At 51.6% G+C, this 259634-nt stretch overlaps 5 protein-coding genes and 1 non-coding gene across 14 annotated transcripts; 2 read left to right on the plus strand and 4 right to left on the minus strand.

Moving 5' to 3' along the window:
• Positions 1–2506: 2506 nt before the first annotated feature.
• Positions 2507–20101, minus strand: Ubr7 (ubiquitin protein ligase E3 component n-recognin 7). The gene is made up of 11 exons (XM_077109011.1): positions 19887–20101; positions 17869–18002; positions 17202–17262; positions 13983–14078; positions 11682–11735; positions 11380–11485; positions 9282–9490; positions 8974–9123; positions 8093–8255; positions 5739–5800; positions 2507–2700 (listed from the first exon to the last, which is right to left on the minus strand). Exons 1-11 carry the CDS (start codon positions 20034–20036, stop codon positions 2608–2610), a joined length of 1278 nt encoding a protein of 425 aa, XP_076965126.1. The 5' UTR covers positions 20037–20101; the 3' UTR covers positions 2507–2607.
• A 90-nt stretch (positions 20102–20191) lies between these two features.
• On the plus strand, positions 20192–36460 carry LOC143641547 (modulator of apoptosis 1-like). 3 transcript variants are annotated; one of them, XM_077109121.1, is made up of 2 exons: positions 20192–20493; positions 34651–36460. In XM_077109121.1, exons 1-2 carry the CDS (start codon positions 20292–20294, stop codon positions 34671–34673), a joined length of 225 nt encoding a protein of 74 aa, XP_076965236.1. In that variant the 5' UTR covers positions 20192–20291; the 3' UTR covers positions 34674–36460. The 3 variants fall into 3 exon arrangements, with proteins under 3 accessions (XP_076965236.1, XP_076965235.1, XP_076965234.1); XM_077109120.1 differs by lacking the exon at positions 34651–36460 and adding an exon at positions 22505–23263 and having other exon boundaries at positions 20200–20493; XM_077109119.1 differs by lacking the exon at positions 20192–20493 and adding an exon at positions 33815–34485.
• On the minus strand, positions 32338–34086 carry Lyset (lysosomal enzyme trafficking factor). 4 transcript variants are annotated; one of them, XM_077109122.1, is made up of 3 exons: positions 33943–34073; positions 33573–33735; positions 32338–33162 (listed from the first exon to the last, which is right to left on the minus strand). In XM_077109122.1, exons 2-3 carry the CDS (start codon positions 33668–33670, stop codon positions 32751–32753), a joined length of 510 nt encoding a protein of 169 aa, XP_076965237.1. In that variant the 5' UTR covers positions 33671–33735; positions 33943–34073; the 3' UTR covers positions 32338–32750. The 4 variants fall into 4 exon arrangements, with proteins under 4 accessions (XP_076965237.1, XP_076965240.1, XP_076965239.1 ...); XM_077109125.1 differs by lacking the exon at positions 33573–33735 and having other exon boundaries at positions 34023–34086; XM_077109124.1 differs by lacking the exon at positions 33573–33735 and having other exon boundaries at positions 33943–34071.
• Positions 36461–81434: 44974 nt separating the features above from the next.
• On the plus strand, positions 81435–210630 carry Itpk1 (inositol-tetrakisphosphate 1-kinase). 3 transcript variants are annotated; one of them, XM_076849726.2, is made up of 11 exons: positions 81435–81496; positions 81865–82092; positions 107606–107630; positions 147903–148028; positions 167582–167699; positions 191555–191653; positions 191964–192004; positions 195081–195246; positions 200416–200483; positions 204604–204766; positions 208895–210630. In XM_076849726.2, exons 2-11 carry the CDS (start codon positions 81998–82000, stop codon positions 209236–209238), a joined length of 1245 nt encoding a protein of 414 aa, XP_076705841.1. In that variant the 5' UTR covers positions 81435–81496; positions 81865–81997; the 3' UTR covers positions 209239–210630. The 3 variants fall into 3 exon arrangements, with proteins under 3 accessions (XP_076705841.1, XP_076705842.1, XP_076705843.2); XM_076849727.2 differs by lacking the exon at positions 81435–81496 and having other exon boundaries at positions 81827–82092; XM_076849728.2 differs by lacking the exons at positions 81435–81496; positions 81865–82092; positions 107606–107630 and adding an exon at positions 114173–114286.
• Trnaa-ugc (transfer RNA alanine (anticodon UGC)) lies at positions 155352–155428 on the minus strand. Its single transcript has one exon. It is a non-coding gene; the product is annotated as a tRNA-Ala (tRNA).
• Positions 210631–214872: 4242 nt separating the features above from the next.
• On the minus strand, positions 214873–225951 carry Chga (chromogranin A). Of its 2 annotated transcripts, XM_076848005.2 has the most exons (8): positions 225906–225951; positions 225187–225233; positions 222960–223053; positions 222158–222226; positions 220021–220119; positions 218212–218559; positions 217098–217570; positions 214873–214956 (listed from the first exon to the last, which is right to left on the minus strand). In XM_076848005.2, exons 1-8 carry the CDS (start codon positions 225949–225951, stop codon positions 214873–214875), a joined length of 1260 nt encoding a protein of 419 aa, XP_076704120.2. The 2 variants fall into 2 exon arrangements, with proteins under 2 accessions (XP_076704120.2, XP_076704121.2); XM_076848006.2 differs by lacking the exon at positions 218212–218559.
• Positions 225952–259634: the final 33683 nt, after the last annotated feature.

A 259634-nucleotide genomic window follows, 5' to 3' on the forward strand; every position in this document is an offset into this window, starting at 1 on the left:
CTTTTCTTTTCTTGCCCTGAACTCTGGAGCTCTGATGATCCTCCAGCCTCAGCCTCCCAAGCACTGGGTCTACAGGGGTGTGCAGCCGCACCCAACCATATTTACTTGTGAAATAATGGCAACCATGTAGGTGACTTCACCTCTTCCATAGGCTGTGAACCCCTGGCTCTCATTCTGCCACAGCAGGGCCTGCACACAATGCTCTCCACCAGAACCCACTATTTTGCTCTGTTGTTCTAGACCCTTCCCAGCAGGTGCTGGAAAGCCAAAGGGTGAAGGATCTCTCTACAGAGTTCAGATCAGGTCCATTGCTATAGAATAGCACTAGAGTGATGAGCGACCTCACCTTCTGAACCGGCCCTTTGCTTTGAGAGCAGGAGCCCAGGACAGGAAGACTGCTGGAATGTAACCACACTTATTTTCTTATAACCTGCAGAGAGAGGCTTGTAGATTTAAACATGACTAAAAACATTCTGAAAAGCAACTATTTTGAATTGGTTTTATTTAAATTTTACAGAAACCTGATTGAAGTTAAGTATGTAATCATAAGTCCAATAACAATTTCTACAAAAATGCACATACAAGGCCAGAATTCCTTAAAAGCAACTAATACCATATTTTTGTTTTGCATAAAACATGCATTAATATCAACTGCCACATGTTGGCCAAAATCAGTCTCTACAAGAAGAGACGGTCCAATACAGTCAATAAGAAAACTAGTTGTGAACAACAGGTAAAAAAAAGAGGTTCTCTGGTTAATAAAAGAAGGAGCAGTACCTTTCATAAAACAAGCCCTTCAGCACTGGGTGGTTTGTACTATTGTGCTGCACAGTGACACATCACCTCTGAGACTCAGTCCTGAACGTCATAGGAATAAGGAGCTTCTGGTGGTTAAGTCAGACATTCAGGAAGATATAAACTTTCAGAATATGATGATACTTAGTGCAATTTTGCAGAAGGGGTTCAAAACATCCTCAGACTTGAAACACTTGTCTGCAGATACCTTGAGTTTTTACTGAGCCCTCCTCAAAAGGCCACTCAGGGCAAACATCTGCAGTCATAGGACCTTCGGCTCCACACACTGGTCTTCATGAGGATCTGTAGTTAGGAGGCTCAATGCCAAAGAACACGAGTTGTACCATTTCTCTGAGACCTTCATTTCTGTGGGCCTCGTTCACCTTTTCCAGGGATTGGTGGTTACTCCTGCATAAAACCACTGGGCACAAAGGGAATACTAACATACAAGTGTGGCCCCAAAGTCTAAGACACCTGCTAAGATACCTCAAAGTGTGTCATCTATTGTCAGGAAAAACTGTTCCTCCGGAGGGGCAACTGAGGGCTCTATATTTATCAAAAGGTGTTTTCCGTATGGACTGAGGGCTATAAAGAAAGTTCTTACCAACTGAAAGGCCTTTCCCTCAAACACAGGGTCTTATACAACATTCTAGAGGAACTTCAAAAGAAGATCCCATAGTCAAGGGAAAGCGGCTGTGGATGTTATGCTTCAATACACAAACTCAGCACTCGTGTAGCCTAGGGCTTGTTTGGAGTCTTCCACCGTCTGTCTCTTCCAAAACAGGGCAGTCACCACCCTGCTCACTACAAGTCAGCCAATATCTTGTCTTCAGCACAGATTCAAGGGGAAAAATAACTTATTAGAGTTCTAATTAACATTTTAATAACAGAACAATATCAAAATAGGTCCATTTTAATATATGCTTATGAATATCCCTGATAATATAAGGAAATCCAGAGGACTTTGTAAACCACCAAGATTTCACAGGGGTGATACCCGGTCATTTTCTAGGCAGCAAAAAGGGACTAGTGTACTGGTGACTTTCCCCATGAAGCCCTGTGAGCACTACAGCACTGAAATTCTAATATTTGAGTGCCAGTAGAATTGTGAAGGAAAATTTCACTTTATTAGTAAAATTAGTAACAAAGGTTTGCTTCCTCAACCCTGCCCTCACTTCATCTCCCTGCCTGAGACAGACATCCAAGCCAAAAGTTACCATCAGTCCTGGTAGCTCTGGAGGCTGGGCCCAGAGTAAACAAGTCCCAAGATCTTTTCGAGCCATGACCCAACCTCAGAAAACAGGGAGGTGGGAGAAAAGGCAGACCAAGCTTGAGGAAGCTTTAACCCAAGGCACCACGATCATGGGGTGAGGGACCTAGAGAGGTTCTGCTGACAGCAAGAGAACCTTCCATGCTGCCTGCAGAGGAGGTCCCAGAAGGCAACAACTCTGCAGCCAAGTGCACACAACTCAGGAGTGAAAGAACAAATCATTTAAAAACAAACCAATTGCTTCCTCAAAACCAAATCAAACTTCTTAAAACTTATAAGCAGAAAACCCTGGGTATCCTGGGGCAAGAGAGCTGAAGTCTGTGGAATGAGCTGTATTTAGCTAAGTCATAAAGAAGGCTGCTGCCTGTGAAGTCAGCATAACCCTTGTGGCTACCATAGTCAAGGAGGAAGGAAGCCTGAGGCGCAGGAGGCCTCTCCACAGAGGAGGATGGAAAGGGGACCAAGTATGAAGTAGGCCTCTTTATTCCTGGAGCAGTAAGTGGCATTTTCATTGGCCTGAATGAGAAAGCTCTGACTCCACTCTAGCTGCAATAATACTGCATTCCTTCCACTCTTCTTCTCTTTTTTGACTGAAATTCTTCAAAGAACTGCTGAATGTCCTCTCTCTTAACAACCTGTTAATGAAAAGTGAGGATTAAGAAAGAGAACTAAATCACAGAACAGCAATAAAAGGTTATAACATTCATAAACAAGTGAAACATTGATAAGAATTACAAGCCAGGTACAGTGGTACATGTCTATAATCCCAGCAACTCAGGAAGTAGGAGGATCACAAGTTGGAGGCCAGCCTCGGGAACTTGGAAAGAGCCCATCTCAAAATAAAAAATAAAAGGGCTAGGGATGTAGCTAAGGAGTAAAGTTCCCCTGGGTTCAATCCCCAGTACCAAAAGAAGAAAATTGCAGATACTCCTTGATTCATGATGGGGTTACATATGCATAAACCCATTGTAAGTTGAAAGTATCCTAAGATAAAAATGCAATTAACACATTAATGCTAAGTTGAGCCACTATAAATCAGGGTCTCTACATTGAATGTGTAATTAGCTATACCAGCTACATTCTACAGAAGAGTTCAACAAGGCCCCCCCAGGCTGAGCTACTCAGGTCACCCAGGGCACACAGCAGAAGGGTTCAAAGTTTAGCTTCCATCACCTGCCTCAGCTTCCCTGTATAAGATGAGAAAGAAACAGCACCTACCTAAGAAGGTCATCTGAAGGTCAAATAAACTATGATGCCTATAAAACCCGGCCCAGCAGATAGTAAGTGCTATCAGAGATTAGCTAAAAAGAAGTGGCAGAGCCAGCATCCAAACTAGGACCACAGCATACTCTCACCACCAAAGATGTCCTTCAGAAATGACCTTCAGGGGCTGGGGTTGTGGCTCAGTGGCACAGCGCTTGCCTAGCATGTGTGAGGCACCGTGCTTGATTCTCAGCACCACATACAAATAAATGAACAAAATAAAGGTTCATCAACATCTAAAAATTAAAAAAAAAAAAAGAAAAAAGGAAAAAGAAATATCCTTCAGCTCTGCAAATCACCCACAGAAAACAAAATTTGAGATCTGTGCTTTCTTTTTACCAATAGTGGAGAATATTTTAACAAAGAAAAAAACAAAAACCACACACACCAAAAAAATACTTTTCCCTATCAAGAATCTCAAATTAAAGATGTTTTGCTATATAAACAGAAAAATTATTGGGGTTAAAAAAAAGTTCAACAAACTAGAAGCACTACTTTTTGTAAATCCATTTTATGCAATAAAAATAAAAAATTTATCTCCTCAGTAGGAGATTTAGAGCATTATATAAAGATGCTTATAAAAGAAGCACTAAATAAATAAAAAAGCAAACTGGGACAATCCAGGGGTTCCTGCTCATCCCAAGAGGGAGTCTAGGCCAGATGATATGATGGAAAGCTGTCTAGGGATCACCATGAGACAAGTTTGTTCATTTATTTTTAATTACATTATTAGTGGGAAAGAAGGATGGTGAGGCAGGAAGAGCAAAGAAAAAAAGAAAATGTGAACAAAAGCAAACAACAGGGGAAAGAGGAAGCAGGAGGGGCGTCAATCATACAAAATGTAAACCTTCTGTTTCCAGGGACAAGTTCGGCTGATCTGACTGAATGGTAATGCTGGCTTACAACTTTCTTGGGGTAGAATACTTATTAGTCCTTTAAATAAAAGACCTTTGTCAGTACTTGGCTACACACCAGTACTTGATACACCAGATTCATAAGCACAAAAGGAAAACTGCTGACCCCTAAGAAATTGAGGGTTTAGAAAGCCAAACAGCCTGAGGTAAGTATAGCTCAAGGCTCTAATGGACTGAGCTAAATGGCTTGGGAAACTATATTTAAAAATGCTAGTAATAAATATAATACTTGGAAGTTTCAAAATGAAGGATCTGTGGGTCATAAACATTAAACAGCGGAAAGAAGAAGTATCTCTGGTCTGCATACCATGGCAGGAGACCACAAAGCATCCCATTAGAGGGTGCAGTGTTTGGATTCTAGATGTCCTAAAATGGTCACAGCCAACAGAGTAGAAATGCTAACAAAGAAATACTGGGGTCTAACAGTAAATCATTTTACTGCTTTGTCTCAGAAAATCTATAGTTCTAAGTGTTACTTTTTACAGTCAGATACAAACATTAAATAAAACTCCACCATCATCAGAGAACATCTAGATCATACTAACATTATTTCCTGTGGTTGAAGACAACCACAGCAGTAAATGACAACCTGAGACTTTCCCCATTCTTTGGTACAAAGACATAGTTAGTAATGTCGAGAAATAATTGAAAAAACACATTTTTCTGTCTTCTAAAGTCATCACATCAGATTCAAAAAACTGAATAAAATGTTTTCAAATGTGAATGGGCAAAGATCAAGTATCTCATTGTGATTCAGATCTGATAAAGTGCAGAGGTTACACAAGTGAGGTAGAGCCTCCACTGGAGTCATGAACAGTCTTAGTTATAGCAGGAAAGAAGCTGAAGTCACAACAACCAGAGGAGAGACTGTACAATAGAGAAAACATAGAGTCCAAGAACTGTTCAGAAGTAAGCAACATTCATCAGACCCATGTCCCTGGCTACAGCAGAGCCACAGCTTAACTGTACAGAAGGACAACCTTCCAGAGAAAATTTAAATTTTGTTTTGCATTTGTCTGTGGAAGATAGGTGTCTGTCAGAAATGTATGAATAGTAGAGGACTGTAAAGTATTTGTAAGAAATTTTATTCTCCAGTGGTAGAGTTCTACTCTAAACTATGGGTCTAGTTTTACTTTTTTGTGCTCAATCATTTTTCCCGCCCACTCCCAAGGACATGCACTTCAGACAGGATCAGCAGTCAGTATCCCCTGATTCCTCCAGTGGCCTTCTCCTCTGCTACAGCTACTTTCTCCAGACTCTGTGGGACTGTTCCTGCCTCTCATTCCTTCAGCCATTAGGGATTGGTAAGGACTCCAACAGGTCCCTTGGTATCTCGTTGCCCTTTACTGATTTCCCTTAAAGTCTGCCAACATCCCATAGTTTCTGCATTAAATTTTCAAGTACTCCATTTTTACTCCTCATCTTTTATCATAAAAAGGAAATAAATAGTGTAAAATATACACAGTTATGATTAAAATTCCTTAAACTCAACATACCGTGCCTTCATCAGCAAATCTCTTCAGGTAATCTTTCAGTTCGGTCTTCAAGTCATTGTATTCTAAACCAAAACCACAAAAACATTTAAAATTTAGATAATTAGAAATTAGATAATTAAAAATTTATTTCCTTTTTAGCTGACCTCTTTTTTTTTTCAACCTTTATTTTATTTATTTATTTTTAATGTGGTGCTGAGGATCAAACCCAGTGCCTCAGGTGTGCTAGGCAGGCACTCTACTACTGAGCTATAACCCCAGCCCAAGCTACTTATTTTATTTTATTTTATTTTTTTATTGGTCGTTCAACAAGCTACTTATTTTAAAAGAAAACATTTATTTGTCAATGATGGTTGAGTATGTTAATAGTTTAAACCAAACTTTGAAATCTGCATATAAACTTACTCTGAATTTCATTCTCAATATCATCATTCTTTTTTTTTTTAAAGAGAGAGAGAGAGAGAGAATTTTTTAATATTTATTTTTTAGTTTTCGGCAGACATAACATCTTTTTGTATGTGGTGCTGAGGATTGAACCCAGAGCTGCATGCATGCCAGGCGAGTGCGCTACTGCTTGAGCCACATCCTCAGCCCTCAATATCATCATTCTGATATCTGGGATACTTTAACAACCACCACCAAACTCAAAAAAACCCATAAACAAAAACAAGAATAAAATAAATATCCACACTACCATAAAGGTCAGTTAAGATTTTTTTTGGGGGGGCGGGTAGGCAGGCACTGGGGATTAAACCCAGGAAGCTTAACCACTGAGCCATATCCCCAGCCCTTTTTATGTTTTTTATTTTTTTTTTTTCTTTCTTTGAGACACAGTTTCACTAAGTTGCTTAGGGCCCTGCTAAGTTGCTGATGCTGGCTTTGAACTCATGATCCTCCTGACTCAGTCTTCTGGGCTGCTGGGATTAAAGGTGTACCACTGCTCCTGGCCAGTTAAGAATTTTTTTAAAAAGGATTTCCTATTTCTCTGAAATTCTAGTACTTGAAATAACTCTGGACTCATCAAACATTAAATTTTAAAATCCTGAGCTGGGGTTGTGGCTCAATGGTAGAGTGCTTGCCTAGCATGCATGAGGCACTGAGTTCAATTCTCAGCACCACGTATAAACAAATAAATAAATAAAAATTCATCAATAACTAATAAAAATTTAAAAAAAATTAAAACCCATTCACCTATTTTTTTTAAAATTTTTAATATTTATTTTTTTAGTTATCGGCGGACACAACATCTTTGTTTGTATGTGGTGCTGAGGATCGAACCCGGGCCGCACGCATGCCAGGCGAGCGCGCTACCGCTTGAGCCACATCCCCAGCCCCTCATTCACCTATTTAATAACAGTTTTTATTACATGCCAAGCACAAGGGCCACAAAAATCTTTTAAATGCAGCCACCATCATTGAAAACTTTTTTAGTCTAATAAAGGCAAAAGGAACTAATCAGTTACAAATAAAAGAAAGAAGTAATCAATGCTATAAAAGGGACCCAAAGGTGGAGCTGGAGTCGTGGCTCAGTGGTAGAGCACTTGCTGAGCATATGTGAGGCACTGGGTTTGATCCCAGCACCACATTAAAAAAATTAAACAAAATAAAGGTATTGTGTCCATCTATAACTAAAAAGATATTTGAAAAAACCGGGGGTGGGGACACAAAGATGGTGGCATCCAACTGGAAACTGGCTGGGACAGAAACACAGAAGTAAGTTGGGCATAAGAGGAAGAGGCCAGTGGGAGGGGGAGATGTAAAAGCCTACAATTAAGGATTCAGAAACATTTTTCCTTCTAGTGGTTTCCTATGAACCTCTGAAGAAACCTTAAGAACTGACAAAAAAGATGATATACTTTGCTTTAAAAAAAAAATGACATAATGCTCAGTGAAAATTATTTCAATTGGTGGAAAATTTTTCTATTATGTATTCATACATCTACTCTTAATCAAAACAGTACATGTAGTAGTTTCTCAAACATGTAATTACTCTAATATGAAGCTCTGAATCAGTGGTCAGAGCAGTTGAATACTCAGCAATATTAAAATGAAGAAATTATAGTTAAGGCCTACTACATAACTCAAAATTTAAATTTTCTTAGCATTAAATAAGAAATATAGTGGTTATCCTCTTTACACTTTTTTAAAAAATGTTTCTTAGTTGTAGATGGATAGCATGCCTTTATTTTATTTCCTTATTTTTGTATTTGGTGCTAAGGATTGAACCCAGTGCCTCACTCGTGCTAGATAAGTCCTGTGCCACTGAGCCCCAGCCCCTATATATTTTTTTTAACATCATGGAAAAAAAAAAAAAACTTTTGAACTTTATAAATTTTATACATATAAACAGTATTTACCACAAATGAGTTCCACTTGTTGGACTCTGTTCATGCTGTTAAGGGTATCCATTAAAGGGTCCCTCCTATCAGTTGCCTGGTCAATCTTGCCTTTGTTTTCATAGGCCAAAACTGTGTCATATTCATCTGTCAGGAACAGGACATCTAGATCTCCATACATTTTCTTTAAAAAATAAAACCAGTTCTCCCATTAAAACTGTGTGTCATTTTCAGAAAGTCAATTTCATGAGAATTACTAAAAATGTATTTATTATTTTTAAATTAATGCCTAGAAAAATCTGAACCGCGCCCCCCCTCTCTTTTTGGTACCAGGAATTGAACCCAGGGGTCCTTAAAACTAAGCCACATCCCCAGCCCTTTTTTATATTTCACTTAGAGACAGGTCTCACTGAGTGGCGTGAAATTGCTGAGGCTGGCTCTGAATTTACAATCTTCCTGCTTCAGCCTCCTGAGCTGCTAAGATTATAGGTGTGCACCAATGTACCTGGCAAATCTGAGCCTCTTAACACAGAGCTGCTTAAAGGATTTAAACTTTTTGCCTAAATCTTTTTCAGAAATCTCTCCACTTCCCAGGGGATGTTGTATATCATCTATGAAATTTTTATGTAGAAATCCCTGATTTATTACAACTTTCAAGCAATTTATGTTTCCAAGCAACTTTATTATATAAAAAAAGATATTAGCTATTTTCCACTAAAATTGAGATAAGTAAATAAAAAGTACTGCATAATTATTATTTTTCCTACAAGGATTCAGACAAGTATGATTTTATAAATTTACTTAACAACAAAAAAAAAAAACCCTGAAAGTCTTCTATATTCCTACAATTCCATAAAAACATATTTCGGCACACTAAACATTAAATTTAATTAAATACTCACCATACAGTCTTGGCAGGTGCACAACTTGCTACGCCAGTTCAAAGGCCAATAGGTGGCAGCATCTCTCTTTATAAACTGCTTATCTTTAAGCTCCTGAAGTTTGCAGCCAGATTGTGATTCTGAGTTGAGGCTTTGATTCTTAACCACTGTCTAAAATAAAATTGAGTTTAAATAAAATAAAATCATAGTTTTCATAGTTTCTATTTTTGTAGAAGGATTTCTTTAGGCAAAGAAATTCAAAGCTATAGAGCTTACAGAATTAATGTTGTCTAAATTTTATTTTTTATGGCTTGTACTTCATACATTACCTGGAGATCACATTCAGAAGTAGAGCTGGTACATGGTTCATTTTTCTGCTCTGCCTTAGGATCTTTGACAGCATCCTTTCCAGGTTCTGGAACCTCCTCTTTGAAGGTACTACCTTGGTGATCTCCATTTCCGGGTTTGATAACTTCCTGATCACCTACTCCATCAACATTTAGCATTAAACCATCATCCTCAGCAGATATTTTACTTACTGTGGATTCAATGAAAAAAATTAATAAATAAAAACCATATACACCCCACAGACCTATCAGACAATGGAAGTCACTAAATCTGATTTAAAAAATATTTTAGAATCTGGAAAAGAAGAACATTCAATCTTAGTCTCTGGAATAGCAAGAAAGGAAACACCAAACTTCTTTAGATTACACTTACCTAATCCAAATAATTTAAGCACTCAATGTGCAAAGAAGAAAAGAATATGCTAAAAATGTTAAAGAGAGATGGAACAATTCAAGAAATGAAGCAGTGGGGCGGGGGGGCTGGGGCATAGCTCAATGGTACAACACTTGCCTAGCATGTGCACTGGGTTCAATTCTCAGTACCACATATAAATAAAATAACGACCCATTGACAACTAAAAAAAATCACAAAAAAAAAAGAAAGAAAGAAATGAAGGAGTAAGAAGAGATTTAACTGCAAATACAAATAGAAGAAGGGTAGTTTTAGTAAAAACATCCGTTTTTCTCTAATGTGAGGAGGAAATAAAAAGAACAGGTATAAAGCAGAAATACTATGCAGGAGAGAAGAGAAATGGTGAGGAGCTCATGAGGATGATGGCATTTCAATTTAAAAGCAGATGAAGTCATAAAGAAATGGAGAGAGAAGGGGAAAATTAAGAAAACCTCATGAATGAGAAATACAGAGAGGGCCCCTGTCTGAGGAAAGTGAGAGACATATTCGGAAAGGGCATAAAAGAAAGAGGGAGCATGAAGTTTAAGAACTTAGAGGCAAATCAATCAAAAACACAGGATGAGATCTTAGATGTAGCTATGCTGCTTGTGGATTGTATGGTAAAATAGTCCTCAAAGGTGAGAAGGGCAAGAAATAAGAGACTGGAGCAGCAAACACTATGAAGAATTGCCATCTTAAAGAAAAAGGGATGGGGATGTGCTTTGGTGATGGAGCACTTGCCTAGCATGCACAAGGCTGTGGGTTTAATCCCCAGCTCCACATAAATAAATAAAGTTCATTATCGATAAGATATTTAATGCCCTAACACCATTCATTGTTGATGTGACTCAATATCTTAGTCTATAACAAAAGTACTAGATAACAAACTATGTTATCATCTGCTTTGGTCTGAATGTTCATCTTTCCAAAATCTGCATGTTAAAACCTAATCTCTAATGCAATATTAAGACGCAGAAGCCAGGCATGATGGCACATGCCTGTAATCCCAGTGACTTGGGAGGGTAAAGCAGAAGGATCACTAGTTTGAGGCTAGCCTCAGCATTTTATTGCGATTCTGTCCAAAAATTAAAAATAAAAAGTTTAAAAAGAGGCAAAGCCTTTATAAGACAATTATGTCAGGAGGTATGGAGTTGGCACCCTTAAAAAGATGCCTAAGATATTCTGGTTTTTCTTCAATCATATAAATCTTTTACTGTGTGCCTTTCCCACTACGCGAGGAAACAAGCACACACCAAACACCAAATCTCTGGCACTTTGATCTTGACTCACCTGTATCCAGAACTGTGAGCAATAAATTTCTATTGCTGATAAGTTACCTAGTCTACTATAGTTGTTATAATATCCCAAATGGACTAAGACATCACCCCTACCCAACCAATAGCATGTCTGACATTTAATGATATATTTTAGTTCTATTTTTTAAAAGTCCATTCAAAATCTCCTTAATTTCTTCCAATTCTAGTCTCATGCATAGGTGCAACATACCATCTAGGTTCACTTGTTCATGGTAGTCTCCCAACCAATCTACAAGGATTTTATGGAGAAAAATCATATCTTATACTGTTTTCTGTACTTCAGTGTCCAAATAGTTACTAAAATTTCTGGACTGAACATACACATTTCACAAGCACAAGTTTTGTGTCATACCAATTTCACAAAGACACCTACCTGCCAACTGTGCAGCATAAGCCCACAGGAAAGAACAACGTTTCATACAAGCCTGGCACACCATCTCTTGGAAATCCCCACTCTCAGGGGGAATGGCACCAAGATGCTGCAGATACACAAAACAAAATATTTTCCTTGTGATCGAACTACCTAAAATGTCCATTTTATAAAACAAATATTGCAATAGTACACTCACCATATCTCTGTAAGCTTATTTTTAATGTAAAATAAAACAATTTGAAAGGAAAAGCCTCTAACTTTTTGTGGAGATAAGACCTTTAAAAGGTGAAAATTTTCCTTACCCTTCCATGAAACCAGTCTTCACAGACTATACACTGGATCATCTCATCTGGAACCTAATACAAAAAAATAGTTTGCTTGTTAATGATTATCCTGAATTCTGGGACATGGAAGTAAATCTGGCACACAGCAAATTAAAAATTAAATAATTCTGGGGACTGAGGATGTGGCTCAGTGTTAAAATGCTTGCTTAGCATGCACCAGTCCTGGACTCCATCCCCAGTACTGCAGAGAAAAAAATCTCCACCAACTTTGTGAGACCCCTAACTATGTAATAGTAGCCAGCAGACAAGTAAATTCATTATATATGAACTGATGTTGCAAAGGATTACACTGAGATATGTGAGATATTTTTTGAAAATGTACAAAATTATCAAAGTTTTTTCACATAAACTAGTTTAATATAGGATTCTCATTAAACCTTATAAATATGAAGGGCATTCTCCTTTTATATATAAACCTGTGAATTGACCAAAGTAGAATATGACAACTGGGACTTTTTGCCACAATATGCTATCAAGGAAACTGGAAAGTAAATGTCACAATCTTTGGTAATACAGACAACTTCTCTATTTGAATAAATTGAATGGCTGCATTAGGAAAATTATATACCAAAGGGCAGACTATTTAAAGGATGAGTTTCCTTTTATTCCCAGACTTTCATATTTACTAATTAACTTCCTAATTTTTAGTTACTAAAAATTCTGGACTGAACATACACATTTTTGTTCTGTCCTTTTACTGTGGTTTTCTTAAAGAAGGAAAAGCAACTGCATGTCTGCACATGCACACACACATACATAAAATCAACAAAGCAATTTTTTTTGCCTGCTTATTTATCATCTTGTCTTTTGATTCAACAGTGTTATAAGTAACACTTTACCCATACCTCAAAATATCTAGTTTTAAGGTTTTAATTTTATTAACTCAAACTTAAAAATATCTTTAATTTCTTCCTCTATTTTGATTCAATAATTAATACTTTTTTTTTTTTTCTTTTAAAGATACTGGGGATTGAAATCAGGGACACTCAACCACAGAGCCACATCCACAGCCCTATTTTGTATTTTATTTAGAGACAGGGTCTCACTGAGTTGCTTAGCGCCTCACTTTTGCTGAGGCTGGCTTTGAACTTGTGATCCTCCCGTCTTAGCCTCCAGAGCTGTTGGGATTACAGGTGTGTGCCACTGCACCTGGCTTAATATTTTAAGATAATTAAAATGCAAGGAAGGAGGCAGAAAGCCATTTCTCTAACTATAAAAAGCACTCCATCAAATCAGCCAATATACACACACACAAAAAAACACAACCCAATCAAAATGTGGGCTATAAAGTTATGAAAGGACAATTCAAAAGATTATTACAAATGTCCAGTAAAATCATGAAAAGATGCATAACCTCACTTATAATCAGTCAAAGAAAAAATTTTGAAAGACACTATTCTTCCTTTATTAGAATGTCAAAATTTAAAGAACTGGTAATAAAATAGGATCAATTAGAGTGCTGGGAGAAAAAATGCTATCATATATCATTGGTGGCTGAGCCATTTTACCAGATGTAATCACAATTTTAAATACAAAAATCCTTTGACTAATCAAGTCTATTTCTACATATCCATTCCATATAAATACCTGAAGGAGTATACTTAGATATATTACTGTGTAAGGATGTTCACTGTAGCCTTCTTAGTAATAGTGAAAAATTAGACAACACCATTCTGCTATAGAAGAACAATTGGGTAAATTAACAGAATAACTAACTTATTTCAAACCATGGGATACACTGCAGCAGTTAAAATGAGGGAAATTTGTGTTGCTTAACATGTCTATGATATACTAAAAAGTTGCAGAAGTGAATATACAGAATTTTTTTTTTTTTTTTTTTTTGGCCGGGATTGAACCTAGGCACTCTTTATCACTGAGCTACATCCCTAGCCCACTTAAAGCACAGGAATACAGTTTGTACACATTTCTTTCCTTTAAGGAAGGCAAGAAGTTGAAGATCATTTCCCAGTAAGTGTTGGGGAAGGGGTCAACCAGCAGGAAAGGGAGAGAAAGGGAATAAGTTCTGGACTTCAGAGAGTCCCCTCCAATATTTCATAATCATGATATAACAGTGAGAATAATATTTGAGAGCAGTACCAATTACAGGTCCAATCCACATTCATAAAAACAGGTAAATCAGAATCCTTGAGCATCCTAAAATGCCTCCTACAGGGTTCTAGAGCCCATGATATGACACGAGGCTAAGGAATTAAGGCTAGAGATGATACAATCCCAGGTTTTAACCTCCAATTTTCTTACCTCATCTTCAGGATCAGGATAAGGTCTCTTGCAAATGCAGTATAATCCAAAAAAGTTGTCATTGTACTTATTACAAGAATTTACCTTTGCTTTGTCCTGAAAGATAATATTAATATCAATTTCAGTATACAGTATGACTTAATTTTAAGGATAATTTCATGCATCATAAAATTTATGCATTCGATAAATTTCTGCATTAAATATCTTTCTCCTAGAAGCTAGTCTTAAACTTTCAAAGTCTGAAGAAAATTCACTCCTACTAGAGATACTATTTCCCAGATCTGGGAAAAAAATAAATTTTTTTGTATCCTTTCTGTAGCAATTGGGGAAATTGTTTTCAATAAAACGAAGACAAAAAAAGTTGTTCACAAATATAATTATCAACCTGTGTGAACCACCATTAGCCTAGAATTTCAGTGTACTTCTTTTTTTTTTGAGAAAGAGGGAGAGAGAGAGAGAGAGAATTTTAATATTTATTTTTTAGTATTTGGCGGACACAACATCTTTGTCTATATGTAGTGCTGAGGATCGAACTCCTGGCCGCGCGCATGCCAGGCGAGCGCGCTACCACTTGAGCCACATCCCCAGCCCTTCAGTGTACTTCTTTAAGCACAGTTGTGAATAGCCAATAGCTAACCGACAAGCAAAGAGGACTGGGGTTGTGGCTTAGTAGTAGAGCGCTTGCCTGGCATGTATGTGGCCCTGGCTTGAATCCTCAGAATCACAGCTAAATAAACAAATAAAATTAAAACTCTACTGGACACTAAAAAATATTAAAAGGCAAAGAAATTGTCTAGAACTAACCTACAAATGAATGTGAAAAACATGACAGTTTGGGCAATTATGATGGAATAAGTCACATTCCTTACATTTTATTTACCTCTGTTATTTCACTAAAAGTTATGATATTAGTATAGTATTTATTAGCCAAAGTTCAGTGAAAAGTGCTATGTGGATCTAGCCCCCATTATTACCATTTAATTTATTCAGTTTAAAAGTTATATTCTTTGCTTCAAAAGCCTCAGAGGATAAGCATAACCAACAAAACAAACATGCAAAATTAACATTGTTAAAATGTTCATACCACCAAAAGCAAAATACAAATTCAATGCAATCCTCATAAAAATACTAATGACATTCTTCACAGAACTAGAAAATATGGAAGAATAAAAGACCCAGAATAGCCAAAGCAATCTTAAGGCAAAAAAAAAAAAAAAAAAAAAAAAAAAAAAACCGTCAGGCATCACAATACCTGACCAAATTATTCTACAGAGCAATAGCAACAAAAGCTGCAATAGCAACAACAATAGCATAGAAACAGACACACAGCCAATGGTACAGAAGAGAATACACAGGTCAAACCCACACATCTACCCTCATCTCATCCTTGACAAAGGTGCCAAAAACACACAATGGAGAAAAGACAGCCTTTTAAACAATTGAGGCTGGGAAAACTGATTATCCATATGTAGAAGAATGAAAATAGACACTTATGTCTTAACCTGCATGAAAATCAACTCAAAATGGATGAAAGGCCTAGGAATTAGACCAGAAACTATGCAACTCCTAGAAGAAAACATAGGGTCAACACTCCAGCTTTTAATCACAGGCAATGACTTTCTCAAAAGGACCCCTAAAGCTCTGGAAATAAGGCCAAGAGTTAATAAATGGGACAGCATTAAATTAAAAAGCTTCTGTACAGCAAAGGAGATAATCAGAAATGTGAAAACTCACAGGAGAAAAATCTTTGCCAGCTACTCTTCTGACAGAGGATTAATATCTAGAATATATAAAGAGCTAAAGAAATTTAACATAAAAAAATCAAATAACCCAATTAATAAATTGTCAAATAAACAGACGCTTCTCAAAAAAAAAAAAAAAAAAAAGAAAAAAGAAAAAGAAAGAAAGAAATACAAATGGCTAACAATATATGAAAAAATGTTCAACATTATTAGCAATTAGGGAAATGTAAATCAAAACTACATTGAGATTTCATCCCATACCAGTCAAAATGGCAGTCATCAAGAATAATAAATGCAATAATAATAAATGCTGGAGAGGATGTAGAAGAAAAGGAACACTTTTACACTGTTGATGGAACTATAAATTAGTACAACCAATATGCAAATCAGTATGAGGATGCCTCAAAAGAGTAGGCATGGAATGACCACATGACCCAGCTATACCATGTGTCAGTATTTTTGGTACTGGGGATTAAACTCAGGGGCACTCAACCAGTGAGCCACATCCTCAACCCTATTTTTTATTTTATTTAGAGATAGGGTATTGCTGAGTTGCTTAGTGCCTCTCTTTTTTGCCAAGGCTGCCTCTGAACTTGCAATCCTCCTGCTTCAGCCTCCCAAACCACCAGGATTACAGGCATGCACTACCTCAACTGGCTCACTTCTCAGTATTTACTCTGAAGAATTGAAGCCATCTTACTACAGTGATATACACATATGATACAGCACAATTCACAACGGCCAAACTATGAAACCAGACTAGGTGACCACCAATGGATGAACAGATAAGAAAACCGAGTACACATACACAATGGAGTTTTACTCAGCCATAAATAAAAATGAAATTATGTCATTTGCAGGAAAATGGATGGAACTAGAGACCACCCTGTTAAATGTGTAAGTCAAACTCAGGTAAAGGGGTATGTTTTCTTTCACATGCATAAGCTAGAGGGAAAACAAAAGGTGAGGGTGGATTTTCTAAAAATCAAAGGGAGATCAAAAACAAAAAGGGACCAAAGGGTGGAAGACAGGGAAGGAGGGGAGAAATGCAGGGCAATGATATTGTCCATATTATATTGTGTGCATGTCCAAATATGTAACAATAAATCCCACCAATATGTACAACTATAATGCACCAATAAAAAATGTGGAAAATAAATAAACCTGAGTCACTATAAAAAAATTTCCCTAAGGCTACGGATATAGCTCAGTTGGTAGAGTGCTTGCTTTGCATGAACAAGGCCTTGGGTTCAATTTCCAACACCACACACACACACACACACACACACACACACACACAAAAAAAAATTTCCCTACAGAATGTTATATCAATTGTAGTCTATATTATAGTCTCTAAACAGGCAATTTTTTCCAACAAAGTAAGAAATGAAATACACATTTGGTTTTTACCCACTCTGGTAAATATTGACCTCAGTTCCTTTAAATGCATTTGTATGTAGTTAGGTTGCTTACTTACAGGAAATAATTTGCATTCCAAATTTTTAAACTTGCTGTTTCCGCAATCGCAACGAAAATTTCTGGAAAAAAGAAGGAAAAGCGAATTTTATTTTTCTTTTAAGACTAATGAAGTATTCCTTAAACTTGAATTGTAGCCTTTTGACTTATTTCAACCCTTTAAACTCATTTCTAGGATCTAAAAAATGACTTGATTGCTCTCCATGTATCTGATTTGGAACTTCCCCAAGCATATAACAATAAAAGGTTTTATAATTCTAAAATTACTATTATAAAGACAACTGGGTGTAGTCCCAGTTACTAGGAAGGCTGAGGCAGGACTGACAGACCAAGGAGTTTGGGACCATCCCTGAAAATACAGCAATATCTCATCTCAAAACAAAATGAAAAAGACAAATATTTATGTGGGGCGTGCGCGCGCACATGCGCGCGCGCACACACACACACACACACACACAAAATAATGTCAGAAAAGGATGAGTAATTTGATTTCATACCATAATTATATTTTAAAGGTCCTATGGAAAAACCATTCTCTTCCATTTATGTAAAACAATTACATTAAATTTCAACAGAGAAGAATTACTTTGAATGAAAAAGCAAAGTTAAGAAAAACTGTATCTGGTAAATAATCTAAATACTCAGAAAACTTTCAGCATTCTGTTTACCTTTTTGTGTACAGCTCAAATAGTTTATGACTACCATGACATTCATAACTGCAAGCTAGACAAATTCCTGCTGGTTCTTCTCCCTCTGGGGTACAGGTACTACAGGCATAGAGTGCCTGTCTCTTTACTGAGCCCTAAAAGACAGCCCAAAACAGAAGAGAATAAGTTAATGAAACAGCACAGTTCATTAATACTAAGATCTCAGAAATAATTAAAATCGGAATGTTTGTGGTCAAGATCTTCCTGTAAAAAACACTGAGACTACTTAAAATTTTTATACAACAGAGTACCAAAATGCTGCTTCATTTCATATATATATATATGCTAATTTTGTTTTCATACAATTTTATCTTCAAGAGATAAGAAGCTGAAATTTGCCAATCAGCTGTGAATAAATTGGTCTGCTTAATCAGTTTAACATATGAAGATGCAGGTAAAGGTGTGCTGGTCTATGTATGCAATATTACACTTTAATTTGGGGGAAATGTGTGAAATTCCATCAAAGAGAAAAGAATCCCCCCTTTGATGCATGCTGAAGTATTTAGAAGTGCAGGATCATGACATGTGCAGCTGATTTTCAAGTGACTCAAAAAAAGCATATTATATATATAAAGGAGAAAGATAAACATGATAAAATGTTAAAAAGTGAATACATGTAAAAGGCATGCAGGTGTTCATAGTACTATTCTTTTATCTTATCTATAACTTAAAAATGTTCCAAAACAAAAAACTGAAGGAAAAACGGCAAAACTTTGGAGATCTTGCTAAGGATTACCCTCCCCTAAGAAGAAGGGAGACATACAAGCGGGCTCTGGGATGCCAGTAATATTCTATTTCTTGCTCTGGGTGGTGGGTGGGTATATGCATGTGTTGACTTTTTTCAAAACCTATACATATGATTCATGCATATATCCATGTTTAACTACAATACGAAAATTTTACAGATGTCCATTTGATAAAACTGACTACATTTCAAAAATAGCTTATATATAGATTGTGGACCTTTTTTTTTTTTTTTTATCAAGGAAAAAGTTGTTTTATTAGTGGCCAAAGATTTTATATACCAGCCAACATCTGGGATTATCTCCGCAGATCAGGTGTATTCAACAATCTAGCCATTTACAGTGTAAACTCAACTTGGCCAATGATGACAACTGTCAAATTATGACTTCAGTCTATATTACAAAATAACTGCAAGCCTCTCCCCTCATTCCCCCATGCTCCCCTAAACCCAGGCCTAAATAATCCTTCTCCTACCAATTTTTAATCCTTGTTCATTTTCTTCCTACTCACCCTTCTTCATTTTTTGTACCTAAAAATACAGGATGAGTCACAAAACACTACATCACACCCCCTCAAACTCTTGTACACGACATCTTCCAAACGTTTCTCTCCTCCCCTCCCCTCCCTTGTTAGGGCCACCTGCTCTTCTGGTTCCGGTCTATTTCCAGTGGGAGTAAAGTGAGACTGCAGACAGGGAATAGAGTGCTTGCTTTGTTTCTCGAAAAAAGAAAAAAAGGAAAGGAAGAAAGAAAAGAAAGTACTAGCAAGCTCTTAAACTATCGCAGTGCAGTCAATGAGCCCATCCCACACAGAGAGATTTTCAAATGCAGGATTCGCTCTCTCTACTTTGATCCTCCCCTTCGACCCCTAATAAGCCAACACTCTACGTATGGGAAAATTAGGAGAAAGATGTGTGGATTTGAGAGGTCGTGCGTTCGGTTTCGTGAAGAGCACCAAGGCCAGCAAGGAGGGACTGGAGAGGAAGGACAGAGCAGCCGCTCGAGCGCCGAAGCCGGACGGGGAAGACAGGGAGGAGGAAGGCCCTGCTGAGGAAAGGGGCCCAGGGAAAGCTGAGGATAAAAGGGCAGCCTGGGCTGTGAAGCTCAAGACAAATGGCGGCCCGGACCAGGGGAGAGGGGTCGACCGCGGCAAGGGGGGGGAAGAGAAAACGCCGCCGGAGAGAGAAGGTTCAGCGGGAGCCGCGGTTGAAGACGAGGCCCGGGCTGAGAGCCCACCTGCGAGTAGGAGCACTTCTCGGAGTCGCTGCCGCCCAGGACGGCGCACGCCTCGTTCTCCAGCTCCTCGTCCTCCTCAAGTACGTCGACCAGCGACACCACAGGCTCCAGCTCCGACTGCCGTCCAGCATTCCCCTCAGCACCAGCCATCCTCAACTGTCACCCAGGCTCCCAGCTCGGCCCTGGCGGAGGCGGGAAAAGCGGCCGCGAGGGGCGTAGCGGAGGAGGCGGGGCCTGAATGTCAGGAACCAATCCCAAAGAAGGAAGGCGAAGGAAGTGGGAGGAGCAGTTTCCGACAAACGGAAGTCATTCCTCTAGCGGCTCCCGCCCGCGCGGGGCCGCGGGCTGGTTTCCGCTTCCGGGCGGCGCTTTTCTGTGGCGCGTTCTTAAAGCTCAGCGGTCGCCATGGAGCTTTCAGGAGAGTATGTTGGTCCCGACGGGGAGCAGCAGCGACTGCGGGTACTCTGTGACGGGACCGGGGACGCCGACTCTCTTCAGAACCTGTTGTCGGGTGTGACCCAGATGAAGGAGCTGGTATCCGACTTCTTTGGTCCCTTGGTACAGCAGGAAGCGCAGGGCCGCGTGGCCCCAGACGAGACGTTGGACGGTGAGCTCTGAGAAGGTGCTGGAGCCACAAGAGGGTGGGGCGGGGACCCGGGAACGTCGGCTGGGGCCGCCCTGTGAGTGGCGGAGTTATGGAAAGTGAGTCTGGGCGGGCGGGAAGTTGCTTCTGAAAGTGTGGGCACTCGCTGCCCTGTGTGTCCAAGCCGTTTCTGCCCCAGCGTTTTCCCGATTGTTCATTTATATCGCAAAAACCGTGCAGAACGCCCACTGCTCTGTGCCCAGCAGTGTGGGTCTGGGCTGAGGTCCGGAAAGAATGAGGTGAATACGACTCAGTTCCTGCCCTTGGGAATCAGTGGGATGTGGCAGGCGGACACGGTCGTGAACGAGTGAAAAATTGTGACTCTGGGACCCTGTAACTCCTGCAAGCCGAGAGACCCAAGCAAGGCGTCCCTAGAGTGGCCACGACTTATGAGCTGGGTGTTGGAAACGACAATGGAGTTTGCCAGGTGTGAAATTACAGACGTGTCTGAAAGAGTGCAATTTATTACAGTAGGAGCAGGTTCCGACGAGTGGGGCCGATTTCAGTTTAACCAGTCTTCAACCTCAGAAACTCCTTTCCTATATACCAGTTTCATAGGTGATATTTTGAAAGCAGAACCATGAACTTTTAACTGTGTTCATTTAAAAGAAAGAAATCTTAAATAAGAATACAGAAAAAGATCATTCCATTTTTTACTCCTCTGAGTTATTAAAGACAAACAAAATACCTAAGAACTAGATATTTACTCTTCTCATAGAAGAAATTGAACTGTACTTTTCTTTTCCATTTTGTTTCCATCTTGATGATGTGGATGCTGGCTGTTAAAAAGAGCAATAAAAAGTGTCTAGGATGTGAAGAAATTGAAGAACTTGTACATTGTTGGTGGAACTAACAGTTTGGTAGTTCCTCAAAAACTAAAAAGTTAACATGTGAGCCAGTAATGTCACTGTTAGTCCTCCCAAGAGAACTGGAAACATGTTTAAACAAAAACTCACACAGAATCTTAGCAGCATTATTTATAGTAGCTAAAAAATGAAAACAACACAGATGTCCCTGAATCCATTAGTGCAGAAGCAAAATGTGGTTATTTGGCTTTTTAAAAAAAAAAAAAAAAAAAAGTAATATTGATACATGCTACAACAGGAATGAATCTTGAAAACAATAAATCAAAATCAGACACAAAAGGCCACATATTGTATGATTCCATTTATAGGAAATGTCCAAAGTAGGAAAATCCATAGAGAAAGTGGATTAGTAGTTGCATGGGTTGAGTGGAATGAAAAGTGACTGTTAATGAATATAGAGTTCCTTTTGGGGATGATGACAATATTCCAGAATTAGTGATGTTAATTTCAAGTGAATGTACTGGAAACCACAGAATCATACACTTTAAAAAAGAGCCAGCTGGGTGTGGTAGTTCAGGCCTGTAATACCAGTGGCTCCGGAGGCTGAGGCAGGAGTTCAAAGCCAGCCTCAGCAATTTAGCAAGACCCTAAACTCAGTGAAACCCTGATTCTAAATTGAAAAATACAAAAAGGGTTGGGGATGTGGCTCAGTGGATAAGTGCCCTGGGTTCAATCTCCAGTACCAAAAAGAAACAGTGAATTTTTATGTTAAAGAAATTATATCTCCAAAAAAGAAAGTGATCCAAAAGAGAGGGGTTTTTTTGTTTTTGTTTTTGTTTTTGTTTTAGAGAATTTTTAACATTAAATTTTAACATTTAATTTTTTTTTTTTTTTAAGTTTCGGCAGACCCAACATCTTTGTTTGTATGTGGTGCTGAGGATAGAACTTGGGCTGCACGCATGCCAAGTGAGAGCACTACCGCTTGAGCCACATCCCCAGCCCCAAAAGAGAGGTTTTAAATATTAAAATCCCCTGAAGTCTTTTTAAAAATCTAAAATAAGTGTGGTTTTAATAATCCCTAAAGTGAAATGGTCTCATTTTGACCATTTAACTTCTATATTTCTTTCAACCCACTGAACATGTCATACAACAAATATTTATTTTAAAAGGTGATGGTGAAGATGATGCAGAAGATGAAAATAACATTGATAAAAGAACTAACTCAGATGGACCATCTGCAAAACGGCCAAAACTGCCTTCTTAGCTATAACTTATGAAATTTTAAAGACTGCTGCTACATTGTAGTTATGATACACTGATGTTAAGGAAGACTTATGCTCCATTTTGGGAAAGCATTTAATTTGTTCCCCTGTGACAAGTTTGTCAGAGAGAAAACTTGCTTCTGTTTCCAGCAGAGAAAGATATAATAAATGTTTAGGAATGAAGTCTGTTTTCTTGGGTGAGAAATTCCAAGCCATAGAAAAGAAATAGAATACTTAAGAATGTATAAATTCCTCCAACATGGCAACCGAATTTTTCAACATTGTTTTGTTCTTAAAATAGCCATTGAGTTTAAATTGTGTGATGTCTACACCTTTGAAAGAAGGACATTGAGAGTAGTACTAAGGAAATGTTGAATTCTGCATCTATATAGCCCTTATATAGACAGCCAGAGATAATCCCACTCAGGGTGAATTAATCTTCTGACTTATCTGGAAGCTCGAGATACAAGATGGGGGATGTTTTTGTGCTATAATATGGTATATGTACAAGTACAAATATAAGACCTAAGTAAACCAGTTTTGTTGACTGTAACTTAGCTATTTCCTCTCCACTTGTAGCCATACTTTGGCTTTACTTAACAAAGAAATGTTGAAACTTTAAAATATATATATTCCTAAAATATATGTGTGTGTGTGTTTCTGCTTATCAGTGGAATAAAAGCATTTTTAATTTACCGTCCATCTTTCCTGATTACTTTAGATAGCTAAAATGCAAAGAAATCAAGTAGCACGTACCTAATGAAATACAAATAGTCATAGAATTTTAGAATTGGAAATAACCTTACAAATAATATGACTTATTTTAGAGGTAAACTGAACTCTCAAAATAGTTATTTGCCTCTGTTTACAGAGCTAACCAATGGCAGAGCTGGGTTGCATTTGGTTAGATTTTTGTTTTAAGATGATAAAATATTAAATTATTAATCATATTTTATGAATCACTTTTATTATCAGTTAATTTAAATGATATTATCATTGTACTTTCCCAGTTGCATATTCTGAAAGCTATAGCCTAACAGTACATGCTATTAAAAACACTCAATTTTTATGGCACTTCATATCCTTAAAATATTTTACTTGGAACATTAGCCTTCCACTAAGTACTCTTAATGTAATCAAAACAGTGCCACTAGAAAAGGTTATAAATGGTCAGAAATTATCTTATTTGTTTAATTTATGATAATATTTCTAATATTCAACTGATTTATTATAATGCTACATCTTAATACTACCATTTATGGTCCTTAAAGAAAAAACATATAGTTGATATTATATAGTTAAACTGATAGCTGAATTTTTTGTTTCCTCCTTCATTTAGTGTTTATGAAGAAACTTCAAAACAGCATTTGTACTGTGGTCCAGTGTTTTAAAGTTCTTGGTTATAGATCTTTTAATTAGTTGTAATACTGATTCTAATTCTAATACTTTTTTCTTCATAAGTGAGCCATGTTTGACCAAAAGGATGTTTAAAGGACTAGTGTAGAGGAAATGCCCTGTCTAATTTTCTAATCTGTCATCTTCTAATGGTACAGACATTAACCAGGGGCAAGCAGAACAACTCCAATTTTACTTTTGTACAAGAAAATAGTCCTTCCTAAATATACTTGACACTATACGTAGATAATTTTCTAAATATCGAGTGTTTGCAAAAGGTCTTTTCTAAAAGCAAGGCTTAAGCAATATTTATTTTAAGGAATAGAATTCTGTAGCCAGGAACCTTCATTCTTTTATAATAGGTTGTGGTTGCTTGACTATAGATAGCATTACAACATTAAGTTTACCCCCCCCCTTTTTTTTAATTATCTAGGAAGAAAAATTTATTTGGGGGGGAAAAGTATGGAAGTAAATTAATGCATCCCCTCCTTCCCGGGCTATGACTTTGTTTTGCTTTTCTCATCCATCAGGTTTCAGTTTTTAGTTTAATTTCCTCCAGAGGATCATTTTTTACTTTTCCTTGGGAAGTACTATTTATCTATTTATACTGGGTATTGAATCCAGTGCCTCTCTCAGGGGCCTTTTTATTTTTTATTTTGAGACAGGGTTTTTGCTTAGTTACTCAGGCTGGCCTTGAACTGCTCAGATTACAGCTGTGCACCACCACACCCAGCTAAGGGCCTGTACTTGAAAAGGAAATATAGTTTGTTTTCATTTAGAGGTGTGATTCTGTTTGTTATATAGTACTTTTATCTAGTCCCTATTTAGCCTATTAAAGACATAACTATTTGTCAGTGGAATTGTTCAGTCTATGTAAGTATAGAATGTCATTTCTTTTTTATCACTATTGTTTTTTTTAAATTAGTGCATTATAGTCATACATAATAGTGGAGTTCATTTTGATGTTCATAAATGCATATAATATAGCTCTGTTTTAATCCTCAGTTCTTCCTGTTTACCTTCCCTCTTCTCCCCCAGTACTCTTCCTCTATTGGTCTTCCTTCTATTTATTTTTTAAATGGGCCCATTAGCTGGGTGTGGTGGTGCACACCACAATCCCAGCGGCTTGGGAGGCTGACCTGGAGGGTCACAAGTTCAAAGCTAGTCTCAATAACTTTGCAAGGCCCTAAGCAACTTAGCGAGACCCTGTCTCAAAGTAAAATAAAAGAGCTAGGGATGTGACTCAGTGGTTAAACACCCCTGGGCTCCGTCCCCAGTACCCACCACCCAAAAAAAGATACATTGCACATAACATAATTTAGTAAGCTTCATTCTCCTCCTCCCCTTTCATTGCTCGCTCTTATTCTATTGATTTTTATTATTCCTTAAATATAATATATTGCAATAAGGTTTATAAAAGACATCTTGAAAACCTGACCTTTTTTGTATCAGGACTGGTGATACTTACAGATAAAGTGTTTTGGGAAATTAATTGCAGTATGATCATTATATGGTAATTTTTTCTTGGATATTTAAATATTAGAGTAGGATGTAAAATTCTCTATTGGAGAAATTGGGGGATGTTTATAGTAAAACTTTTTTTTTTTTTTTTTTTTTTTGACAGTGCTGGGGATTGAATCCAGGGGTGCTCTACCATTGAGTCCCAAGGATTTATAGGCATGGCCACTGTACCTGGCAAAAACTCAGTTTATTTTAACAAATAAGAAACAAATTGGTTAATTTTTGTGGAGAAATTGGTTTTTTTCCCCTCACTCCTTAGAACATAAGAAGTTTCAGGCCAGTAAGTGGGGAGGCTGTGAGACAGGAGGATCACAAGTTCAAGGCCAGCCTGGGCTAGTTAGTGGAGACCCTGTCTCAATTAAAAAAAAAGACTGGGAATGTAGCACAGTGGTAGAAAGCCCCCTAGTTCAATCCCTAGTACTACAGAAAAAAAAAAAGTTCAGATAAATATTAAGATTTTTTTTAAAAAGTCCATAAAAATAATAATAGAATAATAGCTTTTATAGTTTAAGAATGAGGAAAAATTTCCTAAGATTTTAAAAATCCAGAAACCATAAAAGTAAATAATAAAATTCCTCCTAAACATTCTTTTAATAAGGTGAGAATATAAAGAGGGGTAAAGTATATCTCTTATGTACCTGTCAGGAAAACACAACAGAAATAGGCAAAGGAAATGGACACAGGAAAAGAAATCCACATAGATTTTAAGTGAAAAAATGTCATTTCAAAGAAATGAAAATTAAAACTACAATATAATACTGCCGCAGTCTGGCTGGGCACAATTCAGGAGCCACTTGTCAAAAGAAACGAACTTTATTTTTAGAACCACACACCAAACCACACAGCTCCTCAGGAAAAACCTTCAGAGCCCAACTGCCACCACCGGCTTCCCATAAGCCTCTCCACCTCCCACATTCCTCCTCCTATTGAGGCTGATTGGCTGGGTCATGTGGGCGGAGCCAAAAAAAGTCCCCCAATGAGCAGCTCCATGGTCTGAAAGGGCGGGGAAACAGCCCAATGAGCATCACTGCAGGTGATTGGCTCGCCGCAGAGGAGCTAATCAGTTGGCAGCTAGAAGTTTGCTGGGGCTGCTGTGAGCCAATCATCAGCTGGCAGCTGAAGTTTGCTGGGGCCCCTTCGGCTGTGGCTCTCAACATAATACCATTTTTTACTTCTAAGACTAAAAGCTAAATTCTTCTGATGCAGTGTTGAGCTAGAAAGGGTGTGGGGACATACCTGTAATCCCAGTGACTAGGAGACTGAGGCAGGCAGATCTCAAATTCAAGACCAACCTCAGTAATTTAGGGAGGCCCTAAGGACTTAGCAAGACCCTGTCTCAAAAACCACAAAAAAAGAACTAGGAATGAAAAAGTGGGGAGAGTGTAGATTGGTATAAGCTCTTTGAAAGTTAAGTTGACATTGTTCATCAGCAGAAGTTCTACTAGTTAAATAAAAGTAAAGAAATGATAGTACAACCATACTGTGCAGTCATTAAAAAGATCAAGATATGAGTAGACCTATATGCCATTAAGGATCAATCTCTGTTAAATGAAAACTAGTAAGAAACAGAAATCTGTAGAATGCTAAACTACTGGGAAATGTAAGATTGACATGCTTATAATATCTGAAAAGATGTAATCCAGGCTGGGGTTATGGCTAAATATTTTAAGCAAAAGTTATAATCCAACTGCCACTGGGAAGAGAATATATGAGTTAAGGGAGAGAGGTATAGTTTTCCTTTTATGCCTTTCTATTCTCTGCTAAAATATATATATATATATTTTTTTTTTCCTATACATATATAGAAAAAAAATTGTGAGACTTTTTTTTTTTTTTTTTCCACTACTGGAGTTTGATCTCCAAAGTCCTTACCCCAAGCTCTTTTATTTTGGGACAGGGTCTTGCTAAGTTTCCCAGGCTGGCCTCCAACTTGTAATACTCCTGATTCAGCCTTCCAAGTCCCTGGGATTACACAGGAAAACACCTGTGACACCACACCTGGCTAATAACTTTTAATTTAAAAACTCATGCTTTGAACTTAATAAGCACAGATCAGCCACATTAACAGTTTAATACTCTGTCATGTAAATTCAGGGCAAAGAATACAATTTCACATAAAAAGCAACCCCTTCACACCCAAATAATACACATTTTCCATCCAAATATTTGTCAAAGAAGAAGTATAAGTCAACCTAGAGAAGATTAGGGAAAGATAGGTTAAATAAAATGACCAAAGGAGTAAGTATAAAAAAGAGAACTGGGATACATCAACGTTTAGAAGGAACCAGCCAAGAAGTCAGAAGCAGGTATAAGGAAGAATTCAAAAGTGGCTAGAACTGAACCATTTAATACTTGCCACGTATGATTATTTAAGTAAATATAAAGTTTAGAATTCAGTTCCTCAGTCATATTAGCTTCCTTCATCTAGCTAGCAGCTACTGATTTGAATAGCACAAAGAATATCCGTTATCACTAAAGCTCTACTGGTTCAGAAACCAACTGAAGAAGGTATCTCAAGGACACAGTATCCAAGAACTGCTGATAGATGATCTGAGAACCAAGACTTGACGGTGGAGTTAGTATAAGTGACTGGTGACCTCTTGAGAACAGTTTGGTAATGGGAGGCAGAAGTCTGATAGAAGCATATTTTAGAAAACCGCAGAGAATTTGAAATTAGAAAATACATACAACTCTAAAGATTTGTAATTAAAATAGATGGGGTGAACTTCCTTCAGAACATTTGCTACATCAGGGCGCGGTGGCGCCCACCTGTAATCATAGCAGCTCAGGAGGCTGAGACAGGAGAATCATGAATTTAAAGGCTGAGACAGGAGAATCACGAATTTAAAGGCTGAGACAGGAGAATCACGAATTTAAAGCCAGCCTCAGTACCAGCGAGATGCTAAACAACTAAGTGAGACCCTGTCTCCAAATAAAATACAAAAGAGGGCAGGGGATGTGGCTCAGTGGTCGAGTGCCCCTGAGTTCAATCCCTAGTACCAAAAAAAAATTTTTTTTATTATTCCAAAGACAAGCAAATCTGTTCTGACTTACCATTTCGTCTTTAGTAAATGCTACGTAGAAACACTGAACCAGTGGTTCTCAACCCACATGGAATCATTTGAAAAGTTTCAAGAATAGGATTGGCTGGGGTCCACCCCCAAAATCAGATATAATTGGTTGGTAAGGGACCCTGCCATTGTTATATGAGGAATTGTGTTTTGATTTTATTTGATTTCCCCAGATACTTCTAAGGTACAGCCTTATTATTATTATTTTTTTTGTCAATGGACCTTTATTTTATTTATTTATTCCTTTATTTATATGTGGTGCTGAGGATTGAACCCAATGCCTCACATGTTAGGCATGTGCTCTACCACTGAGCTACAACCCCAGCCCCTATACAGCCTTATTTTAATACCTATTCACTACCTTAAACTAAAACAAATACTAATGCATGATGATTTCCAATCATGGTCCAAAATTGTATGAAAATTTTATAAGTTAGAGAATTGATTAGGTGACAGCACATATTTGATGCAAAAAAATGAGTCATGAGATACTGTGGAAAATTTTTTTTTTCTTTTTGTAGTAGTGCTGAGGATTGAACCCAGGTCTTTGTGCGTGTGGGGCAAGCACCCTACCAACTGAGCTATATCCCCAGCCCCCAGATATTGTAGTAAATTTAGAGATAAGTTGTTAAGTCCATCAAGAAGGAAATCATTTGATCTTTTTAAAAAAATTTTTTTACTTGTATATGGACAGAATGCCTTTATTTTTTATCTTTATGCAGTGCTAAGGATAGAGCCCAGTCTCACACATGCTAGGCAGATACTCTGCCACTGAGCTACAGCCCTAGCCCCTCATTTAATCTTAATTAAAAAGATTAACACTATCCATGATGAACACACAAACTGGTTTGGTTATTTTATGGGTGCAGTCACTCTCATGTGAGCACTTGACCTCATGACTCCACTTCCCTAAAGAAAAGTTTAATTGTGAAGGCTTTGAAATAGAATCAAATTCTAAACTTTAGGGAACCTTTTTTTTTTTATTTTAAGAAAAATTTCAGTTGTAGATGGACATTATACCTTTATTTTATTTATTTTTATGTGGTGCTGAGGATCGAACCCAGGGCTTCACATGTGCTAGGCAAGTGCTGTACCACTGAGCTACAACCCCATCCCTAAAGTCATTTTTAAAGTCAGAAAATTTAAATGTTGACTAAAGCACCATGAATTACATATTTCTGCAATTATCTATTTTTTATACTAGTACTTTTGAAATATATATATATATCTTACATGTTTCAGTGAAAAACACAGGATCATTTCATCTCAGATGTAGTTGCAAATGAAATGACATGAAATCCTTGTGGAATATAGCTCTATTTTTCTCATATCTGGAAGCAAATAATTAGAAGTTATGGATCCTAGGATATCCGCCCTTCCCTAAATCCCTGCAGCACTTAATATCATTTACCATCCAACTCACTACATAATCCTGTATTCAGGATTTCATATTGCCTTTTATATTGTGAAGTGAATAGAAATAAAGGATAATCTAGGGGCTGAGGTTGTGGTTCCAAAGTCTCCTATCTATTAATTTCAATCTCTTCCTCAGTCCTCCTTTCACCCTACCAAAGATGTTTTGAACGTAGCTATAAAAAGCTACGTTCTTAAATAATAAAGCAGACTAATCTAGAATTAGTCTGTAATCTAGAATTTTGTAATTATATTTGGAAAAACTACACCAATCTTACTATTAATTAATATTCCTATGATCAAGGCAATATGATGTTGATACAGATGGACTGAAAATTTACTTACAAAAGCTTAAAATTCCAAAATTAGATAAAATTTACTTCAATAAAAAGGAATTGCCTTTTCACAAGTGGCAGTACATAAAGCATTTATAAGACAAAAAGCAATTGAAATAATTTTCTAAAGTCATCTCCAAATTAACACTGCATCCAGACTAATAAAGCAGGAAATTTCCCAATGATTTTCCTCAAATTTTCCTTTTTGAGAAGTAGTTTAAGTGGAATGATTAAAAACCTGGAGATCTGAATGTAAACATCCTGGATTCAAATCCTGACTCTTTCCACTTAACTTGCTGTGTGACCATGGACAGATTGATTCCTATGTGCATCAAATTTCCTCCTCTGTAAATGGTATTACTACCAATGCAATACCTGCCTCATAAGATTATAAGTGAAGAAACAGAAAACAGTGGCTGCAACATGCATACTGAGTACTCAAAATATGCAAATGTTCAATCCCAGTACTGCAAAAAAGAAAAGATAGATTTTTATTATCTAATAGGTATTTCCAACTGCCGATTGTTTGGATTGAGTGTATTATGTCAAGAAACATCAGTAACTGGACCTTTGGAGGTGGTAAGAGAGATTCTGCTGCTTTTGAGTTACAAAGGTACCTGCTTTATCTTTTAGATAAAAGTTTGCTGTGGAATGCTCAACCTTCTTTGTGGCTCAAATGTGACATAAAGGCCAAATTGCTAAGAAACTTTATTTTCAGTAGCTTATATAAACTGAGAAAAGAAAACTTTTCTCACTAATATTGCCACTTCCATTCTTTGGCATGACTGGGCAAACAGTAACAGCACTAAAAACATTTATCATCTGTGAAAAGCACTATAGCTTAGCGGTTAAACACAAAGGAATCAGAATGCCAGGTTTTGGCAAGTTAGTTAACTCCTACCTCAGTTTGCCATCAGTAAAACGTGGAAAATAACTGCCATCTCAAAGGAGTTGTAATATAGGAGTTAATTCATGGAAAGCTCTTCAAACAGACCTTCAGAGTAAGCACCCAAAAAAAAGGTTATGATTATTACCAAAATAGTGTAAAATATGTCCTAGTGTTAACGTAACTACATATCCTGACCTTACCCAGGGGGGGAAAAATTAAAAAAAGACTTGTACTTTCATTTCTTTAGTTGTTTGTATTGGTACCTGACACAAGGTAATACAAATGCAAAGGAGAGGAAGTACAAGAATCACATCCTCATTCAATTGCTGTGGGCGAAAAAATCAGGATGACAGGATGGTAGACTTTAGAAGGGCATCACATCTGAAGAACTAGGTTAAATTACCTTCACCTATTCACATCTTCTGTGTAAGTTATTAAGAGACTAAAAACATTTAGTCTCTTCCCAAGTAGATATTATTACTATTTTGATACTGGAGATTGAATCCAGAAGTGCTTTACTACTGAGCCACATCCCCAGCCTTTTTTTTTTTTTTTTGAGATGAGGATCTCACTAAATTGCTTAGGGCCTCCCTAAGTTGCCGAGGCTGGCCTGGAACTTGTGATCCTCTTGTCTGACTCTTCGGTTACTGGGATTATAGATACACACCACTATGCTCAGCCCAAATTTTTTAAAAACCAGGAGCATTAATAATGATTTAGCCAGTGGGGCTGGGGTTGTAGCTGCAGTAGAGTGCTTACCTCACATGTATGAGGCACTGGGCTTGATCCTCAGCACCACATAAAAATAAACAAAATAAAGATATCGTGTCCATCTACAACTAAAACAAAATTTTTAAATGATTTAGCCAGCCATTATCCAGAACAAATTCTGCTTATCAAGACAGGCATCATAGCTGGGGATATAGGCCAGTAACAGCATATGTACTTGCAAGTACCAGACCCTGGGTTCAATCCCTAACACCAAAATTAATAATAAACCATAGTTATTTCAATAGTTTTATACCACTTCCTCAAACTGAAAGCAAGCAAGCATAAGCTTATCTACAGAAGGATGAATTAGTGTGTGTTTTAAGAATCTTAAAGCAAGCCATGTAATTGTATAAAATTTAAATTTTATGATCATATTTGGACCTTTTTACACTTAACACAATGGAAATGTTCATATTCACTTTTTTCCCCAAAGGAAAATTTTCTCAATTGTCACTATGCTGCACAGTAGAAGAGAAATGAGTTCAGGTACTTATTCAAGTTTCTAAAGAATACAAATAACAAGACACAGTTTTACTTGCAAAACCTGAAGTTATCAACATGATTCTGTAGTACTATATCTCAGGCTTTACCTAAAAAAATCATTATTATTCAGATAAAGATCGTCCCTTAGTCACATTTTTAAAAAGCCTCTGTTGCACCACAACTTCCTGAGATCTGTGAAGAAATCGCATTCTTGTGATCAGACTCCATAATGTATTGGCAGTTTCATAATCATAAAGAAAAACCAATGACTGGTTTTATGTGTCAATCAGTTGTAGTCTGCTGATCTGATTAGAAGCCTTGACAAATGCTTGGTGGCGATTGCAAATAACTGCCAAGCATATGGGGATGATACAGTAGCCCACAGTTTTGGGATCAGCTCTTGTACAAGAATAAAGGAACAAAAACATCTGTAAGTAAGGTATCAGAAAAATAATTGTCCACAACCAAAAAGGCAGGGAGAGTAAGCGAACTTTCAAGGAGTGTGTCCATGTGGTTCCTTCACCAGGCTCCTCTGGGTGCTGTTGAATGTGCTCCAAAGCCAGCCTGTTGTAAGTCTCATTGATTTCAAAAACATAGTAAAATGCTGCTGCACTTGCTAACAGATACAGTCCCACTCCGATCCACCCCATCCGCTGACGGAAGTTCATCATTCTCCATGCTCTGTGCCTTCGAAGTAAAAAATGAAAAAATACAGTTAGGGTCTAGTAATGCTTCTATAGCAACTATTCCAAACGTATTTGCTTTATTTCCAAGAGCTCTAAAATACCCCACTAATATTCAAAATAAATTTTATAAGAAATGTACATAACCTACAGGTGGCTGTTCTATGTAGTAGTTACGAGCAAGTAAAAAACATGCTTTTATATGAATTCCACATAATATATAATTAAATCTGCTTAAATAGGTCCTGTATTTAGAAACTGTAAGTAAGCCAATTTCCTACGGGACATTTCACTTTTACAGTTGAAATGCTTTCTGGCTTAACAGTATTGCTTCAAATCTGAAGATTGGATTCTACAGATAATTGCCAACATCGGAGCCCCCAAGTTACGACAGTAACTCTTTTAAACACTTACAGTGGTCCCGAAAATCTTCCTGTTCCCACGGCAAGCGTTAAAGAGTCACTCAGTTCTGAATAATCGGGTGGTTTTGGCATTTCAGAACAAGCCACCATAAAAGAAATCCCCTGGGTCACCCGGTTCGGGGAGAAAGGTGAGCGCCGCCAGCCTGGAGCACAAGCTAACAGTGATTAAGTACAGCGTGACTACGGGTAGTCACGCGGCGGCCCGGCCCCTGCCGCCTCGGGCAGAGCAGGGCTGGTCACCCGGACGGCCGGGAGGCTCCCGGGCCACTGGGGCCTCCCAGGCGTCGGCCCCGCCCCCTGCAGCTCTCGCCCGCCCGCCGCTCCCGGGCTGCACAGGCAGCGCCAGACCGTGCCTCGCCAACCTGCAGCGCCGCGAGTCCGGCGCCCAGCAGCGGCCGCCGTCCGAGACAGCCTGCAAAGCTGAGCAGGTCCCGGCTCTCACCTTCCTGTCCCGGGTGGCCCTCCCGCCCGCCGTCCCGGATGCCGCCGCAGTTGGGGCTTCCGGCTTGGGCCGGAAGCGCGCGCGCCCCGCCTCCCCAGGCCCGCCTTCGTGATGTCAGTGCCTCTCCGCGCGCCGCACGACCTCCCAGAGTGCGCCCTGGACAGCCGCAGCTGGGCCAGGGCTGACTCCGCGGCGCAGGAGGGCGAGGGTCTGGTCTGGCGCCTCGCGTGCTTCGCGCCTCCTCCGCGGTGCCTAGGTCACAACTGAGCGCCTCGTCGCGCCTTGTCACTCCTCGCTGCGGAGAGAAGGGCAGAGGCCGGGCGGTTCGGCATCCATTGCCGGCGGCCGGCGCGCCTCCCGAGCGTCCGTCAGAACCGAGCACGCCCGCACTCCTGCTCCCGGTCGGGAGCGGACCTAGCGTCCCGGCCCCCCGCAGACGGTGCAGGCATCGCAGTAGATAACGGTGAGGGCAAGTGGGATGGCGAGCCGCTTCACTGACCCAGAGAGGTGGGAGAGGCGGGAGAGGGGAGGGGCTGCTTGCAGCAGAGTGCGGCGGCGGGCTCGCGGGGACCTGCACTTGCGCCCCAGACGCAGACACCCCTAACTGATCTGACTCCTATCCCCGCAGGCTGCTGGACCTCTGCACGTTGACCAGACCTGCGTGGGGTACTGCGCAGGATTACTGAGAATTGCGGTGGGCACACCCGCTTCGGAAGAATTAGAACTTAAATCTGTGATTTCGGGCACGATGGCCCTGAGGCTTTTAGAAGACTGGTGCAGGGGGATGGATATGAACCCTCGGAAAGCGCTATTGATTACCGGCATCCCCCAGACCTGTGGTGTGGCCGAAATCGAGGAGGCTCTACGGGCTGGTTTGGCTCCTTTGGGGGAGTACAGACTGCTTGGGAGGATGTTCAGAAGGGATGAGAACAGGAACGTAGCCTTAATAGGCCTTACTGAGGAGACAAGTCATGATATGGTTCCTAAGGAGATACCGGGGAGAGGGGGTGTGTGGAGAGTGATCTTTAAGCCGCCAGAACCGGATAATGAATTTTTAAGGAAATTAAATGAGTTTTTAGAAGAAGAGGGCATGACAGTGGGTGAGTTGACCAGAGTTCTTGGGTGTGGACGTAACCCCTTTGACCAGGGCATGATCCCTGAAATGCAGGCAGCTATGTTGACACAGGCATTAGATGAGGCTCTTCAGCCTTCCCTCCAATACCTAAATTATAAAAAATTGAGACTGTTCTCAGGCAGGGATCCTCCAGAACCAGGGGAAGAAGAATTTGGATCATGGCTGTTTCATACTACTCAGATGATGAAGACATGGCAGGTGTCTGATACAGAAAAGAGAAGGCGATTGATAGAGAGCCTTCGTGGCCCAGCATTTGATATTATTCGTATCCTCAAGATAAATAATCCTTTAATTAAAGCCCATGAATGCCTTCAGGCTCTTGAGACAGTATTTGGGGTTACTGATAATCCTAGGGAGTTGCAGGTCAAATATCTAAACACTTACCAGAAGGATAAAGAAAAGTTGTCTGCTTATGTACTAAGGCTAGAGCCTTTATTACAGAAACTGGTACAGAGAGGAGCAATAGAGAAGGGTGATATGAATCAGGCCCGCCTAGAGCAAATCATAGCTGGGGCGATTCACAGAACAGTTCGAAGACAGCTTGATCTGCCAGAGGATGGTCCAGCTCCAGGCTTACTTCAGTTACTGGCACTGATAAAGGATAAGGAGGCAGCTGAGGAGGAGGCAGCCTTTCTCCAGAGGGGGTTAGAAGGGCATTTCACCTGAATCCCTGGAGAGCAGAGGAATGTCTGGCAATAAGCAGAGCATGGAGGTAGATGAGTCCACGTACTCCACTGATAGACAATAACCAATCCCCACCTTGGCTGTCAAGTAACTCATTCTGTTCTCAGTGTAAACCGTTTGTCATTTCCATGCCTATTTAATATCCCTTAAATGTGTCACCCCTGTGATTTTTATTGTCATGTAAATTTGTACAAAAGGTCTATCTGTGTACAGTGCTGAGAGGCGGCATATGCAAACCAGATCTCACTGAGAGTTCTGCTTGTTTAGTAGCAGGTGCAAGTGTAGCATGTCACATGTGTGCCCTCAGTAGTTTTTAGGTGTGTATATTGCCCTGCATGATAAAAGAGGAGCATTGGTTGAGCTCCTTTTAACAAAGAGCTATGGTTAAGATATTAAGTTATTTTCTGTGCAAATCACAAATCATTGATTCTGTGCAATCAAAAGGCAGAGCTGAATGCTGAGGTTGATAAGTCTGCAACAGCCATCTTTAATGCCGAATTTCTGATATGTGTCATCAAAGCATCAATTGTTCTGAATATTGTTTTCATGATTGTTATAAAAGTATAGGTGTGAAAATATAAAGGAATGCTAATAAAATGTCTTTAATCTTTTTTCTTTACATTAAGGTTCTAAAAGAGATTTCATGTGAACCAACTGTTCATAAAGTATGAATTTGAAAACCACAGACTTAGTTATGCAAACCTAATTCTTTGAACTCTTTCCTGTTGGTGCCCAGGGGGTAGGACATCTTTTTCTAAATGAGATTCCCAGAGTAATCTTCTAAAGCCATAAAACAATGGAATGAAACAAGACTACACACATAGGACAAGTATAGATCCAGAAATTTCAGTGTATTGAATTTGGAGGGAGAAAGGAAAGAAACACAGCATACCTTTTCCTGGCAGACTGGACTAAAAGCTTTTCCATGTATTTTCTCATGTAATCCTTTTAAAACTCCTGCAGTATGGACCTGGGGCTAGAGCTAAGTGGTAGAGTGCTGGCCTGGTATGTATGAGGCCCTACCTTTGATCCCAAGGACCACACATCACATGTACAAATCCTGCAACATAGGGAAACTCAGTTTTGGACTGTGGAAATGAACACAGGGAGGAAGAAAAGTTTGTCTGAGTTGAAACAACTAGTCTGTGACTGGGCCAGACTTCTGTTCTGTCTTACTACAGGACCCAAATTCTTTCCACTGCCAAGAAAGAAGCAATCCTAAGGGTGTCTACCACAGCCACACAAAGGAAGTAGGGCAGGTGTTGTTGGCCACACTTGATACATGTACCTCTTATATGCATTGGAGAGGAGTACATTACTCAATCACAATCCAAGTTCCCATAAGTTCCTTTCTGTAGAATGCTGAATTCTAGGTGGTATTTGAACTCTGGATAATTTGAAGGTGTAGTTCTGCTTTTGTTTATATTTGAATAGTGGTTTGAGTGTGCCATGCTCTGTCACACATTTGCCACCTCAGTAGTGGTAATGATATTAGCTGTGTTTACACAGGGTTAGTAAATGCTTCACCACCATACGTGTGCCACTGAGCTAAGGACACAAGATTATAATATTATTTTTTTAGATTATAACCCTTGCCCTGGAGGTTTTTTGGGGGTCAGTTATAATAGCTGATGCTGAGCACCTGCATTGACCAAATAGCACCATTGAACACATTGGGTCCTACAACAAGCCGAGTCCTCTCTGCCACCTCCATTTTATAGAGGAACCTAAGGCACAGAGAATTGAGTAATTTGCCCAGGGCTTCACAACTAAGAAGTGGCAGGGCCAGACTATTTCCAGGGTCCTTGATCTTTATTCTATGATGCCCTTTGAAGTCCTCACAGAAGCCCATCAAAAACATTTTTAGGGCTGGGGCTACAACTCAGTTGGTAGAGTGCTTGCCTCGCATGCACAAGGACCTAGGTTCAATCTCCAGCAACACACACACACACACACACACAGTCACATAAAAGAAAGAAAAATACTATTAATTCCCCTAGATTACAGATGAGAAGCTTGAGGTTTAGGAAGATTCAATGTAGGAGCAAGGACACAGTCTGATTCCAAACAGCTGTTTTTAAGGTATTCTGCCATGTATCTGGTAAATACTACATAACTAAAAAAAAAAAAAAAAAAAAGTTTTTTCTTCTTTGCAGTGCTGAGGATCAAATCCAAGGCATTCAGTATGCTAAGCAAACATTCTACCCCTGGACTATACTCCTCAGCACTTAAAATATGGTAATGGCAGTTTCATTTACAAAAATAATAAAAAAGAGTGTATATGCTTTTAACTATGTTTCAAAGACACATTAAAATACTGTGTAATTTCCTTTTCTTTCAGTGAAAAATATGCAAAGGAAATGCTCCGAGAAACAAAAGGAAGATGGCAGGTCAAAGGCCACAGGAGCAGCCTGAAAAAGCTACTAGTAGTGACAGCTGCAATTTGAGTTACAGAATAAATTACATAGTATTGAGTTGTGAACCCTAACAAATATCCATGCATTTATGCTGATGTAAATAGATTGAATAGAAAAGTGTGGGAGAACAGACAAACCTTCCTTCCAGAAGAATTTCAAACAACTTATGTGGTCATTTTCTGCTTTAGAAGGTGGGTTTCATTCCTTTTCCCACCTTAAATGTGGGCTCAACTTTGTTACTTGCTTCTAAGGAATAAAGAAGAAAATCAATCAGTAGAGAAATCTGGCAAATACTACCTTGGCCAGGTGATCCTGATTTATCATCAGTGATTCCATGTGTCCCTGATATGATGTGATGACAAAGGTATTTCACCACTGTGCTACTCCGTGTTCTACAAAATATCTGACCAGTACTGCCAGGATCTTTTTTTTTTTTTTTTTTAAGAAATTGTCCCAAACCAGAGCAGACAAATATGGTAAGTATGGTAAGTATATGTCAGGTGGCTTCCTAGAGAGGATCTTGGACCAGATAAAAGGCACAAGTGGAAAGGTGAAATCCAAATACAGTCGGGAGTTTAATAACTAGTAGTGCAACAGCGCTTGGAGGTAAGAAATGAACCATGTTAATAAGATGTTAACAGGCAATGTAGGTGAGTACACAGGGGTACTCTATCTTTGTAACTTTTCAGTAAGCCTAAAATAGAATGTTCATTGAAGTGCATGTGTAGATACACACCTACGTACGAATGAACATGCAAATAACACGAAATAAGTCCTTAGGGAGTACATTACTGGAGCCCCTCCCTACCCAGCCGTTATTTGCCTAAGAACCACTAGGTGGCGCTGAGCTCTCAGAGTCGGCCCCAGCCAGGCCCTAGCTGGAAAAGAGATTCTTAGGCAAAAGGCGTTCTACCTACCAGTCACTTCCAAGGTTGGAAAGTTTTCCAAGCCTTTATGTATTCAATCCGTCACAAGGACTTCCTTTCTAGGTCCATGACACTTCTGGAATCTTTTAATTAGCTTGTCAGAGAGGCCTGGACTTGGCAAATGGACTGATTCCCACTCTATACAAGTGAGAGCATCCTGATTCCACTTTACTGATGAAAGCTACTAGTAGTGACAGCTGCAATTAGGGAACCAGATCTATTTCTGAAAGTGTCTTATTTTGGAATGAAATTTGAGTTCAAAGAGTTATTTAGCTATTGTGGATTTCTCATATGCTGCCCCTGCCTCTGCTGCCAGCTGGCCCAACTCTACTTTTATAGTTGTTGGCTTTGTTTTGTATACAAGGGGTTACCATGTTAATTGTGAGCATATCAAACAAATTAGTATAATTTAAAACATTGTATTTAACAATTATCAATTCAGTATAGAATACACTTGTAAGTAACCAGTGTAGGAGGTGGGCTGGGAATCACAAGACTAAGGCCTGAAAGAATAGAATTTTGCAGATGAGCCAATGAGGTACAGAGAAGGTAAATAGCTTGCTCAAGGACGCACAGGTAGGTGGTGGCAATGCCCAAACTTGAACTCACATCTGAGCCTGCATTTGTGTTGCTTTCTGACCAAGGTAAGGTTGTTAAACTCCTCTATGACCTTGGCTTATTTACCTACAAAAATCCATGGTTCTTTTTAGCTTTAAAACTCAGAGACTCAAAGGATTCTTCTGAATATCCTTACTTGAAAACTTTATAAGCTGTGTTCTTAATGTGCTTAATGTTTGTCATTTAACGTGTTTCCAAATAACAGTCTATTTTTTCCCTTGTTTCTTTTTGGTTGAAAAAGATTGAACTCAGAGGCACTCAACCACTGGGCCACATCCCCAGCCCTATTTTGTATTTTATTTAGAGACAGGTCTCACTGAGTTGCTTAGTACCTAGCCATTGCTGAGGCTGGCTTTGAACTCAAGATCCTATCATGTTCTTCAATTCTGGCTGCAACCTTTGTAGATACATTACTATCCCTAATTTTAAATAAGGAATCAGACAATTTGAATAGATAAATTGGTTTGTGCAGAATCACACAGCTAGAAAGATACCAGGATCAGTCTACTTCTAAGATAGGATAGAAGAAATAAGGATAAGTAAAAAGGCATGTACAGGAAAGGCAAAGACAGCTGGCTATAAATTTAGGATGCTCCATGCACATGCTCACCTTACTCCCCAGGCCTCTTTTCCTCCAGACAGGTTCTTAAAAAGCTCATGATTGGGAGGCTGAGACAGGAGAATTGCAAGTTCAAAGCCAGCCTCAGCAATGGCAAGGCACTAAGCAACTCAGTGAGACTGTATCTAAACAAAATACAAAATAGGGGTGGGAATGTAGCTCAGGGGCTGAGTGCCACTGAGTTTCATCCCCAGTACCCTTCCCTCCCGCCCCCCGCAAAAAAAGCCCTTGAATCTTGGAGTGTGAGTCCAGTTAATGAATACCCATATACTTTGCTAGCTTACACACAGTATTTTCTATAGATTAAATAAAACCAAGGATGCCAAGCATAGTGGCACATACCTGTAATCCCAATCACTCAGGAATCTGAGGAAGGAGGAACACAAGTTCAACACTAGCCTCAGAAACATAGCGAGAACCTGTCTCAAAAACAGTTAGGGATGCAGCTCAGTGAGAAAGGGTCCCTCCGTCCAATCCAAAGTACCCCAAAAAGTTAAAAACCAGAGGAAAAATATTGCCAGAGACCTATGATAAGGGTGCATTCCAAACATTGTCTATTGACTAGATAACATCAACCCAGAGATCCTGACAGAAGTACCCTATGCGCCTTGATTGAGAGGAGCCCACCAGACTGATACCATATACTGTTCCCAAAGTTTCCTTTAAGAGTGTGAGACCCCAAAAGGGGGCTCCCTCAAGCACTGCACTCCTCCCTGAATTCGTGATCCTCCTGCCTCAGCCTCCCAAACCACTGTGCCCGGCTGGTTTATTTTATTTCACCTATAAATGACAGTATTCCTCAATTGGAACCAGGTTAAGAGAGAAAATTCCCTGTTTTATTCTTTGTCTTTTGTATGCCAGAGTCATTCTGAAGGCTGCAACAGACTGGCTTAGGTTTTGTAACCAGCCTTTTTAAGAGTATGGGCATAATTACTTCCTAAATCTACTAAATCTATCTACTCCCAGCAGGAAATGCCCAGCCTCTCCTCACTTTCCCTGATTCCCTCTGATCTCACTTCTGTGTCTGAGCTTTGATCTCACTTTGTGTGTATGTGTGTGTGTGTGTGTGTCACCAGGAATGGAGTTCAGGGCCTCTAGCTAGGCAAGGCACCACCACTGAGCCACCCCACCCCCCAAAAAGGTCCTTTTAGAAGAAGCAACAAGGGCACAGGCTCTTGATACCCTCAGGCCTCCTGCTGAGTGGGAAGATTTACCTTGAACCCACCAGTCTTTGGCCTCTAACATACCACAATACACAACAAGAGCTTTAAGAGTGCATTCCTTCCACTTAACATGTTCCACTTATAGAAATGTATCCCAAGAAACTAATAAGGATATCCACAGAAAATGAGCTTTAAGAGCTGGACATGGGCCAGCCACAGTAGTGCATGCCTGTAATCCCAGTGACTCAGGAGGCTGACGCAGGAGGATGGCAAGTTTGAGGCCAGCCTGGGTGACTTAACGAGACCATGTCTCAAAAACTAAAAGAATCTTTTAAAATAATGGACTGTAAGAGTTTTTCATTGCAATATTTTTGTAACTATGTAAAAAGGAGAAACTACATAAAACGTCCAATCCTAAGTGATGGTTGAATAAATGTTGCAGCATCCAAAAGACTGAGCTCTGTTGCCACTTAAAACTTGTATTGGTCCAGATGTGGTGGCACACGCCTGTAATCCCAGCAGCTTGGGAGGCTGAGACAGGAGGATCAAGAGTTCAATGCCAGCCTCAGCAAAAATAAGGCACTAAACAATTCAGTGAGACCCTGTCTTTAAATAAAATACAAAATAGGGCTGGGGGTGTGGCTCAGTGGTCGATTGCCCCTGAGTTTATTCCCTGGTACCCCTGCCCCAGAAAACAAAAACAAAACTTGGTTTGAAATATGTGCAGTTTCTGGGTTTGTAGGCCAAAGCTGGCTAAATTTTGGTAATATTATATGGTACAAAACTAATGGGTATTTCTTGATAAGCTTATAACCTACCATTGGGTGAATAAATCAGAATGCAGTAGTATTTATGGGATAATCTCTTTTTTGTATTGGAAAATACATAAACATATGTGTGGAAGACCAGACACCAAAATATTAGTTTGGGAGGCAGAATTATAGGAAATTTTAGCCTTTCCTCTTTCTGTTACATTTCTACTTTTCTGCAGTGAATAAGTACAGATTGCTGTATAAATAAAATAAGCAAAATAAAACATGAGAGAGAAATTACAAAAAGGCAACCCATTCTCTTATTTGTATTAGTAATTAATCATGTATTAAATAAAGCCAGGGTTGAGTGGCTTCTCTGCCCCAGTGCTGAGCCAATCCTAGCTAGTTGGCAGGGACTTATCCTAGACCAAGACAATGACCCAGCTTTTCTTTTAAATAAAAGACTCAAAGACCATGGCCTTTTCTCAGAGTGACTGATCCCCACAGAGCTTAGCTGAGACCAGAGCAACCAAAGGAATACGTGCATCCTCCGGGACATCTACTGGCCTCTCTCCCGGCCCTTATCCATCCATCTTGTTCCAGTAACAACCCCAGTTTTTTGTTTGAGGATTCTCTCCCAATGGTGTGGCCATTGTGAAGGGGTGATAGATAACTAAGCCTATGCCAATCTGTGAGCCACATTCTTCCTGACCATGGCGATGGGTTGAGAGGTGGGCAAGTGACCAGGTCATCGTGGTCAATCTGGATCTCAGTTCTTTCATTTCTGCTGGATTTAAGTTTTTCAGTTGTAGCTTGACTTTCCTAGTATTCACTAATAATTGTTTCATTATTCAAATTTAACAACTCTTTGTTCTTATTTCTTTGTTGTATTGCTCATCTTTTATTGCCTGCCTACCCCCAGAACTTAGTGGCTTAAAACAATAATCATTATTTATTATCATAATTTCTCTGGGCCAGACCAGACCCTGAGACAGGGTTAGAGATGGCTTGTCTGTGCCTGATGTCTGAGGTCTCAGCTGGAAGCCTCTGGAATCACATCAGCCTCATCACTCACCTGGTCATTGATGCAGGGTCAGTTTGGGAGTGCTGTCTGCCAGGCCTTTCCAAGTGGCCGGGCTTCCTCACAACATAGTTGGGGATTCCAGGAGCCAGGCAGAAGCTGTTTCTTCAGGCCAGTGGTCCTGGCCCAGAAGTCCTGCAGCATTCCTTCTGCTCCACGTATTGGTTACTGGCGGGCAGCCATAACTACCCTACTCTCCACGGATGAAAGGAAAGAACCGTACGTCCCACTTGGGTCATGTTGTGAGAAGGGCAGGTGGAGCAGGAATGTATCCTACTGAAAAATGCAGTCTGTCTCAGTGGCTGATTATCCTTTGTTATCACTCTCAGGATATCTATTCCAGGGTTTTTTGTTTGTTTATGTTTTAGTTTTTTACCATTCCCTACATGGTCATTATTTTTTCCAAACAGATCCATCTCTCAGATACCAGGCAACTAGAACAGCTGTCTGAGCCCCACACTTGAATAAAAGCTCCCCACTATGTCCCATCTGTGGGTGGTCTTGCATCCCAGTGTCTGTTTTCTGTTTTGTTCTCTTTTTCACATTGGAAGCTTTTCTCCAATGAGTCTGAAGGACATGTAGTGGCCTCTCAACTGTGAGGCTCCTTAGCTGTCTTTTCTCACCTCAAAGTGGAGCACTAAGTACTTAACTGCAAGCACTGCTTTGGTGGGTGGTGCTGGGGGCCTGGAGTGGGCTTTAGCATAATATGACAGGATAGCAGGCCAGCCTTTTAGTTGAGGAACCCCAAATTTCAGTAGCTGGAGATTTTTTCTACCAGACTGTTCAGTCACCTGGGGAATGATCCTTTAATCTGCACAAGGAATGTGAGGCTGACCACCTACATTCCAGGAGCCAGATTACTGTCCAGGGCTGGAAACAGAGGCCATGGTCTCCTTGGTTTGGAATGTAGACCCCCCAGTTAAAAGCCTCACCTATACCTCAATCTGCCTGGGCACCACCATGTCAGGGGCATTCTCTACTTCAAGTCCAGTTTGTCTAGAGAACAACCCTCCCATCTCCTGCCAGGGTCGGGTCACAGGTGAGAACAGGGCTCTGGGAGTCTCAGGGCTCCTTACACCTGAATTCCACTCAAACTCCTTCTATTAGTTTTCTGTGGCCACCATAACAAGTTGCCATAAACTTGATGGCTCAGAATGACAGAAAGTTACCATCTCAGCATTCTGAAGACCAGAAGTCTAAAATCAGTTTCATTGCTCCAGAATCAAAGTGCTTCCAAGGCTGTGCTCCCTGCAGAGGCTTCCCGGGGACAGTTTGTTCCCTGCCTCCTCTAGCTCCAGAGGCTGCCAGCTTGTGGTCACATTACTCTGATCTTCAAGATCACCCTCTTCAAAGCTCTTCCCTGTCTTCACATGACCTTCTGGGCTCTGTGTCAGATGCCCCTCTGCCTCCTGTTAGGACACTTGCCATTGCTTACATAGGGCCACCTGGATAATCCAGGATAATCTCTTCATTTCAAAATCCTCAATCACATCTGCAAAGCCCCTTCTCCAAGTAAGGTAGCATTCACAGGGGCTAGAGATGCGATCTGGTATCGGTGTTCTGTTTTTAGTCCCACAGTGTCACTATGCCTGCTGCTGTCTGTAGTCTTTTGGGTGGTCTGAGGGGGGATTTGCTTTCAAGTAGTGATATGCCCTGCAGGGACTGTTCCTTCAATAGTTGTCCACCTGCCAAAAGCATGTTGACATCTCTCCTCGGCAGTCAAACCACCCACTTCTTGTTCTTGTAGGCTTATACTTGTTTTAGTCCTTGACTGTCATTTTGGATGAGTTTCAGGTGGAAACAGAGATAAATATGTGTGTTCAATATACGATGTTTAACCAAATGTCTTTCCACAAGCTTTAAATTTTTATGAATAGCTTGTTGCTTCTCCCATTTGCTAAAATACAATATACTTATTTTCAAAATATTCACATACCAAAGACAAGTAGACTGGCCACTAGAAATCAGACCTCTCACCCAAAAGCAGTGGTTGAAATTTGGTTTTATCATTATAATGCTTTTAAAGTGTATCCCGAACATTATGGCTTTTGCCCCTACGTTCCTTAGTATATACCTCTTCAAAGACAGACCTCTCCTTAAAATGCCAGTATCCATCTGACAAAATTGTTAATAATAGCCTAGTACCTAATAGTCCATGTTTAAATTTTCCTATCTCAAAAATATCTTGTTAGAGTTGATTTATGGGAATCCAATCCAGGATCCAAACCAGAGCCAGGTTTGACACTTGGCTCTGAGGCGTCTGATGTGTTCCAATCCTCTCCTTTTCTCCAAGCCAGCCATCACCTTGTCAAACCTCCCGTCTTAAAAAGACAGCCAGGCATAGTGGAGCACTCCTGCTGTCCCAGCTACTCAACAGATTGAGTCAGGAGGATTGCCTGAGACCAGGAGCTCAAGAGCAGCCTGGGAAATCTCTGATGGGCTCGGTGGGCTCTGTGGGAGGGGTAAAAAGAGGCCCTTAGTAGAGGGAGACCCAGGTTTATGAGCAGAACACAATCAATTTAAATGTCACCAGATTCTAAGACTTACACATCATACCCACAGCTGATTTATGGCTAGACTGCTTAATCAGGGAGAAACATTCTAAACCCCAAATATCAAATTGACATGGGATTTGATTTTCAAAGAAGGTTGTCTGGGAACCTGCACATTTCTCCCCAGGAGACGCATGTAATCAGAGGGTAGTCACTTCTCTTCTTTGAGGCGCAAGGGGCAGCCACACCCTGCCTTTGGGGTGCATGTACCTTTGCTGTCCTTTAATCAGTTTTTGCTTGTGCTGTGCTCTGATGCATCTTGAAATTCTTTTCAGTGGCAGAAATCAAGAACCTGCCCAGGGCCAAGTAGAGGTCCTGTCCACTGCTCCTTGGAGAGACCTCTTCCCACCCCCGTCCAGTGACATTCCTTTTTGTTGAGACCTGTCTCAAAAACAAAAACATGTACACACACAAAAATACACAGAAGTAAAGTGTACAACTCAATTATTAAAAGAAACAAAAGAAAATTAAAAACATATAAGAAACATATTTATATCCCCACCTTCTGCAGAGGCCATGGCAGCCGGGGGATGCCCTGGCCACATAACTACTTCACGTACAGATTAGAAGAAATATTGGGGGGCCAGGTATGTGGCTGACGATAGAACACTTATCTAGCATCTGTGAGGCCCTGAGTTTGTTACCCGGAGCTGCTAAAAAAGAAAAATAGAAAATAAATAGCCAAGGTTGGGGTGGTAGCTCAGTGGTAGAGCACTCACCTAGCATGTGTGAGGTATTGGGTTCAATTCTCAGCACCACATATAAATAAATAAAATAAAGGTCCATCAACAACTAAAAAAAATAATTAAAAAAAGAAAATAAACAGCCAAATTAAATTATTGTTTCAGAATATTACTGATAAACAAGTTTATCTTTTGGCTGGGTTAAGGGGTAGCTTCTCCACTTCTTTCTGATATCTGAGGATTGGTCCACTGTGTTAGTCTCCCAAGGCTGCTGTACACCATGAACTGAGTGGCTTGAAACAATAGAAACTTGACTGAGTGTGGTGGTGCTCCTATGGCCCCACTACTCAGGAAACTGAGGCAAGAGGCCCACCTGAGCCAAGGATTTCAAGATCAGCCTGGGCAACATGGCGGGATGTTGTCTCAAATACATCAGAAGCCAAGTCTGCACAGCTCTGGAGGCTGTAAGTCTGAAATCAAGGTATCAGAGTAGCCACAGTCCCTCTGAAGGAAAGGATCTCTTCCAGGCCTCTCTTCCTCTGGCGTTTGCAGCAGCCCCGGCCTTCCTTGGCTGGGAGGCATATCACTCCCATCTCTGCCTCTGTCGTTAGCCTCTCTGGGAATCTCTCCGAGTCTCTGTTTTCTCTTCTTATAAGGACACCAGTCATTGGATTGGGGCCCATCCTACTCCAGTATGGTCTTATTTTAACTTAATTAATTACATCTGCAAAGGTCCTACTTCCAAATAAGGCCACATTCTGAGGCTTTGGGTTGACATGATTTCTTGGAGGACACTAAGGACAATCAAGTACACCCACCTTTGAGTCTTGTGGGGAAACAGAGGATACATGGGCCCAACTACTTCTACAGAAAATGCAAACACCCAAATGGCCCTGTCAGTCTGTACAGGTGTGTGATCTGGGATTGGGCAATAGGTACTCTCACACAGGATTTTGTATCTGGAGCTATGGATACAAAGAAACATAGGTAGGAATCTTAAGCTGGTCATGTGTATTTGTCAGCTTTTCTATCATAACAAATGCTCCCAAATCTCAGTGGCCTCCAGCAACATGCATGTATTTCTCACTCAGTTCCATAGGTCAGTTGTAGGTGGACAGTGGGTCATGTGCTCTCTGCTGGCTGGGGTTATAGTTAGGTTCAGGTATGCTCCATGATCTTATCCTAGGTCTCTGGAAGGTACAGCCAGAGCCTGGGGCCTGATGTCCTCATGCAAGATGGAGGAACTTGAGAGAGAGGCAGAAACCCATGATGCTTCTTGGACCCTCTGCTCAGAACTGACAGTCACTTTGCCCACATTCCATTGATTGGCACGTCACATGAACACACCCAAAGTCAGTGGGCAGGACCAGATGTTTCACCTACAGGGAAGCACAAGATAGGAGAGGAGAGATGGATACCACGCTAGAAAATGACAGAATGTCTCACACTGTGGCAGGAATATCAGATACTAGATGGCAGTGATGTCCTCACAGGGCTGGAGCTGGGCTGTGGTTTCTTACCTGGGTTCCTAAACCAGTTAGGTAAGGTTCCTAGTAGCTTTTGGTAAATTCCTTTTCAGCTTCAATTGTCAAAATTGGTTTCTGGGTCTTGCAACTAAGAGTCCTGAAGGAGATGTAGGGTATTAACTCCTCTCTGGCCTTGAAAATGACCCAGGGATCCTTGGTCTACAGTCCCCCAGCCCCAAGTAGACTCGTTCAGCTGCTCTGGACTTGGGGCTCTGGAAACTGCCTTCCAGACTTCTTGGCCACCTGCTTTCTGATGGGTCCAGCCTACCTGGAGAAAAGACTGGCAGGTGGGAAGATGAAGGGGCATCACTCCTGCTGCTGAGGCACCTGGGCAACGGCAATGAACCCAGCTGAGATTCTTCCAGCGTCTCAGACCCTCTCCATTGTGTTCTCACTTGCACCAGCAGCAACAGAGCGGTGCCCCCTCCTCAGGGGATTTCCTGAGGGGGTCACCCCATCACTGTCCCAGATTGGGAGACTCTAGCTCAAGAATGTCACCCCTAACTAAGCAAACCCAGAGGCACTTGAGAATGCCACTCCATTGGGCTCCTGGGATCCTGAAGTATTAGAAGGGAGAGTCCATACTTCATACCCTGACGGGGCAGAACAGCCTTTGGCATCGCTCCATGCTGCCTCTCCTGAGCAGTCCCTGGTGAGAACTTGACTCCCTCCTGTTGCAGGTGACTCCTGGAAATGGAAACTGGTGAGTTTCTGGTATAGCCTCGGCCCTCCCTCTGCAGGCCTCGCCGTCCCTCTTCGCGGCTCTACACAAAGCCCTGCTCTCTGTTCTTTCCAGGTGAGCCTTGGTGGCCCTGTGCCACTGGACACTGAACCATCACCTGCTAAATCATGGTTTCCCTTCCTGGATGGCTGGAAAGACTCACTTCAAATGCTCCTGGAAGGGAAAGATTTGCACCAGTAGGTGCTGGGGATGGGAGCAGGTGAGGGTCAGAGGAGAGACCCCTTCCTAGACTGGGGTGAATCCACTGAGGCAGGGAAGAAAGGGAAGAAAACACACCTGTTAGATATTTCTGCCCTTAAGGGGCTCTGAGTGTTTCCCAGTGGTTAGAGCTCCTGCCTGGCATGTGTGAGCCCTGGCTGGGTCCAGTCCCCCTAACTGAAAACCAAACAAGCTGCCGGAGTTGTGGCTCAGCAGTAGAGTGCTCACCTAGCACGTGTGAGGCCCCAGGTTCAATCCTCAGCATCAGATAGGAAAAAATAAATAAAATAAAGGTATTGTGTCCAAGTACAACTAAAAAATAAATATTAAACATATGTGTAACAAGTAGATGAACACAATACCTTTATTTTATTTTTTTATGTGCTACCAAGGATCAAACTCAGTGCCTCACACATGCTAGGCAAGCGCTCTACCAACTCAGCTATAACCCCAGCATGAAAGGCCATCTTTCTGTTTTGAACTCTAGAAACATGTGCCTCAGGTGATATTGTACACTGACTCATCTGCCACGAACATGACCTTAACCCAAATGAAAAAAGCAGGGGTTTTTTTTTTTGTTGTTGTTTGTTTGTTTTTGGTACCGGGGATTGAACCCTGGGATGCTTAACCACTGAGCCACATCCCTGAACCTATTTTATAATTCATTTAGAGACAGGTCTTGCTGAGTTGCTTAGGACCTCCATAAGTTGCTGAAGCTGGCTTTGAACTCACAATTCTCCTGCCTCAGCCTCCTAAGTCACTGGGATTACAGGTATGCACCACCTCTCTGGGCGGAAAAACAGGTTTTAAATCACATAGCAACACTGGGTTCCGGGGAAATCATTCAGATGATCCAGAAATGAAAACACAACACTCAAAACTTCTAGTAGTACTCATAGGGCCCCAAGAATATGCCTACAGACCCCAGATTGAAAGCCCCACCCTGAGCTACGTGGGCAGAAAATAAAGTGAAAAGAGAGATTGCTCAGGGGCCACCTGGTTGGGCTCTGAAGGTGTCCACCACTGACCTGCAGAAGCGGTGATGCAGAAGCATCCTGGGGAGACTCTAATGGATGGAAGGAAGTGGGGTGAGTTTCCAAGGATAAGGGTAGACACCTCCTACACAGGCACGGGAGAGGTCCTCCTCTAAGAAGCCTGGCGCAATCCTGGCAGCGTAGGTCCTTTCTGGAAGGAAACACCACAAGTGTGCGGTGGCCTTTTTGCTGTTCTTCCTTGAAGTATGAGCTGCAAACGTCTCCAAAAAAGAAGTGGTAGAGTGCTTACCTGCACAGGTGAGGCACTGTCCATCCTCAGTACCACGTAAAAACAAATAAATAAAAAAGGTTAGATTCTTAAAAAATAAGTTCAGTTTGAAAACAGAAAGGGGTGAAGAAACAGTTAATAAAAAAAAAAATAGGAAAAATGTAGCCAGGGAACGTCATTTCCACCATAATAAATTATGCATCTTAACGTAAGTATATGTAATTTATTTTATAATTCATTTAATTAAACTCTGCAAGACCAATAACTGTTGCACAGTGAACAGTAACTACACATCCCAGGTTTTCTGGCCCAGTGCCAAAGTCTGTTCTTTTGTTGAAGTGTCATTACCCTGGATGATAAAAGGGAATTCAGTTAATCACGAAAATTCAGAAAACAGAGGAAAGCAGGTAGGAACCAAACCAATTCCCACCACTCAGGGACAATCACAGTTAACATTTGGCAGTGTCTCTCCACCTTTTGTTGTTGTTGTTAGGTATAAATTTCCTTTCTTGAACACAGTTGTGGTCAGGGTGCCAGTGAGACACAGTGGTCTTTTTCTTTCCAGGCAATATTATGATATAAGCATTTCCTCTGTGGTTCAATAAAGTCCAGTTGAGTACACACATTTTGGAGAGTCTATTGATATTAAGTGGTTACTAAATTTTTAAAAATCTCATTTAAAAATAATCATAGACTTGCTAGGCATGGTGGCACACATCTGTACTCAGGAGGCTGAGGCAGGAGTATTGCGAGTATGAGGCCAGCCTGAGCAATTTTACTATACCCTCAAAATAAAAGAATAAAAAGAGCTGGGGGTGTATCTCAGTGACAGAACTCTCCTGGGTTCAATCTCTAGTACACCTCCCTTATACAAATCACAGACTCACTGAAAATTGCAAAAATAATAAAATCCCTTGAATCTTTATGAGTTTCCCCTAATGGCAGCATCTTACATAACTAGAGTACTATATCAAAACCAGGAAATTGACATTGGTACAATGTGCAGGACTCATTCAGGTTTCACCAGTGTTGTTCATGTACCTGTTTGGTGGCGGGGGGAGCTTAATTTTGTTTTTAAAGGCAGAGGCCAGTAAGACTGGTGTGGTATCCACCCACGCTACACAGCTGGTATAACTACTGGCACATACACCTAAGTCAGTCTGATTTGAGGCCTACAGTTTCTCATCCATCCTGAGGTGGGTGGAAGGGGAGAGAAAGGAAGAAATGACAACGATATGTTTAAAATCCAAAGGTAAATGCCACCTGAGGATTGTCTGGATGCAGGGGTGGAACCCGAGCCCTGCACACACTAGGGTGAGTGTTTGCTCATCAAGCCACACCCAGCCCAACGGTCGGTTTTAGTTGAGGTAAGATCCAGGCTTAGTTCTGTCAGGAACTAGAGGACATTAGACAAACTTTGAAAGCTCTGCCAGCTTCATGGTCCTTGTCCTAACATGAAAGTGACCCCACAGTGTCCTCCGCCTGAGGCTGTTGTAACAGCCACAGGATGTCCACAGAAAGACAAAAGCACCAGACACACACACTCTGTGACTTTAATCCCCAAACTTAACAGCTCTCCTACAAATGCCCTGGATGGCAAAACTGTAATAGAAACCCTGAATCTGGAGTTAGAAGAGTTAAGCAAATCAAATATAATGTAATTCAGTGTTGTGGGAAGTTGAATTGTAGAAATCTGAAATACCATAATGTGAAATAAGAGAAAAGGACCTAAATGTTCCAGGGAGGGATCCTATGTATAAATTAGCAGTGTCGCCAGAGCCTGGCACCTGGGAATTGGAATGCCACCGTATTGTGGGGAGGACCTGTCGGAGACTGACCTTGTGGAGTTGCAGGAAGATGGAGATGGTGAGGGTCCCTTGGTGGGGGATGGTGCTCTGTCCCAGGCTGTCTCTGCTGCACCCAGTTCAGTTCCACAGAGGTTACTAAACACTGTGCAGAGCTGAAGGAAGAGTGCTCTGTAAACTAGCAGGAAGTGTGCAAGGAACCAAGTGTGTAAATGTGGCTGAAGTCCAGCTTGAGGGGGGTGTGCTCCTGGGAAAGAAGAGCTGCCCGAGTCTCTCACGGACATCTGGGGACAGGACCAAGCAGCTTCCCCTTCAGGAAACCACCCCTTCTACTCACATACCTTATTTCAGAACTGCAAAGCTGCCAAAATGCTCTGTGTGAATGTTCTTCTAGAAAGATCTTGAGGTGGCGATGAGGTCTTCCAAGAATTGACAGGCCTGTGTGTTGCTCTGGGAATATCTGGACCTCTGGGTACAGTATGTGCCATTTCTTCAGAGGGTGGGGGAGGGGGGAATTCACACACATGCACACACACTCACACACAAATGGTACTGGGGATTGAACTCAGGGGTGCTTTACAACTGAGCTACATCCCTGGTTCTTTTGATTTTTAAAAAATTTAGTTGTAGACAGACACAATATCATTATTTTATTTTTGTGGGGTGCTGAGGATTGAATCCAGTGCCTCACGCATACCAGGCAAGCACTCTACCACTGAGCCACAGCCACAGCCCTTTTTTACTTTTTAATTTTAAGACAAGGTCTTGCTGAGTTGCCCAGTCTGGCCTGCAACATGGATCCTCCTGCATCAGCCTTCTGAGCCACTGGGATTATAGGCATAGGCCACAGTGCCCTGCAGGATTGAAAAACATTAAAGGAAACTTCAACCAAAGTTCCACCTAATCATGTGGGAAAGTTTTTATTGAAGGAGGGGATCAGCACAGGGAAAAGACAGAAGCAATTTACCAAGCCATGGCCAATGGATACAGAGTCTCAAAAAACCGCTAATAAAACATTTGGATGTCACAGTCCAGTGCTTTGACTGGACTAACAGAGATAAAGATCAGGTGGAAAAAACTTCTCAGAGTTTACCAGCCAAAATATTCCGTCTTCTTTTCTGAAATTACTATTTCTCTTGGCCATCTTTGAGCCATAAGGCAGGACTTGTCAAGAATTTTAAGGACAACAGTGACTCTCCGAGGGAAAAGACTGCCGGTACCATCCAGAAGATGATGGGCAGGGCGCCTGACAGAAACCGAACTCCCACTCCCAGGGGTGGCTCCGAGGCACAAAAAATAAGCATAGAGGAGGCTGGAGAGATGGGGGAGTGGGGGAGAGGCTTGTTACTGACATTCGAGTCTGCAGCCAGGAGGCCTCAGCGGTGGCTCTGGGGTGGTGGTTGCAGGGCTTCCAAGCATCCTCATGCACAGGAAATAAATTCCAGCAGGACAATAGATACTAAGATGGAGGACACTGCGGGCTTGGTGGCACAAGTCTGTAATCCCAGTGTCTCTGGGGGCTGAGACAGGAGGATCATGGGTTCAAAGCCAGCCTCAGCAATGGTGAGGTGCTAAGCAGCTCAGTGAGATCCTGTCTCTAAATAAAGTACAAAATAGGGCTGGGAACATGGCTCAGTGGTTGAGTGTTCCTGAATTCAATCCCCAGCACCCCCCTAAAAAAAGATGGTGGGCACCATGGTGATCCAGACAGTGACCACAGCAGGACAGGTGCCCAGTGTCCAGCAGGACAGGAGAAATGGCTGCAGAAGACAGGGAGGAGATTGGAGACAAAGGTGGGCCAGACTTGTAACCAACCGAATCAGTTTGAACAGTGCTTCTGGTGTGGAGGCTATCAGTGTAGTCATGCTGAATTTGGAAGGAAAGATATCCTACTATTTGAGGTTGTAGAACCTTACATTCTACTAGAGCTCCGATAATAAAATCTCAGTTTCAGAATCCTGAATTAATGTGAGGTTACAGGTGGCAGGCAGAGTCCTGCTTGGCATAAGCATTTGTAAGTCTTCATTCAATTCTGGTTTTGTTTAATGGAGTGGCATAATGAGGTTTATTGGAGAAACATATATAACAAACACAGCTCTCTATTAAAAAAAATTTCAGTGTGGGGCCTATGTGGTAGAGCACTTGCCTAGCATGCAAGAGGCCCTGAGTTCTGTCCCCAGCCCTGCAAAAATAATTAATTAGTTAATTAATTAAAAGGTAATTAAGACTGCATTAACTGACCAGTAGACAAATTCCACAATCAGAACTTGAATACTCTTTTGAAGAAGACTTTAGCCAGGCTCTGTGGTGCACACCTGTAATCCCAATAGCTTGAGTGCCTGAGGCAGGAGGATCTCGAGTTCAAAGCCAGCCTCAGCAATTTAGCAAGGTGCTTAGCACTCAGCAAGATCCTGTCTCTAAAATATAAATAAAGGCTGGAGATGTGGCTCAGTGGTTAAGCACTCTTGGGTTCAATCCTCAGTACCAGAAAAAGAAAGAAAAGTTACTTGAATCAGTAATTTGTATGTTTTTAATATTCAATGTTGAAAATGAGACTTCACCTAGACTTTTCTAGATTTACTACCAGTAAATGCTCCTCATAGTAACAATTCATTTTTATGTGTTTTTCTTGAAGGATTTTAATGTCTGTTTTCTAAGCATCGTTCTGCCCCTGGCTGGCTTCTTATTCGGGTAGGTTGTGCCCCTTTGCTTCCTGTCAGAACCGCTAGGTCAGTTGCTGTTAAATGAGCTCCTCTGCAGAGAGCACATTCAGTGCCTTATTCCGTTGATGGAGTGCCAGACTGTCCGCTCAACTCTGAAAATCTTGAATACCACCCAGATCCACAAAGATTATAAGAGCAAACTAAGTTGTGAAACTACAATACACAGAGGCATTTAGCTAAAGTGTAACAATTCAAACTGATCTATATCCATCCAAAACAATTTCCTCCTTCAACCTTACTATTCTTTGAAATCTGTTAGAAGAAACAAGTAACTCAAATGTGTGTGTGTGTGTGTGTGTATGTGTGTGTGTGTGTGTGTGTGTGTGTGTGTGTGTGTGTTTAATTTGGCGAGGGAGGGGGTACATGCTGGGATTGAACCCACGACCTCTCACATGCTGAGTGCTAAGCAGGCACACTTTCACTGTGCTATACCCCAGTTCCTTTGGAATTTATTTTATGCATGAGCTAATACCACTGGCTCAGCAAATACAAGTTGGTTTACTGTGAGCAGGAAAAAAAAATTTTTTTGTAATGAAAGAAATGCATTACGAAGTAAGACAGATTTTTGCTTAGTGCAAGAGGTCCTTTATTATTGTCTCAGAAAACAAAAGCCTGGCTGACTTGATGTTTTCCATTATCTTCTTCTGAAACCTACATGACATGATGTTTCTGGCTGGGTTTTCATATATTCACAAATGTTTGTTAAGTTATGAAAGAAAATGGCTGGAGGTATACTTTGTGCTTAAAGGTGAGCAATTAAATATTCGTACATTCAAAAATACGAATGGGGCTTCATTCAAAATGCGGAACGTCGGCCCACTAAAAAAAAATGAATTCTACAATTCATTTCAAAACTTGCGACTCCACGGCGTACGCTGTTCATGACGTTACCACAGGGTGGCGCCACTTCAGTAAGTAAACCGCACTCTGGGAACCACTGCGTGGGTTGGGTGTGCCGGGACTTCCCAGTTTCACCAACACGTTCTGGAAAAGATCCGGCTGGAGAAAGCATCCAGGTTGTAATCACTTTTGTGGAACGGGAACTGAGATAAAGTGCTCTGAGAGGCCAGCCACTATTAACTTATGTGAGAAAGTTCTGCAAAATACAAGTTGGTGCTGGCAGAGGATCATGTCCACCAACTCAGTTTGTTTTGTTTTGGAGATAGAACCCAGATTCTGCGCGTGCAACACAATCACTACTAAACATATTCTCTTCCAAGGAGCTACACCCTTCTCCAGAAACCCATCATTGTCTTTATTTTTATTTTGCACTGGGGTTTGAACTCGGGTGTTCTACCATTGAGCTACATCCCAGGCCTTTTTATTTTAAATTTTGAAACAAAGTTGCACTAAGCTGGGGGGGCTGGCCTTGAACTTGTGATCCTCCTACCTCATGTGATCCTCCTACTTCAGCTTCCCACCATCATCCATCTTCTTTAAGTTTTGTTTTGTTTTTGGTACCAGGGATTGGCCCTAACCACCAAGCTTAACCACTGAGCCGCATCCCCCAACCTTTTTTACTTTTTATTTTGAGACAGGGTCTCACTAAGTGACCTAGGCAGGCTTTGAACTTGCCATCCTCTTTCCTCAGCCTCCCAAGCTGCTGGCATTACATGTCTGTGCCCCTTTGTCCTACTTTCATCATTCTCTTTACATATGATTGATTGTGAAAAGATTCTGATCCTTAGGAGCAGATTACCTTGCCTGATTCCATCACCCCTCCTAAATGCAGCTTCCATGTACAGGATTCTACCAACTGTAATCAAAGATATTTGGGGAAAAATGCATCTGTCCTGAATATGTGGTCTTCCCCCACTTGTTATTATTTTCTAAATGATACAGTATAACAACTATTTATATAGTATTGTCAGTAATCTAGATGATTTAAAGTATGCAGCTTCCTGGACCCATGCCTCTAATTCCTGTGACTGGGGAGTCTGAGACAGGAGGATCACGAGTTCGAGGTCAGCCTCAGCAATGCAGTGAAACCCTAAGCAACTTGGCAAGACCCTGTCTCAAAATAAAAAATTGGGGATGTGGCTCAGAGGTTGAGCACCTCTGGGTTCAAACCCTGGTACAAATAAATAAATAAATGAATAAATATGAGGGAGGATTGTGTAAATTCTATGGAAATCCTATGGTATTTTTTACAAGGGACTCAAGCGTCTTCAGATTCTGCCATCTGCAGGGAAGAGGAGATCCTGGAACCAACCCTTCCAAAGATGCCAAGGGATACATGTGATTTACCCAGGACAGCACAGCGTGTAATCAGTAGGACTGGGATTTGAATCTAAGTCAGCTTGACATCAAAACCCACCTTGCTCCTGTAAACCCTGGTGCTCCTACACCATGCCTGCCCTCCTGTCTCCACCATCAACAAATCACTAGGAATCATCAGGTGCCCATCTGTGACAAGGGCGGAGAGAAGGCATTTCTCAACAAGATATCATTGCCGCTTCATAAATTACCTGAACATTGTGAAGCGTCCTTGAGGAGGGTGATTTCGAAGATTGGTTAGATGAAAACGGTCACACCTTCTCTCCAGACATACTGTCACCATCGCGTGGTTAAAATGGCAATGGTACGTCAATCAGCAACTTAATCAGTGATTCACTTGCAAGATTTTATTTTAGTGAGTCAGCAGCCTTTACATTTCATGGAGTCAAGGAAAGGTTGATGCAGGTGGGGCAGAAAAATCCGAAAATTGACATACGGCAGCAGAGACAGACTGTCAAATGCTTCCTAAGTCTTTAGGAAATTGGAAAGTTATTTACCCATCCACTCACCAAACACAGACGAGGAAATAAGAGCATGAAATCCGGGGTGATTCACCCCTTGCCAGATAACAGGCCAGTACTGCCTTATAAAATAGCATCATTCTGAAAGTAACGTGCCTGTGTTCCTGATTAAATCAGAAGTAGAAATGAAATCGAGACTCATAATTATAGGAGACTTAGATAGCACACTTTACTTTTCAAAACCCCTTTACATCTCTTATCTTAATTTATTTCTGCACAATCTCCCTGCTTTGAGCTACTTTATTGAAGCACTCGGGGCCCCTGTAGTTAATGTTTAGTGTATATGTCAGTCTCTCCCGCTGGTTTATGACCTTCTTCAGGGTTGAGACTGCACCAATAAAGCCTGAGCACTTGGCGGGGTATTAGTCAGGACTTGTTGCTAACACAGAAACCCACTGGATGCGGTTTAAGCAAAAGGAGGGCTTTGTTTCAAAGAGCCCCAGGGCAGGGGTGCAGCCACGTCTGGGACGCCCAGGAACCAAGCTCTCTCAGTTCCTCGCGTCTGGGTCTGCCTCATTAACACCTCTGCAAAAGAGTCTCTCACTGCTTCCCAGTCCATTCCGCTGAAAACCGGCCTGCCAGCATCTCCCGAGTCGACGTGCAACTTGTCCAGCCCTGCAGGGAGCCTCAATGCTCTCAGTCCCAACCTCCTCGGTCTCCAGGGGCCGAGACTCTGATTGGTCCAGCCTGGGTGAGGTGTTCACCTCTAGTCCAATCAACGGTGGCCAGAGGGGTGCGGTCCTCCGAGGTTGCTCCTATGGTAACCATGAGTTGGGGGAGGGCTGGGGGCAGGAAGGAAGAAGGCACCGTTCCCAGAAAGAAAGGGTGAAGGAGCGGGGCGACCCCAACAGTAGGGGGCCACGTCCCCGTGTACACTTGGTGCTCTATAAATGCTTACTGATCGGCCTCACTCTACATGCTTAGTAAAAAGAGCACCCCGGGCTCTGTGTGGCCGCAGGGCTTCCCGCTGTTTTCTCTTCCTGGTGGCTCTTTCTTGCCCGCACCTCCTGGGCTGCACCGACTCCAGCTCTTCCTCTTGGCCTGCATTTGGATTCGCCTCTCTTAGGCCTTTCCCGATCCCCCCTTCGTGATTTTTAAAAACCCTCATCTTGAATGACTTGTTGAATTCCAGCCTTCTCCCAAAGACTAAATTCCAGTTGTTCCAGAGGCTCCCCAAAGAATTAATCTGCAGAGGTGGGGGAGGAGAGGGGAGTTAATGACTCATTAAGCAAACCTTTGACCTGTGGGAGATAGGAGAAAGTGGATACTTCTTAACCCTTTTCTCCCTAGAGGACTGTCCCAAGGTGAAATGCACGTTGCTTCGGAGAGGGTGGTCCCGAAAGTCAGCATCACCTAGAGAGGTAGAGGCTTCACACCCCACTGGCCTTGCCCCTTGTCCCTGCGGTCTGGGGACGCTTTCCCTAAAGAAGTAGCAAAGAGGACTTCAGGCTGTGTTTTCTGGGTAACTCAGGTGCATTAAGCACCAGGCTGAAACCCTGTGTCAGAACCCCCCTCTCTCCATCTCCAGGCTCTGCTTTTCTCCACACTGTTTTTATTGCTTGCTTAGCTTTCCCTAAAGTTCCTAAGGGTTGGCATCAGCTCCAGCTGGTTCTTCAGTGTGAAGGATGCTTCTTCTTCCTAGTTTCAGCTCTCGTTCTGGGGACTTCCCTATGGGCTCCGATTGGCCTATAGAGAGGGTCATGTGTTCAGCTCTGACCAATCATTGTGGAAAATGGGGACAGAACTTGGTCTCTAGGTATTCTGTCCTTTTTTGTTTCCCTGGGGGGAAGTGATTCCCTCGGATAAGGGGCAAGATGGGGGCTGGAAATGGGATGGAGCAGGGAACAACACAGATGCAGAGGACAGGGTCTTCTCTGTTGACCCAATACAGATCCATGGGGCTGGGAGGAGAAGGGGGAAGGGCAGATCTGGGCAGCCAGCTCTGTGCACAGTTGTGCTGGGAGGCTAGAGCTAGGGCTGGCCATTCCCCAGGAGCAGGCTCTGTGGCCAAGGACCTGGCGTCCAGCTGGGACTGGCTGTCCTTCTTTGCAGCACCACCAAGTTCTCAGACTCAGAGCCTTCCTCCAGGACCCAGACAGACACCTCCATCACAAGGCTGAGAATTCTCAGCAGCCAGGGACCCCCCCCAAGGAAGCCACCTGGAGGCTCCTCATTCACCACACACTGTCAGAGAGGTGGCCAGGTGGCGTGAGCCCTTCCCCAGAGACACAGTGCTTGCCCAGCAGGCTTTACCTGAGAAATCACCTTCCACAGAAGAGTTGGGACTTAGCCAGAAGCTTCAGGCCAGCAGCTCCCCTGACAGCCATCTGCCCATTCTTGGGGTCACCACCCCCGACCTTGTAGGCTTCCTCATGCCCTCATTATCATTCTTACTCTCCTTGGTATGTCTGCAGCTGCGTGAGACCTGGGTCCCTTTGAGTAAGCTCTCACTCCCTAAGGCCTAAGACAGTCAGTGCTCACAGAGCATCTAGTGTACTGGAAAATCATCCAAATGCTGCTGATTGTTTCTTTTAATACATGCAGCAAAACTGGGAGTGGTGGTGCATGCCTTTAATCCCAGTGACTCTGGAGGTTGAAGCAGGAGGATCGGGAATTCAAGACCAGCCTCAGCAACTTGGTGAAGCCCTAGGCAATTCAGCAAGACCCTGACTCTAATAAAATATAAAAAAAGGGTTGGGGATGTGGCTCAGTGGTTAAGCCACCCTGGGTTCAATCCCTGGCAACAAAAACATGCAGCAAAGACTCTCTAAGAGCCCTGTTTTGACCGTGACCAGAATCCAACCTGAAAATGTAATCAGTAAAAAATATCCAGGGGACCTTTAGTCAAATCTGAATATGGATTAGGTATTAGGTTATGTAAAGAAATTTTTGTTACTGTTGTTCAGCATGATAACAGTATTGTGGCTACTGGAGGAAAACATGTCATTTCTTTGAGCATGCTGAATCATTTAGTGGTGAAACTCAATGATGTCAATGCTTTAAATATTTTAATGACAATGACAACTAAATGAAGCAATACGGCAAAAATGTTGGAAATTGCTAAGTCTAGATGGTGGAATATGGGTGTCCATCATACTATACTCCACTTTTCTGCATGTTTGAGCATTTTATGATAAAAAGTGAAAAACGGGCTAGGGATATAGCTTTTGGTAAAGGTTTGCCTCATATGCAAAAGGCCCTGGGTTCAATCCCCAGCACCACAAGAAAAAAAAAAAAAAAGTGAAAAACGAAAACAAAAAATGAGAGTTGATATTAGCAGTCCCATTTCACAGACGAGAGAGCTGAGGCACAGAGAAGTACTAGCCTCCCTAAGGTCACAGAGCTTGAGAATGGCACACTTGTACTTGAACCCGGTCAGCTGCCCCACTGGGTGCACTCCTGTCTCCATCAGCTCACTTGTACTGAGTAAGTACCTGTGGGATGGACAGTCGTGGTTTAAAGGGTGTTGGCCATTCCACCTCAGGTATGTTCCCAGGAAGTACGCTCTACTCTGGGCCCCAGTTCCTATACCCAGCGTCTTCCAAGTGGTCTGTGGATTGTGCTGTGTTCCTCAGCTGGCTTATTAGCAGTTCTACACCCAACTGCTGAGGAAACGTCCTGCATGTGATATGACCCTAGAACTGCCTATGTAAATACCTTTCCGGGTTCCCCCCCCCCCCCCCGCCCCGACGAGCTTTGGTTATTGCTGTTCTTGTTGTAGTCATACCGCTTGCTTCTCTGAATTAGTAACAGTGCACATGACGTAAACTTCAAAAAACTCAGAAGAAAATATAGTAAAAGGTGACTCTCTCTCTGCCCACTCAACCAGCAGGTCCCCTACCTGGAGGCCACCATTCTACACAGTGTGCTGTGTACTCTTTCAAGGATGGCCTGTGTGGATAGAAGCAAGTCGGGAGGGGGAAGGAGGGGAAAAACCCTTTTACGCTCCACCCCACCCCACCTAACACCAACCAGAGGAGCCCATTTTGTCTACACTGTGGCCATTTATTTATTTATTTTGGTGCCTGGGAAAGGAATCCAGGGCCTTGTGCCTGCTAAGCACGTGCTCTACCACTGAGCTCTACCCCAGGCCCCAGTTTGGCTTTTTGTGCAAGCTTTGCTAGTACTAAAAAATATCTGAAGCAACTGACTAAAAGGATAAAGAACCCACAGAACTTCTCCTGGCCTGGCCCATTTTAAATATTGCCTCCTGTGTTAGCAGTTATTGATGTGTAGCATGTTACACCCAAATCTGCTGTCTCCTCCAACGCAGCACATGTTCTGGCCCCACATTTAATGCCCTGTGTTTTGTGGCCTGAGTTATATATATATATATATATATATATATATATATATATATATATATATATATATTTAGATGTCGGTGGTCCTTTATTTTATTCATTTATTTATATGCAGTGTTGAGAATCGAACCCAGTGCCTCACACATGCTAGGCAAGCGCTCCACCACTGAGCCACAGCCCATGGCCTCAGCTTTGTATGGAGTGTTTCTATAATGTCCTGGTGGTTTTCTTTGTTTCTGTTTGGTGAATTCATCCTCAAGATCCACTGTGAATATCGCCTCCTGTGTTAGCAGTTATTGATGTGTAGCATGTTACACCCAAATTTGCAGCTTAAACAACACATATTTATTATCTCTCACTACTGTTTGTAAAGGTTGGGAGTCTGAGAGTGACTGAGCTGAGAGGTTCTGGCCCAGACTCACTCATGAGGTTGCAGACAAGCAGTGGCCAGGGCCGCAGTCTCATCTGAAGGCTTGACTGGGGCTGAGTGAAGTGTCTCCAAGCTCCTTCCCTGTTAGCAAAAGGCTTCAGTTCTCACCATGTGGGCCTTTCCCATTCAGTCTGCTCTTGGCTCCTCCAGTGTGGGGAATCCGAGTGACAGAGAGCACACCAAGGTGGAAGCCACGTCCTTCATAGCGTTGCAGAAGTTTCATGTCATAACTTCATCTTATTCTACTAGCCACGCTGACCAAACCAGGTACAGTGCAGAAGAGACCATGCAGGAGTGTGAGGTCCAGAGGTGAGGATCCCCTTGCAGCTGCCTTGCGTGTTGGAGTCCTCTGGGGACCTGCACTTTTACTCACTTCCTGCAAAGCTTTTTCCACCTTGTGTTATAGATGGTTTGCTTCATTCCCAAATCGCAAACTTATTAAGGGCAGTGACTAAATCTTATTCATCTTTCCCTTCATTTTCAGGTCCAAATACTTTCTAACATAGAATATATATTCAATAAATGTCAAATTAATGCTGAATGCATGATTAAATGGATATAAATAAGTGAGCAAATTAGTGACTACATAAATAGATAGTTCAAAAGACCAGAGGAGGTAGGATTGACTATGAGATGGTTATCTCCCCCGCTTTCTGCTTGTCGAGATAGTTACTGAGTTGGTCACTGAGTGAGTCCTTGCTTCCTTTTCCTCTGGCTCTTCTCTTTGCCCACCCTTGCCCCTCCCCATGGTCAGCATCGGAGGGCTTGGTCACCATATCGACATAATGACTTCCTGGGCCCAGGTCACAGCCGATGGCGCTCTTGGCCCAAGTCAAGCCCATGGGCTCTTTCTGCAGGGAATTTTAAACTGGCACCAGGAAAGGTCCAACTTCAGTGTGTCTTCTTCCTTGTCAAGAGGGACATGAAAACCGGGAAACTCTTGGTAATCGTGCTTTTTTTTTGCTCCATGAACTGGGGAGCAGAGAAAGCCAATGTGTGTCAACAGGAGAAAATTAGAAGAGAGGAATGCAAATGAGAAGGGACAGGGAGGTTGGCCCAGGGCTGAGAAGCGCTCTTGTTCCTGTTTCCAGGCCGATGGTCAGGCCCAGCTGTGTCTTAGTCCCCACGAGACACTCCTCCATTCTTTTAATAACTCTGGGGAGGGGGGCATGGTGTGCAGGAACTTACTTGCCCAGATTATGAAAGCCAACTAGGCATATTCAGTGACAACACGTTGGTGGCTGGAAATGGACGCAGGGGCAGGATTTGCACCACAGACATTGGCAAATGCTGTCAATCCAGAATCCCTCCCCGAGAGCTGCCAAAAGACCTTCTCCACACACTCAGGGGGATTTCTGCAACTTACAGTCCCAAAACACTCGGACGGCTGCTGGGCAAACTCCTACTCAAGGTTGAAGACCCGGAAGATCCCCTTGAGAAACCCTTCGGGGGGTGACATTTGCAGGAAGCTAGTTCAGTGTGTGCTCACAGTACCTGAAGGACATCGTGAGGCAGTCCAGAGCTCTGAGGGTTACGTGACACAGGCCACGTGGGAAGCAGGGACTCCACCTAGGCAATAACCACCCATGTCCCTTAAGGCTGAAGTCCATGCTTCTCAGCAGGCGGGCAGTCCTCTGAGCAGTGGCCCTTGTCCTCCAGGCATCTCCGGGCTCTCTCCTGCAGCTCCTCCCCTGCCCACCTTGTCACCACCCCCTGACCATGCCCTTGCCTCCTCAGTGTTCCCAGCCTCTATCTCACAAGCTGATAATCAGTCGGAGAGTCTGATAAGGATCCCAGTCCCAGCTGGGCGCGATGTCCCATGCATATCATCCCAGCAGCTTGGGAGGCTGAGACAGGAGCCAGCCTCAGCAACTCAGCAAGTCCCTTAATTGAGCAACTCAGCAAGACCCTGTCTCTAAGTATAATACAAAATAGGGCTGGGGATATGGCTCAGTGATTGAGTTCAATCCCTAGTACCAAAAAAAAAAAAAAAAAAAAGATCCCTGCCCGATCCCAGGAGGAACCCACAGACACACCAACGACTGCGGTTTCAGGGGTCATGGACCAAACACCTTCTTGCCTCTAAAGGCTTTTAGGGCCCCTGCATCCTGAGTGCCCCTCTCTAAGCCAAGCCCACCTCTGTCTCAGGATTTAAGCCCTTAGCTTTCATATTCATTTTCAAGTCTTAACTGTACTGGGGACATCTTGAAGGAAGCATCCGATTGTCTTATTTGTGAGTATGTGGATGACTGAGGGATGGCAGGGTGTGTCCCAAACCTCAAGTTCTAATCATGAGATCAGGGTGTAGCTCCAGCCACAGCCAGGCTAAGTACAGAGGTGTGTCACTGAGCATGGTATTGCCATTACTAAAGGAAGCAGATGCCACCCACAGTTAGGCCCGACACCCAGGGAAAATGAGAAGCAGGAATCACTGTGGCCAGGGTGTTCCCACACTGGTGGCACGAGAGGCTCAGGGGGTAAGGACCTGCCTTAAGCAAAAGATGGGGAGCCGCTCAAGTGTGGTTCTAGGGAAATAAGTTGAACTTGTAGTCCTGGAGATCTGGGTTCCCATTCTAGCTCTGTCGCTTATGGTTTGTGACTGTGAGTGAATCACTTTGTTTCTCTCAGTCCCAGTTTTCTCATCTGCCCAAAACGACTTTATTGAATCACTATTAAAAGAGACAGCCGTATGAAGTGCCTGTATTGCAGGATGGTCAAGAAAAGTTAGCATCGCCTTTACCCGTGTTTCCTGCATTCTGTCACAGGCAAAGAATCCATCCCCTCCAACTAAAGCAAAACAAGAAGTGTATTGCAGGAGTGGAAGTAAGTGCTAACTATTTCCCAATTTCTTCCATCCCTTTCTTACATGCTAAAATAATGTTTACTTAGGTACATAGTTGCTTAGTTAAATACTGCCTTCCTTTCCCCCAGCCTTCCTTGTGGATTGTCACACTCTGGTGACTATGGTCCAGACATTGGAATGTGAACCAAACTGACATGCATAACTTCTAGTTCATGTCCTTAAAGAAAAGGCACACATTCTCATTTTTCTACTTCTCATATTCTCTCCTCCTCCCCCATTCCTCCTCCTTCTCCTCCTCCTCCTTCTCCTCCCTGCTCTTTCTCCTTCTTCTTCTCTGGTCTAGCTAGGACAGGACTGGTACAGCAGCAGCCATGTTGTCCCATCAAGTCGAAATTGAGGTTTAGAAGGATGTTAGGTCTCTAGTGACTTAGTAGAGCAGAGGCACCCTACCAGTTCAGATATTAAAGTACAAAATAATCAAACTTGCATTTGTTTAAGAATTGTCAGTCTTTGGGTTTTATTACAGCAATCAAACCCATCCTCTATCTAACACTCAGTAAGCCACGGGGAAGCTCAGAGCATCCAAGGAAGAGCCTAACCGTCAGCCTTCACGAGGAGCAGACGTCAGGACAGCTCCTGGACACCCTGCCTGTAGGTGAGGCTCAAACTGTTCAGGTCTCCACTCTTGGGAATTCATTCAGTTAACTCCCATATCAGTTCCACACATGCACATCATTTTGATTTTTTGTTTTTTAAGGATTTTGTTACATTTGTACAAGATGTTCTAAGCTCAAGTTGTAATTTTCCTGCTCCAGCCTTGGAATCTGACTTTTCAATAATGAGTTTTCCCTCTTTCAGTGGAGAATGGAAACTAGAAACTAAGATCTGGGCCGCACAGGCTGGTATAGTGGTACTGGCAGTCATTCCTTCCGGGCTTCTAGCAAACCGGAAATGTGAGGGAAAGGAGAGTTGTGTAGACACATGCATATGTCTTCATCAATTTCTGCATCTCTCGATGTATTTTTTAAAACCATGTATCACACCAACCAGTTCCAGTCTGCACCCAGGCCTGAGTCCTGCCTTTCTTCTCTGACAGCAGGAACCGGATCTTGTTATCTCCAACTATTTCCCTGTTTGCTCAGCACCCCCAGGCAACCCAGTCCTCTGACCTTACAGGTGGCCTCCTCCTGTGCAGCCCTGCCTCACCCACCAACCAGGCCCTCAGCACTGACCTAGCTACAACCCCAGCCCCCTTGAGTATTTTATTTAGAGACAGGGTCCCACTGAGTTGCTTAGTGCCTTATTTTGCTAAGGGTGGCTTTGAACTGGTGATCCTCCTGCCTCAGCCTCCTGAGCTGCTGGAATTACAGGTGTGCACCACTGTGCCCATCCTCTATGTTTTTTTATCGGTGCATTATGGTTGTACATAATGATGGGATTTGTTGCTATGTATTTGTATGTGCACACAATATATTTGTGTTATTTTTATTGTTGTATTATTTTATTTGGGGGATATTTTCAGTCTGAGGTTGGTTGGATGCACAGCAGCAGAGCCTCATAGCAATATTTGGAGGAGGCCCTTTTACTGCCCCCATTTTACAGATGGGACTGTGGAGTCTGGGAAGGGGAAGGAAACTGCTTAATGCCACATAATCAGCATCAGGCCTGGAATTGGAACCACCACATCCCAGCCCACTGTCCTGATCCGTGCCCTTGAACCCACGCTTCATGTTCCTTTGACTGCCTTCTGTGGCTCTGAGGTTCCCAGGCTCCAGCTAGGTCCAGTTTGTCCAGGGAATAGTTCCAGGCTCACAAATGACATCAGCGCCAACTTTTAAAAAAATATTATTATGTGATATTTAACACATAGAAAAGGAAATACGGCCAGGTGCAGTGGTGCACACCTGTAATGCCAAGCACTTGGGAGACTGTGGCAGGAGGATTGAGGATCTGAGGCCAGCATGGGCAGTTTAGTGAGAAACTGTCTCTAAATAAACCAAAAACAAATAAATGGAAATATGTAATATGTATTTATAAGTTACCAATCATAACAATGAAAGAGCCCTCCTGTCTCCAAAGGTTGCCTCCTAACTTGAAATATGCTAACAACGGGGCTGGGGGTATGACTCAGTGGTAGTATGCACAAGGCCTGGGTTCAATACCCCAGGAGCTGGAAAAAGTAAAAAACTTAAAAAAACAATAACAATAACATCAAAAACCATTAGCAAGTTTTTAAAAAACAGGCTTGCTGGGCATGGTGGTGCACACCTATAATTCCAGTGATTAAGAGGCCAAGACAGGAGAATTGCAAATTCACAAACAGCCTCAGCAACTTATTGAGGTCCTAAGCATCTTAGTGAGATCCTGTCTCAAAATAAAAAATAAAATGGTCTGGGGATGTAGCTCAGTGGTAAAGCACCCCTGAATTCAGTCTCCAGTACCTCCTCCCCCAAATAGAGGCTTAAGATTTACATTGTGTTTTCAGGACACAAAATGTCTCTCCATTTAATCTCCTAACTGGAGACCTGAATCTTCCCCATGGGTTATCCAGCTGTTTCCCTCTGTTACCCTTCCTCAGAAGCCCTTGACTACTCTGTTTTGTTTTGGTGTTTGTTTGTTTGTTTATTTGTTTTGGTGTTGAGGATCAACCCTGGGGCCTCCAGCATGCCAGGCAGGTTTTGTTTAGAACTGGATGTCCTACCAGCAAATCCTGTGTTTGTCTTTCAAAAGTGCAACACAAACCTGACCATCTCTGGTCTTCTCCCCTAATCCAAGTAGCCTCCTCATTGCTCTCCCCAGGGATGCACAATGAGCTTTTTAAAAAAATTTTCTTTTGTGGTGCTGGGGATTGAATGCAGGACCTTGTGCACTGTAAGACAGGCACGCTAACAATTGAGCTATACCCCCAGCCCCTGCAGTGAGCTTTCAATTAAAAGGGAATCACGTTATATGTTTTTAGCTGGGCTGGGTGCTGGCCCCTGGGCCATGCCTGTCCTGAGCCAATCCTGCATCCTCAGGGTGGTCAGAGGGTAAGGTAAGGGCCTCTGCCTATGGGCTCCTGCATGATCCCATTCATTCCTGGTTCTCAGCCAACGTCAGTGAGATCAAATACTTCCTTTTTGCAACATTCTGTAATGCCCTCTCCCCTTTACAAGCATGAAATAAATTCACAGATAATAAAACCTACGTAATTTCACACTTGTAAAGCTCAATAGAATGTACTGGAACTTATAGGAGAAATTAAAGGAATTAACATTTGATGACCTGTTTCACATAGAAATGGTCTGGCAGCGGTCTGGTCCATGCCACCAGGCCACACACAGGAAGCAGGGTGGTGTGTAAATGTCCCGGTGACAAAGGTGAACAGATGGAGGTTGGTGTGCGATGCAGATTCCACAGAGAGGCAATCTTCTTTAACTGTAGACGACTCTCAGACCTGAACAGAACAAAGCATGGCCTTCCCTCCGTGTCCAACCTTGAATTCCTAAGCATGCAGGGAGCACTCCATCTGTGTACAAAATTCTTCATCTTTAATTATCCAACCAAGTTGGGTTCTGGGCTCAGATAAATCTGATAATTTTTACCTACAGGGATGTCTGCTGGAACATTCTAGAGTGACACATAGGAGGTCAATGTCATCCCCCATCGCTTCAACTACCTTAAGGTCTGGTGTCACTGGGCCTCTTGTGCCCCCAGTCCCTTAACAGCGGGATAAGGCCTATGGGCTTTTCCAAAATGTTCACTAGGTGGCGCTGCTGCTCTGGGTGAGGAACAGAGTGGGGGGCCCTTGTTTTATTTTACTTTTTTCTCATTGCCCACTAGAGTGTGTTCAGAAGGGGATCCCTGGGCTGGGAATCAGTGTGACCTATATCAGGCCCTGTTTTCACCTGGTCTCTAGCTTCATGGGACACTTAGATTTTCCAACAGACTGACCACACCCCCTGCTTGCTCCTGCTGCATTTTGGTGAAGTCTCATGGTAAGGATTAGAGATGTTCCTTAGATGCTTGTCCTGAGCCAGGCCCTGAGCAAGCACTGGGGAAGGGTGCTCTCATTGGATCCCCAGGATCGCCCCTCCATCTTGTGCTGTTATTTCCCCCACTTTACAAATAAAGAAAGAGGCTCAGTAGAGACGCCAGATAAGGATCTCAATGTCACACGCCCACCCACCAAGCTGGAGGCCACCAGGCTGAACACAAGGGGCAACAGGCCTCTTGACAAACTTTGGGCAAGATGGTGAGTGATAGTAGAGAGAAGCCTCGTTTGGGAGCCAGAAGACCCGGCTGACTCTGCCCCCAGCTGACTGTGTGATGTTGGGAGTCCACTTTACTTGCTGATGAAGTAAAGTGGTAGGACCATTCAAAAAAGCTAATGTGACCCAAATCCACACCTGCGGCTGTCTGCCTTCAGTGAGGGAGACTCTGGCTCTGCCTGAGCCAGCCCCGTAGGTCCAGGGATGTCCAGGGTGGCCTGGAGCAAGCTTGGAAGACAAATCCAGGCAGGGGAGTTAGGGCTTTCAGTTGAGGAAATAGGGCCCTTTCCGCCTGGAGAGAGAAGATGGGGGTATGGGGTGGGGGATCTTGCGGGGGGAAGTGGGAACAGTGGGTAGCGGCAGGAGAGTTTGCTGCTTTTTCATGGGTCCGGATGATACCTGGTGCTTTTAACCAATGGTCAGGGTCCAGGTTGGAGGTCTCTGCCCACACTCTGGGGCCACACTCCTCACAGTGCCCCGAGTCTTAGGTTAGAAGATGAAAAAGTCTGTTTCCTTCTGAGGGAACCATGAGTACGTAAGGCACAGAGAGAGGGAGAATTTTCTAGAAGCCAGGGGCACGGCTGCAAGTCAGGCTTTCCTGATGGAGAGGAGAGCTCTGGGTGACAGAAGGCCAGTCAGGAAACTGGACACAAGCTTCAGGCAGGTCCTTCAGGTCCTTTCCAACTCCAAGCTGTTGTGTGGATGGCCCCAGGCCCCATTGCTTGAACTTGGGGCTAAGAAGTCTTTCCCTTCTCTTCCCACTGGGCCTTAAAAATCCTTGAGGGGCTTTTCTGAGCCAGCACGGAAGAAGGTGCTGAGATCTGTTCCACCAACCCTGTGGGGCCCAAGCCTGCCTGGTTATTTCTGGCTTTCCCCAAGGAAAACAAACCTTAGCCCACTAATATAAGTGTTGCCAAAAGCTCAATCCTTATCCTGATGCCAATCCAATAACAAGGACACAGTTTTGGGAAAAAGGAAAAAGAAGGTTTTTTGCTTTGTTAGCAAAGGAGAAACACAGGGGACTCCTGTCCCAGAGGCCACATTTCTGCCCATCAGCAGGAACAGGGGGCTTTTAAAGAGGTGACTCAAAGGCTACGTTCCAGTGTTCTCTGTTGGAGTCGTAATCCATTTGTTAATTTGGGAGACAGTCATTTCTGAGATCTTCTGGTACCATCCCCAGAGTCTGGGTTACCTCATTCTAAGGTGCTGTGTGCTCAAGGACAGATAACTCTGTCCTAAAATGGGGAAGAAAGATGATCCTGTTTCCCCTCAAATTAGATAGGAGGAGAGATTAGGGAAGAGCAGGGAAAGAGGAAGAGGAAGGAACATGTCCATTTTTAAAATAAGTTGCAGTGGCCGAGCAGCAAGGGCTATATTCAAAGCATAAAGTGGTCACTGTTACTTAAGCGGGCAAAACCTTTACCCAACAAACAAGCAAACCAGCTCCTCTAGGCCATGCCCAGCTTCCTAATATGGCATGGGGTACCGTGCCCCTGCTGCCAATCAACACCCATACTCCTCCCAGGAGAAGAGGAGTGGGTACTGACCCCAGCTGGCAGATCAAGGTCACAATCACACTGAGGTGGCTTCGAAAGTTGAATAGGCTGCGGGTCACAGTGGCACATGCCTGTAATCTCTGTGGCTCAGTGGCTCGGAGGCTGAGGCAGAAGGATCCGGAGTTCAAGGCCAGCTTCAGCGAAAGAAGCCCCTAAACAACTCAGTGAGACCCTGTCTCTAAATAAAATACAAAATAGGGCTAGGGGTGTGGCTCAGTGGGTGAGTGCCCCTGAGTTCAATCTCTAGTACCCCCTCCCCCCCAAAAAAAATAGTTGAATAGGCTCTTCAGGGTCAAGTGCTAGACAAAATGTAGGAGACTCAGTTATATTTGAATTTTCCATAAATAATGATTTTCTTTTTTGGTGCCACAGTCCACTTAGGATGCACTTATACTTTAAAATTATTCACGGCTTGTAAGAGATTCAAATTTAAACGGGCCTCTGTATTTCCTTTGGCAGCCCTCTGGGCAGCTCATAAATATGGCCAATGACCTAAGCTGACTGACAGGTGTCTTTGAGGGAATGGATACCTTTCAAAGCAGGACATGGGGCCAGTAACCCTGGGCTTTGTCATGTAATTAGTTTACATATAAAAACAGCCCCTTTTGCACAAACAAAAACAGCAGGAACAGAAATGGCGGTTGCTGAAGAGGCGTCACAATGTAGAAGCTGCTCAGGAAGTTAAAGTTATTTTCATTCTTTGGGCAAGACTTGGGACTTGGAGTTTGACCCTGTTATTCACATAGGAGGAGTCCTTTCCAAGGACATATCCTAGGTAAGCTTTGTGGATAAAGACATCCATCCAGCACTATCTATGGTCATCGTTAATACTTATATGGCAGTGCTGTAATTGAATGAACTGTTTAACCCTCACAGCCTCAAAATAACCCTGGAGTAACCTGAGTACTCAGTATCGGGGGATTAGTGATGGCATGACTACTTGGTAGGCAGAGTATTAGGCTGTTGTTAAAGCTAATGATTATTGAAGCTGTTGAGACACAGAGGGTTCTTAAGGTGTGATGAAAGAGGGGAGAGCTGGATTCAAAATTACAATATGTTACCTCCTGTAGGAAAGACATGAGAAGGAAATTAATGTGAACTGTGATTAGGTGGGGTAAGCTTTGGTGGGGTGGAGGGTGTGCCAGGGATTGAACCCAGGGGTGTTTTACCACTAAGTCACATCCCCAGCCTTTTTTTTATATTTCATTTAGAGACAGGGTCTTGCTGAGTTATTTAAGGCCTCGATAAATTGCTGAGGCTGGCTTTGAACTTGCTATACTCCTGCCACAGCCTCCTGAGCCACCAGGATTATAGGCATGTGCCACTGTGGCCAGCTGATTTTCTTAGCTGTTTGCCCATTTCAGGCCCAGACCAGGCAATAAGAGGACTGGAGATTGCTACATCTGCAAGAAAGGGAGTCCCCAAGGCCTCCCCCTGCCCAGGGCCTCCTTTAGTTGTAAATGTCTTCATGGCATCACACACCTGGATGCCCAGGACATTGGCAGTGGGTGGACTTGAATCCATGTACCAGAAACATCAGATAAGCAACCATTTGGGTGATTGTTCAACTGTCCAGTTAAAAGCAACTGTACACATGTTCAAACTTAGCAGAGTTTTGGAGGAAGAATAGTATACTCATTGAAGTGCAAAAAAGGAAAAGTAGAGAATTTATAAACAGCAAAACCATCTAGAGCAGGGGTCAACCGATCTATTCTGACAAGAGCCAGAATGTCATGATTTTATGCTCTGCTGGCCACCACCTCTGTCATAGCTACTCCACTCTCCCTTTGTGGCTGAGATTCAGAGACAGAACCTAAAGGAACGAGTGTTGCTGAGTCCCAGACGCCAAAATAATTTTGTAGCATTTTCGCTTGCTATAAATTCTTTTTCTTCTTCAGATTTTTCCCCAACCACTTAAAAACGTAAAAAAAAAGAAAAAAAAAAAAAAAAGAAATCCTTGCTTGAGGTTCATACAAAAATCTATAGCGGTTGGGTTTGTTCTGACTGTGATTTGCTTTTCCCTGGTGTAGGGTATGGACCTGCAGTCAGCTCCAGCCTCACGTCCCTTACTGTGACCTTGAGGGGCCAGGGTGTTCCTTATCCTTTTAGCCATCACCTTCCTCAGCTGGAAAGGGAGGGGGAAACACAGGGTCATTAGGAGGACTCAATGGGGGATACTGGCTGCACATTGCAGGAGCTTCATAAATACATGCATGGTAGACATTTTTTTTAAATGTAAAGTATATATATATATATATTTATTTATTTATATTTATATTGGGGGGTACCAGGGATTGAACTGAGGGGCACTCGACTACTGAGTCATTCCCAGCCCTTTTTTGTATTTTATTTAGGGTCTCACTGAGTTGCTTACAGCTTCACTTTTTGCTGAGGCTGGCCTTGAACTCCTGACCCTCCTACCTCAGCCTCCCCAACTGCTGAGCCGCTGGGATTACAGGTGTGTGCCACAGCCCCTGGCTGTAAAGAATATGGAGTGCCTGATTATAAATGATGATGATGATAATTTCATGATTCATTTCCCTCCCAGTCTCAGTCCAGGGCAAGAGTTCTCCATTCCTTTGTGTACTCAAATACTTGGGAGAACGCTTATACTTCTTGTGATTCTCTAGGTTGGCACAGAGGGCGTTGGAATCATGCTGTTCACTTCATTGCACATTTTCATCCTTGGTGCATGTGAAGTGCTGCCCTTTCTTGTTTATTTTGAGTAGTCCAACTCTTCCTCCAAGTCCCCCATACCCGAGAACTCTGATTCGACAGACAGGTCTGGGTTGGGGCCAGACAGAAGATGTGGATTGCTAAGACTCCTCGGTGCAACCATGCTTCAGCTGGCATAGCGTTTGCCATAGCTTCTAGTCCTCTGTTGAGAAATACAGTCTCGGGTTCTGCCTATGACCTTCTGGATCAGAACCTGCAGTTTTTATTTGTTTTGCTGAGCATTGAACCCAGGGACCTGCGCGTGCTAAGCACACCATCTACCACCGAGCTACACGGCACCGTAACAGGAGCCCCCAGTGATCTGTGCACTCCTGGGAGTTGAAGATGCATGCGCACAGGTTGCGTGCAGGGTGCACCCCTTTCTGCATCAACAGGGGCTTGAATGTGACATTGGAACCACCACACGGCTGTAGTCAGAATCAGGTTGAGACCCCAGGGGGTGCTGGCGGCCCGCTGACCACAGAGCCAGGGGTGCTGTGAGCTCGTACTTTTTAAGATCTAGATTTCTTGTAAAGTGAGGTCCCACAGCAGTTGTCTGTCTGGCAGAGCCCAGAGGGTGGGACTGTGCCAGGAAAAGCAATTTAGGTTCCAAGAGGCCACCAGGGGCCTCTTTCCCCATGACCCAGAGGGTGGACGTCACTGGGGCCTGTGGGGCTGGCCAGGGGTGGGCTGTAGATGGCATTTCTTAATATAGTGAGTCAATAGCTGTTTTCTGAGTGCCACAGAGGACTAAAGGAATGTCACTGAATGTTTGGCATGGAGGGAAGTGATGACTCCCAGGCCTTGGAAGGGAAACAGATATGACAGAGGGGGCTACATGGAGGCCAGTCCCCACATCCAGGCTTCCTCATGCCCTTTTCCCCACTTTGGGTTGGGGCATGCATGGAGAGATGCCAGCCGAGCCAGCCTTCCCTAGAGAGGCTCCGACTCAGGGCTAGGTGTTGCGGGGACAGGCGGGGCTGGCTGCCACAGACTTCTCCCTCCACCTTGGTTTATGGGCCTGTACAAAGGGCAGTCGCTGGAGCTAGCTAGGTTTCAAAACCCAATTGAACTGACTTCCTTTCTGAGCACTTCCTTCCCTCTCCCCTCCTGAGGTCTGAGAGGAGGATTCCTGTCCTTGACTTCCCTCTGCCTCTCCCACCATAACCATTAGAATGGCAGGGAAGCCCAGCAGGAGAGGCCAGCCCCACTCTGCTGTCACTATGCTGTGTCACTCTCAGCTGGGCCCCACAGGGTGGCCATACAAGTGTGCAAAGCCATGGATCTCAGAGTTCTCTGAAAATCAGAGCACAGAATCATTTCTCCCCCTGCAAACCCCATGCTTCTCCGAGCCCACTTTTTCCCGGGATGACAGTCAACTTGAGTGTCTGAGCAGTTTTGCCACATCCAAGGAAATCGTTGATTTAGGTCAGATTATCACTTGGTGTTAAAATCATTAGGAGGTTTTGATCTACAAGACTGTGGCGCATTCGTGTCATGAAATAAGACAATAATGGGGACAAGAACTTCACATGTGCGATATGTGTGTACCTCACAGGTGACACTGAGGGACACTGTTCAGACTGTACATTTCATTTTTTTGAGGTATAGAAGCAGCCAAAAGTCATCTGTGACTTTTGAGGAGAGGAGACTGAAGTCAGAATAGAAGTTGACCTGGTGTGGGGACCCTATCTGGAGGGCATAAGCAGGAGCCAGGCAGGGGGCTAGGAATGTTCTCTATCTTGACATGGATGTGTGGCTGGATGCACATGTAAAAATCTTTACAAAACTAGACCTTATGGCACACATAACACTATTTGAGCCAGAAGCTTTTAACTCTAACCAAGACTTGAGATCCAACTTTCAGTTTATAGCAAATGTGTGGGATAGAGGAATAAGCTAAATGGCACTACGAGGAAGAAATGAGCCGGGTGCCATTGCGCAGGCTGTAATCCCAGTGGCCCAGGTGGCTGAGGCAGGAGGACTGCAAGTTCAAAGCCAGCCTCAGCAATTTAGTGAGGCCCTGAGCAACTAAGTGAGACCCTGTCTCTAAAAATATATATAAAAATGGGCTGGGGATGTGGTTCAGTGGTAAAGCACCCCTGAGTTCAATCCCTGGTACTAAAAAAAAATGAAAGAAGTAATGAGACAAATAAGAAAGTTACAACTTCTTCAGGGTAATCAATTCAGTCACTTTCAAGAGGGGAAAATGCTGTAGATCAGAAGAGGTTAGGAGACATCACTATCAGATGCCAACTAGGGGCCAGGTATGGATGTGGGTTGGAGGAACAGTTGTAAAGGGAATGTTAGAGGCAATTAGGGACACTGAAAAAATATATATATATATAAAATATTTTTATTTTATTTATTTATCTTTATGTGGTGCTAAGGATCGAACCCAGGGCCTTGCATATGCTAGGCAAATGCTCTACCACTGAGCCACAACCACAGCCCATATAATATATAAATGCTCTACCACTGAGCCACAACCCCAGCCCACATAATTTATATATATATATATATATATATATATATATATATATATATATATATATATATTAGTTGTTGTAGATGGACACAATACCTTTATTTTATTTTTTTATGTGATGCTGAGAACCGAACCCAGTGCTTCACACTTGCAAGTGCTCAACCACTGAGCCAAAACCCCAGCCCCTTTAATATTATATTAATCCATTTTCTATTGCTATAAAAAAATACCTGGGGCTGAATGTTTTATAAGAAAAGAGGCTTATTTAGCTTATAGTTTGGGAGGCCCAAGAACATAGGTTCGGCTTCTGCTTGGCTCTGGTGATGGCCTACTGGCTGCATCACAACACTGCAGATGCTATCATGGTGGGAGCTTGTGTGAGAGGAAAAGATCACATGGTGAGACAGGAAGCCAGGGAGATTCTGAGATCTAATAACCTTCCACTAGGTCCCACATCTTAAAGATTCCACCATCATATTGCCACACTAGGGGCCAAGCTTTCAGCGTATGAAACTTTGAGGGACATACTAAAACCATATCCAACCATAGCAAATATAAATTATGTTTTAGATGATGATAGGAGTCATTTGTGATGTCTTAAAGTAAAATAATGCTAATTAGTTCCTGTGGATTTTTGTGCGTGTGGTACCAGCGATGGAGCCAGGGGTGTTTTACCACGGAACTATGCCTCCAGCTCCCACCCCTCTTTTTTTTTTTTTTTTTCAGTGCTGGGGATCTAACCCAGGGTCTTGAAGATGCTACCACCAAAACATATCCCTGGCCCTTTTTTATTTTTTATTCTGAGATAGGGTTTTTCTAAGTTGCCTGGGCTGGCCTTAAACTTGTGATTCTCTTGCTTTAGCCTCCCTGGTTGCTGGGATTATAGGTAAGTGCCATCATGTCAGGTTGGAAGATGCTATTTTTAAGAGATCCATACTGGAAAAATATTTTTCTCGTCCATTTTCAGCTTGGAGAAGGAAAAGACAACCCGTACAGGTGCTTCAGAGGTTTCTCTTTCTGCAAACAGCCCTTTCAACTGGAAATGGACGTTTCTTGGACTCGTGCTAGACCCAGCACATCACGCATTTCCCTATTTCATAACAGCTGTGTGTTTTTCCTTGCTAAAACTATTTTTCACTGAAACAGTAATATATGCTTGATGAAAAATATTTTAATATTTACCTTTACCTTTTTTTATGCAGAGGCAGCCTATCAGCCACCGGGTATTATACTTGCTTTTTTTTTTTTTTTTTTTTTTTAGAGGCACTTTCATATCTGCTGTTTTGAAGGCTACAAATAAATTATTCCATGCACTGGACTGCTCCTTTCTTCTAGAAATGCTTCCCTCCTTTGGCTTCTATACCTATACATTCTTGGGGCTTTGATTTCTTCTTCTCTGTTGTTGGTTCCTCTGGTCCTCCCTGACCTCTGAACAGTCACGCCCCTTGACTCCATCCTTGACCTTCCCTCTGACTCTCTTCTTGAACCGGGTGATCCCACCCAGTCTTAGAGCTCTAAGTAACATCTCTGTATTGACAACTCCCGATTTTATCTCCAGCCTGAGTCATAACCTGAACTCTAACCTCTTATCTGGACTGCTTACCTGGCATCCCTTCTCTGCTGGTTATCTGGCAGAAGTCTGTAACCTAACCTGTCCAGAACAGATCTCCTGACTTGAGCCCCCAAGCCTGTCCCTCCTTCTGTCTTTCCTGTTCAGCTGTCGCTCAGGCCAGGAGCCTGGGGCACGTAGGCCTTCCCTTATGCTTCCCTTCACGGCTGCCCCCCAGCAAATCACCCTGGCTCCTCCTTTGAGCTCTTCCCACAGTCTGGCACTCCTCGCACCTGGAGCTTATCACCCCAGGGCTGGGCTCAGCTACCATCACTGCTGACCTAGATTGCTGCGAAGCCTTGCAGGTGGTCTCTCTCCCTTCTTCTTTAAAATTTTTAAGTTGTAGATGGACACAACACCTTTATTTTGTTTATTTACTTTTATGTGGTGCTGAGGATGGAACCCAGCACGTCACACTTGCTAGGCAACCCCAGCCCCTCTGCCCCTGTATTTGCTCTCCGGTCTGTGGCTCCTCAACGGAGCAGCAGGTGATCCTGGGGAACTGGACAAGGCCCCCTTCTCTTGTGGGGATCCCCTTCTCACTGAGAGGAAGAGCTCCTCAAGCCTGCGTGACCTGGCCATTCTCTCTGGCTTTCCCTCCAGACACTTCCTCCGTTATTCATTCTGCCCCAGCCTGTCTGATTTCCTTGCTGTCTCTTGTCAACACAAGGCCCAAGCCTACTTTAGGGCATTTGCTATCCCTCTGCCTGAGGGTTTGAATCCCAGATATATCTGTTTAACTCACTCATTCACCCTTGTCACATTTTCGCTCAAATGTCACTTCCCTGTGGCACCGATACCACCTGGTCAAATCCTCACCATCATTCTTCCAAGTAAGCATTCTCTCTCCCATGTTGAGCTCAGAGACTTCAGTGATGTGCACAGGCTGAGAAGAGGTGGACTAGGACCTCTAAGCCAGGTCTTTCAAAGCCAAAGGCCTTTCTTCCTGTCCCTGTGAGAGACACACTACTCTGACACTTTCCCCTGTCCCCTGGCACCTTCACAACATACAACATGAAGCATCATAGATGGCACAGCCACTGGCATTCACATTCTGACGTGCTCTGTGGAGCAGGGCCGATCTTATGAACTTGGATGGGGGATCTGAGATCCCAGGGGCTCTGTGGTCTGCAAGGTCACATAGCCAACGAATGTTCTTGCATGAGATGGAGCAAGTAGAAGTTTGTGGAAGTCCCAGAGGGACAAGCCTCATTCTGGTTGCAACTCAGATCAGAAGGAAGGGGGTTGTGTTGGGGATGGGTTTTGGCGGGCTGTAACCAGGGGAAGAACGCAGATGCTGGAGCTGGGCCTTGGTGGAGAGGCTTTCTGGAACCCCGAAATTCTCTGTGCTTTATAAATACTGGGCCCTCACATGAGTTCTCTCTTGGCACCTTAAGTCATCTCATCAGCCATGTGTGGGGAGCATTTTATCCCCATTTGGAGGATGAGGATACCCAGAGCTTTTCCACCTGCCCATTGGGAGGCAATTCTGTGCATGTGCACCCCCATCTCCAGTGTCCTTCCCAACACCCATGGTCCATTGCTCAGGACACATGTCCCTTCTCATTCTATCTTTCCACACCTGATGAGTTACAGCCTTCTCGCTCTTCATTCTTTGAACCTTTGTGTCTGTTCTCCCCTTTGCCTGGAGTGTCTCCCCTTCCTGAACTCCTACTCATCCTTCAAGATCCAGTGCCACACATAGTCCCCAGATCCAACAACAGAGCTGATCGTCCACTCCCCTTGCATTTCTCTTGTGGCTTTCACCATGTTTCCCATCAGTGGCTTGTATCCCTTTCCTGGGACTCAGTCTTACTCATCTCTGTGTCCCACTGCTGTGAGGCACCAGGCTCCCTGTGTTTGTTGGAGGAAAGCAACCCCAGGAAGCCTCCTGGAGTACCCAACTGACTGCTCTCTCTGCTCCTAAGAACACAGAGCACTTTCAGCCTTTGCCTGTGTTAAGGGATCTTCTACTATTGATTTTGACAGTCAAACAGTGATTGTTGGCCCCTTTCTTGTACCTTCAGTCTTCCTCTTTCCATTTCTTGCCTCAGCCAGGGGGTGTCCTTGCCATGAGCTCTGGGGAGCAGCCTCTCTAAGGTGCAGCACTGACCCTTGATGCTAGCGCCCCTTCCTTTCTAGGTGGCCTAGGGTGCAAAGCCCCTCTTCATTGGCTATGTGGCCTTGCAGACCACAGATCCCCCATCCAAGACGGAGTCCCGTCTCCCACCCTTGACTGTCTATTTCCCACTCCCATTTTTTCCCTCCCCTGTTAAAGAAAAAATAAAGGCATTTGTTACAGACAGCAGGGAAGACTTTAAGAAGCCCACTGCTCCAATGGGGTGTGTGTTACATCAGTGGAGAGACTTAGTGCCACTCTGATGGCGAGAAAAAATAAAGGCATTTGTTACAGACAGCAGGGAAGACTTTAAGAAGCCCACTGCTCCAATGGGGTGTGTGTTACATCAGTGGAGAGACTTAGTGCCACTCTGATGGCGACAGGAAAAGTGGGAACATTGTAGGGGGGGGTCGGATATTGGAAAATTACTAAGCAGAGACCTCAAGGCTCTGGGGATTCTGGCTAAATTGACAGGATTCTTACTGCAGGCAGGCAAGGGTGATCTGATACCAAAGGTGGCAGATTTTCCTGACTCAGCAGGACTTCTGCTGGGAAACAAAACAAAACAAAACAAAAAACGACTAGGGGGCCCAAGGACAGAGGCCAAGGTCAGGGCCTAGGCAGAAAGAGGAACTCCGAGGAGCCTGGCTCGAGTTTAGTCCAGTCTGACATCCCCCTTACAACTTGGCTCTTTCCTTTCTCCCTCCTCAAGCCAAGCCTTTCTTGTTCTCAGGCCGGAATAATCTTCCTTATTTCCCAAGACCAGTTCAAATGTCTCCTCAAGAGAGTTTCCTGAGCTCCGCACAGGAACCCAGTTTTCCTGCCTTAGAGGTGTCCATTCCTCCTCCCCACACAGGGAGGTCTCGGCGGGCAGGGACGCTGGGTAGTGCCCACAGGGCCTGGGAGGGCAGGTGGGGGTCAGCGAATCCAGACTGGACCTCGCCCCGCCCCCCGTCCCCCGTCGAGGGAAGTGCCTGCTGGGGGGAGGGGGGATGTTCCGGCTCATCCTTGGCGCTTCTCTCCGTCCGTCCAGAGGGACCCGGGGTGTGGGGTGGTGGTCAAAGTGCTAAGCCGGCCCGGGTAGCCTCCTCTGGGATGGGAGGAGATCTCATTCCACGTTCCTGCTCCCCGCTGCAGTTGCACCGAATCGCCGTGGGGGGCTGACAACCGCTCAAGGGATGCGGGAGAGGAACGAAGCTCAGCGGCTCGGCCACCCTCAAAGGACAGGCACAAAGTGCCCACGCCACGATTCCCTCCCCTCGCCCCCTTAACGTGTCAGAGCACTCGGCCAGGGCCAACCTAAAAGCCGTCCTCGCCTCCACCAAGACACAAACAGGCGCCCAACAGCTACCAGGGTCGGCGCTGCGCCTTTAAGAGGCGGCGGCGCTGCCCCCTGGCGGCCGCCCGCGCTTCCTCCGCGCGCTGCCCGGCGGCCTCCCGCGGCAGCCGGCCGGGCAGCGCGGGCGTCGCTGCCGGCTTCTCGGCGGGCTGAGCGCGAGGACGCGGCGGCCGCGGGTGAGGACCGCTGGCGGGCGGGGGCGGCCGCGTGCGCCCCGCCGGGTCCAGCTCGAGCGGCGGGGAGGCCCGGCTCGGGCGGCGCGCAGCCCCCGCCGCCGCCGCGGGAGGGCGTGTTGCTCGGGCCCGCGCGGCGGGAGGGAGGCGCGCGGGCCGGGCGGGGGCGGCGTCGCCGAGGCCCGGCCTCCCCCCTCCACGGCCCGGCCCGGCGCAGCCCGCGGGCAGGCGGCGGGCGGCGAGCACCGCGGGCGGCGGGGGCGGGCGGGCGCGTCGCGGGCGGGCGGGCCACCCCGCCGGGCCAGCCAGTGGCGCGCCGCGCTGAGTCCTCCTCCGCGGGCCGCCCCTCCCCGCCCGCGCCCCTCCCGCAGGACTGCGCGCCGGAGCCCGTTCCGCGTCCCCGCCGCCGGGAGGAGGTGCCCGCACGCTCGCGGCGCGCGCCGGCCCCGGACTCGGCCTGTGGGCGATTTCCTCCGGACCCAGGCTCCGCGCCCGAGGAGGAAGATGCAGACCTTTCTCAAAGGGAAGAGAGTTGGCTACTGGCTGAGCGAGAAGAAAATCAAGAAGCTCAATTTCCAGGCCTTCGCCGAGCTGTGCAGGTAAAGAGGGTCGCGGCTCCGATGCCCGGGGATCCCCGGCCTCAGCCCGGCTCAACCTCAGCCCGGCTCAGCCTCAGCGGTCGCTGGGGAGGCGAGGGCAAAACGGGAAGGAGCGGTGAGCGCGGAGGCTGCGTGCGCGGAGCCAGGTGGCCGTGGGGCCGCCGGCAGGTCGGAGGAGAGCGGTGGCCAGTATGGGCGATGGTTCGGACCGGGGCTCTCAGGTGCACTGTGCCCGGCCCCGAAGCCCCCAGCCGCGCGGGGAGCGCTGCTGGAGGCTGGTGGAGGTCCTGGGCAATCCGGGGGTCCTCGCTGTCAGCTGGGGGTTTGAGGGTACTTTTGCACAGACGTGTTTGTCTTCCTTGGTCACCTTCCCCGTAGTGGAGAAGGGCACCAACGTTTATGGGCCACCTACTACGTGCCACGCGTGTGCTCGGCTCCTGGAGCTGTCATTGCATATCACTCGGTTGAGCCCCATTGAAGCGAGCAGCAATACTTGGCTTGTATGTGGTGATTTGCTGTCTCATTAGAGCCTCACAACAGCCTTGCAAATTGGCCAGGGTGGTGATTCTAGGCCACGTGTCTGAGAAGGGGTACCGACCAGCTAGCGAGAGGGGTGGGGTACCTTCCTGGGTCCCTTGGCTTAGGAGTGGCTTGTGTAAAAAAGGGGCTGTATAAATGTATGGCCTTCTGCCATCTGCTGAGTGCCTCCCTCCCTCCACACTCAGTGGTGGAAACAGGGCGTTCGGTAGATTACATTCTTGGTAAATTACAGAAGTATGGAGTCTTGGGTCAGGTGTGCCTTGTTTTGCTCCACAACTGTGGCTTTGCCCCTGAAATACTGTTAAATTCCCTTTTCAATGAAAGCCTGAGGGGCTCTGATTTCCCAAGCCTTTTGCAAACTCCAGATGAGACCTTTGTTACGCAGTGTCTCCATTTGGTAGATTTGATTTTTGAAAATGGGCCCCAGTTGCATTTTTGACCCTGTTGAGTGCCCAGACATCTTGGAGAATGGAATAGTTGGGTCTCTTTATCCTTGGTGTGCAGGGCAAGGTGCCGTCTGAATTGGCACATGCTGGCAGCACCTGGGTGCTCCTCACTGCTGTCCCCAGGGCCTTCTGCACCTCCATCCAGTGCAAGTAGCAGAGGCGCTTTCTCCTGGTTGGCTGCCTTTCCCAAGCAGGCTTCCTTGGGATTTTCATGGCCAGCAAGGCATGCAGAGTGGCCCTAGGAGTTTATAAGGAAATCAGGAGGAACTCGGAGCCAGAGCTTTGAAGATGGGGTATAGGGCTTCTGGAACATTGAAAAAAGGACATTGGAGTATTGCACCCCAGATACACACTCCTATGAAAAGGGTGCCCTAGACGCTGAAGAAATTTGGAGAAGCCCCTGTGGCTTTCTCGAAGTCCAGTTGTGATGTGGGGCACCGGAGCTCCCCCTGCCGTCATCATGTAAGACTTGGGAGATCCCAGTTAACACTTTACACCTTTTTTACTGATAGGTGTTGTGTCACTCTTTCTGTAACCAAAGCTTGAGATTTGTCCTTGGGTTGGTAGGTTTTACTCAGTAATTAGCAGACTTTAGTAAAAGAGTCCTGGCTGACTTAGGGCCAGGGCCTCATGCCAGACCTGCTGGCTTGCCCTTCTTTTGGACCTCCCTGCCTTTGAAGGGTTAGGGGCTCAGGGCACCCAGAGGGGCAACTGTTCTGGAGAAAATTGGGAGTAGAGTGTTAATTTTTGTAGAAGGGCTGTTGAGTTCAAGGTCTGGTTGCCTTCCTTTGTCCAAATATTGGCTTCAAAAAGAAGGCAAAGGCCTCTAGGCCATTCTAGAACCCCCAGGAAGCCCACTCTGTTTTCATTACCGAAGCTTTAGATGTTTTGTTGGGTAAGCTTAAGAAGGAAAAGAAAACACCAAAAAGAGTTTTTGTTTCTTCTTCCACTTCCAGGGCAGTGCCCTCTGGTGGCCACATTTCTATGCTGGCTGCAAAATCTTCCAACTGTTGGGATGGTGACCTGTGCTGTTTTGTTTGGTGTGAATGTCCATGAGACAGTGTGGATGGTTGTCTTCATCACAGACTCTGAGGGTGCAGTCCTTCTGTATTGATGGATGATCAGTATTGATGGATGATGAATTCTGTATTGAAAAGTCCAGGGATGTTGGAGATGACTTGATGTTGCTCTGAATGTTTGGGGGCAGTGCCCTCACCAGAGGGAATTGCTGGCCTGGCCTGGGATGAGTTGTTTAGTTCAGTGTCAGGCCTTATAAAAACCTTATCAAGACAGGGAGAGGTTGTCTCGTCCAGCCTTGTTTTACAGATGTGGAAATGGGTGCCAGAGGGAGCAGACTCCATACTTCTGCTCTTTTCCTGTGCCTTCTGCATTGAGTCCAACCTAGTGACCTTGTGATGTGCTCAGAGAGCAAAGCCTTTCTTTCTGAGCACTTCCAACAGAAGGTGCCCTTGTTCTCTTCTCAGGGTCCAACTGCTTCTGTTTTGTCCCTAGCTAGGGAAACTTTCCTTGCAAGACTGAGTTGTACCCTCCACAAGTGTAGTGCCCTGTTCTCCCAGAGGTCAGTGCCTGTGGGTGGCATCAATAGGTGGTTGAGCCAAGTCCTGGGAAGTGCCCCACCTACATGAGGCAGGTACAAGGGCCAGCCCTTTCAGCTGTGAGGCCTGATAGGATGGGGCCTCTGGCCAGCCAGCAGATGAGCCTTGGAATCAGCTTGTTTTCAGTGGTACTGTTTGTTCCTGTTCCTCCTCCATGTCTTCCCCTCTCTGTGGGGACACAAGGACATGGCTCTGGTTGAGTTAATTTTCCTCTCCCACCTGCCTCCCAGTTCCTAGGCTGGGGCCACCTCATACCCTCTCTTTGTGGCTTTTTCAAGGTGCCTAGAAGAGGCCCCCAAGACGCAGCGGAGGGCTAAAGTTGTGGGTCGGACAGATCGGGAAATTTCAGGGAGCTTCTGTGTTTGTTTTGTCCCTGTGGTGCTCCTTTGGGGAATGCTGGCTGGCCTGGGTTCCTCTCGTTCATGTTTTCTGTGCCTCTCCATCAGCTCCTTTTCTGCCGGTGGAGCTACAGGAGGTTGTGACAGAGGCACGTGGCATCATGAAGCCCTCTGATATACCGTGTGGGTGAACATTGCCTGTCTTTACTATAACGACAGCTGATTTTTAATGAGTTGCTTCTAAGTACCTCCTTGCATCTCATTCTTCCAGCAGCCAGGGGTGGAGAGATGGGGAAAATGAGACTCCGCATGCAGAAGGGACTGGCACAGCCTGTCGGAGGGCTTCCCTGAGCCCAGGCTGGAGCCTTGCCACCTAGAGTGCAGCCTCCTTGTTTATTAGGTGTCTTCTTGCCAGCTGAGGCCCAGTCATTGTAGAGGCTCAGCAGGAGAATGCCTGTGAAGTTCTTGTCTTCAGAGCACTCAGAATCCAGCTGGGCCCACTCTGCTTTTGGGACTCATGCTCAGGGAGCCATCTCAAACTATGCACGTTGTTTGTCTCTGCGTCTTTTCCCACTGGGGACCCATTTGTAAAGTTCCCAGAAGGCACCATGGAGTTCACTGATGCTCAGGTTTACTGAAAGCCTTCTAGAATCCATGCTTGGTGTTAGGCAGGGGGTTCGGGTACAGTGCCTAGAGCATGCCAGGGAGAGTAGGTGCTGTTGGGCCTATCCCTTTCCCTTGGGCCCTACATTTCTTCTTCTTTTTGGTAGTGCAAGGAATTGAACCCTGGGCCTTTCACATGCTAGACAAGCACTCTTCCACTGAGCTACCCACTATCCCCATTTTTTCCTTTAAATTAGAGCCATCCTGAGGCCACTGTGTTCCAGGATGGCTTAGCACTTTGGGCTGGAAGTCTTCTAGGAGATTCTGCAGAAGGAGAAAGGAGGCTCTTTTCCAGAATTCAGTGATGCCAATCTAGGTTGGTATTTATTCGTTGATTTTAATGGCAGGATTTGCCACCATCTTGGAGGCATGGAGGTGGGAGGAGGTTCTGACTTAGGTTTCCTTTGTGTGGCACGTAGGGAATATCCATAACTCAACCTTGCAAATAAGTCTTTCCTGCCAGCCTCCTAGGGAGTAGACTGGATTTCCTGTCAGAGCAAATACCCATCTGGATGCAGAATGTCTTTGATGAGGCTGTGAAGGTTTCAGGCCAAACGCTACAACTGACCACGCATGTGACACCCATTTGGTGGTATTCTTGGATTTGATAGTTTGCAAGTGGCCCTGAGGTCTGTGATGTTAGCTGATCATGGGGTGTGGGGTTTGTGGCTTGCCTGATGGTTCTATTTTCCTTTAATGCATGGCCCATCTGAATCCCACAGTGCCGACTTCTGCCCCCATAGACTGCTGTTCTCACCTATTTTCTGGGTGGGGAAACTGAGAAAATTATTTGACTGCAAGGTGATACTCTCATCTTTTTAAGTGTGGAGATTGGAGAGTTTGTGCTGGACTTCCTGGAAATGCCCTCTCTGTTAGTGATTTAGAACAGGCTTGTGTTTGCGTTTCTCTTCTGGTAGTGAGATGCAGGAATTCACATTGTTAGGGCTGACTAGGCATCACCAGGCAAAGCTAGGCTTATTGGCATGGCAGGCTGGGTGCCTCTGATCCTAAGCATTGAACCACTCTGTCTCCACTAGTTATTTCTCCCAGTGGGCTAGCAGATTTGGATTATCTAATAAAATCACAGTGAAGTGCCTTGTAAGTACAGTTCCTGAGCAGGTGGATGTAAGCAGGGTTTCTGTCCCCATTTATATTTTGCATTTGGCTGGTAAGTTTACTTCCGAGGATATGCTATGGCTCCTTCTTCCTTCCTTGGCAGAGCCACTGACTGAACCCCTAACCCCTTCCTGCATGAATTGGGCCTTGGAGAGCTGGTGTAAATTGGTGTGGCCTTGCTTTGGAAGGTGTTGCAGTCCTGGGAGGGAAACCCAGGCCCGGCATGTCTAGAGTCACACAGAGGGGCTATGGCAGAGGACGCCCTGCTCTAGTACCAGGGTTCCTGCCCCCTGCTCACCAAAGCCTCCTCTGGAGGTGGGATCCAGGGTGCACGCTGGAGCAGGTTGGCCCATTCCCATTGGCCCATCCCCATTGGGCTGTTCAAATCCTCTGGGCTTTGTCATCTTGCTACAGGTCTCCTCAGAAAACAGCCTTGTGGCTGTGATTCCCCAGCAGGGCTTCATGGGCTTTTATAAGCCAACATAATGCTAGTTCTTAGGACACCCCCTTACCCCCCACTTTTACTGGCTGGAGATTGGAGAAACACTTCCAGGAGGGAGCTCTCAATCCTGGCTCCCCCAGGCCCATGAACACTGGGTGCCCTTCTCTGTTAAACTTCAGAGTGTCCCAGGGCATGCCTGCCAGCAGAGCCTACCTAATGGGCTCTGCTAACCACCAGCTGCCCCTAGAGAGTGAATCAGTGTGCACAGTCAGGCCAGAGGCCCTCCTGGCTTCTGGAGAGGACTTATTTTTCCTCCTTTTGCTCAAGTTGAAGCTTCAGTAATGCTTAGGGAACCCCAGTGGCTGGGCTTGCTCCTTCTCTGTCTGTTTGTGTTCACTGTCTTGCTTATTGTCTGTTTCACTTTTAAAAAATAGATTCCGTGAAGGTAGAGACTTGAGCGGTTTTATTTATTGCTGGAACCCCAGTGTCTACCACAGGCACATAGGAGCTGAAAAGTTTGTCCTGCTGGTTTTGGAAGCCTTTTCCATGACCCTGTGGCTCAGCCAAAGCCTCTTGTGACTCCGCATCCTCTGGTCCAGGAGGAAGCCTCTGGAGCAGGTTAGGGAGCTTGTGGGCCTTGTTCTTTGATTTGCTCAGCAGCTCCCCAGCATCTGCCTCAGCACCCTGTGCTGTGTGCTGGCCTCTGCCTCTGGAGCCTGGGAGAGGAGGGTAAGCAGCCTCAGATGCACTGGACACACTCAGGGTGCAAGCAGAACCAGGAAACCTGCAAACCAGAGAACTGTGGTGCGGTGGCTGCCACCACTTAGCATTCTGTGGCCTCTCTGAGGAGGTGGCATTTAATGAGAGGACTGAGAGCTCCCTGCAGAAGCTGAAGGGTGGGCAGTGTTCATTGTCTGACTGCCTTGGTCCTGGGTTCTGTGTTCCACATGCACCCAGGGGAGCCACCGAGGGAAGGAGAGGTAGCTCTGGTCATAACTGCAGGCTTTAGACAGGTGGTCAGAGGAAGCATGAGGGTGTCCATGCTGCGCCTGTTCCCTGAGAAGGCCTGGAGGAGCTGCAGCTGTGCTCTGGGCTGAGGATCAGACAACGCACTTGGTCTGCCTTGAGTCTAGCCTTTTTGTTCAGGGAATAAGCAGCTCTGGACCTTGGGGTGGGTGGGCCCAGGTAAGCTGTCATTTCCCAGAGCCAGGGATAGGCCTCAGTGCCCTGGGGGGTGGGGTGGGCAGAGATAGGCCTCAGTGCCCAACTGATGGCTGGTGAGTGTTCTGGGATGGTCGTGCTCCAGGCTGCTCCCATCAGGACCCTGGGCTCAGGGTTTCTTCATGAGGAATAAAATGGTGGTGGTCTGTTATATTCTCTCTGCAGGTGAACAACTGACGCTTGTTCTCCTTGGCAGTCATTTGTCACTGCCTAACAGTGCTTGCCCAACAGAAGGCACAAGGAGCACTGATGAGAGTGGCATGTCCTTGTGCCCAGCCCTCCTCAGACATAAAGCTCTCAGGGGAAGGGACTGTGGTCTCTTTGTGGAGCACCCTGAAGATGCTTCTGGGAAACTCAAACTGCTATTTCCTAAGTGTGTCTCTCGACCTCACTCCAAAACTGTCAGACATGGGAAGCACTGAGATCAACAAGGCTGAGCCAACACTGCAGGCTTCTGGGGATGGGGATCTCCAGTAGGGTGTTGCAGAGCTTTCCAGGGAGGTCTCTGTCCCCAGTGCTCCTGGCTGCACAGTGTGGATTCCCGACTCTCTCCTCAGCACTTGGGCTGGGAGACCCTGGAGGGAGCTCCATCTGGCCAGGCAAGGCAGGGCATAGCTGCTGCCCAGCTCTTCCTGCTGGTAGCTGCCTTTTGGGAAATTCCTTCTCCCTACCTGTTAGGATTTTTTGCCTCCGGCTTCTGGTTTGCTATAGAGTACTGAATGGTGGATCTGGAGGCTTGAAAGAGCTAGTTTTGCATGGGAGACCTTCCTGGGACCACTCTGTCTAGATGGGACCCTGATTTCAGGCCTGGACGGGGAGGGGCACTGGTGCAAGCTGAGGTGTTTTCCTCTGCAGTTTGTGCTGTGAATGCATGGACTCCTCGGCTGCTATCTGCCTATGGCCTGGGGAGGGCCCAAGCTGGGACCAAAGAATGGGGAGCTTGTTAGGTGGCTGCTGTGCCTAGGAGGGCTGTTTTACTTCCCCTCTGCTCCTTTGTCCAATGGCTTGTGCCAGATCTCAGCGGGGAGAACCCACCATGGGCCAGGCATGATTGTAGATTGGAAACATACCCTCCAAGATGGGTAGTGTGTGTCCATTTGCTAGATGAGAACTGAGGCTCAGGGAGAAGCGAAATGACCACTGTGAGTGTCAGAGCTGGGATTTATTCTCAGGGCTGGCTGACTCCTGAAACCATGCTGTCTTTTGCCTGCCACTAAGGCATGGCACTCAACTTCAGAAGAAAACCAAAGGTTCTTTTTTGGGCATCTTCTGTGTGCAGTTGTTGGGCCCACCACCCAGTTGGGTGGTGGGTGGCTGAGATGGCAGTAAACTCAGCTTGAGACTTGGCCACCTGGCTGTAGGTGCTGGGGCATGTGATCCACCTCGCTGGCTTCTGCTCCTGCATCGTGCAGTCTAGTCCAAGTGGCCTTGCACCCTGGGGCTGTGAGCACGGTGGTGCCTGGTCAGTGACAGGAGCCCAGCCTGCTTCTCTTCCAGGGTGGCCCTGGGGTCCCAGGCGTCTCTGGTGGGAGCCCAGGCAGCAGGTAGCTCCCCTGCAGTCTTTTTTTTGGGTGTCTTCCAGTGCCACTGACCAGCTCACTGGTCTCCAGGAGGACTGGGACGAGCGAGGTAGGTGGGTGCAGGGGTGCAAGGAGATCTCTCGTGGCAGTTTCACTTTCATTTCTGCTTCACACCCTATTTCCATTCAGCAGCCAGGGCTAGGCTGCGGAGGTGAGGAAACGTCTGGTCCCCACACTGGGGTACCCACACTGGGGCACTGTTTCTACTGCTGGTGCCTGTGCTTACGCACCCCCGGAAGGGATCTGGGGTGGGCCTAGCATCTTCTTTTGAAAGGCACCCCACTCCTTCCTTCCCATGCTCACACACCAAGTGCCTGCTGGGTGCTTGGAGCTCCTGGGTCAGGGATGGCTGGTGAGAGTTCTGGTATGGTCGTTAAGCCACAGTGCGCCAGGCTGATCCCATCAGGACCTTGGGCTCTTCATGAGGAATCAAATGGTGGTGGTCTGTTGTCTTCTCTCTGCAGGGTGGACTTTCCTCTGTGCCCTGCATCCTCACTGCCTTACATGAGTGGGACAGTGACTCTGGAGGACTGTGCTGTGAGCCCCAAGCTGTAGAGCCTGCAGGGGCGGATTAGATTAGAAGCTGGTCTTGCTGACCCTAAAGCTGACTTACTTTAAGATTTTATGAAAGTTCTAACTTTTGTTCTGGAAACTTTGAAAAAGAAAGGAGATGCTGGCTCTCCCATCAGAGGCCTGTTGTCGCCTCCCCAGAGTGGCCTGGGCCGCGGTGTGGAGTCCAGTGTGAAAGAAGTTCTGTTTCCTACACCCAGTCCTTATCTCGATCCTGTGTTCAAGGAGATTTGGGTACCCAGCGCCCTTGGCTGCTTTGCAATGGGCTGAAGCTGTGGGCTGGGGTGGCAAGTCCTGGCCCAGCTTCTAGCCTTGTAAATAAGCAGGCAGGGTGCCCCTGCTGGTGGGGAAAGTGCTTCCTGAGCTTGAGGATCCCACCAGGTGCCTGTAGCAAAACTGCCGAGTTGTCCCTGGGCTGCGAGATTTTAAGTGGTGCAAGTGGTTTCTGTCAGTGGACCTTGGTTGGTAGCCCCCTCCTGTCAGGGTCTTTCCTTTAGCTTTGCTAGGAATTCTTTGCCTTTGGGATGCTCTCCTGGAAAGGGTTGGGGGAGTAGGTGGTTGTCACCTTCCCTAGGGCAGCCACTGGGATGTGGGTAGTTCTGGTGTGCTTTTGCATCAGCAGCAGACTGGGATTGCCCAGAAAATGAGACCTTGTAGATGGCCGCAGACCTGGTCCCACTGCTATGTCCTCTGTCCTCTCCCTCTCCACTAATCAGCAGACATGGTGAGTCATCAGGGTAAGGTCAACCGGCTAAGAGGCAAGTATGGCTGATTCCTGCAAGCCGTGGGTGATAGGTTATAACAGAGACCTAGTGCCACAGGATCTTGTGATAAAGGGCAAAGGATTGACTCCCATAAGGGCTCAATCCTCGGAGGGTTCTGGCTTTGAGCATAGGTGAATTCAGGGGCTCAGTGCTGGTCCTTGGACCTGTGTCTGTGCTCTCCTGTTCTCTCCACCATGGCTTCGTTCTCAGGTCCATGTTGTGGTGCACCATAAGTGCTCACAATGACTTTTACCCTGGGCTAGGTGCTGTGCACTCTCTCTTATGATCTGTGCCACAGTTCTGTCGGGTGTGTTTAGTACCCCAGTTTCCTAACCAGACTTGCTGGGGTTCCCACAGCTAGTGGTTGGCTGAGATTCAGAGCTGGGCAAGTTGGCTCCAAGCCAGTACCCTAGGCCCTAGGTGCACAGGGACCTGGACTCATTCTGATTTGTCAGCCTCAGCCAGTGCCTGTCTTGAAGCTGGTGCTGGGCCTGGGGGTGTTATGCACTGGGGTGGGCTGGGTGTGGAGCTAGGCGAAATCTCCAGAGGGAAGCTGGGAACTGTTCCTGGAGGGAGTGGGGTGAATGTGGCAGCCAGGGGGAGGTGGATGGACTCCCTGGTTCTGGTTCCAGTGGCTGGTGGGGGCCAGGAGGAGGGCAGGGACTACTTTCTATGGCTTCCAGCTTTTTACAGGGATTGCGAAGACTAAGTAGGGGCCTGAGGGTGTGCACATATTGTCCAGGGCCAGGACACTGTTCCCAAGAGGAAAGGGAAGAGTACCCCCACAAATTGGAGCCGAATGTTGAGACTCCTTCCTTTACCTTTCTCCTCAGATAAACCCGGTTCTGGCTTATTGCTGTGGCCAGGCCAGCAAAGGCAGATTCTGAGGGTCTTGGCCAAGAAGCCAGGTGGGTGGGCATCCTGGAGAAAGTACTGCCCCTCCCCCACCACCTTGGAGGGTGGCATTTTCCAGGGCCCGGGGATAGGCTCCCTGGGGCTCAGGGTGAAGGGTGATATCTTCTCTGGCCTGCTGTCTCTGTGGGGAACCTTGGTGTTTTGACACTGAAGTGTTTTGGAGTGAAACAGTCTCCTGTTATGTAAACACAATCAGCCTGTTGCTGCTTGGCCCTGTCCCCACTCAGGGAGAGCTGAGGTCTCTTTTTGCCAGGATGCTGAGGGCTCTGTGAGCCAGGAGCAGCTGTGGCTGATCCATTGGGGGGTTCTTGGAGCTGGAGGGAGCACTGGTCCAGGGAGGGCCTCTGACAGGTCCATGACTTGATTGTAGCCATGTGCAAAGCCTGACCCTGGCCCTCCCCCAGCTGAACAGGCCTGGTAGGAAGTGTGGGGAGGACACCCTGAGAGTGTTTCCACCTGGAAGGGGGAGGAAGTGGTCATTGGATGGCTGCTGGCCACTAACCTAGGCTGTTACAATCCTCAGGGCCAGTCATGAGGGCCCCAGGCAAAGAGAGTTGACCAGAGGCTGGGAGAAGGCTCTTGGCAGTTGAGCCTGGCTAGGAGTTTGGGTTCCTCAGGGTCCTTTCTGGAGCCAGTGGGAGGAGTGAGGAGAAACTGCTCAAGGCCTCTTGCCTGGGGCTTGCTTGGCCTCTGGGGGGTGCCTCTGCTTGTTGGTCCAGATTCTTAGAAGCTTAATCTCTTTAGGGATGACCATGTCAGGGCAGCTAGGTAGAGGCAGTGCTGGTGGGAAAGCTTTGGAAGAAAGGACTGCTCAAAGCCTTCCCCTTTGTTGTGGCCACCATGGACAGCAGGGCTATTCTGACCTTTGTCCTCCCCAGAGTAGCCTCTTGGATCTTTAGGAGCTGTCCAGGGAGGCAGGGATTGGGATTGGAGAGCTTGTGGGCCTGCAATGATGTCCGCATGCAAGGGTCAAGCTCAGGTCCCTGGGAAATGAATTTGCTGCCTGTCAATTCCATTAAGCCAGTAGGACTGCTGAGTGGACAGTGGAAAGACCACAGGGAAGTGCCTGGGTCTGTTGTGTGAAACTGTGAGGGGTCTTCTGTCTATCTGCTGATGAAAACAGCACTGGAAATGGAAACAAACTGATTACAAGTTTGGAGACCTGACCCATAAAATTGCAGAAGTCTGGGCTGGGGAGTGGGCTCAGCGGTAGAGCGCTTGCCTAGCATGTGTGAGGCACTGGGCTTGATTCTCAGCACCACATAAAAATGCAATAAATAAAATATAGGTATTATGTTCATCTACAACTAAAAAAAATTAAAAAATTGCACAAGTCTCAGGGGCAGGCTAATGATCAATTTGTGAATAGCACTGGACAGCTTCTATTAAAAAGTAGTACTGAGCATGATTGCAGAGCACAGCACATCAGGGGCATGAAATGAAAAGCAAGTGTCCCTCTCGCCAGCCCAGTCTCCAGAGGCAATGTGTTGCCACCTTCTTGTGTGTTCTAGACCTGTGCTGTCTTTGTACAGGCAAGCATGTGCATGTGTGCGCGTGCGTATACACACACACTCACATATACAACATGGCTCTCCTGTGCTAACTTTTTCATTTAACAAAGCTTATAGATGATTCCATATTGGCACTGACTTTGAGCTGTCAGTGGCCAGGAAATAATGTGAATATAGCTTTATTTTGTTGTTCTCATACAGCCTCAGGCTCTAACAAACCCCTTGTCAGTCTCCTCCTGGGGGCTAGGCCCGCCCCACGCTCATGGTTGCTCTTTTCCCTCGTCTCAGCCTAGTAGGCTGCTGTAACAAATGCCACCGATGTTCAGTTCCTGCAGTTCTGGGAGCTGAAGTCAGAGATCAGGGCCTGGTAGACTTGGCTCCTGGTGACAATATCCTGGCTTCTTAAAGAGTCCATCGGGGGACTGGGGGCACCTCCTCCTGATTGCATCTGACCCTAATTATCTTCCAAAGACCCCCACCTCCAAATACCATTACTCTGGGTATTAGGGCTTCAAACTTTTTGAGTTTTGGGGGTTATGCAGACATTCAGTCCATATTATCCAGGCACTTTAGAGGAGGTAGGTAGTATGAGGCTCATCCCCTAAGCCTGGAAGGGGCTTCAGCATATACAGGTTCCCATGCCTCTTGCTCCTAGTGCATGTGACCCTTAGTACAGGTGCTGTGCTAGAGAAGGCTGTTAGGAGTGCTCAATCAGCCCAGGGCATGTGTGGGTCCCCTGTCCTAGTCTGTAAAACGGGTACCAGTACCCAATTGGGAGGCAGTTTGAGGGATCACAGGAGATGAGGATGGCTTGATAGAGATGGTTTCTTATTCATATGGATGGTCTGATTATAATTTACTCTTATAATTCCCCCCCCCCACCCCCCACTGAAGATTTATATATATAGTTTTGGGTAGTGGGGATTGAACTCAGGAGCACTCCACCACTGAGCCACATCCTGTACTTTGTTTAGAGACAGGGTGTCACTGAGTTGCTTAGTGCCTTGCTTTTGCTGAGGCTGGGTTTGAACTCATGATCCTCCTGTCTCAGCCTCCTGAGCTGCTGGGATTACAAGCATGTGCCATGGCACCCAGCTTGAAGATATGTTTTTGAGCTGGTGATCGTTACTGATCTTCCAGCTGGAAAAGGGAGGGCTGTGGGTGTGGCCCTTATACCAGCAAGGACCCATCTTGGTCAGTATCTCCTCCCTGTCTTCCTGCCAGCCAGGGTGAGAAGATGTGGCCAGTGGAGGGCTGGTGAGGTCCTCTCCACTGCCCAGTTAGTCCCATTTTCTCAGCTGCTCCCTAGTTCCAGCAATACCCTGGAGCCCAGGGTGCTTCTGGGAAGGGCCCCAGCCAGCCCCTGACTTGTGCTGTGCCTCAGTAGGAAACGAAAGGATGTCATGTTTTCCCTGAAATGTTCTGTCTTCTGCAAGATAGTTTAACATCATGGAAGAAAAATTTGAAAGGACAGATCGTTCCTCCACCCCCACCCATACACATTTCCTTTTTGTATATTCTCTTCCCTTTTTGTATCTAACTGTCATAGAGTTGAAATCATTGTACATGTAGCATTTTGGTTTCTGCTTTTGGCACAAAGCAGTGTAGTGTAAACATTCTTTGTTTATAGTCTTTAGCTTTTTTTTTTTTTTTAGTGCTAGCATTGAACTCAGGCCCTTGCACACAGTAAGCACTTGTTCTGCCCCTAAGTTGAGCTGCCAGCCCCAGGAAAAGTTCATTTTAAGTTTAATTTTTATTCTTTTTCTATGGAAAAATTTTTAACATACACAAAAGAAAGAATAATAGCACCATAGCACCTCCTTGATACCAAGTGATAGTCACTATAACTTATGACTGCTATTTTATTTACTTACCTTGTAGTTCTTTGAGGTGAATTCCAATATCTGATTTCATATGTAAATGCTTTTGTGTCATCTTTTTTAAAAAATATTTTAAAAAATATATATGGACACAATATCTTTATTTTGTTTATGTATTTTTATGTGGTACTGAGGATCGAACCCATGGTCTCACATGTGCGAGACGAGTGCTCTACCGCTGAGCCACAACTCCAGCCCCGCTTTTATGTGATCTTTAAGAGCTAAGGAAATGTTAAAAAAAATCAGAAAAGGGCATCATCACATCCAAAAATACAGTAGAGGAGGATTATTCTGGTCGCTGTGGAACTGGTCTGTTGGGTAGAAAATCTTGGCCTTCTGGTCCCTTGTTGGGGATCATGAACTTATTCCTTTACCTCTCTGAACCTTGATTTTTCCTCTTAGATGGGGCTGTGGCAGACCTTCCACGGGTGCTAGTGGGATCGGGGATGCCAGTGGATGCCTGAGACAATTTTTCAATCTCTGCCTGGTTTTCCTATGACCTCAAAAAGCCCCTCAGTTCTGGGTCTTGGTTCTCCTTTGTAGAAAATGGAGGACCTTGTGACGGGGCGGGCCAGAGCTAGAAGTTATCTCCAGGGAAGAGGGGAGGAATGAAGGCCAGCTAGCACCTGTGATGTTTTAAGATGGAGGCCCCAATCTAGAGTCCCCAAGAGGGCCAAGCGCTAAGGTCAGGAGGGTGAGCTGCAGCGGGGGCCAGGGTGTGCTCTGGTTCTTTGGCTCTTTCCAGGGGTGGAGGCCTGAGAAGCCCAGAGCGGAACAAGGATCCCATGTGAGGAGAATGTATTTGGGCTTGGGCAGAGCTGGGTTGAACTCTGTTCTTCCTCAGCTAGCCAAATGGCCCAGTGGCCTCTGGGCTTCAACTTCCACTTGCAGGTCATTGCTGCCTTGGGTGCTTGATGGGTGAGGGGTGGGATTTGGATGGGACTGTGTCAGCCACCATTCCTTCCTCCAGCAGTGCCCGATCACAGATGGGAAACTGAGTCCCAGGAGGTCCACAGTGAGGCTACCCTTGTTACTAACTGGTTGCTCTGGAGTCTGATTGCCAGGGATCCTAAAACTAAACAAGAAAGGAAGGAAGAGGGAAGGCATGCTGGCGTCTTCCTGGGGGTGCCCTGAGCCAGACTGCAGAATTGAGGCTGGGCCCCCAGCTGGTGCTGCCCAGGCAGCTGGAAATGCTTCTCTCGAGCTGTCTGGCCCTGGCGCCTTTGTTGGCTCTGTTACTTTTTGCCTGCAGGGGCCTGAGCAATCTGTGCTGATGGTAAAACATTTGTTGGACTGCCGCTGTAATCACACTGCAAGGGACATTTGGAATTATATCTGCATTTGGAAAGCTAATTTTAAAGAACGTTTTTCCTTCACAATTATGTGCAGCCAGCCAGCCAGTGTCGCATTGTTGGGGATTCTCCCTCCTTCTTCAGCTGAGAGGCATCTATTTTTCTCTTCCTGCCTTTCCTTCAGCCTGGGAAGGGACCACCAACCCTTGGCTGCCAGGATGCCCCCATGAAACCTTTCTGTGATGGCTGTGCAGGGCACAGGGTCAGGAGATGTAGAGGATGAGGCTAGACTCAGAAGTGAGCTACAGGATGGGTAGGATGGGTGGTGGATTCTGTTTTCAAGATAGGAGGTTCAGATTGGTGGAGAAGATGCTGGAATATGTCATTTCAGTTTGGATGTTGGAGTGGCCAGGATCTTTTGGTGTAAATGACAGTAAGCCCAGTTCAGGTGAGCTTAAGCACAGGTGACTTTCTGGGCCCAGGCAATCCCACCCCTCAGGCCCTGCGATGTCCCTCCTGTCCCTCCCTATGTAGCCCAGCCACTGGGATCTTTTCTGTCTTGGAAGCTCCTAACCTGCTTTCCCTGCAAGACCTTCGTGCAGCCCTGCTCTCTGCCTCAGCCTCTCTTGCAGACCTTCCAGCCTGTGTCCCACGCTGTGTCCTTGTTTACCCTCCCCTCTGTGCTGTGAATTGGAGGACAGGGACCCTAATTGGAGGACAGGGACCCTTTCTGCAGTCTTCATGGTCATGTCCCCAGCAGTGAAATTGTGCCTGGCACAGAGTAGGTGCTTGAGAAGCATGCATGAAACAAATGCCCGCATGCCTTGGGTCAAAAGGTGGCCAGCGGGTCATTCGGAAGAGTTAGTTTAGGAGAACCTTGACCAACCTTGACCTCACCCGTGGTGACCTGTGTTCATTCCCTTCTCTTAAGTTCTTGTCCTGACAGCTGGGGTCAGTGCTGCACACTCACTGGTTCTTGGTCTAGGGAAGCGGGTTAAGGGTGGGACAGACCTGGGCTGGGGAGGAGCCCGGGTCAGAGGAATGTACCACTGCTGGCTTCTAGGTCCTAGGCTGGTGCCCCGCCAGCCCTCCTTGGCCCTTCTCTTTTGTTGCCCTGCTGTGGGGGGCTGTTCCTGGGAGAGGCCTCCATGTTGAGGGTGGTGGGTAAGGGGGGCATTCCAGACAGAGGGGCCAAGGGTGTGGGCAGGAGGTATGAAGGAAGCCTCTGTGGGTCAGGGCTGGGTCATGGCTGGGTCAGGTTTGGAAGGAGCAGATAGGATGGGAATGCCTGGTGGGGAGGTGAGCACCTCTTTCAGGGCTTGAATACCCGTGGCAAGGGAAGCGCCTCAGGAGGGCGTGACTGGGCAGAGAGAGTGCGCCGAGTCAAGTTTTCAACTTAGAAGGCTGCTGACTGGAGGGCGGGTGTGCAGGCATAGCAGGGAGACCCCCTGGAGGCCTTCAGGGAAAGGTTTGTGCCTCTGGCCAGCTCATATGTGGTTTTCCCTTTTCCCTTCTGATTGGAATTAGATATTCCTCTTTTTGGTGTTTTCCATTTCTTCCCAGGGGCCTGGCTCTTGGCATTGGCTTGTTGACGACTGTGACCCCTCCGTGTGGGCCTCTAAAGGACTATTTCAACTATTTGGGGCCTGTTGCCATGATTCCCAGCTACAGAGTCTGGCAAGGCCTAAAGACTGGGGCATTTGCCCACCTGCTTGGAGCTGGCCCTGGACCCTTGACTCTTGGCAGTGGAGTCGTCTTTGGCCCCAGGTTTGTCCACCTCTTCAAGAGGTGTAGCTGGCCATGCATTTTCATTGGCTGCAGTACTGTGATCCGGCTGATTTTCCTTTTTGGAGTAAGACTCCAGCAATGTTATCTCTGCCACCTTCTGCATGGGTTCGTCTCCCCTCTCTGGGCATCTGAAGTCTTCTTGGATTCCTCCCACCATGGGTTGTTCACCACTTGCCTTGACATCCTTCCCCTGAGAGTTGGCAGCCTCTTCCTGAGGTTTAGCTCATTCTGATTCCAAGCCCCTTCTGCTTCATCAGAAGAGTCCCTTCTGCTTGGAGAGTCTGATGTTGTCATCAGAAGGAGCTGGCAGCCTGTAGAAGGGGAGGAATGGGGGTTCAGACCTCCTGCTTCTGGGCCTCAGGTGACACAGGCACAGCCAGTCTTTGTGGTACTGGATGGCTGAGGCCAGACATACCATGTAGGATGTGCCCTGAAGCCCTTTACCTTTAGGCCTTTTAGGGGATGCTCTCAGCTCTTGGGGACCCAGGGCAGTGGTGCCCATCTCCCTGGCCTGTTGGGGCCTGAGGAAGGATTTTATTTCGCACTTGGGGCAGTGGTGGGTGGTGGAGGAGAGGCAGCTTTGTCCAGAATAGTCCTTTCCCAGAGATCCAAAGGCCTCACCCCCAGCAGACCTGGAGAGACCCCTGCCACACAGGGCTCCTGCTTCTCCAGGGCAGTCACACAGAGTCGTGGGACCAGGAGGCCTTTGCTGACTGACAGGCCTGAATTTGGACTGTGGTTCTTCTTGCTTGCTGGGAGTCTTGGGCAGGATTCTTTATTGCTCTGAATCTCTCCACTAGAAAAAATGTGACAGTTATTTCGCTAATGTCGCTGTGGATGGTAAATGTGAGCAGAGTGGCCGTGCCAGGCCTGGTGCTTTGGGCCCTTCTGGGATCCTTGGAGATGTCCTTGGTTCCTTCTCCTGCCTGGTTTGGGGAGAGCAGAGTGGGTGGGAATGAGGGAGTGTTACTGGTGTTGGCCTCGTGTTTGTGTGGGTCACACTCAGGCCCTAGGAATCCTCCCTGAAATTCGAAGGGCTCAGGGTCATCAGATGAAGTAAGTGATGCCTGTTGCTAAAGTTGGGGTGTCTATGAGTGGGGGACTTCAACAGGCCCCTGCTGGCTTTTCTGGGCCTGGGACTCAGGCCCAAGGGCTCAGGCTCAGACTCTATGTTTGAAGCCTGTTCTTTCTCAGAACACTTGGCAGGGCTAAGGGAGGTGCCCTTCAATGGATCCAGGTGGCCTTAGGATTGGGTGTGGCTGTCCTGGGCATCTCTTCTAGACCTTAAGATGAGCCAAGAATCAGGATTTTCACCCTCTCCCCAATTTACAGCCAGCGCTCCCGGGCCATAGGCATTCATCACCCAGTCCCTGTTCCCTTTCCTGACCCTTGGGTCCTCCTCCCTGCTGTTGCCATTGAGGACCCCTGCAGCAGTGTCTGGTTATACCCAGCACCCTCCGGAACCCCGTATGCACCCTGTGAGGCCCGTGGAGGTCCCTGTGAACTCCTGGGCATATCCTCACCTGTCCCTTTCTCAAACGTGGACACTTTAGGGAGCGACAGTTTTGTGGGGTGGTAGAGCTGCAGGAGTCTTGGCATTGTGGCACTTGGAACAAGGCCGTTGCCAGTCCTTACCAAAGGCAGACAGCCCTCAGCACCTGGTGCTCGGGGTAAGAGGGCACAGTGTGCCACAGAGGTGATTGCTGAGGGTCTTGAGATGGGAAGATGGCCCTGGGTTACCCAGGCGTTCCAGTGCACCCTGCAGCTCTCTCCAGCAGCACCCTTCTGAACCCTTGCCTCTGCCTCCTGCTGCCCCGATGTTGGCTGTACTCAGGGCCTGTGGCATACACACCAGTGCATAGCTCATCTCTCACCCACCTTCCCTGTGGCCACCAGCATCTCTATGCAGGACTTGTGGCCTAGGGGCCCCAGTGCCCAGGATTCTGCAGAGGAACCCAGCAAATGTTTGATGAAAATTAGCCAGGGAAACCTCTCTGTGCCTGTGGTTGGTGGCTCAGTAGCAGGGTAGGTAGGGAACTCCTAAACCTTAGTGTTGGAGAATCCTCTCGAGGCCTTGGAGCTCAGGGCTGCAGGGTGCTTCCAAATGTAGGGTGTGTTGGCCGTGGCAGCTGGCAGTGCAGAAGCTCAGTGTCTGGGGTGCAGCCTTGAGGGCAGGTTTCTCAGTCCCTGGAGTCCCAGGGAGGAAATGCCAGCTCAGGGGCATTCTCCCCGCCTGCAGAAGCCTGCAGAAGCTTACCTCACCAGGCTGAGATTAAAACCGATTTGGCATTCTTGGGATTAAGAGAGTGCTGAGAACAGAGCAGGCTGTGTCTGCGCCTGGCAGGCTGCTGGAGCATGTGGGGGAGGCCTGGAACCCGACTTCCAACGTCCCTGGCCTCTTCCTCCAGGAACCATCCCTAATTAGGGGAACGAAAAATTACAGCACCTGCAAGACCCAAAATGATTTCAGGTAGAGAACTTTTGTATTAGAAAGCGGATGTGTTTTCACTGTTAAGGAACAGACTTAATATCTGCTCTTGGCTTGAACCACCAGCACTTAGGTGCCGCATAGTATGTCCTGGGGTGCTCTGCAGCCCACTCTGTCAGCCTGAGACTCTGTCCTGAAAACCAAGGGGTGGGGTTGCCAGGCGCCTCTCCAGGAGGCCCAGGAGGGGAGTCACTGGCTGCCCTCCCCCACGCTGGGTTCCAGCAGCTGCTTCTAGGGGCCCCACCAGCTTGTCTAGGTCTGAGATCTGGTCCTGACTCAGGCTGCACTGTAGGGCCAGCCTGCCTCCCTCTGGTGGGGCACCAAGCCTAGGTAGGGTCTCTTGTTAAGGTTGGTGGTGTCTGACCAATCGAGGGAAGGACCCTCCCCCATAAAAGACATATGGCAGCTTCCAGTTTATCTGGTTCTACTCTGGAGCTGTCCAAACAATTCAAATGTTTGTATTGGCTTTGAAAATTCTGTTCATATGTTGTCTTTATGTTGGGTCATTTCAGTTTCTGGCATTGTCAGTAGGAGGAAAATCCAAATTACAAAATAATGGGCCAGGGAAGCAGGATGCCATGGGGGAGCAGGCAGCCAGGCTCTGGGCTGAGCTCAGCACTGGGGGGTTGGGAGTACAGTTTAGGGAGCTGAAATAAAGACCAATCTGAGCCTTGGGGGCTCACTGTCTGCAGCGTGGGATGGCTGTGGCAGGGGACAGGGCAGGAAAGGGTCCCTTGGTGAGAATGGTGTTGGACTGGTCTCTTTGGATGACCTGGAGTTTGCTAGGTAGGGAAAGGTACTCCAGTGGACAGGACAGTTTGTACAGAGGCATGGACCTGGTGTTTTTGGAGAAGCAAGTCCCTCTGGGAGGGTATGAGAGGAAGGCCTGGTGCTCCTTCTCTCAAATGCCCACGTACAGTGAGCTAGGAAATTGGAGATATAGACAGGCACAAGCCCTGCTTGATGAGGGGTGTTTAATAGTCAGGCAAGGTCAGGTAGGTTGCAGTGGCAGATACACCCTGGGTCTGAAACGGCAACGCTTGATCCAGTGGATCTACCACCCCAGGGCTGCCCCCTGTGGATCTGCCACCCCCAGGGCTGCTGGCTGCTCCACAGCAGCCCTGTGTTGTATCTTCTTGGCCTCAGCACCGTTGTCATTTTAGTCCAGATGATGCTGTTTTAGGGTTTTGTCTGTGTACTCCACACACTAGATGCCCACAGCATTCACTCCAGCGCAACAATCGGGAATGTCTTCAGGCCTTCCTAAATGTCCCTGGGGAGCAAATTGCCCCTGTTGAGAACCAGACCTGGCCGAAGGTTCTCTTGGTCACTGGTTTCTTTCTGGACCCCAGCCTGGCTTTGTTGCTGCTCAGCCAGGGTTGTTTCCAGGCAGTAGGTCTGGCTGGCTTTGGTGGCTAGTGGCACCCTTTTGCCCCCACACTGCTGAGAGGCTGAGAGGACTGGCTGGAGGGCCTTACACTGGCTCTTGAGTGCTGCTTCCTGGAAGTGTCACTTCTGATCACATGTCATTGACCAGAGCAAGTGTTGTGGCTATGCCTGGCTCTGCAGTGGGGTGTAGCAGGTGCAGTGCAGTGGCACTGAGCATCTAGGAGGAGGAATACTGGTACTGGTGGCCACTGTTGGTGTCTGCCTCTGAGTAGTGAACCTAGGAGTGGGCAGTGCTGTGGAGCCAGGGAGTCTGCTGCTCTGTGCATAATGCTGGGCAGGGAAGCTTGGGTGTGGGGCCTCTGAGGCTGGAGACCTAGGAAGGCTGCTCCAGAGAAGCTGACTTGAGGGGGTGGGGGTGTGCTGGGACTGCGGCATTTCCTCTGCACACAGGGGTAAGGGAGGAGGCCCTGTTTCCTATCAGTAACCCCAGGTCCTTGGGAGACATTGTGGGCTCTGGGTGGCATGCAGAGACCCCTGCCTTTGTAGGCAGAGAAAGGTGGGGGATGTAACTCAGGACCGTTCCCCACATGCCTGGTACCTTGAAGTGCTAAAGGGCCCTATTATTCTGGGTGACTGAAATCTCAGTTACCAAGCCGTGCTACAAATTGTTTGGTGAGGTCGCCTGGCCTCCTGTTTTCCTAATCACACCCTTGCCTTCCTAGGTGGTTGTTAACTTGGGGTGTGGTGCATGCAGCTGCTTTTGTTGTCCACAGGTAGGGGTTGGGGAGCACAGTGTTTCCAGTGGATCCCTCTTGATGTGAGATGGCTCCTGGGAGGCCTGGCTGGGTTGTCCTTTGCAATGGCAGCTGGGCTCTGGAGTGGGCAGTCTTCAGCTGTGCCTGGGAGGGAGGCAGTGGCTTCGACCTTGGATATGGCAAGAAAGCAGTTCTTGAACCTGTGGGATCCTTTTTGGACAAACCTCACTATTCTTTGGTGGCTGCTCTGCTATCTCTGATTGCCAGGAATTCTCTTAGCTGTCAGCAGGCCATTCATCTTGTTGGCAAGAGGGGACCCTCCCTCTCCTACTGCTGATGCTGATGTTCACGGGCCCTGCACCCTTCTGTCCTCCTGGGCTGTGAGGCAGGCTGTGTGTGATGGACTCTGTCATCCTAGAATGACCTGCATTGGCCTTCCGGATGCCGTGGCCAGTGGCCTTGCATTGGGGCTTTCAGGGCCTTGTGGTGTGCACCGTGGGTGCCTTTCTGAATCTTACATCACTCTTTCTACTTCTCTTTTTTCTGTTTCTCTTTATTGGACTCCACTGTTGTCTCTCTGCCTCAACACCAGGTCATCCTGGATAATTTTTGTCATCTTCAGGAAGTGGAAGCTGCTGTCACTTCATTGAGAGCCCCTGTTGTTTAGCCTCCAGTGACAGAGACTCATCTTAAACTAGTTTAAGCAGAAACCTGCAGGTGCAGATCCAGAGAGGACTAGATCTAGGCTGGACCAAATCCTGAAACTCCAGCAAGAGGGCTCTGTCCTTGCCTAGGTCCTTCAACCATTTCTCCTGGTTTGGTCTCTGGTCTAGATTCTGGCCACTAGGAGGCAGGGCCACTTATGTTGCTGACAGTCCCCCAGGACCCGTCCTCAGGAGGACCAGGACTGGCACCTTGGAGTCAGGGTACAGGCCCTCAGAATCATGTGGATAGGAGCAAAAGTAGCAGAGTTTGTTGCTGATATGGGCCTGGTGATGCGCTTGGCCTGAACTCCTGGTCTCCCAAAGTCCCATGGGATGGGTACTAGGACTCTCCCCATGTCACAGGGAGAGTATGGGGGTAGGTGGCTTAGGGATGGCGGCACAGCTGGGCCTGAGAAAACTGAGGTACCAGGTGCCTTGGGTTTTAATAAATATTTTAATTATTAAGCTTTAACTCTATTGTCACTTTTTTCTCTGGTGTTGAAGTAACATATAGAAAATACAGAAAACAGGGCAGTGGAAAGGAAAACCAGCAAACCTCTTTCTTGCTGCCACCAGCCACTGCAGCATGTTCCCTTCTGGCGTTTTCGCAGGACCCAGGTGTTCCAGTGGGCGCAGAGTCTGCCGAGTGTCCACCCGCAGTGCGGAGGCCCCGCCGAGGGTGCCGCCCAGCTCCTCTGCGAGCAGTCTGTGGAGGCCTCCTTCCGTCCTCTGGAATCCCGAGTCTCCGCCGCCTGGCTTCATCCTTCATTTGGTGGTCAGATCTGTGCCTTCACAGGCATCATCTTAACCTCAGACCCAGCCAGCAGCCAGGGTTTCACCTATTATTTTAAAAATCGTTAAGAACTCTTTTCCTAGAGTTTGAGAATATGCTGTAGGCACTCTGCCAGAATTCAGGGATGTGGTGAAACGGACGTCGTCTTCTCCACCCTGCCTTTGCCCTCTCGCTGGCCGCGCTGTGGTCATTTTCTTGGAGTTGTTTTAGGTTTGTTCTGTTTACACATAAGCACACCCTCTTGTCCTGGGTGCTGTTCTTCACACCGATGGCTGTCCAGCACACAGGATTTTGCATTTTTCACATGCAGCTTTGTGGATGTGATTCTCCTCCTGGGCGCAGGGAGGGCTTCCTTGTTCTTTCTACTGCTTCATGCTATTCTTTCGGGCATGTGGTTTGTTAGTGGAACCTCTTGGGGACATGTAGTTCGCTACCAACCTTTTGCAATCACAGACGGGTTGGCAGTGGGATCCCCGAGTCTGAAGTATTTTGCACACTGAGTGTGTCTAGGGTGACAAGGTGGGCGGTGGAGTTAGGGTTTTCAAGAGGGAGCAGCTGGTACTGTTCCTCTGTTCCCCACGTCCCCCACTTCTCCCTCTTGCCCTTTGAACTTTCTGGTTATGGCAGGATTTCAGGAGCCTGCTCCTGGGGAGTTCGAGGTTGCTAATACCTTTGCTTTTCAGAAGTTTCCAATGAGGGAACGAGCCCTGCCTGACAGGTTATTTCCCAAGAGGAGGTAGGGTAGTGCACTGGGCTCCACTACCAGAGGGGACGTGGTTTTCCACCAGTGTCCCCTGTTCATCCCCTTACAATGTGGCCCTGGAGGCCAGAGGTGCTAGCCCACTGGGTGCCACCGCCCACTGTGCTACACCTGGCTGTGAGTGCAGGTGGGGCAGACCTCTGGCCAGCTCCTGGCTTCCTGAGTCCCCTGAACTTCTGCTTACTCACCTGAGCAGCGGGAAGCCTGTGCCCTCCCTCCTCGGGCTGCAGGAGGAGTCAGCGGGCAGGAAGGGTTCAGGTGTGTGTGACCTGACGTGGACTGAAGGGAATCAAGCCCCACTTTTTGCCAAAGTTCCAGTTTATCCTGTTCTAGGAGCTCTGGGCTGGTGGGACTCTGGGGAGCTCAACCCCCTGAAGAGTTCAGCCTACCTTTTCTCTTGATTACTTTTGTTGTTGCTTTCTTGTTTTTGTGTTCCATCTGTTTTCAAAGCTAGGGATCTTTTTTTTTTTTTTTTAAATATTTATATTTAGTTGTCGTTGGACGCAATACCTTTATTTATTTTTATGTGGTGCTGAGGATCGAACCCAGCCCTTGAGCGTGAGAGGCGAATACTCTACTGCTGAGCCACAAACCCAGCCCCAAAGCTAAGGTCCTTCTTAAAAAAAATTTTTTTTAAAGGACTAGATGTTGTAAAATGTGGACTGATTGGAATGACTGCAGTTGGCTTGGTAGAGATGAGAGCCATGTGCTAGGATAATCTGGATGCCAGCAGGATTTTCCCAAAGGGCATTTGTTGTACCCTCAGAGTGCTGGACTGGGCTGGGCCCAGGAGCTGAGCTAAGTTTTCCTGTGTCTATACCTTCATTTACCAGCAACTGTTCATGAGCATGTACATGCCAGGCAAGCACCAGAGCTAGGTGTGGGGCACACAGTTTTTAAACTTGGAACGTTCTTTACTCTACGGAGCTTGGGGAGTCAACTCTAATTCCTGTTGCCTGGTCCCAGGCTTCTTTGAGTGGCTGTCAGAGGCCCTGCCTTCTTCCCAGCATGCACACAAACATGCACTTCAGTCTTTCTCAGTCCCTACAGATCCCGGTAACCCTACCCAGGGCACTCCTAGGTGATGGTGATCCATGCTCTCGCACAAAGGGCTGGGAGAGTAGCAGCTTAAGGTCTGTGGGAGCGTTGCTGACGGGGTTGGGGAGGGTGCTGTGGGATGACACTGTGCTGTTCCACACAGAGGGGCCCTGGCTATGCTTGTGGGAGGAAATGTGGGGGGCGAGGATGAGGGCTCTGTGCTCTGGGCAGACCCAGACCCAGGCTCTTAATAGGTGGGCAAAGTCAGGCATATGTGGGGACAGATAGTAGCCTGAGACTATGTGGGAGAGGGGGAAAAAGGGGGAGGATGTGAGATTTAGACTAGGAGGGGTGTGGGTGGACTGGGTCAAGGGACTGGCAGGGAGTCCATGGGGCCAGAGATGGCCGGTACTGGAGACATGTTTGGCCTGAGAAGAGTATGGGGTCAGGGTTCTGTGGCTTCCCATGGGTGAGAGTGTTTTGGGTTGGGTGTAGCAGGCTGTGTCAGGCGCCAGGCCAAGGTGTTCAGCCTGAGGCTGGATGGCATGGGGAGCCATGGGGGGAGGTTGAGCTGAGCAGAGGCACTGGCGTCCATGGTGAATTTGGCGGTGGGAGAGTCTTGGGACAATGCAGGGTGGAGCCACTGAAGAAGGCCTGGCCCCTGGATCAGAGGGAGGACAGCCATTATGAGTCCTTAATGGGACTTCAGCCAGTTTCACCCTCTCCTCTAGCCCTTGGTGGCTGTGAGAATCCCTGCCCTGGAGAGCATGGCTGACCGGGCGACATGGAGACTGGTGCCCACTCTCCCAGGGCGGCTCTCAGCACTGGCCTGCCTTTAGCTGTAGTGGACGTTCTGCTTCCTGCCTGCTGTAGTAACATGCGTTTTCTTTGTTTTTCTCCACAGGAAGCGGGGGATAGAGGTGGTGCAGGTGAGTACAGACTGCACTTTGACCGCCTTCCAGGTAGTGTGACCTAGTGCTCCCCTTTCCCAACTCCGTAGGAGTCTGAGTGCTTGGCCCCCTTGTCACACTCTGGTTGGTAACTTTCCCCTGAGGATTAAATGCCATTTCCTCACCAGACTGGGCACAGGTGGTTGATGGCTGCTGCCATGCAGAGTTACTGTGTCTTTTTGGGGAAGGAGCTAGGGGTTAGTTTGGGAGTTCTGGGGGTCATGGTATTGCTCGCATTGGGGGTGGAAAAGCTGAGGGTTCAGCAGTCGCCCAGGCAGGTGTCCGTTGTTCTGTACCCTATTCTGCCTCATTCCGAGTGGACTTGGGCCAGGAGCTCATTGGCTGGAAAAGGAAGGAAGGAAGGATAGAGGGAATGGATGGATGGAGAAGAACGGATGGATGAATGGAGAGAGAAGGAAGGGTGGGTGGAGGAGGGAGGGAGAAGGAAGGAAGGAGGATGGATGGCTGGATGGAGAAACTGTCCCAGGATAGGAAGTAGATGCACAGTCTCTGACAGCAGCTGTCTCAGGAGAGCCAGGAGGTCTGACCTATCAGGGAAGAGCCTGGAGTGAGGGGCTGCCTGGGTGCTCTCTGGCTGGTGATATTTGCTGCTGTGGTTATGACTCATGAGGGTGGGAAGGGGGGCATTTTTGTCTAGTAAACACAGATACCTTGAGACCTGCAGTGAGTGGCAGGCAGGACATTGCAGCCACAGGCACACCTGGCACCTTGTGGCACTGAGACCCATGGTCACTGGCCCTTGCAGAGAGGGCCAGCCAGTCCAGGAACCAGATCAGGGCTGATGAAGAGCTGGGCCCCCTGTAGGAAGCTTCCAGAAAGCTTGCTGGGGAGCTCTCAGAGGCTACCGTGGTTGGCTTCAGGAGCCCACTGGGAACGACTGCCCCATTCCTGGCAGATTCAGCACTTCAGGCCCAAAGGGGCAGCACAGAGGCCCTGGAGCATCCTCTGCTCAGGGTCAGACTGGGCAGTGGTGGCTCCTGCAACGCTGTCCACAGCTCTGGCGAAGGGTGCTGCATGCCCCTCCTGACTTCCTGCTGGTGGTATGAGGGTTGATTTGTCATCAGAGGGCTGAGGTTTGCTTTGGGGTAGAGAGATAGTTTCTGGAAGCCTCTGGTCAGCTGTCTCCTGTTCATGAAGGCTCATCTTGGCTTTGTAGAGTTGCATGACTGACAACTGAACTGAACTGTGGACTTTGATTGCCCTGTCCATTTCAGGAATGGCCAAGAGGTGTGCCTCAGGGCCTTCTCTGCTGCCTGGGGGTTCTCAGTGTGCATGGGTGAGGACGGGGGTTGTGCAAAGGAGGTGGGTGTGGACCATCTCTTCTCCAGGATGCTGGAGAGGTTTAGCCCTTTCTGAAGGCTAACTTGAAAACCCTTTGCAGAGGTATACCCACCAAGGAACTCTTGGTGCTACTTGGTGCTCCATGTGCAAGGGACAGTTCTGGGCTTCCTTGTGGTTTGCTGCAGCACTGATAAGGGCCCAGGAGGGGTGTCGCTGCTGGGAGTGGTTCCTGGAGGAAGTGAGGGCCTGTGCTTACCAGCAGACTCCCTTCTTGACAGAGGAAGAGAGGCATTCCTCCTCCAGACCCTTCCATTCACATGATCCCAAACTACAATGCCACCATGCACACGGTGTGAGAGACAACCAGGAGCCACAGGTTTCCCGGGCCTCCTAGGAGGCTGCGCTGAACCTTTCCTGCTTAGTCATGGGTGGGACAGGAGACTGGAGTCACTACTTCAGAATGTGCTAGGCGGGCAGAGGAGGGGCTCTGAAGTCTTTCAAGATGTGTCTGTTCTTCTTTTGATGATGACTCGGGGAAGGAAGTGGTGGCTGGGGACCAGAATGAGGCCAAACTGGACGCTTTCCACTCTGGCATCTAAAAATAAAAAGCCTCTCCCTCACCTCCTCTTGGCACCCCTGGTTGTTTTAAATTTTAAGACATTGGGAAAGGCTTTGCAAAAATTGCAAGCCACATCAGCTGGCTGGTTTTTCAAAATTAGGCTTCTGTGTACCCAGTCCCTGGCTCTGGGCCCTGGTTAAGGTGGTAGTGAGGATGAGGGTGACCTTGCACCAGCCACCTCCACATCGGCCGTGTCAGGTCCACTTTCCCAGTCTGGAGAGGCACCCAGTGATGGTGCGTCCTCTGTAGAGATGAGGAAGCTGAGGTTCAGGACAAAGTGACCTCTTGGGGTATTCAGCTGGTTGGTGGCAGCGTTGGGCTCTGTGTGGGCCTGTTGTCTGCTGGGCAGGCGGTCTCCCGAGCATGGTAGCGGGCTGCTCCGCTTACTAACTGCTTGCCTGCCTGGCGTTCCTGCCTTTGGCTACATATAAAAGGATGCTGGGGCTGGGTCAGGACCCAAGGCTGAAAACCCTGGAAAGGTCCTGCAGTGTTTGTCCAGGTCATGGAATCATTCCTCTTCCTGCTGTTCATCAGTGTTCAGTACTTATGGGGACTCCAGTGTACCAGGCATCGAAGCCATTTACTCTGAAGGAACTTTGCGTGTAATCCTTCCCAGGTGGAGGTACTTTTTACGCATGTTCAGCCTCCTCAGGTGCTGGTCCCATAGCTGTGTGCTGGGAAAAGAGCTTATAAACTCCTTTCCTGTCACCCCTGCTACCCCTTCCACATTGTTCCTCCTCCTCTTTTGTAGGGACAGTGTCTATAGTGGTGTGGAATAAGACCACCCAGGTTTAGGTCTCTGGCTGTGTGATTTGGGACCAGTTGCTTAAGGACTCTGTATGTCAGTCTGCTCAGCTTTAAAGTGGGGATAATTCTACTGTCTGTGCCCAGGATTGGTGTGAGGACTCAGTTATTTTGAGTAACAGAGTTGGCACTGGACCTGGCTCTAAGGAACTGGTGATCTGCAGAGCCACATGTTCTTGCTTCCTTAGGCAGGCCTGAACCCAGGAGTGGACTGCAGGACAGGAAGCCCGCCAGTCATCGTTATAACCCTGGGCCAGGGAGGTGGTCCCCATTCCTTGTTTGCAACAGAATTGAAAGAGGAACTGCACAAATTGTCAGCCGATAGCACGTCAAGAGTGATCTTGGAGGTCTGGGGTGCACGTGGTAGTGTAGTGCTTGCCTAGCACACAGGGCCCCCGGGGCCAGCCAGTCCCCAGCATGGAAAACAAAGATGTGTGATGAGAGATTACTGTAATTCTTGGCATATGATTCTACAGGAATCCAAAGAATTTGCTATGACAGATCTCTTTCCATTTTTTTTTTTTTGAGTAAGTGGTTTTAACACATATCCATGAAAACTGAAAAATGAAGATAGAATTGATAAGCCTGTCTCGTTCCAGCAGTAGATGATACTCATCTGTGGATACAGGAAATGACTTTAAAGGTCCCATTCACTGCCTCAAAGTTGTGTTTCCAGTAAAGTTGTACTTTCTGTGATTTTCATTTGTATGATTTTAAATGTTTCTGTCATGTTTTTCAGTTGTGTCCTAATATTAGTTGCAATGAGAAGAAACATTTTGACACTGAAGAGCTTTATGGTCACATGAGAAATGAAGAAAAGAAACATTATCTATACATGTGTATGTTTTGGCTCAGTTGTGGAATAATCAGTACAAGGCTTCCCAGTGTGTGCTGTGATTGCATAAACATCCCAATGGAAAGCGGGCTTGGGAATTAGAGTCCAGGAAGAGAAAGGAACGTGGTGGGATTTCCAGGTGTCAAGGAGAGCTTGGTTATATAATTTTGAGATGGATGATGGTGGATCTCAGATCACTATGGTATTTAGATTCCACTGGATCCATTTAAAAGAGAAATAGTAACAGTTTTAGTTTAAAATGGTAATATTTACAGTATGTTGGAAATTACATCCTCTGCAAGTATTTAAACTTATGATGAGAAATTTTAGATGTCAACTGTAAATCGTACAAATAGAGACATTGTTTTAGATGCTCATTTCGGGGGTTTGGTTTGAAGGCCATTTGTTTCTCAGGACCAGGTAACTCCTCTGAGAGGGACAGCAGTGGGCCTGGCTCTCGGGTCATCTAGAGACCCCTCTGGGCCTTGCCCAGCCCCATGCACCACTGAGACCCACAGGGGCCCTCTGGTTTCCCAGGCCCTGGACTCATCTGGAGGCTGCTGGCCTCCCTCAGCCAGGCCCCCTGGGCTGAGAGATGAGGATGATGAAGGGCACATGGCCCTTCCCTGCTCCTCGGAGAAGAGCTGCAGTGAGCTGGATCCAGGAGGCTGGGGAAGCAGCCCTGCTCTGTGTCTAGCGTGAGGCAAGGGCTGTGGGACATGAGACATTGTGTCCTCATCCTGTGTCCTGAAGAGCCATCTGTCACGACAGCGAGGGCTGCAAGTTTGCCTCAGTTTCCTGCTTCGTAGTGCTGTCCTGAGGAAGCTGGACCCATAGGCCCTGACTGCACTGTTCCAAGTGCAGTCTCACCAGCTGTTGAGGTGAGAGCCCCTCATGGCCAGGAGCCAGCGGGCAGGGCAAGCTCTTCTCAAAGCAGTGGTGCAGCAGCCTCTCTGGGCCAGGCTGTAGGTGCTGGCCCCGCCAGTCCCCTTGGCTCTCTGTGAAGCCTGTGGTAGGCTGTCAGTGGCTAGGTGTGGGTGAGCACATGGGCTTAGGCACAGAAGAGGGCCTGCACCCAGCCTGGTCATTCAGGAAGGCTCCCTGCAGGAAGAACCTGGGAGTGGTGATGAGCCTTGTCCCCCCTGACAGAGCTGCCTGGGAGGACAGTCGGAGCCTGCAGGCCCAACCAGGTCTTGACTCACTCCCTGGGCTTTTGACCTTTAAAACAACTGGATGCTACAGTGATCGAGAGCCAGGCAGGGTATGGCTGTCACTGCCATTTCACCCAGTGAGTCTTTGTTGGAGAAAACATCCCTGGGCAGGTAGGGTCATCTGGTCTGGTGGCAGGATGTGGTGGCCTGGGGGCCTGCCTCAGCTTTGCAGGACTGGGGGCATTTTCCTCTCTGGCCTGATCTGTGGGGAAGCTCAGAAGGGATGGTTTCTGGTCCTTGGGCTCTACTGCCCCTTTCTAGAGCAACTCACATGGGTGGGGAAGACCCCAGAAGGACAGCACTCCTGTCACCCTCCCTGACTCTGGCCAGCGCCCTTGGGAGAATGTGCTATGTCCTGCCCCTACCCCAGTGTGTTTCCTGGGCTGTGTCCCCAGTTATTGTAAAGGACCAGGGGAGAAAGAGATCTGTTAGCATGAGAGGGCTTGGGATTTTATTTGAAAATGCAAGTGAGTGAACCGCAAATGTGAGAAGTACAGTAGCCGATTATAGATTTACTGTCTTCCTTCCAGATTCCCTGAGAATTCAGACGTTACGAAACCCTGTCTTGGAACAGCCGCTGTTTCTCAAGCAGGCAGGGAAGTAAATAAGTTTCCCCATTTGCAGAAGGGAGAGGCTGCGGCAGGCCTTTCTGTCATGGTCTCTCCAGAGCTGTCACTTGCTTGAAATGCTACTGTTCTTGGTGTATGTATCTCCTCCTTGCATGGTGGACAGACAGCCAGGGAGAAAAGGCAAGACTGAGAAAGGCCAGGCAGACAGTTCTCCTCCGAGAAAGGCCATGTGCCCAGGGCTGACGCAGAAGTGGGTACTGGGCCTCTGGAGCTTGGGGAGCCACGGCGATGACCTCCTAAGCTCCTGAAGAGCTCAGTGGGCAGGACAGGCTCATCTGTGCTGTGGGTGGGGCCTGTGAGGGTGGGAATGGGCATGGCCCTGGGCAGTGGGCTGTGGTAGGGAGGCCTTCTGGGGAAGGCTGTACCTTTCATACCTTTTGGTGATGACAGAGGTATCCATGGATGGGTGGGTATCAGAATGGGTTGAGCTGGAGCACAGCCCTGCATACTCCGAAGCTGGGATGGGGGTCTGATGGTGGCCAGTGCTTTGGCTGGTCTAGACCCTTGGGCCTGAGAGGGTTGGCAAGAGACCTAGCTGGAAGTGGTGGGAATGTCGGTCCCCGGAGAGCTGAGGGACTGTTGGATGCTGAGTCAGGGCATTGAATGGCATCTGCAGGGAAGGATGAGTGCTGGAATTGGAGGTGATGGGGGCAATCCATCTGGAGACAGGCTGGACTGGAAGTGTCCCAGCATAGAGTAGGACCTTGACCTAGGGAGGGTAGGGAGGGTGTTGAAGCCTGGCTGGAAATTCTTGTGGTAATGAGGTCTGGGAGGACAAGTGGCAGGGCTTGGTACCTGGGTGGATGTGGGTGTGAGGAGAGAGGGGACCTCCCCCAGACACCTCCTTCATTGCTGCCTAGGGTACCAGATTATGGGGTGCAGGAGGAGGATCAGCCAGAGGAGGGCAAAGTGGTGGTGACATCTGCGTGTTCAGACAGGTGTGCTGGATGCAAGCAGCAGAGGCGCGGGTTCAACAGCTGGCCTCCCCAAAGCAGATCCCGCGGGTCCCAAGGTTGCAGGGCCTGCTTCTCTCTGGGGATTGTAATGCTGAGTTCTCTAGTTCAGTGTTAGAACGTGTCCTTGTCACTTAGGGAGTGTTTCCACCTGGCTCCAAACTTGTTTCAGAAGCTATACAGATGCATCATCTGATGATTTATGCCAGCTGTACGCCTGCACCACACACTCTACAGAGTCTCCAGCGGCTGCCCTTGCTGGATTGTCTCCTGGGGGCACAGGTAGGCTGGGACTTGCCCTCCCTCTTCCTGGTGCTCTGAAGCCAAGGGCAAGAGGCTTTGGGAAAACTGAGTACTTTGCCCTAATTGGAGGCTTGATGTCCTTACATCTAGAAGCAGACATGTAGCCACTTCCCCAGGTAGCAGTAGCTATATGAGGGCCACCTGAGCTGGAGTGACCCCCAGCAGACCTCAGCATCGCAGGAAAGACTGCCAAGGGGTTGGAAGGTTTCCATGTGGTGATTGAGGCTAGTAATGGACATAGAGTGTCCTGGAATGACCCTGGGAGTCCTGGGCTTGGGCTTGAGTTTCTGTTGGTCTATTTTCTGGCTGCGTGACCTCATTTTCCTCATCTTTAAAGTGGGGATGCCACTCAGCACAGAGACCTGACAGGTCCTGAGGGAGTATTAGCTGACTTCCCTCATTCCTTGTCATGCACAGCAGCAGAGGCAGAGGCAACGCACAGTAAGCTGTGCTGTGGAGGAGGAGGGTTGCTGCTGGAGGACTCCACACCACAGACGTACTACTACTGAGTTTCTAATTATTACAGATTTTAGTTCACTACTTTTTTTTAAAGAAAATTTGAAGTACAGATTTTTTTTTCCAAATATAGAAAATTATTTTCACAGTCATTTACTTAAGATACATAGTTAACAAATAGATTTATCTGTGAGCATGATCTCCATAGTATTTTTTTATAATACTGATACACGGGGTGGGGGAGTTATATAAATTAGTGTCAGTTTTTGTAGCTATTAAAAACACCCACATTTTGGGAGACGGCGTGGGCAGTGCTGGAGGGAGGCTGCCGAGAGGCTGGGTGTCGGGGTGGCTTCCCTCCTGTCGGCTTTTTTACTCCTGAGCCTTTTAGGCTTCCGTTAAGGACGTGGTGGGGGAGTCCCGGGTGCCCCACAGTGCTGCTCAGTCCTGGTGCGGCCCTTCCTGGCCTCTGACATGCTGAGCCAACAGGAGCAGATCCTTATGAAAGCAAGTTCCTGCTTTCCATGTCTGGGTGACAGAGTGGCCAGGAAATCAGAACCCAGGCCCCCCACACTGCTGTGCTGAGTTGGGACTCCATCTCCCCCAGCCCCCAGACCCCTGGTCAGCCTTCAAAAAAGTTCACAGTTGCCTTGGAGTGTGCCAGGCAAGCACTTGATGTAAAACCAAAAGAAGAAGAAGAAAAAAAAGGTGGATGAAGGAACATGGGGAAATGGGAAGGACATAAAGGGCCGTTGTGGAAGAGCCAGAGGAAGATTTCGGCTTTGAAAGTAGCCACCTGTCCTGTACACTCAGGGTGAAGTTGTCCAGAAGGTAGCCCCCTAAGGTGGCTGTGCAGCCTCCAGCATTGTGGTCCTGTGAGCTGGTGAGCTGGACATGCCAGGGTGGGGAGTTGGGTGCGGGCTCCTGGCTCCTCACCAGGTGGGTCTCTCTGGGATGAAGGGCACCTCTTGTGGACAGCACAGCAGCAGAATGGGAGTCTGAGAAGCATGTTGATGAGAAGGTCCTGGGCCATGCTTCAAGCCCAGCTGGGCTCGCAACCATGAAGTCACAGGCAGAAATGCAGACGTGTGTTTCCTCAGCTGGTTGGGCAAGGGGCTGGCTGCTCCCTCGCCAGCTCAGGTGTAGTCTGGCCTGTGATACCTCTTTGCTTCCTGGCAGACCCCACCCTCTCCTCCCTGGAGCTGCCGGTCAGCATGCCTTGCTGAGGCCAGAGCTTCCTAGTCTGCAGGGAGAGCAGGTTTTGTTTCATGTGTGCTCTTTGTTTGCTGGATGTGGACGGAGGACTGAGTGATTGCTGCACCACGTGTGGCAGGCCCTGCAGGTCTGTATTTGTTCAGAGTGACTCTGGGTTATTCTTGTGCTCGGGAAGTAACGTGTACTCCTTCTTGAAATCTTGGGAGGTAAGAGAGGCCTAAAGGTGAAAATCCAGAGGTACACAGTAAAGTCATTTGTTCAGTGTTTTCCTCTGGCCTTTTCTTCTGTCTTGACATAAGCCATACTCTTACGTGTGGTGTGCGCCACGTTGGGCTTTTCTGTCCCTAGTTTTGTGACCTGCATCTGAGGGTAGATGAACCTTTGCTTGTGCTGTTGAATGAAGCATCTTGTAAGTAACTGCTACAGTGCTTGCCTCCATTCTCACTGGCCCTGTGTCCCAGCACCTAGAACCATTTGTGCGCCCCAGAGCCTCATTCTAAGTTATTTCTGACTTGCTGTCACTGACAGTGCTGCCATGGATATCTTTAGTCTTCAGTCATTGTGTACCTATACTATATCTCAGATATTCACTTTGGGTAGATTTTTAGGAGCGACTTTGCTGAGTTTAAGGCACCAAGCCTTTGCAATATGATGTTAATATGCAATATGAGGGGGGCTTGCAGTTGTGCCTCTATGACTCCCACCCATGGTGCCTACAAGGCTGGGGCTCAGGCCCAGTGTTACTGTGGTGTCCCCATATCTGGCTCTGTGCTCAAAGCAGGAGGTTGGGGAACCCAGGGCTGTGCAAGACAGTGTAAACCTTGCATATCAGGCTCTCACTTCTCTCAGGGTGGTGTGGCCCCACTCTGGCACACTGCCCCGGTCACAGTGGGTGACCTCCACTGAGCACACCTTGGGTGCCAGCCTAGGCCATAAGTATTTATGCCCACGTATTCATTTATTCCTTACAGTAGTCTAGTTAGGTGTATACTAGTGTCATCCCCATGTTAGATAGCAGAACACTGAAACCAAGGGCGAGTAGCTTACCCAAGTTCGCATGGGCAGGAGGAAGAGGAGGAACAGGGTGGGAGCCAGGCTGCTGGGCTCATGAGGGCTTATTTAGGATTGTTTAAAAAGGTTTCTATTAGGAAAAACCATATGACATACCAGAGTCAGGTGACCTTAGTCTAACGGTCCATGTGCCCTTCCAAAGCTCTGTGTGTCCACACACGACCAGGATGGCTCCAGGGAGATCCTGGCTCACACTGGGTTCCAGTGAAGTCTGTCTCAGCATTCTGTCAATTTGCCTGTGACGTTTCTGAATGTGGCTCTGAAAGATAAGGACTAACCCTTGATTTTAAACCTCGGCTGGGCCACTCAGGATGGGTGGGGCTGCCAGGTGAGGGGGCTGCCTCTGGTTTGATTCCTGCCTCTGGATGTGTGGAGGGTGATGCTCAGCAGGTTCGTGCCGGGCTTTGGGCCTCTGGCATGGCTATTAGATGCATGGGTGAACTGGTCAACACCTCTTTAGGTGTGGTCATTGTGACGGTAGACATGACCACAGCAAATATGAAGACAGCCTTACTGTGTTTAGGGGCCCTTTCCAAGAACTTGCATATATCAAGTAATTCAATCCTCACAACGGTCCAGAGAACTACTCTTATTCTCTTTATAGATAATGTGTTTATTATCATGCCCACTTTAGATACGAGGAAACCGAGTCAGGAGTCCTCATCCTGGCCCCATGGCAAGCAGGTGATACAGCTGGCACGCCAGCCCATCATGCTGGCTCGTGGTCCATTCCTTTAAGAATTAATATATATATATTTTGTTAATTCTGATTTCTGTGGTTTGCTTTCCTTTTTTTATAGTGCTGGGTTCAAACCCAGGGCCTCCTGCATGCTGGGTGAATGCTCCTGCACTGAGCTACACCACCAGCCCTTTAAAATTAATATTATTTTTAGTTGACACATCATCATGGACGCATATGGAATCCAGTGTGAGGTTTTAATGTGTGTGTACAATGCATGGTGACTAAATGAAGATAATTAACCATGTTACCTCTTTTACCTCTGATTTTACCTGGTAGGATCTTTGACATTTACCTGGTTACTTTGAAATGTGTGTCACAGCGCAGATCTCACTCCCGCTGTCGCCCTGTGGCCTGGCAGCCCTGCCTGGTAGCCACATTCTGCCCTCACTGCCGGGTTCAGCTCTTTTGGTGTCCACCTGTGTAGGAGATCGGTGGTGTATGTCCCTCTGTGTCCGGCTAGTGTCCTCATCATTGTGGCTTCCAGGGCCCTCTTAACTGCCACTCTCAGCTGGGGTGTTCATGTCCCGACGCCAGTGCATCCCTGGGGTTCCTTTGCCCAGGTGTCTTGGTCTCTCTCCACTTCCTGGCTGCCAAGTGCTCTTCTCACACAGCCCCGTCTTGCCACTGAGTGGCTGCAGGCCAGTCTGTAGGGACGTGACCTGTTCCTTGGAGGGCCCCATGAGATCCTTAGCAGTTGATTTCTGTTCCAGGGGCCTCAGCCAGCTCCCACCCACCGAGGCACTCTCCAGGAACCCAGTGCAGAGCCCAGGTATCCACAGGGCCTGTTCCTCCTGGTGTTCCGACTGCTGGACACTCATTGATCTGTCCAACCAGGTTCACAGTCACTAGCTCTGAAGCCTTCTGGGACCCCCCTCCCCTAGGCCTGGGAAGCCCTCTGTTGTGTGGGCCCCCAAGTCTACTGTGCATCCCGCCTCCAGGCAGGCAGGTTTCATTTTATGGTGTCATTGCACACTGTGGAGGCTTTCCCTGTCCTTCTCTGTGAGCTCCTTGGGCCACAGGCCACATCTCATTCCTCTGGGGACTGTGGAAGCCTCTTTTACGTTCTGACACATAGAAACAGCTTACCAAGAAACTTTCGGGAATCAGAAATTAATTGAATGTTATAGAAATGGGGGAATAGGAGAAGTTCCCCAGCATCCCCCTCCCCAGCGCCCCTGCTGTGAGCTTTCTCTGTGCCTACACGAACCCATTCTTTTTCCTTCTCTCTGGTTCTGTACTTAAACAACTTTTAGTGCTTTTGAAGTTGAAATATGAACATTTAACATGACTGCAACAACTAAGGGAGCCTTTGAGATGGGATGTGGGGTAGCTGTGCATTTGTGTATGCTGAAGATTCATCATCTGCGCTCGGTAGTGGTGCCTGCGGGCTGGGACAGGGATAGATCTTGGATTTCTTTTTCAGCAGTAGGTTGATGTGTCACCTAGCACCTGTCAGTGGCTTGTTCCATGGTATCCATGGGACATTGGTTCCAGGAACCCCTCTGGACACCAAATCCCTCAGATGCTCAGGTCCTCATGGAGCATCCTCGGTGTCTGCCTGTGATGTGCACTGTCCTCCCGTGTACGTCTCTAGAATATTTAGAGTACCTCCAACAGTGTCCACATGGCAGAGGAAATAAGGACGAGGGAGAAGGTTGGCACGTGATCAGTACAGGTGCAGGTTTTTCTGCCACACATTTTTCATCTGAGGTTGGCTGAATCAGGGATGTGGGACTCAGGGAACTCATGAACTGGAGACCACTTTCTTTGTTCATATGAGGTGCTAGCTTGTTAGGTAACTTGCTATTTGACTATCCTGGAATGGGAAGAATGAGTTGCTTCCATTATTTTTATGGCTTAAGGATGTTCCTAGCTTTTTGGTGTTGTATATACTTTACTTTCTACCTCTTTCCTCAAAGGAAATTGAGTGAAATAGAAGTAGGTCCAAGCCAAGGAACAGAAGATGTCCCCTGTTAGCCCTGCCGCTGTGAGGGTGCCTCAGGGTAGATCTGAGCTTCCTGGCAGCCAATGTGTGTGGGGAAATGAGATCAGTTACCCTGGTGAAGAAGCGTGTTAAGTCCTCAGGAGGGAGACTAAAAACCATGGAGAGGATTGAACTTTTCTTCCTGAAATATTGAAGAACCTTGTCAGTGTCACAGGTAGGAAATCTTTGTTTTTACCTGGATGAAAAAGGACAGTGGTAATGGAAACAGAATAGTGGCCTGGTCACATCTTCCAGGAGTCTCTGTTGCAGGGGCATTGTACTTTGGGCGGGGCTTTCCTTTCCTCAGCCCCCGCGTCCACTCTGCCTGGCCAGCTTCTATTCTGCAGCATCCTGTGTACCTGCAGCTCACTGTGGTACCATCTCTCACTTGCAGGATGGCAGGATTTGCATTCATCTCCCAGGATCCAGCTGGAAATAACAGTAGCCAAAATTAACCACGCCGCGTCTCTCCCCTGCCAGAGGTGCTGGAGGCAGGCAGTGTAGGGCTAGGTGGGCCTCTTCTGCTGGTGCTATGTCCCCACCCTGCATGCAGGCTTTTTGAAGGGAGGTCACCTTGCTATCCCTGGTGCTGGAGCTTGGGCCATCGGGCACGATCACATTCCAGGCAGGGGGAAGGCAATGAGGGAGTCGGGCACCCCAGCCCCTGGCGTCCAAGTCTTTTCTCACTTGTGGCATGTTAGCTTTCTGATGCTGTGACAAAATATCGGAGAAAATCAACTTAAAGGAGGAAAGGTTTGTTCTGGCTCATGGTTTTGGAGATCTGAGTTCAGGGTCGTTGGCCCAGTTGCTTTTAGGCTGCCCGGAGGAAAAACATAGTGGAGGAGGCAGGCTGTCAGCTCAGGGTGGCTAGGAAGCAGAGAGTGTGTGGGCGAGGGCACTCTCGGTACAGAGCCCTTCTTCCCAAACCCACTCAGCTAGGAGTCCATGGTGGGTCAACCCATCGGTGGGGTTGGAGCCCTAGGGTCCAGGCACTTCCCAGTGGCCCTGCCTCTGAACAGTGCTTTTCTGGAGACCAAGCTTTTGGGTGACATTGCAGATCTAAACCATCACAGTTGGCCTCCCTAGAAGCCCCTTGGGGCACTGCTTCTACCACGTCTGGGTCACAGTTGAGCCACCAGCAAACAGCAGGGAGGAAGCATGGTCTTCAGCATTTGCTGGTGCCACCATCACCATCGTCATTGCCCGTGTCCCATGGAAGATGGGACCTAAGTGAGGTGTGGTGTGGTTAAGTAAGGGGCGGAAGTGAGCCCCACCGAGAGGATCTCTCCTGAGAGTGGCTCTCATGAGGAAAGAGACTAGGGGTACCTGGGGTGCTGTCTCTGGTCTGCCTGAAGCAGGGCTGGCCAGGGGTGACTCCCTGCTGTGGCTGTGTGACGTCTTGGTTTGGTAGCCCCGAGCTCTTTGCCGTATTCAGGAGTGGGTGCTGTTGGCCTGCAGCACCGTCTGGAATTGGAGCAGGGTTTATCCTGCCTGGGTACATTTAGCTGATCTACTTTCTCCCTCTTTCTGGGTTTCCTTGAGTCCAACCCTGCCAGGGTGAAGGGGTCCATTCTGAGGGGTGCTGACCCTGGTCTACCCCCATAAATACCCAGTCCCCCCAGCCTGGTGTGCTGCTTATCATTGGCCCAAGGGGGTACCAGGGAGTCCTGGGCACAGCGATCTCATAGCTTTTCCTTGTGAGTCCAGAGCTGTAACTTAGCTCTGCCTTTCTTGCCTCCTTTTCTCACCTCCAGGCTGGAGATCGCCCCTGGGAACCACGGCAACCCCATGGTTCCTTTCCCCAAGGCCTCAGCTGTTCTCATGTAAGCTGCAGGCAGAGTCGGCCCTTTCAGGGACCCAGCTGCTCTGGAGCTGCGCTTCCCAGGCCTGTTTTCCAGCATCACTGTCAATCTAAGTCTTTTTCTTTTTGAGCTTTAGAGAATGGCCCTGCAGCATACCCTATAAGGAGATGGCTCGGGGTGCCCAGCCCTGCAGCTGTGTCCTAGGAACTCGGCTGGTGTGGGGCTCAGTCGGCATTACTCAATGCCATTCGGGAAGGCTCTCAGCGACCCCATGGGAATGGGGTACAGGGACTGGGTGGGGGTTTGATCAGGTGTCCTGGGTCTCTGCAAGGAGACAGCCTGCAGTCTCCTGGGCTGTGAGGAGCCCACACAAATTCCAAAATGCATTTGGTGCCTTTCAGCCGGGCTTCTGTGACCCAGCCCAGGCAGTAGCAGTGGTCATGTCTATTTGTGCCTTGCCTTCTGAGGGCCAGTACGAGTGTCTGCACTTGCCAGGCGGGAGGACAGAGGCTCCCCAGTGGCACTGTCTTCACCCCATGAGCCAGCAGCAGAACTGGCCCTGGGTTCCAGGTTGTGCAGTGGCAAGGTCAGTACCCTCTTTGCCCTGAAGGCTGCCTGCTTGGTGAGGTCCATGACTCAGCCCTAGTTCCAGCTCTGCTCCTTTGGAGCTGGGCAACCCTGAGCAAGTGACACTGCCTCTGCGAGGCCCATTGACCAGATGGTGGCAAGGCTGACTGAGATGAGGTGAGGGCAGGTAGAAGGCCTTGTGAAATTGTCAGCCCTCCTTGCTGGAGGGGGAGGTTGCTTGAGGTCAGGAGAGCTTAGCGGCTGGGTGGGGTTGTGGGCTCGGGAGACTTCCTAGCAGCTCACTGGTTTTCTTGCTCTAAGATGACTCCAGTCTTGGGAAGCCCACCCTCCTAACCGGGCAGGAGTCTGGCCTTGACTTGGTGTCTCTCCCATCTCATGTAGGTGGGGCCTGGGAGGCCTGGCGTGAGGGGGGTCTTGAGCTCACTCCCTTCTCCCTCTCTGGGCAATACTTTTGCTGTAGGCCCTGCCAGGTGGCCATGTAGTTCAGAGTATTTTGACAAGCTCGGCAGGAACCTGGGTTGACTGGGATGCCTTTGGGCTAAGAGCCCAGGAGTATGGTGGGGAGGGGCCTGGCTGGGAGAGGGCCGGGGGCCACAGGGGCACACACTGACTGCACTTGGTCAAGGGCCGCACACCCTAAGCTGAGGCAGCGGGCCCTTAGGGGAGCTGGCTCCCTAAGCCTGGCTATTGGCTGCGTGTCCCGGCCTGGGGCTCAGGGCACACAGTTGCTTTGCTATCTGGGGCCTCAGTGCCTTCTCTTGCCCAAGGGGCACCAGGACCACATCTGTCCAGCTTATTTAGGGGAAAAGATGAAATGCCTCGAGGTCCTGAGCATGGTCAGTGAGACAGACCCTCCAGCTGGACTGCTGGGGACCCATACTGTTTCTTGGGACAGCACAGAGCATTGTAGCCGGGCCTACTGGAACCCTGCCTCTGTCCAGCTCATTTTCTGACCCTCTGGAAGGGGATTTGAAAATGTCTTTCTGGAAGATCCAGAGCCTCCTGTGTGGCCTGTGGGAGCAAAATGCGTTTCCTTACCACCCGGGGGTGCCCGCTGTTGCACGCTTTCTTTGAGCATAGGAGTGGGCTGCACGCTCATGCTGAAACCAATTTTGTTTTGATTTTTAAACCAATGTGACCCTGCTGAGATCTGTGGCTGTCCCGGTGTGTCCCTGTTAGATGCATGCTCAGGCTGCTTTTCTCCATGGCTGAATGTGTTTTCTGGTGGTGACCGCAGTCACTTGGCCCTCTTGGTGGATGCTGGCTCAGGCTGTGTTGTCACTGTCACCAGACATATTACAGTGAGCATCCAGTCCTCGTGTTGTGGGGGCAAGTCTGTGAGGCTGCTTACTGTTCCTGCAGTTTGTTGATGTATCCCTCCTGGGGAGTGGAGCCGGACACAGGGGCTGGGTCCTTCAGACTTGGGATGCCCTGTTGTCACCTGCATTCCCTGTCAGTATGCCTCCCTCCTGGAGAGGGGGTCTGTGCCCTCCCGACTCTGTGTGGTGGTCTGTTCTAATCTCTCCAGCTCAAGTCAGTTTCCCTTCTTTGGTGACCCAGACTTGGTCCCTCCTATATTTTAGCCAGGAACCCACTGGGAAGCAGGGCTCTGAGATGGTTCTGGTGAAGGAACTGGAGTGGAGGAGCACTTTTGGAGCGAAGGCAGGGCTGAGGGAGCGGGGGTACTGGGGAGGGCCCAAGCCTAGCAGCCGTTGGAGCTGTCACTGTTCCTCAGGCTGACATGGGAAAGAAGGTGTCACGGAGATCCGTGATGGTAGCCAGGCTGCCAGGTGGTGGTTGTGGTCATGGCGAGCTGTGACCACTGCCCAACAGGGAGAGAGAAGGAATAAATATCCCTAACCCTCTCTCTGCCACCCTCTGGTCTCCTGCCAGTGCCCATCACTGGCCCAGTGCCACTGGAAGGCCAGAGTCACAAGTGATACATTCCATAGAGGTCAGCCTCCCAGGCCCGGAGCAGGGCGGAGGGGATGGAGTTAGTGGGCATCGACTAGGGCCTCCTCCACCCCTGCCTGTGACCCTGTGGCCTCAGGGCTGAGCAGGAGTGCATCCTGTGGCCTCTGTTGAGAGGGGACCCAGGGTCCTCAGTCCCACTGACCTCCCTATGTGGCCCTCCAGCCCATGTCCAGGCACGGGTGGTTTGTGATGGACCCTCTGAGGGAGCTGGCAGCTTGCTGGGCAGGGCCCTTTGTGGCTGAGCCCTTCATCCCTTGTGTTGCTAGGTGCTCACCCAGGCCCTCCTCTGTCGTCTGGGGACTCTAAGATGGCCAAGTCTTCAGCCTCCTCTGTGCTGGTGACCCCAGAGGGCTGCTTTAGAAGAGCTGAGAAGGGTGGGCGCCTGCCCCCACTCCCGCCCCTTCAGGAGCTGCGGAGGACACCTGCTGGTGGGTGGTCCCTTCAGAGCTTTGGAGTCTCAGTTACCTGCAGCCACCAAGTGTGGTGATATTGACCACCGACCACCTGTTGGGCATGTCCCTCTGTGTGCCACTCATGTGTAGGACAGAACATTAGGCCCAGGCTGCTGTCTCTGCAGGCTTTGGGCCAGGCTGCAGGAGCCCTCGTTCCTGCTGGCTCTGCTGCTTGTGCTGTGGCCTGGTGTGGCTTGGGCCAGGCTTGCTTCCTCCTCTGTAAAATGGCTGACAGCGTCTCTTGGGTCCTGTCTCCCTCTCGCCCTCGGTGAGTCTGACTCTGCAGGGCAGGGATGGGGAGTCTCCCACTGCTTGTCCGTCTTCTTTCTTAGCCTTTAATCTTGCTGAGTTCTTACTGCAGAACGGAAGGATCTGAGCCTCCGGTCACCGCGGGTGCCGAGTGCTTGTGTGAGTGTGTGTTGAGCTGCTGGAAGCGAGCTCTTCTGACAATCTTTCAGCAGGACAGATTTCCAGAGGGTTTGGCCAGCTCCCACGTCCACCTCCCTTGGTTGCACTATTTTTGTGCACAGTGAACATACACGTGGCTGCCTGTGCCTGTGTGCGTGGGGGATTTGGAGTCAGGCTGACCTTGGTGGCATCCTGCGAGTGACCTTGTCTAGATGCGTGGCCTTGGGCCAGTGTGCTGCAGGCAGTTGACTGCCAGGCTTAGTGTCCACCGCGCTCCTCATGTTTGCCCCGCTTGCCTGGTGGTGCTGGGAGGACCAGGTTGGTGCGTGCGGTGGAGGTGCAGGTGCTTTGTGTCTGTGCAGCCCCTGCGGGGTGACGTACCCCAGTACCCTGCGCCGGAGGTGTTCCCGAGAAGGCCCCTTTTTAGCCTTGCAACATCATGCTCCAAAAATGCTAGCATGCCGTTTATTTAACTTTAAGTGGGGCAGATTCTGAAATGGGTTGTTTATTGTCCAAGTTGAATTTTTAATTTCTCATAAATATCCCACAAATTGCTGTAGTACATTTATATTTATTGAATCTGTCAGGGTTGTTTATGACACTGAGGCCTGGGCTCTCCGTGTTTGTGGGCTGTTGCTGTGGCGACGCCTGGGTCTGAGGCTTTGCGTCTGTGTGGAAGGTTCTGGAATGGGCTCTCTGTGTGAAGACTTAGGACTGCTACCCCAGGAGCTGGCCTTGGGTGGCTGAGCTGTGTGGGATGCTGGTCCTGTTTCGGTTTTCCTTGCTCTGTTGCTCTGTCCCCCCCGAGGGGGTGCACACCGTATCTCCTAATTCTTACCCCAGCCCTGGCTGCTCCAGTGTGTCCTGGGCCTGCAGGTGCGCTGGCCCAGCACCTGTGAGAGGAGTAGACCCTCAGGCCCTGGAGCCATCGAGCCCAGCTGCAGTTCATTTGGCGCTGAGGCCTCCTGGCGCAGCCTCCGGTGACAAGCCTCTCTGCCATGTTCCTCAGAAGCCTGTACCCTTGGGGCGGATGCATCAGCAGTGACTTATTACACTGGGGCCGCCCAGTGCCACACATCCCCGAGTCCAGAGACACTCAGGCAGAGAAGCATAGTGGTTTGTGATTCTGTGCAGGGGACCGTCGTGAACGGGAAGGTCTGCGCTCTGGAGAAGACAGGCCAGAGGTCTCCCGGGGACAGGGCGCTGGTGGGAGGGAGCCTGCCTGCACCAATGGGAGGCAGTTGTGAACGGTTGCCAGGCTGTCCACTCACTTCCTTATCGCAGGCTTTGCTTTGGTAAAATGCTTATAAAAAATAAAAGGCATGAAAGCTGTGGGAGGCGGAGGGCGTGCTGCTTGCTGTGGTATGTACCGTCGGGTTTCTGGAGCGCCGGCTCTCAAACCCCTGTGCCCATCCTCCAGGAAGATGCTGCCCTCCCCAGGAGTGACATGGCTCTCAGGAGAGGCTGTCTGGGGAGCCGCAGTCCAAGGGCACCCTTACCCTCCAGCTGCCTGGAGCCTCCTGGTGATCACGGGGAGTGGTACCAGTTCTGCACTCCAGCTCCTGGCCCAGTGTCTGGTTTGGAGTGGGCACTTAGGTTTATGTCCTGGTGGCTTCAGCTCATCTTGGGAGCAGGTCTGTTTCTGAGCACAGAGATACAGGGTTTCTTCTCAAGCTTTAAATCTGCCTTTGAGAAGTGCAGTGGCAGGGATGAGACCATCTTGTCTGGATGTTGCTTTCTGGCAGCCAGTGTCGGGGCTCGTCTCCACCAGGCTCTTTATGATAGCCCGGTTTGTTGTGTGTTGACCTGTGCCACGTGCCAGGCTGTGTCCCGTTCAAGCCCCACAGGACCCTCCACTTATAAATGAGGACAATGAGACCAGCACAGATGAACATGGCAATGGGCTCAGATTCACTCCCTAGGAAGGGGGACTGGTCACACTAGGCAGGAAGGGTCCCAGGCTGCCTGTACCCTCAGTGCATGATGGGAGTGTTCGGCCGTGTGGACAGGGGTGTTGGGAGCACAGTTGGATGGATTGTTGGGGTACAGGAAGTGCTGTTTTAAGTCTCTGCCCTTTCACTTCCTTCCGCCTCCTCTGCCTCCCGTGGCCAGTGGGACTGCCTTCCTGGAGTTTCCCCTGATGGCTCTGGCCCTGGTGGTTTTACCGACTCTGAAGCCTGGTGACCCGTCTGCCTCCTAAGCATCAGCAGGGTTGCCCAGGCCACCTGGATGCAATCACCCAGGAGATTTTCTTTTTTTCATAGCAAAATTGGACAGAAGGTACCTGTAGTTCCCCCTGCCCCTGCCACACACACTTGCGAGCCTCCTCCTCCACCGTCAGCAGCCCCCAGCAGAGCTGTCTGTTACATGTGATGAATGGGCATGGCCATATTGTCACCATCCACCTGGGGACCACAGTTTCCATTAGGGCTCACTTGTGGTGTCGTCCTGTGGGTGTGGACGGGTGTCTGATGGGATCACACAGCAGTTCCGTTGCCCCAGGAATCTTCTATGCTCCCCTGTTCTTTCATTTTCTTTTTTAATATTTCCTGGTTGTCCACGAACCTTTATTTTATTTATTTATTTTTATGTGTTGCTGAGAATCGAACCCAGTGCCTCACACTGCCAGACAAGTGTTCCACCACTGAGCCAGAACCCCAGCTCCCATCTGTTCTTTTAAAAGTCCTTTTAAGCAAGTACTGATGGGATGGCATGAGGTAAGTGCAGATCTCCAGGCAGGTCCTGAGCATTGGGTGTCCTGAGCTTCCAGGTGATTCCGATTGACATGTAGCCAGAGGCAGAGTGGCTGGATTGGAGCGCTGGCACACTTCAGTGTGTACCAGAACCCCTGGGAGTGTGTTGGCAAGCAGGTGGTGGACCCCACTCCTCGTTTCTGGGCCAGTAGGTGTGAGAGGCTGAGAATTTTCATCCCTCTCTGGTTTCCCAGTGATGTTGATGTTGTTGGTCTGAGTGCCTCCATTTGAGAACCACGGGTTTTAAACTGTGATGGTGAAAGAAGTGGTGGGGCCTGATGTCCTCCCACAGAATGCCATCAGAGTGCTTTCCACTCCTCTGGGGTGCCTGGAAGGTTATCCTGACCCCTTTCCCAGCTTGCACTGGGAACTGAACCTGGTACCTCCCCAGGCCCCAGCAGCCTGGTTTGGGAGAAACCATACCATATCATATTGAAAGCTGTGTTCCAGGAGGCCAGGTCAGACCCGGGGGTGAACTTCCAGTCCACTGACGCTCTCTCAGACCATCTCTGACCTCACTAGGGTCCCTTTGGCCTTTCCACCAGGAGAACTGCAGGCTAGCCAGGCCTCCCTGGAGGGGATGTGAGCCCTGGCCGCCATCAAGTCCTGGATCTTGTACAGAGCCCAGTATCCAGATATCCTGTTCCTCAGGCTCAGGCTGCCCCGGATGCCTGGCATCTGTCATGAAAGACCTTGAGTGGAAGCTGAGCCCCATGTGCTTGGCCTCCTGGGAGCCCTGCAATAAAATCAATGTAAATATAGCTAACATTTGGGAGTGGTTATAAAGCACTTGAAAAAATCCCTCATATAAACCCAAAGTCAGTCCCACAAGATGTAAGGAGGATTGATTATCCCACCTTTTGGCCTTGGAGACTGAAGTTCAGAAAGGTTAACTAGCTTGCCCAAGGCCACAGACCGAGGGAGAGCCAGGATTTGCACCCAGAGCCCTGTGCTTTCTGCTCTCAGACAAGCCCGCCGCCCCGCCGCTCTCCCTGCTGGGATGTGGGCTTCCTCAGCACCGGGTTCTCAGAGTGCAGTGTGCCAGCGTCGTCACGGTGGAGTTCTTGAAATAGGTGGTGGTTCTGCCCAAAGGCATGGGAGTGAGCACCCTCTAGCTGCAACGGTGACCGGGATCTGGAAGCCTTTCAGCTTTCCAGTGGGAAGAGGGTGCCCAGGAACTTGCAGCCCAGGGTGGTTTCCGCACTCATGGGAGCAGGGTTGGCAGGAGAGACAGCACAGTAGTCTCCAGCCTGGCTTCACGAGGCACCCTCCGTATTAGATTCCTGAGGGGGTGCCTGCTTTTTGACGGGGGATGACTGACTGCTCACAATAGGCTCCCTTTAGCCTGAGCAGCTGTTTTGATCTGGGTCCTCCATATTAGATTCCTGTCAAGAAAGACCTCTGTGGCCATGAGCGTGCAGGCCTCTGGTGTGGGGGTCGGAGTCCTGGATGCCCTTCCTCTGCACCGAGTGCTGTTACCTGCCAGGTGGGCAGCGCGTGGCTGCCAGGCCCCGGAGAGCGTCCAGTCGGTAAGGAGCTTCCAGCTGGTGGCAAGACAGACGGTCCCGAGTAGACTTGGAGCCTCTCTGCGCCTCTGGGCACTGGCATTTGAACTTCCCAGGCAGGTGCTCCTGCTGTTTTGATTTTGCTGATGGGACGGCTGGTGGCATGACCTACTTCCTCCCAAGATAGTGTGGGTGCACCCCTTCCTGGGGACCGCAGGTTGTGGCAGGCCTGCAGTGGCTCCCAGCTCTCTCTATAGTCCCCACCTGATTCTGTCTTTTAAGAATTACTTTTGCCAAACCTCCCAACTTCCTGGACTTTAATTTCTGGTTGAGTAAAAGGAATAAAGCAGAGGCAGAAGAGGGGCCCACAGGAGGAGGGATGCAGGAGTCTCGCAGGCGGGTGGGATGTGGTCAATGGCTGCTGCGCTCCGACAGTCCATGTCCCCGGGTCTGGACTCCACTCCTCTCTCATCTCGGACAGGATAGAAGTTGCTAACCTGGGGGCCCTGGAGAACCCCTTGGTGAGCATGGACTTTAGAACACATTGCTTGTGTGTGGCTGTGTGGCCCGCCACTGTGACGCCTCTTTCCTGAGCTGCCCCACCCACGCTGCACGGATGTGGTGCAGATGGGAGGCTGCTGTCTTGGGAGATGTTGACAGGTGCCAGCTCCAGGACAGCAGAGCCAGTGGGACCTCTGGCTTTCTCCAGCAGGCACCCTCTGGTGTCACCTCCTCCAGCCCTGCCGTGGCTCTGGTTAAGGCAGCCGGCTGCCCCTGGCTTTCAGTCAGTCCCAGGAAGGCTGCTGCTCCCAAGTTCCTTGTGACTGGGTGAAGCCCGGGCAGGGCTGCCCTTCCTGTCCCCAGCAGCCTAGAATGTTTTGGCACCACTAGGCCGAGCTCTGTGACCGATGCCCACCTTGCCCTCCAAACCTCCTGCTTCCCTGTCCCCTGTGTCCTCATGAAGCACCTCCTCCCCAACTTGCAGGTGCAGCCAGCTGGTGCCTCTGTCCCTCCACATCACCCTGCATCCGTTCCTGGGTCCTGAGGCTTCCTGGATGATCCCCCATCCGCTGTCCCAGTCCCTGGCCCCTCTGGCTGAGCCTCTTGCTGAACCTCCTGCACCCACCTGTGCTTGGCAGCTGCTCTGCGTTGCTGCCCTGCCTTCCCCTTCTGCTCTCCCTGGTCTGTAGGTCGGATCCGAGCTCTGCCCAGCGCTTTACAAAGCCCTTCCTGGTGAGGGGAGCTTATGGTTTGGGTGTGACCTCTGGACCCTTGGAGAATCCTATAGCAGGTGCCTGGCTCCAGCACCCCCAACCTCGGGCTCACAGGCTGTGGTTTTCATCCAGCCGTAGATGAGCATTAGCCTCCCGGCTGGGCAGAGGCCCCCAAGTGGGGTGCACTTTCCTGTCTGGGGCACTCTGTTCCAGGTAGGTGGAGCCCCATGGGAGGGGCTGTTTTGGAACTAGGATGGCATTTTCCCTGTTTGCCAGACCAATCCTTTTGGAAATAGCCCCCGAGATAAGAGACTTTCAGTTAGTGGCAAGACTAATGCATGAATTCAGTGTCCTGTGCAGGACCCCAGAAATATGCAGGTGTGGTGATGTCTGTACCTGCTGTCTTCTGCTTTCCTGTGGGCATTTCCTGCCTCTATCCCTAGCTGGGTGATCTTGGGCAAGTTACTTTACTTCATTTGCAACAGGGTCTCCCTAACTTGTATAGGTCGTCCTCCAACTTGGTGATCCTCCTGCCTCAGCTGGGATTACAGGCATGCACCACTTACCACTATACCCAGCTTAGGAGATTTTTTTTTTTTTTTACTTCTCTGAGCTGGGGCTTTATACCTCTTTAGGCCATGAACAGCCCCTAGCCCACGTGACTAATCCTGGGTCAGTTATTTTGTGCTAATGCCAAGAAATTTCAAGGCTTTCCTCATAGCCTGTGATGGGAAGTTGGCGTGGCTGGACAAGGAAGAGTTTCGGCTTCAAGTCCCACTTGGGAAAGGATTACAGCTTTTATTTCCTTCTGCTGTTGCCACTCCCCTCCCCCCGCACCCCCCCACTTTTTTTTTTTGCTCTATTCCTGAGCTCCCTAGCCTTCTTGGAACCAGAACATGGGTCACCCACAGACCCCAATTCCTGGCTGCTGGCCCAGCAGGAGAAACAGATTAAGCACAGGCTTGAATTCTAGGTCTGTGCCTCAGTGTCCTGTTGGGGCCCAGCTCACCCTTGTCCCACTTCCTGGCCTTGTCTCTGGTCTTAGTATCTGATCAACACCCTCAAAGTGGGTGAAACCTCAGCCTCAAGCAAATCCTGTTGGCAAATGGCTGTGAGTCAAGGGGTTTTGGTGACCTCAAAATGAGCTCAGCTCCAGCATCAGGGCCCAGTCGGGGTTGGGAGTAGAGCTGCTTGGTGAGCAGGGGACCTCGTATGTGTTCTTAGCCACAGGTGAGCCAAGTGGCTATTGTCATCAGCTGAGCATTCCCTAGGACCCTGGTCACAGAGGGTAGGGCGTGTCTGTCTGCGCCACCTGTTTGCACCTTGGCTATGCTGCCGTGGTGTCCAGATATCACTGGGCTCCAGCTTTAGTTTCCTTAACTGTGCCACTGTGGGGATGCGTATGAAGGCTCCGAGGCTGAGCAGAGGGCCTGCATGTGGCAGGTATGCGATATTGTCGTTTCGTATGTGGCCTGGGGTGTTCAACACCTCGGGAGACAAGGGCTGGGGGTGATGGGATCCTTGCTCAAGAAAATTATGTGAACAAGGGCCAGCAGGCACTTTAGTAGAGCTTGGCTGTGTTTTGGGGTTCCCAGTGTCTTGACTCCTCCCAGTTTACATCTGATGACACTCTTCCTTATGGTGCTGGAGGTGGCACAGAGGACCTTGCCCTGTCCTCCCCTGCAGAGCCCTGTGGGTGCAGTGCTGGTCGGGGTGGCTTTGCAGCAGAAGCAGGAGCCAGGTGGGGCAGGGAGCACTGTGCCTGGGTTTGGGCTGCGTGGTGGGCCTGCATTGGTGTGCTTCCAGCAGGTAGCCTTTGTTGTGGGGACCTGGCTTCTGAGTGGGGCTCTCCTGACTTCCTTCAAGGCCATTTGCTGCTCAGGTCAGCCCCAGATTGTTTCTGGTGCCAGCATCCCAGGGCCTACTGGTTTTAAGGATCCAGAGTAATACATGAGCAGAGTAACATAGCAACAGGACAGCCCAGCTGCTGCCCAGGCAAAATACACACCTGCTGTGACCAGGGACAGGGAGGGGTCCTGCGGAGCTTCTGCTTGGAGCTGTGCATGCTGGATGTCCTCTCACCTCGTCCAGAGGACACCTCATCAGGTGGGTGTGCCTGTCTCTTACAGGTGGGACATGCAACCTCAGGGAAGGCAAGTGACTTACCCCTTCCCCCAGGTTGGCCAGCCCCCTCTGGGCAGGACTGCATGACCAGTTCTGCCTCCCAGGCTTGGCTGTTTCCCACTTTGTAGGCCTGACCTGGAGGGTGACAGTCATAGGGAATGAGAATGGCAGTTGTCCAGGGAGGGCACAGAGCCACTTCCTGCCCAAGGAGTGCTGGGTGGCTTTCCAAGGAGAGAGAGTTCAGAGAAGGCTGTGAGCTGGTGGAAGGCTGGGGGATGGCCGTAGCAGACGCTGAGGCATGAGCTAGCATCGGTACTGGGGACTTCGGGTCTTTGGAGTCTGTAGTGTGTGTGGGGACTGTCCCCAGGCAGGAGTGATGGGCAGGATGCCATGTGCTCTTGTCAGGGACCTCGAACCCATTTTGTCAGTGGTGGGGAGAGCCTGGTGGGCAGAGAACCAGAGGCCTTCTCCTCTCCCTCTTCACTCCCCTGCCTTGCCCTGCCCTTGGCTTCAGGAGGATCCTGGGCCCTAGCTCCACTTGTGCAGGAAGAAGCAACCGTGCTTCCAGAAGCCATGGCCTGGGACCCAGCTCACCCCTGTCTGCTCTCAGACCCTGTGAGCCCTCAGTCCCCTGGTTTGAATCCCAGGTCTTACCTTTGATCCTAGAAAATGACAAACATAGTGAGCCTGCCAGACGTGTGAAGGTATAGTTTTTAAATAAGCCAGTTCAACCTAAAAGGAGCGGAGAGTTGCCTGAGTTCATAGATGATGATTGGGCATCTTTTTGGTCATCTTGAATCAGGTGAGGCACCTCCTGGGGTGGTCAGCATTTCCCTGCTCTGGCAGCAGGAGGAGGCCCCGTGGAGAGCTGGGAAGGGGTGAGAGCACTCCTGTAGTGTTCTGTAGGAGCGAGAGGGCCATTGGTCTCCTCTCACCCACCCTGCATCTATGTAGGAAACTACCGGGCTGGCAGCACACAGAGCTAGGTCGTGTGAGAAGCTGAGGGCCTCTGGCTCCTCCCAAGACCCTGTGACGTATGGGTGTGCCTCCTCTGTTCCTAGTCATGTAAGGAACACAGTGAGGTTCAGGGGCTGCTCAGCTCTGCAGATTGTGATTTTCATATATACACATATATATTTCTTTCTTTTAGTTGTACATGATACCTTTGTTTTTATTTATTTACTTTTACATGATGCTGAGGATTGAACCCAGGGCCTCGTATGCGCTAGGTGAGCACTCTACTGCTGAGCGAGAACCCCAGCCTTGCAGGTTGTGATTTTATAATTAGATTGTTGAGTCTGTGGCCACGACCAGTCATCTGTGCATTGTGAAGATGGTGGCCTCCATGGGCTCAGGTGGGCAGAGCAGGAAGGTGGGGCATGAGCAGGGGCAGGTAGAAGGGGTGGGGCAGTGAGGCTGGGGGGCTGGACCCTGGCCTCAACACACTGGCTTCACTTGGCAGAGCGAGGGGAGTCATGGGACTTTGAGCAGGGACGAGCAGAATGAGCCTCAAGGAGCCATAGTGGGGGCTGCAGGTATATGGGGTAGCTCCAAGAATTTACTCCAAAACATGGAGACATCTTTAGGCTCAGTTCTGAGAAAAATTGAGTAAGAAATAGGTTCAGGTTTAGGAATAGTTATTTTCTGGCATTCTCTAAAGTGCCCTTTCCCATGGTGCCACGTTGTTAGGCACCTGGAGCATGCTGCTGGGTCCTCAGAACTCTCCTTCAGCCTCCTCAGATCCCATGCTCCTCACCCTCTGAGAAAGTGTGTATAGGTTACTGCATCCTCTTTTCTGGGGGATTTGTAATTGTACAATTAGGAGCAGCCAAATGTTAAATGGTGGGAAATTGGTTCAATAAAGTATGCTTTATTGGCCTTCAGAAGAATATGCAGTGTCACAGGGATATTGTCGTTATAGCATGTTAATTTAAAAGTAGGTTCCAAATTTGTTTGCATGGCATAATTTCAATTTTGGAAAAATGTACATCTAAAAATTGGAGGGGCATACGGTAATATGTTACGAGTCATCTCTGAGATCAACTTAACTTTGGTGTGGCACTGAGGGTGTAAGTGGTAGAGCATTTGCCCAATGTGCAGGGCCCTGGGTTCCATCCCCAACACCAAAAAGAGAAGGTGTATAAGTAACTGGGAGTGCAGACATCCCCTACAATGGGCATATATTGATTTGATCATGGAAAATCGACCCATTTTTAAAAGCTGCATTTCTTTGCAGTCACATCTGGACTCTTTCCATCTACGCAGGAGGAGGCTCTATTCTAACCTCCAGGCCAGCAGGGGCAGCTGTACATAGTCAGCGTGCATGGCACGATTACCTGTGATCCGTCTTGAGCTCTTGGCCCCCCTTGTCCGAGGCCCGATGTGAAGCTCAGCCCTTTGCTCTCTGGCTGGGTGTCCTTGAGTCTGTCTGGACCTTGGGCTCTGTGTTGTGCAGTGAGGACAGGGGCTGAGGAGGACCTTGAAGGTGGGTGCCTGGGTGGGTCCTGGAGTTCCTCTCTTTCAGTCAGGGGTTGCCATTTCCTTCTCAAACTAAATTTTTAATGCTCTTTGCTGAACTTTGAACTTTGATTAGGAGACAGTGTGAGTTTGGCCCTTGGTCGACTCTTTGAAGAGGGCAGATGCGTGTGTGTGCACACAGGTGAGCACACAGGTGAGCACGCAGGTGGGGTCTGACATCCTGGGCTAAGCAGCGCTGGCCTTGGCCTGCCTTGTCATCACTGTCTAGTTAGCTGTGCAAGGGGCATGGAGGTGGCTTTGTCCTGGGATCGGGGAGGTCTGCTTGGACTCAGGGGCTTCCTGTGCAGCTCCGAGGATTAGGACTGGCTTGGCCCAGAGCAGAAGCCACCCAGGGAGCAGGGGACAGCTCTGCAGGGGCCCCCTTGTCCAGTTGCCTGAATGTGCAGGCCTCTCTGAGAACAGCCCTGACAAATAGGGGACACTGCCCTAGAGGAAAGGACGGGGATGGCCAGGGGTCCTGGCCGTCCCATGTTCTGTGTATGTTCTGTGGCTTTCCTGGTGCCCCAACAGGCACTGTGGTCAGGGAGCCCAACCCTGAAAGCAGGCAGATCCCCTTTGGTCCCTCAAGGTAGCTTTGCCTTGGCCTCTGCCAGTGTCTCTCAGCCCCTGCCCTCACTACAGCGGCCCCTTGCCTCGCCCTGCTCTGCTGTGTTTGGGTGGGAGAGAAGGTGGTGCGCTGTTGGTGATGGCCCCAGAGCTGGGGTCCCAGTGCCATGTTCTTGGGGAGAGCCCCCTCCCCAGGTGCTGAGCCTATGAGTTGTGAGTGGATTGAGGTCTCAGAAAGCTGTTGTGACTTGGCGGGAGCTGTGGGGAGGTGCCACCTCCAACAGCCAGTGTGGCGAGGACCAGTTATCAGAGGAGGTCACGTTTTGTCACTTGTTGGTGGCTGGGAGTATGTGGAAGGAGCTGTGTGTGGGTGTTGGGGGCTCAAGGCATGTTTCTGCCTGTGCTCTCAGTGCTGGTGGCTTTACTGGAACTCAGTAAGACACCGCTGGCCCGACCATGTGCCCTGTGGACATTCCGGTTCACTGCACCTCTGCAGCCCCCACCCCGCAGCCGCTCCCAGTTGGGTGGGGATAGTGGTTGGTTATGTTGTCTGCTTTGTGGCCTCATGGTGGCTGACTGGGGCCCTCAGGAGGGATAGGCTCCTTTGACTCTGCTGACACCCCTCCTCCCCCCAGCCATTTTCATTCCCTCTAAGGGTGCTCCTTGGGGACCAGAAAACTTCAAATTGATGATCCAAGTGCCAGAGCCAAACTGGGATGAGGCAGCCACTTGGCACCACACAACCCCTCCCCCAGCTCATCTAGGCATCTCTCTGCAGCCCTGGGCCTAAGATCCTCACGGACAGGCCATGCTCAGGGTGCTGACCTACCCGGGCCTATGTCTGCTGATTCTAGGAAACAAGGGGGCCAGTAACCAAAGGGGAGGCTCTAGCCCCAGCTGCCGTCTGTAGCCCGAGGGAGTGTCCTGAGGAGGCTGAGGGCCTGCAGTGCAGCTCCTGCTGACCCTAGCATCCCCAGGGTTTTCACAGACGATTTTGAGACTCTACTTCTCTTTTTTTATGGAGTATTAAAAAAAAAACAACATTATATCAAATTCCAGATTGGAAACTGCCCTAAGGATTCTTTGGGCTGGAAAAAACGGAATATAGAAAGAATCCTGCTTCCTGTCTTAAGAAAGAATGTATGCAGGCTTTGTAGAAATTCTCAAAATGTTCCTTCCTTATTGTTGAAGAGAGTATTTTGGGCTTGGAGAATTCCTAGCCCCTTATGGTGGGAGCTGCCGGTTGCCATTCTGGGAGGAACATGGAGATAGAGGCAGCATTGAGACCCTAGAAGATTTTCCCTGGTAAGCCCAAAAATATCAATCCCGGGCCTGTTGCCAGGGCGGGCGGAGAGGGAGATTTGGGATATGGAGTGGGGATGCAGATGGGAGTGGCAGCTTTCTCAGATCATCAGTTCTTGGAACCAGACCACAGGCCTTGGCATGGCCTGGGACCCTTGTGTTAAAGCCTAGACCCAGGCCGCAGAGGAGGAGGGTGGTGGCCCTCGTCACACTGTGGGTCAGTGCCAGGTCCCACGCTTGTGCTGTCTTTCAGAGCATCATGGTTTTTGAAGTTCTTATTTCAGCCTTGTGTTGCACCAGGTTGTGAAAGAGACAGCTGCCAGGTGTCACACGAGGTGCTGGTGACGTCTCTTCCAAGGGAGCCGGGGAGCCGAGAAGCCCCTCTGCCCTTCCGAGAGCTCTTGGGGCTTCCTCCCACACTGGGAACAGTGGCTTCCAGGCCTGTAGTTCAACTCTCTGCAAAACCTGCCCCCTTCCCCACATGCCCTCGCCCACCATGGACTCCATGCTGCTCCCATGCTGGCTTTCCTCCTTGCTCAGAGCATGCCCCCAGGTCTCTCCAGTTCTTCCTTGCTGGGTCTTAGCCCAGACGTGTCCTTAGAGAGGTCTTGCACTTATTTGCTGGGACAGCTATGACCAAGTACCATGCACCAGTGGCTTCACAGCTCTGTGGATTTTCTCCAGTTTTTGAGAAGGGGGTTTGAGGTCACAGGGTGGGCAGTGCTGCTTCCTTCTGAGGCTGTGAGGGACACTCTGCTGCTGGCCAATCCTGTGGCCGCTGGGCCTCTGCTGGCGTCTTTGACCTGCCTTCTTTGTCCACGTGTTATCCTGCTCTCCACCTTTACCTTAATATGGCTTTGCCCTGTGTGCTGTGTCCAGGTCTCCCCTTTTGACAAGGATGCCAGGCACATGGGTTTAAGGGTCTACCCTCTTCCAGAGTGACCTCATCTCTTCCAGTCACATCTGCAGGAAGTGAATTTCCAAATAGAGTCACACTGTGGGGCAGTGGAGCTTGGGACATCCCATTTTCATGGAGCACAATTCAAGCCGTGCAGGCCTCCTGTGGCCGGTGCCTGCTCTGCCTCTCAGTGCCTACTCCACTGCTGCGATGATGTCACTGGCCCCCTGAAGTTACTGTTATGTCCTCATCTGCCGTCCCTGTCACCTTCCCTCTAGTGTCACAACACAGTTACTCCCAGAAGTCATGCACTGATCCACTGAATAAATAAGCAAATGAGCGAGAATGGCCCTCTGCCGCCGGTGCTGGCTCTGCTGAAGCCCGTCCAGAGCCTTCGTGGACAGCTGAGGCCGCGGTGGTTTCCTTGATTTAAATCCCATGTCCAGGTAGAAGGAGGGTTGTTGTTGCAGTGCACGCACTGCTTCCAGAGTGTGGCAGTGGGCTGGCGCCCTCTGTGTTTTCACATCTGCTGCTCTGCTGAGTGTAAAGACACCCACCACAGTGCCTTGCCCTTGCCCTTGGTTGCCACCTCTGCCTGGCAGGGAGCACGTGGCTGCCTTCTTACCTTCAGGGAAGGGCACTGGATTTCAGGCTGGTCAGTCTTCATGGGGAGCCCCCATGAGAGGTGGGTGAGGAGGGCAGGAAGCGCGGGGGTCGTCTGGAATGGTGGCAACTGCCTCTGAGTTATCTGACTGGAGCTCAGGGAAACCCACGCCTCACTGCAGCTCACACATTCATCTTTGGGACTGTCAGAGGTGGCAAGGAAGTCCATCCATTGGGGACTGTCACTTGTTGCCTCTGTGCCCTCTGCTTGCCCACTCTTAGGTCTGGAAGGGTCCTTGTCTGGTGACTTATCTCATCCTTGTACTCAGCTCTAGACATACCGAGTGGCAGGGTCTCTCCAGACGTTCATGGTCATCTTGGGGGTACATGCAGCCCTGGAAGCTATAATGGTGACCAAGTGATTGTGGCTCCTTCCTCTGCCTCTCTTGTGGTCCTTGTCAGAGCCATGGTACCTCTAGTCCCAGGGATGGAGGCCTGCTGGTGTAGCTGAGAACACGGCTGCCTCTGGACCTCTCAGGTCCTCTGTGGCCACTTCTGCTCTGCAAAGTACATGCCCTAGGCTGGGACTGGGGTAGCTCTAGTGTCCTTGCTTGATCTCTGGCCCAGAAAGCCCTGAACTTCTTTTCCCTGCCGGACCCAGGATGTCTGTTATTCCTGGGGCCACTTGGGAGTTGCAGAATTTGTTGACTGAGTGCTTTTTCCAGTGTCCCTTCCTAAGCCAGTGTGGGGGATCTAGACCTGGGGGCAGATGGGACAGTGCTGTGTTGAGGTTGATCAAGGTGATGGCTGTCAGGGAAGGGAGTGGATGAGGATTTGTGATCAGAAAACGTCTGGGCCTGCCCCTTCTTGGTAGTGACCTTTTGTGAGTTACCTTATCACTTTCAACCTTCATATTTGCTTGACAGATGCTTGGGTGGGTAGATAGGTAGTGGATGGTGTGTGTCTGTGCCACCTCAGGAAACTAATTCAGTGCATGTTAACTGCCCCCTGGCACTATGCCAGGCCACCAGGAGGAATAGGACATAGTCCTGGCCTTGGTGAGGGCACAGAGGTACAGGCACAGAGAGCTCTTTCTGCAGCTCATGAGGAGCAGGGTTGGCGGGGCTGGGCGGCTTCAGTCCCCCTGGAGTAGGATACTGAATCAGTCAAGTCGTCTGAGTGGAGTGGCAGCCCTGCCACCACACTAGGCCCCTGAACCTGAAAGGCAGTTTCCATTTGGCATTGGAGGTGGGGTCTCTCCCAAGAACTGTGGCCAGTGTGGTGCTGGAGGGACTGAGTGCAGAGGAGTTGCAGGAAGGTGCTCATGCCCTGTGCAGGGCCCTGGCTGCCCAAGGCCCGCTCTGGGCCAGGATCCCTGCTGAGGCCCCACTTACCCTCTCTGGTTCAGTGCTGGAGCTGGTGTCATGGCTCCTTGGTACCCATCAGGACATGGGTTCAGTGTAGTCACAGGACCCAGGCATTGCCCACAACTGCCTGCCGTCTTCCATCGTTCCTGGCTCCAGAAACCAGAATCCTATGGCCACTACTTTGTGAGGGCCCAGGGCAGAGATGCCCTGCCTCACAGGCCATTGTGGGTCTAGTGAAGTAACACACATGGCGTGTCAGAGCTGGGCCTGGCATATAGTGGGCATTTGATTACGTTAGGCCCAGGTTCTCTTTCCACATGCCACTCACCTAGCAGTGAAAGGTTTAGGTGCCTTCAAAATAGCACAGCATGGGAAGGCCCCTCTCCTTGGCCCTCAGGCCCCACCTCCCCACCCCAGGGAGGCTGCCACATAGTACCTTGGGAACACCTTGAGATGCTCTGTGCAGGCCCAGGCAGGAGAGAGACACCCTCACACACTGCCTTGGGGCTGCTCCTCCTTAGAGGTCGCTTTCCAGGGTTTTCCACAGGTGATTCATTGTGATCCTCCTTCAAGGACTTGATTTATTAATTTTGGTGACTACACACAATGCCTTGTCTGTCAGCCACCAGCAGGATGGACTGACCCAGGGTCTCAACCCCGGCATGCCCAGCGACCCTTCCATGGGAGTGTTCAGAGATGGCTTCCTGGTTGAATCCTTCTGTCTCTCCAGCTGGGGTTCAGACCCACCCCGCTTCTCCTAGGGCTGTGGGCAGGATTGGATGGGGACCCTGTTGTTGGACCCCAGGCAAACATGCTCCTACCTGTGGCCCTGGCAGATCATGCCTTGGATCACATTGTGGCTGCCTGTCACTGTAGGGAGGCATCTGGTCAGCTGTACAGTCAACCCCTTTCTTCCTGAAGAAAGCAGGCTTAGGACCTTGTGTCCTGGAGCACAGGGACCTGGGGCATGGAGGCACCTCCCTTGCTGACGGGTTGCACAGCCTCAGCTTGGTTGTTTTCCCTCCTAGAACCTGCCTTGCCCCTTCTGTAGTAGACACAATGACCCTGCTTCCCGAGGGCATGAAGACCAGGTGAAATACGTGTCTGAGCTGCTCAGTTCAGCACTGGAATATGGTAAGGTTGTGGCAGCTCTGGTGGAAAGATTGATTAGGAAGGCCACACAAGGCCAGAGAGACAGAGTGAAGCCAGAGAAAATCCAGCCTCATGTGAAGACTGATGAAATCCCTGTTGGCTGACCTGATACAGTGGGCTCAGCTTTGTTCATGGGGTGTTGGTTGGTGCCTGATGTTGACTGTAGGAAGGATGGTTTTCACCCCCACTTTGCAGGTGAGGAAATGGGCTTACGGAGGTGAGGGATGCCCAGGTCTGCATAGCTGGATACAGCCTCTGTCCTTTGACCCCAGCACCCCTCTGCTCTGGGAAGGGGCTCCTCTGTACCTGGGGAAGCTTAGGAAGAAGGGAGTCTGCTCCGTGGAGAAGGGAGTGCAGAAGGCAGGGGACCCTGCGAACCTCCTCCTGGCACAGATTGATCAGTGGGACCGCCCCACCCACACTCCTGCGTGTGTGTGCACACGGTGCCTCTGACGCTGTGGTGCCGTGGACTCCCCGCCACACTGGCCTGGACCTTCCTGCTCCTTCCCTTTTTTCTTTGCCAGCCTGTGACTTGTGCTTTCCCCTCAGGACAGGAAGAGATGCTTCTGGTGACAGGGAGGGTTTGGTTCCTGTTCGTCTTGGGCCCAAGGGCGCCACAGTGAACAGTAACAAAGACAAAGCAGCCCACTTGGCCGAGGCACTTGGGATCAAGGGACCCATTGGGCAGATTTAGGGGACGGGCTTTGCCGGATGCTGGAGGACAGCCAGGTCCGTGTGTGGCTGTGTTCAAGGTTTCTGCCTTGTGATCCTCGGGGATCAGACAAGTAATCTTCCCCTTACAGGATAAGTCCCCGTTCCTTGTCTCCTCCGGATTCTGAACTGTAACTAAAAGATGAAAGAAGAAAGGAAACAAACCCAGCTGGGCCGTTTGCTGTCATTTACTTTTCTCCCTATTTCCTGTCCCTTCCCTGTTTATTTTTTCCCAGCAAATGAAAGAAGATAGCATTGGGCTTGAGAACACCTCTCTGGGGGTAGGCTAGACTGGGCAGCTCTGTGTTCACAGATGACCCCAGAGTCCTGGTTGCTTAAGCCCTTGAAACATTCCTCACTTGTGCACCAGCGCCCAGGACGGGGAGGCTCTGCTGGTCACAGGCAGCCTGTCTCCAAGGTCACTGGGCCTGGCCGGAGAAGGGGAGAGCCCCACCGGCCCTCACACTTGCCATTAAATGCTTTGCCTGGGAAGTGACCTGGGCCACTCTCCCACAGGGTCCTGGCTAGAGCTAGTTGTGGCCAGTTTCCCATGACCCAGTAGGGGCAGTGCCCTCGTACCCAGAGAAGGGCTGCTGTCCCTGTTACCCTACTCTGACATTTTGTGCTTCCTCTCTGGTGCTTCCTGTGGCAAATGCCGTTTCACATGGTTGTAACACAGGCACATGCTCTTGTCCACTGAGACCCTTCACTGTCATTTAGTGGCTCTTGAATAGCCCCTCGTGGTGGTCGGTGAGCCCATTACTGCACAGCTGTCCCATCTCGACACAGGTCTTTTTTTTTTTTAAAGAAAGAGTGAGAGAGAGTGAGAAAGAGGGAGGGAGAGAGAATTTTTTTAATATTTATTTTTTAGTATTTGACGGACACAACATCTTTGTCTGTATGTGGTGCTGAGGATCGAACCCGGGCCGCACGCATGCCAGGCGAGCGTGCTACCGCTTGAGCCACATCCCCAGCCCCTCGACACAGGTCTTTATTGTGTTTCTTCTTGTCGATGTGGCCTCTGAGAAGTTCCCTGGTCCAGAGGCTGTCTCACCTACACGTCCTTCTTAGGCCGACACCCCAGGGATAGGCTCTCTGGGTCAGAGGTGCGGGGTGTTTATCCTTTTAATCTGCTCCTGAGCCAGAGGTGCGGGGTGTTTATCCTTTTAATCTGCTCCTGAGCCTGACTCTGTGGCACTGGGCGCAGACCAGGGCTCTGAGCTCCTGAGAACACAGGGTCAGCCTGTTCTTGCAGAGCCATACTTGCTGGGTGGCTCTTTGAAATAAAGTTGCTGGAAGTTTCCCAGGATGTTGGAACTACCAGGCATTGTCATTTGGCCATTTAATTGCCTTGGCCTCTTGTCTTTTGGAGGGGAAATTTTGTCCACTCCTTTGCTGTGAGTAAGTTGCTGCTTCTTCCTATTACGTAGTAATTGGGAAACAGATTCTGAGAGACCGGGGACCTAGGTCGGGGAGCATGTTCACCAGCCTCCCTCCCTGGTCCTGGGCTGAGGCTTCTGGGAGGACCAGCTGCATCTTGGTCTAGCCTGCTGGCAGGTCTTGGTGAGCTCCAGCTCTGGACCTTGCTGAGGGACACGTGGGGCTCCTTTGGAATGAGCTGCCTGCTAAGGAAAGCCTTCGTCTCCCTGCCCGGCTACCTTTGGAGCCAAACCCTGCCAGGAGACACACTGCCAGCACTGACTCCAGGGCCTGCTCCCTTTTGGAACCTGTGGGGAGCCCAGACCCAACCTCTCATGCACAGGGGCCATGCTGCTGCTTGTGAACCCCGAACCTAGTTGGGCAAACCGTCCTGATTCTCAGCTCCCCAGGAGGCTGCAGAGGCATGGAGAAGACCCGCCCTCTCGCCTCTCCAGCCACTGTCTCAGCCTTGGCTAGGCAGCACTTCTGACACAGGGCTTGCAAGCACTTGAGGCCACAGTTGGAAGTTCTCCACTCCACAGAGGTGCATGGGGGGAAGGGGGCTGAAGGAAAGCTGGGAACGTGGGAGCCTTGGGAGTGGAGGGTACTTGTCTGGCTTTGGCTGGAGGGACATCTGGGTTTCCATGGTGCTGTGACCCCTGTACCCTTGGGTGTGTCACTAAACTTTTGTGGCTGAGTGACCTCATCTGTGCTCCAGGTTGTCGATGTTTGTTAGCCAGCCTATAGCCCAGGATAAGCCCTTTGTAAAGGCTAATTGTCATCATGAACCACAATGGTGAGCTCTGGTGGGGCAGCACTGTGGGGACACTATTGTGAGTCAACCAACGGTTGCAGCATCCAAACTCTGGCCTGTGTTGAGCTCCCACTGATGCCAGGGAGGCTCCCGCTGGCCCGTGAGTGTGAATACAGAGGAGCGGAAACGCGATGGCTGGCATTTCCTGAGTGTGTGGCACTCCTGGGCGAGATCCCGTTACCAGTGGGCATGAGGCCACGAGACGGCAGCAGAGCCTTCAGCCACAGCGTGCGTCCACATGGCCCTGGTGCAGACAGCTGTGAGGATCAGGCATCCCTGTGTGCGGGTGCAAGGAACAGCCCTGGGTGTGCAAGATTGTGCGCGTGCTGGGCCTCGAGGCCACCTGCACTACAGATGGGGCCGCGAAGGTTCCGGGTCCTCCTGTCTGTTCCCCACCTTGGCTCTGTTGTGGCTTTGTGAGCCTCCGGGTTCTTTGGGCCTGTTAGGCCTTTCCAGGAAGTGCAGCAGGTTCTGTGGTCCTGGGTGCTACGGGCTTCGCAGTGAAGGACTCCGCAGCCAGAGACGATGAGCAGTCTGCAGCGGGCGAGAGTCACTGCCTGAGTCCAGTGGCTTGTGATCGGAAGTTATGGTGCCATCCTCCAGGGATGTGCCAAGGGTCCTGGGGACATAGTGAGACAGGAGTTCTTCCTGTTCAGGGTGGAGTGAGTTGAGAAGTATAAAGAAGGATTGGACGTTTGCTCTGGGACTCACGGCTGTCCTGTGAGGTATAGGGAGGAATTGGTGGGGAAACTGAGGCAGCAGGGCTGGGTGGGTCTCCAGGACTGGCTGCCTTGCCCGTCCCTAGTTTCAGTCTTGGGGAGGTGGGCATGTGTCAAGGCCTCACTGGCCTAATTACCAGGCTGGGGATGATTAGGTTAATCATTTTAAAAGTCAGAGGTGACTCTTGGGCCACTGGGGTTTGCAGGCCTTTGTCCCATCTCCTAGCCCTGCCCCCTCCTTTGAGCCTTGCTGACCTCGTTGCTGAAGGAAACAGTGGCCCCTTGTTCTCCCCAGCACCACACTGACCGGTGTCCAACACGGGCCTCACACGATGGCGTGACTTGGAACGAGCACCCAGACTTCCTCTGGCCTCAGCGGGGGCCCTTTCATCCAGACACCCTCACTGTGCCGAGAAGGAGAGATCAGACCCCTTCTGCAGAAGAGAACAGGAAGTTCCCGGGAAGCTCCCTTTCCTGAGGGCAGGGTATGGTCAGAAAAGCAGCAGACCACCTGTCCCAGGGTCACTTAGGCCTGGCCCTTCCCACCCCATCTGGGAGATGGGCTTCCCCTGAGGTACCCCCGTGAGTCCCCTCCTGACCATGTCTCCTTTGCAGAGTCCCCTCCTAAGGGTCACTCTTCTGCAGCGTCCTCCGCCTCCACTGCCCTCCCCTCAGGTATTCTGGGGGCCTGTCTCCTCTTTCTCAGCTAGTGAGGAGAGACTGAGGCTCTTGAGGCATTTTCAAGGAACAGAACCCTGTGGGGTGATGGTAGCATGTGTGGTCACTTGAGGGAACACGGTGCAGAAGTCTTTAGAGCCCCCAGGGCCCCACTTGCACCCTGCAGGAGGCCTCCGTGCTGGGGAGGGGCTGGGCCCCTTGCGTGTCCTGAGCTGTTGTTCTCCTGAAAGGGCTGCACTGACATAAAAGTGCTTGGAAAATACACAGAGGCAGGTGGCTGGCTTCCAGAACTCCACTGTTTACCTCAGCAGCTCACCAGGAATGCCAAGAGCCCATTTTCCAAACAGCCCGCGGTTGTCAGGTCTACAGGCCTCAGGGTGATGCCAGGGGTGTCCCCTCTGCCTGCCTCCTTCCCCAGTCATTGGGGACCCCAGTTCCTGGCAGGCTGACTTGTCTCCCTGTAGTGTGGGACAGGCCCAGGGTGTGTGCCAGCATCACTTGAGTGACCCGCTTTTCTGTGGCTCTCTGGGTCCGGGAATACTGGCCTCTTGTCCTGGTGCCCGTCACAGTGGAACGTGGCAGAAGCGGGTGGGTATTCCGAGTGCCCCGCCTTCTCTAGCTCATCCCACTGGCTTCTGTACCTTCCTTAAATTCAGGTGTCTGGGGGAGGAGGGTCTGGGGTCTACACACAGAGCCAGGAAGGCCCTTGCGCTCTCCTTTTTTCCAAGGCAGAGACTGAGAGTGGGGGATGACGAGCTGGTGGCCTGGCAGGGACTGTACGCGGCCTTGCTGCCCAGCCTCTCTACTTCCAGCTGCCTGGCTACATTGGCCATTTTTCCTTCCTGGGCTCTTGGTGTCCTGGCCTGGGAGGGTCGGAAGGTTGTCCCCTGGCCCTGGCCTTGCTGTGTGGACCAGCGTGTGCCCGAGTCTCAGAAGACGTCTGGTTGGCCCTTCCCTCCCTCACCCAGGAGACTAACAGCAACCTCGGGTCCTGCGGGTTCATGGGCCCCCGGCCCCTCCCCACGGGCGGGGGGGTGTCAAGTTCTTATTGGGATGTCTGGGGCGCCCCTACATAGAGGTGAGCCCTCAGCATCCTTCCTGCAGAGTCGAGGACGTCAGGAAAGAGCTGCCCGTTCTGAAGTTAATAGAAGGGTTGCGGAGGGACTGTGTGTGGCCGGGTGGAGGAGGGCTGAGGAGCCGAAAAGGGACAGGGTGCCTCGGTGGGAACAGGAGCAGTGGAGGACAAGGAGACCAAATTTGTCATAGGAGCCATAGAGATGGTGGCCGTTATGGGAGAGGAGCTGTGACAGCAACCAGGAGTGCATCTGGAGGGTGGCACGTGGGGACAGGAAGGTGAACACCCAACTTCTTTTCTCTCTGCTGTGTTTGCTGGTGCCCTGACCCGGCCAGAGGTCCAGGAGCTAGGTGGTGGCCCAAGGACAGCTGCTTGGGGCATGGCTGGCACTGGTCAGAGGGCATTGGTGGACGGGGAGGGGGATTGAATGCCAGGCACCACTGTGGGTTCCCGTTTGACTCCCAGCAGCACCACCGTTCCCACCCAGATCTTGGTAGGTCTTTAGTCTGTGCCTCGCTCTCCTCATTTGTGAGATCCTTTCCTGGGATGGCTGGAAATAAACTGGAGCAAACACATAAGCCAGGAGCACATACCTGCTTGGAATGACCCTTCTTAGCTGTTACTTGATTCAGCCTCCATCCTGGAGGAAGCTGCACTTGGGAGTGGGGCTTGTGGCCTCCTCTGGCCTCTTTTGAAGCCATGTGAGGGGTCAGCCAGGTGCAAGGCTGACGCCACTGCCTCCGAGGGACTGTCCTTGCAGGTGGTAGTGGCCATGTGCTGGCAGCAGACAGCTGGCGGGTCAGGAAGCCTAGCGGCAGGTGCTTCTGGTCAGGTGGGGCTAACTGTCAGCCCCTAGCTCTGGCTCTCTTGGGGCCTGATCTTCCCAATCCCTGTCCTCTTAAAAAAACAAACACATTCCCAGTGAGCAGGGTGAGCAACCCGGACTTCCAGACGGCCCACACACCTCCGCCAGTCAGGCCAAGCTCAGATCTCGGTATGCAGTGAGTAGCAGCTGGTACTTGAGACAGCAACTCCTAGATCTGCTGAGACCACCAGCTCTGCTGAGAGTTTTTATAGTTTTGTGGAAGGAATATCCACTTAGATCCAGGGTTGGATCTGCTGTCTGACTTGAGTCATTTCACTGAACCTCTCTGAGCCCTGGTTTCGGTAGGTCGTGGGCTGAAGAGACATGTGCAGTAATGCTTTCTCTAGACGGCCACTCCGTACCTACTTGGGTGTGCGTATTTTCTGCCCCTGGGTGCTATGGGGCTTGGGGACCAGAAGTGCAAACACAGAGGCTGCCCTCTAGGAATTAGGAGAAATGAGTTGTGGGGCTGTAGAGGTCTCGTCCTGTCAGTGGGCCCTTAGGAGCTTCGTCCTCTCTGGTATGCTGCAGAGGCTTGTGGGTCCCCTGGCTTGTGCCTGGGTAGGTAGTAGGGTGCAGTGGCCTCGGGTGCTGAAGTTGCTCTCTGTGTCTCGTTACAGCTGAACCTCAGCCGGCCGATCGAGGAGCAGGGCCCCCTGGACGTCATCATCCACAAGCTGACTGATGTCATCCTTGAAGCCGACCAGAATGACAGCCAGTCCCTGGAGCTGGTGCACAGGTTCCAGGTGAGTGAGGCTGGTGCCACCCAGCTGAGGGGCCTGCAGGAGGCAGAGGAAGGCTCAGGAATGGCTGAGTGCCGTCTGAGGACTGAAGCAGCCATTTGGATGTGTCATCCACAGAAGTGACTGTGGCACTGGCCGAATGTGGTTTCGAAGGCAGGTACTTCCCTACAAGTGAGGCCTCATTCTTCTTGGGCGGAGTGTGGAGACTGACGCTGGGCATGGTTGGCACCCTGCCCCTCCTGCCTGTGTAGACATGGCTAGGCCAGAGTGTGGCTGAATCCAGGTGTAGCCTGTACACCTCCCACAGGCACACTGCCCCGACTTGGATTCCAGAAGGGACCCTTTGCTGTGCTTGGAGCGAGGACACCTCCGCAGGCCTTTGTGCCAAGGCTTGCCTTAGAGGAGAGCCCCCTCTGCTTGTCACGCTGACCCTGTGTGCTCCTGGATGCACACTGCTCAGCTGTCTCAAGAGTCCCCTAGGCTGTTCCCTGCTCCCCACCCATTTCCCTAGTAGCCTCCTTTTTGTGTGGACAGATGTGATTCTTTCCTCTAGAAAATGGCTCAGGGGTCACAAGAAACAAAGTCACATTATCCATGAAAAGCACTGAAACAGTGGGTGTCTTCGGCCTCCCCAGAGAGACGGGTGTCTGAGCTAGCACTTTCCATATGTGGTAATTGGAGAGGTGACATCGTTTCTTTCTGTCAGAACAAAGAGGCTCTTGTCACATAATAGCCATCCTGCTGACCAAGTTCTTCTCTCCCATGTGTTCAGGGTCGGTGGCCTCAGCCTCCCTCGCTTCCCATGGCTCCCACCCGCTCCCTTGGCCGTTCCTTGCCGCAGAGCCCACTTCCCACCTGGGAGCGATGGGGACACAGTGGCAGCTGCTTACAGCCTCCCATGTCTTGGGGGTGGCAGGCAAGGTGGGGTTTGTCCCTGTGTTGTGCTCTCTAGGGCCTCTCTCTTCCAGCAGCTGGATGTCCTTCCTGTGTGCTAGACTCCTGTCCTTTCCTAGGGCTGAAGCCATGGGAAGGTGACTTGTGGAGCCTCAGTTTTCTCATTTGTGAATTTCTTATTTTTCTTATTTCCACTCCTCCTGTTGGTCAGGAGGCGATATGAAGGGAGGTGTGAAGTCACCGTGCTTAGCCCACCACACGCCCATGAGTTCCTGCTGCATTCTGGGAGCTCTTCCAAGCACTGGGGTGAAGACACGACCCACTGCTTGTCCAGGCCCTGTCCCGTAGCAGGGCTGGGCTGAGATGATGCACTCCTGTGTCCATTTTATCTCTGCAGCCCCTCAGGGCAGGGATCCCCAGCCCTGCTTTATGGCCCAGGAGACTGAGGCGTGGAAGCATGCACAGTGCACCCATAGGGACTGGGCGGAGCCAGGGTTCAGTCTTGCCTTTTTTAGGGACTGGCTGTGCGTTCCTGCAATTGTGGCATTTATGCTACCTCTTGAGTCCTGGTCTCTGTCACCATCCTGGGTGCAGCCCCAGTTGGTGGCCAGCAAAGCAGGGCTCTTCCTTGTCCCTGAGCTGTCTCCAGGAGGCTTCCAGGTGTCAGTTCTTGTGCTAGTGCTGCCTCAGGCGACAGTCTGGGGGGCACGGCTGAGCCTGGCAGCTGCATAGACCTTTGGGACAGGGATTCCTCCTGAATCTCTCTGAAGGATGATGGTCGTGCAGGGACCTGCTGAGCAGCTCCATTTGTAAGGCTGGGCGATGTGTAGTGAGAGCAGTTGTGACAGCAGGAAGCTCACAGTGCAGCCACGGGGCACCAGGCCCTGTTCTAAAGCACTTTGTGCACATTGGCCGGTCTGCTGTCAAGCAGGAGGCTACTCTTATTCCCAATGTGAGCGAGGAATGGGTGGAGGAAGGTTGGGTGGCTTCTCAAGTTGCCATAGTTAGAAAGTGGTGACTGGGGTCTGAACTGTGCCAGCTGGCTGGATCCCACTCTCCCTGACCTACCAGACTCCATAGCAGACTCTGGACACACTGCCCGGTCAGTGCCCCCATCAGTTTCCTTGTCATTAGAATGGAAAGGATGGCTCCTCCTTCCTGGGACAGGCAGCAGTGTGTGGGAAAGTGCTGGTACTTGCTGAGAGCTGTGGCCTTCCTGCTGTTGTAGCTGCCATAATGACACCACCGTTAACTTTGGTTGGTAACATCTTTCTGTAAGGGCCAGGCCCCCAACTGGCCCCAGGGTCCCTGGAGTCATGGAATAGCTATTCCATCCTCATTGCCCCAGACACCCTGAGTTTTCAGCCCAGGGCAGGCGATCACAAACAGCCGTGAGAGCTGCCTTCTGTGTACCTGCTGTGGACAGAGAGGACACATATCAGGGGGGCGGGATGTGCAGCTTAAGGCTGCCAGGTACCAGGTACAGTGGGGGTCTTGGCTGGGTCTCCCGGTCTGTCCCTTCCAGGGTACACACCCAGTGGTCCTCAGCCAGGTCCTCATGCAAGCCTTCCAGCCCCAGCATTTCTGGGATGAATGTTCATTCATCGTGGGTTTCAGTGAGAAGTCAGATGTCTGATAAGGCCAAGAAGTTTCCTCCTTTGTGAGCACAGTCCCTTAGGGAAGAGTGTGCTCCCTGTGCTCTCCAGAGGACTCAGAGGGGAGGAGCCAACAGCAGGTGTGAGAGAGGCCGGCAGCTCCAGGGCCAGGACACAGAGGAGGCTTTTGCTGACCCGTTGTCCCCTGCCACTGACTGATAGAGGCATAGGCTCAGAGCTGGGCCATGTGAACTCAGGGATGACCCTCGACCTTGACCATGCCCTTTGTTTTCAGAGTCAGTTCGAATGTTCTTTCTTGAGATGTGAATGAGGAGGTGTTGGTGTGGCTTGTGGAATGGGGAGAGCAGGGAGGCCATGATCAGAGGCAGTGGACTTCAGGAGCAGGAAACAGACCTGGGGCATGGACCTGCAAAGCAGCACCCCTCCGCCTTTCCTGATGAGCAGAAAAAGCAGAGTTAGATGCTCTGCCTGAAGGGCCTTCTCCCAAGATAGTGTCCAGGTCCCTGGGGAAGGGTTTGGAACTGTGTGCAAAGATCAAGTTCCTGAGCCAGTCCTGACAACCATGGAGCCTTCTGCTGTGGGATGCTCCTGTCCACCCGAGCCCCTGAGAAGTTGAGCTGAGAGCCCAGGTGGATAGGTGGGGGTCTGAGCCTGGTTATCAGATACAGGCTGGTGTGCTGCCGTGGATCATTAAAGCTCCTTGTTATGGAAACACCCAATCTGTTTTTTTTTTCTTCCAATTTTGATTAGTCTCACAATGGCTTGGCCTGGACAGTCACTGGGATGATTCAGTTGGTTTTTAACTCCAAGACTCATGTGATCCAGCAGCCTGGTGCCACTACGGCTCTGCTTGAGATTTGGTTATCAGTGTGCAGCGCTGGGCAAAGGTCCCTTGGTGACCCTGCCTACGTGGGCAAGTGGGGCTGGCCAGACCCCAGGGGCCTCCTGGCCTCTCCAGCAGCTTTCTCGGGGAGCATCAGGAACCTCCAGCTCACTGACCTTCCCAGCACTGCCTGCCAGGTGTGGGAGGGCGCCCCTCCTCTTCTGCCGCACCTTCCAGCCCCAGAAGGGTCATTATGCTGACTGCGATCTGCAGGGCCTGGGGATCCTCCTGGGGTTTTCTTGAATGAACCTGGGGAAGGAGGTTGGGTCCAGGTTGAGGCTTCTTGGACCCATCTTACTCAGCTGGAGGGACGTTTGTTGTCCCTGGTGTTCCTGGAGCCCAAGTGTCACACACACCCTGGGGCTGCTTGCTGATTGCCATTGCTCTGAGTGCCCAGCCAGAGGGAGGCCAGGCCTGCTGGGGATTGTTCTCATAGCCCGAGCCACGCGCTGGGAAAGCACTCTCGTCACAGTGCGGACTGGCTTAGCTTTCCTGTTGTGGTGTCATCAAAGACCAGGACTGTTACTGTGGCCTATGGGTCCAAGTGGCCTGACCACAAGCCTCCCTGCATCCCCTGCTCTGTGCTTGTTGTGCTGGCCCTCCCACAACAGCTGTGGAGCCTGCCCTGCCCAGTGTCTTTGCACAGTGGTTCCTTCACCTGGGCGCCACTTCCCAAGGGGCATCTTCTCTGATGATTGACACAGCTCCTGTCCTTGTCCCTCCTGACTTCGCACTTTTCCTTCATGCCATTTGAAAGTCAGTTATTCCTCCTCAGTTGCCACCATCCATCCCTCACTGGGCAGGGGTTGTGCCTGCTCCCAGCACCTGGTGTGCCTGGCTGCTGCCCTTGGTGCTTGGTACCCTGGCAGTGTGAATGTGTGTGTTAGGAGTCATGTGTCAGCTTCCCATTGCTGTTACACAATCTGAGAAAGGCAGCTTTAGGGAGGAAAGGTTTATTTTGGCTCACGGGCTCAGAGATGTTGGTCTGTGGTCACTTGGCTCTTGGTTCTGGTCTTGTGGTGAGTCAGGACATCTTGGTGGGGAGCACATGATGGAGCAGAGCTTCTTAGACTCCAGGAAGAGAGAGCATGCTTGCTTGCTGTGTAATAGAGTCCCTTCCAGAGTCACTGTGGAAGGGCTTGAACCCCCTGTGGGCGGGGCTGGCTGAGCACCGAGCCCTGACATTCAGCCACTCCCAAGGGCTCCTTCTCAGAGCACTGTTGCGCCGGGGAATGAGACTTCACCACATGGGCAGAAGTGCCTGCAGGGTGCTGGCCTTGAGCTGGTGAGCCTTGTGCAGGGCACCTGGTGGCCTAGGTGGGGGACTAGGAGCATGGTGTGTGCCCAGTAGTTGTGCCTGGGGATGTCCTGGCAGGGCCAGAGCTCCTCATGCCAGGTGTGGGGTGTAGCCTCTGTTCTATAGGAGAGTTGGGACAGGATGGCAGGTTTAACTGGCAGAGACAAGATCTGCCCAGGAGGGGGACCTGCCATGCAGAAGGAGCAGGTGGGGACCTCCAAAGCCAGCCATGACTCATGTTGAAGATGAAGAGGGAGCTCCTGCCTTGTGGCCCAGTATCACCTGTCCTCAGTTCAGTGTCCTGTGATCCTGAGTGTCCCCTTTCTCAGCCACAGTAGCAGGACAGAGTCCCACTCTCTCTCGGGTCCTTGTCAGTGTTCAGTTGTGTGAAATGGGTCTAGGAAGGGGGCCTCTTACATGTCCCCAGGGATGCAGGAATCGCTCACGCACTTGGCTGTTTGGTTCTTTACCAGCGTTTACCTGAAAGAAGCAGCATTTACTCAGCCTTGGTACTGCCATCAGCCAGGGGACAGGAAGGGGTGGGGCAGGGCAAGGGCAGGAGCCTCTGGTGCCTCCCTGCAGGATGGTTCCTCTGGAGGGGTGGAGGGCATGGCCTTCAGGCCCTTCCTGCTGTGACTCAGGTGAGGCCTGGCTTCACTGCACCCAGGGCTGCCCATATTAGCTTGAGACTCAAGGCCACGCCTGTCAGGGACTTTGGCCTGAGCGGTCCGCCGACAGGTCTCTGTGGCAGGACAGTATGGAGGTGAAGCTCAGAATGGCTCTCGGTTTCTGACTGGCAGAACTGGGGACTCTCTCACCGCCTGGCCCAGAGTGCCTGTGGCCTCTGTGGAGTAGAACCACCTGCTGCAGGCACCGAGTACCCCACAGCTCCTGTCCTCCTTCACAGGGTGTCGTGAGCATCAAACAGGTGGACATATGCAGTGCCCTTAGAACAGCACCTGGTGCAGGGCGAGTGCTGCATGCGTGCATGCGTGTGCACACGTCTGTGTGAGTGCTGACCACCCTTCCTTTTAGTGTCTGGGCTGTGCTGGTGTGTGCAAGGCACTCCCACACAGGCTTGGCACTTGAGCACTTGGTCACACACCTAACATCACCTTTAGTACTGTGGCGGTAGCACTACTCCTGGCCTTATCTGTGGCTCCAGCTGACTCGAGGGTTCTCATTTGTAGTTGGAGTTGATGAGGTGGTGAGTTTGAAAGTGTCCCCAAATGGGAAGAGGTGTGCTGTGAGGGGCAGCTGAATGTGGAGTGGCAGCCTGAGACTCGTGGCTGGGCCAGGGTCAGGGACGTGGCTGCCACCCTGGCTCTGCTCCTCTCCAGCCAGCCAACCCGCACTCCACAGGGAACATGCAGGCTGGCATGTGAGACAGGGACACTGGGAGCAGCCCTGTCCAGCCCCAAGGCTGCCTCCCTGAGCATGGCCATCACTCCCAAGGCCACAGGTCAGCTTTGCCCCCACCTTGGGGCTCAGACATGATCGCACCACTGCATTGAATCCACGCTGTCACCCGGTGCTCGCTGATTGATGGGGAGGGGGGCAGGGAGGGGAGACAGTTTTGGCTGTTCTGGGTCCTTGGATCTGGTTAGGAAGATGGAGTCTGAACCTCGAGATGTTTCACAACTCCCAGAATCTAGTGGGTCTCTGTTGGCTTGCCAGAGTCAAGAGCTATGGGTTAGAGCTATGGGTCCCAGTGGAGGGTTTTGGTTGTCACCACAGAGCAGTGGGAGACCTTGAAGGAGTGTCTGCCATGTGGCCCACTCTACCTTGGGCCAGCAACTGAGGGACCATTCCCACCCAGCTGGCTTGAAGGTCAGTATTCACCTGAGGAAGAGGTTGTCACCTGAACCACCTCTGACACGGCTGGTGTCATGCAGTGACAAAATGTTGGCTGTCAGGTGCCATGGGAGGTGGAACTGGGACATCTCAGCCTCAGAGAAAGATCTGTGTCTTGGGGTGACTGCAAGGTCAGCCTTGAGGAGCCTGCTGCCCTGGGTCACAGACCATTCCTCCCATGGTGGAGACGGCCACACAGTCTGCCCATTGTGTACTGAGATCATGCCGGGCCAAGCAGGTGGGGCCTGGAATCACTCTTCCTGCTGCTGGAGTTGTGATCATTTAGTGCCCTAGGCTGGCTGCGGGCACTTTCCCATGCGGAGAGGAAGCCTGGACCCCAGGCAGACCTGCTACCCATTACTCCCCAGGGGCAGGGATGATCTTGGTGCAGCCCAGGTGGTGGGTGGCTGGGGAGGGTGCCCTGAAGCCTGAGCCCAGGCCAGCTTGCAGTGTGTGTGTGGACAGTGTTTTGCAGCTCAGAGCATGTTGGGTTTCAGAAATAGAAATGGTTATTAATACATTTCCCGAAGTTGTAGAAAGAACTTCTGTGCATGTTTTCTTTAGATTTCTTAGTTTTATTGACTTCTTTGGATAATTCTGTGTTGTTAGGGGTTGCCCTCTGCCATCCAGAATGTTTGGTGGCCTGCCTGGCTTCTGTGGATTCCACACTGGAGGCTAGTAGTGAGCTTGCCCCATGCCTCTGTTTTGACCACAATGGCTCCAGATGTGCAGATGTTGGCTGGCACCCCTGATTGAGCGCTGCTGTGCTTTTTTTTTTTTTTTGGCTGTGCTAGGGATTGAACCCAGGGCCTTGTGCATGCAAGGCAAGCGCTCTACCAACTGAGCTATATCCCCAGCCCCCCGCTATGCTTCTTGAGGGAGGACTCCAACATCCCTGAGAGCTGGGGTGGCCCAGAGAGTTGCTCCTGTCACAGGCATCCATGCTGGGGCCCCATGCATCAGGCTTCAGCATTGGGATCTCAGCCCATCTTGGGCTTTTTTTCATCCGTGACGCTGGCAGCAGAAAGGGCGCCCTGTTTTCCATTTTCCTCCTGGGTTGTGTCGGGACGTGACTTCCTGACTTGTTTCTATGCTGCCTGTGTCGGCTGCATGCTACAATAAAGCCCAGTGTGATTTCCTTGAACTTCACGTAGTGAGTCACATTGCCACCTCAAGTCAAGAGTACAGCTAGCTGGTAAATTACATGCTGCTGCTCTGCTGACCTTGGTCATCTGAGGATGGACAGAGGACGTCCTCTGAGCTCCTAACTGTGCATCTGTGCAAGGTGGGTCTCTGCTCCCTGCTTCAGGCCTTCACACCCCGTGCTCTCAGTCTCCCCATAGATTGGTGAGATCATTCATCAACTATTAGGTCCACTCAGTTGTTCATTCAGCAGATCTTAGCTGAGCACTCTACGTGCCAGGAATCATAAGACTTGCAGATGCAACAATAAATAGATCAGGTGGACATAGCCCCTGACTTTGTTGTATTCACATGTGAGCACATGCGTGTTGGGGAACAGGGACGAAACAGACAAAACACCAGTGTACTGAAGAGAAATAACACAGCCTCAGTTACGTGAAGAACTTGGAGGAAAGAAGTCAGGGTTGTGGCAATGGGAGGTTCTCGACACTGGTCCTCCCTGAGGAGCTGACACTTGAGCTGAGGCCTGAAAAGATGGGACAGAGCCCGTCCCAGTAAGGGGGGACTCGGGCAGGTGGAGGGGGCAGCCTATGGGAGACCCTTTGGAGGGCAAGTTGCAGAGACCCAGGATCTGGAAGACCTGTTGTGGCTGAGCATATTCCGCAGTGGGCTGGAGGGAAGGCAGGGCCCAATTGACCTGTACTATGGTATCTGAGGAGTTGTGGGCAGCTTCTTTGGACAAGTGACATCACGCCATGTCCTCTCTCTGATGACCCTGATTGAACCACAAAGTGCCATTTTCTACTTTCTACACTCTGGGGAGGAAGAGGCCTTGGGCCGTGGCGGGGATCAGTGGCAGGCTGCGGCCTCCCTGGGAGCTTGCTGCTGCTGGCTAGGGGAGGGCCACCGAGGGTGGCAGGGTTCCTGGCTGCAGCTCCAGCCACTGCTGGCTGCGGTACATCTCTCTGTTTCCATCAGCCAGAGCCTGCTGGGACCTGGGAGGTCTGGGTGGCTGTGCGCAGACACGCGGAGCCTGGCCCTGGGACCTGAGTGACCCTTGGCTGTCCCAGAGTTCAGCGCACCACTGACTGCACACAATTCCAGTTAGTGATCTCCCCACTCCCACCCCCGCCCCAAGCAGGGAATCCCTGCGGCCTGGCTGGGTGTCTGCTTGTGAACCGGTCCAAGCCCTGGGTGAATAGGGCAGGGGAGCCTGTGACTGCCAGGAGGTCTCTGCTGGGGAACCAGCAGATGTGAGCCGTGGGCAAGGGTGGGGGCAGGGGTTTCCCCTGGCATGGGCTCTCCCTGGCATGGGAGTATGTAGGAATGAAGGACTGCTGCTATGGGGCACACTCAGTGTGACCTGGGACCAGGCTCCCCTTTCCTGTCTTCTTCACCTGGCACTGCTGTTAGCTGTGACAGTGGCCAGGTGACCACCAAGACCCTTGCAGCCCTGACGGCCTGTGGTCTACGAGTGAACAACCCATGGCCTCCGTTCCGTGAGGCCATGCTGCCCCAGGCCCACGCCAGTGTCGCACCAGGGCCCTTGCAGGCTCTACAGGCCATGTGTGGCCTCTGTCTCCTAGTCATCTGGCAGACCTGATTAGTTCTGTGCCCAGTGCTAGGAGAGAGAGAGCACCGGACATCCGCCAGGTGAATAGTCTAGGCCGTTGCCTTGCCCTTCTCCCGCTGGAGAGGGTGGGAGCAGTTTATAAGTTCAGCGCTGGGCTCCGGGGACAGAAGGGAGGTATTGTTTTCACTGGGGTCCTGGGCGGGGAGAGGGATCTGCTGACTCAAAATAATAGCCTTCAGTTCCTGCCCAGCCTCCCTGTCCACACAGGGTTAGTTTTCGGCTGGAGCAACATTTTTCCTGGGCTTTTCTCTGGCTCTTGAACACCAGTCTCTCCCCTACAGCCCATGTTTCTCCCAGTCCAAGCTCACACTGCTCACAGGTAGCTGAGGGTGGTTTGTGACATGGTGATGCCTCAGGCCACTTGGGTGGTGACCTAGGTGGCAGTTGTGGCTCGCCTCTTTCTTTGGGCTAAGGGTGCCTGTGCCCGGGAGGCCCTGCTGTCCTCCTGGGTGCTCAGGCCCCAGCCCTGTGCCTTCCCTCATCTGGAATGGAGGTCCCCCCACCTGCTGGTGGCATTTATTCTGGAGGCAGGGCCTGTTGGTCCAACCTCCCCAGGGCCTTTTGAGTCCTTTCCTCTAAGGCAGTTCTCTTTGCCACCTGGAAAGTGACATGCTATTGCTGGCTTCTAAGAAAATGTCCTGTGCCCTTCCTGGACGTCCCTGGCTCCACTCATCTTTTCCAGCTGACTCTTACAGGCACTGATGCCGAGGGTCCTTAGACACGGATTTCCTGGTGGCATCTGTGTGGTCCTTGGCGGCAGCTCTGGTTTGGGGGACTCTGTACATGGAACACATTCCTGACTGGGGTCTCTCTCCTGTCCTGATGCCCAGCCAACCTGTTTCCCTTTGGGCAGCCATTGGCTTCAGGAGCTGTGAGCCTTCTCAAGGCTTCAGGGTGCTGAACATGGTCTCCCTTTGCCACGCAGACCCACTGGCCTGGGAAGTGGCCGAGTGTTGGCCCCCACAGCGCCCCCTGCCTTTCAGCAGTCCCTTGAACGGCCTTAGCCACCTTTGCTAACAAGGCTCTGCCAGCGAGCACTTAGGATGTCTCTGATCACATTTTAGAAGCATGTCCTAGCGACCACCCAGCAACACGTGAGGAGTGAACCCCAGGGGTAGAACTGCCGAGTTCGCACATTGTTTATTTTGGCTGTGGCCTGGTTTCCTCCACAAAACCTATATGGGTTCTGCACCTGCCTTCCATGTGCTACCTCCTCTGTTTCTGAAGAGCTTATGTTGGCCCAGAATTGTCATGTGTCAGAGGGGACCAGGTCCCTCCAGACTCTTCTCTTGCCTGTTGGTTATATATACCTCTGGACACTCAAGGCCCCAGAAAGGGCAGTGCTGGCCTCATCAGCTTGTCTGGGCCACCTTGCTCCTGACTGTGCTCCCGCATTCAGGCTGGCCTCTATTCCACACCCCTGTGCTGTTGGAGTCTGGCCACCCCAGCCTGAGCTCCCAGGTTAGTAAGGGGGCTGAGGAGCAGACAGGCCTGGGGTAGATGGTGGTTTTCTTTTCAGCTCTACCAAATCAGAGATGGTATTGTGCTCAGGGTCAAGGCAGCCTGTCAGTCCTGCCTGAACAGTGAAGCCCAGCACACGTGCCCAGCACTGGCCTGACGCACTGCCAAGACCTCATCTGTTCCAAGTTTCATCCCATGGTCTTGCAGACTGTTGGACTGGTCACTTTGTAAAACTGAGAGCTGTCCCTGTCATCCTGCAGCCAAGGACCCTGTTGCTTTAGGATCAAGTCCAGACTCTTGGGTTGGTTTGCCTCCAACTGTTTCTCCTGCCCTTGGCCTTACTTAACCTTCCCTTTTGAGATTTATGTCTACCCCAGCTGTGAGCCTCCTTAAAGGTCCTCAGGCGTGCTAGGGTGCCTTTCCCCAGGGCTCTGCTTTAGCTGTCCCCTCTGCTTGGAGTGCCCTTTCTCCAGGCCCATGTCCATTACCCTCTGTGGTTCAAAAACAGTGACCTTAGGAAACTTCCTACCCCCCCAACCCTAATGACCAGATTAGTTCCCCAACCCAGTGCATCCCTCGTGTCAACCCTCCAGACCCTGTCACCACCACCCCCTGCACCCTAGCACATCTGCCACTCAGCAGACCCCCGGAGGGTGGTCTGCATTTACATCCAGACACATGCTCACATTCACATGCATGCACCATCACATGTTCACATGTATACTCACACCCTTGCACACCCATGCACATTCACACACACATTTACATGTGTGCACACACACAGGCTGGTCTTATGTGCTCTGGAGACCTCAGACAGGGCGTTCAGACACAAGAGGTCTCTCCAGAATACTGCTGAGGGTTGGCTGAGGCTAGAGTGTCATGGGGAAGCTCAGCTCTCCCAAGGAGCCACTGTAGGAAAGTCGGGAAGTGGGCAGTGAGGAAAGGCCTTAGCCTGCCAGGACTGAAGCCAGGGGAGAAGAGATATGGGGGACAGTCTCAGGGATGGTCGTGCCTGGGCTAGTGACTGGTCTACCATCCCTGGCAGAGCTGCGGCCTGTCCCCAGGGCTTGCTTGTCTGCCTGCTGCCACCCTCCCTGTATGGCATATGCCTGGCTGGCCACAGGTGACAGGGAACTGTGCTCTGTGAGCTCTGAAGGTTACAGCCCTGGCTCCTGCAGTGTTCCAGCCTGACCCAGCTCAGGGGCCCAAGAGCTTTTTGTTTGTGCGGTCATCACATCCCAGAGCTGGAGCACCTAGGACTGAGGAGGCAGAAAGGACATGGTGGGTTCTCTCCCCCTTATTGTGCAGATGGGAGAACTGACGGCGGTGCAAAGTGGCTTCCGGAAGCACATGTGGCTGCTCCAGGACTTCAGCCCGTTCTGGCCTCAGCTTGCACATTGCCTTGTGTGGGGATTGGGTGGGGCCGGACCTAGGCCACACTGCAGAGCAGGTCTGGCACCCAGATTGTGCTGTTCAGGCCAGGGCTTCCTTTTTAGAAAAAAGCTTATTGAAGCGTAACACATGCATGAAAAGTGTAGATCTCTAAATAAGCTTGGTGGGTTTCCACCAGCCAGGCCCACTGAGTACTGCTCTGGATTGGGTAGTGCAGAGCTGCCCACCCCCCAGCTACTCGGGGCTCCCTGCTGTGCTCTGCTCTTCCTCCCCAACCCCCACCCTTTTTTGTTTTTTAACCGTCAGGACCGCAATACCTCAGTTTGAGAAGCCTGTCAAAACCCCCTGCATCTCCTGCCTTCTGCATGTGGCCCTTGCACAGAATTGGCAGCCAGGCTCTGTGTTGGTTTCTTTTGCTGGGTAATAAGTTACCTCAAATGTGGCAGCTAAAAGGCACATGTTTACCATCTCTGTAGGCCGGACACGCTGGTGCTGGCCAGGGGTGCATCTCGTATGAGGCTTGACCAGGAGATTTGCTTCCATCAGGCTGTCTGCAGAATCGGTTTCCAGGAGGGTGGGGTCTTGTCTACTGTAGTGTGAACATCTGTAGTTTGGAAGCATGTCGCAGGCCTCACCCTTACTCTGGGGGAGATTATAAACTAGAGCCAGGTGGTCATGGAGCTGGATGGACTGGTGGGAGGGAAACCCTTCCTTGGCCTGTGGCCACACTACCTGTGTGGAGTGTCTGCCCTCCCTCATAACATCCTTCTGTCCGGGGGGGGGGGGGGGGTCAGGAACCTTCGTTTCTGGGAGGAAAGAAGGAAGCTGGTCACCATACCAAGAGAGAGCCTCCCACATACTCAAAGTTCTCCAATCCTTGCTCTGCAGTGTCTTCCGACCTGGCCCCCACATCGCTGTGGGGATTCTTCTAAGACTTGCCTCCAGTCCTGCATTGCTCCTGCAGTTTCCCTGTGGCTCCCTTCAGGTCCCCATGCAGCATGCCTACAGAGGCCAGCAGTCTGGCACTTGGCTCATGGCCCTGTGTGTGGCACCTTGGCTGCCCTGGAGAGTTGGAGCTCCCTGCAGGCAGCAGGGCAGGCTTGCTCGTGTGAGCTTGCATCAGCTGCCACGTGGGTGCCCAAGAGATGTGACTGTCTAGAGGGCCACCTCTCCTGGAGCAGACCCCTGGAGACCTCTGCAGAGGAGATCCATTCTCCAAGCTTGCAGGAGGTCTGGACAGCTCCGTCTTCCTCTCTCCCCTGGCCCCTTGCTGGCTCCGGCTCCAGTCCTCTGCCTGTTGCTGCAAACCTGCCTGACCTGCTTGTGCACAGAGTTCTTCAGCATTTCAGTTTCAGTCTTTGTCTTCCTGAGGTTTAAAGGCACTTTAGCCACATTACCTGTGTTTCAGTGGGTGATGAGATGCACCGCAGAGGCCTCAGCTTGACATCGTCATGGTTGATTTTGAATCCTGGCAAAACCCCAGCTAGTTATTTTTGACCTTGAACTGGTCACTTCACCTTTCAGGGACTTGATTTTTTAATTTGTAAAATGGGAATAAATGGATGTTTGCTCTATAGACCACAAGGTTGGCCTGAGAGCCAGATGCAGTATTTTGGGTGTCTGCCTCATGAAAACCAGGAATGGTGCTGTACTTGCCCCCACATTGGGTCATCAAGATGACCTAAGACATACATGCCTGAGGAGCTGTTTTGTGGTCCGTTGGACTACCACAGCTAGGTATCTAGCACAGGAAGTGAACAGCAGTGCACATAAACCCTTACACAGGCTGCTCATAGCAAGGTTATTTATAATAGCCAAAAAGTGGAAACCAACCAAATATCTTTCAAGTGATGAATAGATAAACAAAGCGTGGTGCATTCATAACATAAAATATTTGGTCATAAAGAGAGACTAGATGTTGAATCTTTCTGTGTGAAGTATGAATGAATCTTGAAAACATTTGAAAGCAAAAGAAGCCAGTCACAGAAAAACCACATATTTTGATTCTATTTATATGAACTGTCCAGAATAGACTGATCTATAGAGACAGAAAGTAGATCCATGGTTTCCGGGACTGGGAGGAATGCAGACGTTGAAACTGATAGCTAAAGGGTGTGGGGTTTCCTTTTGAGATAATAAAAATATTTTAAATTGTGCCGATTATTGCACAGCTCTGTTAATATGCCAAAGCCCTGGAATTGTAAACTTTATAAGTGGGTAAATTGCATGGCATGTGAATTACATCTCAATAGAGTTCTAGAAGGTATGAACTATTGCAGTCTCCATTTCACAGGTGAGGCCCAAACTTAGGGAGGCCCAGAATGGCATGTGAGGAAGGCGAGGGGCCTGTGGCCCCGGCTCCTTGGCCTGTCTGCTCTTGGCAGCACTGCCCCGTTCCGAGTGAAGGGGGTGGCCCCTTTCCTACCTCCTAGCTGCCCCTTTCCCCACATGAGAGCTTCCCAGCCCTGGATGGAGGTCTCCTGAGCCTGCCAGGCCCTCAGGACAACAGCCCCGTGGGCAGGCCTTCTGCTCCAGGGTCATTAGTGGAAAGTGGAACTGGCCACTGGTGAGGGGGAGCGGGAGTTTGGGCCCAGCAGAACCACAGCTGGGGACCTTGTCTCTGACCAAAACCTGTCAGCTCTCAGGTTCCTGAGGGAGACGGGAGAGTCCTGCCACTCTCTCAGTGCTGTCGAGGAGCCCACAAGCCTGTGAGGTGCTTCAAGACCTGTAGGGGCTTCAGGGTGTGCCCAGGGTTCCTCCCAGCACCCGGCTGGGTCAGTGGCTGGGCATCTCTGCCAGGCAAGGCTGCACACAGGTCCTGCTGCTCAGCGCCAGGCCTTCGACTCACAGAAGTCTCTGTTCTGGTGGTGTCTAGTTGTCCAGCCTTTCCTTCTCTGGCTTGTGATTTCAGTATCGTAGCTCAGAAAATCCTGTTTACTTCAAGGTCCCAAAGATCTTTGCCATTGTTTTCTTCTAAGAGTTTTATAGTTTTAATTCTTAATCTTAGGATTAATCTTTTATATTAAAAGAAGTGGTGCTCAAAAACCATTTCATCCAGCATGGTGCCTATAGCAAGCCCAGCGTAAGCGCCAGCTCGTTTGTTTTTAAGTTGTCCCTGGTGATCGTTATGATTATTTTTACCATGATTATTATTCTTTTGTGCTTCCCATCTGAATAGCTGCCTCCTGTTCCTTCTAGAAAGATAGTGCTGGTGTTCACATCCAGTCTGGCACAACCAGGGGTGGGGGGTAGGAGAAGGGGAGGACCTAATTGCCCCTTGCCCAGTTTTTGCAGACTTCATTTTAGAAAGGAGTCATGTGGGTGAGAGAGAGCGAGCTGCAAGCTGTTCTAGGGCCACGCTGCAGCTTAGCCCCCAGCTTGGGTTCAGGCTCCTTCCCTCTGCATTCACCTGCTTCTCCCTCTACGCCCTGGCCCTCCTGAGAATCCAGAGGGCAAACACCCCCAGTGAGGACCTTGCCTGCCTCTGGGAGGAGCCGGTGACCCCTCCTGCCTGTGTGGTAGACTTGGTGGTATGGTGGGTTGGTGGACTCCTCTGCCTGGCCACACTGTCCCTGGAGGGCACAGGCTGGGCTTCTTGGGTCTGGGATTGTGTGTGCTCCAGGCATAAGCAAGAGGTTAGCACAGGCCAGGACAGCCGGGTTTCCTGTCCCAAGGTCAGAGCTGGCCTGCTCTTCCATCTGCTGGGCAGGGCAGGGCTGGCCCAAGACCTTAGGTGTGGCTCTAAGAATTTGTGTGTTACAGAACCACGAGAATCCTTCTCTGTATCCAACCACTCCTTCCACGTTCGTGAATCCTCAACACCCACAGTACTCCCCGCGATGGCTTTATTCAGACTCAGGCTTATTTAAGGCATTTCAGAGACTTCACTCCAGGATCTTGTTTCCAGACAGACAGCAGCAGAGGTGGGACTTCTGACAGCATCTTCTGCTAGATGAGAACAAAGCCTGCATCTCACACCTTCCTCACTTCCTGCCTGCAAGGACCACAGAGGAAAGGGTATCTCTGATGTTCCTCTCAGCCCTCATTTGCCTTAGATTCTCAGAGGAGAAGCTTGATCCCTCTAGCCCCACAAAGGCCTGGTGCCCATGTTGGCATCATCTTGCAGGCCCCTGGGAGCTTGGGCCTGGGAGGGCACCTGGTCATCTCTGCCCCCTTGTCCCTGCAGCAGTCCCTTCACCACCCCTCCTGGTGCCGCACGTCAGACTGCGCGGGCCTGTGTGAGGCCCTGCACTTCCGCTTCCAGGAGCCCGCTCTGGGTATTCCTTGGCAGGCTGGCCCTCGGGGAGCATGTTTGCTGTTTGCTATGGAGACGGTTTGGGCCTTTTCTTCCAGCAATTTGTTTGGTAATTCTAAGAGACTTGTGAAAAATGCATGAGGCCTTCAGTACAATAGATAAACTGAAAAGCCTGGGAGAAACTCCACTTGTGGCTGGCAGTCTATTGACAAAGCCCCTCGCCCGCTCTGTGTCCTCCCTCTGTGTCCTCCTGGGAGAGGCGGTGCTGGAGCCACTGTCATCCTGATGCGTTCGTGCAAGTTCCAGAGCTTACGGGCACTTGTTTGGCAGACATTTTTCTCTCTGGTTTCTCATGACCCTTTTCCCCACTGAGTTTGTCTTAAACTCACATGCTGGGTTCTCTTGAATCTTGAAAGGTCACCACCCTGCTGCATAAAGTGGGACCAGCATCAGCGCTGTTTCTCAGCAACTGGCGGATCCTCCTCTCGGGCTCTTTGTGGGGGAGGGGGAGCACGCCAGTTGTTCTTAGCAGCCTGGGTTGCAGGGTGGCGGGGGGGACCAGGCTGACCCAGCATGGTGAGCATCTGATACTGAAGGAGGGGAGAGAGTATTTGTGTAACCCTGCTGTCACCGCAATGCCTCCCGCAAATGGCTGTCCCTCCCACTCCAGAGCAGCCCGCAGCCTCAGAGGTTGCGCACAGGCCTTGCTCCTGGGGTTCCTCTAGTGGGAGACTCACCCAGCTCCACTTTTGTCTTTATGAGGACCTCCGCGGTCATCTTCAGTAACTTCTTAAGTCACTGTGAGGAAATAGAGGCCCTGAGGAGCCCAGCACCTGCCCAGAGGTGCACCGAGGGGGACGTCACTGGGAGCCTGGGTCTCTTGCTGCTGGCCATGTGCTCTTCATATGACACAGGCTCTGCCTGGCTTGTGGGGAGTGGGGGCGGGAGCTGGGTGCTTCCAGGCCCTGGCCCAGAGCACTACCTTGTTGGCCAGGATCACAGAGCAGTGGGCACCAAGTGTGGAAGGCCGCAGCCTGTGTGAGGCCCAGCATAGCCGGCACTGCCAGCTGGCTGAGGGGCAGCCTTTTCACATTAGTGTGTTGCTGTGGTCTCATGAGGTGTGTCTCGGGAGGGACAAGCTCTGGTGGAAGCCGAGACCTGGTTTGCAAGAGCATGCTGGTGAAGGAATGGTGCCCAGAGGGTAGGTGCCGGGAGACGCCCCAGAGGAGAGGTGGGGGCTCCTCGGCAGGCTCTTGGGTGAGGAGGAGACTGTTGGGAGGGAGGCTTGAGGGCAGCTCTGGATAATGCCTCCTTAGACCGCTGCTCAGCTTGTCCCTGAACCCCATGTTGGTGGGACATGGGCATCCCACGTAAGCTGCCTGGCCCACTTGGCCTGAGCAGCTGGCAGCTGGCCCAGTTGACCTGCTGACGATTTTGTCTTCAAGGAGGGGAAGCAGTGGGGCTGCTTGTGTCCTGCATGTAGGTCCACAGCACAGGTTTGCCGAGACAGGAACGCCAGGCCTCCCAGCAGTGCCCTGGCCACCACCCAGGGCCCAAGAGGATTGTAGCGTCCAGAGAAAAGAGCCTGTAAACCATACGCCCTGGTGTGGAACACTCAGGAAGTTGGTATGGACCTGCTTTTGAGTCAAGTGTTCTCAAAAAGATTATTAGAAACCAAAATGGGTTCATGGGGGAAAAAAATCTCAAATGGATCTTGCTTTTTGTTTGTAAGATTTACCAGTAGGGCCAGGGTTGTGGGCTCAGAGTTAGAGCGCTTGCCTCGTGCTCGTGTGAGACCCTGGGTTCGATCCTCAGCACCACATAAAAAAAATGAATAAATAAAATAAAGATATTGTGTCTACCTACAACTAAAAAAATATTTTAAAAAATAAAGATTTACCAGTAAAGAAGACTTGGGTGGTGCTCCCTGCTGACCTTCACTGACCCTCCAGGTGGTGTGCTGGCTGTGTGGGGAGAACCCCGAGGGAGGAGGGGCCACAGGGGACAGAGTGAGCTGGCGTGGTATGGCCAAGTACCGTGAGCTAGGGGCCTTCCAGCTCGGGAAGCCTGGAGCCTGGTCCAGGTGTTAGCAGCTGTTGTTCCCGAGGCTCTGAGGGGCACCTGTCCACCCCTTGCTGTGCTCCTGGTGCTCACGGGCACTCCTTAACATGTGCCCACGACACTTCAGCTGTGTGTCTTCGTGTGGCCTTTCCCTGTGTCCCGATCTCTGTCTCATTTATAAGGAAGTCGGCGATCAGGCCCACCCATGTGCAGTGGGACCACTTCCTAAGCTGTCACATCTGGAGACTGTTTCCAAACAAGGCCCCACGCACAGGACGCAGAGGGGTAGGAGCAGAACATGTGCCTAGGGCACCGTTCAACCTGCCACAGCGGGAATGGACTTCCTCCAGGCCAGGCTTTTCCAAGACCCTGGCCTTCTCTCCCGCATTCCATGATGTTGTCTTCAGAATCAAAGGGTCTAAAGAGCCAGAGAGGAACAGGCTTTTATCAGTTACTCTTGCGTTTCCATAGTGCCACCACAAAGGCAGTAGGTATTGAAGAGACGTTCCTGAGTGTTGAGTAGCCATCTGGGACACTTCTGTCCATCACTCCTTCCCACAGAGTTTCTCATGCCCCCAGCATCCTTCCTCTTTCCCTCTGGCCCCCGTCTCAGTGCTGGGCTGGTTCTCCTGTGGAGCGAATCAGCAGGGGGATCAGATCTGGCTTCAGGTGAGGCTTTATCCAGGGGTCAGACAACTTGACCAGACCTGGTTGCTCTTCTAATCCTCAGCTATTTTCTGAGCTTAGGCCTCAAACAGGCCTTGCCTTCAGTTCCCATGGTGATTGCTCACAGCTGCCACCTTCTTCCTAAAGCTGAGGACATTCTTATCCTACCATTCCCTGGCATGACCCCCTGAGCCTGCCTCTGATTGGACAGGTTCAGGATCATCCCTCTTCTCCTGGGCCAGTAGCCCCACGCTGGGATGCACTGATTGGTCACACCAGAGTCATGTGATGGGGGAGGGACAAGAAAGGGATGGATACGCGAGGGCTCAGGGGTGAGTTTGTGCCTGTCTCCTTGCTGTGGCCCCAGCCTGCTTTCTAACTAGGATCTGCTTTCCTTCCAGGAATACATTGATGCCCACCCTGAGACCATTGTCCTGGACCCCCTCCCTGCCATCAGGACCCTGCTTGACCGCTCCAAGTCCTATGAACTTATCCGCAAGATTGAGGCCTACATGAAAGGTACAGATGTGTGCTCAGCATCCGTGGCTCACAGCCCTGCCTTGTGGTCACAGGTGGCCACTACGTGGAGGGGAAGGGGTTGTGTCTCTTTAAGCATCTTGGTGCAGGAAGCATTGAGTTCCGGGCGCAGTCATTCTGAGGAGGTCCTTCCTCTCCCTGCTCTCACTCGGGGTGCTGTGTGGGAGAGGTCTCTCTTTGCTGTTCTGAACCCTTGGGGTCCACTTCATGCTGTGATCAGGGAGTAGGAGTCCAGGGCCAGTGGAGTTATGCAGCCTGACCAAGGGTTCCAACAGAAATGAAGGGCCTTCAGCACCACACACAGACAGGCAGCAGGCGGCACACTTCACGGGTGCACTCTGTGCTGGCGGGTGGGAGCCTGCCCCCTGGGTATGGGCTTCCCCAGCTGCAGGCTCTTGTCCCCAAGGAGCCCCTCTCCCTATTCCCACCCCTCAGGGAGCAGAGCAGCTCCAGGAAAGCCCAGACAGCCTCTTAAAGCTGTGTGTCCGCCTGCAGGAGACTTTTTGGAGAATCGTGCTCATAACAGCTTCCTAGTTCTCTCTTCTGGGCTCTGGTCCCTGCTGGGACTGTTGTTTAATTTTTTAAGGAAAAGTGCTTTGCCTGGGCTTGGGGGCTTCATAAGGATTCATCCTGGCATCAGGAGAGGCGGCCTCCTGTCCCCAGCCACACAGACCTCCATTGCGCCTTGGCTGCCTTGAACCCTGACCTGCTTGTTTCCCGTTATGGTGGGACCAGCAGGAGCAGTTTGGTTCACAGGGCTGGAGACAGCCTGTCTGAAAGGGGACTGTCACAGAACTATGAGGGTGGCATTTGCTGGATATGCACCCGGTGCTCTTGGGTTGGGCAGCCTCCTTTCGTTCTCTCTTTCAGTGCTCTTTGGTGGGCACAGTGGTCCTGCCCATTTCACACAAGTCATGGAGGCTATGTAAGTTAGCTTTTTGTTACTGTAACAAGATACCTGAGACAGGCTACCTTTATAAAAGTAAAGAAGTTTATTTAGCTCATAGTTTTGGAGGCTAAAAAGTCCAACCAGCATATTACAGATTCTGGCAAGGGCCAGAACTTGGCTTTGTCACTTTAATAGTAAGTAACAATGGTGGGAGCAGGCAGGAACAGGCAGATGGTAATGTCTTGAACCAGGAGCAGAAAGAGCTGATTTGGGTCAGGTTTGCTCCTTTCATAAAAACTCTCTCATAAGAATTACCCAGGGGTGACAGGAGAACCGGCTCACACCCCAGTGACCTAAGGACCTCCTGCAGGCCCTACGCCCTACAGGTTATGCTCCCTCTCAGAGCCACCACCCGGGGACCAAGCCTCCAATCCCATGAACCTTTGGTGGGAGTGGAGGGGCACAAGCCATCACAGGGTCTGGCAGCTGGGCAGGTGCACTGACGTCACGCAGCCTGTGCCAGCAGCTAGCCAGGCTCCTAGCTCCTGCCTCCCATCCAAGGCCAGGGGGTGCTGGTCCTGAGAGATGGTGATCCTCAGTTCTCTAAGGACACGCTCCGGGAAAGAGCTGGGTGCCAGCCCCATGTCCTTGAAGGGGTCTGGGGGCTGTTCCTGGGCGCCTGACACTGACAGCCTGGTGTGCAGCCTGCAGAGACTCCCTGGGGCCCCCTCGTGGGCAGGTGCCTCGGCACCACGGCAGCAGCCTCGCTCCCTGGGCCTGGAGTGGTTTACTTCCCTTTCCTGGTGGGTATAGAAACCAAGATGGGAATTGGTTCTGGAATTGGCCTCTTCCCGAAGACGTGCTTACTGGACACCGGGTAAAGGGGCAAGAGAAGAGCATTTGACATGAAACGGCCAACTGGAGGAGGCAGATGGCAGGTCTGCAGCCACCTCTGATGTCCATGAGCGGCCCAGTGGAAGTGGACGGTTCAGAGAAAGTGCCACAAGGGACTTTTTCAGAGTAAAACTCGGGCTTTGGAGGGAGACAGACTGAAGATGGGCCCAGTCTGGGCTTCAGCTGGCTCTGTGTCTTGGACAAGTCACTTGACCTGGCCCTGCCTGTGTTCTGGAAAAGTGGATAACAAGTGGCTCCTCCTAAGGTCCCAGGGTAGGATAACTGGGACAGTGTCTGTGGAGACTTCTCTTGCTGTGTGGCCCATGGGGGCACCTGGGGATGCTTTGGTTTCTGCTTCTGCTGTAGCGGCAGGGCCCAGGCCCTGGGTTGTGTCCCACAGCCTAGGACAGATTTTCACAAGTTGAAAAGCAGGACTGGTGGGGGGTGGGGGTAGGCAGGGCGAGCCGGGGTCTGGGGCGCACGCGTGTGCAGTGGTCAAGTAGCAGGAGCCTGCTGGTGAGGCTCGGCTGCGGCACACAGTAGAGGGTACCTACCAGGTGGCAGCAGGGAGCCCTAGTCTGCTTGCGAGGCTCTGGAACTTGGTCTCTCCTGAGCAGTAAGGAGTCACGTTGGGACGCTGGAGCTGGGGAGTGCTCCAGTTCTGCTGGGGCTCTGGAAAGCCCACTGGCTGCCGGGTGGAGCCTGGATGTAAGTGGCAACGTCTTGCAGTGAAGGGGCAGAGACAGAAGAGGTCTGTGCAGGACGTGTCTCGGAGGGCAGCCACCCCAGCCGGTGGGATTGCCAAGGGAGGTGGAGCAGGACCAAGGTGCAAGCTGCCTCCCCTGGGCTTGGCGGTTGCTCCCAGGCCTTCCCTGAGTCCCATGGGAAAGCTGACTCCAAACAGTCTTGGGGCCTGTGGCCACTCCAGCAGGGGCCCAGAATGGCATCTCGGGGGCCTGGGAGCCTCTGTCTGCAGTTCCTCTCATGGTGAGGTTGCTCTTCTTGTAACCCATCTGTCCCAGGGTCTGCTTGGCTCACTGCCCTGTACCCCCACCTGAGACGGAAGTGAGCACTAGGCTGCTGGCTGCGCCTCTGTGTGAGTTAGTCGCCCTGCAGATGCTGAGCAAGGGCCCCCGTAACAAGAAGACTCCCCAAGTCTGATCCCCTCAAGCCAATCGTTAGGATAGGCCTGTGGCCTTCGGGCTCGAAGCCTCCTCTCTGGCTGCGAGGTTCTTGTTTTCATGGATGGAGACCTGACCCTGTCCAGGGAGACTGCTCTGGGGTGGAGGTGAGACTGCGATGTCTCCAGCTGTCTGTGGTTCTCTCATGCGAAGGTGCTCTTTTTTTAACCCCACCTGTGACGTGAGACTCCGGCGACTCAAATCCAGATGGCTTGCGCCTCCTTTCCTGTGGGGAACTTTCTCCCCATGTGCTGATGATAGCTGGGACTTGGGTGGGCAAGGCTGGGGGCCATGGCGACTTGGGCCTTGAGGCTGGGCAGTGTGGTGAGCACAGGGAGACTGATGGTTGGGCCAGAGGGCACAGTGAGGGACCTCATTCTTGGGCGGCCATTGCAGGCGCTTGAGCTGGTGAGTGAGGAGATGAGGTCTGAGACACCTCAGTGCAGAAATGGCTAGAGAAGCTTCTAACGGCCATTTCCTGTGTTCTGTTGAGGGGTGACTGGATCCTGGACATTTGATGGTGGCCCAGACCCAGCCTCAGACTTGGGGGGCTGGTGACAGCCATCTGGTGGGAAGAGCGCCAGACAGAGGCTGTTCTGCTGAACTCAAAACCCTTAACCCCAGACACTGCTCAGGAGCCACCAGATGGACTGCTGTGACGGTTGTCCCCAGGAGGCTAGTCCAGCAGGACCCGTGGGCCAGGGCTGCGCGAGCTGCACCCTGGATTTTCCTTACCGTGCGTGCTGAACCTGGCTTGTGTTCTTCCAGCAGGGCGTCCAGAGGCTGGGCCTTCCTGGAGCTTCCTCCTGCTTACCAGGGGACCAGCACTCTGGGTGGGTTTCTGCTGGATCCCCTCCCACCCCTGGCAGGTGCAGAGCCTACCTGGGAGAGGCGTCCCCAGCACCCCTGCTTGCTGCTATTCTTGGAGGCATGCAGCTGTTGTAGGCCTGCTGTAAGTGGCCAAGTCGCTCCTGAAGTTCCCTCAGATAATTATAGCAACCCAGTGGCACCCCTTTTTGTGTGGGAGAGGGGTGTGGCGAGCCTTTCCAAGCCATCAGCACCCCGGGCTGTGGTGACTCCCTGTTTTGGAGAATCCAGACTGTAGGGAAGACAGAGCGTGGGTGCTGCAGGGCTGGTCGGCTCCGGTCGGCTCTGGGAAGGAGGAGACCGTGGCCCTGGCTGCCGTGGCACATGGGGAGGATCCCTAGGGATAGCAGGCAGATGTCCCTGTTCCCCTTCATCCCTGGCCTCACCTGTGTGTGACCTGTGGTCAGTGCCATCCCAGTTCCATATTCCCAGAGCTCTTCCTATAACTCAAAGCCAGGAGGGGAAGCAGGGCCCTTCTCTGCCTCAGATCTGCCAGCTCTGGCCCCCAGTCAGCATGCAAGTGGCTGCAACAGTAGAGACCTCAAAGACGGTGGCTTGAAGGGGATAGCACTTCCTTCCTCTCCTACGTGAAGGCCCAGGGGAAGCTTGTCAGCACTAGAGTGCCACAGTGGGGACCCACACGCTTCCAGCTCACTGTTCTCCAATGGTCTGGCCCTCCTGGACCACGATGGTGGCTAAACCTCCAGCCATCACGTCCAAGATCTAGACGTGAGGATGAAGAGGAAGCAAAAGGGAGCAAGCCCTAGTTATCTTTTAAGGAAGGTTCTGGAAGCTGCAGCTTGATGCTCCTTTTCTGTTTTCATTGCACAGAATTAGTCACTTGCTGAGTTGCAAGGGAGTTGGGAAATGTGATCCTTGTTCTGCATTTTCAGCTGAAATTTGGGGGATTTCACCATGGAAGAAGAGGTAGATTGAATTTGGGGGATATCGTAGAGGCCTGCCACAGAATTGTCCAAGATGTGGCATCCTGCTTTGGGGACCTGCCTTTCCCATGGGTGAATGGCATTTGGAATAACTATTCCTCCTCTGGTCAGCCAGGTGTGGCTTTAGCCTGTGACCTCAGCAGCAGTCCCCTCCAAGTAGCAGCTTGACACCATGAGGTCAGGAGGCCTCCAGTGACCTGCCCAGAGCTCCCCCAGATGACTGCTGCTGGGAGGCAGCCACTGGGGACACACCTGCGCCCACACCCACACCCACACCCACCCCACATCCACAGCCTGTTAGCAGAGACACAGGCAGCGCTGAGCCTGAACGCGGTTCACGCCAAAGGAGAGGCTGGTGACAAGCCATGGTTTGCCTGGCATTTTTTGGAGACCAGATTGCAGGGGCAGCCCACTTGGCCACCCAGGGCCAGGATCCAGAGACTAAGGCCGAGGCTGGGCAGTTGTGGGCAAGGTTCTAGCTGCCTGAAGTGACCAAAGCTGTTGTGAGAAGGCACCTGGGCTGTGATTGGATGACAGGGTCTGTGTCCCTGTCCTTGGGGATAGCAGATCCAAGGGTCTCAGGCCCTGGCCAGTAACTAGAGAGCTCCTCCTGTACTCTGGTGACTTCAGGGTGAGGGGCAGCTCTCTTTTTCCAGAATCTCCCACACGTGAGCTCTGGACGTGACAGGCCTGTCCTGCATGCCAGTCCTCCCGGGGAGGGTGTACAACACAGATCAAGCTTCTCCGCCTGTGGTTTTATGAGAATTTAATCAGGGTTCATCTAGGAGCAGGTTTGGAAGCTGGATTAAAATTGAGTCATTTAGACACCAAAGAAAAGAACACATTTTAGAGCCTGGGAGAAATGATCCCGGAGAGCCTGGCCTTGGGGGCACATTGTGGCAGTGGTACAAGGCTCTCACTGTGGGGCAGGCTGGCTGTCCACCTCAGTGAGCTGCCCAGGCTGTGTGGGGGAGGGGGCCAGGGAGGGAAGGTTGGAGGCAAGGTTCTCTGCCCCACGTCATATGGACCCCCTGAGCCACTCCTTTGCAGATCTTGGGTCACTGAGTGAGGGGCCACACTGGCCTGGGTACTCCATGGTGGCCTGTGGGAAGGTTTGTGCTCTCGTGCCCCCTTTTAGAGATGAGCACTGAGGGACATCGAGCTGCCACTGGCACAGGGCCCACTACAGGCGCCTGCAGTCCCTGAGCGCAGCTCCTCACCTACATATGGCTACCTCCTGGGCCCCGCGACTGACAGGCAGGGTCCGAGGCAGAGAGGACGCTGGGGGTGGTCTGCTGCCTGTGGTGTGTAACCCCAGGCTCTCATGGCACAGGGCACTGCCGGCTGGCATTGTTCTTGTACCCAGGAAGTGACACTGACCAGGGAAGGTCCCTGGAACCCACTAGCTGCTCTGCTTCAGACAGCCACAGGCCTGTACCCCACACGGTCACTGGACAAAACCCCATCTGATCCTTTGAGGGCAGCAGCGTGTTACGTGCACTGATGGGCCTGGACTCCAACTGGGCCGCAGGGGCCCGCTTGAGGGAATGGTGTGCCCATCAGGGGTCTGGAGTGGGAGAAGATGAGGTGGTCCCAGGACTGGACAAGCACCCAGAGCAGGTGGCCACGGAAGTAACACTGGCCCCACAAGATGAGCAGTGAGGCAGGGCCCTTGGGCAGGGGCTTGGCTTGCGGTTCCCCCATCTGGAGCTTGAGGGATGTGTAGGACACTGTCCTCATTCCCACATTGGCCACCTTCCACACCCCAGTGTGGGCAGAGGTCTGGGTCAGCAGAACAGGAGGGTGCCTGGGCTCCACCTTCAGCCCAGAAGCAGTGCAGTCGCACCTCAGCTGAGACCAGGCTGGTGCCACACCAGCATTGGGAGGCATCCCAGCAAGCCCAGGGCCCGCATGAGCCCTGTCACCTCCGGGCACGTCAATGTCCTCCCTCCTAGAGCTGAGGGGAAGGTGAAGTAGGCTGTGAGCCCTGGGACCAACCCCAGCCCAGCCCTCCAACACAGCAGGGTGTCCCTCTTTCAAAGGAGAGCCCGGACCTCAGGGTGCCAGAGCTGCCCTGCTTTCCTCCCCACCCTCTGCCAACCCCCCTGGGTGGGGCTGCTTCTGTCCCTGGCTCTGGGTCAAAGACCGCACCTGCTGCCTGGGCCTGGAGCCAGGGGACACTGGGCTGCCACCCAGGCATCCTGTGCTGTGGGGAGTTCTCGTTCTCCTTCCCCGCCCTGCTGACCCACTGTCAGCCCTCAGAGGTCCTGTGCTGAGGTGACCTGGGGATCTGCTGGCCGCACACACTGAGGGCAGGGGAGCAGCTCCTCAGGCCTGCCCCTGCCATCTGTCTACAGACCCAGGACCACTCATTCCCCACCAGGCCTGGTCCTTGGTGCCCACCTGCCATGGCATAGCTGAACAGGGAGACAGGGCTTCCTAGAGGAAGATGGGTAGACCTCCTGCCCAGCTCTCGTGCCCTCTCTTCTGTTACCCTAGTGCTGGAGCCTGAGCTTGGCTTTTCCTGTACAGGCCTTTGGGTCTGGCCTCCCACTGGGCCCAGGCAGAGATTCTCCAGGTCTTTAAAGGTGAGGAGAGAGCCCAGGCAGGTGCCTCTCAGTGCCTTCCAGCTTGGTCCAGCTCTCTCCAGGGAACCGCTCCTCCAGGGCAGCGGTGCTGTCTATAGCAGATCCATTCCTCAGGGGCACTTGGGCAAGTCATCTAACTGCATCGAGGCTCAGCTTTCAGATTGTCAACCAGGGAGGGATAAGCATGGTGGCCCTCCCTCATTGCCCCAAGACTCCTCAGAGTATAGTCCTTCTCAGAGTATAGAAACCGTGGGTTTCTCAGGGCCTCTGGTTGTCTTTTGTGACCTTGACACTTTGGAAGAGCCCTAACCATTTATTTCAGAGAGCGCCCCTCCATTTGGGTTTCTCGGGACTTTCAAGGATCTGGGCGGGGTCATGCATGTGGGGCAGGAGTGGCCTCCCAGAGGTGCCGAGCCCCCTGCCCACCCATCAGGGGCGACAGCGCACCTGTCTGCGCAACAGCCATTTGGCTATAGTCTGCAGGTTCTGTCTGTAAGTTTCTGATTTCCCTCGTAGCTGTCAGGTACCTTATAAGAGTCACTTTGTGGGCACTCCCCACCTCCACCCGGGGTTTGCAGCACCTATCCAAGGTTCTGGCCAATGGCATTGGCTACCATGGTGTGTGCCAAGTGGTCATCACACAGGATTTCAAACACTGCCCGCTCCAGCTACACCTGAAAGCAACGGAGCCCTGCAACTTCATAGCCATCCCCAAGGACTGGGTAGAACTTCAGGGAGCCCAAGCATATTCTCATAAACAAAGGGAAACTGAAAATAAGGACGCAGCGCGGGGCGTGTTGGAGGTGCGCGGGGCCATGCACTTCCTTGCCGCAGGACTTCTCAGGGACGTCAGTGTCCGAGTGTGAACCTGCAGGGCGGGCAGGTACTGGGTCTTGCCCTGGTCGTAGGGTGCACTGATTCTTCATATTCCAGTATGGCCTGCCAGTCGTGACCTGCCATGGACTCTGAGACAACCCAGCTGACAGCTGGAGAAACATGAAAGACGTGCTTAGAACCAGTGCAGCAGGGCTAGCTGGGGCTCAGTGGCAGAGCGCTGCCTGGCATGTGTGGGCCACTGGATTCCATCCTCAGCATGGCATAAAAATGAATAAAATAAAGTTATTTAAACAAAAGAGTCAGTGAAACGCCGCAGTCCTCAGCCTTCCCACCCTGTCTGCCGTGGAGTCCCCCTCCCACTTTTGCAGTGCTTCTGGTGAGAGGCCTGCTCAGGAGGCTCCTGAGGGCTATGCACCCCAACAATGGAATTGCACATCTTCCCGGGAATCGCCCCTTCGCCTGTGGGACCTTCACTGTTGGGGACTCTCAGATCTTCAGAGGCAGCTGCTGTTCAGTTTGGTAATCCATCCTTCTGGTGCTTCTCACACTTGGCAGAAATATGTGTGCATTTTAAAAGGAACCAGAAGCAGGGCCGGGTCTCATGTTTTCTGGTAAAACTTGTATCCCCTCAGTATTCATCTTGACTTCTTTCCACGTCAGCCCATGAAGAAGAGGGAGATGAGGTCTGCCCCTTTTGATGGCAACATAATATTTCAGCCTATAAATGAATGAATCACAATTCAGCCAGATTATTTGGGCTCATTATTCCAGGTTTGTTTGGATTTTTTTTTTTCCCAACAGACAAGGCTGTACAGTAAACAGACCTCTGCATATTTCTGGAGAATTAATCCCTTGAAGTGGAATTTCTCATTTGACAATTCTAGACATTGCTCACATTGGCAGATCTCGCTGGATTGCCCTTCAAAAAGTTTGAACAAATTTTCCTCCTAATCATGAGAGTCACCTGGGGGGCATGGAATCGAGCTCATTTGTCATTATTGGCAGGATCGCCTCTTCCTGTGTTTACTCACATTTCTTCTGCGAGTGAATGTTTGCATGGCGTTTGCCCATCTCTGCTGCATTATTGGGTTTTTATTATTAATTAGAGCCCTTTCTGTATGAAGGAAATTGTCCCATTATTTAAAAACAAACAAAAAAACAGGGAACCCCATCAATGTAGCAGCATCCTCCTGCTGGGCCACACTGGTATTTTCTGTCCTGCTTTTAGAACAGGTTCTGCCAGAAACACTCCAAATGTTATTTTTTAAACAGCTTGAAAACAAAAGGTCTGCTGCATTTGGGGAGCTGAAGAGTGGGGTTGGTGAGGCTGGCCCGGGGTCCAGAGGGGGCTGTGTGTGACTCACTGAGAATAGCTGCTGGGGAGCTAGTCTGCACTGCCAGCAGCCAGTCAGGGCTCAGGAATGTCTCTCTGCCTGGCCAGTGTCTGGCTCCTCCACTCCTGGACTTGAACATTCCAGGTGTAGTGGGCTGTCTGGCCTCACAAGACGAGATGGGCCACTAACTTGGTCAGTTGGGAGGAAAACCACTCACCCTGCCGGCCATGGCAGGCTTCGCCCACCTTGCCACACCTTCCCCTGCTGGGAGATGCCCCGTGGTGGCATTTGTTTCCCTCTGTCCCTCTCCAGAAACACCCCACCCCCATTGCAGGCTGGTCCCCTACCTCTGGTGCGTTCCCAGAAAGGTCACCTGTAGGCATCAGGGACTGAGGGCCGTCCCTCCCCAGTGGCTTTAAATAGCCCCATTACTTTTCTCCCTTGAGAAGGCATGGTAACGGCTACGTTAGTTCCCTGCTGCTGCATAACAAGCGAGGAGCTGAGTGGCTCATTTCTTATGGCACCATTGGAGAGGTCAGAAGTTCTCTCCAGCACTTGCGTTCTCAGGGAGTCATGGGCGGAAACCAGGGGCCAGCCAGGCGGAGTGCTCATCTACATTCTTGTGGGCAGAATTCAGTTCAGTGTAGGACTGAGGTCCCCCTCCTTCCTGGCTGTCGGCTCCTTCCTTCTCTCATGGCCCCTCCATCTCCAGGCCCTACCGGTGGTCCAGCAGAGTTTCTTCTTCAGAAAAGACCTTCTGCTCTAAAAGATCTCCTGCAGTGAGGCTGGCCCCAGCTCATCTCCTAGTCAGAGGGTGAAGTCCTCCACATGTGGATGCTGCCCATCGTGCCAGCAGAGTAGCCATGGGCTCTCCACGGAGACACTGGAGCTTTTTTTTTTTAGTTATCCAGTTGTTTATCACAATAAGACCACACAGCTGTACAGACGCATTGGATTTTATGATTTCCTTTATGTAAATAATGGGTTAGAAACAGTTTTAGGCTTGGGTTTTTTTTTTTTTTTTTTTTTTGGTACTGGGGATTAAAACCAGGGGTGCTTAACCACTGAAACCACATCTCAGCCCTTTTTTATATTTTATTTAGGTACAGGGTCTTGCTGGGCTGCTGAGGGCCTCTCTAAGTTTCAGAGGCTGACTTTGAACTCACAATCCTCTTGCCTCAGCCTCCTGAGCCCCTGGGATTACAGGCTACACCGCTGTGCCTGACTGGATTTTTTTTTGTTTGGTTTGTTTTTGTTTTTTGGTAAGATGTGGCAACCAGCATAGAAAAAAATGACCTGACCCTTATAGTGCTTTAACCTCATGTTCCACATTCCTAAACAGCAGAAGCTGCTGGATTCTGTTTGATATTGCTATATTCGTCAAGGTGATGACTCTTTTATTCACTATAAAATTTTATGACCTGCTGAGTTCAAAAAAATCATCCACAGGCTTGACATTTAATTGCAAGATGAATATGGATTTTCTGATTGATAACAAAGAATTGTGGTTTATAAAAATGGATATTTCTGGTGCTGGGGCTCAGCGATAGTGTACTTGCCTGGCATGTGTGAGGCACTGGGTTTGATTCTCAGCACCATGTAAAATAAATAAAATAAAGGTCTACCAACAACTAAAAAAATAAAACTAAAAAATTTTTTACAAAATAGATATTTCCAAGTTTCCATTCACATTTACATAGTTTTTAAAATTTAATTATTTATTCTAATTTGTTATACATGAGGGCAGAATGTAATTCATTTCATATTACACACAGCACAATTTTTTAAATATTTATATATGTTTAGTTGTAGTTGGACACAATACCTCCATTCCTTCATTTATCTTTATATGGTGCTGAGGATCGAACCCAGGCCCCTGTACATGCTAGACGAGCGTTCTACCGCTGGGCCACAATTCCAGCCCTAGAGCACAATTTTTCAAGTCACTGGTTATACACAAAATATTTTCACACCATTGGTGTCTTCATACGTGTACTTAGGATAATGATGCCTAACTCATTCCACCGTCTTTCCTACCCCTTTGCCCTCTCCCTTCCCCTCTCTCCTTTTTGCCCTATATAAAGTTCCTCCATTCCTCTCATGCTCGCCCCCATCGCCATTATGAGTCAGCATCCTCATATCAAAGAATACATTCGGCATTTGGTTTTTTGGGATTGGCTTGCTTCACTTAGCATTATATTCTCCAACTCTGTCCATTTACCTGCAAATGCCATGATTTTATTCTCTTTTAATGCTGAGTAATGTTCCATTGTGAATATATGCCAGAGTTTCCCTATCCATTCATCTATTGAAAGGTATCTGGGTTGGTTCCACAATTTTGCTATTGTGAATTGTGCTGCTATAAACATTGATATGGCTGTGTCCCTGTAGTGTGCTGTTTTTAAGTCCTTTGGGTATAAACCAAGGAGTGGGATAGCTGGGTCAAATGTGGTTCCATTATCAGTTTTCCAAGAAATCTCCATACTGCTTTCCATATTGGCTGCACCAATTTCACCAGCAGTGTATGAGTGTGCCTTTTCCCCCACATACTCACCAACACTTATTGTTAGTATTCTTGATAGCTGCCATTCTGACTGCCGTGAGATGAAATCTTAGAGTAGTTTTGATTTGCATTCTCTGATTACTAGAGATGTTGAACATTTTTTCATATGTTTGATTGATTCTGTATCATCTTCTGAGAGGTGTCTGTTCAGTTTCTTGGCCTATTTATTGATTGGGTTATTTGTTTTTTGGTGTTAAGATTTTTGAATGCTTCATACATCCTAGAGATTAGTGCTCTATCTGATGTGCTTGTGGTAAAGGTTTGCTCCCATTCTGTAGACTGTCTGTTCACCTCACTGCAGATGATATGATTCTATACCTAGAAGACCCAAAACAGAAATCTCCTAGAACTAATAAATGAATTCAGCAAAGTAGCTGGATATAAAATCAATGCTCATAAATCAAAGGCATTTCTGTACATCAGTGACAAATCCACTGAAAGAGAAACTAGGAAAACCACTGCATTTAAAATAGCCTAAAAAAAATACTTGGGAATAAACTTAATGAAAGAGGTGAAAGAACTCTATAATGAAAACTACAATATGCTAAAGAAAGAAATTAAAGAAGACCTTAGAAGATGGAAAGATCTACCTTGTTCTTGGGTAGGCAGAATTAATGTTGTCAAAATGATCATACTACCAAAAGTGCTATACAGATTCAGTGCAATCCCAATCAAAATCCCAATGACATTCCTTATAGAAATAGAAAAAGCAATCATGAAATTCATCTGGAAAATAAGACTCAGAATAGCCAAAGCAATCCTTAGCAAGAAGAGTGAAGCTGGTGGCATTAACATTCCAGACCTTAAACTATATTACAGAGCAGTAGTAACTAAAACAGCATGGTACTGACACCAAATAGACCTATAAACCAGTGGTACAGAATAGAGGACACAGAGTCTAACCCACATAACTACAGTTATCTTATATTAGACAAAGACGCCAAAAATGTACGTTGGAGAAAAGATAGCCTCTTCAGCAAATGGTGCTGGAAAAACTGGAAATCTACATATAACAAAATGAAATTAAACCTCTGTCTCTCACCATGCACAAAACTCAAAGTGGATCAGGGACCTAGGAATTAACCAGAGACCTTGTGTCTAATGGAAGAAAAAGTAGGCCCAAATCTCCATCATGTTGTATTTGGCCTTAACTTTCTTAATAGACTTCTGTAGCGCAAGAATCAATAAATGGGATGGATTCAAACTAAAAATCTGCTTCTTAGCACATTTACATAGTTGTAAGCCTTTCTTTTGTTTCTGTTTGTGTATAAAAACCTGTTTTGTTCAGAAAAAGTCAACCTAGTCAGCCACATGGAGTTGACCAAGGAAAAGGAACCGGTGTTCTGCTGAGTTGTTTGGAAAGGGGTGGACCTTTTTTTCACATTTATTTTTTAGTTTTAGGTGGACACAGTATCTTTTTTTTTTTTTTTTTTTTTTTAAACATGTAGGTGGTGCTGAGGATCGAACCCAGTGCCTGGTGCATGCTAGGCGAGCGCTGTACCACTGAGCCCCAGCCCCAGCCCAGTAATGATGGTGACTGACGGGGGCTGGAGGAATCCCACAGGTCCTCTACTCTACGTTGGCTTCCGTTGAACCCATCTGATCCTCAACAACCTAGGACTGCCCCTCCCATTCACAGAGTGGGAAACTGAGGCCTAGAGAGGTGAAGGAGGCTTCTCAGGGTGACACCCCAGCAGCCGGGAGCAGCCAGGAGTAGGGGCCAGCAGCACGGCTGGCTGGACACCGGCATCTCTGGGTCTCTCAGTCTCTGAGGCAGGGATGGGAGCGTCAGCTCCTTCCAGGCTCAGTGTTCTTCCTGGGAACGATCGGTGGCGAGGAGTGAGGCTCTCTTCCCAAACACTGCCACGTGTGGCTTTGATCTTGAAGGCCTTGGCTTGCTCATGTGCCAAGTGGAGGTTATATAATGGACCTGTGGTTTGCTGTGAGGACCCCGGGAGCTGATGCCCTCCAGCATTTGGCAGGGAGCATGCTGCCTGTGCCCGTCTGGTCGCGGTTCACATTGAGCCACGCCTGAGCTGTGTACCGTGCCCCCACAGTGCCCCCACGTGTCGTTTCTGTAAGCCTCTGTCCTGCTTGTCTGTCACTGAGCAAGCCAAAACAATGGCTTAAGACAATAACAGGTGTTTATTTTGCTCACAAACCTGGGGCTTGGCTGGGCTCCGCCAGGCCGCTCTGCACTGCAGTCTCACAGGCCGCTGCTCAGCAGGGCAGTGACTGAGCAGCCAGGCTGCTGGCTTGGTGGCTTAGGGGCCCAGGGCATATGTCCCAGGAAAGAGCCCCTCTTCTGGCCCTGCCTCCTGAGGCTCTGTTCTACTTGTCCCTGGGGCTCTTGGGCCAGCCCCCTCAAGGGGACAGGATTTGGAGTCCACTTCACATTTGAAGGAATGGAAATTGGCTCTTGTGATTATGGAGACTGAGAGTCTCAGGATTTTCCAGCTGGAGAGTAGAGATCCAGGAGAGTGGGTTGTGAAGTTCCAGCCAAGTCCAGAACCCTGGGGGCAGGGAAGCCTGGGTCCTAGCTGGAAAGCAGAGGCCAAGAGGAATTCTCGTTCACCCACCTCACCTTCCAGTCCGGCCTTCAAATGACTGGACGAGGCCCAGCACACTGGGGAGGCCAGTAGGCTCTACTCCGTCTCCTGATTCCAATGCCGTCTCACCCAGGCACGCCCAGAATAACGTCTCACCAAACACGCAGCATCCTGTGGTCTGGTCATGCTGGTCTAGAGGGTCACCATCCCACCACTGCAGGCCTGCTGGGTGCTGAGCTGGGTGCCTGACCCTGGGCATACAGCGGTGAGCAAGGTGGACAGCTCCTGCCCTTTCTGAACCTCCCTGGGTGTCAGGGAGACAGATGCCAAGTAAACATTTATGACAGGGTGACCAGGTGCCAGGCACTGAGCCCATGCCCAGAGGTGGGAGCTTGACTAGACCCTGAGTGTAGCTCCTGTGGTGCATTTGGTAGGGAGGAGGGCTGGGGATGCAGGCAGGCCCCTGTCCTGGGGCCTGAGGCTGGAGGAGTGGAGCAGGTGGCTTAGCCTCAGACTGGACTGCTCCTTCCCACACCTGCCGCAAGGACCCCCAGGAAATCTGCTTCCTCCCCTGTCTGGGTTGGATCTGAGGTGGGAACATAGGCCTGGCCTGGCCTTTGTGGCCCGAGGCTTATAAGGTCACCTCTGGTCTACATGGTTGGAGACCTCTCAGAAGCAGCCCTGGCCTTCCCGACACCCCCAGTCCTCATGTGACCTCGCCAGGTCTCAGGCCTCAGATGCTCTGGTGACCTGGGTGGTGGGAAATGCCCAGTCCTGTCTGGTGAATGGCTGCTCCAGCTGCCTCCAGTGCCCGGGTGCCCCAGGGCTTGTCTGCCTTTGGTCCTGAGAACCCACCAGCCCTGTGGGAGCTCCTCAGTGCCTGGGTGGCACAGTCAGGGCCTTTGGTCGTCCCTACTCCGTGGGATCGCCTGAGAGAGAATCTACAGCCTTAGTTATTCCTGGTGCCGGCCCCTGAGGAGCTGCCGGCCCCTCATTCGTCCTGAGGGCTGTAGGGTGGACCTCAGGGAGCACGGGAGGCAAGCCAGCTCCAGGTGGTCACAGCAGTGAAGTCTTGCCTTGGGCTTGCCGTGTGCCACACGTGCTCAGGGTGGTGACTGATGTGCACTCAGCCATCTTCACGGCAACCCCTGTGGGTGCTGCTGTTGAGCCTTCTGCAGTTGGGGAGAGACCCCGTGGTTATGCGGCCACCCGGATGATACGGTGGATCCAGGCTTGGGACCTGGCACTTGGTCCTCGGGCCTTTCATGCTATTGAGGGGCTTTGGCTTGGCCACAGGGGCCACAGGGATGGCAGTCTGCAGCTCCTGGAGCCAACCCAGGGCTGCAGCAGATTTTCAGTGGTTTCCAAGGCTCCTCCTTCCCACATCCCCAGGACATGCCAATTTCAGGGCCTGGAACTTTTGATGTCTTAATAACAAAACAAAACATGTTATTTCCACTTTATCTCATCCAGGACTATTACTGGGCCTTAGACACAAGGGTCCTGCCTCTGCTATTCAGTTGTTCCTGCTTTTTTGAAGGGACGCATCCTGTTAAAATCCCAGCATGCTGAGGGCCTGTTGGGCCCTGCCCGCAAGGGGCCCTCAGGCCACAGGGAGAGATGAGTCACTTGCCACAAACTGGGCGTAGAGGGGTGCAGAGTACAGATGAGCACAGTGTCCTGACCCACATGTCAGGGAATAAGCAGGAGTGTCCTAGGCCACAAAGAGGCCAGCAAGGGCCTGCAGGGCTGAGGGACCAGCACGCGCAGGCTTCAAGGCTGGAAGGCAGGGCTGAGTGTGCTCCGGCTCTTGCTTTCAGGGATTTGGTGAGAACCTGGATCCTGTTGCCTCCCCTGGTCCCGCCACCCCCATTCTGGTGTCTGCTGCCCCATGGGGACCTCACTGCCCCCTTGTGAATAAGGCTGCTTCCTGCCATACAGAGAGGGCCCTGGGAATGGGGAGTGGCCCAGTAAATCAGAACTGAGTCCGGCTGTGAGGGGCCATGTCTGAGGCACGCTGCCAGCTTGCCCCGCACCCCGTGGGAACCTGTATGTTGACATGGACGTCCTCCTTCGGACAGGAGGTGGGGACGAAGGCTGGTGTCTGGTGCATTCATTTCTTCACTCCTTGCTGGAAGAACAGCCATGGGCTTGATCGGCCAGGCCCCTGCCCTCATGGGTCTGCCTTCTGTTGGGCCTACCCAGTGGGTCAGCAACTCCTTGGCTGGAGGGTTCCTGCAGATCCTGTGCCCTCACAGGCCATTCAGACACCACCTCCATGCCCTCGTGGGTCTCCAGTGCAGGTGGAGTGATGCCCGAACCCTGGGCTGGCTCTCCTGTCTGCTCCTGTCCTGCAGGGAGTCCTGCTCCTGCTGGCCTCACTCCTGGGAGCACCTGGGAGCCCAGAGCCGCCCTTGCTGTGTCCTTGGGAAGGGTGTGCACAAACAGCAGCACTGGACTCGCCCGTCACCCCGAGAGTGGATGCTTTTTTGTCTGGCTTTCGCAGATTCCACAACACTTCTGCAACTCCACAGGTGGACAGGACTGGCTCGCCCCACGCCTGCTGCCAGGCATGCCAGGACTGGGAAGCACAGGGTGTGCACCTGGGTCTCTCTGGGCCTGCGTGCAGGACTTTGTTCACTGTTAAGCACTTGCCTGCCACGAGCTCCCTGCCTGGCCTGGGGTCCCCCAGCTGGCCCCAGATGACCATACGTAGGGGGATGGGCTTGTTCATCATGCTGCCCCCCCATTCCCTCTGTAAAGGACCTTCCCAGATTTCTGAACATGGGATCAGTCAGGGCTGAGGAAGGCATTGGGCACAACAGGTGGTTACTGGCACCACAGCATAGCCCTTCTGTTCTTTTGGGACACAGTATGGCAAGAACCACTGAAATGCTGATTCCCGTGGACCCTGGAACTCACTTCTGGGAACTCGGCTCTGGAAGTGATTCAGCGCAAGCCCACAGCCTCGTCAGCCCTGAGATGAAGAAAACTTGTCTGTCGTTAGGGGGAAGCGTTGCCGGTCAAGTGGCCAGGAGAGGCAGAGCCACCAGAAAAATAGGTGACAGTAAAAACAGAACTGAGAAGGAAATTGACATGTTCAGAAAACCAGCAAGTGAGGATGAGGTCGAGGACGAGGCTCTCAAGGGTGCGGCCCTCAGCACCTGGGTGTGTGACTGTCCTGACTGCCTGCTCTCCTGGGCTTCCCCAGCAGCCCACCCCACTGTAGGGCACGCCAGACTCAGCGCTGTGGAGTCATTTGCCAAAGCTTTGGTTGTGATTGGTTGTCCCAGGGTCAGGGAGGCTGGCTGGCTTCAAAGCTGCCCCCGTTGTCCTGCTGTGTCCAGATGTTGTCATTGGTCCTCTTGTTTTCTTGCTAGTGCCGTGGCGGCTGCCACCATCAAGAGAAAAAGGTCACCTGCAGAGTGGGCAGGGCAGAACTGTGTGCCCCGATGCCAGTGCTGGCCCTGGCCCCACCAGGAACTCGGGTGGCCTTGAACCCCTTTCCCTCCCCCTGCTGGATCGTGACCTGTGGTTGGGCTTGCCCCTCTCCAAGGGCCCTCCGGCTCCACAGGCTCTGATCCGAGGGGCGGAGAGGGAAGACGCTACAGCTTCTCGGGGGCTGAGGGAGCAGTTCTCAGGAGAAGCAGCCCAACCTCCAGCCAAAGTAGCCTCCTCCCAGCCCCCGCCCAGAAATAAAGATGACAGATCAACAGCAGCAGCAGTGGCTTCCCGGGGACCAGAAATAGCCTCACGGGCTCCCAGGCTCACTTACCAGAGCATCTGCCCGTCTCCACGTGGGCGAAAGGCTGCTGGCGGGGCTGCCCTGAGCTTCCCATGGGTGAGCAGAGGAGCTTCTGCTGTCCCCATCCCTCATGTGGGCACTGCTATGTGTCAGCTGGCACGAGGTGGTTGTGTACCCCCCGCCCCATGCTGCAGGGCCTGGTTCCCTCTCCAGCCTTCCCCGAGCTGGGTGGCCACTGTGCCCACCTGCTGGACTGACCGCAGGGCTGGGATCCAGGCTGCATGAGGTAACGGAGGCATGCTGGGCCTCCCCACTGGTTGCTCCCCCAGCCACGTGGCCTCTGGGCTGCCCTCCCCCGCCCCTGCTCAGCGAGGCCTCTGGGCTGCCCTCCCCCGCCCCTGCTCAGCGAGGCCTCGTGGGGCGCTTCGCTCATGTACCCCATGCTTCCCCTCCCAGCTGTACCACTCCTCTGTGTGGGTCATTTCCCGGCCCCTTGGGCTGGAGTGAGCTCCGTGCAAGGAGGGGTGTCCACGATCACACACTGTCACAGCTCAGAGTTCAGGAGGCGCTCAGTGCGTTTTTGGTGGTGGTGGCGGTAAATGGCCGTCGAAATCAAATAAGAACAGTAGGTAGTGTCCAAGTCCCTAGTGATTTTACAGGCAGGTCAGGTGGGCTACAGATGGCCAGAAACTGGCTCAGGCAGCACAGATGTTGTTGGTACCAGCAGTTCCAAGTGGTCTACAGCCCAGTAAGGGACAGATCCTCCCCTGCCTCAGCTCTGCAGGATCTGGGCTGCCTTCACCTAAGATTGGTTCCCTGGGCCTCAGCTTGGCACACGGGTCTCATCTGGCCGTGGGATTGGGCCAGACTCAGCTCCAGCCCACCCCTCCCCAGAGTCAGTCAGGCATGCAGCCGGTGGTGTGGACAGCCAGCTACGAATCAGGATAGACAAATAAGAACGTGACTCTGTGGTTGTGCCCCTCTGTCCTGGCCCACTTGGCCCCTGCTACTACCGGGGCTGCCATCTTATACACAGGATTTCAGAGAACTGGGTGTGTCTGAAGCATAAGAAACTTTTGTGCTTCAAGGAGAACTATAAAGGAAGGAAAATGACAACTCATAGAATGGGAAAATATTTGCAAACCGTATGTCTAATAAGAGACTGGTGCTGGCGCCACATGTTCGTTGGGAGTATTTTGTCCTTGCAATTCTTCTGAACCTGTCACCTCTCGGGGGAGTGTCCCTGTGCATCACCTCTGGGGGGAATATACCTTCATCATCTCTGGGGGGGAGTGTCTCTTTGCTGACTTCACTGTGAACTCACAGGAGTGGGGACAGACTCTGCAGGTTTGTTGGAAGGTATTATTTAGCTCACTGTCCCTTGGAGAGCACTCGGTATGTGGCACTGCTGGCTTTTTAAAAATAAAATTTTTTTAATGGATATAATTCACATTGCTAGGAGTAGAGTTGCCAGGTCACATGGTAACTTTTTAACTGCCCAAGGTCCTGCCAGACTGTTCCTAAGTGGCTACGTCGCTTACATTGCCACCGGCAATGCATGAAGGTTTGAATCTTCTACATCCTCAACACAGGAATCCCTGATGGTGAATGATGTTGAGCATCTTTTCATGGGCTTATTGTCCATTTTTATGTCTTATTTTGAGAACTGTCGTACTCAAAACCTTTGCCCAGGGGCTGGGATCATGGCTCAATGGTAGAACCCTCACTTGGCATGCATGAAGCACTGGGTTCCATCCTTGGCACCACATAAAATTAAAATAAAAGGAATTGTGTCCACCTATGAGTAAACAAACAAAATAACAGAAACCTTCTCCCATTTTAAAATTGGGTTGACTTTTTATTGTTTAGTTTTAATTGTTCTTTATATGATATTAGTCCTGTACCCAGTATATGATTCGAGAATATTTCTTTCATTCTCCGGGAGTCTTTTCACTTTCTTTATAGTATTTTTTGAAGCATGAAAGTTTTTTATTTTGATGGTATCCAGTTGATCTATTTTGGCTTTGATTGTGCTTTTAGTGCCATATTTAAGAAGATATTGCCTAATTCAGGGCCATGAAGACTCACACAGATGTTTTCTTCAAAGGGTTTGTAGTTTTAGCTCTTATAGTTAGTTCATGATCCGTTTTTAATTAATTTGTATGTGATGTGAGGTAGGATTGCAATTTCAGTCTTTTTCTAATGGGTAACAAGTTGTACTAGCACCATTCGTTCAAAAGAAAATTTTTTCCTCATTAAGTTCTTTCTGCAACTGAGCACAGGTGAATGAATTCACATCTGGATTCTCCTTTCTGTTCCATGGATCTGCATGTCTGTCTTACACCTGTGCTGTACTGTCTTAATGACTTGCTTTGTAGAAAGTTTCACTTATTTCTTTGTTTTTGTGGGCTGGGGATTGAACCCCAGGCCTTGTGCAGGCCAGGCTCTCACTCTCCCACTGCGCTACACCCTAGCCCCATGGTAAGTTTTGAAAAAAAAAAAAAAAAAGTGTGAGTCTTATAGCTTCTTAAGATGTTCGGATTATTCTGGGTCCCTTGCATTTAATGTGAATTTTAGGGTCAGCTTGTTAATTCCTGAAAAAAAAAGCTGGTATTTCAATGGGTATTGTGTTTGAGTTTATAGATCAAAACATTGCCAACTTAATAATGTTTACTCTGTTCATGAACCTAGTATGTCTTTCCATTTATTGAAGCATTCTTTAATTTCCTTCAGTGACATTTTGTAGTTTTCAGAGTGTGTTTTGTACTTATTAAATTATTCCCAAATATTCTATTCTTTGTGAAGTTTTTATAAATGGAATTATTTTCTTCACATCACATTTAGAGTGTTCATTGTTGGGTATAGAAATGCAGTTGTATTTCCTGTGTTGCTCTTGTGTCCTGCAGCCTTGGTGAACTTGGTTATTATTAGCTCCAGCTGAGTTTGGAGGGTGTGTGTGTGTGTGTGTGTGTGTGTTTGTTTCTTGGGATCTTCTATGTACCGTATCATAATATTTGCAAACAGAGTAGTTTTATTTCTTTCTTTCTATCTTGATGCTTTTTATTTCATTTTTCTTGTCTAGTGGCCCTGTCTAGAGTCTGCAGCAAGGTGTTGACGAGGAGTGGCCAGAACAAATATCCCTGCCTTGCTCCTAACCTTAGGGGAAAATACCCAGGCTTTCAGTGGTGGATTTGATGTTATCTTAAAGTGTGGGCTTTTGCGGATGCTCTTTATTAGGATGATTAAATCCCCTTCTTTCTAGTTGTTGAATGTTTATACTGTAAAAAGGTATTAGATCTTGTGAGATGCTTTCTACATCATTGAGATTATGTGTTATGCTTTCGTCCCTTATCACAGTGGTGGCCCCCTTATCCAGGGGGGATATGTTCTAAGACTCCCAGTGGAAACCTGGAACTTCAGCTAGTGCCAAGCCCTACACTTACTGTGTTTTCCCTATACTACATCATATGATAAAGTTTAATTTATGGGGGGGTTTGGCTTAGTGATAGAGCACTTGCCTGGCCCTGCCTGTGTGAGTCCGGGTCGATCCCCAGCACTGAAAAAAAAGTTCGTAAATTAGGCAACAATCTCATAACAAAATAGGACAATTTCAGCATCCCTGCTCTTGCACTTTGGGGCCAGTATTAAGTAAAGCAAGGGTTCCTTGAGCGCAAGCCTGTGTTCTAGGACAGCTGATCTGGTAACTGAGACGGTGACTGTGGTGTCATGCTGGACGCAGGAATGAGTCGGGCTGTGACGTGGGTGGTGCAGGCTGGAGAGCCCCTCACCCTGCTTGTCACCCTGCTCATCACCTTGCTCGCCAGGTGTGGTTTAAAGCTCAGTGCTCTGTAGATGGCCACAGGCGGCTGAACCTGTGGAAAGTGGGACTCTGCACAGTGGGCGGCTGGAGTGCAGGGGTCGCCTTCGTGCTTCCCATTGCTGAAGCTGCTGCTGTCTCAGTACTGCCACCGAGCAGAGGAGATGCTTTAGGGACACCCTGAGCCCACAGCCATGGTCACTAGGCTGGACCTGGAGCCAAACCACCCAGTGTGCCCTAGGCCGTACCTCTTTTTTTGTTTGTTTGTTTTTAGTTGTAGTGTACATAATGCCTTTGTTTCTATTTATTTTTTATGTGGTGCTGAGGATCGAGCCCAGCGCCTCACAGGTGCTAGGCGAGCCCTCTACCACTGAGCCCCACCCCAGCCCAGGCCGTCCCTCTTGCTCACTGTTAGCTCCACACCGGGACGTCTCCATGGTGCCCGCTGCCTCAAATGGAAAGTGGGAGTGATGGTGGTGCGTCCTCAAAGGCTCTTTGAGGATGAACGAGTTGCAGTGTAGCCACGTGGAACAAGTGCGGTGGGCCCAGGTCGGCAATCAGCAGTGGCGTGTGACAGTTGAGGTCACTGTGGGAGCCTGACAAGCTCCTATCTCGTGCCTGCTCCTTGCAAATCCTGCAGTTTACTGGGACCTCAGCATCACGCCCCCACAGCGGAGCGGCAGTGGCTGTGTGACTCTGATCCTGAGCCTCCTGCCAGCCCTCCCATCCTTCATGCTGGGGGAGGGCAGATGAGGCCGGTGTGGGTCACAGCCTGCAACGAGCACCAGGACCCCCCATCTCCCCAGCTTGATTTTCCTGACTTCTCTTCTTCCAGGCTGCTGGGTAGACCTGGCTCCTTGCCCTGGCTCTTTGGTTGACTGTCCTATGACCTTAGGCAACAACCACCCTGGGCCTCTGGTTCTTGACCCGTGCTCCACACGCCGTCACAGCAGCTTCAGGATGGAATGAGCACTGCTTGGGGCTTGCCACCCCTCCAGGGGCCTGGCAAACGTGGACTCCCAGCTGCCCTCCCAGGGCCCCCAGAGGAGCTCCTGTCTGGAGTCCAGACTTGCCCTGGTGGGGTGGGATGCCCAGGGAAGCGAGAAGCTCTTCTGAGCTGCCCTGTGCAGCTCTTGCATTGCTGCTGAGGTCAGCAAGGCTGGCTCTCATGTCCCAGTGTGCTGACCTGGCCAGCCAGGAAGTGGACAGCTCTGGGGTCAGCTCTCAGCTGCTTTGCTCTGGGTTTGGCTCCCAAGTTTGGGGGAGGCAGGGCACCCTGCCCTGCCCATGTGCAGCCTTTCCCAGCCCTGTGCCAGAGGTATGGAGCGGGCCCACCTCCTAGGGGCTCACAGTCTTTTGGAGGAAGGGGACTATGATGGAGGGGTGGCAAAGGTGGAAGCGACGTGTGTTTTCTTTTCTGTGCGCTTCAGGTTTTCTAGTTAGCATGTAAGAATTTTATAATTACAGAATATTGCTGGGAATTGTAGTTGAAGAATATGCTGCTCTTGTCACACACACCCCACGCCCCACAGAGGGGACCATAGAGCTTGGGACCCTCAGGGCTGGAGGTGGGCAGGGTCCAGGACGGCCCTGGAGGAGGCGCTGACCTCCCCTCCCGCTGTGACCTAGATGACAGGATCTGCTCGCCGCCCTTCATGGAGCTCACCAGCCTGTGCGGGGACGACACCGTGAGGCTCCTGGAGAAGAACGGCCTGGCCTTCCCCTTCAGTACGTAGCCGCGTGCTCGGCCACATGGCCACGGGCAGGGTGGGTGTTCTAGGCCCGCAGGGTTGGAATTGCTGAGGGTGGCCCAGGCTTTGCCTGAGGAGGGCACAGCCCCAGGCGCCTCCACACCACCACTGCGTGGGTCCTGCCTGGGCTGGTGGCATCTGTCCACGTTACCCCAACTGCAGCACTGCCCCGTTCCCCTTGGGGCTGCAGGAGTTTTATGGGGGTCCTCTGGGGAGATGCCCTGTGTCCGCCAGTCAGACGTCAGGGCTCACTGATCCCTCTCTGCTTTCCTCTCTCCAACCCGCAGTCTGCAAGACCAGAGTGGCTCATGGCACCAATTCTCATGAGGTGAGTGGAAGTGTTGATTGTCCCTGTCCCTGCCTCCCTGCACCTGCCACCCCTGCCCTGTCACCCCAGTGGGTCTTGCTGGGACCCTGCCAAGCTCCCGGGCACAGCCTCTTGGTGTGCAGCTCCCACCCCGGCTCCCTAGACTTGAGTGGAGGAAACAAAATATGGCAGCTTCGCAGCCCGTCTCCATCCTCTCTCACCTGCTCCTGTCCCTGAGGCTGGGACGGTGCTGGGGCTGCCGTGCAGAATGCCACACACACGGGTGGCTTGAGCAGTAGACGCTGACTCTCACAGTTCTGGAACCGCGGGTCCCAGATGAGGGTGGTGCAGGACTGGGTTCTGTAAGGCTGCTCCTGGCTTCTCAGTGTCACATGTGGCCTGGCCTGTACATAGCGTGTGTGCCGTCGCGTGAGCAGAGCATGCCCAGAGGGTGCTCATCCCAAGGTGAGGGTCCCACCGACCTCACCCAAACCTGACTGCCTCCAGACACCCCCATGCTGGGCTCAGGGCTTCAATTCATGGATGGAGGGGCATGTGGTCCCTAGGGGAGCCCAGAGAAGTCACACCCAGCCTAACCTGTCCCTGGCTGCATGTCGTCTGGCCCAGAGTGCCAGGCACTGGGCTGGGAAGGCTATCTCTGCCCACCAGGGCGCTGAGGAGGAGGGCCACGCCCACTGGCTAGCTGTGCCCCGCTTGCCCACCCGTCCATTCTTCCCTGTGCACTTGTGTCTGACCCTCCTGCAGGTGCCAGGGAACAGGTGCCTAGGCTCCACCCCATCCCTGTGGGAAACAGTGAGTCCTTAGGGAGACTGCACCCGTGGGACATGCGTGGCCATGAGCTGTAAGCACTTGGGGATGAGAGGAGCAGGCAGTGGGCAGGGCCCCGAGGTCTCTGCTGCCCTTCCCGCCTTCAGGAACCACAGGGGATGTCATCTTCAGGCCCTGGGCACAACCCAGTTTGGGCCTCCCATCAGGCAGTTGCCCTGGCATGCAGAGTGGGCCCTGTAGGGAAGACCTGTCCCCTGCAGCCCTGCCATCAGAACATCCCCCACCAGGGGAAACTAAAAACAGAAGCCGGCAGCAGTGACCTTTTCTAGATTTATATCGTGCTCCCTGTCCCTGGGAGATATTTAGGGGAAATGTCTATAAACAGTGTCAGCAGGGGGTGTGCCGTGAGGGGCGGCCCTGCCCGTGGGAAGGAGATCTTGGCCTGCTACAAAGGTCAGCGGGAGCCTCCTGTGGGCACTGCCTTCCCGTGCTTGTCCTGCCTGGGCATCTGCATGGCCGCAGCCAGGGAGAGGGCAGCCAGAGGATGCCCCTGTGCCTGCTTCCCTCACTGCCAGGGCAGCTTCCTGGCCACCGTCTGCCCGTGGTCACCACAGAGGCCCTCTGTTGGCAGGTCCTCGTGTCTTGGTGCACCCCTGAGTGCCAACGGTGTGGGTAGACCGGTCCACGCCAGGGAAGGCCCCTGGCCAGGGAGCAGCCACATGGAGCTCCAGGCCACGTGGGGACTGCAGCCTTGGGAACCCATCACTGCTGGACGGCGCTGCCAGCTGTGAGGTGCTCGGCAAATGGCCCTGCCTCTGAGTGTCTGACCTGTGTTTACGCATGGGGACTTCCCAGTGACTGTGAAGGACGTGGGTTACTGTGGGGCCCGCTGTGACCTGGCCCAAGGGAACTGTGTGAAAGCTGGTGTGGAACCAGGACCCAGGGAAGGTCTGCTTCCAGGTGGGCTTCTCTTGGCAGGCTCTGAGGGGTTGCACGAGCCTCACCCCCAGTGTGGGTCCTCACCCCCAGGGAAGTTCGCACACCCCCTGCCCCGCCCCCATCCCCAGTAGTGTCCACCTGTTGTCAGCATTTGGAGACCCGTGTGTGCCGTGGGACTTGGTGCCTGGGGATGTTGGCCTCAGAGGGTCACTCCCTTGGGTGTGGGTGCCCTCCACAGGGTGGGCACACGCCTCCCATAGGTCAGGGTGTCCAGCTGGTTTGGCCAAGGTTGAGTTGGTGTTCACAGGACTTCTGGGTGTTTAGCTTACACAGGGTGAAGGCCCTGCCCATGCTCACCTGGGAAGTGCCGGGGGCCTTGGGCCCAGCTGGTTCCCGGGCTGCCTGGCCCCATCACTGTTGCTGGTGGCGAAGGGGATATCCTGGCCCACCCCAGCACACACTGCACTGGTTTCCCCAGCTGGCTTGGATTTCTGCTTCTGTCCTGCCCAGCTGAGCACCAGGCATGCAGGGTTGGCAGCTGTTGAGGCGGCCAGCTGTCCAGGCCCTGTGCTCCTCCTGGGGCCTGTGGGTGGAGGGATTAGCCGTGACCTAGCACAGTGGCTGGCTCCAGTGGGCCCCATGGTCCTTAGAGCAGACAGACCCCATAGGCCACTACAGACCCAGCCTCCGTCAGAGCCGAGAGGAAGTCTGCAGCCCCTCTGCCCTCAGTGCCACCCACGTCCTCAACCAGGCATGATCGCCCCAGAGGAGCCCGGCACCAGGAGCCAGGCGCGCCCGTTTGTGACACCTGTATGGCCCCTGCGTAAGAAGCAAGGCCCATGCTGGGCACACCCGATTCCATTCCAGGCTGTCATCCTCCAGCAGGTCACAGACCCTGCTGTCTTATCGATGACAGAGGGTGGTGATGCGAGGGTGACACCAGGTGACTCACATGGGTGTTAGAATAGGGGCTTGCAGTGAGTGCTCAGCAGGAACAGCTTGGACCAGGTCCTCAGGTTCATATCCACAGCCTAGTATCCCGCCTCCCCATCCTGGATCTTTGTGGAAGAGCCCCCAGATGTCAGAAGGGTTGAGTAGCATAAGACCTAGGGGCCCCACTCCCTGGCACTGTGAGGAATGCTCTCAGGAGTTGTGCAGTGCACCAGCTGTTCACCCCTACGTGGCGGCCCGGTGCGTGCCGGACTCCGACTCCCGCAGCAGAGGTGACTGACGCAGGCGTTCTTCTCGCAGCCGTCTCCACTCACACGTGTCCCTGGCTCAGGATAGGGCATGCTGCTGGTGATGTGCTTTGTGTTGAAGGCAGGAGGGTGGTGGGCTCTGATGCAGCCCGTGTCCCCTGTCTCCCCAGATGGCCATCGTGTTCAACCAGGAGGGCCTGAGTGCCATCCAGCCACCCTGTGTGGTCCAGAACTTCATCAACCACAACGCCGTGCTCTACAAGGTGTTCGTGGTGGGCGAGTCCTACACGGTGGTCCAGAGACCCTCGCTCAAGAACTTCTCTGCGGGCACATCAGGTAACCCTCTCGCACTGAGACGCGCACAGCTGTCTGTCCTCCCACTTCCCCTGCCACTCGTGTGACTTCTGGAGGCTGGAGAGATGCCCTGAGTCTGGGTTGGTGCAGCAGATGGATAAAGAGGTCTTGGAGCACCCTGTCCCAGCAGGCTGCTGGGGGACCCTGGAACCACTGTCAGCCCCAGAAGGCCCCTGGAAGCTGCCTGTGCCCCAGACAGTTCCCAGGACCCACGGTGATGAGACTGGGAGGGAGGTGCGGGGCGGGCACAGTCAGCCAACTCTGCAGCCACTCGGGAAGCTGGCTGGTCCCCCACCTCCCTGCCTCTTGTCTCCACTACCCCAGCACCAGCTGTTTCTGCAGCCACCGGGGGCACCAGTGCTCTGGAGCAGGCAGCACCTGCTCCAGATCCCAATGCGGACGTCAGGTCCCGGGGCAGTCACACACCCCCTACCTAGTGCAGGGCTGCACGTGCACACTGGTCAGCCAGCGTGCTCTGAACCATGGAGGGGGGTCCTCAGTGTCCTGGGCAGTGATGTCACATGCTGCTGCTGTCCTTCAGGGCCCTAGAGGTGGTCCTCTAGGAACAGCCTCAAGACCCCACTGAAGCTTCCCTCAGCCCTTACCTCCTTCCAGGCCTGGCACCAACCATGAAAAGGGATGGGGTTAAAAACCTGCAGCTGTGGGGCTGCTGTAAGGAATGTTCTGTGGGTCCTGAGGCCACTCTAAGGTGAGTTCCAGAAATCTTGGGTGTTATAGCAATGCCTCAGAGTAAGTGGAGTCTTCCAGAGGGCTCCTGGGAGTCCCGTGCCTGCCCCGTGAGCTTGCTCAAGCGCACTGCACGTTTCTCTTCAAGGGAGATGCCCTCAGGTAGGGCGTTGGCCTGCCCGGGCCTCCAGAGGACCCGCCTGACTGCCGGTCACCTGCCTGCTGGCCTGGAGCAGCTACCCGTCGTCCCTCCAGCTCTTCTTCCCCTGGGTCACTTTCTTTCCCTTTCCTTGACTGAGTGGACAATGGGGCAGTGTCTTCCTCTCCCTGTCGAGTCTCAGCAGTCTTCCAGGGTCAGGACAGCCCCTCCTGACCCGGTCCAGCACCCGCCCTGGGGCGAGGGGATAGTGTGGGTTGGGTCAGTGGACATGTCCACTAGGGGACATTCTTCCATGTGTGGCCTGGAGAGGCTGACATTTCACACAGTGTTTTTATTATTTTCCTGATTTTAAAAAATACACACTTTATGAAGAACTTGTAACTATTAAATGAAGAATAGTTAGGGCCGGGACCATAGCTCAGTGGGAGGGTACTTGTTAGCATGCATGTGGCCCCGGGTCATCCCAGAACCACACACAAAAAAGCTCTCTCATGTCTCTCTTGCCTTTTTTACCCAAATCACTTCATTTCTAAGAGAAATTTACTGCCAGGTCTCCTTTCTCATCCACACAAAAGTGTGTTTGTGTGCATTTCCTTCCTGGTTGTAAAATGGTGGCCCAGTTCCCTTCTCTCCTCTCCACTCCTCGTGTCCCTCCTCGTGGCTGTGTCTCACACCCGGGCCAAACAGTAAAGACACACAGGACAACCGAGTGACTTCCAGTGTCTCTCCGACTCTACCGCTGTCTTGGGGTGAATGGGACGTGGCAGGGGGCCTGGCGCTCACATTCAGGCCTCTTGGGGGCTGTAAGGCCTCAGTGACGGCAGCTCTGTACGATGCACTGGTTAAACGGGGCTGGGGGGCTCTGGCCACCTTCCAACACCCACCTAGCCTGTGGCTCCCACCGCCCAGGGTGGCGGATCCCACACTTCCTGTGTCCAGGCTGGGAGCTGGGCTCCCTGCTCAGAGCTGCTCTTGACCTGAGGGGAGGTAGAGACAAGGACTTGTCTCTCAGCTGCCATTTGCTTTTGATTCTCAGGACACTTTCAATTTTTTTTTTTTTTTTTTTTGGTTGTAGATGGACAAATACCTTTACTTTGTTTGTTTATTGTTGTGCTGAGGATGGAACCCAGTGCCTCACATGTGTGAGCAAGTGCTCTCCCGCTGAGCCCCACCCCAGCCCTCCCAGGAACATTTTTTTCACATGCCAACATCTCCAAAATCAGGTGTGTACTTAATAGCAATGGCATCCCGCAGACACCTTGACTGGAACCAGAGTAAGCTCTTATGGAGAGGTGACATTGGTCACCAAGAACACGAGGAATGCGCTGTGTTCCTTGCCTGAGGTTCATGTGCTCTCTTCACCAGGCTGGGGCAGAGGGACGGCTCTCTTTGTTCCCTCTCTCTGTGCAGTGGGGCTTCCTTGACCTGAGGATGCAGCGCCAGGGGTCCCAGCCCTGTGCCGGGGTCTATTACACTCTCCATCCTGGGCCTTTTTCCCTTAGGGAAGAAGAGTGGTACCTCCTACCATGTAGAGCTGGATCTACCAGAGTCCACAGGGTAGATGGCTCCAATGCTGTCCCCATTACTTAAAGCTGCTATTGCTGGATGGGAGCAGCCTAGAGATACGCAAATGAGTGGGCGGGACTGTGCCCAGGGAAGCTTCAGGTACAGATGCAGGCGGCCTGGCCTCCACTCCAGAGCCTCTGAAGAGGCAGTGAGGTGCTGCGTTCACTGAGCCTGCCGAGGGGGTCCAGCCAGGGGCTAGCCAGCCCGACTTCCTGCCTTCGTGAGTAGATATTCCAGTGGGGGGGAGAGAACACACGGGAGAGAGACCAGAGCCAGTTGTCCCAAGAAGGGGACTCCAGGGAAGACATCGCGGCTCTGGACACCTTCCAGTGAGGGGAGTAACTTGGAAAAGGCACAGCAGACGCAGGCACCTTTGCAGAGGTGGCATCTAGTGGCAGCTGGAAGTTGACTTGGGTTGCCACCCACAGCGTCGTGGCATGCACCTCCTGGGAGCGACAGTAAACAGCAGAGGAGCAGCAGATTGTGGCTGCAGCTCAGGGCTGCCCCGCCACAGTGCCGGGGTCTGGGAGCTACTCTGTTCATTTACTCTTCCTCTTTTCCATCTTTAAGTTGAGAACAAAAACAGTCTTGGCTTCCTTGCCCTGCCGATCCTGCGGGGAGCCGAGGTGGCCCTTCACCCAGGCTGTGTGTCCTTAGGACTCATCCGCGAACAGGGACTGGCAGGGGCGTCGACACTCAAAGTGCTTCTGGCAGCAAGGCCCTGACCTTGTCCCCCTAACAGAGGGGACGAGGATCTGGGTGCCAGGGCTCTGTCCTGGGCTCAGGCTCCTTCTGACCCACCAAGCTCCCCGCAGGTTCCCATAGTCTCTTGGTGACGGCCAGTGGCTGGAAGCTGCTCTCCCTCCCTCCTTCCCTCCCTCTGCCCTGCCCGGCTGCATGTGGAGAGCTGCTGGACCTGTCATTGCTGGCCACCCTGCCCAGTAGTCCTCTGGCCAGAGCATCGCAGGCCGGAAGTAGCAGTGTAGGGTCCCCCTTGGAGATCCTGTGCGTTTGGTCTTGCCCCAGGGAGCCCTTGTGGGTCACAGTTTGTCCAGTTCCATGGGCATGGCAGGCCCCTGGGGCAGTTCTGTCCCCTTCCCTCCGTTCTCCTTGCAGCTTCTACAGCTTCCCAGCTTCCCTGGACTTTGCTGTGTCCACCTGTGCATGGTGGCCCTTTTTCCCTCCACGGCCTGCTCTGCCACCCTGTTCATTTTCCTTGGGGACCTGCAGGGGTACAGGTGGGAAGGTGCTCTGAGTTTGGGGGCTGTAGGATGAGGAGATGGGCAGTGCCTCCAGAAGGCCAGACCACTGGCATGGACGGCTGGCACCTGCTCCAGCCTCTGGCCCGCTGGGCTTTGCCACCTCGAAGGCTCCCTGGTGCCGGGAGAGGATTGGTGGGACTGCGTGGCAGAGTCCCGCAGGGTGTTTATTTTCCTCAGGCTCCTCCCCAGGACCGTCTCTCGTGCCCCCTGTCTGGACTGGCTCTGGTCGGAGCAGCGGGAGGACTGTCGGGCACACCAGGGTGGCCAGGGGCCTCTATGCCCCGCTAGCGGGAAGGATGCCAGGTACCTCTCAGCGCCTGCCTGCTTGGCTCTGCCCCAATCACTTCCTCTGCATGATCGCTGTGGCGCCGCAGAGTCCCGGAGCTGGTGGGGTTGCGGCACCAGGGCAGGCCCCCCACCCTGGCACGCAGGCCCTCAGCCGGTCCCTTCCTGTCCTTCAGCTTGGGGGCCTGGGTCCCAGGGCCCGGCATTGTGTCCTGGGGAACGGGACCCATGATGCCCCACCCTGGAAGGACTCAAGCAGGGCTAGGCCCCTTGGGGACTCCTAGCTATGGGGGTCCTGGCTGTTCTGGGGGTGGGGAGGCAACAAGGTGGTGACAGCTCTGCCAGACCCAGACCTGGGCTCCTGGCTTTGTGATTCTTGCCTTGACGTGCCTGTGCTTCCAAGTGCCTGAGAACGTGTTTCTGGCTGACCAGCCGACCTTGCAGCTCCTCGGGGTGACTTGGTTACTCCAGAGGATATTTACAAGTTGGGTGAACGATTGCACCGTCAGCCTGTCGCGCTCAGTGTCCCCGAGACTGGTCTGCTGCTGGGCCTCTGTGGGAGTTGGGGGTGGGTGCAATGGCGGCGCACACGCAGGGACTCGCGAGCTGGATGCGGTGGAGGGGGTGTCATGGTGGGCAGGTCATTCTGAGCAGCTTCTTGGACGGGCACCGTGGAAGCCCATGTTCTGGTTTTCTGTTTTTGTCCTAAATAGTTGGAAAACAGCAGAACCTTTGTTTTAAGCTCTCACATGGCGGTGGCAGCCTGGCCGGGTCTCTGTAGGCGTTCCATGGGTGGGAGGGGCCTTCGACATCGGGTGCATGGCTTGTCCTGCCTACTTAGCCCCCTTTCCTCCTGGCGCCCTTTTGGTGACACATCTGCAGCATCTTTCAGGATGGACCTTAGGCGTTGGGGAAGCCCAGGTGGGATATCACCAGATGGTCATGGAGGTGGTTCAGCAAACTGTCATTTTTGTGTGGGAAATGAAATTGAGGCCCTAACTGGGTCAAGTCCATCCCTGGTACACTCCATGGGGTGGGGAGCCCAGCTCCCTGGAGTGCCTGGCCCTACCACTGGACCTGGAGCCAAGGCGCCCTGGCGTGTGGCTGAGGTGGTGCTGCCCTCTGGTGTTGGGTGGCGGAACCACACCCCGGCCTGGAGGCCCTGACCAATACTCCCGTCTGCTTTTTCAGATCGAGAGTCCATCTTCTTCAACAGCCACAATGTGTCAAAGCCGGAGTCCTCATCTGTTCTCACGGAGGTATGTACCACCTTCTTGGTGGCCTGGCACGAGGCTGCCTTCACCCAGGGCTGGGCATCATGGGAGACCCTTGTCCACATGCCAGGCCCAGGCCCGTTCCCCAACCCCTCCTGCCCTGCTGTCTTCTAGCCCACGTGCCGGTGGCATCACAGCTGTGCACACATTGTGATGAGCATATGGGGGCCAGGGCGGGAGGGCTGCAGGCAGCCCCCACGAGCTCAGAGAGGCTTGCTCCTGGCTGTCGCTCGCTCTGTTTGTGGAGTGTCCCTTGACAGCTTGCTGTGTGCTTCTGCAGCACTAGGGTGGCGTGTGACCCCCACCCCTGAAGCCGTGGCAGCAGGCATCATGGCTGGTGCTCAGTGAACGTCGCCATGGTAGTGTCCAGCTGGGTGTCTAGCAGCCTCCCTGCAGCCTCGCTGGGATTGGACCCCAGGCCCGCTTCCAAAGCTGGCTCTCCCAGGAAGCCAGGGCGACCTACCACTCTAAGGACTGCTGGGCAGTGTTCCACAGCAGACGGGAGCCTCCACGGGCAGTCTGCCGTCCCTTGTGGGCCTAGCGGGCCAGCGGCTTTGCTCTCATCTCCCCTGCGCTCAGGATTTGCTGGGGTCCTGTCCCCCCTAGAGTGCGTCCATCTTGGTGTCCTGGGAGCCTTTGCTTTCTTGTGGCCTCCTCCCTCTTCAGGACTGGGCACAGCCAACCCTGGGGATCTGCCCTGGCCTTGTGTTCCTGGCCCCCAAACCTGGGCAGCCTGTCTAGCTGTTGTTTGTTTCTGGTGTGAACAAGGACCTAGAGGGACACCACTATCCCCAGGACCTCAGTAGCTATCTCCCAGGAACAATCAAGAGAAGCGCCAGGCCTGGCTGTGTCGCTGTGAGGCGTAGGTAGATGCTCTGTGCAGGGAGGCTCTGCTCACTCCAGCGTCTCCAGGGCTTCCTCCTGCCGGCCTCGCAGAGCCTTGGCCAGTGTGCTGGGCTGCAGAGGAATTGGCACGGCACAGACTTCCTGAGAAGTTATCCCTGCCAGTGCCTTCGCACAGCACAGTGCTAGCGCCCACTGGGGCTATTCACCAGTACCAGGGGGACACTGAGGGCTGCATGCAGGGTGGCCCACTGGGAGTCACCCTCTTGGATAAACCCCTGTTGACTGTGGGCCTCAGTTTTCTCATCCAAGAAATAGGAGGGGTCAGCCTAGAGCCATAGCAGGGCCCTTCCTCTGCCTCTCAGACCTACAGCGGTCCCCCGCTGGCCTTCGCATGTGACTGCTAGTCAGGAATCCATCAGGACTTATGCTTCCAAGAAGAGGCAATGCCCAGCCGCATGGCCTTCCTGCAGGACCGCGGTCACTGTGGCCTCCCTCAGGCTGTCCATGTCAGCTCCACCATGAGAACTGGTGTCCAGAATACTCCCTTACCAGTCCTCCTGCCTTGTACCACCTGGAGCTCTGCCAGCCCTGTCTCAGCCCCCTGAGAGCGCCCTGAGGGACCCACACTGGCCTCGAAGCCCCACCTCCTTCCCCAGGAGGCCCTTGACCTGGGTAGCTCCACTCAACCCGCAGGCCCCAGGGGCCTTCTACCTTTCGGAGCCCTCATAGGATGTCCTTAGGAGCAGTGGGCCTCCGAGGGCACAGCTCAGTGGTGGGGCACTTGCCCAGCATGCACAAGGCCTGAAGTCCCAGCCCCAGAACATTGGCTTTTCTGGGGAAAAAAGCCCGGGTCGGACCCAAGCTGTGGCAAGCCAGGTCATCCCTTTGAGCCTCAGACTCCTCATCCTGCCCAGAGGGCATCCAGGGGTTCTGTGAGTTGCTGTCCGAGCGGTGCCCACTGCCCGTGTGCAGGAAGTTCTCAGTGTTGGCCGTGAGTGGTGGCCCCGGGGCACCCACAGAGCTCCTTCCTGACTCCCCACCTCCTGGTTAGCAGGGTACCTTGGGTGGTTGGTGTTGAATTCCCGGGAGGAGTTCCACCCTTGTCTTGTCCCAGGCTGGCTGTTTGGGTTTGAACAATCAAATGGCTTCAGAAGGATTTCTGAGATTCCCCAGCTGAGCTGGGAAAGGGCTTTTATAAACAGCTCGTCGGGAGGCGCGGGGTGAGAGGAGCTGCCTCGCTACAGCTAGGGGCAGGCCCAGGGCATGGGCAGGCCTGGGGTCCACCTGGACCTCTGACTTGGTGAGGATGCTGGGCTGTGGACCAAATGCCGAGCTCCTCTTTGGACTCAGCCTCTGACCCTGAGTGTCCCAGGGAGCTCAGGTGAGCTCCTGTTCATCCAGACTGCCACTGTCCCTGGGAAGCCCCCAGGGAGACACCAGGGCACTCCTAGGATAGGAAGGTGCCAGCCTCAGCCCCTGCTTGGTGCACTCTGGGAGTTCCCTGCTGTCCATTTCAGGGCCAAAGACCATTTGTCTTGGTGACCAGGGCTCAATGCTCAATCCTCTGACCCAGCCTCACTTTTAAACAAATTGAGGTGAAATCCGCATGGATAAAATTAGCTGTTTTAAAGTGAGAAATCCAGCGCGACTGGTCTGCTCACATTGAGGCACACCACACCACACCTCTGCTTCCTTCCAGAACATTCCCATCCCCTGGACTATGAGCCCCCACTCCCCATTCCTCCACTGCTTCTCTGATTCCTGTCTCCACAAATTTGCGCCTTCTGGAAGTTTTATACAGATGGAGTGCTACAGCACGAAGCTGTCTGTGGCCGCCCGGCACGCGCACTCGTGGTGTCTTCCGAGTTCGTCTGTGTTGTAGCGAGTCAGATTTTATCCCTTCCCACAGACGAACGGCACTTCACGGCACTTACCCTGTGGCTTGTTTACCCCCTGCCCTGCCGATGCTGGTGGGGTGGGTGGCTTCCACCTCAAAGGTGGGGGAGTGAGCCTGTGTGGTCGCAGGACTGCGAGGCAGCCCTGGGTGTGACCCCAGGACTGGGCCTGCGGGGCCACCTGTAATTCCCGGTTTGCTCTCTGATGCACCGTATTTGCAGCCGCACCCCTTCCTCTAGCCTCCGAGCTTCAGCTCCAGAACTCCAGTGTTTCATAGGCACCTAGCTGAGCCCGAGGCTGTCCCTGCCCTGGAAATCAGAAGCAGCCCTTCTGGCCATCCAGGCCCATGGCCTCCCCACCTGTCACCCTCCTCCTCCCTCTCAGCAAATCTAGGAGGGAGGCTCAATCAGTCTCATTTTACAGCAGAGTAAACTGAGGCAGAGAGGCCACAAACTTTTCTCCAAGTCCCCAGAGTCGGCAAGTCACTGCAGGATTCACATCCAGACCCTGGGTCCAAGTCCTGGCTCCCAAGGCCTCCGGTGCAGTCTTCTCATGCCCTGGAGGCTCCCACTGGACCGAGCTCAAGCACGTGGGTCCTCGTGCCTGTCCCAGGCTACTTGGAGTAGAGCAGAGAATGGGCAGTGCGGGGCGGTCCAGGGCAGAGTGGAGACTGTGCACCTGGACAGCCCCACTACCCCCCAGAAGCTTTGCTGACCACACTTGGACCCAAGCCGCCCCTCGGGAAGGAAGGGGGCGTGGAAATGCCGGGAGGCAAGATCACCCGCCTGGAGCCCTTCAGGGACTAAGACTCGGTCCTGAACCTCAGCCTCAGGCCTGGGAGTCTGCCTGCAAGGAGGGGATGGAGGACTTCCCGCCACCTCCGCCCTGGCTGCGTGCCAGCATTCCCTGCGCCCCTGTGGCTTCTTGGCTTCTCCTCCCGCCCTCCCCAGGCCTCTCTCCCCTGCCCCACCCCTGCCCCGTCCTCCCTGCCTTCGAGGTCAGGCTGCAGTGATCTCTGCACCTCGCTGTCTCCTCGGTCCACAGTGACTCTCCACCACCTTCCTCCCTGCTGAGAAATGGGTCTAGAGCCTGAGAACACCGAGGCCCAGACCCTGCCCTGTGCTTTCACGGGCCAGCCCGACCCCTCTGGGCCCGTTGCCTGTGTGTCAGATGCCAGTGTTGACCCCGTCCCTCGGATGGCAGCCAGCAAGGCCGTGCGCAGCACCCCACCTGCCCAGCTCGGGCAGGACACAGAGGTGGTGGCCTGGTGCTGGCTGGGGTGGGTCTGCCCTGCCTCCTGGCCTGAGGGATGGCAGGGCCTGTGGCACCTCTCACCCCAGCCTGACCCCTGTGTGTGTCGCAGCTGGACAAGATCGAAGGTGTGTTCGAGCGGCCGAGCGACGAGGTCATCCGGGAGCTGTCCCGGGCCCTGCGGCAGGCGCTGGGTGTGTCACTGTTTGGGATTGACATCATCATCAACAACCAGACGGGGCAGCACGCGGTCATCGACATCAACGCTTTCCCAGGTGAGCAGCACAGCTGGTGGCCTGAGGTGGCAGCCAGCAGTCTGCCACCTCTGCACACCTGGGAACGGGCTCTGGAGCAGGAGGGGCTGAAGGAGCCCAGTACCGGGCATCCTGCACCAGGGAGGACCAGGCCCAGGCGGCCGGCTCCACACGCCCTCTCACCTTGTGACCTGAGCCGCCAGCATAGCCTCGATGTCCCAGTCAGTCTGTCCCTTGAGCCATTCCAGACTCACAGCCGAAGGGACTTTGAAGGGCCACAACCCCTGCTGTTAGGTGAAGAGAAGCCATGGACTAGAGGGTCACACAGCACGTTGGTGAGAGCGGACTAGAGGGTCACACAGCACGTTGGTGGCAGGGCAGGTGCTGCAGGACCATGCTGCACCCAGCTCCCAGCCACGTGACCTGTGCACCTCCCACAGAGTGACAGGTGGAGTCCGACCTGGTCCCACCTGTCCCCGCAGCAGGCTGCTCGCTCACCCACACCCGGGCTCCTGGGCTCAGGCTGGCCTGCCTCTGCCTCCTGAGGGCCGGGGCTGCGGGCCTAGGCCCTGCGCCCCACCGTCCACTCTGTTCTCAGCGGTGTCTCTTCAAGCGCCTCGCGGGAGGGGGAAACCACCGCCCTCGGCTCATCTCCCTTGGCCTGCACCTCCCAGCTCCGGGGCTGCGGGTGCTGGGCACCAGAGGTGGCCGTGGGGAGGCCGTGCCTCCTCCACTCCTGGGCACGCACAAGCTGCTCCAGGCAGCACCCCTGTGCCCAGCTAGGGAAACGGAGGCTCGGGAGGCCACTGGCTCCTTTTGTCCTCTAGCTGTCACTGACCAGGTGCTGTGGGTCCCAGCTGGTCCAGACGCCAGTACAGAAGTGAGCTGGACTGCCGGGTCCCAGCCGGAGGCCCACACCATAATTGGGAGGGAGCAAGAGACAGAAGGGTGGGGGTGGCTGGTGGCTCCTCTGTGAAACTGTGACACCAGAGCAAATCCTGGCCAGAAAGGAAAGAGCTACCCACCAGAGGTGGAGCAGTGGTCCCGGGCTGTGGCACCGTGGGCCCCACCTCTGAGGGCAGCCTGCTGCGGCTTGGCGAGGACGCTGGTCTCACTTTGGGGGCAGCATCTAAGGTCCGTGTTAAGCCCACGTCATTCAGTCTGCCTCAGTCCCCCTGGGTGGAGTCTTGGGGCAACTGAAGCCAGAGGGAGAGAGCTGGGGACCTGGGGTTCAGCAGAAGGAAGATAGGAATGAAGGGGCAAGGCAGGGCTGCAGGGTGGTCGGGGGGGACTCTGGACCATGGACTGGGGGGCCACACGTGGAAGTTCTAGGAGGAAGAGTGGGAGGCTTCCCTGTGAGCCCACTGTGTCGTGGGCCCAGGGCAGTCTGTCCAGGGAACAGTCACTGAGCCAGTGTGGACAGGGAGGCTTCTTCCAGGAGTCGAGAGAAGGGCCGTCTCCCTAGGGCAGGAGGGTCACGGCTGCGCCCAGCAGAGGCTGGTGAGGAGTCTGCTGCCAAGGTGGCCCCAGAGACCGGGGCTCCAGGGAGCCGGTGCCAGGGAGCCGGCTCTGCTCGCCAGCCCTGTAGAGCACTCCTGGGTCAGCAGAGGGGTGGGCGAGCTCAGGGGCTCAGGTGTAGTAGCAGCCCTGTCAAAGAGGCCACCCACTGCCCGGTGGTGTTGACCCCACTGTGCACCAGGCCTGTGTGGAGACAGGCAGCAGCCAGTCTCCCCCTCCCCACTGCACCCTGGAGGACTGCTATGATCACCACTTGCCAAGAGGACGAGGCCAGGCACTGAGGGACCTGTCCGAGGTCACGGGTCCCTACGTGGTGGAGCTAGGGCTGCGTTCTGACCATGAGATTTGCTGCCTCTTGGCGGAGCCCAGTGCTGAGTTCAAGTCCAGGCTCTGCCTTCACAGTCCACGACAGCTCAGCCACCTGACCTTGGCCCCATCCACCCCTGCGCAGGTGGGAACAGCATCTCCCACCCTGCAGTGTGCCCAGGGCCGTGTGGAGCTGGCTCCTGTCCTGGCCCCCCTGTCTGCGCCTGCTGGTGTCACCCCACCCCGCCTCCTGCTCCTCCCAGGCCTCGAGGAGGCAACGGCCTCTGCATGTCCCCCAGCGCCAGCTCTGCGTGGGGTGCTGGGCCTGGTCTGGGGTGAAAGCAGAGCAGTTGCTGAGGAACTGCCTCCGGATTCCCTGGAGACCTGCCGGAGCGTCCCCGTGTCCTCCTGCTCCCAGCAGCCACCCCCACGATCCTGGGCGCCTCAGACCCAGGTCTGCCCTGCCCTTCACCCCTGGCTGTGGGCTGACGGGCACCCAGTCCAGGGCTCCCAGCACCAGGCTGCTCTAAGACACCGACAGGTCAGTGGCCTTGATCCGATCTCGGCTGTGCCACTTAGGAGCTTGTGACGCCGGGCCTCTGAGCCTCCACGTCCTCCTCTGTAAAGGGCGGGCTGCGAGGAGGCAGCAACCAGGGGACAGGATCCCAGTCCTGTGGCTGGCATCGCCCGTGTGGCCTGTGGACACTGGCATGGATTCGTCACCATCCTCTCTGGTTAACAGTCCCACGTTTTCATCTGTAAAGTGGGCGGGTCTGTGAGGGTGATGTCACCCAGTGCTGGACACAGAGGCACTGCGCACCAGCCGCATGGTCCTTTCTGTTTCTGCCGTGGGCCTCTCTGCAGCACAGCAGTCGGCTGCTAAGTGATGAGTGGACACAGGGGAGCCCCAGCTGGTGGCCCCGCACACGGCCGTGCAGTGTTCTGAGGCTACACAGGGCCGTGTCCCAGGCTTTGCCACCCATCTGTGCGAGTGGCTGGGAATGTCATCCAGGGCATGTGCCAGTGTTCAGTGACCTCTCGGCATGGGGTGCAGTGTCCAGGGTGGTCCAGCTTCAGCGGGGCGGGCAGTGCCCAGAACTCCCCGAGCTGTCGGGCTGCAACTCCTGCCCAAGACCTCTCCTGCCCTGCTCGTCTTCCTGGAGCCGCGGGCCAGTTCTCGTCCTTCCAGACCCGGCAGGCCCCACCTAAATCTGAGGCCTGCTCTGAGGCTCCCGAGGACTTTGCTTCACATCTGCGTTGGGAGGTGCCGCCCCAGGCAGACACTGGCAGTTCATGTGGCCTGGTGGGCAGAGCCTGGAGGCTGACTGAGTGCAGGGGGCACCGAGGGCTTCCTCCTGTGTTTTAGGATGAAAAAGGAACACTTTGGATTTGGGCTGTGGCTGCTCTGGGTCACGCAGCACCGGTGTTCTAGCCCCTCTGGTTGATGCCCATAGAAGCCTCTACTGCGAGATGTATCCTCTCAGTGGACAGCTGAGGCTCAGGACAGATGCAGGGGCCAGGAATCGGGCCTGAGGCCAGGTTCAGGCAGACCCCATGGAGTCTGTGTATCATTCAAAGTGGGCTTTGGTGCTGCCACCTCCAGCCATCATCTCACCCCCTCAGGTGGGTGTGTTCACCATCTTCCCATTACTGTAACAAAATACCTGAGATAATAAAGCTAAAAAGAAGGAAGGTTACTGGGCATGGTGGCTCATACCTGTACCCCACATCTTGAGAGACTAAGGCGGGACCATCACAAGTTCCAGGCCAGCTGCGCCATTTTTGTTACTACTGTGGGCATCCCTGTCTCAAAATAAAATATTCAAAAGGCTAGGAATGTAACTTGGTGGTGGAGTGCCCCTGGGTTCAGTCCCAGTATCATAAAATAAAGAGGAAAGGTGGTTTGCCCTCACAGTTGGGAGGTTTCAGTCTGTGCTCTGTGGCCCTGTGGCTCTGGGGCCTGTGGCAGAGCAGCATATCATGGGGTGGAGGACACAAGACAAAGGAAGCGCATCCTCCTAGTGTGTAGGGGAAGCGGGGAGGAGGAGGGTGCCAGGTCCCTGTACCCCTTTCCAGGTCCCCCATGACCAGAGACCTCCCGCTAGGTGCCACCCCTCAGGTCCCCCACCTCCAGCACACGGGCCTTCAGGGGACCCTTATCCACACCATGGCAGTGGGAGGACAGGTGCTCACCACTTCACAGTGGCTCACTGCTTCTCAGGGTCAGGGCCAGCCCCTGGCCCCATGGGAGTGACCTGGCCGCTGGTCGGCCTGTCCCCGCTCCCCAGCCCCCCGGCTGACCCGCGCTGTCTGTCTCCACCCCAGGCTACGAGGGCGTGAGCGAGTTCTTCTCAGACCTCCTGAACCACATCGCCACCGTCCTGCAGGGCCAGAGCACAGGTGCAGCCGCCACGGGGGACGCGGCCCCGCTGAGACACAGCAGGCTCCTGGCCGAGCAGGCGGGCAGCCTGGCAGGCGAGCGGACGTGCAGCGCCAGCCCGGGCTGCTGCGTGCTGGGCCAGGACGCGCCCTGGAAGACCGAGGCTGAGGCAGGCGCGGGCAGCGCTGCCAAGCTGCCACACCAGAGACTGGGCTGCACCGCGGGCGTGTCCCCCAGCTTCCAGCAGCACTGCGTGGCCTCCCTGACCACCAAGGCCTCCTCGCAGTAGCCACAGAGCCAGGACCCAGAGGGTGGCGGAGCATGCCACTGGGCATCGGCCCCCAACGGACGCTACTCAGAATTCCCGATGATCTGATGCTTTTTTTAATTTTTAACCTGATTTTCTGATGTCATGGTCTAAATGAGGGGGGAGATGGAAGGGAACAGCCTCGGGGACAGGGACCCCGCTTCCCGCCTGCGGATCTCGTCAGAGTTTACACGGCTGAGTTTCAACACTAGGTCTGAATGTGGGTGTGTGTGCGTGCATGGGTGGTGCTAGGAGCGTGTGCACATCCGTCTGTCTGTCCCCACGGCTGCTGTGGACCAGGCTCTGGGACCCTGGAGGGAGGCCCGCTCCTGGGCTGTGGCCGAGAATGGTTCCCCTTCTTCCAAGTCCACCCACGCCCCTGACCCGACCCTCCCTGTCCACCTTGGCCCTTCCAAGCCGACCCCCCCAGGGCTGCTGCTGGCCCCTCCCCAAAGCCAAAGGACGACAGGCCCTTGGGGGGAGCTGTGTGAGGCCTCGACTCTGCCCATGGGAGAAGAGGAAGTTTCCAGTGGGCTAAGGCCCATGTCCTGGGTCGCTGCCACTCCTCACTGCTCCCTGGGAGCCACCAGGTCCCTCCCAGGGTCCCACCTACCACTGCTGTTCCCTGGACCCAGGGGGCTGCTGGCTTGCCCAGGACCACTCCCCCAGCCTCCTCCTAGATCCCCTCTCTCCAGAGAGCAGTCAGGTCCAGGGCAGGGCAGAGCAGCTGGTGCTCGGTGTCCCGCCCCCTGGGCAGCCTGCTGCTCCCCCAGCACCCCGGAGGACGGGCAGAAGCCTCTGCTGGGAATCCTGGCCAGCAGGGTCCCTCTTCCTGGGCAGGAGGAGGCTGCCCTGCGGTTCACTCCTGCACACAGTGGGCACTAAGCCAGCCTGCAAGACAGCCACACCGCCCCAGACCCGCTCGCCACAGCAGCAGGCCACCACTGGCTGACCCAGTCCGCAGGAGGGACCGCCGAGGGTGCAGCCCAGTGAGGGGCCTGGCCCAGCATGATCGCGTGTCATGAAGTGCAGCTCACTTGGGAAGAGAAGGGCCACTGAGCTGTCCCGCATGGTCCAGTGGGATGGAGGACACTGGAGGGAGTGCCGAGGGCCCTGGAAGGCCGCTGAGCCCGGCACTCGGGGCGGGGACCCTCCTTTGGGCAGCTGCCAGGGCCGGAGCCATGGAGCTGCCTGGCCTCGTCAGAATGGCCCAGGACTGGCCATGTTTACAGGACCTGAGCGTTGACCCTGGTGGATGTCTGCTCGTCACCTGTCCTGGGCCTGACCCTGAGCCCGGGACACGGGACGCGTGGCAGCCTCTTGCACTGCTTTGTCTTCAAAATAAACTACTGAGATCAACCTGCATTTCCCACATGTCTCTGGGTGTGGCTCCTGTTCTGTCACCTCCCGCAGTGTGGCCTCCTGAGGCAGAGTTCCAGCCCCCGCTGCCTGGAGGACCCCGACGACCTGCATGTCTGTCCCTCTGGTCAGTCCAGGTCACGTGGGTAGCGTCCAGGGCCAGCTGTCGGGGAACTGCCTGCTGGCGCTATGGCCCTCCTCTGGCCTCCACGCAGTGGTGAGTGGGGCAGTTGGTTCCCCCCGTGGAGTTGGTCTTTCGAAGGCCTAGGGACTGTACACGACCAACCTCAGGCTGGTGGAAGCCATTGGCAACCTGGAGCATGGATGGGCACTATGGATGGTGAGGGGACGCCAGCCACCCCTCGGGGGGCCTCAGTACCCGGCGAGAGACTGCCCTCTAAATGCCCCATGTGCAGAGTGCTGACCCCACTTGGTTCCCCTGAGGCCTTGCTGGCCTTGGCCTTGGCCTTGGGGCTGGGTGTCGGGGAGACAGGCCCACTGGGAGGTGGGTGGTGGCAGGCTGTCCCCTGGGATGGTAAGAGCTGGCCCCACAGGAGGACCCCGCTAGGCAGAGGCTAGCCCCGCCAGCAGCCTGGGGCGGCCGGGCTCATACCCAGGCTTCTGTTTCCGAGTTGGCCGGCACGTCAGCCCCGGGGCTTCCCATCTTGCTGGTGTTCAGGGGACAGGGCTGCCGAGGGGTAGCGGAGCAGGTGGCAGGACCACACCTAGCTGAGCCTTGGAGTCACCTGCACGGCCTGCTCTGTCCTGGGCCCAGAGGCATGGCCTCCATCTCTGCCTGAGGACACTTCCCAGGGCAGCGTGACTGCATACACATCACGCCCCAAAAATGCCAGCTCTGGTGTCTGTCCCCACTGGAGGAGCAGAGGTTGTCTGTCCTAGACTAGGGTCGTCATCCCTGGTGTCCTGCAAGTGTGGCTTTGCAGTGTGTGGTGGGTGGGGCTGACTTGGGGTCCCCAGCGCCACCTGGGGCATCTGGCACGAGCCTGCCATGCTGTAACCCTAGCAACAAAGGAGAAAATGACCTAGAGGAAGGGGTCCTCAGAGGCCACCAAGTGGGCTTCACAGCAGGCTGGCTGACAGCCCTTCTGGCGGACTGCAGAGTGACTGGTGCTGGCTACACGGTCACTCTGAGACCAAGGGAGCCTGAGTCTCCAGCCTGGAAGACGTCGTTGGCTCTTGGGCATTCTTGCTGGCTGCTGGCCACAGAGAGCCATCACATGGCCTCACCCTGCCTCACTGATGGCTCTGGGCTTTGTGTCTTCCCTCTGGTCTGTCCCTTGGAAACGGATCACGGACCCAGTGGGACCCCAGCGGGACCCCAGCAGCTCCTCTCCTTGTCTGTGCCGCAGCGCGCTGGCCCTGGGACCCCGAGCCCCGGAGCTGGGTGCCGGCAGCTCCACGTGGGCTTCCCTGGGGCGGACAGGAGCCCCCCTGGAGGGCAGCCCTGGGTCTCCACCTCCGTGGCCAGCCTGGCCACGCCCACTGCACACACTCCTGCCCAGCCAGTGTGAGGCGACCAAGGCTCGTGCCTCAGGTACCCCTCACAGTCGGGGTCTGTGCTTCTGCTTCTCTCCACACAGCATGGCCAGCGTGGACATGGCCGCTGGTTCCCTGGGCAGCAGGGCCTCTGCTGCTTGGGTCCTCTTCCTTCTGGTTGTGTCCAGCTGGGCCTTTCCAGAAACGGTTGCATTTTCTCTTTACTGCCCAAGTCCTCTGAAACCTGGCATCTTGAGGGGGCTGCCCTCCTGCAGGGTGTCACTCTGGACAAGCTGCTCAGGCTGGGTTTTCCCCAGGGTGTCATGGTAGTGCCCACACTGTGCTGGGTGACCAACCCTGATCACAAGCAGCTCTGCCAGGATCCACCCTGGGCTGCGCTTAGTCTGTACGTCCAGACCACAGCCCGCGCGCCACTCTGAGAACATCATGCTGCTCTCCTGGCTCTTTTCAGCTGGCTTGTCTTTGGGATGGGTTATTCTGGGGACAAGGAGACCCTGTGCTATCTCCTTACCAGCTCATCTTGGTAGTGGGTGTCTTGATTGCTGATGGTCTAGAAATGCAGCTGGTGCTGTTTGCTATTCTGTAGCCATTGCCGCGGGGAAGCTGCAACATAGGAGGAGATACACGCCACGGAGCCGCAGCCATGCAGAGGGGTGCCTTTGTTCCCCAGGGGTGGGCGTTGGCAGCAGCGGGCAGCCTGGCTTCCTGAGCCCCCCAGACAGCTCTGCCACCGTGGTCCTGGTTTTCTGGCTCACCATGTCCCTCTCCAGGCCTTAGCATCGTCTGGTAAGGAGATAGCAAGGATCACCCCCATTTACGGATGCCGAGATGGAGGCTCTGAGACCCAGGAAGCTGCTGAGCTCTTCGGCTAGTTACTGGTTGGACTGGGGATACCTGGAGCCTAAGGCCCCCAACCCAAGTTCTCGCCACCAATATGCTGTGCAGACTGACCCGACAGAGAACTACGGAATCCCACTAGTACTGGGCACTGTGCTGCATGCCTGTCATCCCAGGGGCTCGGGAGACTGAGGCAGGAGGATCCCAAGTTCAAGGCCAGCCTCAGCAATTTAGCAATTTAGACCCTGTCTCAGAATAAAAGATTAGGAGTGTAGCTCAGGGGGGAAGCAGCCCTGGGTTCAATTCCAGTACCAAGGAAAAAATCCCAGCTGGCCCTCTGAACGTGGCTCTGGGTCCCCACAGGTGTCACCGATGCCTGTGAACCTCACTTGGGTGGGCAGCCGTCCTGGCCCTGGCAGGGGAGCACCAGGCAGGCCCCTGCCAAGGTCGCCATCCCGAAGGGTCTCACCGTCCTTCCTGCGCATCAGCCTCACTGGCCTGAGTCTTACCCTAGGTGCACAGACCAGGGATCTTAGCCCCAGAACTGCCACCTGGAGAGGTGACATGCCTGTCCAAGACCAATGCTAGTCCAGTAGAACCATGCTTGAACCTGGCCTCCTCCGCCTCCTGCAGGGTTGACCTCAGCAGAGGGACATGGGCTTGTGCTCCCTCCTGCTGACCATATGTTTGTCCCAGTGGGTGGCATTGGCTGTGGACGGTCCAGCTTTCCCCCACTGGACAGTGGGCTTCTCAAAGCCAGGGTTTATGCCAGTCCCTTCCTCATGCCAGGCCCATGAGGCTCAAGGCAGCTGTGCGCGAACGTTTGGCGGACAACTGAATGACAGGCCCTGCCCCGCCAGCTGGGCCCAGTCGCAGTGCCGCCTGGCCTGATGACATCATCCTGCACAGCCGGGCTCAGTGCCGGGGGCGTCCCTCCTGCCTGTGACTCCGAGCATTTCACCTTCTCTGCCTCGGTTTCTCATTCTTGAAGCAGAACAAGACCGTGGTGCTCTCGTGAACTGTTACATGCACGAGGGCTTCCGACGGCACCGGTCCTAGGCACACGACAGGCCAGCAATCAGGGCAGGCAGAGTTGGATTCGGCCAAGAGCAGCCTGCGGCTCAGAAGCTCTCGTTGGGAAGTCCAAAGCCAGCCCGGTGCCTGTGGCTTGGGGCAGGCACCAATTGGGGCCATCAGGGTCTCCACCCAGCCCCACAGGTGATCAGGGACTAGCTCAGAAAGCAGAGTCTGTGTCCCAGCCTGGCCTCACCTCAGGTGCGGTTAAGAAAGAGGGACAGGTGTCACTGCATCCACACAAAACCGCTTGGAGGCGGATCAGCTTCCCCATTTTACAGATGGGGAGACTGAGGACCAGGAGTACAAAGCCACCTGCTTAAGATCCCACAGCTAAGAAGTGGCCCAGAAAGGCCCAGACGGACTGAAACTCCCCTGTCCCTTTGCTCAAATCCTGTGTGTCCATTGGGAGTTGAGAGGGAAAAAAATTTTCAAAGAAAAAGGAAAGAGCCCAGAGCAGGTTTTATTTTTCCTTAGATGAAATTTATACAGAACGTATTCTAGTCAGGAGTTTTCAGCTTTCACCGAAAGCTCAGAAGTTATTGCCGCTGTGCCCGGGGCTGTGATGTGGAGGGCTTCTAGAAAGCTGCCTGTGTTCAGAGAGCAGGGCCTGTATGGACAGCCGTGGCCACTCCACGCAGGAGGCCAGGGCGGGGCAGGGGGGAGGGGAAGGAGCGTGGGGAGCGGGGGGGGGGGGGGGGGGCCGGGCCTGGGCTGCCGGAGGCCACCTCCCTATCAATAGCAGCGCCCTGGCCGTCTGGGCAGGACCTGTAGAGGGGACAAGAGAGCCAGGCCCACGGGTGCCAGGGGCCGTGGCTGGCCGGCGCCTCAGCCCCGCCGCAGCGCCTGCAGCTGGTGTGCCACCCTCTCCAGCTCTGCCTCGATGGCCGAGAGGCTCTCCAGCTCCTGGTCCTAGGAGAGAAGGTCAGGGTCATTGGGAGCTGGCCTGTGCTGTGGGGTCAATGGGACAGTTAGCAGGGCTGGTGGCTGCTGGTTGGCTGCATGGCCTTGGACAGGTGGCTCTGCCGGGGAGTCTCAGCTGCACCGTGGGGACATGGCACCATGCTGGGGGCTTGCCTGAGGGCCAGCGGGCAGGCAGAGGCCCTGAGTGCACCCTGCCTGGGTGCAGCCCTGCTACCTCTCGATGGTCCAGGCAGGCGGAGTCTGTTCTTTCAGGATACGTGGACCATGAAGCCCTGGCCCAGACCATGGGCGACAGCTCTCGGGGTGGCCAGGCTGGGCGTGGGACTGTCTTCCACAGCCTCCATACCTGAGGGGGCCGTGGGGACTGCAGCACGGGCTGGACACTGACAGATGCCCATGTCCACTTGCTAAGGCTGGGCCGGTACCTGACCTCAGGGGGACCCTGAGCTCTGGCTGCCAGGGTGGTTCAGGGGAACAAGGGACCCTCCTCTGAGCCCTGCTCAGGGGCCCATCTCCCAGAACCGCCAGTCCTCTCAGAGCAGGACCCACCAAGAGCATAGCCCCCACTCGGAGCCTGGCTGGGAAGCCACCTCTCTGCCCCTGCCCTGGGGGTGGACTTCCAAGGTCCCACACCACGACCCACCTGGGCCCAGTTCATGGGATGCTGACAACTGTGGCCTCAGAAGTGGGGACCTAGAGCCCCCCGACCTTGAGGGGCCCTGGGGGGCGAGTTCGTTCTTTTGGGGTGTTCTTTTTTTGCAGAGCTGGGGTGGAGCCCAGGGCCGTGCCTGTGTTGGGCAAGTGCTTACCCCCGGCCATGCCCAGCCACACCCCACCTTTTTTTGATTGTGTTTTGAAACTGGCTGTCACAATTCGCCCAGGCGGTGTCAGACTGGTGATCCACACCCCAGCCTGAGCCACTGGCTTGACAGGCAGCCAGTGCGGAGGTTTCTAAGACCCCTGGATGGGGAGGAGGCCCCCACCCCACCTTGACCACAAGACTCAGGGGTCCCCACGGCCCCACCCTGCCCCCTGGCCCCCTCTGCCTGTGGAGACGGGAAGCTGGCAGAGTCTCTGGCACCTCATTATTCTGCCGTTTCTGGGGCTGCTCCCCTTGTCCGGAGGTGGGGCTGCTCCTGGGCCCTTCGCCCAGTCCTGGGGACACCGCACCTGCCCCTCCAGCCCCAGCTGCCAAGGGGTCTTCCTCCCAGACCACCAAGACCAGACCCAGGCCCAAAGAGGTCAGGATCAAAAGAAGGGCCCCTACTTTTCTGGGTGGGCTGAGAACAAACTTGGGGTGAGGGCTCTGGTCCTTGGTGGTCCCCAGAGCACTGAGGCTTGAATCAAGTTCCACCAGGGTCTCCTCCAGCCCAAGGTGGCACTGCCTGCCTGCCAGGGAGCCCAGCTCCTGGGCGGCTGTGCACTGACCACCTGCTCAGCATCCCAGTGGCCCGGGAGGCCCAATTCCAAGCATGGACGTCTAGTCGTGATGCCGAGGTGGGCAGAAAGGGGGTGGGGACGTGAGGCTCAGAAGAGGGCCACCACCTGCCCAGGGCCGAGAGCCAGGGAGAGGCTGGCTCAGGCCTACAGGCAGAGGCCAGGTCTCCCTCCCGTTCACACAGGCCCCAAGGGCCAGCGGGCTCTACCCTGCCCCTCTGCCATCATGGGAAGAGGGTGCGCCCGGGCCTCCTGGGAGCCAAGACATGGCCAGACCAAAGGCACCGTCTTCCCAGGGCACAACCTGACTCTCAGTGTCTCCTCACCCTGCGCTCCCAAACTCTCAGGGCCAGGGGTGCCCAGAGCCTGGACCCCTAGGCTGATCCTGCCCCCTGTCCCCAAGCTCTCTATCCAAAGCCCAGGCTGCACCCGTCACTCCCCGACCTGCTCAGACTCCCCAGGGCGCCCAGCAGTTCCCAGGCCAGGCTGAAGGCCTCCTGCCAGCTGCGGGCAGTTCCCCAGGTGCCCGCTGGGAGCCCGGGCACCCCCAGCCCTGAGAGTCCCTGGCTGCACACCCCTCTGGGTCTAGATTCCAGGGGTCTGGGTCCCCTGCAGGGGGCAGAGATGTCCGAGTGCAGCTGTCCCCAGGCCTGGCCAGGGCCGCTCCCTCCCGTAGCCACCTCTGCTCTGACCTCTGCCCTGCGGTTGGCGCTGCCCTCCTCCTCCTTCTTCTCCTCGGGGTAGCCTCGGGCCTGCAGGGGCAAGCCCGCCTCCACACTGTCCTCCGGGGAGGATGGCCTCCAGCCTCGGCGCAGCTGCAGGCCAGGCCCCCTGGGGCCAAAGGCCCGGGCCCGGAAGGAGAGCTTCATGGAGCGGTCAGGGTCGGGGTCGGGGCCGGGGTCGTCCTCCTCATCCTCCCCATCCAGCCGCTTCCCCGCCGTCAGCTCCTGGGCCAGCTGATCCATCTTGCTCCACTGCGGGGCCTCCTCCCACTCCCTGGAGGGCCGTGGCTCCTGCTCCCCGCTCTTCCCGGCCCCTGCTGCGTCCTCCTCCTCCTGCTGCTCCTGCTCCTCCTGCCTGGGCCGCTCTCCCCTGCCCTCGGGGGGCCGGGCCTCCTCAGCCCCCGGCTTCGGGCCTCCATCCACCACCAGAGCCGCAGACCGACCTGGAGCAGGTGACAGAGCAGGAGGTGAGGGCCAGCAGCTCCCCGTTCCACCGCCCAGCGGCCTCTGCAAGCCACGGTCAGGCCACGGGCTTGGCTCTCAGGGTCGCGCCTTTGCACAGCGTCCACATGGAGGGCAGGGCCACCCCGATGCCCTGCCCGTCAAGACCCCTCAGAGCTCCAGGGTGAGGGGCCAGAGCCAGCTCCTCCTCTAGCCCAGAAGCCCCTGGCCCAGCGGGCCACCCCCGGGGGCTGCCAGGGAGTCAGCCGACCCATCATGGAAGACAACGCAGTCCCCAGATCAGCCTGCTCCCACCTGTTATTCTGTCTCTCTGTTCCCAGAGCCTGGCCACCCACCCTGCAAAGCCCCTCTTGCCTCCTGGGCCAGGGAGGTGCTATGTGGAACAGGGGAGGAATAGTGTGGAAGTCAGACAAACTGGGGTTGGAATTTCAACTTTTACTACAAATTAGCTGTGTGACTTTGGGAAAATTACTTAATCTCTCTGAGCTCCACTTGTCCGTCTGGAAAATGGACGTAATACCTACCTTTTGGAATTGTGATGAAGATAGAACAAAATTAAGGATGAGGTTCCCTCCCACCCCACCCCCCCAGACATGCTGGTTCGGGTCCCCGTCATACATACTCTGGCCTTTCCGTGTCTCCTTGTAGCCGAGGCTCTGTTGGGGCTCAGAAGCTGCAGTGGGGCCTTCCGCCTCCTCTTCTCCCTCTGTCTGCGACCCTTGTTCTGCACTCAGGCCCTGGGAGGGGCCCTCACTGTCCCCCCCAGCCTGCGGGCCCGAACGCCTGTGGCCTGCGAGGCTGGCTGGTGGCTGGGTGTTAGGGGCCTCCTCCCCGGGGGCCTGGCTGTCCCCCTGCCCGGGCTCAGGGAAGGCCCGGGGCCTGGCTGTGTCTGGGGCCTCGGGGCTCGGCTCTGCCTCTTGGGCATCTCTTCTCTCTGCAGCACCTTTGGAGGATGGTTCTTCTGTCACCTCTGCAAAAACAACAGGGCGAAGTTAGGCCTGAGGACAGCTGTACTGGGGCCTCCCGGAGGCCACCTGCAGTCGTGGTCACCCTGTGTCTTGGCTTCCAGGAAGCTCGGCCCGAGACTAGGGTTAGGGTTCTCCTCCATTCTGGGCTTGATCTGAGTATACCTGGATTGTGTTTTTTATTTCCGCCTCTTAAAACTGGATGTAACTTAAAAAAACTAAAAATAAAACCCAAAACAAAAAGCAACAGACCCTGAAAATGACCCCAGAAGACGAACCCTGAAATGAAAATTAGGACACTGGCTGAACTGCTGTGTGATCTTGGGCAAACCACTTAACCTCTCTGTGTAAGAGGCGCCATGACTGGGACTCCATTCTCCCCTTCATATGGGGCTCCTCTGTCTCCTGCACTCTGGGGGGTGGGGGTGGGAGGGAACCTCATCCTTAACCTTGTTCCATCTTCATCACAATCCTGAAAGGTAGGTATTACGTCCATTTTCCAGACGAGCAAGTGAAAGTGCTCAGTTCCTCGGGATTTTCTCAAGGACAAAAAGCCCCCATCATTGCTAAAGTGAGCGCCACTGAGCAAGGTGGCCCCAGGCGCATTCCACCATTTGAGCTTCGGCAGGTCCCCAGGGCTGGGCACGTGCTCACACCACAGGATCCACTGAGCAGCAGACAGGGCCTGACCACTGCCCACACAGGCTGCAGGCCACAAGTTAAGCCCGCTCCCAGCCCCCACATGCCACCTCAGGGTCCCTTGCGTTGAGCTCTGGGTATGTGTGCACACACGGATGCCACACTATGTCCCTCCGAGGCCAGGGCAGGCATGCGTGGCGATCCAGACTTGTTCCCGTGAAGCCAGGATGGGGGTCCAAGCCGCACCCAGCAGCGCCAGGTGGACAGTGTGGACAGGCTCGGGGCAGCTGGGCTGACCTGTCGGCTTCCTCCCAGCCCCAGATCAGGGCCACTGGGACCCCCGCTCCTAGAACTGGCCTCATCCACGGCCGTGAAAGAGCAGCGCCCTGCAGGTGGCCTGTGGCTCCCCAGGAGGGAGGACAGCAACCGCCTGGCACCGGCCGAGCCCCGGCAGCCTCAGCCCACCCAGTGCCCTGGTTTCCAGAAGGAGGACCCAGTTTCCCTGGTGTCCCGGCCGCTCCTCGCCCCCTCCTGAGATTGGCTACTCTAAGGAGCCACCAAATCCCGGGAGGGCAGGGGTGGGCCGGCTCTGCGCAGGGGCTACTGGGTGGACCCACCTGCCAGGCCACAGAACCCCCCCCCAGGGCCCCGGCACCTGGGTGGACAGTGGGACACCGCGGCCAGGACCCGTGGCTGTGCCGTGGGACCACCCGTGTGCAGCCCACCTTGGGGAGGGGAACAGGAGCTGCTGCTGGGGCCTGCAGGAGGGGCTCCGGCTCTGGGGAGGCCCCGACCCTCCCGCTCTGGCCAGCAGGGCTGGCACTGACCTTGAGGCTTGGCCTCGCCGCTCTGGCTCTCGAGGACCTCCGAGAGCTCCTGCTCGAAGCTGCGGTGCTTCTTGTGCTGCTGCGCCCTCTCCTTGGCCCCTGGGGAGGAGGGGGGAGAGGCCCGTTGGGTCCACTCTGTGGGTCCCACTGCCCTGTGTGGAGTGGGCGGGTCATGTTCCAGGCCTGCCCAGTGAGACCTCGAGGGGTCTCAGGGAGGGGTGGCAGGTTGGTCCCCGCCCCCCTTGTCTGGGGCCGTCGGACAGCCACACCCCCTCCACAGACTCAGTTGCTGCTCTGGGAAAGGACAGTGAGCCCCTCCTGGGCCTCGAGGGACCACCAGGGCCCTGATGGACAGAGGGCTGCAGGGACGGGAGTGGGAGTGAGGGACCCTCGGGATCTGTAGCTCAGGGACCTGGAGCAACAGCGGCCGCTCGTCTCCTCTGGGTGCTCTCAGTCCAGGCCCAGTGAGAAGCCAGCACTGCCTGCCCTGAGCCCAGGGCCGGCCGCTGGGGGTCCACACCCGTCCTGCCCCGTCCCCGCACTGCCCCAGCTGCCGCAGCCGCCCTGACTGTCCCCACACCCGCGCCTCACTCTGGGCACTGGCCCCTCTGTGGGGTCAGCTCTGCAGCTGGAGATGGCTTTTGCCCTTATGGGGACATCTGGGACAGCTGTGGGCCAGGGAGCAGTCCTGGGCCCAGAAAGGTGTGAGTCCCAGGTCTCTGGGGCCACTTCCTCACGGGGTCACCTCCCCATGGGGCACCGCATGGCAGGTGCCAAGACAGGCAGGGCCACAGGACAGCACAGGGGCCTAGAAGACGTGGGGGAGTGGGCAGAGGCTGCACCAGGGTGGACGGCAGCGACCGCTTGGGCCCCGTGCCCGGGTGCGGGTATGCAGGACCCGCTGCCCTCTAAGAGCCTCCGGTGATGTTATAGTTCATGACATAACTTTAGCTAGTCAGTGTTTAATCTCAAATTCATCGTTCAGTTAAAATATTTAATGTTGAGTTGGAAACCTGAGCCAGGAACCCATGCCGACACAGCCCGGGTCGTTGGGGCCAGGATGCGCCTCCTCCCCGTACCCCACTGCTGGCGCCTGCCGCCCAGGGGGACAGCCAGAGAAGGGCGCAGGTGAGCTGGGGGGCCGTGTTCTTGCTTCCTCCCCAGATCTGACCTCTCCACTCTCACATGGCCCGTCTGCCCCAGCAGCCTCAGAGGGGCACCTTCCCGAGCTGGAGCAGCCTTCCTGCCCCCACCAGAGCCACCAGACCCAAGCCCAGGCCTGGGGGGCGCGGGGGAGGGAGGGAGCGGGGGAGGGAGGGAGCGGGGGAGGGGAGGCCCAGCTCACAGACATCAGCCCACGGGTTGGTGCCCAGGGTGCCAATGGCCCTGCTCTAGACAAGGGGCCCTTCTCTCCCGAGTCAGCCAGGGTCAGCCCGGCCAGAGCCTGGTCCAGTGTGCTGGGTCAGTGCCGCCTTCCATCAAGACTGAAGGGGCCACCTCTGGGGGTGGTGGGAGCCTAATCCTCTAGCCCAGCACTCTGCCAGGTCTCCCTCAGGGACAAGGCACTCGCCACCTCTCAGCCACCCATTCCCAGGAGCTGTGGACTCTTAACGTCTTGGGAAGCCACCCCGCTCTGAGAGATGGGGCTTGCTCGAGGGCGCGGCATTGGCCCGCCCACTCAGAGGCAGCTGAAGTCTGGCTAATGTCTTGGGGCAGACAAGACCCTGCCTGCCCCCACCACTGCCCCTGCAGAGAAGCTGGCAGGGGAAAGAGCCCTTCTTCCTCTCTCCTTGAGAAGAACTGGCTTCTCAGTTTGCAGAGGAAAGGAAAAGGAAAGCTCTCTGCCTTCTAGCCTTGAAAACAACCTCCTGAGATGGCTGAACTCCAGAGGCCAGGCAGCATTCGGAGAGCTGTTCCTGTGTACTGTGTGGCCCTGGACAGGCCACTCAACCTTTCTGAACCTTGATCTCTTTAATGCTATCAGTAACAAATTCAACCAGGTGGCAGAGGGGATCCCTGCAATTGAAAACAAGTAACTGAGTGCCCCAGAGGACCTTTGCCAACCTTCCTCCCCAATTTTCGGATTCTCAATTGATGGGATTTACCCAGAATTATGTGTAAGGTGACTGGAGCGTACCTTGGAGAGCAAGGTCTTGGAGCTCCTTCAGTAAATTCTGGTGCCGCAGGATGGACAGGATCCGCTCATCTGCAGGGAAGGACACAGTCACGGGTGGCTTCCAAAGAACAGTCAGGAGATCAGCGTTCAGCTGAGTGCTAAGGAGTTATTCTGGAAACCCCGACAGGCGGCCAGTCAGATCGCATCCCGAGATGACACTTGGGAGACTGTCCCCCCTCCAAGCCGTCCATCACTTTTCCAGCACCTTAGGACAGCGGGCCCTGGGGATGCCAGTGTCTCTAACCCCTCTTGCTGCAGCCTCTGCCCATCCCGTCCTCTCCTCTGCACCCCAGTGCCCGTCCTCCACTGCCCCCCTCTGGATGGCCAGCGGGTCTTCCAAAGCCCCCTCCCCAGATGCTCACAGTGCCACCCAGTAGCTGGCCAAGGCTTGATGGCGGGAAAGAATCGGTCCTCCTCGGGCCCCACGGCACCCTTCAGCCACCACAGACCTGCACGCTGACCGCCAGGGGCCAGACGCTATTCTGACCCTGGGAAAGCACCCAGAACCCCCCACAGGGAGCTCACAGTCCGGACCCGCTGTTCCTGTCCTGGTTTCACTCTGCCCAGGAGTCGAGTGACCAATCTGTCCCCTCTGCTAGCCCGCAGGCTCCAGGAGCGTAAGGCTGTGACCCCTTCCTCGCCCACCCCTCACGCCCCAGCGCAGTACCGGCCAAGGCAGGTCCTCACTGGGTGACACGTTGCACCCTAGCCACGCGCGCCTCCCAGCCCAGGAGGTGGCCGCTCTCCCCAGGCCGGCCCCTACCTCCTCTGAGAGTCTCCAAACACTCCTGGCTGACGGGTGTGGGGCTGGGCTTGGACAGGGTGTCGGAGATGACCTCAACGATGCACTTCATGACCTGGGAGGGGAGCAGAGGTGGGCCGGGCTGGCTCACAAGGGGCTCGGCCCCTACCAGCGAGCACAGAAGGGCAACTGCTTTTGTGCTCAGGAGTCCACGGAGGCCTGGCTCAGGGCACGACTCTGCCCTTGGCCAATAGTAATAGCCATGCTAACCCTCCTGTGGTGCCTGCCCTGGGCCAGGCCCTCCAGCTGCTTGGCCAGGCCAGCACATGCCCCTCCAGGGTAGATCATGGGGGCTGACATCTGCCCATCTGGCATCTTGCTTCCCTAGGATGAGGAACTGCTTCTGGGAACTGGAAGAATGTCTTACAAAAGTGCTGCGCTCCTGCAGATGCCGAAGGGCCGGCTCCTCCAGGAAGTCCTCCCAGACTGCCCAGAGGAGAACCAAGACCTCCCCTGGTTCTGCCAGGTGTGACTCTCAATGCCCTCAGAGCTGTCACACGAAGGCACTATCAGCCTCATAATCTGGCTTCACATCTACCCATGGGGCACAGCTGGATGTGGGGGCACAGATCAGCTACATCCGGGTGCCCATCCAAGGCCAATAGCAGGCTATACCTGAAAGCAGTGTCCAGCAAGATGCTGGGGCAATCTAAGCATCTGATAACTGGACGATCTTTGACGATGGTGCCAACTGTAGTGTGGTATCCTAGCTGTGTGATCTTAGGCAAGTATGCTTAAGAGACTCAGTTCCCTCATCTGGAAAGTAGGAGTGAGATGCCTTCCCCATGGCCCTTCTAGGGTAATGAGGCACAGATGGGAAACAGTCTATAAAATGGGAAGTGCCTCACACACCAGGGTGGAATTCACAGCTTCAGACCTGCTTCAGCAGCCTAGAGCTGGTGGAGAAGCAGGTGTCAGACTGCCTGAGGCAACGCTGGTGGGGAGTGAGGGGGTGGAAGACTTGTCTATGGGATGCCAAGGCAACCAGCCCAAGAGTGCAGGATGGCATCCTGGCAAGCGCTGTGCAGTGGGTGCAGTCACCACCTCCCAGGGAACACTCAGGTCTCAACCGGCTGCTCTTGTACTCATGAACCTGGGCTGCTAGAACGACACGGTGACAGGAGTGGACCCCCAAACGGGATCTAGCCAGCAGCGCCCAGCAGCCTGGACCCTGACCTCGCCCTGGGAATATCAGAGAGCCACCAGTCTGTGAGGGAACTGGGCAGGGGTCCCAGAGGACCGGGGGGTCTAAAAGGGAAGCTGTAGGGAGACCGTGGCCATTTTCTGAGGACCTACCCTGTGCTAGGTACTACACGCCTCACCTCAAGGGAAAGGGGAGAAAGGGGAAGCTCGGAAGATAAGGAATGTTTCCAAGGTCGCACAGCTAAATGAGCAGCCGAGGTTTAAATTCTGGCCCCTGTGCAACTGGAAAAAAAGGAAACATGATTGAGCACCTTGAAGTTGAAATGTTTTTGATGTTTTTGGTTTTATCTGTAGCCTCTGAAGAGAACAGGCCCTGCTAAGTGAGCAGTAGACATTTCTCTGATGCTCAAGTGGAGATATGAGCACCGGAGACTGGAAATCCAGCCCTGGCTCGGGTGGGAGTGTTTCCTCCTGCCACAGGAACCCCCACTGGTGACCGCCCAAGTCCTTCCCTGGGTGGCCTCCACCATCAGCCCCAGCTGGCAGGGACCAGTTGGCACTGTCGCTAAATATTTCCACTGTGGCCCTTGGGGGCACCAGGTACCTATGAAGTGGAGGGGTGCTAGTGAGCTGGGTGGGCGAGGGAGAGAGGGAGAGCAAAGGGGGAGGCCAGAGCCAGGCAGGTGACAGCTGTCCTTGCAGGTCTGTGGACAACCCGACCAAGCCAGGCCACTAGCAGCCCACGGTAGGCCTGTGGATGCAGGCGTCAGGACAACAACTGGGCACCTAGGCCCAGTCAGACAGACCCAGGCCCCTTCTGGCCACATGGCCAATCTCAGAACGCTGGGGAAGTCCCCGCAGCGGGACAGCAGGGAGAGTGAGCAGTCTGATATCTTCTTTTGCAAGCTGTCCTCAAGTCAGCAGCCGCAGTGCTGGCTCTTGGCTGTATGCCAAACTCACTCCTGCAGCTGCCCAAGAGCTGGCCTCGAGGTGTCCACCAGAACCTCCTCCCCCATCCCAGGGCATCCCCAACACCCCTCCTTACCTCGGTGTCCCCTTTATTCATAGGGCTGTTGACAGGGAGGGCAGTGACTAGAAAGAAAGAGAGAGCCTGGGGTCACTCCCCCGTGCCCAGGGGAGCGCAGTCCTTCCTGACTGAGTTCAGAGGGGGCCACTCACCCAGCACTCCCCGTCAAAACTGTCCCCACCCAAATGAGAGGCCGGGCTGCCCAGGAGGTGGCCCCAGAGGCTGCCCGGAGGGGCCCCGACTCTCCCCGGGGGAAGCTGCTCTGGAGAGGGCGCGTGGAGGCAAGTGCTATGGCAACACCAGCAGCAGAGCCGGGGGACCCGGGTGGGACGAATGCAGGGACAGGGAGGGACCCAGACGGAGGGGAAGAGCTGGGGAGGGGGCTGTGGGAGGCAGGAGTCCGGCCAGCCGACGCAGAGGGAGGGGGAGCTGAGGAGCGCAGTCCCGCCCCCTCCCCCCAATGACCTTGGCCAGCCAGGCGCGCAGCCCGCGGGGCCCGGACGCGCCCGAGGCCGGAGCCCAGAGCGGGAGCGGCGGCCGGGGGCCGTCCCGTCCCGTGGGGCTGGGAGTCAAGCCCAGGTGTCCCGCGGGCCTGGGCGGAGGCCACGCTGCCGGCCGGGTGGAGGCGGCGGCGCTGTCCGCGGTGCTGAAACCTGGCGCGCCAAGGGGACGTGCGGAGCAGCGCGGGGACCGGGGCAGGCGGGGCGCCGGGGCCCCTCGGCCGGGCCGGGGCTCACCTTGCCCGGCGCAGAGCAGGAGCGCCAGGACGGCGGCGCAGCGCATGGCGGCGGCGTGGGCAGGGCCGGGCGGCGGGCGGGGCGCTCGGCGAGCGTCCGTCGGTCAGTCCGCGAGCCTCCCGCACCGGGTGGAGCACTGCAGTAGCAGTAGCTGAGTCGTGTGCGCCGCTTATATACCCGCCACCCCCGGAAATGACGTCATGGGGCCGCCCCCTGCCCCTTTCCCCACCCCCGGGGTCCAGCTCGCTCCACCTCCAACCTCACCCCTCGCGGGCCCCTGGCCTCCGGCGCTGGTGAGTCTGGCTGCGACCCGGAGGTGGCACGGCAGGGCTCAGGTGGCCCTCCACCTGTCGACGGTTCCACCGATTTGCTGTGTGTCCATGAGCAAGTCACTTTGCGAGTCTGAGCCTCGCGTTCCTCCGCTGTGCGCACTGAGGTACTGCCAGTGCTCGGCGGGCTCCTGCGCTTCCCCCTGCGCGCGCGCCTTCTCCCGCGTCCACCCGCTGAGGCACGGTCATCGCCCAGGGTTCCCCAAAACACCAGGAGGTCCCGGAGGCCTCCTTGTGGCGTTCCAGTTTGTGCCTTCGCGTTGATGATTGTGCGTTTCTGGTCTTGAATGAGGGTTCCTCGCCATGGCTTTCCCGGTGCCGCAGGCCTCGCGCTCTGGCCCAGTCAGCGGGACTCAGTGATGACAGTCACGTGCGTTGGCTAAAGGCTGAAGTGGGTCTGGGACTCTGCCTGCGCGGCTACTGGGGGCTCCCTCTCCTGGGCCCGGCCACTGTTGGACACTTTTATGCTGGTGGTGAGGACGGGGTGGGCTCCGGTTTGTAATGTCAAGCCCACCCAGGAGTCCTGTGTGGCATCCGCTCTGTAGCCATAGGCCGGCTCTTGGGAGCACCTTCCTGCCGCGGCCACCAGCTGTGTTCTGGAACCTAGATGTTTTGGGGAAGGTCTGTTTCCTGGTTGATTCCTTCTGCCCTGGGACCCTCGATTCTCTGGCCATATTGCTGCTCTCATCCTGGATGCCAAATTGGGAACCTTGTGCTACCTGAGGCCAGTGTCACCATGAACCTGCATCTGGGTGATAGTTTGGCACTGATTGCCACCTCCAGAGCCCCTCCTTTTTCCTGCCCCTCCTCTGCTGCTGTTTCCTGCTCCAAACCTGTGCCCATTTCCTGTCCCTAAATGAAAACCTGGACTGAAATGACCCCATTCATGCATTTATTCACTCAACAGTGGTTAAGCACCTGCTGTGTGCTTAGAACACCTTAGAACAGCATTCAGCTGTACCCTGAGTACACAGCAGTAAGCAACCCCAGAAAGGCCCATGAACTTCAGGGGTTCATGTCTAGAGGAGGAAGACAGACAACGGGTAAGGAAGGATGGGAGGTGCTGGAAGTGCTCGGGGAGGGGCAGGGTTACATCTAAATGGAGAGGACTGAAGAGGCCTTACCCAAGAGGTGACATTTGGAGTTGGGGAGAGGGGGCCTGCTGTGCCTAGGAAAAGAGAGCTCCAGGAGAGAGACCCACCTTTGCAAGTGCTGGAGGTCTGGTGTATTCAAGAACTAGCAATGAAGTCAAGGGCACAAGGGACCGGAGAATGCAGGGGAAGTGTAACGTGTATTCCATCTCAAATCCCGAGAAATACAGGGAAATCCCCTGTGCTCCTACCACCCAGAGACAAGCATCAGTCATTTTAAAGCATTTATTCTATGGTCTTTGTTGAAGCTGCTTCATTAATTTGAGTTGCCTTTAGCCGAGCCATGAACAAGGGTCCCTGGCCCTGATGATGTGACTGTGTGCAGGTGTGTGGCCTCTCCTTCTGACCATCATAGCATCAATATTTTCTCACATCATGAGCGTTGTTGTCTGCCACAATTTTTGGGGTACTGCAGTGTAACTGATTTTCTGACAGGTGTACTCTGTTTCTCACGATGGAGTCCCGCTTGGTGTCACACACTTGATTGATAGCACGTACCAGATACTGTGCTTTTGCTGTTATAAAGAACAATCTCATACACAGACCTCTGCAGCATTTTTAATTATTTCATGAACAAGTAAGAGACCTACGAGACTGGCAGGCCAGGGGACAGCGTCCAGGAGCCACAGCTGGACAGTGAGAAGCACACTGTCACCTCTGATCAGATTCACATACAGCAGAGGGAACAGTGGTTGCCCAGGCCTGGGGTGGTGGGAGATGAGGAGTTCCTGTTCTGTGGATGCAGAAGATGACAAGATCCTGGAGACCGTGGCGATTGCACAATATGGGAATGTACTTGACACCACTGAGCTGTGCTCCTCAAAATGGTCAAATCATAAATTTATATAGAGTTTAATTTACCATGACAAAAATAATTGCTGTTTCTATTGATGCAGGAGGGACTGTCTTCTTGCTCAGGGGGGTGGGCAGCAGGGAACAGGGAGCAGGTTTCCTGGCCTCTCTGTAGGGCAGACACTACCCATCTAACTGCTGCGCCTGGAGCTCTCCCGGCACCAAGCCGGGGAACAAGGGCACTAGAGCCCCCACCAGCTGGTCCCTCAGGACTCCAGAGGGATCCTCACATGTGCAGCCCCCAGAATGCTGACACCATGAGAGACCCAGAGGCAGCCCAGGTGCCTTCCTGGGGAACTGCAGACTCAGGGCTGCCCCCCAAAGCTACTCCGACTCCAGCAGGTGCACCCAGAACCTTGCCCAGCTCCCCTGATTCTGTCAAAGGTCTGACCCACCTCCCACGGCCAGGATCACCCCTTTTGTATCCAAAGCCTTTTTCCATATGATGTTTGGGGGGGCTACAGAAAGATCGGGACGCCCCCAGGAGCAGCCCTCAGCAGTGTCTCCGGCATTCACTGCAGCTCCCCCGACCCCGGGCATCATTTTGAAGACAGCTGTTTTATACCATTTTGCAGCGTCTCCAGGTGGACGGAGCTGTCTCTCCTGGTGAGTGGCTAGGGGCACGCACTTCAGTGACAGCGTGTGCTCGCCGTAGCCGTGCTTCACGTCCTCCCCGCTCCTCTTCTGGGGATCCCCTCTTCCATGTGCCCTCAAATCTGTGTCCCAGGGAACCCAGGCTCAGGTGCTGCCCAGCTCCGGCTGTGCCTGGGGTGTGTCTGAAGGTCCTTGGCCCCGCAGCCACGGGGAGCTCTGTGTCCTGAGGCCTCAGCCCTTCTTGGTCTGGTCTCCTGCAGACTTCCCCTCCATCTCTGGCTCTGGGCTTCACGGTTCTTCGTAGTCAATTTGGAGATGGTTCTTTAGACCCCTGTCCTACCAAGCAAGTGTCATCAACGCTTGGCCTCTGCCAGGCCTCTGACCAAGGTAGAGGCCCAAAGGCAAGGATGGACTGAGGACGGAACCCTCAAGGCTGTGAGCAGGCCTCACATCAACCAAGCTGCAGCAACCCAGGGAGGGGCTGGGGAGAGCCCAGGCTCCAGGGTCAGGGGAGAGCTCTCTGGGGTAGACCTGTGGCAACTCACCAAGTGCCTCTCAGTAGCCACTGTTCCATGATTTCCCATAAGGAGGCAAATGAGAGCAGTTGCATCAGAAGTTAGAAAAGAGCTCAGCGGTGAAAGCCTACAAAAGGGCCACACACCATAGATTACCAGGTGGAGGTTCAGAGGTGTTGTTTAAACTGCCTAACACTACACAGCTAAGAAGGGGCAGAGTGGGATTTGACCTCAAGCTGTAGTTGTAATGTGAAAAAGTTGTAATGTGGAAGCTTATTGCTGCTAGATAAAGGGGCAAATGCTAATACCTGTCAAAAGAGGAAATGGAGACTTGGAAATGAATGGTGCCTTGTCCTGAGTCACACAGAAAATTAATAGCAGGGCCGGGATGAGAGCCAAGCTCATGAGACGCCAGCCTTGGGTTTTTCTTCCTGGACAAAGGTCCAGGTGGTGGGGCTTGGGGTGGGGGGCTCCAGATATTTCCTAGGGCAACTCAGTGACCTGGCAGAGGTGCATTCTGAGCACGGATTCTTTTTCACCAATTCAACCAAAGCCATTTCAGGACTGGGAAGAGGAGGCATTTCTGTATCCAACAAACAGCACCTGCTGCATTTCAGCTCTGTTCTCCCTGGAATATGCTAGTGAAGAACAGAGACAACCTTCCTGGCACCTTGGAGCTGGCACTAGGAAACAGAGGACAAGGAGTAAACCATAATCAATAAGTATATCATATAGTAGGTTAGAAGTTGGTGGTTGCTGTGGGAAAAGGAGAGAGCTGAGTAGGGTAGGGAGCTGTGGAATCCCTGGGTGACAGGCTGTGGGCCTCGCTGAGTAAGTGGTCAGGTAGGCCTCGAGGAGACAGTAACTTAACTAAGGCATTAGGTAGAGAGCAGTGCAGATACATAGACGAAGAACATTCCCAGCAGAAACGAATAGCCAGTGTAAAAGCCCTGTGGCAGGTTTGAGGTAAAGCAAAAAGGCCAAGGCAGCTGGAAGAGAGTAAGCTAGGTACTGGGTGCAGATGATGAGACACTGTTTAGGCCAGATGCCAAACCTCATGGACCTCGGTGAGGACTTTGGCTTTTACTCCAGATGCTAACAGGAGGAAATAGCCAAAGATCAGGGAGTCACTGGGAGAAGAGGAGCCCCAGGAGGTATGGGGGGGTTCTGCATCTGACCAGGCTAGTTCTTGCAGTCCTAACACCCCATGCTGTCCCAGGGGGCCTGGACCAGAGTCAGAGAGGGCAAGAGAAAGCCATTGCTTCCTGCTGCCTCTGGTGACCAGAACCAGACCCCAGGGTCTGCCCATCTGTTCCTGTAGCTTGGGTGCAGGATGCCTCACGTAGGCAGGCCCTGCCATGGGGTCCTAGGGGACAGCCCTTGCTGATCCCCCAGGGAAAGTGGCAGCTGCTTATCTGACAGCAGGGCCTGGGGCGTTGAGCAGCAGCGTCAACATGCCCTCGGCCCCCACTCACAAAATCATATTTTCCAAACGTGCAGCTCCGCCAGTGCCTTATCAGGCCTCCAGGTGGAAAGCCCGGTTGCCGGGCAATGCGGCTTTATCTCCGAGGTCTGCTCAGAGGCCAGTGCAAGGTGATTTCGTTAGATCCTCTCCCATCTGTCTCTGCAAACACCCCCGGGACCTCCAATTAAGGTTTTGCTTTTCTTCTTTGGCAGATGTTTGCTTTAATCTAACGAAGCGGTTTCCAGGCCTCCTCTGTGGATGGACAAGGGCCCTGGCTGGGTGGGTTATGGGAGCGGCAGGGGAGGCCCATATACCAAGCCCTGGGCCCTGGGACTGGTTCACTGAGGACACAAGGTACAGTGGGTGGGCAAGAGGGACCAGGCCTGGACCAAACCGTGCCCCACTCCTGTCCCACTCCCCAGGGCCACATTCCCACGGGGACCCACAGCAGTGCCTCCCCCTGAGCATGATGTTTTCTAGGGCGACACCCAAGGGTCAGAAATTCCCACATCCCAGAGGGAGGTGTTGGGGGCCCACCTGCAGAGGCCCCGCATGGAAGGTGCTGCAGGAGAGCCACTGGGTGACGCACGGGTGACACATGCTCTGGCGTCACGCTGAATGGACCGGAACACGGGGAGCTGCGGGCCTGGGGGCAGGTGGGGTTAGGTTCGGGGCAGAGGAAGTGAGGTGGCTGGCCTGCCTGCTGGGACACGGCCTTGTGGTGGGGAAGGAGGAGGGTCAACGCTGCCTGGGAACCGGCCAAAGGAGCGTCTAAGAAGGGGCAGGCAGCTAGGTCTCTGGGGAGGAGGACCCCTTGCCCAGCCCCAGGCCCTAGGCCCTCAACTCCATGAAAACCTGAAGGTGAACTTCTAGAGCCTCCCAGCGAGGCATCACCAAGTGACTTCAGGGTGATCCCTGTCCCCACAGCCCTTGCTGGCTGGCGGAAGCAGCTCAGGAAGTGGAAAGAGCTGCCCTTTGGACTGATTTTAAATTCTGGATCTGCCTAGTACTCTGTGTGGCCTTGAAAAGTCACTTTTCTGAGTCTCTGTTTCCTGTTCTATAAAAATGACCAAAGTGCTTCTTGTGTGATTTACCGTGAACTTGACTGATAGAACCCCGTCTCGCCAACACTGGGTGCCCGGCACGCGGAGCCTGCTCGTGGGAGCTAACAGAAGGAAACAGCCAGTTCTCGGCCTTCGGGGGAGCTCAGCGCATGTTAGTGCCCCCACCCCTCCACAGCATGTCCCTTCCCTCCTCCCCCAGGTTCTGTGCTCTGGCGCGGCCCTTGTTTATGTTGTTCCATTTGGCTGACAAATGACCCAGGTCCTGTAAGCTCCAGAGTCAGCAGGACTGGACAGCTCAGCTTCGGAGAGGGCATCTGTCTTTGCATCTTAGTAACAGGGCCAGGGATGGTGGCACCGGCCTCCTTGGGCTCCTGCAAGGGAGTGGAGTTATCAGGTGTCAGGCCTGGCCCTAGTGAGAGCAGTCCATGTCGGTGGCTGATGTCCAGGCTGATGGAGTCCCCCACGGCTGTGTCGAGCTCTCTGTGCAGGAGAGCCCAGGAAGGAGAAGCTGTTCCTAGAGGACCGAGGGGTGCTGATCCTGGTCCCTATTGAGGGGAGGGTGGTAGCAGGTGCCCCCAGCCCTCAGGCCCTGCCCTTTCCCAGCCAGTGCAGCAGGGGGTCAGGAGCCCAGGCAGAGAGGTAACTGGGGAGAACTGAGTGGCCTGAAGGGGCTCCCGGGGGGGCTGGCCCTGCAGGCACTGCTGGGCATTGCTCGTTCCCTGCCGAATGGCATTTCAGAGCCAATCAGCAGACAGCTTCCTTCCCCTGAATCTCCCAGCCCTCACCTGGGCCCCCAGCTCAGAGACTGAGCAGTGGGTCACTGTTTTCCCTCCTGCCTCCCCAGCTTCAGGGGGCTGGCAGAGAACCCAGGACCCTGGGGGGCTTCAACAGGGGTCCTCCTGCTGCCTGGACCCAGGTCGGTGCCCAAGAATCATCCCCTGCCCCTCCGCCTGGCCCACCCACAGCGCTCCCTCCCTCTGCTCGCAGCTCCCCACTGCACCCCAGCAGGAGGTGCCCTGTGTTGGGCATCCTCGGTCACCTTCTCTGCAGTGTGTGGGATGCAGGCAAGTGAGGGACAGGGCACCAAGCACGTGGGGGTGAGGCGGTGCGACTAGGCAAAAGAACCAAGGAAAGGACAGGAAGGTCTGCCGCAGCTGTGCCCCATGCAGTCACCTCCTGGATGTCTGGCTTCCCCTCTCCCAGTCCCACTCCCCTCTCCCCGGTCTCTGTGCCTAGGTCATGCCATCCCCCCACTGTCCTGACTCCTCCAGCCTCCCCTGGCATCTGGAGGTGCCAGGCACACCCCTGCCCCCTCTTTCTCATGTCTCCTGACCAAAATGCCTCCGCTCCCACTTTCCCAACCGTCAAGGCTCCGCCATTTCCCCTCAATGATTTCCGCCCAAGGCATTTTCTGATCAGTCCCAAGGCCCCCCCCGCCCCCCCCTCCAGTCTCCAGATGGTGTAGCCCTGGCCATCACCCGACAGGTTGCTTATCACCCTTTGCACTGGCGACTGGCATACAAATAGATTTCAGGCCTCCTGAGGGAAAGACACTGCTTCAAATCAGTCCGGACTCTGCATCCATAGGAACCCGACTACTTTTTAAAAATCGCTTAACCCATGAGAACAATGGTGGGGTGTTTTTGCAAGGTAGGGGGCCTATTGCGATGTTTGAGGGGAGATGGGTCCATTCGGGACCCCACATCTGTGTGTCACCCTGTGAAAAGTGTTCACGCTGGCTCCTCAGGTAAAGGCGAGTCTCTGAAGCCCTGCTCCCTGGGTTGGCCCTGATGCGGGTGGAGCAGGCGCAGTCGCGCTGCGTGCTGCTGTCCGTGGTGCTGAAACATCACCCAAGGAGAGCGCAGGCGGTGGCTGGAGACTTGTCTACCTCCCAGGAGACCCTAGTTTTAAGCTATGCCCTTTTATTTTCTAGCTGTTTAAACTCTAAAGGTTTACACCAAAAACTAAGTATAATATTGGCCTTTTTACCCCAAAATTCATGGGGTTTCAACATATTTCCAGCAGTTAGACGCTTTCCACTTCCCAGAACTGGAGAACAGAAGAGTGATGTGCATCCCCACCACTGCCCTCGCACTCCGTGGAGGAGGGAATTAGCTTCTTCTGCACCATTTTGTAGACCTCGTGCCAGCTCTAACTCTTACTGACTCGATGGCCTTCATCAAATCAATTCAGTTATATGGGTCTTTTTCCTCTTTTATAATGTCAAAAGAGATGGTGGGAGAGATTGGGACTAGGTTATCTCAGAGATCCCTTTCCTTGCTGACCTGATGGCTTCTGGTTCACCAGCCATCTCCCACACCTCCAGGAGCCCTCTAAGGCAACAAGACAATCTAGGACATTTCTTACCTCCAATTCAGAAGACAGTTTGTTACGGACAATACTCAGAGGGCTTTGCTTGTGACAGCCTGTCCCATCTCAGGACATCCAGACATCTGTTCATCTGCTCCTGTACATTGAGGTGACTAACAAGTTCTCAGCTTTCTCTGTTATAAATCACTCGGTGAGAATCATTTGGCCCTAAATGTAAACAGTGAATTATATTCTACACACGTCAACTTTTCCAGAGAAGAACTGTGCCCGAGCAAGAGGCTTTGGGGACAACTAAAGCTACAGAATGAACCTCATAATCAGATCCTTTCAGCTTGGAGGGCCTCAGAGGCCTTTGGATGCCGCCACACCCCTGAGGAGGGGACTTAGAAGCCACAGCACCCCTCTGCTCCCAGTTCTCCCACTCAGGACAAGCAGTTCAGGACCAGTGGTTGGATGAAGACCTTCCCAGGCAACTCGACCAACTTATCCTGCAATCCCAGTGAGAGATCTCCTCCCAGAGGATTGAATACCACTAAATAATAAATGCCTAAGAGGGAGGTCAGAGAATTCCTACCAAAAAAATGAGAGGTGTGTCTCAGGCTTGTTTTTCCTGGAGTTGCAGGACTTAGAAAGGTCACCTTGTCTTTAATGGCCTCTCTGCTAACAGAAAGGGAGATCGGAAGACAGAGAGAACCCTAGGGATCTGCCTAGCCTCCCTCCTAATGAAGAGCAAAGAGTGGCTGGGAAAGGGGCCTGGGGACCCAGGCTCTTCTCTGCAGCCTTGGCAGAGTTCTGAAGCCCTTCAGGCCTCAGTCTTTTCATCTGCCAGTTGGAGCTAATATTCCCTCCCCAGAGAGAGGCAGGGAGAAGAACACAGTTCAATGACCATTTGCTATCCCATTTATTTAGTCATTAATTCAACAGGGTTTATCCAAGCACACTATGTTCCAGGCCTGCGTTTGGTGCTGGAGAAGCAGAGGTAAACAGCACAGTAGGGGCCTTCTTCACCAGGCTTGCTTTCCAGTGTCGGGGAGAGACCACGGAGGTCCTGAGCCAGGAGGCTTCCCAGGGTCCCCTCATCCCAACCCTAGAGGAAGAAGTAGAGGAAGACAGGGTGGGGGATGTTAATGATGAGGAGGAAAAATGATGATGAAGTAAATGAATGAATGAAAAGTTTAGTCCTGTTGATCTAGAGCATGGAAGGGAGGGATGTGTTGATGTCACCTACCCAGGCTAAAACACTCAGATTGAAAAGTAGCCAAAACATGTCAGCAAATGAATTTAAAAGTCTTAAAAAAAAAGCCTTCTGACCCAGACATTTAGCAAGTATGCTAATGTGGATACAAAAGATGTTCACTGCAACATTGTTTACAAAAAACCCCAAATGGAAAACTTTCAGATGTCCAGCTTCTGGGGATCGAGTAATACAATTAATATGTATACACCATGGAATGTTCTGCAGGCATTTTCATTGATGCTTTAGAAATGTGTGGACATAGCAAGATGCTCATGATACACAGTTAAGTGGAGAACACATGTGTGATTTGATTCCTCATGTGAATGTGTGCACACACACATACATGAACAATGTGCAAAGACATACTTCGTATTAATAGTAGATGTTTAAGGTGGTGGGATTACGGATGTTAAGACTTTTTCTTTATACTTAGTGGTATTTTCTAAAGCAGATATGTATTGCTTACAGAGTTAAAACATTTTTAAAACTGTAACAAAAATTAACACTTGAAGAGATACTTGACATCATTAGTTCTTTGGTAATGTGAATTAAAACAATGAAACTCCACTGTTTACCTATTAGAAAGTCTAGATTAGAAAGACTGAGGGCACCAAGTGCTTGTGAAGGTGTGGGGGAACTTCAACGCTTGTTCTACTGATGGGAATGTAAATGGTATAATCATTTTGGAACACAATTTGTTGGTGTGATTAAAAAATAAATTTAGAGGCTGTGGTTGTGGCTCAGTAGTAGAACGCTTGCCTAGCATGTGTGAGGCACTGGATTTGGTCATCAGCAACACATAAATAAATTAAATAAAGGTCCATTGACAATTAAAATAAAAATTAAAAATTAAACTTATACCTCTCATATGGCCTAGCCATTCCATTTCGAGGTATTCACCCAAAAGGAATGAGTGCATCTGAACGCATGAACATGAAAGTTCATTGAGGCTTTTTATCTTTACACTATCCCCAGAGTGGAAAAAGCCCAAATATATCCTAGCAGGAAAGTGAATGGAAGTTGTAGTCTATCCACATAACGGGATATTACTTCAATGAAAACGAACTACTGGTACACACAGAGCAGCACGGATGAATTTCACAATAGAAGCCACACAAAAGAGCAAATTCTGTATAAATCCACTTATCGATAATTCTGGGACATGCAAATGAGTCTATAGTGACCAATTAAAAGCAGATTAGTGGTTACCTGGGGATGGGGGTGGGAGGGATGTGGAGTGAGGGAGGGATCACAAAGGGTCAAGAAGGAGTCTTGGGAGAGCTGGATCTGCTCACTGGGTGATGGCTTCCCACATGTCAGAACTTACCAAACTGTACAATTGAAATTTGTACAAGTGTATGTCAATAAAGCTGTTTTCTGAAACTTTGTTTGCATTTCTTTGACACTGAATTTACTCCCAGGCTGTAAGTTTTTGTTCCTCCGTTTCTTTGGGGATGACTGGTTCTTTGTGCAACCTCCTCTTATGGTTCAAGGATAATCTGTTCCTCTTCAGGGGGGACCAGCTCCGTGTGGCAGGAGCTCATCTATGGGGTAATCGGCCCTGAGCTCTGTAAGTGTGGCACATATGGGCACTTTGCTCACCTGGGTGTGCTCCAAGACTAGCGAACCTACATCTAAACCCTGCAACTCCGCCGAACTCTCTGCATTTTTAAACAGGTGCAGTAAAACTTCTGCATTCTTGTTCTGGGCCACCAACCTGTGCCCAGCCCCACACCTGGCCTGGGCCCACCTCCCAATCCCACTGCTGTGATGCTGGAATGGCACATACTGTTTCTTTATAGTGATATCTTGCAGATATTTGGCGATTTTCAGATATGGACACTCTTGATGGCCTGGGCAGTGTCTCAGGTGTTCTTAAAGTGAGTTCTTGATTTTCATGATTCTGTGGGATTTCTGGGTCAAGAGAGTAGGGAACTATTTCCACGGATCACCTAAAGTCCCTTACAGGAAGAGGAAGGGCAGTAAAGCTATCTATTTTTTCTTTAAAAAGTCCACCACAAGGACACAGGGATGAGAAGTAGATTTCCCCCAGTCTCAAGCTGGCTTGATCCTCCTGGGACCAGAGAGGCTTAGCACTGGTTTCCACCATCCCTCAGAAAGCCTGGGGCAAACCAGAGTCATGCTTCCTCCTCTGTATCCAGCACTCTTTCTGCAAAGTACTGGCTGTGCTCCCAGGAGCCACCGAGGGCCTGTCAGCACATCCTGAGTCTAGGGACAGGGTGTCCCTGCTGCCTGAAGATGTCATCTCCCCACCACTCCTCACTTCTCCCCTGGTATCAGTCCTTCAGCCACAAGAGAATGGCTTAATTTGCAGAGAGAAGCCGTGGTTACAGCATTTCCCCCGGGAAGTAATAAAGCCCAGAGTGAGATAAAGGACAAACGCAATTACCTAATAATGCTTTTGTCTGTTGCACAGACCAAGCTGGCAATTCTTGCCCCTGTCCCAGCTTCCTAGAGAGACTTCCAGGGCCACCAGCCCTGGAGATTGCCCCAAAACAAGGGGTCATAGTGGAGAGTGGAGGGCTTAGAGGATGGGTGGAAATTGGGCACGACTAGGGATGGGCTGCATGCTGGGCCCAAGCACCCACCTGGCTTCTGTCTGCGTTTCCCTCTCGGCTCTGGGAGTTAGAGTGTTTGCAATTAGAGCAGGAATAGGATCCTAGAGGCCAGTGAGCACAGGCCTGGCACATGGACAGAGCTGGTGTGTGTCCTGGCAGCAGCTGGGCAGGATCCCCACCATGAAATGGGCGTAAGAGTGGTCCCTGTCTTGTGTGTCAACAACCTGTCACATAAGGCCATGTCAGCCCTAAACGGTGCTCTCCTTCTATTTCATTTTCTCCCTAAACTCTGTGCACCAAGATGGGACAAGATGGGACAAGCTGAGGCAGGAGGCCTGGACCCCCAGAGAGCACGGGAGTCAGATGGAGAAGTGCGAGCAGCCACATTCACATTCCTGCATCCCGGGACTGGCTGAGCCCCCTACAGGGTTTCATCCTCATGACAACCTGTGCTACACCCTCACCACCAACAAAACACAGAGGCCCCATGATGTTAACCACTTACCCAAGGGCACATGGAGGCAGTCTGGCACAGGTCTTGACCCCACGCAGTCCTGCTCCGTGTACCTGGCTTGTGGATGGAGCTCCCTGCCAGGCTCCTGGGGTCTTCCTGCTTCGTGGTCCCTTCCCTCCTGGCTGGGGAGCTTGTCCCAGCAGTGCTCCAGGTTCCAGGCCTCCCTAGACCTCTGTGCCACTCAAGCCATGCTGTGAGTGCTCATCTGTGCACAGCACTCCTCAGTCTACAAAGACTTTCCCGTTCGTGGATCTGAATCACTTGAAAGAAGAGACCTGCTATCATTCCTGCTCCACAGAGCCTCTTGGGAAGATGGTGCAGTCTCCTTCCCAGTGACAAATGCACATTTATGCACAGGGGGCCGTTCAACCTGCAGAACATCCCTGAGAGGTAGACACTGTCAGGCCACTTCATAGAGAAGCAACCGAGGCCTGGAGAAATTAAAAGAGTTTGCTGAAGTTTACAAAGCAAGGCAGCGGCTGAGCCAGCACTTCCGTCCAGATTGGGTTGACCCCAAGCTGTAGCTCTTTACCGCTTAGATCTCGTCTTAAACAGATCCCAATCTTGTCCCATGAGCCTTGTGTGAGCCCAAAGCAAGAGGTGATGACTAAGCCTGCCCTCCCCAGCCCTCCCAGAGGATGGCTCCCAGGTCACTTACCCACAGGTCAATCCTGCCTGTTCCTGAGTTGATCAGACAACACCCACCTTCCATTCACTCGCTCACTCGTTCATTCAACAACTAAGATGGGTAGCATTTGCTGCACCCCAGAAACCAGCTGGACCTTTGATTTCTGAATGACCTGTATTCATTGACTGCACTTGAAGGACTTGCTTCCTGGTGGAGAAAGAGGAACAGGGTGGGTGAGGAACCTGCCGCCTCTGTCGGGGAGCAAAGTGCAGAGCACCCCCATCCCTCACTGCTCTTAGCACAGAGAAAAGCTGCTTTTGAGTATCAATATTCAGCAGTTTCCATGGATACCAGATCACAATAACTAAACCAAGCAGGTGCAAATCAAGTGTCTCTTTCCATCTTCAAAGTCATCCACTGACAGCTTCTACCCACCTGCGCTTCCAGCCATTCTTCCGGCACCGCCAGAGCTCCAGCAGGTTCTGTACTTGAACACACGCATTTACAGTAATGATCCTAACAACTGAAAAGCAGCTACCTTTTGCTGAGAATGTGTGCGCCAGGCCCTATTCTAGTCACAACAGCCCTTGGAGGGAGGCTGTATTATTATCCTTTACACAGGATGAGGAACAGAATGGAAAAGGGTAAAGGTTTTGCCCACTTAAAAAAAAAAAAAAAAAAAAAAAACAGTCCTGGGAGGATATCCATCTTGTCCGATTGCTGAGTGATGCCAATATACCCAGGTCTAAGAGTTAAGACTCCCCTCCAGGCTGCCAGGCCGGCTCCTCTTCCTGGGCGAGTCCAGCGTCCCTCCTTCGCACCTCTGTGCCTTGTATATAAAGCTTCCAGAAACAGGAGCACAGGCGGGCGCCCACGCGCGGGCTCCGGGACCCAGGCCCAACTGGTGTGAGTGCTCAGAATTGAGGTGTGTGGGTCTGCCTCCCACCATCCTGTCCCACTCGGTGGCTCTGGACAGGAGAGAGGCTCTGAGTAGAACTGGGGTGAACAGGTGGCTGCTTTTTCCCCTAGCCTCCTCTCACCCCCATCACAATCCCCGCCCTGGTACACACTCAGCCACAGGAAGGAGGCTGCGGGGCTGTGAGCAGGGGAGGGTGTGACGTGAGTCCAGGTCTTGTCCAGAGGCAGCGGGAGTCGGGAGTCGGGGGAGCGGCCGTAAGGTCCTCACAGCTGAAATCAAGCCTGGCCATCTCCAATCAGTAGAGTTTATTAGAGCCCTGGGGACAGGGAAGCCCCCCTTTCCTGACCTAGGCAGCCCCAGAGCTAGCTCCCCAGGGAGCCTCGGCCAGCTCTGCACCCTCACTGACCTTCCAGAACTTGTTGCCCACAGGATCCCTGACTCCAGAGGCACCCTGTAGGCAGACCACGGTCACGGGAAAACCCGGATCAGCTCAAGGGCTTGCAGAATCAGGGTGAGAGTCTGCAGCCCATGACTCCTGGCACCCCTTGGCCTTGACCCTCTTTTGATTCCTTCTGCACATCTCCAGGATGAGGCTGGGTCATTGGTCACCCCTAGCCTGTCTGCATCCTGCTTCCCTCACCAGCTCATGCCATTCTGGTGGGGTCTTCCTGTGGGTGTCTGCACCTAGACAGCTGCGCTTGGGATTTTTCCAGAAATGTGAGATCAGAGGAGCTTTGGACTGGGACTCAGAGGAGCAGGTTCAAGTCTGGGGTCTGATGCTTGAGGCACGGACCCGGGCACCTGGCTTACCCTCTGATTTCAGGTGTGTCATCTGTACCTGTGGATCATGACCTCTGGTGGGTCATGATGACCATGACCACTGCGCCTTTCAACTGGGCCCTTCAGAGTATTCTCGTCTCTACAGGGAACTTCAGGGACATGCAGGTAGCTGTGTGTCGGGACTGGAACCAGAGACCTCTGCCTCCAAGGCTGGGATCTTCCGCCTGACCGTGCAGCCTCTTTCCCCCAGAGGGTCCTCAGAGAGGCTGCGGGCACAGGAGGCTGGTGGCTCTTCTGTCTCCTGGGAGCCCTGGCAACTGATCACAGGTTCCTGCCAGGAGCACTTCTCTGTCCTTGTCTGTCCCACTCACATTTTCCTACTTCTGAACAGGCTGTGCGGGAGCCAGCAAGCAGCCTCCCTTCCGGGCACCCATGGCTGCCACCCATGCCTGGGGAGCTGGCTCCAATGTGCTCCTGTTTCCTTCACTGTTTTCACACGGAGGAGGCACCGCCTTCCAAATTGGGAAAGGAGGTTAGAAGAAATAGCTCTGCAGCTGTCCCGAGCCGCGCGCCTCCGCTGCTGGGCCGGGCGGCTGTTTGTGTTGGGCACCCATCTGGCTCCTGGCGGGCGCTGCCTCTTCACCACCCCTAGTGGATGCCACTGTGCCCTGTGCGCCGTGCCCCCTCTGCCCCCCTCTGACATCAGCTGCAGCCTTGCGGGTGGTCCTCGTCTTGCTGGGGCCTCAGCCCACGTCCTGCTGAGTGCCAGGCTTCCTGTTCACAACTTTCCCAGCGAAGGGTGGGCGCTGCGTCCCCAGGGACAATCCGGTCAGCGAGGACAGGCCCCTGCTCCCCGTCATTCAGGGCCGTTCTGAGGTGCCTTTTCATGGTCCCCCAGATCATGGAGGGTCCTGGTGGATTCAAGCCCAGCTGCCCTCACCTGGCCCGGCTCAGCAATGCACGCTCCAGTGGCTCTCTGCTTTGTGGTCTCCCTGCCCCTGTGCCTTCCCGACAGCCCCTGGGGACATCCTCCCAAGCACACTGCCTGGGTCCCAGTCTGTGTCTCAGGCTCCGTGTGGGACGGAAGCACAGGAGGAGGTGGCAGAGCAGGAGAGGAGGGCAGCCAGGTCCCGAGTTCCCACCCGCAGCAGGGCCCCACGGGCACCCCGCACGGTCAGCGTCAGCGGCGTGTCCTTTAGCCTAGCCTCTGGGCAGGTCTGGAAGCTGCGGCTGCCACGTCTCGTGCACACGAGGCAACCTGTCACCCTGGGATGACACCAGCCATAGCAAGGCATGTGCCACATAGGAGCAGAAACGGGGAGAGAAGGGGGCTTCTGCGTGCAGGGGAGGAGTGAGAGGGCACAGGAGGTGGCTTTCAACCTGTGGGGTCACAGGGATGGCGGGTCAGGTGTGACTTCTCACCACAGCAGTTTTCTCTGTCGGCGGGATATTCTTGTTTATGTAGGGCTCAGCCCCGAGAGGACAGGACAGGGCCTCTTCTGTCCGGCTTACTGCCCTGTCCAAAATATGGATGTGTACACAGTAGGTGCTCACTAGATGTTTATTGCAGGGTTGAGATTTTCCTGCGGGGTGTCTAAGGGAGGAAAGTTCTGGGCGGCCACTGATTTCTCTCTGCCCCTCCTGGGCCCTGTCTCCCACACCCTCCTCCTGACCGAGAGGTTTCCTCCCTTCATTGGGTCTCTGTCAGACTTCCTCTGCTCAGGACAGCTCCGATGCCTAATCAGGACACAGAAAGAGGGGGTTCCGGAAGGGAGGCTGGAGGTGCGCAGAAACAAGAGAAGGTTGTCCAGAGGGGGAACTACTGTGTCCCCTCCATCTCACACCACCCTTCAGCACCATGAGCTACGAACTGCTGGCCGGCGGTCACCCCTACACTGCACAGCCAGGGGACTCCTGCACTCACGAGTTACTTTGGAGTTATGTTATGGACAGTGGGCTGGGAGGGGTGTCCTGCCTTGACCCAGAGCTAAATCAGACTTGGGTTGATTCTACAATGGGAAGAAGAGACCCCAAAGCCAGGGCCATTTGGGGTTATATTACCAAAAGTGTGTCACTCAACATAAGGCAGGGGATAGTCCACCAATGTCAGGGTATTGAAGTCCTCACTGTACTGCCCTCTTAGGGCCTGGACATCTTGTTCTGAGCCCAGGGCCCTCTAGCTGAGCCTTCAGGGACTCAGGGTATCAGAGCCAAAAGGCACAGGAGCCAACAGATGTGGAGTCCAGATCCTGTTTACATCCCTCTTAGCTGTGTGACCTTGGGAGGTCATAATCTCCCTGTGCTTCACTTTCTAAATGTGCAAAGTGTGGTCAAAAAACCTCCAGGGGTCGTTGCCAAGACCCTGAGGTTATACAGAGAAAGGGGCTAGCCCCAGGCCTGGCACCACCTCCTGGGCCCCTCCACCCTGTGCCTCCCCACTCCCACCCACAGCCTGTCTACACCCCTCTCATCTGCCTCCCCTCCCTGACTGGGTGCCCTGCAGGGCCTTTGGAGGACCCTGCTGCCTGGGTTGGGATCCTGGCTCCACCTCATCTCAGCTGTGTGGCCCTGGTGGAGTCACTTCACCTCTCTGTGCCTCGGTTTACAGTGAGGACAGTACCTACTGTGTAGGGTTGTTCCTGCCTCTCCCCCATTGAGAAAGTGTTGGTTGTTACCCAGGATGTTGGGATGACTGTTTCCACAGGTCGTTAGGGTAGCACGTGGGGACAGGGACAGGACTGGCCACAGGGAGACCAGCTGGTGGACAGGGAGGGGGCGGTGGCCTATACAGATGGCACAGTGGGAATGGAGAGCGCAGGTAGATTGGGCTTTGGGGTGGGCTGGAGGGAGAGGCCGGGCTGGGGTTGAGGACAGTTTTGCTTGGGGTTCAGGTGTCTGAGCTGCCCGTGCTGCGGCCCAGATGAGCAGCGGCAAGCTGGGGACCCTAAGGGCAGCATTGGCCTTGGTGAGTGGCCAGGGCTGCAGTGCTGACCACAGTGCCGAGGTGTTGATGGGGGGGGGGGGCGGGAGCCTGGGAGGCTGAGGAGGAGCGTGAGGTTCAGGGCACAGGTGGAGGAGCCACGGGGCTGGCCCGCTGCCCTCGGGTCCAGAGGCACCGGCTTCTGACAGCAGGCTCCTATGTGGAGTCCTGCCGACCCCAGCCCGGGGTCCACCCTGCCCTTCCGCCTCCCCCAGCCCACCTCACCTAGGCCAGCCGCACCCTCCTTCCCAGGCACTGGACCTGAGGGCAGGACTCCATTTCCCATAACTCCTACCATTTCCTGTCACGTAGGTCAGCCCGATTTAGCCAATGTCGGGAACAAGGGCCATTTAAAAAGTCACCTTTAAAGAAAGTGGTGCAGGAGGAACACGGGGAGGAGTGGAAGACCCCACCTCTCCATCATTCCTCACCGTATTTCCTTGGACAAAAATATTCTGATCCTCGATTTCTGCATCTGTGGATGGGACAGTGGTAATGCTGTCCAGACACAATCCCGCGGCTTGAGGTACAGACTGAGGTCGATCTGGCCTTTACCTGTAGGGGATCCGTAGTCCTCCACGCCCTTAGACAGAAGGAGAGCCTCCAGGCGTGGCAGGACTGTCCCTTTGTGGGGTGGGAACAGGAGATCACTGGCTGGCCTCCGGTTACTTTTTGGAGCAAGGGTTGACGCAGAGGGGCCTTCCTTGTGGTGCTGACTCAGGTGACCAGAATCTCCTGTTTTCTGGAAAACCTGTCCTGCTTGGGGGGCCCACCTGCTTACTTTTGAAGCTCCAGTTCAATTAGGTGGCATTTAGCGTGAGTGACTCCATCTTGGTCAGGTCGGGTCTGCTGGGACCTAGGGCAGGAGCTCAGGGTCACCCGTAGCGCCTGCCCCCAGGGCTGAGTAAGGAATGGTGTAGATGTCCAGCCCACCTGGGGGCACTCTCTTGTGGCTACCACTGTTGTGCTTTCCATCCCTGAGAGGAAGGACAGGGAGGGACAAGTGGCTGAGGCTGGACTCTGTCCCCCTCCTCCTTCCCCAGGGCTGCAGGAGTCTCCTGATGCCCTCTGCGGCACTGCTCAGGGCTCCCTGTACTCTTTCCCGTGCCTGCCCAGAGCCTGGGGCTATTTTCCTGGTGGAAGCCAGGGCTCCCGTCCTGCCAATCGACCCTTCCACTCCTGGGGGAGGTGCAGAATCATTGGTTTACTTCTGTTCCTCTCCTGCTAGCGCCCTGCCATGGCTGACTCCTGGTTGAAGGCGTGCCAGGGGCCACTTGAGTCCCCTGCTCTGGGGGTAGGGGACCTCTTTAAGTCTCCACTTACCTCCCAGAGTTTCTGGTCACCTCCCCACAACGCCTGCCATTTTGGAAGCCTATGGGTGATGGGTGATGGGAGTGGGTCCTACTCCTCATGGTACCCGAGGCAGGAAAGAGACAACAGACACATTGAAAACCACTGCTTCACACCCGGGGGCTCAAGACTCCATCCCCACCAAGCCCTGAGCTGGATGTAGCCCACCACAGCAGGTCTGCAGTGCCACCCGGACACAGCCACGCTCCTGCGCACTTCTCAGCAAACCAGTGCGGAGCCGCTGGAATCTGGGGGCCGGCAGGGTGCCTGGGACAGTGGAGTCTTTAGCTTCTGTTTCTGGGGGGGAGGATGGCGGCAGGAGGCTGGCCTGGAGGAAGCCAGAGCCTGGCTGTGGAGCAGGTGAGGAGGTGGGTGCTCCAAGCACAAGGCTCAAGGGGCGAGGCCCTGGGTTCCGGGGGTGGGGGTGGAGGCTGTTAGCTCTGGCCTCCACCCAATGTCCAGCTTGCAGGTTTCCTAGCAACCGTTGTTCATTTAATCAACATTGACTTTGAACATAGAAATCAATTTCCTTTATGACATGAACCAGAGAGCCGTACGAGCCCCCAGGTGTAAATAGCCACTGCTCAGATTCATGAACAAGAGGGACACGGAGTACCTTCTGTGACAGGGGGAGTGTGGGGGGTGTGGAACTGAACGTCCCCCAGGGGTGTGACTCTTCTGAGGCCCTTTCTTCCCGGGAAGCTCTGCAGGGACTGAACACTGGGCTGGAGGCGCAGGTGGGCTCCAGGTGTGCGAGGACATGAACAAGGGGGCTCGGGAACTGCGGGTGGCTTAGTGGCCATTTTTATTTTACAACAACAAATGTGTGTTGTAACGAAACACACTTCACAGCAACATTAGGGAGGGACACGGGCAGGATGTGGTTTTCACCAGGAAGGGGGTTGCCAGCCATTTTAACTTCATTATCTAGACTTTTAAAACATGAGCGTGTGTCACCTCTTCAACCTGCCAAGACGGGAGTGTCATTCCTTCTTTCACAGGAGGATTGCAGCTTTGGGGACCAATGGGACAGTCTCTTGAGGGGCCAGTGAGGGTCGAGGCTGTGGGGACAGAGTCCTAGTCCCTCTGGGCTGCTGCTGAGAGTCATAGCCGAGTCGGAATGACGCATGGCATTTTTGCCAGAACAGAGTGGTTGAGAGGTGAAGCCAGCAAGCCATTGAGATGATGATGGTTATGTTAAGCTGTGTATTCAATTGTATATTAGACCCCTGCTGTCCGCCTCAGGCACCGGCTACTTTGGAGTTCTTGTGGGGATTCCTGGGGAGTTTGAGTTGGTTGGCGAAGTGCCTGAGGAGGGATTTCCGGTTGGTGTGTGGGGCGTCCTGGGAGAAGGCCGAGTGGGCGGCGTTCACGGGAGTTTGGAAATAAAGTTTGTTCCTGCTTGAGTGGCTCGTGATTTGTGCCCAGCCAGACTGCGGCAGACTGCTATGGATGGCCAAGGGCCTCGGACCGGGCCGCTGTCCACAGCTCTGGAGACTGGAAGCTCGGGGGACGCAGATCCAGTGTCTGGGGAGGGTCCCTTCCTGGCGCACCCCTTGGGCTTCCTCTCCTCCCCAGGAGGCCGCCCTCTTGTCAGAGTGCTCATCCCACCATCTGCCCCACAAGGCGCTCCGTCTCCTGAGGCCCAGTGATGAGGTTCCAGCATAGGACCTTCAGGGACACAGGACTCAGACCATGGCAGGCAGCAAGGGCCTGGGAGAGGAGCAGGGGAGCAGGAAGAGGAAGGCAGGTTGCCCCCCTCCCGGCCCCGCCACAGTGAGCCCCCCTACAGGACCAGGTGGGGTGTGGAGGGTGGAGGGAAGGGGACTGAGGAGGGCATCCTGCTGTGCTGGGGGCCAGGCCAGGTCCTCTAGAACCCCAGGAGGCGTCAGGCTGGGCAGGCTGGGGGTGAGAGCCTGGAGGGCCGCCTTCTCCCGCTGCTGCTCCCCGTCTCGGGCTGCTGGCCCCCAGGTGTTCCCTGACCTTAGCAAGCTACACCTCCCCTGGTGGTCTCAGTCCTGCCTGTGGCTTCTGTCACCCATGGGACCCTGGCCTTGCCTCCCTGCACCCTGAGCCCATCCTTCAGTCCACCCGGGCTGCTAAAGGACACTCGGTTCGTCCCTCTCCTGCCCAAGGAGGCCCGAGGCCTTTCCCACGCGCCCCTGTCCTGCCTGGCTCCCTGCCTCTTCTTGGCCTTTGCACCCTGCTGTGACGAGTGTCACCGAGCTCCTGGGGACAGGAGAGCCCCTCCCCTCGCATTCATTCCTCGCAGGCTCTGCTGGCGCCACCTTGTCCACTCTGTTGGGCGAGGTCACCTGTGACCTCTGCATTGCTAAATCTAGTGGACAGTCTTGGTCATTGGCTTGACATTTGGCCATTTCTTGAAGCCCACCCTTCTCTTGACCCCCAGGAACCTCCCTCTCTGGTTCTCCTCCCGCAAACCCTGGCTGCTCTTCGCCTGTCTCCATGGCTGGCCGGTTGCTGCTGTCCCCACCCTCAGACCTCCGCCCCCTCTCCGTCTGTTGTGGCTCCCTCCAGGGTCACATTAGTTTCATGGCAAACCTTTCCTCCCACCCCTCCAAATGTGACCTTCTTGCCACTGTCCCCATCTGGAGATCAGCGAGGCCACCCTTCCGGGCGCTTAGGGCCAAGGTCGCGAGCCACCCTTGGCTTCTCTACTCCCCACCCCACCCGACCCACTCCTCGACTCCCCATCCTGCTGGCCCTGCCTTCCCACCTTGCTGAGCCGGCCCCTCCCCACGCTGTGGCTGCCATGGATCCCACCAGCCCTGTTTTCCACCCTCCCTCCCAGGTGGTCCTTGCCCTAGTCTCTTCCTGACCCACGGCCCAGTTGATCCTTTCAGGACTTCACTCAGATCCTGTCACTCCTCTGTGCAGAGCCACCCATGGGGTCTTACCCAACCCATGGTGGCCTCTGAGATCTGCCAGGCCCTGCCTGCTGTGAGCCCCCTCCCCATCACCTCTGTGTCCTCCTCTCCATTCCTTCCTCCAGCCTCAGGCTCTGTCCCCTGCCCTCCGTGTTCCTTCTGCCTGGGAGGACACGTCCCAAGTGCCCACCGGACTGGTTCCTTCTCCGTGAGGCCTCCCTGGTCACCCTCTGTGAACTGTGGCCAGCTTCCTTGCTGCTTCGTCCTTTCTCCAAGACACTGTGACCGGCTGGACGTCACCTGCTCACACAGTGGTGTCTGTGTCTCCCCCAGCTGAGGGCGGGGAAGTTGAGGTCTTGTTCCGGCTGCATCCACGGGGCCTGAGACACAGAAGGGGGTCCTGGGGATGTGGCTTCCCGTGATGAGGAGGCCGCGCTGGCTTCCTCCTGGTGTCACGACTCGAGCACCCACCATCCAGGGAAAGGCACCCAGGAGGGAGGGCAGACCAGCTGGTACTAGGCTGTGGGGCAGGAGCAGTTCATTCGTCGGTCACACGGGCCGGACATTCTCCCATCAAACCCTCTATCTCCTGGGGTCTGATCCCGGCAATGGAAAGCAATTTGGTCAAGTGGCAAATGCAATCATGACGCTGCCATTCAGAACCACTTTCACCTCCACGGCAGTTGGTGGGTTGGGTCTCCAATTCACCTGGAAACTGCGCCTCTCCTAGACCCAGGGCCACGGGCACCCGACAGCTTGGCCTGTGGGGTGATATACTGAAGTGTGTCCCTGGCTCGGCCTGCAGGGAGAGGGAGCCGGAGCTCTGTCCCTCCCTGTCCCTCTCCTGTTCTTCCTGACAATGGGCGCAGGTGTCCTCTGACTCAGGGACGCCGGGAGAGGTGAGCTTCCTTGCCTGAGTTCAGCTTCACAGCTGTCCGGAGCCCTGTCTTCACTTCCTGTGCGTCGGGCATCTCCTCCCATGTCATCTGTGTGACTGAGGCTCTTTCCTCCAAGCCCCCAGTCTCTCCAGGCTCCATCTCGCTCCCCATCTCCTCCCAGCGCGGTCACCAGGGTCAGGCCCACATAACTCTATGCCAGAATCACTGCCCCCACCTGCCCCTATGGTCTTGCCCCCATCTTGATGTCCTCCGTGTTTGCTGTGTTACTGCTGGAAAGCTGTCGTCCAGAGCTGACCTGGTCCAGTCTCCTCCCTGCTGAAAACTCCAGTGGTGCCCATCACCGGCCGCTGCGTGGGGGCCCTGCGGGAGCCTCAGGGGGAGGGCAGAGTGACCAGGAGGCCCCGGGGCTGTCTTCCATCAGATTAGTCATCCCCCAGGTCCACAGTGTAGAGCACCACCATGGCTCGGTGCAGTTCGCCAGCCAGTTCTCAGTCACTGTGACCAATATGTGTGGGAAAACCACTAAGAGGAGGAAAGATTTATGTGGGTTCCTGGTCGCAGTGACTTTAGTCCAGGGGCAGCTCACCCCATGGAGGTGAGGGGGACATCATGGCAGGGGGGTGTGGTAGAGGAGAGGTGGAGGGAGGAGGCAGGCGGAGCTGCGGAGAAGATAAGCCTTCCAGGGACCTGCTTCTGCCGTGAGGCCCACCTCCCAGAGGTCCACCCGGCGGTCAGTGGATGGATCCATCAGCAGAGGTCAGAGCCCTCAGGGTCCAGCAGGGCCTGAAAGCCCCAGCTCTGTAAGCACGAGTCTACGGGGGAAGTTCCAGATCACACCCCAGTTTCAGCATTCAGAGCCCGTTCCTCCTCCACCTCGATCCGCACCCCCTCCCACACCAGTGGACCACCTCCCAGCTCCCACTTTCACGTCTCAAGTGTGGCAAGTCCCTCCTACCTTTGCATACGCCAATCCCCCTGCCCCATCTCAGTTTCTCACACTCTTCCCCCCAATGCAACCCGTCACCCAGACCCCACTTCTCCTACTTTAGGTCTTAGCTTCAGGTGCATCTCTTCCCCAAGGTCATTTCAGGTCAGGGTCACCTAAACCCACCTGAGATGGTTCATGGTGAGTGGCTTATTAAGGAGTGCTGGGCGGGTGGACGTGAGGGAGACACTGGGAAGGAAGTGGGGAAAGCAGGCCAGGCAAAGGGAGAAGACAAGCAAGTGTGACAATCTCAGCCCAAGTTCCAGACTCAGCCTGACCCCACGGGGAGTTCCAAAAAGTAAGTTGTACCTCAGATGACCTGGGACCCCAAGCCAAACACCTGAGGCTGGGTAATGCACAAAGAAAAGAGGCTTATTTTGCTCAAAGTTTCGGCGGCTGAGAGGGTTTGGCCATGGGTTTGCTTCTGGTGAGGGGCTCCTGGGGGTTGGCATTGCAATAGCAGAGCAAGGGCAGAAGACAGACTTGGGGACCAGGCTTGCTTTTCTTTCTTTTATAACAATGTGTTCTTGTGGGAACTACCAGGAGTCCCGAGAACTACACTAATCCCTTCTGAAGGTGGCACCCCAGTGACCTATCTTCCACCGGCACCCACCTTTTCAAGTTTCTACCACCCGAACTCAGCCACGCTGGGGACCAACCTCTAGCACGTGAGATTTTGGGGTACACTTGGAACCATCCCTAAATCAGCACCTGGGATCCACCTGGGCTTTCTCTTTCCCACATCGGTCAGTGGCTGTGAGCCCCACCACAAGCAAGGGGGTGACGGACCCCCAGGACTTCCTGCTCCAGTGGCCCAAAGGCAGTTCCCTGAGGAAAACAGGTTTGAGCTCAAGAACCAAACGGCACTGGGCAGAGGGATGGCCAGACAGAAGCTGAGGCTGAAGGGCCTGAGGTGGCTGTGCAGAGTTCAGTGTGTCCCAGGACACAGGCCGGAGAGCGCGGCTGAACCCAGTCTCCCCGAGGGCTTCCTTACAAATGACCACTGTGTTTTAGCTACTTGTTTCTTTGCCATTTGAGGCTTCTCTCCTGCAGGAGGAGGAGGCCTGAGAGCAGGGACCTCGTCTGCTTCGTCCACCACTGTCTTTCCAGAGCCTGACTAAGCATTGGTGTTGGTCAGAGTCAATAGTCTCCAAGGAGCAGGTGGACAAACTGAAGAACACACACAGGTGGTCAGTGGCAAAGCCCAGGCCCCCTTCAGGGCTCCACGCCCAGCTCCTTACATATCCAGCTTGAGCAGATCCACGGCCAAGAAACACTGGCAGAGTCACCACGAGCCACAGTGTGTGGCACAGTGGGCACCAAGACCTGCTGTCCTTGGGAGCGGAGCACTTCTGCCCAGGACCTCTCAGAACGAGAGTCACTAGGCATGTACGCAGTAGAGCCAGGCCAAGGCACCTCGCGCACAAGATGCAAGGCCAGCCTGTGCCACAAAGGGTCAGCAGCTGCGCCCAGCAGCTGATACAAGGCCATTGTCCCTCGGCACCCTTCTCGTACCCCAGGAGGAAGCACCCCGTGGCCTCCTTGCAGGCGGCAGACGTGGTGGGGGAGCTGGCCAAGTGTCCCACCATGCACATGCTTAGGAAGACTCAAGAGGACACACCGAGCCGGACAGGCTGGTGCTGCCCCCACAGCGAGAGGCCAGCACAGGCTGTGAGGTCTCTTATCTGTCCGTAGGAATGTTCCAGGCCCAAGGCCCATTCGTGTGAGGTGAGGGGTCCACAGACTACGCCCACGAGACTGCCTGTCCCAGCGAAAGGTTGCCGGGTCAGATGCTTTTAATCAATGAATTCTTTCCAACAGTCAAGGGACGATCAATCCCAAGGAACAAACACTCTTTCGGAACACAGGAAAGCAGACAGAGCCGCCTGATTTATTTTATAAAGCCAACATGACCCTAGATTGTGTCTGAAACATACAGAACAAAAACTAGACGGTCTTGAATGAGACGAAACTGTGATACTTTTCCCTAAAGTGGTGTCTCCCCCACAAAGGTCCATCCCCCGTTCCTTTTCCCGTTCCTTTCTGAGAGTTATGGCTTGCATTGGTCAATCTCTCTCTCCCCTTAGTGATAGAGACCTGGTCCCACCTAGGCACGGCGATGCCCGATTCTCAGCAGAAAAGAGTCCCTTGTGTATTAAAAGAATAATGTGACATCACCAAATAGGACTTATGCCAAGAACAGAAATCTATAAATGAAGCATTTATATAACAAAAGATGATAATCTCAAGAGTTACTCCAAAATCAACCAATAAAATTCAAGTCTTTATTTTAAAAACACTGAAAACTAAAAATACAGTAAGGTATATCTCAGATTACGTGTTCCTATTACGTTTTACAATGGAACATTAGAGGAATTCTTCCACAATTAAGATTAAAATGAAATGGTCTCTATCATTGTTTTAGGCATCAAGTTTATGAATTACTTAAGACCTGAAAAATAATGTCTTGCATTGAGAGAGGACATTTTCTCTCAAGCAAAAGAAGTCTGGAGGTAGAAAACCCAGGGCAACTCCATTGTTATTAGGAAAGAAACCTGTTTTCTATATTTTTCACCATGCTAGTCCTTGACATCAATCCTTAGATCTGTATTAGTTTCCTATTGGCTGCTGTAACAAATCACCACCAGCTTAGTCATTTATTGTCTTATAGTTCTGGAAGCCACTTGTCCAAAATTGGTCTCATCTGGCTAAAATCAGGTTGTCAGCAGGGCTGGGTTCTTTCTGGAGGTTCTGGGATGAGAATCCATTGTTCACCTTTCCCAGCTCCTGGAGACTGTCCAAATTCCTTGGCTCACAGCTTTGTCATCCCGACTTTATCTTCACATTGCATCTTCTGCCTCTGACTCTTCGGTTTTCCTCTTTCCTTTATGGGGAGCATCGAGATTACTTTAGACCCATTCTAATAATCCTCGTACTTCCCCATTTCAAAGTCTTTAACTTAATCTCACCTTCAAAGTTGTTTTTGGCCCTGTAGATTCTGAGGATGAGGACATACACATCTCGTAGTGCACTTATTCTGTTTACCGGGTGTTCCAAGGTGGCAGCTGGAGTTCCAGCCTTTAAGCCATCCTTCCAGCGAGCAGCAGGAGGAAGGTTGCACAAGACAGATCCTTTCCAGAAGCCCCACATAACACACTTACATCTCATTGGCCGGAATTTAGACACGTGGCCTCAGGTAGCTGCAGAGTGTTGTGTGGCAATGGACTCCACTAAGAATTACGATTCTGTCATTGCACAGGAAGTCAGATGGGGTGTGGGCTAGCAGTTCAGGGCCTACCACCGTCACTCTCCTCATTCAATAGTGTTCTGGAGGTTCTGGTCAATGGGAAACCACAGAAAACAATGAAGTCATAACTCTCAGAAAGGAACAGTCAAAGGAACATTATCTAAAGACGGTGTGGACTTTTGTGGGGGAGACACCACCTTAGGAAAAAGTATTACAGGATCTCCACGGAACAGAAACTGTCCTCTGAAAAACGCAGACTGAAGGAATTAAAAGAGAAGGAGAATATTGGATAAATCAGACTGAATGCCAGGAAAGGTCTGTGTTTCAAATTTTTGGCATAAATATTTTAAAGTTAACCTGGGAGAAAATATAACAATACAATATTTAAAAGTCAAAATCAGAAATGGGCCTTCCCTAATCTGAAAATATAAAATGACAATAAATAAGATAGTGTGGCACTGGTGCATAGTCAACAGACCCCTGGCCAAAATGGGGTATTTGCCCCTGAAACAGGCTGTAAGAGATGATGTGCAGCTATCAGGGACCCCATGGAGACACCTGAACAGGAGCCAAGTAAGAAGTAACAGACAGGGGTTTTCAAGAACCGAACTCGGAGAGAAGAGATCCAGCTGCAGCCTAACTGAGGAACATGGAATGTCACATCATACGTCTGAGCCTTGAGTTCCTCATCTTGGCAATAGAGATCATCCTGATTCCTGGAAGATGATGAAGCACCTTAAATAATTAAAAAGGGAGTCAGAGTCTGGGCGAGATTAAGAAGAGCCTGAGACCTTATCACCAGGAGACAGTGGTGTCTTCCCAAAGCCCAATCTGACAATCCTTTCCTTTCAAGTGGCAAATTTAGTCCATTCACCATTATTGTGCTTTGTGACCATTCGGGATCATATCTGACCCTGGGTTTTAAGTTTTCTCTTTGCCTGGATGTTTTATCACTGTTTTTCTTTGTCTTATCTTGGATTGATCAGCTTTCCTTTATTCCTTTTGCTTTTCTACTAGTGTGAAATTATACATTCTGATTCCTTCTTTGGTAGCTCCCCTTAAATTTTTAACTAACCTGATTTAATAAAGGCTAAGGTTAATCGGGGGTTCTCTTCCATCCAAAGCATAAAAAGACATCATTAAATCATTATCACTGATCAGTGTTTCTATTTTAAACTTCCTCAAATCATTTTTATGATTATTTTCTCTAGTGAATATTTACGTAAGTTGATTCATGTTTCCCTATTTATTTGATCAAGACTCCTTGGAACGAGTCATTCCTTCCTCCTGGCCTGGTTCGTCTGTAAGCAGCCCTCCTTCTTGAACTGATGCATGTGCTGGAGGAGCACAATAAAGTGTTATTAAATGATCTATTTATAATTCTATAAAACATTGCTGTGATTGAGAGTTCATGTTCATTTGAAGGTCATGTATTTTTCTCTCTGAGCTTTGAAGATCTTCTCTTCTGCTTTAGGGGTTGTGAGGTTTCTCGACAGTGGGTCTGACTGTGGGGCCATTTCTGCCCTGCCCAAGACTTTGCTTCTTCAGCACATTGTGTATCTCTCCTCTAAGATGGAACATTCTCGGCCTCTGCCTTCCCAATAGTGCCTTTCCCCATCGCTGTATCCTCTCCTTCCCACCCCATCCCAGGCCTCTGATCTTTCCTTTGTATTCTGCATCTCTAGCTTTTCCTCATCTTTAACCTCATCAGAGGGCAAAGTTCATATCCTGTCAATCAGGCAGAGATGGGCATCCCCAGTGGCCACTTTCCTGAGTCGCCCCCACCAAGCAGGGAGAGAGTCTGGAGCCAGGAGCTCCAGGGGTACTCGTTTCTGCTGCACACAGGGGATGGTGCCCCTCCTTTCAAGCCCAGGAGACTGGGCTTGTGGGGCTGAGCAGGGGGCTCAGGAAGTGGCAGCCACACTGGAGGCCAGAGGAGAGGGCCTGTTTCTCTGGAGGCTTGGCGGAGGCCACCTGAGTCTCATTTCCTCCTACTTTAGTAAAAACACCCGGAGCCCATTTGCTGTGGCCCCCGAGTGAAGCGCAGGCCAGGCTGCAGCCTTGCCCACTGCCACTGCTGTCCCCCCACCTCATGCCCCTCTGCACAGGAGCTGTGAAGACCCCACATCTGGGCCCTGCACATCTACCAAGAAGCCGTCCTGTTTCCCTCGGGCGTTTGGGGTGGGATTTGGACTTGGGTACCCTCTCAGTCTGCTCACATCCTTCTCCCATTGCTGAGGCCCCAGTGTGGACCACACCCCAGTGTGGACCACCCCAGTGTGGACCACCCAAGGCCGTCCGGAGGGGTCGCCATGGAGACCTGTGTGCAGCAGCCCTGACAGAGTCCTCCTAGCAGAACCGCGAAGCCCCTTTGCGGGGACCAGTTAGGTCTGTGTCACCTGGAGGTCAGTGGAGTTTACATCCTCAAGCCACAAGTCCCTGCCAGGCTGCAGACACAAACAGAAAGGCATTTCACCTGGGCCAACCTCATCTCATAAATAATGATACTATGGAGTATTTCGCATCCCCTGGGCTTCACACTAATAAGAGTAGGTAAGGATGCTGTCCTGGTGTACTCCTGGGGAAAGCTCAGAGAGGCCGGGAGCCTGCCCAAGTTACACAGCAGGTAAGTGGTAGAGTTGGGATTTAGAGTCAGGTGCGTAGCCACCTGAGGAGCTGTCCTGAGGACACCAAGCCAGCGAGGGGGAAGGGGGTGCGGCAGGGGGTGTTCCTCCACAGCTGGAGATGGCAGATGGCAGAGCGGAACTCAAACCCAGGTCTCTGATCAGCTCACTGTGTTTAGTGGGTGAGGAGCTGGAAGGAGTTGCTTATGTAACACTCCTGTAACCTGATCCTCCCCAGGGGCTGAAAGTCAGGTGGCTCTCCATAATCCTCCCCGCCTGAAGAGTTTGTTAAATAACAGCTCCCTCTAGTGCACTGAAAACAACCGGATGGATACTAAAGAGGGAAAGAGAGCGACAGCCAGCGTGAGGAGCCTGCGGGTGGGAGAGGGAAAGGAGAAGGAGGAAAGGAAGAGAAGAAAAGGAAAGAAACAATAACTCTGTCTAGGGATGGGACATGGGCACTGGGAGACCTACTGTGGCCATCCCTGGTGTTAGTGCAGACAGAAGCCAGCATTCACTGGGGACCTTGGGCACAAATATTCCATAGGGGGCAGGGGGATCTTAACCCCTCTGGGAAATCTGAAGACCAGGCCAGCTTCTAGCGTCTACTCCAAGGGTCTACGGAGCCGTGCAGAGACCCGGGCCTCCTTGTACCAGGTAGACCAGTTGTCTTCCATTGCCTTCGCTCTCAGACCCTGCTGAGCTCACCGGCTGCCCAGTTGACCTGCTAGAGGCCTTGGCACCTGATTTCAGAAAGCCTGCTCCCCTGAGCCTTGGGATCTCCTGTCCGTCCCCCACCCTTCCCACTCAACAAGAACCTGTAACCCACCCCAAACTGTAATCAGTAACAGAGTTGGGTTTGTTGTCTCCACCCTATCATCCTGATCCGCTCAGTCTTTTTTGATTCTCTCCTGGCCCTCTTTAAGGAAAATCCACATTTACTGAGAGAGGCACTTCAGCAATAGTCTTCCTTTGGATCATCAAAACACTCGTGGTTTAACTACTAGTTTGTAGAAAATACAGGAATTAGAGAAATGCTGAATTATATTATAAAAACACAACTGATAGAGTGCGAAAAAACTCTAAAGCTCAAATGACCTGGTTTCTTCTACCGACAGATTGCAAGATAAAAAATGATTAGAAGACACTGAGAGACGTGTTGTCTGAGGCTGCACTGCTATAACAAAATACCCAAGACTGGGAAGTTAATAAACCATAGATATTTATTTTCTTGAAGTTCTGGAGGCTGGAAAGTCCACAGTCAAGGCACTTATAGGCTGGGTGTCTGTGAGGGCCCATCTCTCGGCTTCCAAGATGGCACCTTGTTGTGGCATGCTCTGGAGAAGGGGGGGGACTGTGACCTCACTTGGCAGAAGCAGAGGGCCAAAGGGACACAGGCTAGTTTCTTCTGCTCTTTTATAAAGTCACTGATTCCATCCACGAGGGCTTTTCCCCATGACTCAACCACCTCCTGAAGCTCCCCATCACACTGAAGATTGTGTTTCAACATATGGAATTTGGCTGGGCGTGGTGGCCACAGCGGCTCAGGAGGCTGAGGAAGGAGGACTGTGAGTTCAGAGCCAGCCTCAGCAATTTAGCAAGGCCCTAAACAACTCAGTGAGACCTTGTCTTTAAATAAAATATAAAAAAGGGCGGGGGATGTGGCTCAGTGCTCCTGAGTTCAATTTTCAGTACCAAAAAAAAAAAAAAAGAAAAGAAAAGAAAGAAAGAAAGAAAAAAGGAAAAAAATCTGAAGAGTTTACAGAGGAAAGTGAATGATGTTTAAAGTTTATTCCATATTAATGTGGGAGGGGGGTGTAGGTTTAGGGGTGGGGATAAGCCATCACCTGAGAACTCATTGTTCTATTTGCACTAACTTTACATATTTAAATTTTCCCTCATTAGAAAAAATTAAGACAGAAAAAAGATTATGAAGTAAGGGTCAGAACCTGAATACTAAAGTTTATTTTTCTTATTTTTTTCCTTTTTATGACTACACAAAAGAGTATAAAAATCTTCATAGTAAATAGCAATCCCAAGAGACAAAGGGAATGCGGTGTCCTGGTGGCCCGGCTATTCTTTCCTGGTTGGTGGCTTTGTGCATGAGAGTCAGCATTTTCCGTCTTTCCAGGAGAGGGACCAAGCTCCACCACACCAAGGGGCTTTTCCAGGTTAAACAATGATGTCCAGCCTGCGTCTGCCGCTGTTTGGGGCAGCTGAGACCCCCACCTGTCCCCTGCAGTCCCCGGAGTTTTCCACTGTGCCGCAATCCCCCTTTTCCAGGACACAGACCAGGCCTTGGCCACCAGGACCCGCCTGCAGCAGACATTGATCAACAGCAACCTTGGGGGCCGCTGACCACGTTGACACGCAGCAGGTGGCCTCTTGGAAACAGCCGGGGCTGGCGGAGGGTCAGATCCTGCAGGAAACACGGAACCCAAACAGGAATCACTCGTCTGTACTCCCTGGAGTTTGGAAGGACAGATGGGGTGTCCTTGGTCAGAGAACGCAACTGTGCTATTTCAAAACTCTCGCCAAGAGGCCCATCTGAGGAGACAGGGCCAGGCAGCTGCGCGGCTAGGAAGGTCAATTCTGAGTCCTAAAGTGCTGGGATAAATCTAGGAGCAAAAGAGGGACAGAGGACATCCCCAAGCAATGCACAAAAGGGGATATAGAGAAATAATTCATTCCCATCAGGAGAAGTGTTCACCTTTGCCAGAAATCAAAGAAGTGCAAATAACGAGAAGATACAATTCGGTATCTTTCAGGCTGGCAAAAGTTTTAAAAATGTATAATATCCCAGATTAAAAGTGATTCAAGAGTCTTAACAGCTAAATGCAATGTGTGATCCTGCATTTGGATCCTGGATGCGGGGAAACTGTGGAGGATGTTATTGGAACACTTGGTAAAATACTGAATATGGATTGCAAAATTGTGGTATTGTATCAGGGTAAATTTACTGATTTTTATTTTTTTGGTAATTGTACGTGGTCATGTAAGAGGTTGTTAGGAAAAGCCACATCGACATACCTAAGGTATGATCCAGCAGCCTACTCAGAGGCTCAGAAAGAAAAACTGTGAAGGAGGGAGGAGGTGGAGGAGGAGCCCGAGAAGGAGAACAGGTGGGGAGTTCTCTGCACTCTTCTTGCAAGCTTTCTGCAAATTTAAAATCATATAAAACTGTTTTTTAAAAAGAAAAAAGTTCACGATGCTCAGTGCTGGCAAAGCTTCAGGAAACGGCAGGCGATCCGGAGAAGCTCAGGGAGAAGCAGTGCAATTTTCACCTGGCAAGGCCACGTCCAGGTCGGGGTCCGAAGAAAGGCTGCGTCAGATGTGGCAGATCATGCCATGGAGTAGCACTTGGCCTCGCAAGAACAGAAACTCTGACCTAGGCTGCAACATGGATGACAGTGGGCTAAGTGCAGTAAGCCAGGGGTGACACCATGTGATCCCACTTTCAGAGTGGTCAAATGCAGAGACAAGGGGAAAGCAGAACCCATGCCTCCCAGGGCAGGCAGAGGAGAGCGAGTTAGTTAGTATTTAATGGCTACAGAGTTTCAGTTTCATGAAATGAAGAGAGTTGTAGAGGGGGTGGGGGCAGTGAAGTTTGCAAAATGTGAAAGTACTGATGCCCCTCTGCACTTAAAAACAGCTAAAATGGCCAATTTTATGTTCTAGGTATTTGACCACAATAAAAAAAAAAAATTAAAGGAAATAACCATGAGTGTGCTCAAAGATCCAGCTAGGAAGATTTGCACAGAAGCCCTAACTATGCAACAACAGATTGATTAAAGAGCT

The sequence above is a fragment of the Callospermophilus lateralis genome, chromosome 3, assembly GCF_048772815.1.
Source record: "Callospermophilus lateralis isolate mCalLat2 chromosome 3, mCalLat2.hap1, whole genome shotgun sequence".
NCBI classification, from domain to species: Eukaryota; Metazoa; Chordata; class Mammalia; order Rodentia; family Sciuridae; genus Callospermophilus; species Callospermophilus lateralis.

Coding starts and splice junctions, on each gene's coding strand:
- Itpk1 (XM_076849726.2), top strand. CDS start 81,998: ATGCAGACCTTTCTCAAAGGGAAGAGAGTTGGCTACTGGCTGAGCGAG. Junction 107,631..147,902: donor GGGGGATAGAGGTGGTGCAG/GTGAGTACAGAC, acceptor GTCTCGTTACAG/CTGAACCTCAGCCGGCCGAT. Junction 192,005..195,080: donor ATGGCACCAATTCTCATGAG/GTGAGTGGAAGT, acceptor CTGTCTCCCCAG/ATGGCCATCGTGTTCAACCA.
- Ubr7 (XM_077109011.1), bottom strand. CDS start 20,036: ATGGCTGGTGCTGAGGGGAATGCTGGACGGCAGTCGGAGCTGGAGCCT. Junction 14,079..17,201: donor TGGAATGCAAATTATTTCCT/GTAAGTAAGCAA, acceptor ATTATCTTTCAG/GACAAAGCAAAGGTAAATTC. Junction 11,486..11,681: donor AAGACTGGTTTCATGGAAGG/GTAAGGAAAATT, acceptor GTGTATCTGCAG/CATCTTGGTGCCATTCCCCC.
- Chga (XM_076848005.2), bottom strand. CDS start 225,951: ATGCGCTGCGCCGCCGTCCTGGCGCTCCTGCTCTGCGCCGGGCAAG. Junction 225,234..225,905: donor CCTGCTCTGCGCCGGGCAAG/GTGAGCCCCGGC, acceptor CTTTCTTTCTAG/TCACTGCCCTCCCTGTCAAC. Junction 214,957..217,097: donor GCGCCAACCGCAGGGCAGAG/GTCAGAGCAGAG, acceptor CTTCTCTCCTAG/GACCAGGAGCTGGAGAGCCT.
- Lyset (XM_077109122.1), bottom strand. CDS start 33,670: ATGGTGGCTTGTTCTGAAATGCCAAAACCACCCGATTATTCAGAACTG. Junction 33,163..33,572: donor GGAAGATTTTCGGGACCACT/GTAAGTGTTTAA, acceptor TTTACTTCGAAG/GCACAGAGCATGGAGAATGA.
- LOC143641547 (XM_077109119.1), top strand. CDS start 34,771: ATGGCCCTGAGGCTTTTAGAAGACTGGTGCAGGGGGATGGATATGAAC.